Source organism: Peromyscus maniculatus, chromosome 8, assembly GCF_049852395.1.
Source record: "Peromyscus maniculatus bairdii isolate BWxNUB_F1_BW_parent chromosome 8, HU_Pman_BW_mat_3.1, whole genome shotgun sequence".
Taxonomy (NCBI): domain Eukaryota; kingdom Metazoa; phylum Chordata; class Mammalia; order Rodentia; family Cricetidae; genus Peromyscus; species Peromyscus maniculatus.
Window position 1 is genome coordinate 11,399,195 of NC_134859.1, and position 284,880 is coordinate 11,684,074.

A 284,880-nucleotide genomic window follows, 5' to 3' on the forward strand; every position below is an offset into this window, starting at 1 on the left:
CCGCCTGGACACCCACCCTGCCATGGTGACCGTGCTGGAGATGGGGGCTGCCCGGCACTTCCTGCGCATGCAGCAGCTCGCCAAGACCCAGGAGGAACGTGCCCAGCTGCTCCAGCCCACTCTGGAGATCAACCCCAGGTATGCCCAGGCTCCAGCCCACGCTGGAGATCAACCTCAGGTGTGCCCAGGCTCCAGCCCACTCTGGAGATCAACCCCAGGTGTGCCCAGGCTCCAGCCCACACCTGTCAGGGGCTCCTACAGATTGTGTGAGCAGAGGATGTCCTGTCTGGAGAGCATTTAAAAAAGCGTGTGTGCGATGTAAGGATGGTTGTAAGAGAAGGCCCTTGGAGTTAGGCAGAAGTTAAAAGGTGCTCCCTGGAAGTTTAAACAGAACATTGCTGATCTAATCTGTTTCCCATTTCCCTTCTAGAGCTCTGTTTACTTGATAAACCACTTCGCTTCTGGTCGTTTTGTTTTTTGTCTTTTGCCTTCTCTGTGCCCTTAAAGCCATTTGTGGCAGGTGCCATTTTTAACTTTATGGGATGGATCTTGGTGCTCGCGGCAGAGTACTGTTCTCAACATTCACTGTGTGGATCCACCTTAGGACAGACATTTGTGCGACTTCCAGTTTGGAGCTGTGGGAACTGGTCACTATGAACACATGCTCCTCTAGGTTGTAGAGTCCTCAGTGGTCCAGGCAGTGTGAGCTGCTTCAGCCTGTCCCCACAGAGGGGACCCCAGGTCCGTGATGGGGTGAACACCTTACATTTAGTGACTGCCTTAGAACCTGTCTTCCCAGACTTCTCTCTTACTGAGTTCTCTTCCCTGGTGTTCATCTGTAGTTAGTTTGAGATGGTCTCACCATGTAGCCTTGGCTGTCCTGGAGCTTGCTATGTAGACCAGGCTGGCCTCTCCCTGCCTCTGCCTCCTGTGTTGGCATTAAAGGAGTGTGCCACCATGCCTGGCTTTAGTTTCAAGTGTCTGCTGTCTTAAGGTACTTTGTAGTTTTGGTGCCTGTCCTGGATCTCGCTCTCTAGACCAGGCTGGCCTCAGACTCACAGAGATCCTCCTGGCTCTGCCTCCTGAGTGCTGGGATAAAGGCGTGTGCCACCACCACCCGGCCATCTTAAGGTGTCTTTTAATAACAGGAAGATCTTAATTTTGTTATAATCAAATGTATAAGCCTTAGCTGTTTTAGGGTTTCTGTAGAATCAATTCTTTAAAGAGCTCCATAGTTTTGTTGTTGTTTGTTTGTCTGTTTTTGTTTTATGAGAGAGGGTTTCTCTGTGTAGTCTTGGCTGTCCTGGCCTTGAACTCAGAGATCCCCCTGGCTCTGCCTCCTGAGTGCTGAGATTAAAGGCGTGCGACACCACCGCCCGGCTCCATTGTAGTTTTTAATGTTCTAATAATCATAACGTAGCAGCAGAGGCTCTGGGTTAGTGATGCTCAGCTAGAGCTGGCTTCCCTCCTGGTTTCCACGACACAGGCACACACTAATAAAGAAGCTCAGTCAGCTGAGAGAGCGCGAGCCGGAGCTGGCCCAGCTGCTGGTGGACCAGGTGAGTGGGACTGCATTTCTCTTTGGCTGCCTCGGGCGTAGGAAGCTGCTCTCTTCCTAGGGGTCACTTATAGGTCAGGCTGGACTTGACCCCCTGATCCTGATTTTACTGTCCAATCCCTCCATTTCAGATCTATGAGAACGCCATGATAGCAGCGGGACTGGTTGATGACCCCCGGCCCATGGTAGGCCGCCTGAATGACCTTCTGGTCAAGGCCCTGGAGAAACACTGACAGCCCAGAGACTGGACCTAGTGTGCAACCCAGACCTCAGGCGACAGACGCCTGGGGAGGAAGGACTTGATGCACAGATAATGCCACCGACTGCTCGAGCTCAGCTTTATTTACCTCAATTAAACAGTATTCTTAGTCCGAATGGTGGACGTTCTGTCTGTCCTGGGCAGTAGAACGCTGCACTACCATACATGTCTGGTTGGACAGTTGGAGTCTTCCTCACCACAAGCATATGGCTGTGATGCTTGATGACATCAGGTTCACTTGAGGGTCATCTCCACTGGGTAGTGGTCACTGATGGCTTCCGCCTAGAGAGGTGGGATGCCGGGGAGGGCATGGGGTGAGCGGGTAGAAAGTCTTGCTGCTCCCGACCTAAACCACCTCCACCCACATGTCGTGTGGGAACCAGGAGCACTGTCGGGAATCACTCAAGTCCGCTCTCGCTGACTTGGGTTAGCTTAAACCACATGAAGGAAGGACACGTACCAGCTGCTTGCTGAGTCCGAATGCTGCTTGGAAGTCAAAGGGACCAACTGAGTTGGGAACAACGGCACTCTGGAGCAGAGCGCCAGCAACCACAATCCTGTAGGACATCAGAGGACAAGGCTCCTTCACCCTCTAGTCCCACACAGGTCATGGTTTCCTGGCCCGGGGGTCCAAACTTGATCCATCCATGAGCATTAAGAGGGCCCTGCACTGGCAGGAGCTAGCATGTGAGGGACATCCAGATGGCCCCATCCACCTGCAGCCATTCTGACAAGAAAGCCAGGACCCTGTGAACCAAAGTTTCTGCCTCATTTGAGTAGGAGACAGGGAGTGACGGCCATGATTCTGCGGCTGGACGAGCACATCCTGGCTGCTTACCTGTCATAGGCACAGTGTGTGGACGTGACCGTGGTGTCAGCACTGTCGGGGATCAGCCACTGGAAGGCGGGGCTCGTCCGGAGGCGGATGGAAGACCACTGGGTGGAGCTGACGTAGCTGCAGCCAGCATTGAAATCCCCCATCAGTATGACGTCCTGCCGGGAAACACACCTGTTGGTCCAGGGGCAGGGAGGGCCGGTAGAACCCACGGCCCTAGGATGTGCTCACCTCCAGGTCCCACTTTTTTTGGACATCCAGGTAAACATCATAGAGGGCGTCAATCTCAGTCACAGCATCTGTTGGGGCTGCGTGCAAGGGCACTATCGCAAACTCTCTGACCTCTGAGGAGATAGCAGACATCATGGTATCCAGAGACCAGCCTGGACTGGAGTTGGCCTGCGGCTACGCAGGGGCCTCGTGCAGGGGTGATCAGTGTGTGACGGTCTCCCAGAGGATAAGCATTGTCCTTGGGAGTTGGAGGTGCAGGGGCAGCCCTGCCACGGGCTTCTAGAGGTCTGACTCTGGGCAGGCCGAAAGTGGAGCCCAGCAGCACTCACCAGTGAAAGGGGAAAAGAACTTAACAATGGCCGGCTCTCGGCTGAAGGTGTCATTTCCGCAGGGCTCACAGCCATCATCATAGTAATAGCTGTCCAGAACAGACACCTGGTCGGGCCTAAGGAAAGACCAGGCAGGAAGTGACTTGAGAGCTGGGGGCCACTCTCCAGCCTGTGCCCCAGCCTTCTAGAAACGTACAGTCCTGGCAACGGGAGGCTAGGTGAGTACTTACCATGGACACGACAAGGCTAACCCAAGGCCTTCTGGTCTTGTCACAAGCAGTGAGAGGCATCAGAGTGGATGCCCACCTGGCCTTAACCTTGTCCTGTGGCCCTGTGCTCTCGCCCTGTAATATACATTGCTACCCCTACTCTATAAGGGCCTCCGAGGTACCCTGGGTACCCTGGGCTTTCTAGACCACCCTCGTCCTCTGCAGTACAGATTTGGGGTTGTATCTACACCCCGTGCTTGTATTCTCGGGCTTTGACAGCGTAGGACTTTACCTGTACAAGAAAAGGTACTGCTCCTTGTAGCTGCTGCGGCCCAGAGGCTCACTGACCACATAGCGATAGGTGTCAGGTTTGTCCCTGGATAAAGGAAACCAAAAAAAGAGGGAACCTCCTGGCAGCTGGCAGCAAGGTTCTATCCATGGAGCGCCGAGGGAGGGAGGGAGGGAGGCTGGCTGCTCCTCTGGAGGTGGACCCCAGCACTGTCACCCACCGATTGAGTTCATCCAGTAGCTTCCCAGTGGCCACCAGGTGGCTGTCTCTGACCTCTTGGACAACGGCGATATCATAGCGACTCAGGATCTGGGGGAAGGGCCACAAGAGCTTAGCAAGACAGGCTGGGTGGACAGCCCTGCCGCCAGCAGCCCCGGGCATCAGACAGCCAAATATCCGACAACCCTGACATCCACCCAGGTGCTGGTAAGGCCTGAGGCTCACTGACTTCCGGGGCCTTAGGGAAGTTACCATCTCCCCTGGGGTCTGTCTGCTCTCAGGCATGGGCCACCCTGAACTTACTTTCACAATGTAGCTAGAGATGGTGGCATTGGACATCTTAGTCTCCCCGAAAGTCCGGATGTTGAAGGCTGCGATTCTCAGAGTCACAGCCAGCTCCAGCAGGCTGACCAGGGTGAACAATACCCCCATCGGCACTGTGCATCGCATCCTGTGGGATTGTGGGAGGTCAGGACGAAGAAGCCATGACCCTGCCGGCAGCCCTCATCCTCGCCCCAAAGCCGTCCCGTTCCCATGCTGTGCTAGAACACCAGCTGGACGACGGAAGTCCTGCACCTCATACCACAGAGAAGCCCCTGGGTCTCCTCTTGAACTTACCTGAAAGCTGATCCTGGGAGCAACGCTAGTCTGAGAGGCTGTGGTCGCCAGAGATGGGACTAACCAGAACAGACCTGCTCTGTCAGTCGGGTGAATCCCCAAGTCTGCTCTAGGACTGGCTGATGGACTAGGGAGCTCACTCCACGGATGACCAAGCCGGATACGGAGATGAGAATTCTGCCCAAAACCTGGAATATTCTGATAGTAATTTCTCCTTTACCTTTTAAAGGAAAATTCTTTTTACAAAATGTGTGAAGGGAAAAAGCAAAAAGCAGAGTGCAGTTGCAGAGCTGCTGGCACTGTGGGTCGCCGCCCCGGCAATGCCAGCCTGCCCTGCCCTGCCAGTTTTAAAGGTTCAGGCAGCTGTGACCTCCCCAGGGCACGTGTGTAACCTCCACCTGAGAGCACCGAACAATGGGGCCTCCTGTGTGGCCCCCCCACTGGGGCCTCCTATGTGCCCCCCCACACTGGGGCCTCCTTTGTGGCCCTCCCACTGGGGCCCTGGGCAGCCGGCAGCATGTGCTGACTTCACCAGACATGGAACCTCCTCGCTGCTGTTAAAGCAGCGTCTGATAGTTTGTGCATGGTTATAAAATGTCTTTGCCCACCCTGTCTTCACCACCAGGGATGGGCAGTAGGTGTGCTGGCTTATCTACATGGGTCTGGTCTGGGGACCCTAAAGTCACCTTGTAGCCAGAGGATCACTTCCAGACATGTACATGGATTCTCAAGACAGCTGTTTGCTCTGTGGCTTAGGACCGACCCCTTGCCTCCCAAGCTGGTAAGCTGCTAGAGGCTCTGGATGGGAAATGCAAGGCCAGGCAGTGGAAATTCTTCCTGGGGGAACAAGCTCAGGGGAGCCCCACAGGCCTACATCACAAGCAGTGTAACTTGGGGCTAGGTCTGCCATCATTTGTTCAATCCTTGTGATTTGTGTTCCTCCCCTGGGGCTGCTGGAACAAGATACCACAATCCATGAAAACTGCAGCCAGAGACCCAAAACCTAGGTCTCGTGTGCACCCCATTCCAGGGCAAGATTCCTGTCACTCTAGCCTCCACCTTCATGACCGTGTTGGCTTCTTTGGGGTCAGCTATCCCTCTGTTCCATTAGTGGAGCTGCATCTGAGCTCCTCCAGATAAGATCAGGATGCAGTCCCATCTCACCACCCTTGATCGAATCTGTGGTCCTTTTCCCCCTTAACTGTGAGTCTGTGCACAGAGGCCAGAGGTTAGGACGTCCTCCTCTGTTGCTCTCCACCTTAGTTTTTGAGACACCAAACTGGCCAGAGCAGGCCTCCAGAGCCCCCATCCTGCCTCCTAGTGCTGGGACACTAATTATACGAGTGCGGTGTATCTGACCCCGGTCCTCATGCTGTGGGTGAGTAAGTAGTTCACCCCTGGAGCCATCCTCCCAGCTCCCAGAGCTCTCTTTGCCAAGTGTCAAGATGTGGACATCTTTTGGGGTGCCATCATTCATCCCTCCATCAGAAAAGCTCTATGGGAATGGTTGTTGGCTCTCCAAGGACAACATGTTACAGGGACAGAACGTTCTTAGGAAGGAAGAGCTTGTATACCTAGGGAGAAGTGGAGGCAGGGTGTCAGAGCAGGCAGCTATAGGAAGTTGGAGATATCCCAGAGCAAGGTAGCCTAGAGGACAGGATTGACACAGGCTAAGGTCAGCAAACTAGAGCAGATCTGCCAGCTGGCCAGGGCGCCTGGCATGTAGGACTAGAAGGAATCAATGAGGGTACAAAGGTAAACACACCTCCAGGAGGCCAGTGTCCAGGGCACTGGTGCACATCTGCTCCTGTGTCTTCCACGTGGACAAGCCTCAGATGGAATCACCCACCTGCCTCTCTTGTTGGAACAGGGTCTTGTATAGATAGATGATCTTCATCTTCTAATCCTCCTGCCTCCACCTTGCACATTCTGGGATCTGTGCTGAGATTGCAGGCAGGCATGTGCTGGTTATGAAGAGCTGGGGAACAAACTATGATCCAGCCCCATTCGACTCTTTTCAAAAGTATGCATGCCCATGCTTCAGTTTTCCATCTGAGGCTGGAACAGACTTAGCCAACACCAAGTTCCCACACACCCAGCAAGGCTGCTGTGGCACCTGGTGGCTCAACACAGCTCACATTGTTCTACCTTGTTCATGCATCTGAGAGACCAGTGGCGGGATGGGAGCAGGCCTAGGGGCCGCCAGCGTGTACAGAAAGGTGGCTTGTGCCAGCAAGAATGCCATGTGTGGCTTTCAGTATAGGCCCCACCCCCTCTGGTTCTCAGCACATGGTAGGTAGCTAAGGTTCCTGGTTAAGCTGTCACCCGCTCCCTGCTCCTGGAAGCTCCCAGGTACCCCTACCATCCTTCCAGCCAGCAGAAAGGTTAGCTTAGGCTTTAGGCAGCAGCTGGGGCCTGGGCACCAGTTGCATGTGGTGGCCCCCACAACAGGGCTCCCTGAGCAGCTGGGCTTGGGTCCACCTAGGTTTGATTTGGGGCCATTCACTTAGGATAAGGGCTTCCCAGCTGCTCTGTGGTTTGAGGGTCACTGGACACACACTAGTTAAATACGAGTTTACCCCTCTTAGAAGGAAACCTCTGGAATGTTACACAGCCTCACCTTCTCTCCTGTGTTCCTCCGTGTCAACTACAGCTGTGCAGTCAGTAGCCGCAAAACTCAACATGCACAATAATAGTTATTTTCTCTCTCGTCTGGAGGCCAGGTGGGATGTCTTTGTCCTGGGGCTGGACTAGGGACAAAAGAGAGGAAAGTGGAAACCACTAGATGAGCAGGGCATGTGATGATGCTCTTACATCTGTGTGCTGTCTCTGCCATGCCTGATGTCAGCAGGAAGACATTCCTTCCATGCCAGAGCCCACTTTGGAGATGTAGGAGCAGGCACCATGGAAGGTAGAAGCAGCTCAGTGCTTCTGAATTCTCAGTCCCATCAACAAGGAAGTATGTGTTGACAGCCAGTGGCTATGAGGAAAGCTGGCTACTTTTCAGATCAGGTGAGCTCTTTTAAGGTCAGCTCTTAATCTACAATATTCTCTCTTTAAATTACTCTTGTCACTGGTACCAAATGGGGAAACAGCAAATAACAATGGTTTATTGAAGTATGGGCCAAGTCAAAGGATGTGGGACAAATCCTCTTAAGCACCGTGACCAGAAACAAATAACCCCGGTGGGGCAGGCCAGGTCGGGCTCAGTGCCACAGCCATGCTGCAGAACTCTCGCTAGAGAAGGAGCACAAAGTAACTCCAGTGAGTGCGCTCACGGCCAGATGTGTGAAGGGAGCGGTGATGTCAGCATTCTGCACATCGTGCTCAGTGCGGTTCAGACCCACCATGAGGACTACTTTATTCCTTCCTGTAGTGTCTGTGTGGAACTTACTGAGAAAGCATCACTGAAAATTGATGCAGGCCAAGACAAGGGTGGTAGCAGCAAAATTTCTGGCAAATGGACATATCCCAGGAATAATTATGATTAAAAATAGTTTATCACCAGGCGGTGGTGGTGCATGCCTTTAATCCCAGAATTCAGGAGGCAGAGGCAGGTGGGTCTTGAGTTCGAGACCAGCCTGGTCTACAGAGCGAGTTCCAGGACAGGCAGGACTATACTAGAAACCCTGTCTTAAAAAACAAGAACAAAAAATTTAATAATAATAATAATAATAATAATAATTCATGTTTGCTAACTTTCCAAATGTTTGCTATAAATTGTGAGGTCATAAATTCTGTTTGGGTTTGCCTAACTATTAAAAATACATCTGGAAGTGATTTCCTTTGACCTAAGGGCCTCTAAAAGCATTATTAATGAATCTTCACAAAGTGTCTGCACCAAGGAGGCCTGGAAAGCTTTGACCTAGTGAGCCAGGCATGGTCTGAACTGGGGGTCATATATCTTACCTTCCTTAATACGCCTTCATTTCTCAATTGTATCATTTATAAGAGCTTGTTCCATAACTTCCTAAGAACTGTTGCCATACATTAAACATTTTACTTGTATTTAAATACATGAGTTTGCACTGATATAAGACCAGCAGTGGGAGGTGAATGGACCAGTGGGTAAAAATGCTTGCCACACTAACCTGACAACCAGAGTTCAGTTTCTGGAACCCACATAAAGGTTTAGAAAAGAAATGACTCCCAAAAGTTGTGTGCACACACACATTTTAAGGTGAAAAATATCAGCAACCTCTGGGGAGTGGTGGGGAACAAACATTTCTCCAAAACAAGATCCAAGACTCAGCAACTGACCCTACCATCCTGAGTGCCGCTGATTACCACTATCTACAGGGCAAAGTCTCCCCATAGGTAAGAGACAAGAAGGGAGAAGACCTTGAACCCGAGTTCTACAGTCCCCAGTAAGGGCTGAGGGTCAGGGGCCACTGACATCACAGAAGGCAGCCAGTATTCTGTACTTCCTTATTAAAGAACACTGGCATTCGGGAATGATTTGTGCCCAGACAACCTTGAGTCTGAGCAGACCTCTATCAGGAGTTTCTAACCCTGTAACACTAACATGGTCTATAAATAGCTGCATTCATAGCTGTCCTGGGATGCATGCAGCCCATAGGATGCATGGCAAACACACTTGTGCCTACATCTAATGCCAGCCTACAGCAAATAGAGGAGATGGAGCAGAGTGGTCATCAGCACCACCATGTAGACACACAGCTGAACCAGATGGGAAATAGTACCCAGTAAGGACAGTATCACCAATAAATTTCCTCAAAGAGAAATGAGAGAACGTAGTAAAAAGAAACTGGAGATAAGCTGGTAACTGCAAGGCTGATGTTTATCCAGATCCTGTAAAACAGTGATCTGTTGATCTTACAAACATTTAACAAACCATTTGAGACAAGTGACAGACCTGGAGATACAGGCATACAATACCAGCTGTTCAGGTTGACACAGAGCTATCAAATTCCAGGCCAGCTTGGGCTGTACTATGAGTTCAATGCCAGCCTGAGTGACTTAGTGAGACCCTGTCTCAAAACGTTTAAAAAAATTTTTTTAGCTCAGTGGTAGAGTACTTACTTGCCCAGCATGTTCAAGGTTGTAGGTACCCTCAACACACACAAAAGAAGCAATCGAGTAGTTTTAAATTTAAGTTCCTCTTGTATTCAAAATTAATTATAAATTTTAAAAGAACGGAGACCTAGTGAATGATAGACATTGTATAGCTTCCAGGTTTGGTTAATGGCACTGGGGTTATATAGTCAGCCATGAGCCACAGTGTGCAGAATGAGGTTGGCACGGTGTGCCCTGAGCCTGGGTGACAGATGCATGAAAGATCCTTGATGTCTATGGTCTAGATATATTGAAATTTTCCATGATTAATTTTTAAATTTATAAATAAACAAACAAAAAATCCTAAGGACCTGAATCTGTATTGCTGGGACGTGGCCACTCATATTTCATTCAAAATAAACCTTTTTATTTCCTTAAAAAGAAACAAAAAACATTCAGTCATACAAGCAGATACAATGTGGCATCCAAAAATATACTTGAAATGAAAACTCAAGATTATTTAACCCTGAGATTTACATCTCAAGAGAGCTCCTTGAAGAGGGAGTAGTAGAATCTTGGAGGTGGAGAGGGAGAGTCTTGATAGGAAGAGGGAGAATCTTGGATGGAGAGAGGGAGAATCTTGGATGGAGAGAGGGAGAATCTTGGATGGAAAGAGGGAGGATCTGGCCAACTATGAGCAGGTGGGTTCTGGGCAGAGGGTGGGAGTGTAAGCATTTGATGACAGGGAACTAGTAAACTGATGTGGACCATGGGGAAGAGAATTTCTTGGTTGCTGTCAGGTCCGGACTCAGAGCTATTGGGTTAGAGGTAGTTTTTCCTGCTCCAGAACTACTCTTGGGGTTTCTGGAGTCGGGGACCTCATCTCAGACCCTACTAGGCTAGGGATACCACCCCTAACCTCTGATGGGCATCCTAACGTTCCAGTCATAATGGACCCTAAGTGGTACTCCTGCCTTCCCTGCCCATCAATCATGGTGGCCCCACCCACCCAGATTTTCAAACCTCTGAACCATCCTAGGTCCCTGCTCCCCCTCAGCTTCTCCAGATGCATGCAGCTTCTCTACTTCTCCCTAAATGTGCAGTCACTACACTATTACCAATACCTCTAGGGCTTCCCTGCTCATCAGGACTCACCACACAGTCCACAGGGCTCCCAGAACACCTCATAAATTTGTAATCAGATCCTTGATCACATTATTCTCCTTAAAATCTGTTGTCAGGTTCTCATTGTCCCTCCTATGAAATCCAATGCTAACCATGACCTATGGAACTAGCTAGGTTGAGCTTTCCATTCAACCTTGAGAGCTGGGTCCTTTCTCGTCTTTTCGGTTTGGGTTTAAAGGTGACCTCCGCTAGAGAAACTGCTCTCCCTGCAGTCCTTCCCCAACACAGCCCCACTTTCATCTTCTCATAGTCCATGCTGCCTGGTCATTTAAGGTGCTCAGCAGTGTCTGTCTTGTTTTACAGGCAGCTTCCTGTAATACCAGGAAATACCAGCTTCCTGAGGCCAAGACCATAGCTCTTCTGTCTGTGGAAGTCTCTGGACCTTCAGACAGTCACACAGACAAAGCTGCAGGATGGCTGAGCAACAAGCTTGCCCAGTCTGCTCCTTCCAGAGCTCCTTGAAAAGCATCCTTTGTCTAGGGATCCCCCAGAGAAGCCCGGCAGAGAGCAAGAGGGGCACCCAAATAACACCTGCCACTTGGGTGGCACCTGCCAGAAGCTACCAGGGGTTTGGTAGCCGCTACAGCCACAGGGCCACTTCCTCATGGCCACTGAGTACTCCTCGGGGTCACTGTGCATTGGTCCCATACACATCGCATCCTGGGGACAAAGGCAGCAGCCATGTCTTTGCCATGACATTGCTTTGTTCCCAGAGCAGGCCCCAGGTACTCCTCAGTTCAGCAAGCTGCCCTTGGCCCAGGACCCAATGCGGGCTCACCAGCCCTGCGCACTGGAAAGATGCCATTAACCCAGAGTGGAAAATTCCTCAGAAAACAGCACCCGGTTTGTGACTCCCAAGCTGCTGCACAGCTGCGCTTGGCTAGTCATGCTGAGCCCAGCACACCAGTGAGCAAAGTCAACTGTATGGCCTGTGAGACCAATGGCACTCCCAGGCAGACCCCCCTGAGTCCCTCCCCCACGTCCACAACCCTGCTGCCACCATGACTGCCGTCTTTCTGCCTCTGCTTTCAGGGAACATGGAAATGTAGAAAATTGCCGCAGAAGTCAGGGCCCTGTAGCTAAGCCCATGGCAGGAGGAGAGCCTGTGTTCCCGATGGGCACATGACACCAAGCTGTACCTCCCAGGCATAAATAGCAGTTTAGGTGCTGATGTTACATTTATACCATCCGATTCACATGGCATGTCTTGTCTTAACTTCTATTCTCTCTCCACTAATGGATCTGACACACATACCTGTGACTGACCAGTCTCGTCCTCCAGAGGGTGTGGTGGTTGGAATAAGAATGGCCTCCATAGACTCATATATTTGAATGCTTAGTCATCAGGGAGTAGAATTGCTTGAAAGGATTAGAAGGATTAGGACGCATGGCCTTGCTGGAGGAAGTGTGGCCTTGCTGGAGGAGGTGTGTCACTGGGGGTGGGCTCTGAGGTTTCAAAAGCCCATGCCAGGCCCAGGCTCTCTCTCAGTCTGTGGATCAGGATGTAGCTCTCAGCTTCCTCTTCAGCACCATGTCTGCCTGCATGCCACCATGCTCTTTACCATGATGGTGAGGGACTCAACCTCTGAAACTGTAAGCCAGCCTCTTTTATAATAGCTGTCTTGGCCATGGTGTCTCTTCACAGCAATAGGCCAATGACTAAGACAGAGGGTAATCTAAGCTCACAGAGCTAGGACATGGGTAGTGCACTCTGGAAGAACAGAGCACCGAGAACCCAGTGGGTAGAGGGAGGTCGAAGACCTTTCCTGTAGGGAACAACAGTGCTCTGGTACAGACTACAGCATGAGCACCTGGCACGAGGCAGCTCAGTCCTTTTCTTAGGCTTCTGAACCCCAATCCAGGTGGGTGACCAGTGACCTGGGGTGATGGCAGAACTACAAAGCATGGTTAGAACACAAGAGGTGAAGGAGGCCCCAGGGCACTGCTCAGATGCAGACACTTCGAGAAAGCAGAGGACCTGACATGGTGTGCTGGGTAAAAGGCAGAGAACTTAGGGCAACAGCTCCCGTCAAGGAGCTACGTGCCCAGCTCTCTGGAGAGGGAGGCTTCCTACACCTAAACCTGAGTCTTGTACTGGCCAGCAGCCCTGCGGTCAATGGCAGTGCTAACAGTGCCCCTTTGAATAACAACCACCAAAGTTCCTGACCCTCGGACTAGCACATGCCTCTTTTTGTCTAGCTCCACTCACTCCTGCCTGGGAGAGGCAGTTGGCCTCAGACTTCCCCAGCCTGGCCCTGGCCTTGGCTCTGCTGCTCTCCATGCTTGTCTCCATGCTTGTCTTTGGTTTTGTTGTTTTTTAAAGACAAGGTTTCCCTACGTAGCCCTGGATGGCCTGGAGTTTGCTATGTAGCCCAGGCTGGCTTTGAACTCATAAAGACTCACCTGCCTCTGCCTCTCAAATGTTGAGATCAAAAGCATGTGCCATCACACGCAGCCACTCTCTGCCCTTTGCGACAACAGAGAAGCAGGGTAGCCCAGCACAGGCAGTCCTGCCTCAGGTATGGGGAGAGCACGGCTCACCAGCGCCCCAGAGTGCTTCTCCCACACCCTTGCCTGTGAGCCGTCACGTTCTCCTCTCTTAACCACTCTTTTCTCTGAGTTGGGGACATACACACAAGACATATTTTCCAGGGGAGCTTGTGGAGATTCAGCATTTCACAAGACCACAATGATGCCTTCAGGACATTCATCTCCCAAGGCTTACAACAGGAAGCTGTCCCAACTCCCTACCATCACTGAGGTGGTGGCCTAAATAGAGACAGATATAGCCCCATGCTCCAGACACAGGTCTGGAGTTGAAGCACAGCATCCTGGCTGTGGAACAGGAAGGTTCCCCCCCCCCCCCCCCGCCCCGGGCGGAAAATGGGAAAGGCGGCTGCCCTGCGTCCCCCTCCAGACAGAGTCACACGTCTCTGAGGAACGGCATCAGTTCCCCTGCCTCTCACATGCATCCATATCCACTCACTTTACAATGGTGGCATTCCGGACTCTCAACTTTGTGACTTGTGTGGAAGTACAGCTTACCATCAGGGGTTAGCACTTCTCCAGCTTAGGCAGGAACAGCAAGAGTACCTGGGTGCTAGAGTAGGTCTAGCTTTTTGTCTTCTGGTCAACCCAAAGCCAGAGTTGGCCAAACACGTAGATTTGTTGGGTCTGGGGAGCTGCCGGGGCAAGGCAGTAACTCTGCCTTCAAGAACTCGTGGGAACAGCTCCTGTCCTTGCTTGGGCTCCTGGGAGGAGGCATTGATCTCCAGAGGCACCTCAGCTCACCAATGACACAGCAGCGGCCAACTGGAAAGCCCAGCTGGCTAGGAGACCACCAGCACTCTGTAGACATCTTGATACTCCCATGTGCATGATCGCTGGTTATGAAAGAAGAAAATGGAGTATTAGTAGGGTCAGTTATCTCAGCCAATAGGCACTACCGTTTTTAATTTTTATCACAATCCTGACACACTGGCTCATTTGTTCTGTTTGCATGGAGAGAGCCTGGATAACGGGACCACAAGGGCATAAACGATGCAGCAGTTTACAGACTAGGGCAGAGAGCTCCGTGGAGGGAGAATGAGCAGAGTGTGCCCGTGACGTCAGCAGCTCCGAAGGAGGTTCCAGACTTCAGTGTGGGGAGTGGGGGGCCCTTGAGTTGAAAAGACAGGGTTCAGAGAGCTGAAGGGGCTACACTTAACAGGGTAAAGTGTTGGAGAGGAGGCTGGTCACAGATTAGGACTCCCTCAGCTACAGTTGGGACTTAACCATGTCTGTGAAACCACACGAGAGCACGGAAAACACCAGAAAAAGGGAGGTTGTTTTTGTTTTTGTTTTTTTGTAAAGCAACAGATGAACGAATAGTCTCCAGAATCAAAACAGGATCAGTACACTTTGGGTACCCACAAGCCACCTTGCCAACTCTCGGGTATTGGTAAGGTAGAGTACCCAGAGGGGCATCACCTTAGAACCACGCTAAATTAACTGCAGCCTCGGGCAGCCCTGGACTACTTGACCTAAGCCTGAAGCAAACTGCAGAGGACCAAAGAACTCGACCTGCCAAGCCAAAATCCAACACGGTTAAAGGATACAACAGACTGCATCACCAACACTGTAAAGTTCTAACACCCAATAAAAGGTCCAGGTCACTAGTGAGGATCCTCTCAGGAACACAGAAACCATGCAGTGTGTCAAAGAACAGAGGCTTCATCTAGAGAACTATTAAACATGAACAGAACATTAAGTAGGCAGAAACAAAAGAAATGCCTCAGAACCCCTCAGGATGGAGATGGGTGTCAAGGGAAGGATTCAGATCTGGCAAAGGGGACGACATCACTCCCCCGGATGGTGAAGATCCTTGACTTGCAGACCAAGGCTGGTGGCTGAGAGAACTCCCTACAAAGTTGCTAACAAAATTAGCCAGAAGGCTGCTAATAGCAGAGGTGGAAAGACAAGACCCCCGGTATGGGGTGAGGTTTACTTATAGAGATCCAACGTGAGATGGCTCTAGCCATCTTGGCGGTAACTCCCATCATGCCTCTCATAAGATTCTGCCCCTCAATCTACCCTATAGGATGAACAAGATTGTTAAGATAGTCATCCACCATCATTCAAGTTGTTTCTTCTCTTTCTTCTTAACCTCGATTGATTTATTTAGTGCATATGCATGTGTTTGTATGAGGGCACGTACACCAGTGCAGGCAGGTGCCTTCAGAGGCCAAAGGAAGGCACCAGATCCCCTGGAATTGGAATTAGAGCAGTTGTGAATGCTGGACATCGGGCTGGGAACCACATCTAGACCCTCTGGAAGCAGTAAGGTCACTTACCTGCTGGACCACTTCTCTAACCCCCTTAAACATTTAAAGTAGTTACTATTGTTGTGTGTATAATGTATGTGTGGGTACAGGCATGGGTGTGCCTTGGTGTACATGTGGGTGTCAGAGTACAGTTCACTGGAGTGGTTCTCTCCTTTCATCGTGTGGATCCCAGGAGTTGGACCAGGTCATTAGACTTATAGCTAGTGTCTTTACCCACTGATCCGTCTAACTGGCCCTGGACTGTTTAACTGACCTTTGAATATGTCAGGAGTCTTTCAGAAAGCCAAGAGTATTTCAGCTGGCTGCAGCTCCTTTGTCTAGCTTGGCATATAAGCTCCTCTTCCTGCCTTAGGAGAGGGGGACTCTTGTCTTTCCAATACCCAGGGCACACTTCTACTTACTAAAGTTTCCAATAATTTGGACTTTGCAAGCTGGATATGGTGGTACAAACCTATAATCTCAGCACCTAAGAGGGTGAGACCTGCCACAGTTTGAGGCTAGCCCAGGGTGCATAGTGAGTACTGGGTTGACCCCAGCTCCAAATCTAGACCCTGTCTCAAAACAATAAAATAAATAAGACTTTGTGCAGTCCGGAATCCACCTCTTCAATCTTTGGTGGATTAGTTCTTACACACTACGATCAGGGTTTCCAAAACATGGAACTTACCAGAAGCCAGAAGCCAGCTGAGTCACATGGAACGTGCCTAAGGCAACCCCTGGACCCCTCATGCCAGTCTGAATCAGAGGAAGCATTAACAAATCATGCAGGACCAGAAGAAACCCTTTCTCCTCAAGCGCCCTCCACTGATGAAGATTAGCATTGGCAAGAGAGAAAGCTTCTGTCCCAGCAACGCAGGGAGCATTCAGAGTTGAGAGGCAACAAACTAGGAATTATTATAAATTTTCAGAGGAAACACAACCTAGAATCATAAAACACTTTTAACATTTACTAAAAGCAAACCCTGTCTCGAAAAACTCACTAAAAGCCGATCCAGAAATGAGAGTTAAAGGAACTAGCAGACAACGGTGTAGCAGCTAATGTACCTGTCTTCGTATATTCCAGAAGGGAGAGGAGAAAGTGAGAAATGGAAGACCTAACTGGACTCCTTCAGACGAAAAATGATATCTTTTCAATGGCCAAAAGCCTGCCTCAGAGTGAGGTGATCTGATCCCCACACATTGTGCTTCTTACACACTCCTGTGTTCACACACATGCACACATATGCCTGCATTCATACACAGGTGTATACACACATACCTGAGTTCACATACAGGTGCATACACAATACCTGCATTCGCACACAGGTGCATACACACACAACTGCATTCGCACACAGGTGAATATACACACACCTGAGTTCACACACAGGTGCATACACACACACCTGTGTTCACACACAGGTATATACACACACACCTGCATTCGCACACAGGTGTATACACACACACACACCTGAGTTCACACACAGGTGCATACACACACAACTGCATTCACACATAGGTGCATAAACACACCTGCATTAGCACACAGGTGTATACACACACTTTCATTCGCAAACAGGTTTATACACACATACCTGCATTCATACACAGGTTTATACACACACACCTGCATTCGCACACAGGTGTATACACACACACACCTCTACACAGTAAATGAAACAATTAGGAGACTGAAAAGAGCATACAGACTGGGAGAAAATCTGTGCCAGTGATACATCTAGCAGGGGGTTAATATCTAGACTATATAAAGTCTAGACTATATAATATCTAGGCTATATAAAAATTAAATAATAAAAAACCCCACCCACCTCAAATCAGTCACTAGATGGGTAAATTAATTAAGCAGAAAGACCTCAAAAGTATAAAGAGGACCCTACCCACTATGCTACCTCAGGACCATGTGGAGTCCTGTGACCACAACCCCAGTAGATCCCCATTCTGGTGTCTACCCGACCTACCTCCACCTTAGGACTGTGCCATGTCCTGTGCCCCACCTCCACAGAGCACCACCTGTGGTGATGTTTTATTTGTGCTTTAATAAATAAAGTTTGCCTGGAGATCAGAGGAAATAGCAAGCCAATTTATGTAAACAAAGAAGTCAGGCAGTGGTAGCACATGCCCTTAATCCTATCATTTAGCAGGTAGGATCTCTGTGTGTTCAAGGCCACACTAAGGAACACAGCCAAGCGTGGTGACACACGCCTTTAATCCCAGTACCAACCATAGAGACCTGGAGGTCTGTACAGACAAACAGAAAGTGGCAGAGCTGTGTAGGAAGAGGAAGTGAGGTAGCTGGGCTAAGAGAGCCAATGAGAGGGCAGAACAGCAAGGCAATAAAGTAACAGGAAGTAACATGCATTTGGAAGCTGCAGAGTTGGTGAGGTAAGGTTAGCTGTGGCTTTTCCTATTTCCTTGATCTTTCTCTAAGACTTTCACCCCTATATTTGGCTCCATGTTTTTTATTTAATAAGACCATTTAGAAATTCATCTCCAACCACCCGTTCCCAATGTGACCCCAGCCTCTGCCACCAAGGACCACCCAGTGAATCCTCCAGACTTCTGAAGATTGGCAGCAAGAATCATGTAAGCCCACAGAAGGCTTGCTCCTGAGCTCAGAAGCTGCATCTAGCCCTAGCTGAGCTGAAACCACATTAGCACATCAACAGAGTGGCCCCAAGACTGAACCCCAGGCACCATTCAGCTGGTCCATGCCTGCGAAGTTGGGGTAAAAGCAAACAAAGGCCAGACCAGATTATCACACCAAGAAGCACCAGCAATCCTGACTACAGATCACAAAAACACAACATGAATAACCAAAATAGTATGTTTCCTCCAGAAATTAGCACCTCCCACACCATAAAGTTCTGAGAAAAGCAATTTAGCTGATGCACAAGACAATGATTTCAAAATAGCAATTATACATATGTTCAAGGAACTTGTCTTAGGATCTCTATTGCTGTGATAATACACTACCACCCAATCAACTTAGGGAGGAAAGCGTTTATTTCATCTTATAGCTCATAGTCCATCATCCAGGAAAACATGAACAGGAACCAAAGCAGAGGCCATGGAGGGGTGCTGCTTACTTGCTTGCTCTCATAACTTTCTTATAGCACCCAGGACCACCAGCTGGGGTAGCACAACCCATGGTGGGCCGGGCCCTCCCACATCAATCATCAGTCAAGAAAATGCCCCACAAGCTTGCCCAAAGGCCAACCTGATGAGGACTTTTTCTCAATTGAGAGTCACTCTTCCCAGATGACCCTAGTTTGTGTTTAAAACTGGCCAGCACAGAACTGAAATAAGACATAAATAAATCTCTACAGAAACACAATGAAATAATGAAACTAATTCAGGAGATGATAATAGAATTTAATAAAGAGATAAGACTTTATGAAGGAAAGCCAAACTAAAATAAAACTCTAGATAAAAAACTTAGATGTCAAACAAATCTCAAAAGAAAGACTTACCAAGAGATTGAATTAAGTGACTGATTATTTCTTTTTGTCTATTCTTTTTCATCCCCCCCACTCCCCCCCACCCCTACTCCCCCCTCCCCCCCCCCCCCCCCCCCCCGGAGCTGAGGACTGAACCCAGGGCCTTGCGCTTGCTAGGCAAGTGCTCTACCACTGAGCTAAATCCCCAACCCTGTCTATTCTTTTGGGGTATTGTTTGTTCTTTTTTTCCAAGGCCTCCAGGTGCATCATTAAGTTACACTAAACACCTATGGGACACAAAGGCAGTCCTGTAGTTGGATGTTTTCTGTCCTGCCAGCTAGCTCCCAAATAACCACACAGAAACTTATTACTACTTATAAAAGCTCAGCCAGTAGCTCAGGCTTCTTACTAACTAGCTCTTACAACTTAAATTGACCCACTTTCATCAATCTACTTTTTGTCTTGTGGCTTTATTACCTTTACTCTGCATGGCCCAGGCTGCTTCCTCTCTGGCTGGCACTCCTCCCTTCTTCCCAGCATCCTGTGTGCCTGAAAATCCTGCCTAGCTATTGGCCATTCAGCTTTTTATTAAACCAATCCAAGGGACAAATCTTCAGTGTACAAAAAGATTGTTCCACAACACAGTCCTAAGAAGGCAAGTGTATAGCACTGACTACATCTAAAGACTGGAGGGATCTTGTTGTTGTTGTTTTTGCTCTCTGGGGGGCCGCTACCCACCTCCCAAATAAATCACACATAGAGGCTTACTTATGAATGCCTGGCCTTAGCTTGGCTTAGTTTCTAGCCAGCTTTTCTTAACTTTAAATAATCCCATCTATCTTTTGCCTCTGGGCTTTTCCTTTTCTATTCCTGTATACCTTTCTTTGTTTCTTACTCTGTGGTTTGCTGTGTAGCTAGCTGGGTCGCTGGCCCCTGGAGTTCTCCTCCTTCTCTGACTACTTCCTTTTTTTTTCTTTTTCTCAGATTTCTCCTTCTATATATTCTCTCTGCCTGCCAGCCCCACCTATCCTTTCTTCTGTCTTGCTATTGGCTATTCAGCTCTTTATTAGACCATCAAGTGTTTTAGGCAGGCACAGTAACACAGCTTCACAGAGTTAAACAAATGCACCATAAACAAAAGTAACACACCTTAAATAATATTTTACAACAGGATCCCATATTAGTAACTTAAGAAAGCATCTGGAGGCCTAATCAAAAACAGGGCTGAGAAAGAGGAGATAATTAAAAACCTATATTCCACTGAACTAGAAAATCTAAAACAGATGGATTAATTTCTAGATATATATGGCTGACCAAAATTAAATCAGAATGAAGCAAGTCATTAAAATGGAGCCATAATAACCAATGAAATAGAGGTAGTAATTTTAAATCTCCCAACTGAGAAAGGCCCAGAGCTAGATGGAAACAACACAGAATTCTACCAGATCTTTAAAGAACTAACATCAATAATTCTCAGATTAGTCTATACAACAGACAAGGAAAGAACACTTCCAAATTCTTTTTTTAAATATTTATTTATTTATTTTATGTATATGGTACTCTATCTAGATATACACCTGCATGCCAGAAGAGGGTATCAGATCCAATTACAGGTGGTTGTGAGCCACCATGTGGATACTGGGAAATGAATTCAGGGCCTCTGGAAGAGTTGCCAATGCTCTTAACCTCTGAGCCATCTCTCTAGACCCCAAATTCTTTTTATGAAACCAGAACCTTGGCACCAAACCTGATGACCTGAGTTTGATGCCCAGAACTGAGATGGTGGTAGACAAGAACACACTACCTGCTGTCCTCTGACCTCCACACTGGCTTGTGAATATAAGCATGCGTATGCATGCAGCAGTAATAACTAAAATAAAAAGTTTATTTATTCTTGTTTTTTTGAGACACAGTCTAAGTAAGTGCAGCATTGGCTGGTGTGGACGAAGCTGGTCTTGAACTCACAGAGACCTGAGAGTATCTGCCTCCCAAGTGCTGGGATTAAAGGTAAATGTCACCACATCCAGATTTTTTTTTTAAGATTTATTTATTTAATGTATATGGTGTTCTATCTGCATTTATCTGACTTTATGCCAGAAGAGCGCATCAGATCCCACTATAGATGGTTGTGAGCCACCATGTGGGTGCTGGGAATTGAACTCAGGTCCTCTGGAAGAGCAGTCAGTTCTCTTAACTGTTGCATCATCTCTCTGGCCCCCACATCCAGATCTCAAAATAAAAATTCAAACCTATGCTATGTAAACTTTGTTAAAACAGAGAGAGAGAGAGAGAGAGAGAGAGAGAGAGAGAGAGAGAGAGAGAGAGAGAGGAAAAGAAAGGAAAGAGAAGAAAAGAAAACTTACAATGCTTGTATACTGTTGGTGGGAACTTAAGAGGTAAAGTCTTTATGGAGAATAACATGGTGATTTCCCAGGATTTTTTTTTTCTTTTTTAGGACAGGTTTTCTCTGTAGCTTTGGAGCCTGTCTTGGAACTCACTCTGTAGACCAGGTGGCCTTGAACTCACAGAGATCCTCCTGCCTCTCCCTCCCTAGTGCTGGGATTAAAGGCGTGCGCCACCACTGCACAGCTTCCCCGGAGTCTTAAAGTAGAATGATAATCCAGCAATTCTGCTTTTGGGTCTCAAAGAGGTATTTCTATTCCCATGTTCATAAAAACATTATTCACAATAGCTAAGATGTTACATAACCCAAAGTCAATCCATAGATATTTAGATAATCAAAATATGAGCCTGATATATAGGTACATCATGAAATCAAGTTCAGGCTTACTAAGGATCTGATACATGCTATGATATGGATGCACATGTCTGTATGTTATGTGTGGGGGTCACAAATGGGCATTTGTGTGCCTTGTCAAGCATGTGGAGGTCAGGGGACAAGTTTCAGGAGTCAGTTTTCTCCTTCCACCATGGGTTCCAGGGGCTCGACGCAGGCCATCAGGCTTGGCAGCAGGCAGTTTTACCCACTGAGCCATCTTGCCCTTGCATGGATAAATCTTGAGGTCATTATGTTAAGTAAGACAGTCACAGAGAAATACTGATTCTGCTTCTAGGAGATGCTTAGACTGCAGTTGGTCGAGCACCCAGAACACAGCCCCTACGTACTGTCACTGCCGAGGCTAAGGGAAAGTCAGAGGCGGGAAGCAGCAGGCCGACAAAGCCAGTCTCTGCCTGCACTGTGTCCATCATGGATCTGGCCCGCCACCTGGAGAAAGCTGGCAAATGTGATGGCTGTCTTAGTGAGGCTTCTATTCCTGTGAGGAGACACCGTGACCACTGCATCTCCTATAAAGGAAAACATTAAATTGGGGCTGGCTTACAGGTTCAGAAGTTTAGTCCATTGTCATCATGGCAGCGTGCAGGCAGACACGGTGCTGAAGAAGGAGCCAGCAGAAGGGAGAGTGACACTGGGCCTGGCTTGAGTATTTGAAAACTCAGAGCCCACCCCCAGTGACACACTTCCTCCCACAACACCACACCCATTCCAACAAGGCCACACCTCCTAACAGGGGCTGTGCTCATTCAAACCACCACAGTGACATCGAGGAGGTAGTGATGCAGACATCAGAAGACTCAACAGTGACATCACTCTACCTACCACCTTAGATGCTGGAGCTGGCACTGCCCTCAACAATCAATCCATCAAGCTCATTTCCTGGTATGACAACAAATTCAAATTCAGCTATGGTAGCAGTATAGTGGAACCTCATGGTCCACACAGCCTCCAAGGAGTAAAAATCCCTGAAACTCCTACCCCAGGAAGAACAAGACAGTGAGGCCCTGCCCCTACTCAAAACCCAACACACCAAGCAGTTTCTATCCCAGACCCACAGAAGAAGGGAAGGACTTAAGAGAGCCCTGCTCTCTAGAGTATCATCAGTGTAGTTCAGGGTGTGTGTGTGTGTGCGCGCGCTCATTATTAACAGCAAACAAGTAAAGCAGACTACATTAACAAAATTACCAGTAACAGAGAGATATTACAGATGATAGCTGGGACATTTCCCCAATAAAAGAAACATAAAACAAAACCGAAAGACCCATTTTTACTATTCAAATAATCAAAAAGTGAAAAGTTTCACAATACATTCTGTGTCAAAGCAAAATGTGAGTAAAATGGCACACCAGTCACGGTCAACTGAATAGAAATTGATTCAGCCTCTTGAGAGGGTAAAATTTAGCAGCAATTGAAGGGAACTTTCACACAGTGGGGGCCCCCTCCCAGACCCTGGATCAGGCACCAAACTACACTCAAACACCTGTTTTCACATCAAGATTCTTCATTAAGCAGGGAAGAAAAGTTAAAATGGCTGCTTTCTGACTCAGGCAGAAAAACAATAACAAATGACCTTGCAGGTGGGATTTTTAAAGGAGAAAGGGGGAGGTCAGTGTTAGAATGGGCTACATAGGATACAGTGGTGGAGGAGGTAGAGAACAAGGAAAAGGGGGCAGGGGTATTTGTCCCAGAGAGACAAAGGATTGCGTTTGGATAGAGGAGACAGCCATGGCACATAGGAAAATGGCAGTTTATAAAGGTATAGTGGGAACCCCGTGATATGATGAGGTGTTTAATTTTAATTGGGCAGGTTAATTAGGTGAGCCAAAGGAGGCTTCTGATTGCTGGACCTCAATACTTCAATAGCTGGACCTTGGTATTCAGCCACAGGAGGAGGTGTGGGGAGGCCCAAACAGCTTGACCATACAACTGCCATGACAGGCTTAGAGGCCCACACACAGCTTCTGTAACAGGCTTACCAGTAGGTAACACCCAGATCCAGAAAAAACCATGAGCTGACCCCACCCAGGGAGGGCCTGCATCTAAGGGGAAATACCTGACATTCCAAACATTCAGTATACCCCTAGACAAATGTTAGCCAATCAGGGTCCTGAGCCCTGGAAATCCCTCACCCCGGCCTCTGCTATGATAAAAACCCCACCCTGCCTGGGCTTGGGGCTCTCTGCTCTCACCACTGCATCGGACAGATCGTCCAAGCTCAGAGCCTGAAAATAAAGACTCTTTGCTTTTACATATGGGATTTGGTCTCTGTAGCCCGAAGTTTCTCCGGTGCCGCTTATAAAAGCTCAGAGGCGTATATTAATGACCAACTGTGTGGTCTATGCAGGCCTCTTGCTAGCTAGCTCTCGCATCTTAAATTAACCCATTTCTGTTCATCTATGTATCGCCATGTGTTCTGTGGCTTTACCTGCGTCCCATTACAAGTTGCTCCCTGAATGGTTGCTCTTTACTCTTTTCTCCTTTTCCTATCTCTCTTGGATTTTCCTGCCTGTCTCCATCCTGCCCTGCCATAGGCCAATGAAGCTTTATTTATCAACCAATCAGAACAACATATATTCACAGCATACAGAAAGACATCTCACAGTACTTCCCCTTTTCTGTCTAATCAAAAAGAAAGATTTTAATTGTAACATAGTAAAAATACATATAATAGAACAGTTATCAAGCAAGAATTACAGTTACATTATCTACTTCTATTTATATTTGGCAAAATTAAAAAATATTCTATCTTCTATCCTATTTTTGTGTCTAAAATTTTATATCTAATTTATCTTTTATCATGACTAAGGAAAGCTATAATTATAACTATTTAGTCTTCAACTCCATTAAAGACCCCAGAAGGATATAATATTACCTGAGTAAACAGGAAGTGCATTGCAAGCAACTTCCATAATTCTAGAAATGACAGAGACAGTTGGCTGCCTGGACAGTCACCCAAGTTCCTCTGCAACACTGGGGCATCCATCTTCAGCCTACAGGTATAGAGTCTCTCAGTCGCTTTTCCCTGTGTCCTGTAGAATGTCTGGCAGTCTCCTCTGCAAAGCAGGAACCTGAAGGACCACTTCACATTTTTTTGGCAAAATCAGTGGTCATTTTCCTATGGATCCTGTATGTCCAGTTTATACAATATATTATCAAGCAGTCCAGGCACGAGCAATTTCTTGTTCAAATGGCCAGTTTTGCCAAAAAGAAGATAAACTTCATATGGAGTGTCTTCAATACCCATCTTCCTCTTTGAAGTAAATCAGTGCTGCCAGGAGCAGATGTGTCTCATTGTCTAGAAAAGTCTAAATTCTTAAAATATTTTAAATGCCATATTCGGTAGGTCTTTGAAGTGTTTGAAGATTACCTACCTAATTGAAATATATCTTTGTATACCTAAAAAACCTAACTAACATGACAAGTTTTATTATCATAAATGACTAATTATTCTGTATTTTTAATTATATATTACAGTTTTAAATGAGTTGCATAAACATAATACCTTAAACAAGAGTAGAAATATATATATTATAACAAAATTAACTTTAAATTTGTATCAATAAACCAAAATTCACAGCAATGTAAAACATTTCAATAAGTTGTTGCTCTTTAAATGTAGATTCAATAATCTACCCTTTTAGCATATCATATCTATATCCCCTTTTCTTCTTTAGAAAGAGATTGCATTTATAATCACACTCCTTTAAATAAAAATAAACATTTATAAACATTATTTTTAGAATTTGGGCATAGCTTTTCATACTGCTTCCTGCTGATTGGGGGCACTGGCAATCTTATAGGGGTCCTGAAAAAATTTGAGATAATGTTTAAGTCCTGGGAAGACTGGCTATAACCTTTGTTGATAGGTACCATCTGTTAAAGTTCAGGTCTGGCTTGATCAAATCTGATCCATCTTAACCTGGAATGAACCATAGCCTTTTGCTTCCTATGAAAATAAAAGCAAAGTCTCCTTTGCAAAGCAACATATCCTTATATCCAAGTTTTGAAGTCAAGATACCTTTAAAATATATATATTGGTTTAACCTAGCAGCCTTTACAATCAAATGTCTTTCTGTAGTTAAAAATTCCAAAGACAACACAATCCAGATTCTCTGTGTAATATCCATCATTATGTGGCTTATTTTTCATATTTTTAAGACCTTATTTTATTTTTATGATTATCTATATCCTTTCTCTTCTCTCTCTCAAGCCTACGTACCTTTTACATACATTGTAAACAATTTAGAGATTTATTCCACCTGAACTTGTCTTTTGTGTATCTATAATCCATTTCTAATCATTGCTTTAAACTGCAGCATGGCTAGGACTGAAGCGGTGGCTTTGACTGCTGACTCTGCCCATCTCAGCTTCCAACATGGCAGAGGTACCTTTACCTCCAGCTCTGGGCAGTGGGTCTATGCCTCCATCAAGCAGCATGTAGCCCAGAACCCATTTTTTTTAATTAGCAAAAGCTAAATCCACCATGCAATATGCTGCTCAGCTTGGAGATTCTTCTGTGTACTGCAGCAGGAATCCACCATGCTGTAGGTCAAGCCTGCATGCTGCGGTGTCTCTGTATCACGGCTTTCCTGAGAGATATAACTAGGAAGTTGCTCTTAACTCCGTTTTAGACCTGTTTTTTAAAGTTTTCTCAGGTTTTGGGTGGAAATTTTGATACCACATTGAGTGCCAAAATGTATTCAGAAGTTTTCCTGTGTCCCGCCTGGTCCCGCAGCCACTCAGATCTGAGTAAACACACAGAGGCTTATATTAATTATGAACTGGATGTCTTATGGCTCAAGCTTCTTGTAGCTAGCTCTTATAATGTAACCTATTTTTATTAATCTGTAATTTTCCATGTGGCTGTGGTGTTACTGGTCTGCTGGCATCTTGCTGCTCCTTGGGCAGCGGCTGGTGTCTCCCCCTTCCTCTCCTTTCACTGTCTCTCTTGGATTTTCCCACCTGTCTCCATCCTGCCCTGCCATAGGCCAATGCAGCTTTATTTATCAACCAATCAGAGCAACATCTATTCACAGCTTACAGAAAGACATCTCACAGAAGAGCTCTGTGGTGGTCTTTTGGGGGTCCCTGCGATCTGGGCATAACAGAGAAGGTGGCCAAATAAGGGAACAGACCTTGGTGGCTAGCTTTAGGAATGTAATCTAATAGTTCTTAGCAAGGCAGAGGGAATGGAAGGGGGCACGACACTTGCCACATTGGAGGTGGCTAGAGTTCCTTCAACAAGGAAAATGCCCTTGGGGCTGGAGAGGTGGTTCAATAATTAAGAATGTTTGTTGCTCTATCTTGAGGACGAGTGTTCAGATCCCAGCACCCATGCTGAGCAGCTCACAAAGGTCTGTGACCTCAGCTCCAAAAGATATGATGCTATGCTGGTTAGGGTTTTGTCAATTTAACACAAGCTAGAGTCATCTGGAAAGAGGTAACCTCAATTGAGAAAATGCTTCTATCAGGCTGGCCTTAAGGTAAGTCTGTGTGTCATTGTCTTGTTTAATGATTGATGTGGGAGGGACAAGCTCAATGCGGGTGGTACATACCTATGTAAGCGGTCCTTCACGGCCTCTGCTTCAGTTCCTGCCTCCAGGTTTCTGTCTTGACTTCTCTCAGTGATGGACTGTAAGCTGTATGGTGAAATAAACCCTTTCCTCCCAAGTATCTTCTGGTCATGGTGTATCACTGCAACAGAAAGCTAACTAAGACAACTTCTTCTGGCTGCCACATGTACCACATACACACATGTAGACTTTCTCTTTCAAATAATAAGTCTAAAACCCCTTATATTTACTTAACCATAATAGAATCTATTATTACTCTATTGTACCCTTACTTGAGGCATTAAGATTGCTTTCAGCTTTGAGGTTTTCTTTGAACAAGGAATAAGGCCACAATAAATATCCTTGGTATATACTGTCAGGTCCAAAGGAAACTCCATTTCCCCAAATTCTGGTGGTTAGGCAAAAGCCAGCATCCTTCAGGAACTGGTTCCCCTCTACCAAAAGAAGTCATTTCCCTTATCACTGGCAAAGGGACAAATGGCTAGCTGTGACTATTAGCATACCAAAGCACATGCTGGCCTCTAGGCTCCCTCAGTATCACAAGAACCTGTTACACATTTCAGAGTCCAGGCTAGCATCCAAGCTCTTCTCACCTTGTGCAGTCATGTCCCTCCCCCTCCAACGACTTCCCCACTCACAGGCTTTCCTCCTTCCTCCTTACAACCCTGCTCTGCTCTCTCCTTGGCCCTCTCTTTTATCTCTTGCCCCTCACCCCACTCTGCTCCTACTTCTCTCCTGGCCAGATCCAGTCTGCTGGCCATGTTGTCGGCTACTTTCTCTCTCTGCTCTGGACTCTTGCAGATACCTCTGGCTGCCCTCTCCTTCATAGCTACAATGAAAACTTTCCCCTTAACCACACCATGGAGTAGACATATCATCAGTTTATATATATACACTTTAATGCACGTAAACCCGTAGGATATTTCAGTAAGATAAGCCAATTTCCTGGGTCAAAGGGCATTTTTCACTGTTATTAAATCAAGTTTTTCTTTTTCACTTTTCCTCCTTTTTGATGTGTGTGGTATATGTGCAAATGGGGCATGGAGTGTGCATGCCTGTGCCTGCATGGACGGAGGCTGGAGGCCAGCAGGTGTCTTGTTCAACTTTACTCCTTTGAGATAGGATCTCTTACTGAATCTGGAGCTAGGCTGAAAGCCACAGACCCCTGCAATCCTCTTGCCTCTGCCCCACAGGGCTGGGGTTACAAGCACACACCTGGCTTTTCACAAGCATGCCGGTGTTCAAACTCAAGTTCCCATGCTCCTACAGCAAGCACTTACTCCCAGCCCAAAGACATGAGTGCTTCCAGCTTTAATCCTTCCTTTACTGGCTCTCCTACCGGACATGAAGTGGTATTTGTGGGTTTAATTGAAATCTTCCTATGATCAATGAAGCTGAATATGTACATTTTAGCCATCTGTATTTTGTATTTCTTTGACATACTCACTTAAGTCTTGGGTCTACTTTCTAATTGGGTTGCCTTTTGTTCCTCTGTTTTTGTTCTAACACATTAAATTCCCATTTCTTTTCTTCTACTTGTTTGGGTTAATTTGTTCTTTTCCCAGACTCTTTTTTGAAGATTTATTTATTTTGTATACTCTATTCTGCCTGCCAGGCCAAGCAAGGCTTTGGCGTATCCCTCACACAGATGGACAACTGGTAAAGAAAGGCTGGAGGAGTGAGGGATGCCTCACGAGTCCTAGTGACTCATGAGGACCAGATCCTCAATTGGCCTTAATAGCACAAAAACAAAAATGAAATTTGGCTATCTACATTGTCTTAACCACCAGCAGGAAAATGGGACCAATTTTTAAATTTTTTTTTAACAGTTCAGGGAGCTACAGTCCTCAGACATTATATTTAACCCATATGGAGTGTTAATGGACAATGATTTCTCACTATGATCCTTTTCCTGATATATATGTATTTCCCTGATGTAGAACCAGACCTTGGCTTACTTCAGCTCTGCAGTGTCTATCCACAGCCGAGAAATGGGCCTATCTTCTTAAATAACAAGGCCAAACCTCAAAGCTCTACTTACCAACTATGGAACACTGTTTCTTTCCAGACAAGCACTTCTCACAGCTGTAACGTGGCCTTCTGTACCCTAACCATCCATGTTCCCTGATTAAAAGAGGCTGCCAGATACTCTGTCATCAATATCCAAATGTCAAGATATCTAAAGGTTGTCATTGGAACTTTGCTAGACTATCCTATAAAAAGGACTCAAGGGTCTGGAGAGATGGCTCAGTGCACTAAGAGCACTGGCTGTTCTTCCAGAGGTCCTGAGTTCAATTCCCAGCAACCACATGGTGGCTCACAACCATCCGTAATGAGATCTGGTGCACTCTTCTGGCCTGCAGGTGTATATGCAGACAGAACACTGTATACATAATAATAAATAAATCTTAAAAAAAGGACTCAATAGGGTTCTATTAAATTGTCTCTATTAATATTCTTTAAATTGTCCATTAGATGCTGACTTTAAGTGACTTCTTGTGGTGATGTATTGTGTCCCCAAGATACTGTGTCTCCCAATAAAATAAAACTTGCCTAGAGATCAGAGGAAAAAGCCAGCCACTATATAGAAGTCAGGCAATGGTAGCACATGGCTTTAATTCTATCACTTGACAGGCAGGGATCTGTCTGGATCTCTGTGAGTTCAAGGCCACACTGGGAACAGAGCCAGGCGTGGTGGCACACGCATTAAATTCCAACACTAGTTAACCATGGAGGTCTGGAGGTCTGTACAGACAGACAGGAAGTGACAGAGCTGGGCAGGAAGAGGAAGTGATATAGCTTGTCAGAGACAGCAAATCAGATGGCAGAACAGCAAGGAATATAGGTGTGGGTAGACAGGAAGTAGCTCACTTTGGAAGCTGTGGAGTTGGTGAGGTGAGGTTAGCTGTGGCTTTCCCTATTTCCCTGATCTCTCAGGTTTTTACCCCTATATCTGGCTCCATGTTTTTATTTAATAAGACCGTTTAGAAATTCATCTACAACTCCTATTACACAGTTTCCAGGAGCTTACTCCTCATGCAGGAGACATCCTACAGGGCTCTGCTACATGGTCCATCCAGCTGTACAACGACACTTCATCTTACTAAACAAAACTTACATTAATCATGATGCTAAATTTTTTCCCTTATTAACTTCATCCTTAATGTTCCCCACAAGGTTGTAATAGAGGAGACCCAATATGCAATTCTGAACTTACATCTTGTAATAGACAATAGTGATAAAAATCACCAGTCTTGCTAACCCCGAGGACAAAGCCCACCAACAGTTCTTCAGACAGCTTTCTTGCCTGTTCTTTTCCTCCAATAAGGGCAAAACCACCCTATTTTCTTAACCACACTCTCAGTAGGAATTATAGTAGTACTAACAGTCTCATTTTTTTTCATGTCACAAATACTATCTCCCTCAAATAACACACTCCAAGAATACACATTACCACCAAGTGGCAGTCTTATGTTCAGAATCTTTGCCATCTGTCAGGTTTTATTGTGGCCCCTTAGATGGACGCTCCTCTAACTGCGGCCCTTTCTACACGGCCCTTTTTAATCATCTCTAAGCAGTTAAGAGAGATCTGAGCCCCAAACCCCTAAGAGCAGTTTGGGGGACCTCTGAAAAGGGGGTTAATGGGCCACCTAACTACCTTCTTGCCACTCTGGGCAATGTTTTCAGGACTCAGAGCTAAAACTGCTAAACTGAAAGCTTTGTTTGTTTGTTTGTTTTTTTTTAATCAATTAACCTCTCTTTCTCTTCTGCTCTCAGAAAACTTTAAATAAATTTCAGATCAGCTTAACATCCTTTAGGACCACTCAATTCTTTGGCTGCTGTAGTATTCCAAGATTAAAGAGGACCACATCCGCCACTGCTAAGGATGGGTTTGTGCCCTCCTTGCTTCTCCTTCCACACCAACAAATCCAGATTTGTTCCAGAGGGTGCCCAAAGGCACAGGAACCAGACAAAAACTTCAACAAGCCTCCTCCTGTGGACGGCCTTTTGGTTCCATCCCCCTCTGGGCCCTCCCCTTGACCACACCTTTCTTCCTTCTTACCCTGCTTTTTAAATGCCTTACTTACCGGAGGCGCCTTCCCTGTATCTGAAAAAGAACGTTCTCACATAATCTCGCTCCCTACAATGGCTCCACTCATTCCTGATCATCTGCAGGAGACCGTTTGGACACTGGAGTGCTGGCTGCAAGGAGCACTGGTTCCTTTCACCCCAGAGCAGATACAGTTCTTTACATGAGCCCTCGGTCAGCCTGCTCTCTTGCTCTCATGTCCTGCAGTCCCCCGTGGCTTCTACCAGCCTACTTTGATGGGGCACTCCGGCAGTGGAACCCCGTGACCGCTGCACCCACATTCTTTTACCTGGACTGTACGACGATCCTTGGCTTCAAACACTGTCATCCTTACTTAACCTGTTACAGTGCCCCTCCATCTCTAACTTTTCAAAGTGAAATAGCCTTTCACTAGCCACACCCCCTTTTCCTTAATCTCTGCATAAGAGAGCTGGGTACCCCTCTTAAACAGAACTCACCAGCCCTCAAAGGCAGCCAGTCCATTTACTCATCTAACTGCTGGGTCTGTCTGTCCACCAATGTCCAGTGAGCCTGGGCTGGCTGCTCCTTGCCCCTCTTCACCATGGATCCAGACCCCTCTCACACAACATCTTTACATAATGACCGACCTCTTCCCAAGTCCTGTACCCCTAACAGGCCTCCCCAGCAGCGCCACCTTCCCCAGCCCTTAACCCCCTCCTCTTTCCATAGTCCTAACTGCAAGCTATCACTCTCCTTCAGCTGATCGGCTCTGTGGGCATCCTTCCATTCTGGCCCGGCTCACCACTGCCAAATACCCCAGCCCTTCAAGACACAATGCAAATCCTTACCCTGCCTTCTATGGGGGGCCCTGATCTATGGACACCCACTTCCTCTTACAAGTCTCTCTGTCTCCTGCTTCTACCCCTTCCCCCCCTCCTCCTCCCTGGGCAATCTCTCATCTCCATTCTGTAAGCAGAAGACCCATTTTCAGCCTCTAACACCCATTATTTTTCAGAGGTTTCTCACGGAAGCGACCAAACAATCCACCACAGCTGATGGAAGTTAAAACTCTCAGCAGGGAGGTGGTGGCGCACACCTTTAACCCCAGCACTTGGAATGCAGAAGCAGGCAGATCTCTGTGGGTTTCAGGACAGCCAAGGCTACACAGAGAAACCTTGTCCCCCCAAAAAAACCAAAATAAAAACAAACCAAAACAACTTTCCTGCTAGCCCTCTCGGATCGTGGTAGAGCCTAGCCTCACTCCCCCATTGCCACTCTTCTGAAGGAAGCAGCCAGTGAGAGAATGCATTGCTTCCCTGTGGTGGGACACTTGAATCACACTGTAGACCCTGAGACTGGGTTAATCAAATATAATCAGCCTTTGGCCACAGGCGAAGCCAGCAACTAGTGGAAAGGAAGTAGTCAGAGTCAGAGGACAGTCAGAGTCTGGAAGACAGTGGAGAGATGCACAGAAGTCATAGGGAGGGACATGGAGGGTAGCTGTCTGGTTTGGTTTGGGGCAGTGGAAGGACACTCTTGCTGGGTCACTGGCTAAAGAGGAAGGTCAGCTGGTTGCTTCTCGGCCTCTCTGAGCTAGCAAGTTTTCACATTAGCATCTGACTCCTGAATCTTTATAGAATGATAGAGATTTAGTTAAAAAGCTGTATTTGGCTGCAGTGGCAAGAGGTGGTTCCAGCCAGACGGCCCCACCAGGCCTCTGCCTGAGTAGCGGGTGAGCTGTGGGCAGTGACTGTGGAGTTGCCGTCAGAAGCTCAAACAGCAGTGGGTGTGGGGTTCTTTTTATCTGTCCTCAGGCGGACTTAGAAACTTCAGCAGAAAAGTTGACTGACAGCGTCTGTGGAAGCTTCTGATGTCGGGACCCACATGCCAAAGCTCCTGGTGTCCACCACTGCCAGACTGGGGGGGACTGACCTCTGCTGTCCTATAACTCCCCAAGTCCCCTGGGCCACATACATCCAGTCTACTCCTTCAGAGACACTGTGGCCCTTTTGTTCTTCTGATTAAAAACAATTCTGCTTCTGGAGATGCCTTTCTTCTTTGTATTATTTCCAAGTTTCCTCCATCAATCCCAATCTAACAGTTGCAGATGGGTGTGGTGGTGCACGCCTTTAATCCCAGCACTCAGGAGGCAGAGGCAGGCAGATTTTTATGAATTCCATACATCCTAGGGCTGAGGATGTAGTTCATTGTAGAGACTGTGTCTGGAATGTATGAGGCCCTAGGTTTCCTCCCCAACACTATCAAACCTGGGGTACAAAAACATACATGAATGTTCACAAGCAACATTACTTATAATAGCTAAAAAGTAGAAACAGGGGTTGGAAAGATGGCTCAGTGGTCAAGAGCACTGGCTACCTTCCAGAGGACCTGGGGTTCAATTCCCAGCACCTATGTGGCAGCTCAAAACCACACCTAACTCTGGTTTCAAAGGATCCAACTCCCTCTTTCTGGCCTCTTTGAGCACCAGACATACACAGGGTGCAGACATACATGCAGGCAAAACATCCATATACATAAAAACTAATAAATTTTAAAACACCACATGTCCAGACACAGATAAGCAACATGTGGTATATGTAACAACAGATTACTCAGCCACGAAAACAAATGAAATCCACTCATGCAAGCCAGACAGAAAAGGCCACATACTTTATGATCCTATTTATATAAACACACAAAACAGTACACACAAACTTAGAAGAACAGAAAGCAGATTGGTGAGGGGGGTTGGTGGGATGGAGAACAACGACTAGGAACTAACTGCTAACAAGAATAGTTTATATTTGTGACTATAAAATGTTCTAGAATTCAATAGCAACGACAATACTATAGTCTTGTGGATAAAGAGCTGCTGAAGTACACACTTTAAAGGGATTTTATGCTGGGTGGTCGTGGCACACACCTTTAATCCCGGTACTTGGGAGGCAAAGGCAAGTGGATCTCTGTGAGTTCGAGGTCAGCCTGATCTACAAAGAGTTCCAGGACAGCCAGGGCTGTTACATAGAGAAACCCTGTCTCCAAAAACCAAAAAGAAAAAAAAAATCCCTAGTTCTAATCTTTCTGGTCAATGCTCAGCTCAGAAACCTACAAATTCGAAGCATCGGGTCACGACAATTTTATCACCGTAATGTTTCCATCCTTTTTACTCCGCACCTTCTTTCTGACTCCTGGGCTGGGGTGTGGCCTCTTTCACCCCTTTAACACGCTTCAGCGACTACCGAGGACCTTCTCCTCCGGGGGAAGTGGAAACCCTTCACATGACTTCCCGGGGGCCTCTCACGACTGGGCTGCACTAGCCAGGCATTCTGGCTGCACCTGGCGCTTAGCCGCCTGCGCGCCCCATGAGCGGATGCGACCACACTGTTTTTTAATAAAAGCCCTGTACATAAATAGATAAGTACATAAATAGTACGTAGTAGATACACACATAAACAGATGTGCATGGGTGTTTTGCCTGCATGTGCATTTGCACACCAGAAGAGGGCACAGGATCCCATGGGACAGATGGTCGCGAGCCACCATGCGGTGGCCGGGAATTGAACTCGGGACCTCCTGCAGAGCAGCTCTTAACCGCTGAGCCACCTCTCCAGCCACCGCACTTCTTCGAACACGACAGTCACTGCCCTTAACAGAATTCGTGCAGCGCGCGCTGTCAAAGCGCAGCCAGCAAGACGCCTCCCCGGGCTCGCCCCGCCTCACGCTGTCCGGAAACGCTCGCAGCTGCGGAAGAACACCGGAAACGACCCTCTCTCCCTCTTCAGCCCCCTCACACCACACTCATAGTCTCGCGCACGCGCAGGCTCTGCGCCTGCGCACTCGTCACTCTCCGCTTGCAAGCCTCGGTGCGCAGGCGCAGTCCCGCGGCTCTCCGTTGAGAAGGTGCGGCTGCTGCGCGGGAGGTAGGAGGAGCCCGGGCATGGGGCTAGTGACCTGGCGGGGGTGTGGGGCCTGTCAGTTCCCGCCGTACCCCGTGTCGTGCGAGGCCGGTCGGCGTCGGTCTCGTCAGCCTGCGCCACCAGCCACTCGATCTCAGCCGACCGTCGACGGAGTGGCAGGAGCCGTGCCCGGCAGACAGGGGCAGCGCCCGCCCGCAGGGAGCCGGGGACGGTGCTATGGCCACCGGACAGCCCGGCTGTCCCAACGGTGTGTCTGGCTTTAGGACCGTCAGGCCGTTTCCCCAGGCAGGCCCCCATTCCCCTTCCTTGGGCCTCCAGTAGGGGTAAGCGGGGAGGGTCCGCCCCGCCCCCGGATCCATTCATTCCCCGGACGCCTGCGGGGAGCTGGCAGTCAGGTAGGGCGCTGATGAGGCAGGGGTCCTTTGCCCTCTGGAAGCTCGCAGCCTGGTGGGATCCGTTATGTCGTTTAGCAGATATTGGTGGAGCATCTACCGGAGAGGGACATCATCACTCGATTGTCATCAGAGATGTGGGGACTCAACACTAATGAAGTGTCAAATTTACACATCTAGCATGATAAGATTCAGTTTGCTTTATCCTGATGTTCCAGACCCTTGTGCCTAACCTCTCTCCCTGCAGACCTCTCTCTTCTACCCTGTCTCTCCACTTCCACTGTATCAAACTCTTGGAAGTTCGTGAATTCAACAGATAGTTGCCTAGCACTTATTACAAGTTGGGTACCAGACAAACCAAAGAAAATACAAAGCAAATAAATTTGTATCTAACGGATGTGCTGAACTTCATTAACAGATAATTCAGTAAACAAAAATGTAGGCTCTTAAAACCTGAACCACACTGTGTAGGATCTCTGCCCTGCTACTTCAAAACTGTTTCCCACTCTGCTTGTGCCTGATTCCTCAATCTAAAGATGAGGACAGTAGATTGCATTACATAGGATTTCTGTAAGGATTAAGTGAGTTAAAGGTTTAAAAAGCAGTTGGCAGAGTGTCTGGTACACAAGCATCCAATAAGTGTTATGCACTGCAAATGATTGTAAACTGTGACAGATGTCACTATGACAACCATGTGTGATAATACGGAATGTGGAGCAGGGCCCATGTGAGGGAGCAGGGGAACTCCTTTAAGATTATTGCATTACTAAATTTTGAATGAATAGATTTCTGCCGTTGGGTTATTTAGGGAGGTGTGTGTGCGCGCAGCGCGCACATGTGTACAAAGGCCAGATGAGAATGTTGGGTATTCTGCTTTATCACTGTCTGCCTTAATCCCCTCAAGACAGGGTCTCTCACTGAAACCCAGAGCTTGCAGTTTTTCAAGTAGGCTGGCTAACCATCCTGCCTCTGTCTCCCTCCCCTCTGCCCTGCACTGGGGTACAAGTGAGCGCTACCACACCTGGATTTTTTACATGGGTGCTGGATATGTGAACTCAGGTCCCCATGCTTATGCAGCATTCCTAGCCAGTGAGCCTTCTCCCCAGACCCATATTCAGTTTTGACTTTTGAACCCCAGTACACTGTGTGCCCCAGTAAACACTCCTGCCCATAAGGCCCAACCTTTACCTGCAGGCAGTTTAGAGAGCTCTTGTGGACCAAGGACAGAAAGAGTGGTCTTTTCTCTCTCCTGGGTATACAAGGACATGCCCTTTATCTCTTTAGTTCAGTCATTTCGCAGCATTTGCTGACAGCCCCGTCAGCTGATAAAGCGACAGCTGGAGTCCGAGGCCACTGTAGAAAGACAAGCTCCCTGTACTTGGGGAACATTTATTAGTGGCAGTCAGCCTTCACATTTTTCTCCAAATTTCAGTAAAAAAACACACTCTCAAGATACACATTTTTTTTTCTGCCAGAGACAATGCATTGGTAGGCTTCTAGGTGTGTGTGCACATGTGCATGTGTTGTGTGTCATGTGCTCTGGGCTGGGACACACTGTGGGACAATTACACTTCTGTCCAGGCTATACCTTGGAGACTTCCCCATACCCTACATGCTCTTGTTCCTTCCTGGAAGAAATGAGATAAAATAGCAATAGCTGTCTGATTATACTTAGACGCTTTTGGTTTTCCACAGATACCCTGGATCACTATGGCGATCGTGGAGAATCGGTTCACATGTGTTCTGTCTCAGAAGCAGCAGTTGGACAGCAACATACTCTCCCCCTTGTGAGCATTAACAGAGGGAAGCGTAAACATGTTTAACTACAGGTCCAAATTGAAGAAAGATATTTAAGTCATTATGGGGAGGCAAACAGTCCCCTGTTCACAGTTGTGCAAAGTCTCCAAGTAAATCAGAGAGAAGAGAAGAAGCCCTAGTGTGGTTAAGTCCTAAGCAGGCTTACGAGTTTCTCATCTACGGACATGTTTCCAGATCAATCCTCACTCTCCTAAAGACAAACCTGAAAACCTTAAAACGGGTCAAACGATGGATGAGTCAGATGATGATTTCAAAGAACTCTGTGCCAGCTTTTTCCAAAGGGTGAAAAAAAATGCAACCAAAGAAGCGTCAGGAGAAAGGAAGAAGCGGAAGGCCTCCGTCAGCACTCAGAAACGAGGCAAACCGAAAGAAACCCGTCACACGGCCACCAGGAGCAAAGCCCTTCAAGGCCCTTCAGAGAAGAAACCTCGAACAGACAGCCAGGCCTCTAGGACTAAAAAGCAAGGGGCACCCAAATCCCAAGCAGGAGAGCCCGCTCTCCCTGTGAACGGGAAGGGAGGTGTCCTTGCTCCTAGCCCACAGCTCGTGTTGTGTGAAAGAGCACAGAGCATTCCGACAGGTAACCAGCAGGGCCCACTGCCAGATTTGGTGCTGGAAACGTGTGCTTTTGTAAACCGGGCCTCAGAAAACTTGCTAGTAAAGACCTGGTAGCATACACCTCTAATCCCAGCACTCAGCAGGCAGGGGCTGTGAGTGTGAGACCAGCCTGGTCTACGTATTGAGTTCTGGGACAGCCATGGCTATGTAGAGAGATCCTATCTCAAACAAAAGGCCAGAGAGTAAATACTCTGTTTTTATAGATCATATAGTTTGTGCTGCAACTACAATTGGTCCTTCTTGTTTGTGAGGTTCCAAATCTGCAGGTTTATCCTCTGTCACATGACCGACATTTGAGAAAAGAAATAGTCTATGCTTAAATGTCCTGATTTTTATCTTGTTTTTATTCCCTAACAACTATTTATACAGCTGTGTATTGGGTATTATATTAATCTATAGCTGAATTAAAGCACACTGGATGTACACAGGTTAAATGCAGATAGTATATTTTGTAAAAGGGACTAGAAATTTGTAGGGACTTCTAGACTTATCTCCCCTAGATACAGAGGTCACCTGTTCATAATGGTACTGTGGTGAAAAAGCAGATGTAGATGATAGGAAGTGAATGGGTGTAGCCTTGTTCCAGTAAAACTTAATTTACAAAAACATGGATAGCCCTCGGACCATAATTTGCTCAATCCAATGCCTGTGTCCCTTTGTGAATTTTCTATGAGTATGTTTAAGAGCTCTGTGCTCAGGGCTGGAGAGATGGCTCAGTGGTTAAGAACACTGGTTGTTGTTCTTCCAGAGAGGACTCAGGTTCAATTCCCAGCACCCACATGACAGCTCACAACTGTCTGCACATAAAAGTAAATAAATGGTTATTATTTTTTAAAAATGCTCCGTGCTCTGTTTTTCATAAATGTTTATGTGGTTGACAGTAGTCATGTCAGCATAAAAATAATGGTGCTGTTAGTATTTTTGTGAATTAATTCTAAGGTAGGTAAGTTGGAATGGGCCAGCCAATTTGGTTAGGCAGAGAGGCTTTCAGAGGGTGCATTACAGGTTCAAGTTCCCTGCCCTGTTGCCCTTGGCATCCTCTGCTGTATGAGGATGACATACCCTCTTCACACAGAACTAAAAACTAGCCTTGCACCTATGATGTATGATGCGTTTTCTGATTTCCTCACCTTCTCTTCTTTATCCTAAAGACAGTTTTCTCTAGTGCAGGTGCAGAGTCTTTCAGCAGTGGTGGCAAAGTCTGAGCCCCTGGAAACCACTGAAGGAATACGCAGTGCTGCCCAGGCATTCTGGGCACTCATGCTCCCTTTGCGCAGCTGGTGAAAGCTCCACGTGATTTGCACGTGCATATGTGTGAAATAGGCTTGTAGCTTCAGGGTTTCCTCAGTCTCTATGGAAGGCCATAGATGAATCTCAAAGAATCAGTCTAGAAAGAGAGAAGCACTTGCCATTGGTATTTCTTTAATAAGAGCTTTATTGAGATATTACTCATATTACATAATTTTACTCTTAAAGTGTACAGTTTAGTGTTTTTAGTACATTTAGAGTTGTGCAACCACCGCCACTACTACCTAACTTGAGAGCATTTTTATCACCCCCCCGCCCAAGTGAACCACAAGCCATTGATGAACCCAGGACCTTCCTGCCATTGATACATGTCTCCTCACCATAGCGAGTGAACAGACAGGTCCTGTTCATACAGGTCAGGTCAAACCGGAACTGACTGAAAAGGACATTTTGGAAATTTGAGTCAAACCTGTAGAATAAACACTGTGAATATTTTCCTCCTTGCCAGAGAGTGCTCCCAATGGCGGCTCCCAGCTCCTCCCATCCCATCTCACTACGACTGGTGTGCCAAGCCCCTCCCAACCCAGAGCCTCGGAGCTGGTTCTCCAGCGGATGAAGCAGTTCAAGAGAGCAAACCCTGAGCGCTTGACACATGCTTCAGAAGAGTCTTCCCTAAAGACCACACTGGAAGAAAATGCCCCAAGGAGCCCTCAAGAGGAGATGGTGGTAGAAAACGGTATGGTGAGCATGTTCTGCTTTCTAAGACAAAACAGTGTATAAGAAAGGGAAACAAGAAACCCTCTTTGCTTCATTTCTGTATACAGGTTCTTTGTCTGATGTTTATCTCACAACCTCATTGGAGCTAGCCAAAGGATGGAATGCCCCTATAAAATTTATTTTATTCTTTTTAATTATGCGTATGTATGTGTCTGTGTGGGGCTGTGTACATGGAAATGCATATGCCTGTGGAGGCCAGAAGTGTAGGTGGAGTTTTCCTGTGCCAGCAGCTGCTCCCAAATAACCACTCAGAAATTTAATATTAATTATAAATGCTTGGCCAGTAGCACAGGCTTGTTACTAGCTAACTCTTACATTTAAATTAACTCGTACGTCTTATTTATGCTTTGCCACGTGGCTTGGCGCCTTTTCTTGGTATGGCATGCCCATCTTGCTTCTCTCTGTGTCTGCTGGCGACTCCCCAGCTCTGGCTTTCTTTGTCCCAGCATTCTCAGTTTGGCTCTCCTACCTGACTTTATCCTGTTCAGCTATTGGCCAGTCAGCTTCTTTATTAAACCAGTCTGAGTGATAAATCTTCACAGTGTACAAAAGGATTGTTCTACAGCACAGAAGAGTATGTTGGATCCCCCAGCACTAGAGTTGAAGGCAGTTGTGAGCTATCTGACCTGGGACCTGGTCACCAAACTCCAGTCCTCTGCAAGACCACTATACTCGTTCCTGCTGAACTGTCTCTCTAGATCCCAGTTTCTTACTGGGCTTCTCACATGGTCTTGTTTCCTCTTTCCTTCCTCCCTTCTCATTCCCCTCCCTACTTTTTACTGTGAAATAATTTTTTTATAGAAAGTTTTTTTTTTTGTTTGTTTTTTAAAACCACAGTAGGGGCTGAGAAAATGGCTCAGTGTGTAAAGTATTTTCTGTGTAAGCACAAGGACTTGAATTCAAATCCCCAGCATCTACAGCTGGGCGTGGTGGTGCACACAGTAATCCTAACACTGGAGAGACAGACAGAATGATGCCTGGAAAGGTCGAAAGCAATGGAAGAAGACACCTGACGTTGGCTCTGGCCTCCACACATGTGTGCAACACACACACACACACACACACACACACACCAAAAATCAAAACAAAATAACAAAAAACCTACAAGAAATCTTCTTGTATGCCAGGATTCAACCTTCCTAAGGCTGCAACCCTTTAACGCAGTTCCTCATGTTGCGGTGACCATCAATCATAAAATTATTTTGTTGCTATTTCATAACTAATTTTGCTACTGGTACAAATCATAATGTAAATATCTGATCTGCAACTCCAAAGGGGTCGTGAAGCACAGGTTGAGAACTGCAGCTTTATGCACTCTACCTAGATCTAACAGTTGTAACATTTAGCCATACGCATACTTTTTGGCGTGTACATTTTCACTTTTTTTTTTTTTTTTTTTTTTGGTTTCTCAAGTAGATCTGGCTGTCCTGGAGCTCACTCTGTAGACCAGGCTGGCCTTGAACTCAGAGAGCTCTGCCTGCCTCTGCCTCCTGAGTGCTGGGATTAAATGAGTATGCCACCACCACCCAGCTTGTTTTTCACATCTTAATTAACTTTGTTCATGATTCTGGAATTGGGCAGCAATTAAACTAATTTGAACTAAAAATAGTTCAAAATGCTCCTGCCTTATGTATTTTGTGTCTCTACATGTATTAATGATGTCAGTGATGGTGTGACCCTTAGATTTTCTCACATAGGCGCAACTCCATCATTTTATCTAACTTCATAGCAGTTCCCCAGTTGTCCAAGCTATCTTTTGTAGCTTGCTTTTTCCTGAACAAAGTTGACGTGTTGTGTATTGCTTTAGCTCCAACAGTCTTTTTGGGGTAGGATTCAAACAAGATTTTTCTGTGTATCTCTAGAATTCACTGTGTAAACCAATTTAACTCAGGGTTAATCTGTAGTTGGAGTTTTCCTGTGTCTACCCAGCTCCTGCAGCCACTCAGACCCAAGAAAACACACAGAGACTTATATTACTTATGAACTATATGGCTGTGGCAGACTTCTTGCTATCTAGTCCTTATATTTTAAATTAACCCATTTCTATTAATCTATACCTTGCCATGTGGCTTGTGGCTTACTGGTATCCTTACATCTTGCTTCTCATGGCAGCGGTGGCTGGCAGCATCTCCTGACTCAACCTTCCTCCTCCCAGAAGTCTCCTCTCTGCTTATCCCGCCTACACTATACTTTCTGCCTGGCTACTGGCTAATCAGCATTTTATCTATCAGTCAATCAGAGCAACACATTCACAGCATACAGAAAGACATCCCTAGCACTTCCCCTTTTCTTTTTTTCAAAAAGGAAAGTTTTAACTTTAACATAGTAAAATTACCTATAACAAAACAATTATCAAGCAAGAATTATAGTTATAATATCTAGTCTATTTGTATTTGGCAAAATTAAAGAAAATATCCTATCTATCTTACATTTGTGAGTCTAAGTTTTTATATCTAGCTTATCTTTTATTATAACTAAGGAAATTATAACTATCTAGTCTTCAACTGCATCAAAGACCTCAGAAGGATATAATATTACCTGAGAAATGGGAGAAGGACGCAAGCAACTTTTGGAAGTCTTGCGAGAGTAGACAGAGACAGCTGGCAGCCTGGACAGGCACATAATGTTCCTTTGTAAAGTTGGGGCATCTGTCTTCAGCCCACAGGCCTAGAGTCTCTCAGTCACTTCTCTCTGTGTCCTGTAGAATGTCTGGCAGTTTCCTCTGCGAAGCAGGAACCTGAAGGACCATTTGCCAAGCAAAGTTCAGTGGTCACTTTTATAGATGTAACCAATCGTCTTATTAAAATAAGAAACACAGAGCCAATGTAAAAGAGAAAGCCGAGAGGTCAGAGCTCAGAGATAAAATCTTACCTCCTGCAGTGCTCCTAGCTTCCCCGAGAGAGAGCTACTTCCTGTTTGTCTGTGTTTAAATACTCTTTCTGTTCTGCCTTCTCATTGGTTGTAAACCCAACCACATGACTGCCTCATCACTGCCTGTAAGTACCGCCCTCCAGGTCTTAAAGGCGTATGTCTCCAATACTGGCTGTATCCCTGAACACACAGAAATCTACCTAGCTCTTCTAACCATCACGCTCTTGCTATGGCTCTAATAGCTCTGACCCCAGGGCAGCTTTATTTATTAACATAAAATTAAAATCACATTTCAGTACAAATAAAATATCACCATACACCTTCCTATGGGTCTTGCATGTTCAGTTGATCAAGCAGTCCAGGCAAGAACAGTTTCTTGTTCAAATGGCTATTTTTGCCAAGAAGAAGATAAACTCCATATAGAGTGTCTTCAATGCCCATCTTTTTCTCTGAAGTAAATCAGTGCTGCCAGGAGCAGACATGTTTCACTGTCCAGAAAGTCTAAATTTTTTTTTTTTTAAATTTTATTTTTCCATCACAGGCAATTTATTTTGTTCTGTTTATTCACAGTTAATACAGAAAATACTTGGAAACATTTCCATATAATGTTTGACACAGAAATCATCAAATAGAAGTATACAATGTTGACAGGAGGTAGTACATTTATAATTTATAACCCCAAATATATTTATAAATTAGAAATGGAAAGATCTACAAATGAAATTATGAAGGTTCACCAAAGTCATTTAATCTGTCAGTTTCTCATTCATTTTTATGTCTTAATAATATTCTATTGTATGAATAAGCCACATTTTATTTCTCTCCAGTATTTGATAGCTATTTGAGTTGTTTTAACTTTTTTACTATTAGCAACACACTGCTGTAAACCTTCATGTACATGTTTCATAGGTGCACATTTTCAGTAGTTTGAGGATATATTCCTAAGGGTAGAATTGTTGAATAACAGAGTAACAATGTTTTGCATTTTGACCAACCACCAAACTGTTGTGCCAAAGTGGCACACCATTTTACAATCTCACCAAATCCTTGTTTTTAAGGCTCTGATTTTTGTACAAAAGCATTCAATCATTCTGTCAGACCAAACCAGGAAAAGTAAGCTATAGTTCAGAGCTGTTCTATTCCATTTACTATGCAAAGCCATTCTTGGCGTTTGCAACTCTCAGCCCTTTTGAGTATTCTTGCAGTGTTCATCTTTTCCTCCACCACTTTTTTTTTTCTTCTTTTTTTTTTCTGGTTTATTTCTATCTATTACAAATGTATAAAAAATCCTCCATCAACGCTGCTGATAGCAGCAGAACCTTGAGAAATATACCTTTGGTTTGCCTCAGAAAAGGAACACATACTGCACTGTAAAGTTTATAAAATTGGTGCAAAACATTGTGGTAATGTTACAATACCAGTTTTAAGAGTTCAGTGACTAATGGGGAGCCGATGGGATACATGCAGAACTGTGAAAGCGATCTCACTTAGCCAGATGTACACGTAGACTGTAAATCTACATTCAGATCAATTCTGAACTAAGACTATCATCTCAGTTTATCTGTTGAGGTCAACCAGGAAACCCTAGAATATACCTTGATTTTTGCAAAAAACAAAATAGGGGGAGGGATTTCTTCAGCTTTTCAGTCCACGAGTAACAGTATCCTAACAGGCAAAGTGTTTTCTCACTGTCAACATAGAATGAACTGCTGCTGGAGGTCAACTTGGGCTTTAATTTGCATTAGCACTTACATGCATAGTAGTCCAAGTTGTTGACCTCATGACTTTAAAAAGTAACTCTAAAAAAGTAAAATGGCCCTTCTTGGAAGACTAATGAAAGACATCCAGCCACAGTTGTAAAAATTCTCATCAAAACAAGAAAGTCTAAAATTTTAAAACATTTTAAATGCCATATTCTGTAGGTCTTTGAAGTGTTTGAAGACTACCTATCTGAAATATATCTGTGTATACCCAGAAAACTTAACATGACTATAAATTTGACTATCATAGAAGACTAATTGTTAATCTGTATTTAATTATCCATTAAAATTTAAATGAGTTACATAAACATAATACCTTAAACAAAAGTAGAAATATATATTATAACAAAATTAACTTTATATTTGTATCAATAAACTAAAATCCATAGCAATGTAAAACATTTCTAAACAAGTTGTTGCTCTTTAAAAGTAGGTTCATTAATCTACCCTTTCATCCTATCCTACCTATACTATCCCCTTTTCTTCTTTAGAAAGAGATCATATTTATAATCAACCTGTTTTAAATAAGAATATTGGTTTTCCTCTGTCCCACACCAGAGGGCTCTTTTGATATTGAACAGAAGAATCTCTCAACCTTTTCTTTTAGCAATATGTTTGGTTTTAGAGAAGGAGTGAGCCAATTCCTTCTCCAAAGCCAGCTTGCTATATTTGGGAATTTGGGCATAGCTTCTCATACTACTTCCTGCTGGATGAGAGCGCTGTATTCTTATGGGGACATAAAGAAAAATTTAGGATTATGGAGTAGTCCGTGAGGCTGTATCGTCTGAGCCAGTTGCCTTGAAACCATTCTGGATGTTGGATCATCTAGGCCATGGTGTCATCGGAGACCTTTCAGGGGGTCTTGGCTGGACAAACCTGATGTATCTTTTTTTTTTTTTTTCTTTTTTGGTCTTTCGAGACAGGGTTTCTCTGTGTAGCTTTGTGCCTTTCCTGAATCTCGCTCTGTAGACCAGGCTGGCCTCGAACTCACAAAGATCTGCCTGCCTCTACCTCCCAAGTGCTGGGATTAAAGGTGTGTGCCATCACTGCCCGGCATACCTGATGTATCTTAATCTGGAACAAATCCATAGCCTCTTGCTTTCTGTGGAAACAAAAGCAGAGCCTCCTTTCCAAAGCAACATATCAAAACTATTTCTTTATATAACTGCATATATTACTTTCTTTTCTCTTTCAAGCCTATGTACATTTTTACACACATTGTAAATCATTTAGAGGTTTATCCCATCTGAATCTGTCTTATTGTGAATCTATTGCTTTAAACTGTAGTATTCTCCACCCACCTCAGCTTCCCAACATGGTGGTGGTATGTTTACCGCCAGCTCTGGATCTGGAAGCCATGTGTACCATAAACTCTCAGAAGCAGTGGGTCTATGCTTCTATCAAGCAGTGTGTAGCCCAGAAACTTTTTTTTTTTTTTTAATGTCTGTACTAGCAAAGGCTAAAGCGACCACACAGTGTAATGTGTGGCTTGCAGATGCCTCATTCCCGCCATGCTGTAGGTCAAGCCTGCACACCACAAACCTGCCATAGAGTAGCTCAAGCCTGCAGGCTATGGCTAACTTGAGAGAGACAAATAGGAAACTGTTTTTAGCTCCATTTTAGAATCTTCTTTCTCAGGTTTTAGGTGGAAACTCTTGCCCCACGTTGGGTACCATTTGTAGTTGGAGTTTTCCTGTGTCCACCCAGCTCCTGCAGCCACTCAGACCCAAGTAAAATACTTACATGACTTATAAACTGTATGGCCATGGCAGGCTTTTTGCTAACTAGTTCTTATATCTTAAATTAACCCATTTCTATAAATCTATACCTTGCCATGTGGCTTGTGACTTACCAGTATCCTTACACCTTGTTTTTCATGGCAGCGGTGGCTGGCAGCATCTCCTGACTCAGCCTTCCTCCTCCCAGAAGTCTCCTCTCTGCTTATCCCGCTTATACTATACTTCCTGCCTGGCAACTGGCCAATCAGCGTTTTATTTATTAACCAATCAGAGCAACACAGTCACAGCACACAGAACGACACCCCAGCATTAGTCCTTCTGCTGCTAACCCCATCCCTGATACTAGTATTATAGGCTTGAATGTCATACCCAGCTCTGAATAAAATCTCTTTAGTTCAGATTGTAGAATAGTTCTCAAGGTTTTTTTTACATTAACTTTTGAAAAGTCCAGACCAGTTAATGGGCTCATAATTTGCCACATTTTGGATTTGCTTGGTTATTTGTTTATGGCATCCTTTCATCTCTTCTCTGTAGCCAGAAGCTCTTCTGTGTCCCTCCCACCAGTTCACAGTCCTGTGGCCACTTGTAAATAATTACTCAGAAGCTTAATATTATAAACTGTTTGGTCTATGGCTTGGGCTTCTTACTAGCTAGCTATTACATCTTAAATTAACCCATATCTATTAATCTATGTGTTGCCACGTGGCCATGGTGTTGTCAGTCTGCTGGCATCTTGTTGCTCTTTGGGCAGTGGGCTGGCATCTCTCTCACTCCACTTCTTCATCTCTGTCTTCAGTTGGAATGTCCCACCTAACCTTATTCTGCATCACCATTGGCCACACAGCTCTATTTATCAACCAGTGAGAGCAACACATATTCACAGCATGCAGAAAGACATCCCACAGCACTTCCCCTGTCCCTTGTATTATAGGGCACTGTAAGGGAATCGGAGGTCTGGCCAGCTCGGGGTTAAACAGCTTGGCATCCACTCTTGAAAGGGGCTGTGATTTTGTGTTCCTGTTGGCTCGTAATGTCAGGTGATCCTGTAAGCAGCATTGATCTTCATCTCTGATGAATGTGTACAGAAGGAAAAGAAGGGGTTCTATCAAGGGATAGAGTGCTTGACACAAGCACAGGGACCGGAGTTGGATCTTCAGCACCCACATGAAAGCTGAGCATGTATGAGGCCCACCTGTAATCCAGGGCTCGGGAGACAGACACAGGAGATCCCTGGGGCTAACTCGCTAGCTAGATTAGCTGAACTGATGAGCTCCAGGTTCAGAAGAAACCCTGCCCCCAGTAAACTAAGTGAACAGCGATCAAGGAAGACACCCAGTATCAACCTGTGCCCCTCCCCCCACATACATGCATACACCTGCACATGCATGTGTGCTCAAAAGTAAAGGATTAGGAAGAAACACTAATGGGGGATCCACAGCTAATTAACAATGGGATCTCTGGGTCCCGTATTTGCTGCCTTCACTTTGAGAGCCCTAAGGATTCTCAGGCACAATGATTGGATGTCTCGTTGAGTCATCTGTCCTTATGATATGTGGTGGCAGGAAGTAATACACACCATCTCTGTTTAGGAAAAGGAGGAGCTGGGGCTGGGCTGTAGCTCAGTGGTTTCTCATATGTGGAGCCCTGGGCTTTGATCTCTAACCTCACAAAAGAAATAAGGCACCGAAATGAAGATGTGCTGGTTTTCGAGCTTGTGACAAGAGTGGCATAATGAAGTAATATTCAAGGGCTTGAGAGTTGTGAAGTTCCCAGGGCACCTTCTTTGTGAGTCCAGGGGTCTGTTCAGAAATATCACAGGCCACCTTTTGAACTGTCTCAAGGCCAGAATCACTCCATCCTTTGGTCAGCTGCTACTAGGAGACTTAACCCTGACTCTTTTACACTTAGTAAGGGGTCGTCGACATTAGACATGCAGAGTCCCAAGCTGGATTCGGCACAGCAAAGCCTGCATTTTGACAAGCTTCAGGTAACCTGTATGACAGTAACATATGGAAAGAGCTGTTCCAAGAGTGCCCTGCCCAGTGCCCACACTCTCCTGGGCGGTGCCCCTGTAAATGGGCTTGCAGAGTGGTGCTGGGTTTTAGTTTCTTTGTGCTTTGCCTAGTGCCCATGATCCTCTGCTGTAGACAAGATAGCAGGGTAAGAGGTCATGGAGCCTGGCTGTTGTCATGGCCCTGGGTGCTTCTCCACAGAGTATAAGCCCAGGCTCCCTGCCGCAGACAGCGATGCTGCTGTGGCCCTGGCCTTGGAGCAGGAGTTCAGAAGGGAAGAAGCGTCTTCACATCATGACAGCTTGGAGGAGAAGGGGCTGTTCTTCTGCCAAATGTGTCAGAAAAACCTCTCAGCAATGAATGTGACCCGGAGGGAGCAGCATGTGAACAGGTAGGAGCAGCAAGGGCGTCCCTTGCTGTGTGTCAGTGACCAATCCAGGTCACCTCCAGTGGGAATGTTGATGCCTTGCATGAGGACAGCACCTCAGTGTCACTAGCGTACCCTTCTTTCTAGAAGCCTCAGGATGTTCCGTCCACTTGAAGGGCACAAGGCTTGGCTTTCGTGCGCCTGCCCCCACCCTCGGTTCTGGATTACTTCCACCTCCTCCATAGGGAACATCCTTCCCCTTGCAGGTCACTGTGTGCTGTCCCCTTCCTCAGTCTCCTGACAACTGCTTCCGGGGCACTCACGTGGGATCACACAGTACTTGTCCTTTTGTGTCCACCCTCCACTTACCCGTGTTTTCAGAGCTCATCTCTGTGCTGTGTGTCAGTGTGTCATGTCCCAACAGCATCTTTTTAATGGGGTAGAACACATATTCACTCTTTCATCCACCGCCAGACACGTGGGTTTCCACTTTGTGGGTTTCACAGTCGAGCTGCTGTCTGTGGACATGTGTTTCATGGCTGTGTTTGAATTCGTGTTTTCATTTCCTCGGGGCTTATACTCGGGAGTGAAATTGCTGGATTGTAGGTAGTCTGTGTTGACCGCCCTCCATTCTTTAGACACCTTTGCTAACACATACCTAAAGTTAGTGTCTGAGGCTGACTGCCAGGAGACATGCAGGTGTGAGGGGATCGGCTTTTGGGGAATGTTTACATGTCGATGTAGAGCAAGCATTTGCTATAGTCCATGTTACTTGAGAGGGTTGTTCTGTATTTACTGACTTCCTGCAGGTGTCTTGATGAGGCAGAAAAGGCACTGAGGCCTGCTGCACCTCAGATCCCTGACTGCCCAATATGTGGTAAACCGTTCCTCACCTCCAAGAGCCGAATCAGTCATCTGAAGCAGTGCGCAGTGAAGATGGAAGTGTGTCCCCAGCTCCTGCTCCAGGCTGTGAGGCTACAGACAGCTCAGCCCGAGGTGGGCAGCAGCCCTCCGGTACCCAGGTAAGACAGATGAAGAAACCGAATAATGGGATTTTCACTCCAGTTAGGCTTTCGCTGAAAAGCTTTTTATAGTGTTGAAGAGAACTAGCTCTCTCGTGGATTCTGGCATGAGACATTTAAGGACACTGGACACAGTCGAGAAAGGATTAAAGAGCACAAGGATTTTGCATGCATATGGGGCCACCCATGCTGAGAATTGCCACTGCTTCCTTGAGGGCCTTCCTTCCATGTTGCGAGTCCCATATCCTGCAGTGACCGCTCTAGAGCATCTCAGAATTTTGGTATTTGCTTCACTTCCCTGTCTTGCTTGTGCAGCAGGTTTCTTTCTTTTTTTTTTCTTTTGTACCTTGAGTTTATTTTGTTTTGTTTTCTCAGTTGCAATAGGTAACCTCTGATTCCAGTGCTATGATTCCATATGCTTTGCTTTTATTTAAATGTCAGAAAGACAGGAACACTGGCGTCTTTACAAACAAACAGAATGAGTTATTGGACAATATTTCGGCATATAACCACTCAGATATTTAACAGTAAAGTATGGCATCCTCAGGGGACTGATGTGCAGAAGAAGAAATTAAGACACTTGGCTTAATATGCTCAGCCACAACCAGCAACAGATAGATGTTGGTTAATGGAGAGGCCAGAGGTGGGGCTGGAGCAGGGTTAGCAAAGGGCGTAAGTGAATGCTCTGGGAAGAGAGCTTCACACTGAAGCACCGAAGAGTTCCATTTCTCTGATCGAGTATGGAGGGATAGCATGGCCATACCTGCCAACCAGTGCAGCAGGTTTCTATCTTAGTGCAGCTTCATTTTCATACGATTAAATGTCCAATTATTCAGCCCGGTTCAAAAAGTTGACTAGGCAGAACTGTAAGACTATATACTACTCCGTGAGAATCCCATACCATGTTTTTTGTTCATATTCACCCCCCACTCTTTCCCCTAACTAAGAATGTGTTTTTTAATTGCACGAAGGAATGCTTATATATTAAAATGGGAGGCTCCCCTAACAGCCGGGGAGCAGTCCTCAGCATGCAGATGCCAAGCATGCAAGCAAGAGTGTCAGCCCTGTTCCCTGTCCCTGAGCTGAGTACATCCAGATTGACCCCAACTTCACAGGGAATGGAGGTAGCGTGGGCACCAGGCTTCTGTGGGAAGCTGTTTATCCTAGTCACTGCCTTGCACATGAGTTATCAGTTGCTGGGCTGGGCCACAGCTGAGATCACAGCGGGCAGAGGAGGTTCTCCAAGCCAGGGAGTCTACCTACATTCAGTTTATCCATACTAGAATTGTAGGGCAGGAAACCTTGAGACCTTAAACATCTAATCTATTGCTTGTCTCACAGACTAAACATGTATACTACATGTACATGGGTCCTTCTAGAAGGCTGGTGAGTAGAAGGTTAAGGGAATTGAACATCCTCAAGGAACTTTGGACCTTCCCTAAGGGCGCTTTGAATGTTCCTCTGCTGAGACCAAGCTGAGGTATTTGGACTTTGGAATATTCAGCATTTCATGCTAGAGCACCATGCTGGTCTGAGTGTCTTCTTGCCCTCCACACTCCTTACTTGCTTCCTCCGAGCCCAAGCCTGCCTGTGGCATTGGGTGCAGCATCAGCACTGTTCTTCGTGCCTACTTCCGGCTGCTGGCTGGCACGCCTCTCTCTTGCCTATGGTTGGCTGAGTTAGGGATTGTTTACATCTTTCAAGGCCACACCTAAGAGTCTGCGACTTTCCCGGGGTAGGGAGAGCATGAGCTTTGGCAGGAGCCTGAGCTGTGACAGCGGCTGCAGGGCAGGCTCGGAGTTGCTCCCTGCTCCTCCTAGCCCAGCTGCTTAGGGTTTCCTTTCCAGCCAGAGAGGCCTGTGCACAAGCCTTGTGGAAGGCAGAGCCGCCAGCTCTCAGGACAGCTGCTTGGCGGCAGCAGAGTCTGGGGGCCTTGTCTTTGGGGCCTTGGATAGAGGTGCTGCTGTAGTTCTGAAGGAGGTGAAGGATCTGTTGGGGCCAGGACTGCCTTGGGGGCATCTGAAGTTTCAATGGGCGGAACTTGTTGGCTACAGAGAGCCTACTTGGAGCTATAGACTACGAGGGTTTAGCCACATCTGATGGCCAAGAAAGAACCCAGGCCCCCCGTGCATGGACTGTGCTGACTCTCTGGGTTTGGATGAATGAGCTCACAAGGGATAGAATGGACAGTGAAAGCCCAGGTGACTGTTGGCTCACTGCAGTGGGGCAGACACGTCCATCTCTCCTGTTTCCTGTAAGACAGAAGAGGCCCGGAATCAGAGGCACTTGCTGACCTTTCTCTGTGGCTATCTTTTAACTTCAGCAACCACGTTGGAGGTTTGAAACGGAAAGGAGCCACCAAGAAGGAGCCACAGAAGAGGTGGAAGGTCAATAAGCCCGAGGCTCCATCTGAAGATCTGCTGGTGGCCATGGCTCTGTCTCGCTCTGAGATGGAGCAGTGTCCACCGGTGCCCCCGCTCAGACTGGAAAATGCTTTTTCTGAGAAGATAAGGCTAGGAGCAGGTACATGTGGCTGGAGCAGAGGCCTGGGGAGAGCGTGGTGCCCGGCTGCTGCTTGAGAGTTGGGCAGCTGCTGGGATGAGCGGTCGGAGCACTTCTGACTGAGTCGCTTCTGTTTATCTCTAGAGAAGAAAAGTCGCAGGAAGAGACCCCCGGTGTGTCCCCCACAGTTGTTAACCCAGGACTCCGAGACCACAAGTAGACAGATTGAGGATCGTGTCGCCCAGCTCCTATCAGAGGAAGTGGAACTGTCCTGCACCCCACCACTTCCTGCCAGCAAGATTTTAAAGGAAGAATTGGAGCATGCCGGCTGGCGTCTGCAGCTGCCTGCCGGAAAGCGGAATTTCCTGTGGGAGTGCAGTGCCCTCACAGGAGCCCGGGCTGAGGAGTCCTTCTACACAGCAGGCCTGGTTCCTCCACCTGTGTCCCGACGGCCTCCCGAGGTGAGCCCTGCTCCTCCTGACACATGGGCTAGGTAAAAAGAGGTAGGTGATCTGGAAATGCAACCAGTTAGCGGGGCTGCGTGAGGAGAAGTCCAGTGAGTAGAACAGGGAGGACGCAGCAGAGGCATTGGCTGTTCCTCATGTCTCTCTGTAGCAACTCAGTGGCACTTCTGCTAAGGAAAAGGACTTTGGCCCCCCCAAATTTAGCACATTCCTGGAAAGCTTATTTCAAATGTGAAGTTCAGGCCCACTCCTGCCCAGCTAGTAAACCGTCTGAGATAGCCTTGGAACCTAGGTCCTGAATGCATACTTCAGACAGTTGGCTAAAGGTGGTCCTGCATTGGTGCTCTCCAGCCATGGTCATTTAAATGACATGAAGTGGGCCACCAGCTCCAGGGGACCCTTCTTCTGCACACTGGGAGGCATCAGGTAGACCTGAGCCCTGACAGAAGCTGCCAACCCTGCGGGTTTCTGGGGCTGCTCCTGGCCCCCTGAGGCCCTGTCCGGTCTGCAGTTTTAGATGTAGCTGTGAATGTGGAGGGTGGCTGCGGCAGAGTGTCGTTGACAATAACAGTCACTAGCTTTTTAACTTCTTTCAGGAACATGAGCTATCACTGCCCAAACAGCGAGAGCCAAGTACACAAAGGCCACCTGCCTCCCACAGCAGCCCTCCTGTGAGCCCCAGCCCCGAGAGCCAGTTGCTGTCCTCCAGTCAGAGGGAGCACCAAGCTCTTCAAAATCTCGTGGACTTGGCCGTGGAGGGGATGAGTGCCAGCCCAGGGCCCCGCAGTCTGGGAGTACCCGCAGGTGAGACACTGGGTGGGGTGGTGGGTCTGCCTATGCAGTCTGAGGGGCTGGGACTAGTACGTGGGCTGCTGGGAGGCTCCGTGCTCATCCCAGTCCAGTGGAGAATGTAGTTGAAGGTGTTTTTCGTGTTTTCCTCAAGAACATTTGTGTCTCACAGTCTTCCTTAAACTAGCCCAGACAGAGCTTCCTGGGCTAATCTTGTCTGTTTTACAATCCTTCTACTTCCCTGTTAGGGAGATGGTAGACATAACTGGGGGAGGGTTACTTTAAGTGACGATACCCTCAAATAACATGTCCAGCCAAGGGTAGGGTTGACACTGCCTGCTTGGGAGGTGACACCCCTTTAATCTGTAAATCCTCCTCTCAGGGTTGGACTTGGGACCCAGCAGCCTTCCATTGACTGGATTTGTCCTGCCATCTAAGAAGACCCTTCAGAGGAGTGACCACGCCTCAGTAAGTGTGAAGACTTGTGTTCTGCAAGTTCACTTGCCAGGCTGCCCTGGCTCTGTGGTTTGTTTCCCAAGTGATATACCTTGACAACCCTTGCTGGAGCTGCGAGTCCCAGGCCTCCTGTCTCCCCTCCTGGGTCATTGCTCCTCTTGGACATGGTGGGTTTCCTCAGCCGCCAGTTCTCAGAGCCAGCTTTGATGATAAGTCCAGAGATCACTGCCACCCTGCGTGACTGCCACATCCAGGCATCTGTTCTGTGTGCTTGTTTCCGGTGATTTCTGTCATTCATGAGGAACCCACTGTGCCCCTTCTGTGTATGGATTATGGAGTGGGCTCCAGCTAACAACCCAGTATACTCTGTTGGTAATGAATGGCCTTGGAAGATGGTATTCCATAAAGTGGGTGTTATTCCATAACACCTTTATGCAGAGGACCGTCTTGATGATGTCCCTGCATGTAGCTAGGAAGTATTGGGTTCCTGAAGAGCTTGGGCTCAGGGTCCTGGTCTTTTTCACCAGGCTACTCTGAGAACCAGGCATCCTGGTGTGTACATGCAGTGCTTAGGGGCTGTGAGGACATCTTTATCAACCACTGTCCCTCCTACCATAGGTCAGGGAACACACACTGTTATAGGGAACCTGAGAAAGAAACTAGCATTTGCCATTCTGGTTTGATGAGGTCTTTTTTTTTGTTTTTTTGTTTTTTTGTTTTTTTGTTTTGTTTTTTTGAGACAGGGTTTCTCTGTGTGGCTTTGCGCCTTTCCTGGATCTTGCTCTGTAGACCAGGCTGGCCTCAAATTCACAGAGATCCGCCTGCCTCTGCCTCCCAAGTGCTGGGATTAAAGGCGTGCGCCACCACCGTCCTCAATGTAACCCAGAGATGGAACCTCGTCCCTTGTATGTGCACATCCTGGAGAGGAAAGCATGGTTCTGGCCCTGTAGCACCCCATCATGGGCAGTTCGGAAAGCCACGAGGGGACTGACAGTTCTTTTTCTCCTCCTGTTACAGCTCACCTCTCTAGGGTTGCTGGTATCTGACTTTGGGGCAATGGTCAACAATCCACACCTAAGTGATGTCCAGTTCCAGATTGACAGCGGAGAGGTTTTTTATGCCCACAAGTTTGTTCTCTATGCCCGATGTCCACTTCTTATTCAGCATGTAAGTACACAGGGTGCTGGCGGCCTTCACCTCCTCTCCCTCCCTTTTTTTCCAGAAAGAAAGTTTTCCTTCTTCCTCTGCTAGTACTTGCATCATTGTGGACTCTCCCAATCTCTCTCTCCCTCTCTCTCTCTCTCTCTCTCTCTCTCTCTCTCTCTCTCTCTCTGTTAGACCTTGGGACCCTTTTGCCTCTGTCTCCTAAGTGCTGAGATTACAAGCTTAAGCCACCACGTAGGAATCCCGCAGATCACTCATTCTTTGTCAGACAATTCTAGACACAGGAGTGTCCAGCCTTTAATCCTGCAGTGTGGTATTTTCATCTGCAAATGTAGTGGGCCATATTCATCTCTATCCTGGGACTCATGCAACCCACGGGCCCAAGTGAGACATGCCTAGAGCACATGAAACACCTGTCAAGTGGAACTAACCTATTCCTTAAACATCCATCCCCACAGGATTTTGGAAACAAAGGTCCAGACTACAGAATCTGGCTAAGAAAATACACAAGACTGCCCCCCACCCCCAGAATCTCAGGCTGTCTGAGAGGCTAAAGATGGACCATTGTTCACTCCAGGTTATAATAAGTCTTCTGTGTTTGCCTGCCTTCAGGTAAACTCTGAAGGCTTCTCTGCTGTGGAGGATGGGGATCTGACCCAGCGCATCCTGCTGAATGATGTGAGCTCTGAGGCCACCCAGGCCTTTCTGAACTATCTCTACATGGCAGACACTGACATGCCTCCCAGCCTAGCTCCTGACCTGCGTTCCCTAGCCCTAAGGTTGGCATTGTACTTTCCTCATACTCCACAGCCTTTGGAGTTGGTGACATGGATTGGGAGACTGACAGGTCAAGGCAGGGTTGTCCAAAGGTCAGGGCTGAGCCCGTCAAAATTTCACTGTATCTTTTAATCCCAAGTTTATAGCAGCCCAAACTCTGAGCAGCACACGACAATTGGCTAGAATGGACACTTGCAGGGGTGTGAAGAGCTGGGGGGGGGGAGAATTATACTTGGCATGGTGAGAGGGCAGCACCTCAGACACAGACATAGCATGTAGCTCCTCGATTGTCCCCATAGGAGTCACCTGCACCAGGCAGGCACGCTTCCTCAAATCTCCAGGGTAAAGCCTCACCCATCCCAGGCTGTGTAACTCTTCCAGTGCCTTTGGGAAAGGAACAGCTCAGCTGACCGGGTTCCAGAGCCTTCCGATAGGTGGTCTGCTGCGGTCTCTCTCAGACCCAGGGGCCGAGTGACTCTCAGTGCTACCTGGTTGCGCTGCTGAGGTCGCCGGTCAGCCCTACACACCTTCACTCCGTCAGCACCCCAGGTGCCAGCTAGAGGTATGACCGAGTGTATTCCTGAGCGAGGGGAAACTGAGGCCACAAGTGACAGTCCGTGTTCCTCTTCTGAAATCTGCTCTGGCCCCCAGTCCCAGGTGCAGCAGGTGTCCTGTACCGAGCAGTGATAATATAGTGTCTCCTCTTGCAGGTTTGGTATGAGTGACCTTGCTCACCTGTGTGAACAAGTGCCCATCATGACAGACTTGGAGGGAGAGGAAGAGGAGGAGAAGGAAAATGAGAACTGTGAAAGCAGAGCAGAGAATTTCCAAGAACTCCTGAGGTCAGTGTGGGTAGACGAGGAGGAGGAAGCAGAGACTTTGTGGAAACCTGAAGTCTGTGAAGAAGACAGAGAAACCGTGAATGAAGCAGAAATGGAGGAAATTTATGAGTTCGCAGCCACTCAGAGGAAGCTTCTCCAGGGGGGGAGCATGGCAGACACAGATGAGGACACTAACCAGCTCAGGGAGGACAGTCCTGTTTCTGAGCCTTCCCTGGCAGGTGCCCAGAGTGACAGGCGGACAGAACAAATGGAGTCACCTGGGCCCATCTTCTGGGAAAATGAGAGAGATTCCATTCCGCCCCAGGGCCGGCACTCAGACTGGGCAGGGAAGGCAGGGACCCAGGAGGCACTAAGGGAGGCAGCTGGCCAGCCCGGCTCCTGTAGCCCTTCTGAGAGCCAGCGGGTGAGGAGGAAAGAGTGCTCACCTTTGCACCCAGCCAAGGCCCATGACTACAAACAGCTCTTTGCATCAACTCAGAGAGAACCATCTGAACTCTCAAAAGTAACAGCTGATCATGAAGAGCAGAGTGACACTGTTGGTGACAGGGAGGCAGAGGTGGCCCCTCCCCCCGCTGAGGAGCAGGCACCCTGCTTCCTCCTGTCACAGCCTCCTGGAGGTGGAGGTCCCAGCCAGTCACGGCGTCCCCTGTATCACACAAGCGATTTGTCCCCGTCAGTGTCCCAGTCCCGCAGTGGCATTTCCAAGGTGGCATCCCCAAGCTCACTGTCTCCAGTTACACCAGCTAAGCAGAGAAGGGACAGTAGCATTCTTACATTCCTGAAGGAACCAAGCCACCAGAGAGGTAAACGAGGTAGTTCCATGTCTGGACGCAGAAATCGGAGCATCCTGATTTCCCCGGCAAAGTCTCCACCCATTGACCTGACCCAGTCGGTACCTGATCCCTTGAGTCCCAGGACCCAGGATCCTCTGCATCATGTAAAGAAAGAGGACGAGATTATCCTTTTACTAGATTCAGACGAGGAGCTGGAACTAGAGCACACCAAGACAAAGTTAGTTCCTCAAGAGTCCCCAGAAGGAAGGAAAGCTCTAGAAGTTAGCCCCAAGTCCTCTGAGCTGTTTTCAGTCATTGATGTTGATGAAGAGCAAGAACATTTCCAGAGCCCCCCAAAGAGAGAAGCCAGGCTGCAGAAGGAAGAGGAGGGGCAGCCGGGAAACCAGTCCTCTCTGGGAAGCAGAGAGGCCCCCTGGTTGTTCTGCAGCCGGAAGAACAGTCTAGATGAGGAGAGCACTACAGACACCTCCTGGCTGGTGCCTGCTACTCCGGGGGCCTGCAAGAGCCGTGATTGCTCCTCACAGACCCAAATCCTAAGCCTTCAGACCAGGAGCCCATCAGATGAGACTATGGAGCACACGCCCGGGCCTTCCCCCATAGAACGCAGGGCTGTGCAGGAAGCAGTCCAGTTCCCAGTGATCATGCCGCATAAACTGCCTGCTCCTCAAAGAACTTCTGAGAGCGGAAGACAGGCCTACGGAAGCCCTTCCCGTGTGCACCCCACGTGCCACAAGCGCTCGTCTTTACAGCCATCATGTCCTGCCCCCGATTTTACCAGGTGGCCCCAGAAACACTCATCACCCAGGCCATGCCTGCCCAACCAGGCTGCAGCTGATGAAGTGGTCGAAGTTGGGGACAGTGATGACGAGCAGGAGGTGGCTTCTCATCAGGGAAGCAGCAGCCCTGTGCTAGATGGTGACCCCCCGCTTCCCATGGGTGACCACTGTTGGCAGGAGGAGCCCCTCTCCCCAATTCCAATTGACCACTTGAATCTGGAGCGGACTGGCCCCCTGACCACAAGCAGTCCCAGCCATCAGTCCCAGAAGGCTCTGCGTAGTGGTGACTGCCACTCCCCAGAGCTCCTGGGCACCACCCCCATCCGAGGAAGCTGTGGTGCCCTGAGAGAGTCCCAAGAGGCTTCCCAGGATGCCTCTCCTGGGAGCAGCAAACTGAGTTTCATGAGCCCAGCTCTGTGGGATGACTGGGATGAAGAAGAGCCACACTCTCCAGAGGCCCTGCCTGTGGCCCAAATGCTGAGGGCCAGAGCTCAGAAGCCAGACAGCCCAGAGACGCCAAGTGAGTGGCCGTGAGGCCTGAGAGATCTTGTCCTTACAGTTTACACTGATAGGGTGTGGAGGTCTGGGGTGGAAAGCTGGCTAGCAATGCTGAAGGACTGGCTCATCTGGGCAAGACCTCTCCTTTTATCCCCCAGACTCTCCTATAAAGTAGAAAGAGAAGTGGCTGGCTCCCTAGGATATACTTCAAAACTAGCAAGTCATCATTTCCTAAGCCTGCCCGTATCTCAACTAATGCACTTACTAAAAGTTCCTTTCTGTGAACCCACCTCCAGAACTAGCAGCCAGAGGTTACAGTGTCAGCAAACACCCAGTTGTACCTTAAGATTAGGCAAAGTGTGGTTCCTTAAAAAGTTCAATAATGGGTTAAGGATACAGCTCAGTGGTAGCATGCATGGGCCCTTAAAGTCAGTCCAGCACCCGTGTACACATGATTTAAAAATACAAGCCTGGGTGCGGTGACACATAGTTCTAGCATGTGGGAGATAGAGACCAGAGGGTCAAAAGTTCAAAGTCATCATCAGCAGTATAGCAAGTTTCATGTCTAGGCTGCATGAAACCCTGTTTAAAAAAACAAAAGCTGAGTATAGTAGCACGCACTTTTAATCCCAGCACTCAGGAGGCAGAGGCAGGCAGATCTCTGTGAGTTCAAGACCAACCAGGGCTACAGAGAGATCCAGGACAGCCAGAGCTGTTACACAGAGAAAGAGAGAGAGAGAGAGAGAACACAAAATACAGTTAGGGAGAAAGTGCAAACTGGAGGCCTGAGTTGACTCTCCAGACCCCATATAAAAAGCCAGCATTGGGGGGGGGGGTGGAGACAGGAACACCCGTGGGGCTCCTCGGTCAGCCAGCCTAGGAGAATTGTCAGACAGGCCCAGACGAGGTTCCAGGGAGAGAAGGTGGACAACTCGTGAGGAACATCATCCAGTGTTGGCCTGTGGCCTCCACGTGCACCCTCACACTCACACACTCACTCACACAAACCTCCACATGCACCCTCACACTCACACACACACTCACACAAACCTCCACGTGCACCCTCACACTCACACACTCACACAAACCTCCACATGCACCCTCACACTCACACACACTCACACACACAAACCTCCATGTGCACCCTCACACTCACACACTCTCATGCAAACAAGAGTAATTTCATAGAACCCAGAAATTCTGTTCTCATCTGTCTATCCCAAATAACTGAAAACTGGGATTCAGCCAGTCCTTCATAGTGACACTAGTCACAGAAGCCCACAGGTGAGAGAAACCCAAATGTATTTCAGTAGATGAATGGCTAATAGAGTGTGCGACCTGTCCACACAGTGGAAAGTTGCTCCTCATGAAAAGGAGAAAGGTAATGATGGCCATGTGCTGTATGCATGAGATTTAAAATGTGGTGGTAAGGTGACAGGAGCGAGTCACAGATTGTCACTGCCTTTTCTTTCTGTGCAGTGTGCAGAATCCACAGACAGGAGGTTCCGGGGCTGGGGGAGGCAGGCTGCTGCTGCGCACAAGGTCTCCTTGGGTCTAGACCAGGCGGAGCTGGTGGACACCTGGGGTAGTCCATACCAAGTGGCACTGCACTGTTCACCTTAGACTGCTTATATCAATTTCGTGTTTTAAAAATAAAACAATGGGCTAGTTAGTGTGCAGACTAGCAGTACAGTGCGTACTTTGCATACATGGTGGGCTCCCAGCACCACAGACAAAAAGTGTGACCCCGCCCCGCCCCGGGTCTTACTTCCCTCGCCTCTCAGTCATTCAGAAAGGCAGGGGGAGAGGACCGCGGCTCTGGACCACAGTGAAGTCACGTGGCCACGCACCTGCTGCTTCCTTCCTACATTCCCAAGGGCACTGGGCTGCTGACACACTTGGCCTTCAGGGGTTGCGGATCACCGGAGACCCCATCACCCCACTGCTCTGCTACAGGGGCCACTGGTGACGCAGAATTTGCATTTCTCACCAGTTCCCAGGCACTGCTCAGAGAACCACTACAGGAGACTCGAGACTGAAGTACTTTGGTCTCAGTCTGAGGCAGGCAGACTCTGAAGTGGCAGGGCCAGAGTCTCCAAGTTCTGCCACAGCCATGGGCGGGATAAGGACTGGCTGGCCAGTCTTATTTTCCCACTGGTCTTTTGGTTTGGTTTGGTTTCTGGGTTTCATTGTTGTTGTTTTGAGGCACGGTCTCCCTCTGTGTCCCAGGCTGCCCTTGAACTTGAAGTAATTCTCCTGTCTCAGCTTCCAAAGTGCGAGCTTCTGTTGCAGCATGTGACTGTAAGAGGTGGAGGGATTTTTTTTTTTTTTTTTTGCTTTTGGTTTTTTTGAGACAGGGTTTCTCTGTGTAGCCCTGGCTGTCCTGGAACTCACTCTGTAGACCAGGCTGGCTTCAAACTCACAGAGATCCACCTGCCTCTGCCTCCTGAGTGCACCACCACTGCCCTCAAGCAGGTGGAGTTTTGTTGTTTGTTTGGCCCAGGCTGTCTTGCAATACTTTTGCCTGAACATCTCAGTTCTGCACCACCTGGCATTTCCATTAATTTTTTAATTTTTTTTTATTTTATTGTCTTTCAAGACAGGGTCTCTCTGTGTAGCCCTAGCTGTCATGGAACTTGCTCTGTAGACCAGGCTGGCCTTGAACTCAGAGATCCACCTGCCTCTGCCTTCTGAGGGCTGGAATTAAAGGCATGCACCACCACCACCCAGTCCCCCAAAGATTTTTATCCTTTTTTTTTTTTTTTTTTTAAGATTTATTTATTTATTTATTATGTATACAGTGTTCTTTCTGCATGTGTCCCTGCAGGCCAGAAGAGGGAGCCAGATCTCATTACAGATGGTTGTGAGCCACCATATTGGTGCTGGGAATTGAACTCAGGACCTCTGGAAGAACAGCCAGTGTTCTTAACCTCTGAGCCATCTCTCCAGCCCGGTTTTTATCCTTTTTTAAAAAAAATATTTTATTTTATTTTATTTTATTTTATTTTATTTTATTGGTGTGAAGGTGTCAGATCTCTTGGAACTGGAGTTACTGACAGTTGTGAGCTGCCATGTGGATACTGGGAATAGAACCCATGTCCTCTGGAAGAGCAGCCAGTGCTCTTAACCACTGAGCCTTCTCCCCAGCACCCCACAAAGCATTTTTAAGGGGAATCATACAATGTATGATTCTTCATAACTGGCTTCTTAGAACAAGTTTTTCAAGGTTCTTCTGTGTTTCCTTATTTATTATATCTGAATACTATATCCATTCACCATTAGTGGACCTTTGAGTTGTTATGAATAATTCTGCTTTGTGTGGATAAAATTTTCATTTCTGGTAGTTTAAGTCCAGGGGCGCTGGGTCATAGGGTAACTGGTTAGCATTTTGAGGGACTGCCACACATTTTCCCCCAAGATGTGCTTCATTTTACACCCCCGCCAAGTATGTGTGAGGTGAGGGTTCCAATTCTCTCTATTCCTGCCAACACATTTCATGTTTCCAGTCCAGTGGCTATGAAGTGGTACCGTACTGTAGTTTTGATATCTGATGACTCATGATGCTGAGCATCTTTTATGTATTTAGTGGTTAATTATGAGTCTTGGAGAGATGCTTGCCCCTGTGTTTATTTAGAATTATATTCTCTTTTTTCTTCTGTTTATTTCTTGTGTGTGCGCATACAGAGGTCAGGAGACAACTCTGGGTGTTAGTCCTCTCCTTCACTCTGGCTCAGGGACTGAGCTCAGGTGATCAGGCTTGGGGTAGGCACCATTACCCACTCACTGAACCATCTCAGCAGCCTACAGGTCTTTTTCTTGCTGAACTAGAGGTTCTGATGTCTTTAACATTGGGTTAGACCACACGCTGGGCTGTTGTTCACCAGACATTAGTGTCATGTGCATGGCATGGTTCTTTATCATTGCTGGATGCTCCTCCCATTGGGAAGCTAAACTCCAAGTGGTGAGGGTGGCCATTAATGCTCTCCTAGGGCATGGCGTTGACTGGGGTCTGTCATTTCCCCTGTGACACTTCAGGGTTAGAAGTGGTGGCAAATCCATGCCTCTCTTACTAAGAACTGTGCTTCTCATGTTTTATCCAGAAGGTGCTAACAAGAAAAAGAACTTGCCCCCCAAAGTGCCTATAACTCCAATGCCAAGGTATTCGATCATGGAGACCCCAGTGCTGAAGAAAGAGCTGGACAGGTTGGTAGTGTTCGTTTCGGCCTCCTCTTAGGTGGTCTCCTGTGAGTAACCAGGCCCAGGAAGTAGCATGACCCAGCACCTCTCTTCAGGTCTGGGGGAGGAGCTGGCCCTGAGCCTGGGAGGGAAGTTCTGCAGGCCGCTCTGCAGAGAGGGCGTGCTTGTTTGAGTAGGGTGGATGCTGGGCTTTTCTTCTCTCCTACCAGATCTGAGCTCAAGAAGCTAACACATGAGGCTCCTGTGGGTTCCCTGGGAAATAGGTCTCCATGTTCCATACTGGTAGACATGGGACCCTAGCTGTGCCGTCCAAGTACGGAGACTTCATTTTTTATGATAATGTGAGAACTTCACATTCCAGCAAACGCTGCTGTCCAGCCTGGAGCTTGGTGAAGCAGCTGTCTCCACTGCTGCTCAGAACACGGGATCCTCTGGACGGATCTCCTCTAGAGCAAGCTTAGTTGGCGTGTGGCCAGATGGTCAGCTCTGATGCTCCCGAGCGTCAGACTCTAAGATTTCAGTCTAGTAAAGCCATGCATTACTCGGCAGAAACAGCCGCACCGTGGGGCCCTGACGTCCGCTTGTTTCCACACGCAGGTTTGGAGTCCGTGCTCTGCCCAAACGCCAGATGGTTCTCAAACTGAAGGAGATTTTCCAGTACACTCACCAGACTCTGGAGTCAGACTCAGAGCCTGAAATCCAGTCCTCCCAGGTGCTTCCAGAGGAACCTTGCAGCCAGGACCCCACCACTGAGACCTACAAGCCTTCAAGGTCAGGGGGCTACACCCAGCTCAAGGCCACTGCAGGTCTTAGGACCCCAAGAGCCAAGGGTCCCACTAAGATCAAGAGCCTTCAACATCGGAAGAAACAGCCCAGTGAAAGTATTTCCCACCCGAGCAGGTTGCCAGCTGGGGAGCCGCCGTCAGGCCCTGATGGGGACGCCCCACTTCCAGCCTCCCAGGAATCCATGGCTGCCTCTGTGGATGGTAGTGACGACTCCTTTAGCTCTCAAAGGTAACAGAAGCATCAGGGTCCGTCACACATGTGTCCTCTGTGTGGTGCAGGGTCTGTCACACATGTGTCCTCTGCGTGCTGGGTCTGAGAGGACATTAAGAAAGCCTAAATGGGCCGGGCGGTAGTGGCACACACCTTTAATCCCAGCAGTCAGAAGGCAGAGGCAGGCGGATCTCTGTGAGTTCGAGGCCAGCCTGGTCTACAAAGTGAGTTCCAGGACGGGCACCAAAGCTACACAGAGAAACCTTGTCTCAACTCCTCCCGCACTCCCCCCCACCCCCCACCCCCCCACCCCCGCAAAAAAAGAAAGCCTAAATGGTCAGTGTCCAAAAGCCCATTGATTTCTGGGTAAAGATTTAAAGGTTCACTCCCTGAGTTCCTACAGGCCTTTAAAACTGTAGCTTCCTTATATGTCAGCACTTTCCTGTTGAGAGGAGGCCCACCTAGATGGGCCCAGCCAGGGAACCAGGAAGCACAGACCTGTGGGACACTGTCAGGAGTCTTGCCACATGTGAGCCCCACGGAGCCCTGAGAGCAGTCATCCCTCCCAGGGACGCCTGGTCCTAAGGGCTGTAGGAAAAGCATGTCACAGACCATGACCTGTTCTTTTCAGTTCCTGCTGTGCGTTTGGAGCTGCCTTAGAGTCTGCAGGTGAAGACAAGGATGACGAGGAGGAGGAGGTGAGAGCATCACAAGCAGCACTCCGGGCCGCAGACACAGCAGAGGCAGTGAGACGCTACATCTGCTCCAAGCCTGCCCTGTACAGGAAGGTCCTGACCTACCAGCCTCTCGAGCTGGCTGAGCTGCAGGCTGAGCTGAAGCAGGATGGCATTCCTGTGGCCATGGGCAAGCTGCTGGACATCCTAGATGCCCAGTGCATCACCTTCACAACTGCTGCAGCCCGAAAGGAGAAGCTGCAGCAGAAGAGACGACAGCCCTTGGGCAGAAAGAAAAAGGACCAGAAGTGACAGGTTTCCTCCTGGAGGCTGCCTGCCCGAGGGCCTGGACACTGGTACAAGTCGGGCCTCCGTGGGTGTCTCTGTAAGGATGACATCGCCAGCGTACGCTCCGGGCTGTGCCGGCTCTCAGTGTCGTCCTGGATTTAGAGCCAGGCGCTCCTTCCTCCCGCCCCCCTCGGTCAGTGCCAGTTTTCCCCCTTTGGCCCAAGCAGGGTCCCCATCCTGTGTGTTCCTGAGAGGCAGTGGGCGATCCCAGCTGACCAGGGCAAGACCTGAGTCTTCTTCGCTTACATTCTGCGTCCACTGCCCCCAAGCCCAGCTGTCCAGGCAGCACGTTCTGAGATGGGTATCGGGCCCAGCCCGCCTTCTCAGCATTGACCCAGACCCCCAGGGCGGCCTGCACCCTGCGGCACAGGTGCCTCCCAGACACTGTCACCGTCACCAGCATTCTTTAAGCAGGACTGTGAATAGGGCCCAGCACAACTCTGAAGACCCCCAAACAAGCATGCTGTTTGTGGGCTCCTCCCATGCCTGTTAAGCCTCCTTGACCCAGGAGCACTGTGGACCTTGGGGAGAGCCAGAAAAAACAGAAGTTGGGGTTTCCATAGCCTGTGAATGTCCTTGTCTGTTTTAAATACAGTGAAGTTGTTTTATATGAGTGCAATAAAAACAAGGCTTTATTTAAAATAAATGAATAAGTAAACCTAGATATTCCTCTCTGGGAAGTTTATGGGAAGCACAGTGACTCGAGACCCACTGCCCGCCGTCCGCCAAGGCCTTTGCACGCGTTCTAATCTTGGGGTGCCAGGACTGCTGAGTGCCCTCGTATCTACGGTTCTTAGAGAACAGGCAGAGATACTCATTTTCCCTTGCTTGCACCCTCACTGTCCCCGTGTTCACACTAATAGTGCCCTCACAGGCACCAACTGCTGCTGCTCAGGGAAGCAGACCAGAGACACAGTCTGAGTCTCATCTGGGGTGTCACAAGTGCCAGGCTGGTCCTGAGTCAGCCCTGCCTTGTGAACACAGTGATGTGCGGCACCGATGTAGAACTACGTCAGACCACAGGGAAGATGGGCCGGCTGTTCTCTCAGAGCTGGAACAGGGATCGAGCAGCTGCCTGGCATACCTAAGGCTGGGCTCCTTTCCCAGCACGGCAACAAGGAAGAAAGTGGAGTACCCTTGGGCCCCCGGGGGCATCGAGGACAGATTCCTGGAAAGAGGCCGGAAGTGCGTAGGGGGGTGAAGACAGAGCTCTGTGTCTGGACTGTGTGTTCTGGTCATGATTGGCAGAGAGAAGCCAGGCCTGGCCTCCGACGTCTGGGGCAGGCAGCTTCAGGCAAGCTGAAGAGGGTGGCACATTTGAGACGTGATGGAGTCATCCCCAGGATGGACTGTTGGAGGGAAGAGAGGCTGAATTGTCAAGACAAGACAGACACAGGATCTTAGGACCACAACAGGCTTGTGGTTGGGATGTGCTCTGTGTCCTTCCTAGGAAGAAGCAGGGTCCCACTGCCTCAGAAGATGTCCATCCCTCCCAGGGAGAAGCAGGGACCCTACTGCCTCAGAAGATATCCATCCCTCCCAGGGAGAAGCAGGGTCCCACTGCCTCAGAAGATGTCCATCCCTCCCAGGGAGAAGCAGGGACCCTACTGCCTCAGAAGATGTCCATCCCTCCCAGGGAGAAGCAGGGGACCCTACTGCCTCAGAAGATGTCCATCCCTCCCAGGGAGAAGCAGGGACCCTACTATCCTCAGAAAATATCCATGACCCACAAGAAGTAGGGCCAGGTTGTCCCTATTGAGGGAAGAGTTTAGGAAAATTAAAAAGCCAAAAAGCCTTTGGATGGCTAAAAGCAGGGAGACAAGCCAGTGATTGAGTCTGCCTCGCCCTGTTACCAGGCTGGGTCCACTTAACTCCTGGCAGCCAGCAGTGCTGAGTAGTAGGCTAAGGCTGCACATGTGTGTGCCATGGGTAGCCAAACAGTCTCGAACCCCTACACCTATGAATTCAGGATCATTTACTTGTTCTAAAACAACCAGTGAAGAGTTGCTGCTTCTGGAGGAAGGAGGTTAAAATGAACCACTGCTGTGACGTTGTGGCCACCATCCAGAACTAGTAGCAGGTGAACAGAAACTTGGGGGAAAAACCCTCAGCCTTCCCACAAAAACACTGGCTCTAGCATCACAGGGCTGAGCCAGCCACTGGGAGAGGAAACCAAGACACAGGCTGCCTCCCACCTCCCGGGAAGCTGAAGCCACGTGGGTACAGGGAGCCCCTGTTGAATAAACTGGGGATGGGGTGTTCCCTTCCAGAAACCGCCTGTCCTAGGATTAGCCGAGAAGAAAGCACTTAGCCTTGACATGTTCACTGAACACAAGTGAGACAGAGTCACAGCAATGTGACCGGACCTCGTGCCTGTTCATTTCCTGTGGTCCAGCCCTTGCCATGGCCTAGCCTTGTCTACTTAAAGCAGCCTGTGTTGAGCCACAGCCCAGCTTGGATAGATAAGGGAGCTCACAGGGAAAGGCCCTTGATCTGCAGGCAAGAAGTCTCACACTCCCCAAGTTAGGAAGAACTGAGACCATTTCCTGTCCTGCTGTCTTGCTCTCAGGGGACAGAAAGTCTTAGAGTGAAGATGACCTTGAGGAATGTATTCACATGTATGTGCGCGCGCGCACACACACACACACACACACACACACACACACACACACACACAGAGCGAGAGCGAGAGAGCGAGAGAGAGAGAGAGAGAGAGAGAGAGAGAGAGAGAGAGAGAGAGAGAGAGAGAGAGAGAGAGCAGAATTGCTCATGTATGGGCTGGTGGCCATTGCTGGGAGGTTAGGAGGGAGCTGGCACTGGGCTGCTCCCCAGGGTCCTCAGAGAGGAAGCTATTTCCTCTCCTGCCAAATCCCTAGAGGAAGCAGCTGAGCCTCTTGGGCCTCTTAAGTGTGGGAGGCCCACAGGCCTCTGTGTTTTCCAACATCCTGTAGGTACCTGGTTTTAGGCACCTTTGCTGCCTCCTTGGCCAGGACAGCAGCCACCGATTTTACGCTCTGTCTGCCTGGAGCCTCACCATTGTGTCCTCCAGTGCCTGACATGTTCCTGTGTGCTCAGAGAGGAAGAAGACGGGCAGAAGGTGTCTGGAAACAGCACTTCTAACCTGCTGCCAAGGTCCCTCCCCTTTCAATGGGAGATGAACAGTAACAATCGCAGGGGCCTTACCTGTCCCTGGCCCGTCCCTGGCGTCCCTGCTGTATGAACCCAACAGACTCCAGTGACTCCAGGCACCTGCTGAAGAGCCCAAGGCCTCTGCCACTTGGCTACCACCTTGTCACCAAACTCAGCTCAGTGGCTTCACATTAAATGGTTGCTCCCTGTCACTAGATGTTCTGAACAGTTCAGTTGTTGCGACTTTTCTCCTTTGTTCCCTCTGAGCCATGTCCTTCCCCTGCCTTCCCTGCCAGAGCAGAACACCCACCGAGGCCTGGGCCCCCACTTCAGCACCCTGGAGCAGCCTTGGGAGACAAAGTGACTTTCCTGCTGTGAACGGCTGCATTCTGCTGTTTCAGGATCTAGGCGACTGTCTTTGGGGCCTCACAGGAAGACAGACTAGAGCTAGGCCAGAGGGGCCTTGGGTGAAAGGGAAGAGGTCTGGTAAGAGAGTCCCAGGGCACCAAATCCTGCAAGTGCACAGGCGTCGAGGCCCTGTAGCACTTGCTCTCGGTAGCGTGACCCAAGGCCAGGTGCGGACTTCCTCCCTGCTCGCTTGGCTTCCCCACCACCCGCCTAAAAGCCACCACCTCCTGACGGAGTCTGTCTGCTTTTGGTGGGTAGAGGAAGACATGTCAAGAGTCTTGGCATGCGCTACCTCCTGAGCACATGCTGTAGGGATGCTCAGACCCAGAGCATTGCACTGCCTCCTGAGCACACGCTGTAGGGATGCTCAGACCCAGAGCATTGCACTGCCTCCTGAGCACACGCTGTAGGGATGCTCAGACCCAGAGCATTGCACTGCCTCCTGAGCACACGCTGTAGGGATGCTCAGACCCCGAGCATTGCACTACCTCCTGAGCACATGCTGTAGGGATGCTCAGACCCAGAATGGAGACCCAACATTATTTCCCCACGCTTTAGACAAAACCAGCGAGGGGAGCCTGGGGCCAGCCGGCTCGCTGATTTGTCAGCAAGGCTGTTGGCTTTTAAAACTAGACAGGAAGGAAGGTTGAGGTGGAGCCCCGCACCGGAAGAGGGGGGGCTGCTCTGTAGTGACAGTGGGTGCAGGATGTGGTGGGTCTGTCACTCCTTACCCCGGTGTGAAGTGTGGTCAACTCCCCTCAGCCCTTCAGAGAAGGTTTCCTCAGCTCTGGACAGGCCAAGCCCCCAGACTCAGCTGGTCTGCCACTGATTCCCCGAGGCATCCCACCACAACCATGGCCTCCTGCCTCCTGGAGCAGAGCTGAGCCCAGGAGCATGCAGATGGCGCTCCCTGGGCCCCGACTCCAGCACCCTGGAGCAGCACCAAAGGCGGGGAGGTAAGGAGAGCCCAGAGCGTCAGTGCGGGAGGAGGGGAGGAGACGGGTGGACAGCTGGTCGGAGGGACAGAAGCTCTTAGGGCCTGAGCGATCCTGGGCACGGGGAGACTCCAGAACACTGACCCCCGGGGTGCCGGGAGCTGCTGGGGCTCCATGACTCAGTGTAGAGCAAACTCACGTGCTCTAGGATAACGGTCCAGGACAGGTTCTAGGTGAGAAAGCCCAGCTCCTCTGTCTTGGTGATGGCATGGGAGGACGAGGGCGCATTGCAGGTTGTCACGAGTGAGCAGCAATGTTATTGGAACCCTGCCCCTCCCAGGCTGCAGATCCCAAGCAGGTGACCCTCTTCTTGGCGTTCAGTTCCCATCTGTAAGAGGAGAAACGACTCCAGCACCTGCCCCAAAGGTCAAGAGAGATGGCACATACAGCTCCCAGGTCCAGTTCCCATAAGTACCCCCTCTCCTAGGGCCACTCCTGGCCACACCCTGTGGTAGTTGAAACTTGTCATTCTGAGACTGAGAACCATGAGAGACCTGTAAGAGGCGCTGCTGCAGAGCCAGCTGAATGCTGGACATAGGGAGTGTTAGCTATGGTATCCACCCCATGGGCAGGCTCCTAGGCCCTGGGCTCCCCTTGGTCCTGACTCTAGAGGCTCACCTCAGCTATCCCACAAAGGCTGTGTCTACCCTCACACTGGGACTCCAGGTCAGGGAAGGCAAGTGTCTCCTTAGGCCAGGGGCTACTCTTCCTTCAGGATGCTGATCTCAGAAGCCAGATAGTTGCCATGGTACAGGTCAGGCCTTGGGAGGGGGATAAGGGTGAGGTGTTGGTAATGGAGAGCCCAAGGTACTGTGGCCAGAGAGATGAGCCTCGCAGGTGGCAGCCATCACAGTAAGCCCCACCCAGTTTCTAAGCCAAGGTAGGCAGAGCAAGGCAGCCTTCTGGAAGGGAATCAGCAGGCCCAGACCAGGACTGCAGCCCGGGGAGAGAAGCATGAAACAGAAGAGTCTCCAGCAGACATAATGCTCTGCCAGAGCCAGGAAGCGATAACCTAGGCCTTCCTGAAACACGGTCTCCTCATCCTGTTGGTCAATAGCAGCAGTAAGGTGTCTGTGGGCATCCGGGTACAGTAAGCAGTGTCTAGCCCTGGTCCATGCCCTGACAACACCCACCAGGAAGCAGGACAGGGCCCCTAGTGTCCTGGCCTTTGATGTGGACAGGATGACACTGTATCACTTCATTTGGTCCAACTACATTTCTGTTTTTCACACAGTTGCCAGCAAGTCATGATGTACCTTACACAGAGGAACACAAGATCAGTGGCTCTGTGTACATGTTCACATCACCACTTAGATCACTGGGTACTGTGTACATGTTAATATCACCACTCAGATCACTGGGTACTGTGTACATGTTCATATCACCACTCAGATCACTGGGTACTGTGTACATGTTCATATCACCACTCAGATCACTGGGTACTGTGTACATGTTCATATCACCACTCAGATCAATGGGTACTGTGTACATGTTCATATCACCACTCAGGTCAATGAGCAGAAACTGGTTCCTGAGACATCTCTCATCCCCCTTTCAGGCAGAAGCAGTCACCCCAGAGCGATTATTTTAACATCTGTCCTTACAGATACTGGCTCACCTGACTTAAAGCTTTCTAGAAATGGAATCCCAGAGCATATACTCTTGTGGCAAGCTGTGAGGCCACCTGTGTGGTAGATTGGATCGGCAGTTTGTGTCTTTTCATGGCCCCCAAATTGCCCAGGCTATTATTGATGGATACTTTAGATAATTGTGAATAAAGCTGTCAAGAACATTCTGGTAGCTGCGCCTTGGTGGAAGTACATGCCTATGAGCCTAGATCTCTCTATCAAGTGTTTTCTCATCTCCTCCTGTGATGTTCTTAGTGTCAGTGTAGAGGGTGCGGACTTCTTGCTAAGATCATTCCCAGTATTTGACTGTTATGATATCTTAACATTTCAGTTTTGACTTGATGGTTGGTAGTAAGCAGAAGTGGAATGGACTGTGAGCACTGACCCTGTGTCTGGAACCTCAGAAGCTCATGTCAGTTCTGAGTGTTTTGAATTTTCTGTGTACAAAACCATCACTGTGAATGTGAGACATATTTTCCATCATCGTGATGCTTTCTTCTGCGTGCATGTCCAATCTTCCATCTCACATTTTAATTTAATGATATTAATATCTTGTATAATATTATATATACTAAATAACATGGTAATAGTTAATATTCTGTATTATTATCATGTGTATATGTGTGTGTGGTGTGTATGTGTGTATGCACACACATATGTATATCATTGCATGCATGTGGAGATCAGAGAACCATTTTAGGGACTGCTTCTCCCCTTTGATTGCGGGGTTAGAACTCTGCTTGTCATTTTGTGCATCGAGCACTTTTTAAACCTCTTAAGTCCTCCTGCCAGCCCCATCCTCATTTTTAAAAACACTAAACCGTCAAACAAAACATGCTATGCTTGGTGAATAGAAGTAAGATCATACTCCATCTTTGTACTATTTAAATATTTTAATGAGTATGTATTACTTTCTGTAAGCAATCTGCTGAAGTATGAGGAAGAATCAGTGTTTGTTATTGAACTGTGAGTAATTGAAATTCATAATATAAGAAGTAATTCCTTAGTTCCACTACCACATATTTCCAGCTTTTTCTATAGCTTTTTCCTATAATGAGACAAAATGGTATCCTGTTATTATTATGTTATAATTTTTAGTTTTTTAAGTACCTTAACTTCTAAATGTGTGTGCCATATGTGTCTGTGCTTATGTAAGCACATGTACTTGCAGGTGCCCGCAGAGGCCCGAACAGGGGGAGGGATTCCTTGAGGCTGCAGTTACAGTGGCTGTGAGCCACTTGATGTGGGTGCTGGGACCTGAACGTGGCTCTTCTGGAAGAGCAGCCAGCACTCTTAGCCACTGAGCCACCTCTCTGGCCCTGTATTCTGTACTTTAACTTTTCAATATAAAAATGTATTGTAGAGCCTTTAATCCCAGCACTCGGGAGGCAGAGCCAGGCGGATCTCTGTGAGTTTGAGGCCAGCCTGGTCTACAGAGCAAGATCCAGGACAGGCACCAAAACTACACAGAGAAATCCTGTCTGGAAAAACAAACAAACAAACAAACAAACAAACAAACAAAATGTATTGTAGATCTGAAGCTCATTGGTAGAAGAACCCTTGCCTACCAGGATCAAGATTCTAGCTTAACTCTCAGCATCACACGAAAAGGATCCTCATTTAACTACACTCAAAATTATGCATTTTGTATAAATTATACATTAAAATAAGATGTTTTAAACTTTTATGACATTGAAAGATTAAAAAGTATACTGTGAAGCCTGACAGGATGGCACACACTTTTAATCCCAGTACTTGGGAGGCAGAGGCAGGCAGATCTCTGAGTTGCAGGTCAGCCTGGTCTACAGAGCGAGTTCTAGGATATCCAGGGTTATGCAATGAGACCTTGCCTCAAAATAAAGAGTGCACTGTGTGCATTATCATAGTTTGACACATTGTTGGCCTTACTTTACTCTATGACCTTCTAGTATTTTGATGTAGAACCAAACCAAATTGTTTTTTATCAATCTCTTGTTGGATAGAAATTTAGTGTTTTGCCCCTTCAGCTCCTTCCTGTTGTGAATGTTTTATGGACATTCTTGTAGTTGCATCTTTGAACATCTGTATAATTATTTATTTAAGATAAATTCCCACAAGTGGGGGCTCGGGAAATGGCTCAGTGGAAGCAAGAGCACTTGATGAGAACGCAAGTTCAAATTCTCAACGCCCATGTGAAAAGCTGGATGTGGCTGTTCATCCATAACCCAGTGCTGTGGTGGGCAGAGAATGGAGGATGTCTGGGGCTGGCTGGCCACCACCCTGGTTCCAGATTCAGTGAGAAACCCTGTCTCAGAGGAGCAGGACATCTGACGTCCTCCTTTGGTCTCCGCACATGTACAGGCATTTTCACTCACACATGTTTGTGCATATACCACACACATATCACACACACACACACACACATACACAAAAAGTTTAATTCCCATAAGTAGAATTTCTACTGGCAAATTAAAATCTATAATTTGGGCTGGGGATGTGGTCACTGTGGTAGAGCTTGCCTATCATGCACAAGGGGACCCATCCCCAGCCTTACAAAAAATATTCCATTGTTTTTATACTAATTTGTATTTCCATCACCAATGTGTTAATATTTCTTGGGCTGGAGAGATGGCTCAGCAGTTAAGAGTACTTGCTGCTCACCTAAATCAGAAGCTCATTCTTTAGTAAAAAGGGGACTTATAGGGCCCTGGCCCCCGTTTTGGGTAACTGTTGCCTTGCTTGCTGACCTTGACCTTGATATCCTCCCTATGCTAATTCCCTGCTGGGTTCCACCCTCCTGAATGCTTAAGGGAAGTTCCTTGTATGTATATCCTGCATAATGGGCGTTAAACAGCTTAGATGCAAGATTGTAAAACATCAGTAGGGAACTTCTGCCCTCCGGGGTCCTCCCATTGTGCTGTAAGCCTGTCTTTAAGACCTCCTCCCTCCTTCAATAAATGGCATTCGGCATTAAAAAAAAAAAAAAAAAAAAGAGTACTTGCTGCTCTTGCTGAGGACTCAAGATTTGTTCCCAGCACCCACATGGGGACAGCTCACATCCATTTATAACTCCAGTTCCAGGGCACCTGACACCCTCTTCTGGCCTCTGCAGGTACTGCACATACATAGTGAAAATACGTTCATGAAAAATACTCATAACACATCAAATAAAAATAAATAAATCTTAAAAAATACTCCTAATACATCTTTAAAAATACTCCTAATACTGCCACATTCTTGTCAAGGTCAATATATATTTATATATATATATATATAGTATATATTATATATATATATATATATATATATATATATATATATATATATATATATATATATATATATATATATATATATATATATATATATATATATATATATATATATATATATATATATATATATATATATATATATATATATATATATATATATATATATATATATATATATATATATATATATATATATATATATATATATATATATATATATATATATATATTTGAGACAGGGTTTCTCTGTGTAGCTCTGGCTGTCCTGGAACTTGCTCTGTAGACCAGGCTGGACTTGAACTCAGAGAGCCACCTGCATCTGCCTCCTGAGCACTGGGATTAAAGGCATATGCACCACCACCCAGCTATTTATTTATTTTTTAAATATTTAATTGGGGGCTGGGACATGGCTCAGTGGTTAAGAGTACTGGCTGCTTTTCCAGAGAACCCTAGCATCCACACAGAAGCTCAAAGCCACCTGTAACTCTAGTTCCAGGGCATCTTGAAGCCCTCTTCTGGTCACCATGCACACTAGGCACACATGATGCATAGACATGTATGCAGGCAAAACACCCTAAACATGAAATCTAAAAATATTTATTTTATTTGTATTCATGTGTATATGTCTGTGTGAGTATAGGCCATTTGTGTGCAGGGTGTGTGCAGGTGGCCTCAGGGGCCAGCTGCAGTTACAGGCAGTTGTGAGCAGGTGCCCTCAGGGGCCAGCTGGAGTTACAGGCAGCTGTGTGCAGGTGGCCTCAGGGGCCAGCTGGAGTTACAGGCAGCTGTGTGCAGGTGGCCTCAGGGGCCAGCTGGAGTTACAGGCAGCTGTGAGCTGTCTGATGTGAATACCGAGAACTGAACATCTCTGGAAGGGCAGCAAACATTCTTAAGTCCTGATCCAACCGTCCAGTCCCATTTTTCTTTTTTCTAGTTATTTCCTCTGTCTATAATGCTCTTTTCATTACCGTCTAATCCTTCCGATTTGTGTCTCTGTGTGTATTTGTGTGTTTGTGTGATGTGTGTGCAGGTGCACATGCCTGTATATGTATTCTGGGGAACAGAAGTGGACATCACGTGTCCTCCCGATCGCTTTTCTTTTGAGACACTGAGCCTGTTTGGCTGCATTGGCTGGCCAGCGAGCTCGCGGTCTGCGGTCTGCAGTCTGCTCCAGCACGGGTTTGCCGGCACATGTCACTATAGCGGCTTTTACTCGGGGCTGGGGATCCGAACTCAGGTCCTCATGCTTGGGCATCAAGCCCTTTCCCCACTGAGCCGTCCCCCCAGCCCATGCCCTTCCACTTTATGCAGCTGTCTCACAGAGTTCAGGGACGCCGCTGTGGCTAACGCACCCCACCCCCATCCCACCGCACAGACAGCCAGCTCTTGTCACCTGCTGGTGATTACATGCATGTCAGCAGTCACCTTAGAAATGCTGTCTTCTTCCTTCTCTCCACCGTCATTGTCCACCACACCTCCCTGCTCACAGGACAAGGACTTTCCCAATTCGCTCACTTTCCTGTTCCCCTTGTCTTCAACACACAAGATGCCCTCAATAAATATTTCCTGCTCACACATGCCTATAATTTCAGTACTTGAAAGGATGAGGCAGGAGGACTACATGAGTTCCAGGCCAGCCTGGGCTAAAAAGCAAGCAGTAGGCCAGCCAGGGCCGCACTCTGCACGTCTCATAAGCAAACAAACAAACATGCAAACAGATTTTCAGATTAGAGGCTGGGGGATGGCTCAGTGGGCAAGAACACTTGCTGAGCAGGCACAAGGACCTAGGTTCAAATCCTTCGCACACATGTAACAGCTGGGCATGGCTGTGTGTGTCTATAATCCCAGCACTGGTGGGCAGAGACAGGAGGGTCTCTGGAGCTTTCTGTCTGCCAGCAGAGGTCAGGTTGTGTCAATGGGGTAAGGTGGAATATACAGCAAGACAACTCACACCCTCAGTCGGCCTCTCCGTGTGTGTGTGTAATATCACACACTCCTGGGCACATATACCACACGCATACACCATCACACACACTCACCTACAAACTTTAAAATTTTACTGGTTGAGTGAATGGATGAATTCAAAAAAACCCCTTCTAGTTAACAGACATTCTTTTTTTTTAAGGCAAGGTCTTGCTATATAGCCCAGGTTCTCCTCAAATTTGTATTCCCCCTGCCCTGCCTCCAAAGTGCCAAGATCAATGTCATTCACCACCACGCCCAAGGACCAAGTGTTTGAACCGTGTGTATACCAGAGATGGTAACACAACCCAGGTGCTGGGACCAGCAAGGCCTTGGTTTCCATCCCGGCTCAGCTTCCATGCTCAGCCACGTGTCCAGAGGAAAGTCACTAACCTCAGTGTTCTGGTCTATGAAATAAAAGAGGCAAAGGTAGAGTCATCCTTATAAGAAAGTTAAATGCTATAAATACAGAGCTCAACAGAGTGTGTGGGATGCAGCATGCCTTTGGGAAATGTCATGCAACATTAGCTGAATGGGATAGGAATGGGGAGGTGTCCCCAAGAGGAAAAAAATTAACTAGAAATCTGCCCAAATATTGTATCCAATAGTTCCATACAGAACTACTCCTGGTGCACACACGGTACAAGGCTGCTAACCAGCACTGCTCCAGGGAAAAGGTGACTGGTTGCCAAATTGTTCAAAGTGAGTGACAATTCAGAAAGATGAAATTATGAGGCTGGAGAGCTGGTTTAGCAGTTAAGGACACTGGCTGCTCTTCCAGAGGTTTTGAGTTAATTCCCAGCAACCACATGGTGGCTCACAACTATCTGGGATCTGATGCCCTCTTCCAACATGCAGATATAGCACTCATATACATAAAATAAATAAATCTTTAAAAAAAAGTACGCCAGGTGGCGGCGGCGCACGCCTTTAATCCCAGCACTCAGGAGGCAGAGTCAGGCTGATCTCTGTGAGTTCGAGGCCAGCCTGGTCTACAGAGTGAGATCCAGGACAGGTACCAAAACTACACAGAGAAACCCTGTCTCAAAAAACCAAAACAAACAAACAAACAAAAAAAAAGAGTAATACTATTCTTGCAGAGGACCATAGTTTGGTCTCAAGCACCCACCACAACTACCTATAATGACACCCTCTTCTGGCCTCTGTGGGTTTGTACACATGCCTGTGTACAAACCCACAGAGACATGAACATATGTACACATAAACACAATATAAATCTTATTTTAAAAGATGAAATTATTCCTACTGAAAATTTGTGATTTTTTATTTATTTTTTAATTCTTCTCTCATACATTACATCCCGTCTGCAGTTTCCCCTCCCTCCCCTCTCCCCAGTTTCTCCCCACTACCTCCCGTCTTCCCCAGATCCATCCCCCTCTTCCTCCCCTCAGAAAAGAGCAGGCCTCCCAGGGACGTCCACCAGACACAGATATCAAGCTACAATATGAGCAGGTACATAGCAGCTCGCATCACATCAAGGCTGGGTGAGGCAACCCAGGAGGAGGAGAAGGTCACACAGCAGGCAGCAGAGTCAGCCGCGCTCCCACTAACAGTGGGAGGAACACCAAGCTACTCAGCCGGGACATATATGCAGAGGACCCTACTGAAAATCTGAAAGGTTGAAGAAAACTATTGAGTCAACAAAAAATGCTTAATTCATTGAAATATGATGAGATACAAAAATTAGTCATCTTTTATACCAGCAATATTCAGAATGACAACAAAACCTGTTTTATTTTGTATGTTTGGGTGCTTCGTCTGAATGTGCATCTGTGTACCACTTTCATGCCTGATGTTTGCAGAGGTCAGAAGAGGGTGTTCCCCCTTGGAATGGGGGTTATAGACGGCTGTGAGCCACCATGTGGGTGTTGGGGTCTTCCGGAAGAGCAGCTAGTGCTCTTAACCACTGAGCCATCTCTCCAGGCCAACAAAAACTATTTTACAAATGCTTAGATTCAAGTAAAAAGCTGGCCGGGCGGTGGTGGCGCACGCCTTTAATCCCAGCACTCAGGAGGCAGAGCCAAGCGGATCTCTGAGTTCGAGGCCAGCCTGGACTACCAAGTGAGTTCCAGGAAAGACGCAAAGCTACACAGAGAAACCCTGTCTCGAAAAACCAAAAAAGAAAAAGAAAAAAGAAAAACAACAAAAAAATCAAGTAAAAAGCTGTTATTTTTCTAAGCTGTAAATGAGAAATAAGGTTTACTAGATAATCTATAAACAAGTATCTAAATATGAGCACGAATCCAAGCATATCACAGCATCGATTGTAATCGCACTTGCTTTCCCCCTTGGTTTGAACATTTTGGGAACCAAAAGAGCAAAAGGCAGCAGGATTGTGCAGGAGTGGAGAGAGTGGCCTCGTGCCAGCTGGCCTCGGCATTCCCAGGTTAGTCCAGCTCGTTCGACTTAACCTTAAATGCGTTGCATTTATGGACTCTCCAACATGGTTATGATCAGAATGGTTGTTTTTCTTACTGCTAAACTTCAGCATTTTCTGTCTGAAAATGTTCATGCCAAGTTAAACTGACGCCAATCCCCAGTGCAATTTCAAAACCAGGGGTCCATTGACAGCAACCTCCTCTTCAGTTAACCAACCACCGAACCAGAGAACCAGGGCTGCCACGCCCAGGGCAGCCAGGACTCGCCAGATTCTTGGCAGTGATGACACCTGGATCGATCTTAACAGGTCCGCTGCCAGCAGTAGTGGACCACGACCTCTGCTGACCCCTCCTCCATTATTGTCTCTCTTCTAGAACTGTCAACAATGGGTGACTGGTCTCTACCTGAGAGTCCATATGGGACTGCTGTGGCCCCTGTGCCTGAGAGGAGGACATAAATGGGACGGACTGTAGGAGAGCTTTAAAGAAGCAGTGGCTTTGGCAAAAGGGTGGGATGTGGAGCGGCTTTACATCTGGCCGTCTCTGTACCTCTGTCCTCAGCAGCAAATGGTGCTTCCTACAGGCCCAGGGCCCCTGAGCTCCAGGAAGGCGGGAAAGCTGAGACGTCATTGTGTTACTGCTCTGGGAGTCATGGGCCTTCCCTTCCCTCTCTTTCTTCCCTTTCCTTTTTCTTTCTGAGACAGGGTTTCTCTGTGTAGTTTTGCGCCTTTCCTGAATCTCGCTCTATAGACCAGGCTGGCCTTGAACTCACAAAGACCTGCCTCTGCCTCCCGAGTGCTGGGATTAAAGGCATGTGCCACCACCGCCCGGCTCCCTTTCCTTTTTGAAAATGTAAAATCCTACTTTTAAGAGTAGTTTTAGGATTTGTCACTCAAATTGGTTTAATAAAACGCTGATTGGCCAGTAGCCAGTAGGAAGTGTAGCCATGGAGACCAAACTAAGAATGCTGGGAAGAGGAAGAGTAGAGTCAGGAGTCACCAGCCAGAGGCAAAGGAATCAAGATGAGAATGCTGTACTGAGAAAAGCTACCAAGCCATGTGGCTAAACATAGACAAGAATTATGGATTAATTTAAGTGTAAGAGCTAGTTAGTAGTAAGCCTGAACTACTGGCTGAGCATTTATAATTAAAAAAAAAAAAAGAGTAGTTTCAGGCTTGTGGAAGAAGGCTGATTAAGTATGGAGTTCCTGCATACGTCTGCCTGCCCCAACAGACTCCACCCTCCACATCCCCTCACAGTGTTTGTTAACAAATGGCTACGTTTGTTAGAGTGAGGGGCCTCGCGTTCTTAGCTGGCACACGATCACCAGCAGTCCGGTCACACAAGGGTCCCCACTTACACACACACACAGTGACACCCAGATGCCATGACGGTATCACACGGAGTGCCGGCCCTGCCTCCGTGTCCTCAGCCCTGGCACCCGCCAACCTCACCACCGTCTTTCCATGTCCATTCATTTGTCTTTCCCAGGGTAACCAGATGGAAACCTGACTGCTGCCCTCCCAGACTGGCTGCTTCCCGCCTGCCTCCTGCTGGGTTCCTTGCTTATAACAGCATCACCGTTGCCAGGTCACGAATGAGGAAACCACGGTGTAGAGAGAGGGCACAGCCTGCCCGGGGTCACCCAGTGGCAGAGCCAGCGTCCGAGTCCAGACCTCCCAGTCTTGCTCTCTTGGCCCCGCATCTCTGTGATTAGTTTTCCTGGCTAGGAAACAACAGAGGTCCACAGGCAGCAGTCTGGAGTCAGTCCTCACAGCTCCTGGCTGCAGTCTCAGACTCCATGAGGAAGCAAGAGCTGAGGACTGATGGAGAGACATGCCTGGCCTCCAGTGCTGGCTCCCCAGCTGAGCAGGTGAAGGCCCTTGTGGATCTGCTGGCTGGGAAGGGCTGTCGGGTACCACAGGCCCCTAACAAAATGCCAGACTCCCCCCTGGGATCCCAAAGCAATGGTAAGTCTTCCATGGGGTGGGAGGAGGGGGTACCTGAACCCTCCCACCTTGCCCTGGGACCTTACCTGTTTTGTCCTGTGTCCGGCAGACTCAAGGATACGGAGGCACTGTGAGGCCCTGCTGAGCAGGGTGGGAAATGACCCAGAACTGGGCAGCCCCTCACACCGCCTGGCCAGCCTCCTGCTGGTAGAGGGCCTGACAGACCTGCAGCTCAGGGAACATGACTTCACACAGGTGGAGGCCACACGGGGGGTCTGGCACTCTGCCAGGGCCATCACCCTGGATAGGCTCTTCCTGCCTCTGTCCCGGGTGTCCATCCCACCTCGAGTCTCTGTCACCATTGGAGTGGCCGGCATCGGCAAGACTACTCTCGTGAGGCATTTCATTCGTTGCTGGGCCAGAGGACAAGTGGGCAAGAATTTCTCACTGGTTCTGCCCTTGACCTTTCGGGATCTTAATGCCTATGAGAAGCTGTCTGCGGACAAACTCATCCACTCCATCTTCCCAAACACTGGAGACAGTAATCTGGTGGTAACAGCCCCAGACAGAGTCCTCCTGGTCCTGGATGGCTTGGATGAGTGTAAGACACCCCTGGAATTCTCCAATACCGTGGCCTGCACAGACCCAAAGAAGGAGATCCAGGTAGACCACCTGATCACTAACATCATCCGAGGCAACCTCTTTCCAGAAATTTCTGTCTGGATCACCTCCCGTCCCAGTGCTGCTGGTCAGGTCCCTGGGGGCCTTGTGGACCGGATGACTGAGATTCGGGGCCTTACTGAGGAAGAGATCAAAATGTGTCTGGAGCAGATATTTCCTGAGGACCCGACCCTCTTAGGCCAGGTGTTGAGTCAGGTAAAGGCCAACAGGGCTCTGTACCTGATGTGCACTGTGCCAGCCTTTTGTAGGCTCACGGGGCTGGCCCTGGGTCACTTGTACCACAGCACGCTGCCTGTCCCGGACCCAGAGCCGCCGCTGCCTCAGACCCTGTGTGAGCTCTACTCTTGGTACTTTAGGATGGCCCTTGGTGGGGAGGGGCAGGACAAGGGAAAGTTAAGTCCTAGGATTGAGCAGGTGGCCCAGGGAGCTCGCAAAATGGTGGCGACATTGGGCCGCCTGGCCTTCCATGGGCTGGTCAAGAAGAAGTACGTGTTTTATGAGCAAGACATGAAGGCATTTGGTGTGGACCTCGCTTTGTTGCAGAGCGCGCTGTGCAGCTGTCTCCTGCAACGGGAAGAGACTCTGGCCTCCTCGGCAGCTTATTGCTTCACTCACCTGTCTCTGCAAGAATTTGTGGCAGCCACATATTACTACAGTGCATCCAAGAGAGCCATCTTTGACCTCTTCACCGAGAGCGGCATGTCTTGGCCCAGGCTGGGTTTCCTGGCACATTTCAGGTGTGCAGCCCAGCGGGCCACACAAGCTAAGGATGGGAGGCTGGATGTGTTCCTGCGTTTCCTCTCTGGCCTCCTGTCTCCAAGGGTTAATGCTCTGCTGGCCGGCTCCCTGCTGGCCCAAGGCGAGCACCAGAGCTACCGGGCCCAGGCGGCCGAGGCCCTGCAGGGCTTGCTGCATCCTGACATTGCAGTCTGTGCGCGAGCCGTCAATGTCCTGTACTGCCTGCACGAGCTGCAGCACACAGAACTGGCCTGCAGTGTGAAGGAGGCCATGCAGAGTGGGACCTTGGCTGGGCTCAGCGGCCCCTCGCATCGCACTGCTCTGGCCTACCTCCTGCAACTGTCTGAGATCTGCTCCCGGGAGGCCAGCTTGTCCCTGTGTCTCAGCCAGAGTGTCCTCCAGAGCCTGCTGCCCCAACTGCTCTATTGCCGGAGCCTCAGGTGAGGATGGGGTCCATGCAGGGAGGAGGAAGGGCAAAGGAGGAAGACTCAACGTGGTTCCTTGTTTCATCACGCCCCTTCCCGGTAGTCTGCTGAGACTGCTCTAGCAAAGTGCCACAGCTGGGTGCAGAACCATCCCGGCAATGGATTTAGTTCTGGAGCCAGAGGTCTGAGGTCAAGGGCATGGGCAGTGCTCCCTCTGAAACCTTGGCAGGAGGGCCCTTCCTGGCTCGGGAGCGCTCGGGGGCCAGCAGTCTTTGATGTCCCGCACTGTCATCTGGCCACTGCTCCTGGGTCTCTGTGACAGACACTCACTTTCCCTATAAGCACATCATCGTGTCGGAGCCTAGGGCCGCCCTGTGTCAGTGTGATAGCCTCCTGGCTAGTCCGTCTGCAGTGAGCTCACCTCCAGATGAGGCTGCATTCTGGAGACAGCAAGGTTAGAATTTCAACATGGCTATACAAATCCAACTCAGGAGACCCCCGAGGACCAAGCAGTGTGACTCATCCCTGTAACCCCAGCAATAAGAGGCTAAGATAGGAAGATTACTGAGTCCAGGACAACCTGGGCTACATAGCAAGATTTTATATATATACATGTGTGTATGTACACACACATACACACACACACACACACACACAGCCAGTGTTGACAGAAGCCACACCCTCAGCCATACTCTGAACTTAGCAAGCAAAGAGGAAAAGATGTAGGACGTGGGCCAATCAGGACCCGAGAGTGGTTTTGGCATCCTCAGAAGTAAACCTAGCCAAGGGTGTTGCACAGGCCCATGGTGTCAGAACTGTGTGACAACACTGTAAGATGCCACCAAGAGGAAGAGCACAGCTCCCAGGAACCACCTCAGTTACTCCCACAGGGAAGTCTGAGCGCTGTGAGTGCACCGAGTCTGGAGTTCCGAGCTGAAGCACGGATCACAGTGGGAATGAGAGGCAGGAGGCCTCACCCTCTCATGGGCTGCAGGACTACTCATTGTCATGGCTTCCCCTGGCCAGGCTGGACAACAACCAGTTCCAGGACGCTGTGATGGAATTGCTGGGCAGTGTGCTGAGTGGGAAGGACTGTCGCATTCAGAACATCAGGTAACCCAGACCCCCGTGTACCACCTGCTGCGTGGGCTAGGGGATCTCTCCTCTCTACTCAGCTAGCCAGAGCACCCCAAGGACACGTATCTTCTCAGGGTGTGGCTCAGGATGCAGTCTGATCTTTTCTACTCCTTTCAGAAAGTGCCAAAGGCTCAGGCACCTGGTCTGTAGGAAAAGGGAAAGGACTGGAGAAGGCGCCGACTGTCCTGGCCTTGGGGATGATGTGTCTCCAGGCCTCATGTGCTGCCCTGGTTCGGGCATTACCGTCTCCATGCTCTTCCCAATATCCACTCTAATAATATTCTGAGCACAGGATTACATCTCAAATAAAAAATTGAAAAGTTTAATTAAAAATTTTAATTTTTAATTTAAATTAAAATTTAAGGTGAAATTTAAAAAATGTTTTTAGATTTATGTGTATGAATGTTTTGCCTGCATGTATATATGTGCCATGGCTTGCTTTTTGTGTCTACAGATGTCAGAAGATAGTGTCAGATCCCCTGAAATGGGAGCTATGGAGGGTTGTGAGCCGCCATGTGGGTGCTGGGAATTGAACCCGGGTCCTCTGCAAGGACAAGTGTTCTTGACAGCTGAGCCAAATCTCCAGACTCGTTTTTTTTTTTTTCTTTTTTGGACACAGGGTCTTGTGTAGTCCAGATTTGCCTCAAACTCACTATATAGGTAAGGCGATCCTGAACTTTGACCCTCCTGAGGGCTGGGATTAGAGCAGTGTGCCGTTATACCCAGTTTGTGCCGTGTGGGGATGGAGCCCAGGGTGTCATGCATGCTAGGAAAGCTTGTTGCCTACTGGAGCCACATCCTCAGTTCTAGTCTCAAAGACTTAAGTTTAAAATTTTGTCTTTATCTGGGTGTAATGTACATGCCTATGATCCCAGCACTCTAGAGGCTGAGACAGGAGGATTGCCTGGGCTACCCATAGTGAGATCCTATCTCCAGTAAAATCAAATCACATCGTTTATGTTGTAATTAGAGAAAAGTCTGTATGCTGACTTCAGTGCCTACAAAAGTTCTACACTTGATGTAGCAACCCTTGGGTTTGTAGAGTGGTGATGTCAGGAAGGATTTCCAGAACTGTGGTGTCACTTTGGAGAAAAGGATTAGGAATGAGGTTTAGGGATGGCTTTGCCTTGTTATGAAAGGGGTTCCTTTGAGAGAGAAGTTACCTTGCCAGCCCCTCATTGTCAGGACTCTGTCTGGCACAGGCAGCTCTAGCCTTTTTAGCATGTGACAAAATGATCAATTTAGTTTTGCTTAAAATGGGGCTAGAAATGATTCTGAAGAAAGCCAAACATCCCTTTTAAGGTCACAGCGCTTCCTCTCTGGTCCTCGGTGACACTGGTTTGCAATGTCCAAGTCATTCTGCCAAACCCACGCAAGGCTGTTTGTAAGACATGTATACGACACTATGTAAATTCTGGGGCAGCAAGTGGGCTGGGCTTCAAACACTGTGGTGGTGGAGAGCAAGGAAACAGGTTTTCTGTAGTCTAGACTGGCCTTGAACTCAAAATCCCCAATATTCCAAGTTCTGTAGTTACAGGTGTGTACCACTACATCTGGCTACTATTCAGATTTATCTGTTTATGTATTTACTTATTTACTTATTTATTTATTTATTTATTTATTTATTTATTTATTTATTTATTTATTTATTTATTTATTTATTTATTTTTGAGGCAGGGTATCACTATGCAGTCCCAGCTGGCCTAGAACTAATGTGTAACACAGGCTGGCCTCTGACCCACAGAGAGCCGTCCTGCCTGTTTCCCAAGTCTTGGGATTAAAGGCATGTACCACTACATCTGGCTCAAATTTATTTATTTATTTATTTATTTATTTATTTATTTATTTATTTATTTGTTTGTTTATTTGCCTAGGTTTTTCCAGACAGGGTTTCTCTGTGTAGCTTTGTGCCTTTCCTGGAACTCACTCCGTAGTCCAGGCTGTCCTCAAACTCACAGAGATCTGCCTGGCTCTGCCTCCCGAGTGCTGGGATTAAAGGTGTGCACCACCACCGCCTGGCTCAAATTTATTTGTAGGCAACAGAACTCATTTGAAAAGTGGTTGTGTCAAGTGGGGCGTTGGTGGCGCACACCTTTAATCCCAGCACTGGGGAGGCAGAGCCAGGTGGATCTCTGTGAGTTCGAGGCCAGCCTGGGCTACCGAGTAAGTTCCAGGAAAGGCTCCAAAGCTACACAGAGAAACCCTGTCTCAAAAAAAAAAAAAAAAAAAAAAAAAAAAAAAAAAAAAAAAAGGAAAGAAAAGTGGTGTGTGTCAAACTGTTAGTATTAAAAGAGCTGGCTCTACTTGGCTTCCTTCGTCTTCCTGTTGGCCCCTGGTACCAGGATCCCAAAGTGCTCTTGGAATGCACGTGATTCTAACATTGCAGGGATTCTAATGGACAGCTCTATCCTAGGGATGCTGCTTACAAAACTAAAAAAATCTCAAGCACTCCACTTCTGACAGTGGACAGAGGAAGCAACTCCGACCCACCAGCATGCTGCAGGAACCACCTTCTCAGGCACATAAAGATGAAACTTTCTAAACTTAGTTAATTTTGTGATAATTCTACTATTTGCTGTTTTGTACTAGAGAAAGCCGAGGATCAATGTGGGTTTTCAGGAATTTCACAAGCTGAGGGTACATGAAATTAGCCATGGTGTGGGGCATCTGCACCATAGAAACCAGCACCAGTGTTTGGTAGTTTGCGTCTTCTTGAAAGTCACAGGAACATTATGCCACTAGATGGGTCTGCATGGAAGATTTTTTTTAACATCAGAAAATCCAATATAAAAATTTGCTGTATTTATTGTATTTGTGCTACTGTATGTATGTGTACATGTGCACGTCTGTACATGCACACACCGCAGCATGTATGTGGAGGTCAGAGGACAGCTTGTAAGAGTCAGTTCCCCACTTCCATCACTTGGGTTGTCAGGCTTGGTGGCAAGCACCTTTACCCTCTGAGCCACCTTGCTGGCCCATATGAAAGACTTCTACCATCCAAACTCTTAGCTGCACATTGTAAAGTAGCTATTATGTGGCATGCTGGGCAAATTTCCTTGGGGCCCTTTGTCAGGGCAAAGGTCATCAGGCCCACTCTGACTCTACCTTCCCAGGCTCAGGGGTCTTCCCATTTCCTGGCTTTCTGTCAGGGCGAAGGTCATCAGGCCCATCTGACTCTACCTTCCCATTCCTGGCTTTCCTCTCCCTAGTCACTTGGCCCCCACTTACGTCCTCGTGGGTGATGCTGGGAAAACAGGACTAATCGTGAGTCTAGCAGAGGCGATGAGAGGCACAGACTTGAAATAACCGCTTTCCCTTTTCTTGGCAGCCTGACTGAGAACCAGATTGGTAACAAAGGAGCCAAAGCTCTGGCCAGATCCCTCCTGGTCAACAGAAGTCTCATCACACTAGAGTGAGTTGGACACCACAGGCCCCTGGAACGAAGAGAATTTTAAACCATCTCCCCACTCATGAAATGTCTTGGGTTTTCTCTGTCCTCTCACAAACGCCCCAGAGTCAGTCCTTCCAAGGCAGTGTGATGCTCTGGGCTCCTGCCAACCACATGTCCTTCTGGCTGGAAGGGCAGCTGAGCAAGCAGACTCTCTTTTGTCTCTTAAACTTCATTTCACAAAACACTTGATTTTTGACCCTGACCTAGAATCATTGTTGTCGTCTGCACTTAGGCCACTAGACTACCACATCCTGTTCCCTCCCCCTCATCATGTGGGCCTGCTTTGGGGAACTCACTTATTTACACACACACACACACACACACACACACACACACACACACACACACACACACACACACACACACGATCTCTGCCATGGTTCCATCAAACGTGAAATCCTCAATCCCAGTTCATTCCCTTTAAGGACTGTAGACTCATGTCTGTGCTGGTTTGGATCCATCTTCCCACCCCAGTTGTCTTTTTTCCCTTGCTTCTACCAGCCTCCGGGGTAACTCCATTGGACCACAGGGGGCTAAGGCCCTGGCAGATGCTCTGAAGATAAACCGAACGCTAACCTCTCTAAGGTATGTGGCTCCACTCCTGGCCTCAGGGGAGGGCCCACAAAACAAAGCCCTGGCTACAGGAGATACTGTGGAGGCTTTGGGGTGCCAGCAAGCTTCAGATTCCAGGTGGCCCCAACTCTGTGTGCCTCTGTAAGACCCCAGAGTTTCTGAGGACAATGGAAAGCCTGCCTTCCAGAAGATGACAGTGCTTGGGGATGGCTTGTGTCTCTCTGAGGAGCCTGGGCTGTGTTCATCTAGTTGAGGGTGTACTACTGCTCTAGTCTGTTTTGTTTTTCCAGTTCTATTATTCAAATGAAAATTTTGTCGTTATTGTTTTGAAACAGGGTCTGGCTGTGTAGCCTTAGCTGGCCTGGAGCTCACTCTGTAGGTCAGGCTGACCTTGAACTCTCAGAGATCCACCTGCCTCTACCTCCCAAGTGCTGGGATTAAAGGTGTGCACTACCATAACCAGAACCAGGTGAAATTTAATAACATAAAATTTATCATTTTGAAGTATATAGTTCTTTGGCATTTGTGTTATTTTTGTTTTTTTGAGAAACTCTTTCTCTGTGTATCCCTGTCTGTTCTGGAACTTGCTCTGTAGACCAGGCTGGCCTTGAACTCAGAGATCCGCCTGCCTCTGTCTCCCCAGTGCTGGAATTAAAGGTGTGCGCCACCTCATCTGGCAGTCCTTGGCATTTTGTACATTCAAAATGTGCAACCACCACCTCTGTCTAGTTTCAAAATATTTTTGACTGTTAGTATTTGCTTTTTCCTTTTGGGGGGACATTATGTATAAATGGAATTATACAGTAAGAACTTTGTGTCTGTCTTCCTCAGCTAGCATGTTTTCAAGGTTCAGCCACAGTGTAGCTTACTGTTTTCTTGCATTGACTGGCTGAATAGTTTTCCTCTGGATGGGTGGAGCACAGTCTGCTTATATATTCATGCATTCAGAGGGCTTCTGTCTTTTAGCTGTTATGAATAATGTGGCTAGCAACTCTGTGTAGAAGTATTCAAGTACCCATCTTTAATTCTTTGGGAAATATACCTAGAAATGGAATTGCTAGGTCCCATGCCACATCTAAGTTGAGAACTGCCAGACTGTCTTCCACAGAGGCAGGACCATTTACATTGTCATCAAAAGTGTAAGGCTTCCGGTTTCTCCACATCTCCACTCTTCCTTGTACTGTGGCTCTTGATTGTGATGGGGACTAACGATGACCTCATTTTAATTGATGTAGACAGCATGGACACTTTGTTCCTAGTTGGCAGGCAGCTACTTAGAGACTCAATACAGGAGGGCTAACAGAGGAGGGCCCTGAGGAGGGCACATAATCATTGGTAAATCTTTCTCGGAAGTCAGTTGCTTCCTGTCTTGGGCCTCTGAGGCAGGTGTCCCCATTGCAGTGTGAGTCCAGGCCACCGGTGACACACCTTTTCTTACCTTTGTAGCCTCCAGAACAATGTGATCAAGGATGGTGGTGTCGTGTGCATGGCTGAGGCCCTGGTCTCCAACCAGACCATCTCCATACTACAGTGAGTGGCAAATTCTGATCCCTTCTCTCTTCTGCTGAGCCTCTGCCTTGTCCCTGAGAGAGAGAACAGGAGCCTCTCTAAGTCCTAAGGCTTTCTGACCCACCTGTACGGTCCCTGGAAAACACTGTCTGTTTTTCAAGAGAAAATTCTTCCTAGAATTACTGAAAATAGAGCCCCTGCCAACCGAGGAAATCATGGCCACAGATACAGGAGAAGAACACAGCATTCTTCTATTAAATAAGCACTAATCTGACTAAAAGGCAGAATCACGGGCAACCTGCCAATGAGGTTGTAAGGACAGAGGTCCTACCCTTCCCTACAGCCCCGCAGAGGAACCATTCCATGCATGTTCCCAAGGCCAATGACAACTTGTCTTCAAGTCTGAGGAGCTGGCAGCCCCACTTTTCAGCAGCTTATCCTAAGCTCGAAGGTAGAGAGGTCTCATGTGCTCCTTAACTGCTCTTGCCCCAGACAAAACTGCTCCTACCTTTTTGACGATCTGGTACTTCACAACTTGGAGCCAGGTGCCCAGGCTAATTCCCACAGTGGCAGGGAGACAGGGGTACTACCTTGTTTGATGTTTATCTTGGAAAAGAAGGCCTCAAAGAAAGACCCCAGGAAGCCTGGTGTGCTGGAGCACATCTTTAATCCCAGCACTCGGGAGGCAGAGGTAGGAGGATCTCTGTGAGTTCGGGGCCAGCCTGGTCTACATAGTAAGTTCAAGGCCAGCCTGAGCTGAGCTGTCCAGCCTCTGCTCCCAGCTGCACTTTCTCCTTAACTCTCTCAACCAGATCCTTTGTGAGACCCCTTTGTACTGCCGTGAGACTGGAAATGGTGCCCTATCTGTCCCTGACCTCTCACCCAAAACCCAGCCTGGCTTTGGGCTAGGAATGCCTGTGGCTGGCTTTGCTGATGGACCCTTCTCATCTCTCACAGGCTGCAGAAGAACCTAATTGGGCCGGTGGGAGCCCAGCAGATGGCAGATGCCCTGAAGCAGAACAGGAGTCTGAAGGAACTCATGTGAGAAAGGGCAAAGGGCCAAACTGGTCAAGCACAAGGCTCGTGCGCCCTACATAGTTGTGAACACATGGATAATGGGATGGATGGAAGGATGAAGGGATGAGGAGATGGATGTGAGGATGGTTGGATGAGTAGGAGGGTGAGTGGATGGCTGAATGGATGGACAGATGGATGGATGGACAGATGGATGGATGGAGGAGTAGATGGAAGGAGGAGTAGATGGATGGAGTAGATGGATGGAGTAGATGGATGGAGGAGTAGATGGAGGAGTAGATGGATGGAGGAGTAGATGGATGGATGGACAGATGGATGGATGGAGGAGTAGATGGATGGAGGAGTAGATGGATGGAGGAGGAGATGGATGGAGGAGGAGATGGATGGAGGAGTAGATGGATGGAGGAGTAGATGGATGGAGGAGTAGATGGATGGAGTAGATGGATGGATGGACAGATGGATGGATGGAGGAGTAGATGGATGGAAAGAGGGACACACAGGAGGTTTAGATAAACTGATGGGTGGGTGAATGCAGGTTAGCTGGTTTGGAAGTGCAAAACACTGGACAAGGAGAATTGAAAACCAGACCCCCAGGACTGGGTGAGCCCCAAACATCACGGGCTTGTTTACATTATTGTTTCCCTGTTCTTAGAAGGAGACATTATCTCTTGGCCATCTTCATATAAAGTCCCACAAACACCTTGGAGAGTTGACTCGTGGTTCTTTCCAAAGAGTTAAGGAAGATGTGGTCACCTTTGGAGACTACAGATGAACACACTGAGGCTAAATGAACTGCACTGACCACCCCAAGACAGAGGCAGCCTCCCCTGAGCTCTGACCCCTGGGCCCAGCCCACCACCATCTGTCTCTTGCAGGTTTTCCAGTAATACCATTGGGGATGGAGGTGCCATGGCCCTGGCTGAGGCCCTGAAGGTGAACCAGGGCCTGGAGAACCTGGAGTGAGTCTGCCTGAGAATCCTCCATGGATGATAATTACCCTCCCAGAACCCATTCCCACGAGAGAGCCTTGCCAGCTCTGGCCCTGACACTGTGTCTGCCCCTCCGTCCACCTTTGCCTTAGTCCACCTACCAGCTCTGCTACTCCGCAGTTTTTAGAACAAGGTCTATGTGTCTTGTCATAAGCAGGCCCCCATGGCTGAAGAAAAGCCTTGGTAGGTAGGGCAGGGGCGGGCTGGGTACTGCTGCCGCATTAGGATGGCTTTGCGGCATCACTTTCTCTGGAGCAGAGTATCGCACACTTCCTTGAGGATATATGCAGCCCCCATGTCAGGGCAGTTTAAGCCTCGGGGATTATGCTAGACCACATTGTCTTTACCTGGCAGGCTAGAAAGTGGAGTGACGGGAGGAGAGGGATGAGGAGAGCAGTTCACAGGTCCCCGACTCCCTGTTGAACCCATCGGTGTGGCTCCAGGCTAGACCAGACAGCTCCCTCCAGGTCCCCGGACAGCCACATCAACAGCGCCTTGTCTTGCCCTGCAGCCTACAGAGCAATGCCGTCAGTAACGCTGGGGTGGCAGTGCTGATGCGAGCCCTCTGTGTTAACCGGACCCTGTCTAGTCTCAGGTAAGTCCTGGTCCCCAACCCCCACAACCAGGACATTGCCCCTTTGACCAGTGGGAATACAGGGCCTCTGGGACCTGGAAAGGAAGGCTGAGACTGAGAAACTGCTGTAGAACAATCTGTAGTTGGTTTGGGCTTGGCTCTAGAACCCAGCACCCTGAGCCTTTTCCTGCTTGGCCAGTTGTGGCCCCCAGTGGGATGCTCCCTTCCATGCACAAGCCCTTCAGGTGCCACTAGCTCGTCGTGACCCAGACCTTGTCCTTTTCCTCCTGTGCGTTCCTACCTGCTGCTAGTCCTGAGTGGGACACTGATTCGAGCCCTGACTGGCTAGAACAGACTCTTTCACGTTTCAGCCCAGTGGCCCGGGAGGCCCAGGGCCTGTCTGTGGTTTCTTGGGATTTGGAAAGCCTAAACATCTGGACTTGCTCTGTCTTGTCTGATTGGATGTTCAGAGTCTCATCTCTCCCCAGCCTACGAGAAAACTCCATCAGCCCCGAGGGAGCCCAGGCCCTCGCTCAAGCTCTCTGTATGAACAACACTCTGAAGCACCTGGAGTACGTAATAATTGGGTCTGGAGGGATGGAGGTCAAAGGGAGAGTGTGCTTCCTCACCTGCTCAGACACCAGGGTTGGTGGGCACCATTATGATAGGTTAGAGCCTTGGGATCTTCACAATTCACAAGGCTGGACCAGGGCTTGGGAAGGGGCAGCCAGGAGACCTGGTATCTACTGGCAACCCAGATACCAGAACTCTCCAGCCTTACCCCTGGAGATGGGTAAGCACATGGGAGAGGACTCTAAAGAGCTGGCATGGGGCCATGCCCACAGGCAGTAAATCCTGTTCATAGTGCTGTGTCCTGGTCGCATGACCTGTAACCACTGAGTTTAACACAGGATATTCTCTAGTGTGCTTGGTACACCAGTTCTCCTTCAGCTTGAGCCACATCAGTGCTGACAGTGTGTCCCTTGGGAGGTTGGGGAATGACTGATATCTGTAGCTAGAGTTTTCCTGCCTTGCCCACAGTCAGGACAAATCTTTGTCACCCACCAGTCCCACAGCCGCTCAGACCCAACCAAGTAAACACAGAGACTTATATTGCTTACAAACTGTATGGCCGTGGCAGGCTTCTTGCTAACTGTTCTTATAGCTTAAATTAATCCATTTCCATAAATCTATACCTTGCCACATGGCTCGTGGCTTACCGGCATCTTCACATGCTGCTTGTCCTGGCAGCGGCTGGCAGTGACTCCTTCTGCCTTCCTGTTCTTTCTTTTCTCCTCTGTTAGTCCCGCCTATACTTCCTGCCTAGCCACTGGCCAATCAGTGTTTTATTTACTAACCAATCAGAGCAACACATTTGCCATACTGAACATCCCACAGCACATCTCCTAGTGACCAGGATGGGGGGGAGGTTCACAGTGGCTCCTACTTGCTTCTGTTCTTTTTTTCCCAGTCTGACAGCCAACCTCCTCCATGACCAAGGTGCCCAGGCCATTGCGGTAGCAGTAGGAGAAAATCACTCCCTCACACACCTTCAGTAAGTCTACTTACCCCTCCCCAACCTCCATTCTCCCCAGCTTCAGGGTTACCCACAAACCAACTGTGGTAGATGGAACCTGGCTTTGGGCCATGCCTGAGGCCTTCCCGGGCTACCTGCCTCCAGCAGGTATGCCCCATCCTGGGTTTGGATTCCTGAGGTTATCCTCAGATAAGACCTAGATTATGAGGCAAGTGTCATGGCTGTGACTTGGGGTGACCTATGCTTTATGGAGAATATTTGAGCTTGTCCCCATGGCTACCACTGGTAAAACACTGGCCCTCTGGAGACTGAGCCTGAAGGGAACTTCAGGAATCCCTATGCCATATCCTGCATAGACTCACCCAGCCACCAAACCCTCCTCAATGTCATAGAGTCTCTCCAGTTCTGTTCTTGGGCCATATAGTCTATGGAAAAACATGTGTCTATGTTTTTCCAGCCTGCAGTGGAACTTCATCCAGGCTGGTGCAGCCAGGGCCCTGGGACAAGCACTTCAGCTGAACAGGACCCTGAGAACCTTAGAGTAAGTGTGACCTATGGGGACGAGGGGCGGTCTCCAGGCTCAGGGCTGGTGTGATCCATGGGGACGAGGGGCAGTCTCCAGGCTCAGGGCTGGTGTGATCCATGGGGATGAGGGGCGGTCTCCAGGCTCAGGGCTGGTGTGATCCATGGGGATGAGGGGCGGTCTCCAGGCTCAGGGCTGGTGTGACCTATGGGGACGAGGGGCGGTCTCCAGGCTCAGGGCTGGTGTGACCTATGGGGACGAGGGGCGGTCTCCAGGCTCAGGGCTGGTCTAATGACCAACAACAGCTTCTACCATGAGACCACAGACTTGTTTTAGTCCTCACCTGTAGTGTGTGTGTGTGTGTGTGTGTGTGTGTGTGTGTGTGTGTGTGTGTGTGTATGTGTGTGTGTGTGTGTGTGTGTGTGTGTGTGAGAGAGAGAGAGAGAGAGAGAGAGAGAGAGAGAGAGAGAGATAGCTTTACTGATATAATCCACCACCATAAAATCCAGCTGTGCAACCATCACAACCAATCTGAGAACAGTTCCCTAACCCCAGAGATGCTGTACGTATTGCTGCTTCCCATTCCCTCTTCCATCCTTGCAAGACACCAATCATTCTGGGCATTTTACATAATAAATTCATGTGGTCTTTTAGGATCTGTATCTTGTGTGTGTACATATATGCCCGGGGTTGGAACTGGGGCCTCGAGAATCTTAAGCACACGCTCTACCACAGAGCTACACCCCCAGCAGAACAGTTCTTTTCTAGGCTGAACTATTTTGTTCATGTTGTTCTTTGGTTTTCTAACTTTGTTTTTGAAGAAGTGTGTGTGAGCTGGGTGGTGGTGGCACATACTTTTAATCCCAGCACTCGGGAGTCAGAGCCAGGTGGATCTCTGTGAGTTTGAGGCCAGCCTGGTCTACAGAGCGAGATCCAGGACAGGCACCAAAACTCACAGAGAAACCCTGTCTTGAAACCCCATCCCCCTCCAAAAAAAGTGTGTGTGCGTGTGCGTGTGTGTGTGTGCGCGTGCGTGCGCGCACACACACTTGTCATGGCATATGTGTGGAGGTCAGAGGACAACTTTTGAGAGCTGGTTCTCTCCTCCTTCCTTCCACTCTGTGAGTTTCAAGGATCAAACTCAGATCACTGGGGTTGATGGCAAGCACCTTTACCTGCTGAGCTCTTACAAGTCCCCACCTTGTTCCTTTTTCAATCTTTGGGGGTGTGCACATGTGAGTGTGGGTGTGCACATCCCAGAGTGTACATATGGAGGTCAGCAGACTCTCAGGTGTTGGGCCCCACCCTGCTGCGTATGCCAGGCAGTCGGGCTGTAAGCTTCCGGGGTTCCTGGTGTTTGCTCCCGATCTCCCTGTAGGAGAGCTGCGGTCATAGACGTGTGCTATTGCAGCCAGCTTTACGTGGGCAGCTTCCTCAGCTCCTTCTGCTTTGAGATAAGCGCTTAAGCCACTGAGCCGCCTCCCCAGCCGGAGCTTAGACTTTTGAACCCTTTGCATGGCCTTCCGGTTTCTTTTCCATCTGTCAGTTCATCACTTCACTAGCTCCCATTTCTCACTCTTTCCTGTTGATTTACTCCTAGACACTGGTGCTCCTCAGGGTTCTGCCCTCGGGCCTCTTCCCTTGAACTTCTCTGGGAGCTCTCTTCTCCCAGGATTATAATAACCCAACTCCTGGTAACTCCTACATCACTACCTAGGGTGGTTTGAATGAGGACAGCCCCAGTATTCATAAATTTGAATACCTCTTGGTGAAATTCTTTGGGAAGGATTAGGAGGTGTGGCCATGTTGGAGGAGGTATGTCATGGGGTGGGCTTTGAGGTTTCAAAAGCCCAGGCCATTCCCTGTGTGCTCTCCCTGCATTATGCCTGTGGATCCAGATGTAAGCTCTCAGCTACTGTTCCAGTTCCATGTCTGTCTGCTGCCTGCTGCCACGCTCCCCACCATGACAGTCATGGACTCTAACCCTCTGAAACTGTAAGCCCCAAATAAACCCTTTCTTCTAAAAGTTGCCTTGGTCAAGGTGTCTTAACGCAGCACAGAAAGTGAGCCTCTCACCCAGCTGTGTCTGGACCCCAGCCCATGGATCCACACCCATGTTGCCTTGTGCCCCTGGTGTCTCACAGGTATTGCAGGTTGCTGCATTCTCTTGCCCACAAACCTGCTTCTTAGTTCTCCATCTGACCAACCAGTTGTGCAAGCTAGAGGCCCCTGTGCTTCCACCTCCACTTCCAGCTCATCTCCATGTCCTGCTGACCTTCTTTTCCACTGTCCATCCCACCCTGTTTCTGTCTGCCGCCACCATCCAGACCACAGCACCACTCACCTGCCATACTGGGTGACCTCCATCCACATCTAGGATATCCCCTCAAACTGCAGGCCAGAGATCTTCCCAAAACATCCATCTATCTTCATTAAATGACTGTACCGGCAGAGTCATGTGTAACCCCAAAGCCTGGATTCCAAGGTCCCCAAAGGTCTGCTTCCCTCACACTTCCAAGTCTCAGTCCTCATCACCCCATGACCTAAGCAGTCTCCCATTGCCTGATTCTGGCTTAGTTTATTTCTTCTGGGTACCACACTGGGGTAGACACTGGACTTCCCTGCAACTTAGACCTGGTGCATCAATTTGCTCATTTAATAGTGCCTTCTAACTGAGTTCTGAGAGAGCATTAATAAGTTACTCATCTACTGTTGTGATAAAACACTATGACTGAAAGCAAATTGGGGAGGAAAGAGTTGGTTTCACCTTACAGCTTCTAAGTCCATGACTGAGGGAAGCCAGGGCAGGAACTTAGAGGCAGGATCTGGAGCAGAGACCACTGAGGAATGCTGATTCCTGGCTTGCTCAGTTTATTTTCTTATATACCCCAGGACTACCTACCCAGGGTTTGCACCACCCACAATTCAATGGGCCCTCCTACTTCAATCATCAAAACATAAAATGGCTTACAGGCTTGCCTATAGGCTATTCTTATGTATTTACTTATATTTTGGTTTTTTGAGTCAGGGTTTCTCTATATAGCCCTGGCTGTCTTGGAACTCACTCATAGACCAGGCTGGCCTCAAACTCACAGAGATGCCTATAGGCTATTCTTTTTTTTTTTTTTTTTTTTTTTTTTTTTTTTTTTTTTTTTTGGTTTTTCCGAGACAGGGTTTCTCTGTGTAGCTTTGCGCCTTTCCTGGAACTCACTTGGTAGCCCAGGTTGGCCTCGAACTCACAGAGATCCGCCTGCCTCTGCCTCCCGAGTGCTGGGATTAAAGGCGTGCGCCACCACCGCCCGGCTGCCTATAGGCTATTCTTATGGAGGCATTTTCTCAATGGATGTTCACTGGTCTCAGAGGAGTCTGGCTTGGGTCAACTTGATAAAAACTAGCCAGCATGGGGCAGAGCTGTGCCTGCTGCTTGGCACCCTCAACATGGGATACACACAGACGTTTGCTAGAGTAATGTACGCAAATGCTTCCTTACACAAGGCAATGTCCATTTGTCCTAAACTCACTTATTGTCCCATAACTTGCTCTTTTCCTCCAACTGGAAGTGGGAGAAAATATACAGAAATCCTAGCCAGCAAGAATCTTGCAGAGACAAGGACTTCAGGCTAATCTTCCCACTGGTTTTGAAAAGCATACCTTTTGGTTTCAGGCCTTGTTGATGGTAAATGCCATGTCCCTTTTCTTGTCTGCCTTTGGCACTTTGTTTAGATTCATAGACTCCCAGATTCCCCTATGCATTAATGTGAGGCCAAGGACACAATGGCTTCCCAGAAGGGACAATTATCTAAGGTGACTGGGTGTAGGTCTGGTGTGTGTAAAGGGCCTAAACTCCACAGGCCTTGACCAGGGTGTTGGCTTGTGCCTCTTGTGGACCAATGGGTCAGTCACACTGTGTTCAGCTTACAGGAGAATGCCATAGGGGATGAAGGAGCCTCGGCAGTGGCTGCGGCCCTGAAGGTGAACACAGCCCTCACCGCTCTCTAGTAAGTGCCCTGGGTGTGGGAGGCCAGCAGACCGCCCTGCCCCCTTCACCACCCTCTCATGCCACAGCCGACCTCATTAGTCCAGGGGAGCTGTTTGGCTTTTCCAATACTAGTGACTGGGCAACCAAACATCTAGGAAGGACTGAAGTTACAGATGTCAGTCACCCCAGCCCTTCTGGAGGACCACCTCTGCTCCCCTTCCTGTGTCTAGATCTTGCTCGTAGGTGTCAGAGTGTAGGTGGGAGATGCAGTGTTCTTGGAAGAATCACAGGAAAACAATCCTTAGTGCTACTTCTCAACTTTCAGGCCCAGCTGAGAGGTATAGAGTACGGAGGGAAGCCTGGCCCAGAGCAGGGAGAGGCCAGCAGCACAGGGTCCGATTACCCACTTTGATTATATTCCCTCTCAAAGCCTACAGGTGGCCTCCATCGGCACCCAAGGAGCCCAGGCACTTGGGGAGGCCCTGGCTGTGAACAGAACCTTGGAGATTCTTGAGTGAGTATTCCAGTTTCTGCTGACAGACTTTTGCTTAAAGAAATCAAGCTACAGATTCAAAAGGAATAAACATGAAGACAAATACTTATTTACATAGACACTCATAGATCATTTTCATGACTGTTTTTGGTCAGATGCTCCATCTTCCTCGTTCCCACTTCACGTGTCTCCCTGAAGTCACTATGGCACTATGCTCTGGGTTGGGCCTGCCCCAGACAAACACGACCAAAGGCTCTATTTAACAGTGGGCACCTCCTGGGGTGGGGGTCAAGCTCTATGCCCATGTCATTCCTGCTCCCCAGCTCCCTGTAACCACCGTGTACTGTAGACCTCTGGATGGAGGGAGAGTTACCTCTCCATCGCAGCCTAGGCTTTCCTCCTCTGGAGTAGAACAACAGGCTTCGTAAGTGCTTAGGCTGAAGCCGCCCCCTATTCCTGTGATTGGAATGTCCAGACAACCCCCACCCATCTGGAGGGACATCAGCGCCACCACTCAGCCTATCCCTGCACCTTAGGCTTCTTGCTTGCCCTACAGCTTACGAGGAAATGACATCGGGGTAGCTGGAGCCAAGGCCTTGGCAAATGCTCTGAAGTTAAACTCCACTCTCCAAAGACTCAAGTAAGTGATCGTGTGACCCACGTGCAACCCAGAGCAGCCAACTTCTGCCAGCGCTTTTGGGATGAAACACACAATTTCCTTTAGTTGCTTCCTTCTGGGCGTTAAACGACCACACCGTCCTGACCATTACAGTCCATATCCATCATTCTCCTGAAGTCCTTTCCTTAAAATCCGCATTAACGGTCCTGGGTGGAGTACCTGGCTGCAGTACCTGGCTGCAGTTGCTATGGTGCCTGCGGACCATCAGCCCAGAACCGCTTATCTCATCCCCATCTCAACAAGGCAGTGTTGCCTCCTTACGTCTCTTCTGTCCTGAAGCTCACCGCGGTGTCCGTCTCTCCTCTGCCCAGTCTCCAGGAGAACTCACTGGGGATGGACGCGGCCATATATGTTGCCGCTGCACTGTCTGAGAACCATGGTCTGCATCATATTAAGTGAGTACATCAGTGGCATCCGCCTTTCCAGCTCCTTCTGCTAAGCCTCAGAACTGCTCCCAGATCAGGTTCTGCCTTTAGCCCAGTTCTGGAGTCAGGCGATAGGAAGCCACTCTAGCAGCTCCACGGGGAGACCAGGTCTAATAAGGAACGAGCCAGAGCGGTGTGCGTGGGAGGGCTCCGGAGGGCAAAGGCACACTGGCGTCCTGAATTTACTGTAGCAACAATCACTGTACTATGGACAACTTGCAGGTGCTGAGTTCTGCCCTAACTCTTCTGTTCCAGTCTCCAGGGGAATCCCATTGGGGAATCTGGTGCCAGGATGATCTCAGAGGCTATCAAGACAAATGCTCCCACATGCACTGTGGAAATGTAAGGGAAGTAAGATCCTGGTGAACCATGCAGACTCAACTGGAAGCTTTTGATCAGCGTGACCTCTATTTCTGCATAATTTCCTGGAACCTGAATGCCGCTGAACCAGCTCAAGCTGGTCTCCTGAACAGAGGAAGGAAGGGCACTTCCAGCAGAGGTCACAGCTATCTTTCCTCCCCAGGGTCAGTCAGGGGGAAGATGGATACTCTTGACAGCATAGAGGAGGGAAGGAGCCACCACCAAGGGGCACTCAAGAGACAAAATCTCAAAGCTCCACATAGTAGGAAGCTGGTCCTGGGTTATTCATACCCTAGGGTCTTCAGAGTCCCAACTTAAAACCAAAACAACAACAAAACCAACTGTGTTTCTGCCCTGTGCACTCACATGGTTAACAGCATTAGTCTTAAATCCAGCTGCAGTCTTCAAGCCCATTAAGGACATTAGCTTGGCAAAGGTGATAATGGGCCCATTTTTTCTCTTCTCAAGAGAAGAAAAAAGTTTTGGGGTGTGACCCTTAGATACATATGGAGAAAATATGAGAAATTTGTGAAGACAAATGAAAAGTTAATTCTGAGATTCTGCATTCTTCTGTAAGATCTCTCAGACACCTAGAATGGTCTGCCGTATTTGGAGACCAGCACACTGGCTATCCATTGCAAATTAAGTGTTGATACCCTGATGCCATTATCCTGTATGTAGGCATCCAAAACCTCTGTGGTGGCCATGGCTTCCCCTGGGAGACAGACAAGCTGTGCTTCCATGTGGCAAATGCCCTCCATTGTCTGATTCAAACAGGAAAACCTAAATGAACTTCACAGATCTCAAGAAAGCCACTAAGATAAGTGCTTATAAAGACCATAAAGTGAGTTGAGAATGGCGGCGCACGCCTTTAATTCCAGCCCTTGGGAGGCAGAGGCAGATGGATCTCTGTGAGTTCAAGACCAGCCTGGTCTACAGAGCAAGTTCCAGGATATCCAGACCTATATAACAAGGCCCTGTCTTGGAAAAAACAAAACAAAATAAAAATGAGTGTCCAGAAGCTAGACATGGTAGCACACACTTGTAATTCTAGTACTTGAGAGGCTGAGAAAAGAGGATCATGATTCGAGGCCAGTTTAAACTACATAGTGACAAAACCAAAAATACAAACCTGAGTACTCAGACGAATTATCATGGAGGCTGACAGTGAGGGGTGTTGCTCTGGTTACATAAGAAAAGGGCATCTTAGCAAGTCACATGGCAAATGTTGCCAAAACAAAGGTGATTAAACTTAGCCAGGAAGCGTTGTGCACTGGTAATCCCAGCACTTGGTGGAGGCAGGAGGATCAGGAGTTCAAGGCAGTCTTTGGTACATGGTTGAGTTCCAGACCAGTTTCTGTTGCATGAGATCCTGTCTCAGGAAAAACAAAGGAAAATCCAGTGACTGAATCTAACCTCGCAGCCACAGGACAAGTGCGCATGTGCATGCCTGAAGACAGAGCACTGACCTCTGTTCTGTTTACCGAGATCTACCTGTAGAGGCCCACCTACACCAACTCCAAGTGGAAGGACTTTCCACAAAGCTGGCCTGACTGCCGAAAACTGTTACAACAGTCTGGAGATGGCTTTAAATTAAACAAACGAAAAGGACCTTACAGTGACATACAGGATCCTTGATTGGCTCCTAGGTTGGAGAAAAAATATAATTTTCAAACAATGTTACTTGGAGATTGAAGCTGTGTTCATTTTGGTTTTGAAGGGTATTGTTTCTGGGTATAGAATGTTATTTTCTTCCTTTGAAACTTTCATGATGCTGCTCTCAGACCAGAGATATATCCAGCTCAGTGCAGTAGGTCCCAGGTTCCATCCCCTGCACTGCCAATAACCACACCGATGTCGCTCTAGTCCTCTGGCTTACAGGAAGCTCAGCAGCCAGGAAGACATCAGCCAGTCAGGAGACAGGGAAAGCTGTACCCCGTGGAAACCTACTTATGGTGGTCTGAGGGTCAAACACTGAGCACAAAGGACGCTCTCTAAGGATGATGAGAACAAGCCCGACTAGAACCAGAAGGTCCCCTTCCAGAAGTCTGTCCAGACCCCACTAGCAAGGCTTCACAGCTCTCACAAGGTCTAGCTGCATCACCACAAAGCAAGCCAAAATGAGTCTGGAACTGAGACAGACACTCACCCAAACAGCGGCTTGGTTCTCCTCCTCCTCCTCCGCATTTGTTGTTTTAACTGGACAGTCTGCTGTCCTCTGCATCTCCCCCACAGCACCCCCCGCTTTCAGCTGGGAGGTGGTGGTGCACACCTTTAATCCCAGCACTTGGGAGGCAGAGCCAGGTGGATCTCTGTGAGTTCAAGGCCAGCCTGGGGCTACCAAGTGAGTTCCAGGAAAGGCGCAAAGCTACACAGAGAACCCCTGTCTCGAAAAACCAAAAAAAAAAAAAAAAATGCTTTCAAGTAAAGCTTAATTATATAAAAATACAGAGTCGGACACATTTAAAAAACTGGCATTTGTTTGTGTGTGGAGTTATGTGTGGGGGTGTTACCATGTCTACGTTGATGTCAGAGGACAACCTGCAGGAGTCAGTTTTCTCTTTCCACCATGTGAGTTCTATGGATCGAACTCAGGGTTGGTGGTAAGTTCTTTTCCCTACTAAGACATCTCACTTTTCATATCTTCTACATTTGATGGAGAGGTAAGTAGCCATTGAAATCTTCTGACTTCATAATCATACACTAAATGAAAACAATCACACACTTTCTTTTGTCTATGTGTGGTGTGTGCATGTGTGCAAGTGTTTGTGTGTGCACATGCACATGGAAGCCGGAGGACACCAGGTGTGTGCATGTGTGCAAGTGTTTGTGTGTGCACATGCATGTGGAAGCCAGAGGACACCGGGCTTCCTGTGTTACTCTTTGTCTTATCCCTAGACAGTCACTCCCTGAACGGAAGCTCGCTATTTTTCAGCTAGGCTGGCTGGCTGGCTCCAGTCACACCACACTGGGGCTACAGGTATGTGTAGTCACACCCAGATTTTTGTTGTTATTGTTTTGTTTTTGAGTCAGGGTTTCTCGGTGTAAGCCCTGGCTGATCTGGAACTTGCTATGCAGACCAGGCTGGCCTTGAACTCCCAGAGATATGCCTGCCTCTGCCTCCCCAGTGCTTTGATTAAAGGTGTGCAGTAGCATGTCTTGCCACACCCAGCTTTTTTATGTAGGTTCTGGGGATCCAAACTTAGGACCTCATGCTTGTATAGAAAGTGACCATACCCACTGAGCCATCTCCCTAGCCCCATGCTTTGAATAGCACGTCAATTCTACTTGTCCTTTGCTTTCATTTCACATGGAAATTCTTTTGAGTACTACTTTACCAAATTTAGTTATGGTTTATTTTTCAAATGAGAAACATGAATCAGTACTGGTGCTCTCCGTTCTGACGGCTCCTTCAGGAAGACACTCAGGTGCAGGACACCTACAGGGCATCTCTGTGTCATAGGCCAGCATCGTGTTTAGGAACTACCAGCTAGCGGATGAGGGACTGGCTCATGGGTAAAGCATTTGCTGTGCAAGTCTAAGGACCTGAGTCTGAATCCTCATAACTCACACAGAGCTGGGTGTAGTACAGTGTGTCTGTAATTTCAGGACTCCACCGGTAACTGGACCTTTGAAGGTCTGGACCAGCTGGCCTTCACTGTGCAACAGTGAACAAGTGATTCTGCCTCAAATACGTTAAAAATGGACTAGAGGTTGTCCCCCGACTTCCACACATGCACATAGCATACGCACACCAGCACACTTGTGTGTGGCGTACATACACAAAGAGTTCAAAAAGGAGTACCAGGAGTGGTGGTGCATGCTTTTATTCCCAGAATGCCAAGGCAGAGGCAGGCGGACCTCTGTAAGTTCAAGGCCAGACTGATCTACATAGGAGTTCCAGGCCAGCCAGGGCTTCATAGTAAGTCCCTGTCTCAAAAGTGAAACAAAATGAGAAATGCCAATCAGGCTGGGATGTAGTTCAGTTGGTATAATGCTCGCTATGCAAGTGTGAGGGTCTGAGTACAATCTCCAAACCCTCACAAAATTCCAGGTGCTGGCCGGGCAGTGGTGGCGCACACCTTTAATCCCAGCACTCGGGAGGCAGAGCCGGGCGGATCTCTGTGAGTTTGAGGCCAGCCTGGTCTACAGAGCAAGTTCCAGGACAGGCACCAAAACTACACGGAGAAACCCTGTCTCAAAAAACTGAAAAAAAAAAAAAAATTCCAGGTGTCATGCTCAGAATCCTGGGCCTGGGAAGGTAGAGATGAGCTGACTGTCTAGTCAGGCTAGGCTAATCGGTGAGTTCCCAGGTCCCCAAAAGACCCATTCCTGCTCCCCAAAAGGTGGACAGTTCCTGAGTAACAACCACAGATGTTGTCTTCTGGCTTTCATACATACATGCATGCATACCAGCATAAACATGTATACCGGTTCTCACACACACACACATACACTCACATGGATGCCTGTGAGCAGGAGCAGATAGCAGTAGGAGTTGGAGTGGAATTTGCTCAGACAGACAGACAGACAGACACACACACACACACACACACACACACACACACACACACACTCACATGGATGCCTGTAAGCAGGAGCAGACGGCAGTAGGAGTTGGAGTGGAATTTGCTCAGACAGACAGACAGACAGACAGACACACACACACACACACACACACACACTCACATGGATGCCTGTAAGCAGGAGCAGATGGCAGTAGGAGTTGGAGTGGAATTTGCTCAGACAGACACACACACACACACACACACACACACACACACACACACACACACACACACTCACACTCACATGGATGCCTGTGAGCAGGAGCAGATGGCAGTTTGAATCGGGACAGCCCAGCCAGCAGTTCCCAAACAGCCCAGGCTGGGGACTGTGAAGGTGGCATGTGGTTTGAAGTGACTCTGCCTCCCACAGGAACACCAGCCCTCCAAGAGAAAACAAAACATTCACAGTCTGAAGCCTCTCCATGGCTTGAACTTCAAGGAAAATTTAATCATAACAGCAGCCAAGACTTACATGGTGTCAGTTCTCTTCTCAAGGCTTTTCTTGTGGATTTGAATTACTTAGAACACATGTATTTCCCAAGTGTTGGGAAATAAGACAAAAGAATATCTTTGTTGGGGTTTGTTTCAGTAACGGTTAAGCCCAGATGGTGTAGTGAATAAAACACATGTTACCTTTCCAGCCTGCTGATTCCCTGTTTACCTATAAATCTGAGGCTCTTAATCTGCCTGGGTCCCTTGGCAAGGAGGTCAGAAGTCATTGTCACTCTCATCCAGGGGCTCGGGTTTCCGGACCCTTCGACTGGGCTTGGCTGGCGAGAGAGCAATGCTCTCATCCTCCAAATCGTCGTCGTCTTCTTCGTCGTCCTCCATGTCGATTTCACTGTCCTCTGAGTCTTCCTGAAGCAGAAAGATGGCAGATGCACTGAGGTGCTAGCTCACTGTGCCCTCTTTCCCTAGAGACTCCACTTCACTCTCAAGGACAGTGCAAGAACCAGCAACACCCCTAGAGTGAAAGGCTGTGGGAACACAGCACAGGCCAGCTGGACACCCCCCACTAGACCGAGGCTATAGCCAGTAACTCAACACCAGCCTTTACCCGGGGTGTCCAGCCAGGGTCGGCTTTCCATGGATGTCTTGGGAATACCCTTCCCACATGCTGAGGAACCTAGATGCTGAATGGCTCCTGCAGTCTAGAGACCCAGCAGACAGGCAGACAGCAAGAAGGGCAGGGAAGGGAGGCCGATTCCAGCTGGAGATGGAACGCAGCGCAAATGTGGACAAGAAGAAAAGGTGAGGGGTACCCAGCTCCTGCATGGTCTGGATCCAGGGAGCACCAACTCGACTTGTCATTTTTACAGCAAGTCCTATGTCCGTGTAAACCAAGACGGCTGGCCACCCAGTCCAGATTTTCCCAAGAAGTACATACATGTTAGAATTCTCTCTCTTTTTTTTTCCTCCCGGAGCTGAGGACCGAAACCAGGGCCTTGCGCTTCCCTAGCAAGCGCTCTACCACTGAGCTAAATCCCCAACCCCTAGAATTCTCTTCTTTAAACAACTACCCCCTTCTCCGGCTACCCTGCTCTGTTGGCTTCGCTCCCAGCAGAAATCCTTGGGAAAGCCAGGCCTACGGTAGTACAAGCCTACAATGCCAGCACTCCAGAGACTAAGGCAGGATGACGGTGAATTGGGGCCCAGCCTGAGCTACACAGAAAGACTCTGTCTCACAATGAAAAAAAAAATGAAGACTGAACTCCTTGGGCAAATTGCTGTACTCAAGTGTCCCCAAGTGTCCCCCCTCCCATTATATGAACACCACAGGCTCTATCCCATAACCCCACACCACTCTTATCAAGCTAAAGGATTCCAATCCAGTGGGATCCACAGTCCTTCCCACCTTCCCCACCCACCCCTTCTTCCCTGAAGTCCACCTCCCCACCTTGCATGCAAACCCTGCAGTGTGCCCTCTATGTCCTCTATGCCTAGCTCTCTGCACAGTGTGCTCCAGCTCCTTTGCTGGTCCTCTGTAATTCTCTGGCTTCTGCACTACGCAGGCAGCTCAGGCCTCAGGCCTCCCCTTTTCTCTTCCTGCTCTCCAAACAGTGCAGTCACATTTTATCATGGCTCCCATCTAAACATGGATGGCTCCCAAGTTCCACTTCTGGCCCAGCCCTGTTTCTTAGATTCCAGACTTTTCCTGATCTACCCTCTCAGCCCCTTCCTCAAGTCATCTCTGTCTGGGGAAGTTAAAACCCAGGCTTTCCGTTAGTTCCACGGAAGCATTCTGCATTTCTCTCCTTCATCATGCTGGTATAATCAACTAACAAAACAAGATGGTCAGACCTCAGAAACACCCAGAATCGGACTGCTTCTCAGTACCAACACCACCATGGCCTCTGGCTAAAACACCCTCACTTCAAAACTACACAGCTGCACTTGCTGCCTCAGTTTCTCTCTCCTGGGCTGACGATCCTCCGGGATCTCCCAGCTCAGTTTCTCTCTCCTGGGCTGACGATCCTCCGGGATCTCCCAGCTCAGTTTCTCTCTCCTGGGCTGACGATCCTCCGGGATCTCCCAGCTCAGCTTCTTCCTCCTGGGCTGACGATCCTCCGGGATCTCCCAGCTCAGCTTCTCCCTCCTGGGCTCACGATCCTCCGGGATCTCCCAGCTCAGTTTCTCTCTCCTGGGCTGACGATCCTCCGGGATCTCCCAGCTCAGTTTCTCCCTCCTGGGCTGATGATCCTCCGGGATCTCCCAGCTCAGTTTCTCCCTCCTGGGCTGACGATCCTCTGGGATCTCCCAGCTCACCAGGTCCTCTTCCCATCCCGCACAGTCTGCATTGCTCCCGCTGTCTCTCACCGCTCTCGGCCAGTCCTTCCATCCTACCACAGCCTCACTGTAGGGGTCCACACTCCCTAGGCCCAGAGGCTCTGCCCACCCCAACATGGCTCCTACTTTCACTCATTCAGGTCTCTGCTTCAATTTCTCATTAGAGAGGCCTTGCCTGAACATGTGAAAAGATCCCTGTCACTGTCATTTGTCTCTAGAAAGTACTTTATTTATTCCCTAATACCTATGACTGTGGTATGTCTGCTTGACTGTTACTAGAATGGATGTGTCCCAAAGGCAAGGCCTGGTTTCTCCCTGCTGCATTCAGGACCTGACACTGATAGGATCTATCAAATTCATGTTGAACACACACACAAAAGCCAAGCCCCATGACAGAGGAACTGTGTCAACACAGTCCCCATGAAATAAACCAGTGGGAAGACCCAAGCCATTCAGACGCATTCATTCTGAAAAGCATGCAAGCAGATAAAGCGGAACAGACACCACTTTCCAGGAAGCACTGGTTCCCTTAGGCCAGATGCTCCCTGCCTCAGACTCAGGTGGACAGGGGTGGATGAGCGCTACCTTATCATGAGCATCCTCTCTTAAAAAGAAAGTTATTGTCGAAGCTTCTCTGTGTCTTGCCCAGCAAGACAGTGCCAGCTTGCCCCTGTGACTTTAAGTGACACTGCACTGTCATACAGAGCATAAGGTCCTCTTCTGACCCTGTGCGGGCACCGGTGCCACACCCCAGACATAGGTCTGTACCTTACAAACTGTCCTGGGATTGTGCCTCTCCAGGAACCTTTGCTACATGGGCCAAGCAGTATTGCCAGGGTCTGCAGCGGAGCCAGGGTCTGCAGCATTGTCAGGGTCTGCAGCGGAGCCAGGGTCTGCAGCAGAGCCAGGGTCTGCAGCGGAGCCAGGGTCTGCAGCGGAGCCAGGGTCTGCAGCGGAGCCAGGGTCTGCAGCGGAGCCAGGGTCTGCAGCGGAGCCAGGGTCTGCAGCGGAGCCAGGGTCTGCAGCGGAGCCAGGGTCTGAAGCATTCCCAGGGTCTGCAGCGGAGCCAGGGTCTGCAGCGGAGCCAGGGTCTGCAGCGGAGCCAGGGTACAGAGCCCAGCAGTGTCCGCCCAGCCGCATTCTGAGAACCACTGCCCTTTCTGTTCTCCAGTCAGTTGTCTACCTGGTGGAGTTCAAGGCACCAGCAGCCTGACCTCGGCCTCCTGCCGGGCCCTGGTCTAGGAGGACACCTTTCATGTTCTTGCTCTAGAATCATAGGATGGTGCTGAGGAAAGGTTGGTGCTGGGCCATGGCCTTGGCATCAACATTTCATATTGATCCAGGTTATAGTTCAGGACCTGAGGACTGCCCCACCTTTCTCATCTTTGGTCTTGGTGTCTGACCCTCCTTGGTATGGTAATGCAAGAGACCTGCCTCTCTCGCCATGGCATCTATTCTGAGGGCTTCCTGCCCGAGAGAGGAAGCATCACCCCGGAGGAGAGAGGCTCTGCTGGCCCTGAGCAGGCTGACACACACCAACAAACAGATGAGGCAAGAAAAGAAAACCAACCTGCTTCCTGGAGCTGGGAGTCTTGCATTTACCTAAGAGGGCTGGTGCTGCTTCCGTCTTTGGAAAGCGAGAATGGAAAGAACAGTGAGAAGGCGGAAAAAAAAAAGGGCGAGCATATTTGTGTGAAATGAGAAACAAGCTGCTGCAAACTGTCACATCAAGCAGTGTGCTGGGAACAGGTCGTCGCTGACTGCTGCAGCACCTGAGCTAGTCTACAAGGACAGCCCCAAGACCAGGAGGCACAGGAATGGCAAGAAGGAATGGCACTCACATCTTCGTCGGAGTCTCCACCTTGCATTGTGCCCACGATGCGTTTGCTGGGCCTTCCTGAGAACAACAAAAACACGACATTATGAGATCCTTGGAAAAGATGGCAGGAGATGACATTTAAGACTTGCTTTCCCTTGGAAAGCTGGGGAAATACTAAAGTACATACTAAAAAAGGTACTTAAGTAAGTGCCAACTAATTAGGATGACCACAAATAATAATACATTTCCTGCACCCCTTTCCTCCTCATTTTGAGAAAGAAACTCACAATATAGCTGAGGCTGGCCTTGAACTCTTGATCCTGCCGCAGCCTCTACAGTGCTGGTGTTAAAGGTTTGTGCCACCATGCCCAGCCCTGCAAGTCTACTTTGAAAGACGAAAAGGGCAATAAAATTCAGTGTGTGACATTGTACATCTGTAATCTCAGCACTCAGGGCCTGAAGCAGGAGAATTGCTGGGAGCTGAAAGCTAGCTTGAGGTACAGAATGTGCTGTACCATGTCTCAACAACAACAAAAACTAATGAAAAGATAAAATCCGCATGGGCTGGCCAGATGATTCAGCAAGCCTAATCACCTGAGTTCAATCTCCAGAACGTATGTGGTAGAAGGAAAAAACCGAGTCCCAAAAGTTTTCTCTGGATATGTATGTGCCCATGTGTGCACGTACATGTGTTATACTGAATGAATGTAATAAAATTTACATACAAAAATTATACATGAAGGTTGGGGGTATAGATGAGTGGGAGAACATTTATCCATTTGCTTAAGGCCATGGCTTTAATCTCCAGCACCACAAAACCACCATGAATCAAGAGTGTCTGTTTGTCAGAAAATTAATTTTTTAAAAAAGCTGCTTAGCCAAGAACCTGTCGCAGACTGGTGAAGATCAGGAGATGTGACAGCTTACTGCAGGACAGAATACGGTGTGGATCCTGGAACACAGGATGGTGTTAGTGAGAAACCAGCAATGTCCTGACTATGGCCTCCTGAATAAAGTAGAATAGGAAGGGCGTGGTGGAAACCCTAGTCCTGCTCTTATCTCACTGGGAAAGCACCCAGGTTCTCCTAAGTATGTCGGTTATGGAATTTTCCTACACAAGCTTTCTCAGGTTGAAAAAGTTCCATTCTGGGTTGGGGATTTAGCTCAGTGGTAGAGTGCTTGCCTAGCAAGCACAAGGTCCTGGGTTCTGTCCTCAGCTCTGGGGGCAAAAAGAAAAGAAAAAAAGAAAAAGTTCCATTATGTTCCTAGGTTTAAAAAAAAAAAAAGTGTCTTTGTTTTTCAAGACAAGGTTTCTCTGTGTAGCCCTGGCTGTCCTGGAACTTACTCTGTAGACCAGGCTGGCCTTGATCTCACAGAGATCTACCTACCTCTTGGGATTGGGATTAAAGGTGTGTACTACCACCACCCAAAAATAAAGAATATTTTTAAAACACATCCTCTGAGTATTGAGGGGGGAAAGATCACTGAACTCCATTATTAGTTTACATGCAGTAGAACTTTCATGGTAAAAAGCTGTTGAAAAAGAAAATCTTAGTCGGGCGGTGGTGGCGCACGCCTTTAATCCCAGCACTCGGGAGGCAGAGCCAGGAGGATCTCTGTGAGTTTGAGGCCAGCCTGGGCTACCAAGTGAGTCCCAGGAAAGGCGCAAAGCTACACAGAGAAACCCTGTCTCGAAAAACCAAAAAAAAAAAAAAAAGAAAATCTTTTATGAACTAGTGTCTCCTGTGCTTGGATCTAGGTCTAAGTTTCCAAGTGAAAATGTTATCAGGGTCACTGCTGGCTGGGTCCAGGCAGTGAAGAGGGAGGCTGCTCATGGCAGGCCCAGAGACACAACTGAGCACTGTCTCCAGAAGCTTTTCCCCTGGGCCAGACAAGGTGCACAGAATTGCGGCATCTGGAGGCCCTTGCCATAGCTTTTAGAACTGGACTACATGATTTCACTCTGCAAGTACATAAGCAGGATTTGAATGAATCATTGCTTTTCTTAGATTAACACCTTTTTCCAGTGTTGGTTCCCATCCATCAAATGGGAGATGCACCATAAGCCTCTGTTTATGTCACGAAGCTGTGAAAAAGTAAAAGGTTAAAAAGAAACCAAAGCAGGCGATTGTCCAGGAGGAAGCACTCGTAACAAATGAAGAGAGCTGGGCCCAACATTAACAAGCAGCTCCCAACAAACGCTAACATCAAATGATGGAAAGATGACGACATCGCCTCTGAAATTCACTACTATAAAGCAACTCTCTCCAGTCCCAACATCTTAGAGGAGGAGGCAGCAGGGCTGTGAGTCTGAGTCCAGTCTCAGTTACATGATGAGATCCTGTCTCAAAAGACCAAAGTACCTGCTCCCTGAACATTAGCTGGGTGATGGGTAAGAAATGTATTTAAAGGCAAATCCAGGGCAATTGAGTAGCTATCAGTTGGGTATGCTGGCACCTGCAATCTGAGGACTCAGGAGGCTTGTGGTGCAAGGACTCTGAATTTGAGGCCATCCTGTGCTATATAGCATGATCTTGTACCAAAAAACAAAAACTAAAGTTAATAGAATTTTTGACATAAGAATCCCATTTGAGCTGGGTGGTGGTGGTGGTGGCGGCGGCGGCGGCGGCGGCGGCGGCGGCGGCGGCGGCGGCGGCGCACGCCTTTAATCCCAGCACGTGGAAGGCAGAGGCAGGTGGATCTCTGTGAGTTTGAGGCCAGCCTGGACTACAGAGTGAGATCCAGGACAGGTTCCAAAGCTACACAGAGAAACCCCGTCTTGAAACCGCCCCCCCCCAAAAAATCCCATTTGAAATGATGTACACTAAAGAAATACTCATATGCAGAAAGAAGTTTATACAAGAAAAATAGTGAAATTAAATATCTAAATATATACACAAATAAATTAAGGGTACACTAATGTAGTGGCATATGATCTAGCCATTAAAAAGAATAAAAAACCACATCTCTATTTACTGATACAGGGACGGTTACTGTAACAGGGCCCCAGACCTTAGCACAACTGACTCCATGGTGGAAGTATCATTCAGGCTGTAAAACCCAGCACAATAGACAGTAACACCAGCCAAAACTAAAACAAAGGTCTCATCCATCAAAGTCCATAGTTCTGGGAAAGTCTCTAAATGTACTAACCTTGCTTTCTGGCTTCTGTAGTTCTGCTTCTGGCTAACTGTTCTAATTAACTGAAGTATGCCAACACAGAACATGGTTTTTGTGCTTAAAGGTTCACCCTGAGAAAGGCTCAGTCCTACACTGAGATTCCAAATACCCAGTGCAGTTGCCAGCTGGCAAAAGATTTTCTATTGGCTTAAATCCATGTCCAAGCAGTCTTCTCTGGTATTCATCCCACAACAGTTACAATATATTTAATTTGGGTGTGAATGTAGTGCATGTGTGAATACAAATTCATGTGTGTTAATGCATGCATGTCTGTATGTGTACATGTGGACGCCAGAGGTTGACATCAGTGTCTTCCTAGATCACCCTCCATTTTTTTTTTTTGAGACAGGGTTTATCTGAGTAGTCCTGGCTGTCCTGGAACTCTTTCTGTAGACCAGGCTGGCCTCTGCCTCCCAAGTGCTGAAATTAAAGGTGTGTGTCACCACCATCTGGCTCCATATTATATTTTTGAGACCTGATTCAGTAAGACTGGCTGGTCAGCAAGCCTGAGTGATCCTCCTGTCTCCACCTCCCCAGTGCGAGGATTTCAGATAGGCATGGCAACGTATGGCTTCTTACCTGGGTGCTGGGAATCGAACCAGGTTCTCATGCTTGCACAGCAAGCGTCTTACTGACCGAGCCTTCGCCCCAGCCCCAGTGCACTTACTTTTCAGAATAAAAGTTAGTTATAGAATCATGATGCAAATCTGGTCCCAGTTAGGTTAAAGAATTTGCAGATGATCTTTTTGCCTACGTTTGACAGTATGTGTGTGTGTATCTTACATGTGCGTGGAAAGTCAATTTGTAAGGACAAAGCCCCTGAAAGCTAGCTATGACCCTCTAGATTGAAGTGGAACATGAGGAAGACCCCATTTTTAAAATGGTTTTTATGAGAGGAACTCATGTGATCCCTTCACTCTGTGTTAATTGCTTGGCCACAAGATATAACTGCACTGACCCCAAATGAGAACAATATAGAGCTCAGTTCCATAGGCCATTTATGAGGTATATGTGGGATACTCCAAGCCACAAATGTGAATCAGCTATTCCCAGGGTCACAGAGACGAACATTATAGGTGCTGAGCATGGTGGTGTGTGTGTAATCCCAACACCTAAGCGGTGGAACAGGAGGATCAGGTTCAAGGTCATCTTGAGGTACTTTGTGAATTCGAACAAAAGGACTGTTAGAGGCAATGATTACCAACAAGCAGTTTGAGAGACAGATCCTGAAGAATAAAATAAATGGACACAGGAATGGCTCCAGGGACCCTTCACAGGACCCTGCCAGGGACCCTTCACAGGACCCTGTGGACCTCATGCCAAGCAGCACCCCCCCACACACACACACTTTGCCCTTGGTGTTCTGAGTTACACTACCTTGCATGAGCACCTCCATGGCCGTGCGAGGCTTAGACAGCCGTCTCTCCTCCAGCTCACTATCCGATTCATCGTCCTCTTGGATGTCTATGTCTGAGTCATCATTACCTGACAGGGACAGCAGAGGGCAGAGGAAAGGAACAATTCTTTCATTACAGCCAAATGTCTCCAGTCTACGAAGACTCAGTGGAAACGCATCTACCTTCCTCAGCCCTTTTCATTTGTTAGATCTCATGAGACCCCTGGATTTTCTCAGGTTCTTAGTGAAGTGTTAATACAGATCATAATATGCTGTATTTGCTTAGAGCAATTTTACAAAGCAAAGAGAATATGGTCCAGATGCCTTAAAAGCTTTATGACAAAGGGAGTAGCTGGCTGTCAAGGTAGCTGGAAGCCCTTGGTGAACAGGGGAAGCCACCCTGTCCATTGCCAGGCTACGTTACTAACTCAAGAGCCTTGATCCTAACAGAGATAAAGAATGGAAGCTGGATGAAACAGAACAGAGCAGGGTGGAGAGGAGGGAGCCTAGGCCTGGGCCAGAGCGGGCTGTCCTGAGAAGGAAAGTGTTGAAGTGACTAGCTCACAGGACATTCTCCACTGCAGAAAATTCTAGTAGAAAGGCATGCACTGGGTGGGCTTGGGGCTCAGTGCGAGAGCATGTGCTTATCTTCTACAAAGCTCTGGGTCCAATCCCTAACACCACACACACACAACTAATTAGAAAGGCGGTTTTAAAATAAAGTTTATTTATGGGGGGGGGTTTCATGCATGTACTCTATAAAAGGCTATTTTCAGTGCAATCTTTTTTGTCAAGAGCAATCACTTTTTTGAATTAAAAATTCTCTCTCTCTCTCTTTCTCTCTCTGTGTGTGCTGTGTGTGCGCACGCGCGCGCGCGCGCGTGCATATGTTTGTATGCCACATGTGTGGGGAGGCCTGTAGAGACTAGAAGAGGATGGTGGGCTCCCCTGGAGTTGGAGGGGCAGGCAGCTGTGAGCTACCTGGTGTAGGTGCTGGAGAATGAGCCTGGGTGCTCTGGAGCAGCAAGAGTTCTTAGTCACTGAGTTATCTCTCCAGCCCCGAAATCACTCTCTACACATTTAGAAATACTTGTTCATAGTCTTTGTGTCTGTAAGCGGAACATTTTCTAGACAGAACCAACAGAGACAGACTATACTGGGAAGAAGCAGCTCTCACTGCCTAGAGCCTTACTAAACCCAGGGCGTGATGGGGGTTTGGGAGGGGGACTTGCAGGGTTCGCAGTCGCTGGCCTGACCGACTTAGAAGGCAGCCTGGAAACCCAGCAGCTGTTGGTCTTCCAAAGGCTCTGCTTTGTGCCTGCATGGGATAACTGTGTCCACCTGGGCACTAGGGGAAGGTGACTTGCTGTCTTTAGTCACAAGAAGAGCTGTGTCCTTCAGCTTGGGAGGGAAAGCCTGGAAGCTTGACAGTGCCTCAAAGAGTGTCCTTCAAGATCACCAGCACAATTTGAAAACTACATCTTCTAAAAGTCTTTATTCAGAGAACTGATCCATAGTAACATAATTAACAACTATAACACAAAGCCACCATTCAGTTTCCTTCTTATTTCATCCACAAAAAAATTATATTAAATGCAATATAGATTTTTTTTTTCAAGCACACAGAGGTTTTTATTAACACAACAAGCAAGCTTGGTTGGCCATCCAACATCCGACACAGCGGGTGGAGAACGGCCCCAAGCACTCACTTAAGGGGTTTATTTTTTTATTTATTTTTCTATCATCAGCTTGATGCAGTATAAATTCTTATCCTTCTAGTGAAATGTTTCACTGATACTTGTCCAGGAATTGAGTAAAACCAAAGCTCATTATAAGCCACAGTCATCCTAGGGTCCCTCCTGCTATGTAGCCTCCCTGGTTCTGTGGGTTGCAGTCTGATTGTTCTTTGCTTTATACCTAGTATCCACACCTTAAATCCCAGCACTCAGGAGGCAGAGGCAGGTGGATCTCTGAGTTTGAGGACAGCCTGGTCTACAGAGTGAGTTCCAGTACACAGAGAAAGCCTATCTCGAAAGACAAAAACAAACAAACCTAGAAGAAAATAGATTCTTCTCTCATACAATACATCCCAACCATAGTTTCCCTTCCCTCCACTCCTCCGAGCTACCCCCACCTCCCCAACCCATCCATTCCACCTTCATTTCCTCTTCAGAGAAGAGCAGGTCTCCAAGAGATGACAGCCAAACAGGACAAAACATGACCCAGTAAGACAAGGGGGCCCTCACATCGAGGCTGCACAGGCAGTAACCCAGTAGAGGAAAAGAGTCTCAAGAGCAGGCCAGAGTCAGAGACACGCCTGCTCCTGCTGTCCGGAGTGCACAGAAACACAAACCTAACAGCCCTAACACCTAGCGTGTACACAGAGGACTGTGCAGACCCGCGCCTGTCACTCCTGTCTCTGTGAGAAGGAAGCTTTCTGAGTAAATTCCAATGGCACCTGATACACCAGCTGTGAGAAATCGGCTTTCAGAGAATGTCTTTGCACCTCTAGTCAACAATGACGGATTTGTTCATGTGGAAGAGGTCAAACATCATCATTGTTCTTATCACAATAAAAAATCTGAGAGGAAAAACTAAAGAAAACAAAATGTTTTGTAAAACGTAAGTAACTGCCATAGGAATGTAACTTCCTGCATACCTGTCCCACGAACCTGCTGACTGACCTGGGTCTGATTCTCAGGAATTCACGTAGAGGTGGAGGGACAGAAAACCAATCACAGAGTTGTCCTCTGCCCTCAACATGCGCTCCACGGCACACTCACAGCTGCACACACACACACACGCACGCACGCACGCACGCACGCACGCACGCGCACACAGGGCAGAACCCTTACATCCACAGCACCTTCCTGAAGTGGACACGAGAACTTACTTCCACTCTTGAGCAGCCGCTTCTCCTCCTCCTTCAGCTTATTCTGCATTAGACGGAGAGTGTTTTCCGCTTCCTGTGGGGGAGAAAGACCAGATTCAGAACGACGGCCTTTGGTGGATGGTCTGACTCTGCACCACTGTGAATACTGCAGGGTTTGTCACACGGAGACAAAAAAAAAAAAAAAAAAAAAAAAAGACCTTCGGAGGTTGCTTAAGGGGACTGGAGAGATGGCTCAGCGGTTTAGGGCACTGGCTGCTCCTCCCCAGGACCCTGGCTCATTCCTTACACCCACACAGTGGCTCATAAACATCTGTAAGCACCAGTGCAGGGAATCTGATGTCCTCCTCATCTGGCCTCTGAGGGCACTGTACACGTGCACAGACATACATGCAGGCAAAATACCAATACACAAAACAGACACTCATCAGTTTTTAAAAACTTTTACAAGGTTTACCTAAGCAACCTGTGAGGTCCCTAAACCTGTGCTCTTGCTCTGCCATCTACCCAGCAGCCTGTGAGATGATGCTCTGGCCCCATCCCCTCCTCCCACTACCACTAGAACTGTGAAAGAAATGAGTGACACAACCCAAGGCCACCATGAGTGCCTGCAAGGGCAGTGGACACAGGAATGTGTCCAACACAGATAGGCACAGCTCTCTGCTCAGAAGAAAAGAAAGAACTGTTTCCATGTTTCTGCCTGTACTGTATACTACTCCAATCTAAAGATGCTAATGGACAGGTCAGGAGGGCAAGGTCACAAAGAAATACTGGTCTTAGTTCCTGGTGAATGGCCAGAAGGAGACAGTATGTCAGGTGTGTTGTCAAATGGAGCCCCGATTAGGATGGGCATGGTGACATGTATGGTACAGTCCCTGCACTCAGGACCCTGAAGCAAGAGGCTGGTCTGGGCAACACAGCAAGGCACTGGCCTCCCCACCCTCCAAATGGGCAAGCTTTGGATTCAAATACAGACTCGGAATCAATATATAAGGCAGAAAAGGAAGATACCAGATGTGAACTTGTGGCCTCTATAGGGACATGCACCCCTACACATGCACATACACATGTACACATAACACACAAACATGCACAAATGCAAACCACCAACGAAACTAAACAACTGGCTTTGAAGCTTTGTTTGGGATTGTAAGCATTACAAAATGCCCTTGTAGTAGGCATGGGACAGAGCAACGCAAACGTGGGCCCTTCCAGGTCACTACACAGGTCAGGTGACCATTTCACTTCCCACTGCCCAAACTCTGACAACACATCAAATATCTGACAACTAAGAATCCATGCTGTGTAGTCAGCAAAACAGAAGAACTGCTTCTTCTGCAGTCTGTAGAGCTGTATTTTCATACAATGACACATATAAACCGATACGGCTCAGAGGACAGTGGCACCCCAGAAGGGCCTGTCTGTATGGACGAGCCAGGGACTCACTTCAAACCTCTCCTGCTCCATCCTGTGATGGTCCTCAAGTTGCTGCTCCAGGTAAGCCAAGTTCCGAAATTTCTCTAGATAAATGTCATATTGCTTTTGCAATTCTTCCTCAATCTTCTCATACTCATCCATAAAGGCTGGCCTAAAATGAGCAAATAAAATAAAAAGTGAGTTAATCAATCTTAGGAGTTTGAAATTTGTATTTCAGAGTTTCAGCTTCCATCACTATGACTGTCTTTCAAATACGCATGAAACCTCTAATACACAAGGTCCTCCACTCTGATAACTGCTTAAAAATAATTCACTTTTCTCCTTCCTACCCACCAAATGAAGTTATGTTCTTAACCATGTATTCTTTATAAAAACCCGAAAAAAAAAACCCCTGAAAATAGAAGAATTATATAAAAAAATTACTTATAAACCACCAACTACATGCATTGGATGTAACATAATTTTCTCAGATTTTTTTTTTTTTGGTTTTTCAAGACAGGGTTTCTCTGTGTAGCTTTGCGCCTTTCCTGGAACTCACTTGGTAGCCCAGGCTGGCCTCGAACTCACAGAGATCCACCTGGCTCTGCCTCCCGAGTGCTGGGATTAAAGGCGAGCGCCACCACCGCCTGGCCCTTTTTTTTTTTTTTTTTAAGATAGGGTCTCATGTAGCCTAGGCTGTCCTGAACTCATGAATCCTGATCAGCTTCCTGAGTCCTGGGATTTAACATGTGTGCCACCATGTTAAGCCCCTTCCAGACTTTCCTAAATATATAGATAGAAATGAGTGTGTGTGTGCATGTATTTTTTTGAGACAGGGTTTTACTATGTAGCTCTGACTGGTCTGGAACTCTCTATGTAGGCCAAGCTGGCCTTGAACTCACAAAGATCTATCTACCTCTGTCTTCCAAGTACTGATATTATAGGTGTATATCATCATACCCAGCCAAGAATGTATATTTTTAATAAAAATTAAAAAGTAAATCTATTAGCAAGTAATTTTGTGGATTTTACTTCAATGGATTACAGGGTCCAATAAGGTTAACATAGTCATGTGCCACACACATTTCTCAAAATCAGTAGGTTATTTTTTATTTATTGATCTATTTGTCTGTCTGTCTGTCTGTCTATCTATCTGTCTGTCTATCTATCTATCTATCTATCTATCTATCCATCTATCTATCTATTCATCCATCTATCTATTTGGTTTTTCAAGGTAGGGTTTCTCTGTATAGCTTTGGTGCCTGTCCTGGATTTCACTCTGTAGACCAGGCTGGCCTCGAACTCACAGAGATCCGCCTGCCTCTGCCTCCCAAGTGCTGGGATTAAAGGTGTGTGCCACCACCACTTGGTAAATTAAACATATACATTATCTTAGTTGGTATAATACTCTCCTATGGACATGACAAAACAGTCTTCCACAAAGGTAAACAGGCTACTGAAAATGAGAGCTGTTTTAAAACAAAATAAAATTTAAAACCTGTAACATAAAGCCTATTTCAACTGGTTGGCTAAATTTTCTTTTTTCCTCTTAGGGTTAATTTTCTCTTCCCTTTCTTTTCCTTTCCTCCCTGCTCCTCCTGAGTGCCGGGATTACAGGCATGGGACATCATGTCTGGCTTTGTTACTGATCTTAGTGGGAAAACTCTGCTCTTAAAAAATATAATGAGGGGAAAAAAATATAATGAGGGGCTGGAGAGATGTCTTAGCAGTTAAGGGCACTGGCTGCTCTTCCAGAGGATAAGGGTTCACTTCCCACCACCCACCTGGCAGCTCATAATCTGTAACTCCAGGTGAATGGGATCCGATACCTTCTGCTGGATTCTGCGTCCACCACATGCACATGCACACAGGTATACATGCAGGGGTTGTATGTATACAACCTAAGACACAAGGGTCCCTTTAGCCCAGGAGTTGGGTGACTGAAACAGGCCCCCTGCCCAAAAAAATTTTTTTTTATTGAAAATTTCAAGGCATTTTCTGGATCTCTTTTCAGAAAAGCTGCTTCTCATATGGACGGAGGCTGCGGTCACCACCTTCCACCTGAGCTGAGTATGTTCTCTTCTCAATTTTATGTTCCCCGAGTACATCGCAGCCTGGACTTAGGTTAAGCCCTTGGCACCAATGTCCTGATAGGAATGTTGGGTGCCAGCAATCAACACAAACTTGTGGACAGACCTTTTCTCCTGCACAGCCCCCGAAACTCCTTGGGCCACTTTGATTGTGTCAGCTTCACTGAAATATTAGTTCTGGCTGCTGAGATGCTTGTCCATGGCATCAAGAGAACCCATGCCAAATGGAACACTTCACCAATCTGCAAATCATCCCTGTACAGGGGTCATTCTAATTCTATTGTTCCATTTAGTATATGTGCTGCCCGAGCACACACCTGAAACAGTTTTTAAAATAACACAAGGAGTAGGGAATGTGGTGGTTTGGATGAGAATGACCCCCATAGCCTCATGTATTTGAATACTTGGTCCCTAGTTGGTGGCACTGTTTGGGAAGGATGAGGAGGTGTGGCCTAGTTGGAGAGGGTGTGTCACTGGGGCAAGCTTTGAGGTTTTAAAGACTGTTCTATTCCCAGTGTTCTCTTTCTCCTGCTCATAGATCAAGGTGTGAATTCTCAGCTGTCCCTGCCACCACGCCTTTGCTCCATCATGGACTCTATGCTCTGACACCGTGAGCCCAGCTGAATGCTTTCTTTCTTTAGTTACCTTGGTCATGGTGACTTTTGCCACAGCAATAGAAAAGTAACTAAGACAGAGGATGAAACAGACAGGGAATGAGAACATTTATCTTTTAAACTAGAATAAAGCAACTTATCTATTAAAAAGGGCTTATAGGACACAGTGACACACGCCTTTAGTCCCAGCACTCGGGAGGCAGAAGCAGGCAGATCTCTGTGAGTTCGAGGCCAGCCTGGTCTACAGAGTGAGTTCCAGGCCAGCAGAGATACACAGTGAGATCCTGTCTTGAAAAACAAACAGACATGATTTAGGTCCTTAACTAGAATGAATTATGCTTTAGAGACGACTTTGTAAGTGAGCAGTGACTTCAGCAGAGGAAAGAGCAAGGTCCGGTGTGACTGGGAGGACCCTGGGTGCCTTGCCCTTGGTGCCTGCTGTTTGCCAGTGCTCACTCCCCTCCCAAGACTGTGAAAAGAAAACCAGAACACATTGCCGCCAAGGATGGACAATATAAACCAAGGAAAGAGAGGCGCACAAAGAAAATATGAGGCACACACAAGGTCCCGGTGACACAGGCGGTGTTCTGGGCCACTGTTACTCTACTCCCCGGGACGACGGCTGTTCCACTGAGGCAAAGGCATGCAAGATAACGTGCTGACAGGTGAGGATTCTCAAATCTATTCAAACCGAAAGATGGACATATGTGCTGTTTCAATTTCATCTATGGTAAGATTTTAGAAGGCCACGCCCAGTATTATTACCACCATCTGGATTTACTGTCTCATATTCCAAGAAACCACAAAAACTTTACAGAGGCTGCAGAGTTCAGCTATGCTGCAGACATCCTGGAAGCAGCACAGAGAGTGAGCGAGTACAGCGGTCTGCTTTTAGGACAAGCAGAAGAGAAATGCGACATGGGTCTCTGGGTGTGACGCTGCTTTTTGATGCCTGAACAGCTACTGGCGCTTACATTCTTTCAACCTTATTTCCGCCTTTCACAGACAAGCTCACTCTACCTGACACTCTGCAGGGTCTGCAGTCGCTTCCGATTTCTTTCCAGTTCTAATTTCCTCTTTTCAATTTTGGCTTCTAAGTTAGCTTCGTCAGAGGCCACATTATTGAGCAGGTCTTTAGTCTTCTGCACCTGTGCCTACATTGAACAGGAAACAGTGAGGTAAGTGCAGGGAGGGCTGTCACCTGACTCTAGGCGCAGAACTCCTTAATGCTTTGGGCAAGGCGACCCCACACAAACTATGCACAAAAGAAAACTAACCCCCCCCCCCCACACACACACACACTGCAACTTAGCTAACAAACTATTCCAGAGACAGGAGTGAAAGGAGGCCACACAGACAGAAAAACTGCCGTTCTCTTCACGAAAAGTGGGTGTTTCTGTGCACGGAAGGAAACAAAAGTCGAAAGAAGAATGTCCTAATAAAGACAGAGAGGCCTAGGATCTGTGTCCAGCCTGCTTGGTTAGGACTGATCAATTAGCACTGCCAGCCTGCCTTCACTTGGGCTGCTCCCTGGTTACAAAGTATCGACCTAGGGAATGGAGACACACACACACACACACACACACACACACACACACACACACACACACACACACACAGTTGGCTCAGAAGGGAACCAAACACAAAACCCTAAAAGTAAGTGGAGAGACTGCTTCACTGGTGGAGTCAGTGCAGAAGCGCCTCCCACAGCAGCAACTAGCTCTTCTGGTGAGACGTGCTTTGGAAGAGGGTCTAGGCACAATGGCCCGAAGCTCTGGGCTGCTGCCACCGCAGGGGTCACAGATGACTGTCTACAGTCACAGGCACTCCTGTCCTTCTAAGAGCAGGTTGGAGGGAAGGGGGCGTGGTGAGAACAAGTGGGCTGGCTTCAGTTCGCTCTGAGAAGCGGCTGCTGGGGGCCTGGCGTTCAGAGCACCAACTGAGCTACACAGGAATCGGGAGCACGACCTGGGTGTGTATGAACCTCCTCCCATGTTCTGACTGCCCAACCCTGCATGAAGGTCTTGATGGCTAGGCGGGATGCACTCTGGTACTCTGCACGTGCGTTAATACACCATAAAGGTTTCTTGGTTTGTTTACTGGCAGGTTTCTGCAAACCATGGGAGCCGCAAAGAAACCAGAATACTAGACACTCTCCAAGATTCTCAGAGATAGGGCATCTTTTGAAACTATAATTACTGACAGTGAATTTATGGCTTCATTACTTGGTGCAAGTTAACTAATCATCTCTGTGGAAATTTTTTGTGTGCCTAAGGATCAGTCTCAAACCCTGACACACTCTAAATAAATTTTTTAAAAAATCCAATACAAATGTAAACTCATTTTAATAGGAAGGTGGGTCCTTACTCAACAGTTTCTTATTTGTTTTTGTTTGTTTGTTTGTTTGTTTGTTTTTTGAGATAGGGTTTCTCTGTATAGCTTTAGAGCCTTTCCTGGATCTCACTCTGTAGCCCCGGCTGGCCTTGAACTCACAGAGATCCTCCTGCCCCTGCCTCCTGAGTGCTGGGGTTAAAGACATGTATCACCATCCCCTGGCTCTCTTTAAGATTGAAAGAAACATTATGCACATTGTATATGTTTGTGTGTGTCTATGAACATGTGAGTTCAGTACCCACAGAAGCCAGAATAGAGAGCATCAGATTCCCTGGAGCTGGAGTTTCAGGTGGCTGTGAGCTGCCATGTAGGTGCTGGAAATGTGCTCTTATCCTATCAGCCATCTCTCCAGTACCCTTAATCAACAACCTTTGCTGATAATGACTCTTCTCTGATTCAAAGTCACAGTGTAGCCTAGGGAATTGATCTAACCTTAAAGTCTGTTATCTGTTCCTCAAGTAAGAAAGATCAGTGTGTAAACAAACACTTCAGCTTTCTGAAACGACGGGCTGGTACTCACAATCCTGTCTAAATACCCATGCTGTCACTTTGCTTTTGCTTTTAGAATTACCAAGCATCAGAGGTAAATACTTTCTGCCAGTGAAGAGCTCACAGAGCTGGCCACTAAGGAGCAGACACTGCCCCGTCTAGAGGACCAGCTCTACATTCAGTGACGACAGCATGTTTGGCCATGTTCACTTGACTCAGTTAGAATACTGGCATGCATAAAATAAGGCTATTTACAGATTTTTAAGTTTAGAAATAATCATACATTTCAAGAAAAGACAGACTATAAGATAAAACACTTTCTCCTGATCTAAGGGAGGGGAAACTGCCAGTAACTGATGTCTAATCACCTTCAATCCTTTGCGTTCCTACTAAAGACATGAAAACCGGACATGAGCACAGCACATGGCCACTGTCACCTGTCAGGCTCAACCCTGAATCCCTGCTTGAAAGAGGGAACTGGCCACAGTCCACAGGAACCGCCATGGCAGGCTGCTGTCACATCCCTGTGGTGGTCCACAGTCCTGAGTGCTCTTCAGCCTTCCTTGGATTTCATGACCTTACTTTTTGGAAAGCATCAGCCAGTTAATTGATAGAATGCTTCCAGTCTGGCTTTGTCTGATGGATTCAGATTATGCATCTTTGGCAGGAATATCACAGAAAAGACTTCATCCTATGAGGTGTCATAATTTCAAATTATTTAATTATGATGCTTCATTTCCTCACTTGCTTTTTCTCTTTGTAATAATAAATATTGTAAAGCCAAGTGTGGTGGTGCGTACTTTAATTCCAGCACTCAGGAGGCAGAGGCAGGTGGACCTCTGAGTTTGAGGCCAGCCTGGTCTACAGGACAGCCAGGGCAACACAGAGAAACTGTTTTAAAAAACTAAAAAAGAAAAGAAAGTATTGTATTGGCAGCTTCCTTGAAGCATTTTTTAATTTGAGAATTGATTGTTTCCTATTTCACTGATCTATGCTATAAAATAAACTACTGTAATTCATTTATGTTGATGTGTAAACAGTCCCTGGTTTGAAGCCCCTCAGGTTGGCACCATGTCTCTCCTACAGACTCCAGGTAACTTTCGAACACCTCTGTTCCTCCTGGCACAGTAAGAAGTTCTAACTTCTCCTACCAGCCCTGGAACAAGCCACTTTTCCTGGGTCCCCTGGCTCTCATTAGTGGAGAATGGCATTTTAAAGACAGGGTCCAGGTGCTAGTGTACTCAGAGCTAAGGAAGTGTGATGGTAGATATGTACACAGAATGAATGATGTTCACATCTCTAACAGCACCTAACTGTCAGTGGGTGAGCGGGAAAGGACGGTGAACGTTCTACCCGTACAGTGCAGCTTAGAATGAAGGGCTCCGGTGTGGCTCAGTGGTAAAGTACTTATCTAGTCTATACAAGGCTCCGAGTTCTAAAGCCTTCTCTACACAGAGACAAAAAGTAAGCCTGGAAATCGTTTAAGTGCCCAGCAGCAAGGAATTGGCTAAATAAAATAGGATAATATTCATCAAAATCTTGAAGTAAGAACTGTTTAATTACTTTAAAACTGGTGAATTTTAACAACTTGATAAAGTGCTTTTACCTCGGAAGGGAAAAGCAGTGGCTATAATACAGGAACCCTGAAATACCCTCTGACTTTCCCCTAAGTCTCTCGCTTCTAGGCCCTGTCCTCCTGTCTGACGCACGAGGAAATCCTATTTTGTGGCGTCCCAGGTGTAAAAACAAACACAGCAGTGCAGTCTTACCAGGATATCTTTTATTGCAATTCTCATCACTTTTTCAGTCTCATTTATTTCTAGAGGTCTAGCAATGGCTTCTGTTCTCAGTTCCTAGGAGAGAGAAAGTAACTTACACATTTTGCAACAAATTCAGTTTTTAATTCCTATTAGCTGACAACTTTTTTTCTTGAGAGCCTTGCTGTTTCCTAAGATGTGCTTGAACAAGAAACTCCCACCCCCAGACTCCAAACTTCTGGGATTACAGATGTTCACCTTCATGTCCACTGATGTCCCCCCAAAGTATGTGAGATATATACATATATATCTCACTAATTCTCCAAAGTTTAACACAGTGCTAGGGACTATGGCTCACCATGTACGAGGCCTGGAATTCAATCTCTGACATAATAAAAAAATAAACAGCAAACTTTCACACTAGTTCACATCTCTGTATAAAACACCTCTCATCATCACCTTCTATAATGCCCTCCAATGCCTATGTGGGCTCTCCTCAGACTCTAAGTCTTCATTTTCAGCTCAAGATCCAAAGCCCAACGGCAAACATGGAATTAACATCCATTACCTTCACTCCTAAATTTGCTTCTGTTCAGATGGCGCACTCCATGAAGACTAACCACTGGACAGCTTGCTGTCTGTGTACCCACCAGCCCCTGAATCTAAGCTTCCGCTTCGGCTCGTCCCTAGCGTAGAATGGAAGTCGGCTATCACAACAGAATGGAAAAGTAACAGAGCAATGGAGGCTGACACACTCGAAAGAGGGCAAGGAAATCAAGTCTGCTTACAGTAAAACACGTCAGACGAGAATGCATGCTTTAATCACCCCCTGTGTGTACACACAAGGACGCCACTGCACTGTTCTTAACCCAGTGGTTCCCAAACTGCTGTTTTGTCAAAACCTGACGCAGACTTGTAGTATTAAAAGAGCCTGGACATGGGAGTTGTGTCCAGTGTTCAGCCAAGTCTGGGAACCATGCTTAACCAGCTGCTTTCAACGGAATAGATGGTGTACACTGCATGATTGACACTGGACAGCAAGTTAGCAAGTTTCATAACAACATCTTCCTCCAGCTACCCAGAAGTGCTGCTTAGATCACTGGCCACAGATCTTTGTTATAATCACCTGGGAAACATTTGACACTCCTAATGCCCAGGTCACATTCCATAACAGTGACACCAGCAGGAGAGCCAGTTTTATAAAGCTCGCTGGGAAGTCTGGGGCAGGGAGTCCTAGGAGCCAGGGGGTGAGAGGTGAACTACTGAGAACGATGCAGAGAAGAGGCACAGGAAGAGAGCCACAGCTCATGCCATGTGTCTGCCAGCCCCGAGCTAGAAGCTAAAGACACTAACAACCAAAGCACGGGAAGTGCCCTCCTAACCCAGGAGAAGGAGAATCGGCTTTCTCCAATGGAGTGACACTGTGTATGTTAACCACGCTAGGGCAGCCCTCATGCTCATGAGTAGTTGGCCAACACAAAATGGACTCCATGCTTTTTGTTTGGGTTGCCTTTTGCTTTTTAGACAAAAAAAAAAAAAAAAAAAAAAAAAAACCATGAAGTTGGGTATGTAAGGGAGGGGAGATCTGGAAGAAGTTGGAGGAGGGGAAAGAATATGATTAGAATATATTGTATGAAAAAATTTTTAATTAAAAAAAATTAAAACCAGTGGTGGCGCCAGTGTCCATTAGAATCAGGAAAGGATTCATATCCTATACCATTTCCTACACATTAACCCACTTAATCAGGTATAGTTGATTAAAAATTGGAAGATCTATAGGACAAGATGCAAAAGAAAACTTTCATTTCTTAACTGAACACTACTTACCCTCAGCTCAACCTCTTTGCCCAGCAAGTCATACAGAGACGCTCCTTTGGCAGTGATTTCGGAAGCAAGCTGTCTGGCTGCTTTCAAATCTGCAATCTGGAAGGAAAATTGCAAGTACAGAATCCTCATTATCCAACAGGCATTGAGCTGCCACTCTGTGAACCTCAATCATTTTCTTCCGACAGGTATATGACTACAGAGCATGCGTTTCAGCAGCCCTGTCTATTGCTGTAGAACTCAGGTCCTAGGACACGAACCTAAGAAACACTAAGTTCAAATGGGACCAATTTCAGGACATCTGGTCTCTCAGAAAGCCAAATGTGAAGTCAAACTGAATTCACAACTACGAGGGATAAGCAAAAGAATGCTTCTGTTTGGACCAGGTCTCTAACGTAAGGACCAAAGGGGCAGCCTGAGAGACACTCTACTGTAGCGTCCAAGGCCAAGGCCGTAGTCTTTCCAAAGAGCTGCTATGGCACCAGAGGAGGTCAGCTCTGCTAGTACTTAGAATCTCATGAGCCACTCCAGGGACCACTGGCAGGAAGATGATGCCAACCATGCTGACGATGACTCCGCATTCAGACTTTCTTAGGGTCTGCATGTCCCCTTCTTCCTCAGTGTGTTAAATCCCAGGGACTCCAAACCTCGGCAGGAGTCCTTGCTCTCTCCTTTTCATGAACAAGTAACCCTTGCCGTCTCTCTCACGTTAACCTGCCAGCAACAACTCGCCTTGGTAACTCTCAGCAGATTACTTCCTTCCCTTTTCTCTGGTCCCACCCGGTGTCCCCTCCACCTCCCATTCTAGCTTGTCCTCTTAAGGCCCAGGGTACCTCCCTCCAGCTGCTCCTACTTTTCCTGCCTGACTGGCAGCAAGTACCCACATTTCTCTCTACGATTTACCTCACTGTTTTCATTTCTCAACAGTGGTATGGTCACAGTTCAGTGTCTGACTTCTCCTTTCTGACAGACGCTTCTAACCCCACGGTTTGAATCCTGGCGTGTTGATGCCTTCGAACTCGCAGCTCCAGCACCACACACAAAGCTCCAGCACCACACACAAACCACTGGCTAGGCACACCCAAAGGGACCGACAGGCTTAACGCATCCGCAGCCAAACTCAGAACAAAAATCTCACTAGCCACACTGGCTAGCTTCATCTTTAAGTTACTAAAACAGTTAAATAATACTAGAGCTCGTTTTCTTGATTAAGCTAGCTACTTCGGCCAGTGGCTTCTGAAGAATACAGCCCAGATGCGGCCCTAGCACATCAGCACGTCAAATCTGGCAACACAGTATCTCATCTACCTCAATTCATACCCAGGCCCATAAAAATCTACCATTAAAACATGCCTGGATCTGGGCTGGTGAGACGGCTCGGCTGGCACAGAGGTGCTTGCCACCACACCTGCTGACAAGGACCCACATGCTGGAAGAAGAGAACCGAGTCCCAGTTAGCTCTGGCCTTCTTGCCCCCTGTGACTCTGTGTGCCTACACATAAATTAACTTTCAACCATGTCTGAACCTCGACTGTGAGCTCTGGTTTGTACCTGCGTGTGCAAGCACGATAATCACAATGCTTTCTGTGGCAGGCCTCTGCGAAGAGCCGTCATGGCACCAGACTGATGTGTGTGTGTTCTCAGCTGGGGTTTTCATTCCTCAGTTTCCTAGCTGAGCCTTGCACTTTTTTTTTTCTTTTTGAGACAAGGTCTCTCTGTGCAGCTTTTGAGCCTGTCCTGAAACTCACTCTGTTGTAGCCCAGGGCTGGCCTCGAACTCACAGAGATCCACCTGCCTCTGCCTCCCAAGTGCTGGGATTATAGGCATGTGCCACCATCACCCAGCCCCCTGAGAACCTCTTTAGTTGCTTCTGCTGAGGCCTTTTTATGGCAAGATGTGAGAAAGCCCTGAAGATAAACTTTCCCGTCCTAACACCATAGCCTAGTGGTTTTCCACTTTTTTGTTTTGTTTTGTTTTGTTTTGTTTCTCTGTGTAGCCCTGGCTGTTCTGGAATTCACTCTGTAGACCAGGCTGGCCTTGAACTCAGAATTCCACCTCCCTCTGCTTTCCGAGTTCTGGGATTGAAGGCATGCAACACCATTGCCTGGCTTAGTTTTCTCTTCTTGACCCTTCTCCCCATCTCAGATCTGTGGGATTTCCAGAGCCTTTTGTTGGGGACTCTGGTCCTAAACAGATAGGTGCCCATTCTATGGGCAGAGATGAAATGAACAGCTATTATTTCCTCTAGTCTGGTCTTGTGTACCACCAGTGAAGTGAAGGACAACTTAGCCTTCTCTGGCTTGCTGTTTCCGTAAGCTGCTCAGAGGCCTGGCAGCTCAGCGCTAAGTCAGCTCCACCTCCTATGTCCCTGGCTCTTACCTTTTCTGAGATGTGGACGTTCTAATCCCCAAGACTGGCCGAAAACTTTGGGGCTCAAGGGGCCTTTCAGCCTCAGCCTTCCAAACAGCTGAGAATACAGGGGCATGGCACCTTGTCTGGCTGAGAGGAAATCGAAAGCCTATATACATGTCTGCTGAAAACCCCACTGTCCACCTCAGAATGAAAGTCACGGCTTTACCTAGGCCAGAGCGCTTGCTTCCGCTCTTTCCTCAACTCTCCAAAGCACACTCTCGTCTTGGGACACCAGTTCCCACCCCTCCCTCTCACTTCTGCAGAGCAGGCATCTCCCCGGAGGCCCCACTGATGGCCCCATTTATGACAGTCCGGCCCTCACACACTCCATTCCCACACTGCTCTGCTGTTCTCCAGGGTACTGAACTGCATCAGACCTTCCACATCTTTATCTTTGCTCACGGTCTGATTCCTCCAGCCCTCTTGGTTTATACCCGTAGCCTCATTGCTTAAATACAATCTGATAAAATCAGGCTTTAAAACAATTAGATTTATTGACTTTGCTTCCATCCCCACACTAATGAGCACAAACTGTTACCACAGACTGGAGAATGGCCTGAGTCAGCCAGTAAGGAAAGGGGTGCTGCAAGTCACACCCCCCACCGCCAGCCAGTCTGAGAAAGGAGCACTCCCTAGGCACAGACTCCACCATCCTTACCTTAGGGCCAAGATCATCACACACACCCCACCGCCAGCCAGTCTGAGAAAGGAGCACTCCCTAGGCACAGACTCCACCATCCTTACCTTAGAGCCAAGGTCAAACTTGAATTTGCTGATATCCTCCTCTCCTATGTTAGAGCCCTCCATCCCTTTGGTCTTCATAGCATTATAAAGAACAGATGTGATCTTCAACAGTTCTTTCACGGCATACCCATCTGCTTGATAAAGCTTCTTAGTATTGAGTTTTATATGTGCCTTTGTGGCCTGTTTTGAGATAGACAAAGTTCTGTTTTGATGTTTTTCTTCAGACAGGGTCTTACTATGTGATCCAGGCTGGCCTGAAACTCACTATGTAGCTGTTGAAGCTAGATTCAAACTCTCAAGTCTCCTGTCTTATCCTTCTAAGCAATGGAATTACAATGTGCTCTACCATACTCTACCTCAAAGTTTAAGGCCCTTTTCAGGTATCGTCCAAATCTCATGTAGGTAATTTGAAAATGTCTCTGCCAGCAACTGATACAACTCAGTGGTTAAGGATAAAACATACTGTAAGTATCTCATATTGTGATAAAGTGCAACCTTGGAAAAAGACACCCAAACTACAAATGTGTATATATATTTGGTTTTTCGAGGCAGGGTTTCTCTGTGTAGCTTTGCGCCTTTCCTGGAACTCATTTGGTAGACCAGGCTGGCCTCGAACTTACGGAGATTCGCCTGCCTCTGCATCCCCAGTGCTGGGATTAAAGGCGTGAGCCACCACTGCCCGGCTCCAAATGCATATACCTTTGACCTAGTTATTCTAATTCTAAGAACTAACTCTAAGCATAAACTTACAGACAAAATGAAAAGCACAGGCTATTTGTAACAGAATTCTTTCAAATAGCAAAGGTGATAAACTATCTAAATACCTATACAAATATCATAATTGTGGGATATTCATGTAAGCAATATTAACTCAAGCATAAGAGAGGAAATTCTATATGCATTTGGAAAGTTCTGCAAAATATACTACTAAGTGAAAAAAGCAAGACACTACACAGCATGTGTAACAGGGAATATATATGCATATTATTATTATTAATATTTAATTAAGATATAAATATTATTGATATGGATGTATGCATTATGATTTGTTTAAATATGCATAAACAAACTGTGGGCTCAGTTTTAACTAGTGGTTATTGTGATTGGAACTCAGCCCAGGACAGACATGGCAGAATGGCAGAGAGTCATTTTACTCTGTATAAGTTCATAATCTAAACATTTTTGAACCATAAAACAGATTACTCATCCAAAAATAAACAAACAAAGCCAAACAAGCAATGAGTCAACACACACACACACACACACACACACACACACACACACACACACACACATATTTTGGTGAAATGGCTCCATAGAAAACTGGCAGTGAATGGTTTTAGAAAGCAAACAATACTCAATTCAAAAACCGTCCCAGGCAGGATTCATCTTTTTCTAACTTATTTGACAAGTCTATAAAACAACTGTGAACTAACCATGAACTGGGCAATTGCCTTAATGAAGAAAACTCGGTCTTGTTCGGTCTCAATGTCAGAAGGGATGTCAGTCTGCGGCTCATATCTGTCAGAAAAAACAAGCATGAGCCAATACAACAGAAAGTTCCTTAAAGTCAGGTGTGGGGGTGCAGGTCTATAATCTCAGCACTTAGGAGGCAGAAGCAGGCAGATCTCAGTGAGTTCCAGGCTAGCCAGGCCTATATAGTAAAACCTACCTAAAATATAACAAAGCCAAACAAAGCGACCAAACAAACAAGGCAAAAAAGGTCCATTAAAGAGAAAGTGGATGATTGAGTATTGCTACTCAAGGCAATATGATTAAGAAAAACTTCAAAAGCAAACAAAATACTCAGGGAGCAAATTCCAACCCAAGAATGAGATTAAGTGACAGAGCACACGATGGCTGAGTGGATAAACAGGCTTATTACCAAGCCTAGCAATCAGAGTTCAACCTCCAGGACTTACATAGTGCAAAGGGAAAACTAACTATTCTCTAACCCCACATGTATGTGGGGTTAGCATGAACCCACACATTTATGTGTATTCACACATGCTTAGCAGGTAAAGAGGCTTGCTGTATAAGCCTAGACACCTGAGTTCAATCCCTAGAAGGAGAGAATCAACTCCACAACCTTGTCCTCTGATCTCCACTCATACATGTGGGCCATGTGTGTGGAGACAGATGAAGATGTAACCAAACCAAATATGGGACTCAGACTACAAACTAAATCTATCTCAAACTTCCAACTCTTAAGAAAATAGCCAAGATTTTGACTCAGGCTGATAGCCCTTGGCCCAAGATAGACACGAGAGCTAAATAATTCACTTTAGGAAATAGCAGTTGCTGAAATTACTTATTTACTGATAATTCACCAAGGCTCAGAAGACTGACTCGCAGCCTGTATCTGTATAGTCTGAAAGGTAAGAATGGATTTTACATTTTAAAAGCAAAGAGAAGGGGCTGGCGTAGTGGCTGAAGAGCACACGCTGCTCTTGCCGAGGACCTGCATTCAGTTCCTAGCACCAATGTCCGATGGCTCACAACTGACTGTAACTGCAGAACAGTCAACAGATACATCATGTAGACTGAATTTTGTGTGTAACAACACATACAATATTTACTCTCTGGTTCTTAACACAAAAGGTTGCCAATCCTTATCATATAAGACTTTTAACACAATGAAAAATCTACATTATTTCTTGTTTTCGATTTTTAGTTTTTTATTTTTAATTATGTGTATGTGGAGGTCTGTGTGTAAGCATGTGCACATCACTACCGGTGCCCACTGATGTCAGAGGTGTGAGGACCTCCCACAGCTGGAGTTATACACAGTTGTGAGCCTTACAACATGAGTGCTGAGAATCAAACTCAGGTCCTCCGCAAGAGCAGTACATGCTCCTAACGCTGAGCATCTCTCCAGCCACATCTGCAAAACTTCTCCTGCAGTCTATTCTGAGTGTGCAAGGTCCCCGCCAAGTTGTGGTGAGGACAGTCACTTCCTCCCACGTTCTTTAAACTCTGGCGATGTCTTTCTTTCAATTTTTAAAATCTGAGAGAGGGTCTCTCACTACGTAGCCCTAGCTGTCCTGGGACTTGATATGTAGGCCACCAGCTTGACCCGGAACTCACAGATCTACTAGCACCATCATGTCTGGCAACTCTGGTGATTTTTCACAAGTTACAACTACGTTCACCCTATGTAGAGTGCACTATATTCTTCCTTTTGTATCACAACAGTTTCCAGTTTCCAGTTAGTGACTGAATGAAACCAACTATTCATGCTGAGATGTGAATAAAGTGCAGTCTAACCTTTTCACAAGCCACAGAAGCACTTCAGAGACGAGCCCAAAGTTGGGTGAGCGGAAATTCTCCATAGAAATATGTCGTGGGTATCCCAAGGCTCTCATCATCTCTGTGAAATCTGTCCAATATAAAACACAATCCAGTCAGTCCTGTCAAATGGCAACTCTTTGGAGAGTAGTTAATCTTATTGTCTCTGCTTTCTCTTCTTATTGGTTCTTCCCAACATAATGTCCACTCAAGGTGCCAAATCCATCAACTCTATAAGAGGAAAAGCAGGGGAGATTAGAATTGTCAGTATCTAATCCATCACCTGAAAAACACCTATGTTCAACAGAGTAGATTTTCTTCAAAGAAATGGGGCTTAGGGAATATCTGAGGCTTTAATTTCTATACAAAATAAAAACTACCTAGCTTCATAAAACATCATAAGAAAAAAATGTTGATAGTGGTTATTTATGGGAGAGCCTAGGTAGGATGAAGTTAAAGATTATATGTTGTTATATTCAGTGAGTATTTATGATTTTGTGACAAATTTTAAAGACCAGTTACCTCATATTCAGAGAAATTTTAAGAGAATGGTTGAACTATATGTAGTATTTAGATTTACTATAGAAACAGATTAGTAAATAGTAATATTCTAAGTTGTGAGCACCTGAAAAAAAAAAGCTACACTGCTTGAAAGAAAGCAGGATTTAGAAATGAAAACAACTACTGGGCGGTGGTGATGCACACCTTTAATCCCAGCACTAGGGATGCAAGGGCAGGTGGGTCTCTGTGAGTTCGAGGCCAGCCTGGTCTACAGAGTAAGTTCCAAGACATCTAGAACTACACAGAAAAACCCTGTCTCAAAAAACAAAAAACAAAACCCTATTTCAAAAAACAAGTAGCTAGGCACAGCGACCAGAAGAAGGATCCCTGTGATTTTGAGGCCAGCCTGACCTACATAGCAAGTTCCAGGCCATCCAGGACTGCTCAACGGAGACTTAGTCTTAAAACAAAACACAACAAAAAGAAAAAGAAACAAGGAAGGGTGCTGTAGCCCAGATGGCAGAGTGCTCGCTTGGTGGCCAGGAAGCTTTGGAGTCCATCCCCAGCACTGACTAAAATCCAAAATCAACTCAGGAGGATCCCAAGTTCAAGGTCATCCTCAGCTATATAGTGAGTGAGAGGCCAGCCTGGACTACATGAGACCCTGCCTCAAGAACAACACAAACACAAACAACAAAAGCCAGTGGAGTCCGAATCCTTCCTGCAGGGCGAGAGTGGAACCCGGAACCTGCTCGGGGCCAGTTTGCAGTTGACGTGAGGCAGCGCTGAAGAGTCTAGTCACCATGGAGATGAAAGACGGCTGCAAACTCCTTGTCACCTAAGAGGTGGCATCTAATCTTCTCCCCATCCTGTGCTGATCTGGCCAGCCAGCCCAGATACCAGGTGTGGGTGTGGAGAAACTTTCCACTGAACTCACCCGCCCCCACCTCCAGTGCAGTCTGCCTGCAGGTTCAAGTACCACCAGGCAGGGCTCTGCCAACCTCACACCTGTGTGAGAGAGATTTAGGAACTGTTGATGGAGGGATGTGACTCTATGGAGTGCTTGCCTAGCATGGGAAAGGCCTTGAGGTTGTAAGGTAATTATTACATGGCAAGAGATCCTGGAGCCCTCCACCCATTAACTCCACCCTTATGTATAAGACAGAGTGGGACTCCCTCCCATGTGTCCATGGAGATGCTCAGGCAGACCACACTGGGCTCAAATTCACTACATACTAAGGATGACTCTCCCCATCCATCTGCCTCTTCCTCTCAGGTGCTGGCAGTACAGGCCTGTGCTACCATGTCTGACTTCATGTAGTGCTGGAGACAGAATCCAGGGCCTAGTGCATTCCAGTTAAGATGCTACATTCCTAGACCTAGATGTGTTTACATTATTGAAAATATGAAGAACCCAGCATTCAGGAGGCAGAGGGAGCAGAACCCTATTGAGTTTGAAGCAAGTCTGATCTGCATAGTGAGTTCCAGGCTAGTGAAACCCTGTCTCAAAAAAGAAAGAAAAGAAAAGAAACTGTAAAGAAAGCTAACTACAGTCAGGTGGTGGTGGAGCACACCTTTGATCTCAGCACTGGAGAGGCAGAGGCAGGAAGATCTCTGTGAGTTCGAAGCCAGGCTAGTCTACAGACTAAGTTCCAGGACAGCCAGAGCTACACAGAGAAACCCGGTAGGTAGGTAGGTAGGTAGGTAGGTGGGTGGTAGGTGGGTGGGTGGGTAGGAGGGAGGGAGGGAGGGAGGGAGGGAGGGAGGAAGGAAGAAAGAAAGGAAGGAAGGAAGAGGAGGAAGGAAGGAAGGAGGAGAAGGAGGAAGGAAGGAAGGAAGGAAGGAGGGAGGGAGGGAGGAAGGGAGGAAGGAAGGGAGGAAGAGAGAGAGAGAGGAAGGAAGGAAGAGAGAGAGAGAAAAGAAAAGAGCACATCCAGAGGCAGGTGGACCTTTGTGGGTTTGAGGCTCACCTCGTTTACAAAGCAGGTTCTAATCCAGCTAGGGCTGTTGTTACACAGAGAAACCCTGTCTCGAAAAATCAAAATGAACACAACCAGCATTTCTGCGTTCCCACAATATGCTGAGATTTTGAACATGTTTCCCGGCTGTACAATGTCTACTCATGTTTCTTGAAGACAGCTATTCAAAACGTCCTGTTGACAATTCCAAATAACCTACTAGGACGATAAAGCAGAGCAAACTGCACCAGACTGTGGACTAGAAAGATGGCAGAAAACAAGTAGCAGTCTCCAGTCAGGCTTCGCCCGAACACTCCCTTCTGCTGAAGCGATCCCATCCCCACTTTAGCCAGGAACAGTCTCTCACACATCACCCAGTTATACAGTACTTATTTAAGGTAGACATTCTGAAATACTCTTCTTGAATACTCTTCCCAGCACATCATTACACTGTTTTAAAACACGATTCTCTCCCAGTTGATCCTAGTAGTTGCTACTCTTCTGCACCGAGGCAAGCTTTTGGGTCACACAGCTCCGTCACTCTTCCTAGCTGTCTGACCCACGAGAAGCTATACTCCTTGCAGTTAAAGCCAGAAACAGAACGTGTGAAATATAACACACATGACAGATGTTCTCCAAAGCGTAGTGACTAATATAAACGTGCCACTTCCCCACACTCTGCGGCAAAGTTCTCCTCAGTATTTGGCGACCAGACAAGCAGGATTCAAACCCCAAAACCGCTCGGCCTAGCTATTTCTTGCCCAAATGACTTTGACCTTCTGCTGCCTGTTTCTTCATCTCTGGACACAGGGCGTAAGAACTGCCTCGGAGTAAACGAAATAACGCCCACAAAGAGAAGAGTATGTGCCAGGTTATTAAAACAACAGCAACAAACCTCAAAAACGAACAACCAATGACAAAAAACTAGCAGCAACAGCCATTCACCCAGTCACCTCCTTGGTTTCAGTGTTTTTTTCTACAAACTCTAACACAGGACAAAGTCTCCATTTCCTATGACCTTTCTAATGTGGCTGCGAAAAACTGAGATAAAATGGGGTAAAACTAAACACGTTCAGTTCCTCAGCCGCTGGAGACACATTCCAAATGTTCTAGCCACACGCGGCCAGAGAGGGACAGAACTTTCCAAAGGTGCTGTAAAGTTCTGTCAGCCCCTGGCTAGTCTGGGGCTGGGGACCACCGCCCTGACCGGGTCTATGGCTCAGGCAGGGGAGCCCCGAGTTTCTGGGAAGCCCACGGGAAAGCGGGGTGCAGCCTTACTGCGGAGGTCGCGAAAAGACATGGTGCTTAGGTCCCCAAGAGCCCACCGGGGCGCCGCTGCTCGCCTCTCCGGAGTTTGCAGGCCCAGCGCTCGCCGGTCTCTATAGCAACCTGCAGAGCACTTGGACAGCGAGCCGTCAGGGCCAAACAAGACCGGGAGCGAATCGGTGCGGTGCGCGCATGCGCAGGACACAGACCAGCAGGTGGCGCTTCTCACCGTTGAGCGCTTTTGTCTCCTGTCTCGTTGTGGCTCTCATCGCCTCACTTCTATAGAGCGCACTATCTATCACCTTATGTGACCGAGGCTCCTTCGTATTTGTAAAAACATAGCTAAAGTAGCCGCAGACTGACGGGAACGAAGATATGGTACCCTCTGCAGAATTCGAGAACTGAACCCGGAGGGATTTCGTGTACGTACAGCTTGTCAGTCTTCCCGACAGGCCGGAAATCAGTATCAAGATCCGTGCGCCAGAGGTTGTCCTGGAAACTGGTTAATTCTGAGAAGGGAGCCACAGTGCTGGTGTGTCGCACCCCAGCGCGGTGGGGTCAGTCCAGACTCAGCAGGAATCCTCCCTGGTAGCTGCTATGAGTCGGGGACAACCGCGATAAAGGAAGACTGGGGAGAGAAGAGATGAGATGAGCCAAGAAGGGTGGGCGAAGAGGAAAGCAAAGCCCCAAGATGGGTAGGCGCAGGATGTAGAGGTGCCCTTGACCTGGACATTGTGGTACAGACCAGGAGTAGATGCTGAAGGACTTAGTATGTGGAACAGGGCCACACATTTGTGGCTAGTCCAACTTAGGTGACAATGCATTTGGACAGAGGGAATGGTCTTTGCAACAAATGGTTTGGAACAATGAGAAATCCACAGCAAATAAATGAAACTCCACTATTATCTGTATACAAAAACAATGGTTCATAAACCTAAATGTAGAACATAGAACTAAACTTTCTACAACGAAATGTAAAGGTTTTGTGACTGAGATGATTCCAAATTAGCTGTAATTTTTTATTTCCACCTTCAAGGCAAGAGTTCCAGTTTGTCCACGTGCGTAGGGAAAAAAATGGCATTATCTACACACTGCCTAACAACTTGTGAGGAAATGGACAATTAGACAAGTGTCACCCAGAACCGTCTTCTCAGCATGATTCAGATCTCTGCAGGTTTGTACCCCAAACCCTCGTTCTCCCGATCACAGATGAGGAAGCTGAGGACCCCAAAAGGTCACCCCATAGAATGACTTTTTAGCATGCCAAAGCTCAACTTTTTTGTGTCTTGCTCTAAATCTGAGGACCAGTGAATTTACCCTAGGTTTCTAGCCCCTCCCCTTGCCCTCCTCCCACCCTGTCCCAACCTGATACCATCCTCTCCCAAATTAAGGGACCCAAGAAGACTGGAGTCTTTACTGTGACATCATAGAACCAGTTGCCATGGGAGACCTGCAGACCCACCCCGTAGGCAGGGGAGAGCAGGCCCTGCTGCACACAAGGCCTGGCCACTCCTCCCCCACCATACTGGCCCTCCATGGAAGCCTTGGTCTGTGCATTCTCTGAGCTTCGAATAAGAGAAGGTGCCTGGCTGCAGGGAGGAGCAGTAGCAGAGATGCCATTCTGTCCTAACCTGGGCCGATCCTAGGGACATGCATGCTTGGGAGGGGAGGAACCCCCGATCTAGGCTGTACGACTGGGCCAGTCCTGTCCCCTTGTACCTACTTTGCTTATACTGGCACCAGCATACTCTTTCTAGGATAGAGGGAACAAAAGAGGGCTTGAGGTGCTGAAAGAGATCTCAGTGCCAAAGTCCTGGGCTTCTTAGGCCCCTCTGTTAGGGGAGCAAACAGGAGAAATGGGAATAGACAAGAACTGAGGCTGGGTAGCCTGGGCATGGGGCCTATCATATAAGCTGGTACCTGCAGTTTTTGCCCAGATGCTGGGCCCACTGGCCACCACCCTCCTGCTCTCTCTCTCTCTCTCTCTTGCAGATGCAGTGAGCTGGGCCCCAGGACGCCCCAGCCACCCTGACACACCACCCAACATCTATGAGGGAGGGCTGGGGGCCCAGCAGCAGCAGGGCCCCGGTGCCCAGGGAAGCAAGCCCAAGAACTTCCGATTGCGTCACCTCCGGAGCCTGGCTCTCTACCTGCCAGGCCACATGCAGCCTGCTGGTCAATGTGGAAGCCACTGGCTAGGCCGGCTCATGGCTGGGGGCAGCCTGCCGAGGCCTGAAGGCTCGGCCTGGCCCCTGGCCCTGCCACAGGGGACCTTGGGTCCAGGTAACAGCCATTGCTCAACCCTTCTGGAAGCCCAACTGCCCAGGGACAGCCTGGGAAATACAGGTGAGCTCTGTTAAGGCAGGACTGGAGACATGAGGGGAAGACTCAAGGGAACTCAGACGGGCCTCTTCCATTCCCCAGCCTTCTGCCAAGAACTAGGAAAGAGCAAAGTGGCCAGGACACACTAAAGTAATGGCATGCTCCGGGGGCCAAGATCTTGTTGAATTTTTCTATCCGTGTGCCCTGCTATTGATCCCGCACTGTGGATGTACACTCCAAGTCCTGTGAAATCTCAGGGGTGGTAGTATGCAGCTGGCACAGCTGGAGCCTGGTGGGATGTAGAAGTGGGGTGTAGATCTGGGACTCAGTTCTGGGTTCTAATCCTCGTTCTGTATCTTGATGGACCTTGGGCAGCTCTCCCTCAGTTCATTTTTCAAATGAAGGGTTCATGACATTTTCAGCTTGACCCACTGATGTCCCTTTCCCGACTAGTTCTTTCAAGAATGTAGCACAAGCCCTTCAATTGTCTTGAGGGTTGTAAGGTCCGGGGACACCAAGGTAGGGTTTCAAGTTGGGTCCCTGAGTGACTTCTCTTTCCTTTTTCCTCAGCTTCCAGTTCCAGCATGGACCCAGCCAAGGGTGTCCCCTCCCAGTCTGGTCCCCCTGAGGGCTTGGGACTCAGGCCCAAGAGGTCCTGGAGAGCCTTGGAGGAGACCATGTGTCCCTTGTGCAAGAGAACCCGCTCTGGGGCCTTGGAGAGGACATAAGGATCCAAAGTGCCAGGGCTGGGGACAGTAGGGGGAGAGTGGCCGAGGAGGAGGCGGCCAGGTTTACTGAGGAAGGGTTCAGTCCCAGCGGTAGCCTCCCCACTGAGATGGCCCCCATAGTTGCCCAGCACCAGACCTGGGCTAGTCTGGGGACAGTATGAGGGAGGGAGGAGGAAGTCCCATGGGAGGGACAGAAGAAATGGAAGCATACCCGTGCCCTTGCAGCCTGCCCAAACTCCGGTCAGCCACTTGTACCTGGGAGGCCAGGCCGAGCAGAGTCGGGTTCCTGAGAGGCCAGGGAGTCCTCAGGTCTAACCTCAGTAAAAGCCAAGGCCTACACACCTTCTTGTCTGTCTGTCATCAAGTCAACCCAGTCAAAACCGCCCTGCAGCCATTCAGGGGAGCTATCCTGGGGGTACAGAGAGTCATGAGCCAGGTCCAGGGAGGCTTTGTGGGGGAGCCCCTGAACATGGTAGCTCTGGAAGGCAGGCAGCGTCTCATTAGGCCTGAACACAGGGCATGGCATTCCAGGGACAAAGGGATGAAATGTAGGTTTGGTTTAAAGAGGGAACCAGGAGAGGACCAACCAAGGCAGGCATGTTGGCCTGGACCCCAAACTGCTCCTTTCGAGGGATTAGATGAATTTATGGCCCCACAGGAACCCATCAGGATGGCCACAGGCCTTCTTCCAGCTGGACTAGACTTCAGGTACCTGGATTTTGACGACCTTGGGTATTAACATTTGGTACTGGATCAAGTTTTTGTTGTAGGCCCATTCTGTGCCCTGGAAGATGTTTTGTAGCCTCCCAAGAATGCCAGCAGTACCCTCCTCCAGGCTGTGACCACACAGATTGTCTCCAGAGACTTACCCACTCTGGTTGGGAGCAGAGCCATGGCCTCCGTTGACCATGTGCCTGCATGACCCTTGGAGTCTTAGAAGCTATGATGGAGATGGGGGCAGAAGAGTTGGGGAAGAGAATCACACAGTTTCACACTTGGATCAGGTTCTAGCTCAGAGCTGAGAGCCAGGGTGTGGGTATGAACTGACAGGCAGCTGCTTTCAGCAGCAGACGCCTTCACCAGGCTCACACTCCTCTGCAAGACAGTGGCCTGCATGGCTGGGGCACCAGGAAGACTGCAGCAAGCAAGCTCCCAGCCCTCAGCCCTAGCCCAAAGCACCAAGTGTGAGAGCCAGCTACCAGTGACAGGACGAGACTAGTGAAATTGTTTATTTGTTTGTAATGAGACTACACACTACGATTCGTTCAGCCCTGGGCTGGACACTGCAGTAATTGGGAACAGGAGGGAAGAAAGACAGGTCGAGGACTTTGAATTGGATTTAAGACTATCCAAGTCAGAACCTTCTGGAAGACTCTTCCTTGACCACACAGGGCAGAAATTAAAATCACATGATCACCACTGACTGAAAAGGAAGGGAACATGGGGCTGGGCCTCAGCACACAACCAAAACCAGTCAGGACACCAGCCACCTGGGGCCGGCTCTGCTGAGGAAGGGGAATGCTTTTCCTGCCTTGGCCTTCCTGCTTTGTGAGGACCCTTCCCTCCCTGAGGCCAAGCAGCCTTGGGCTGGCTCTAGGGCCTGAGAGCCCTAATCCAGGAGATGCTGAGGGAGGGAAGCCTGTCAACAGAGCTGTTCCTAATCAGTCTGGCACAGTGAGAGGCTGTGAGGACGCCCTGCATGGGCACCTGTGATACTGCAGCAATGCTGGGCAGGCTCTGGGGGCACAGGAAGGGACGCTGCAGGTACAATCCACGGCACTGACAAGAGCCTCTGCCTCGGGGCTGAAGGGCCACAGGCACCAAATGCCCTCTACTCCCAAGGCCAAGTCTCATGAGTCCACAGTAGCAGAGATGCCCAATGCAGAGCTCAGCCTTCTCCTGTCTGCATTTGGCCAGTCCTTGAAGCTTCAGCTTCTAGAAGGATGAGCAAGGGAGGAACCCAGAAGCCAACAGCCCCCAGTTCTTGGCTCAGCTCCAAGTGCAGGTCGGCTATATGGAACTTGCCCGGATTCGACAGGCAGGATGATCCTCTGGACAACAGGACGCAGGGAGTAGGCGGCCTGAGGAACAAGGAACCGTCCATCTAACTGACTATGGTGAGGGCTGATTCCGAAGCTTTACGTTCTTGTGAAGGGCAAGACCCACTCTTTCACCCCAGTCTCCAGCCTTTCATGAAAAACTGCTTCCGCTGTCTAAGCCTCTTTAGGGCATTCCTATAAAAAAAACCCTGGCATTCTCTTTGCCGTGCCTCTTTATTCTAAGGTTCCTGTGTCTTCAGCGTCAAAGATGTCCATATTCTTTTCACAGCAAAGTTCAGTCCGTTCTGTAGGAAAGATGAAGGAGCAGGAGGCAGGAGAGGCCTGGCAAGACCTTTTCCAGTGAATGTAGCCAACACCTGCCAGGCCATTGGGATGGTGCCAGTGCATGGAGGCAGGACAAGGGCTCCAGGTGGAGGGAGAAGTTTCCAGAAGCAGGAAGACAGCCTGCAGGGAAGAGAGCAGGGCATGTGAAGGCACTGCAGGATGCTCACCCACTTCACCCTCTGGCCTGTGGGCTTCTGCGGAGCCAGGGTACACCAGAGCAGGAGCCCTTTCTCCAGCCCCAGTCTCACAGTGGCCAGCAGCCTCCCTGGAACTTAACACAAATGCAAGCACCTGGGTGTGTGCCAGTCCTCAATGTGGATGGCCAATGTAGCGGGCTCTGCAATACCCAAACCTCTTCCAGTTCTGCAATTCTCTGTTCTCTTGGCTTGGGAGACCAGCTCTCAGCAACCAAAATGGTTGCATCCAGGCAGAATCTTAACCTCATTTACAAGTTGTTGGCATGGGCTTTGGACAATGCCACATGGAGATGCCCTGGTGACGGCACTGGTGGTGAGAGCAGTCGTCTGGGTCACAGGTCACTGGTGCCTCTTGTCGGGTAAAGCCAAGTAACTGTGGGCCTCCAGTAGGAGCTGCTTGGCCTTTCTGTACCTTCCTAATGTTTGAATCACATGACACCATCATTTTAACAGGAAAAAAAAAATTTGTTCAGATCCTGGGGAGATGGCTCAGTGGTTAAGAGCATATGCTGCTCTTTCCAAGGACCAGGATTCAATTCCCAGGATCTACATGGCACAACTGCCTATACCTCCATTTCCAGAGACTCCAATGCCCTCAAATTCTCAAGAGATAAATTAAAAACATTAAAAAAAAAAAAAAAAAGTTATCCAGGGGCTGAAGAGATGGCTCCATTGGAAAAGTGATTGTTATATAAATATAAGGATCTGCTGGGCGGTGGTGGCGTATGCCTTTAATCCTAGCACTCGAGAGGCAGAGGCAGGCGGATCTCTGTGAGTTCGAGGCCAGCCTGGGCTACCAAGTGAGTTCCAGGAAAGGCGCAAAGCTACACAGAGAAACCCTGTCTCGAAAAACCAAATAAATAATAAATAAATAAATAAAAGGATCTAAGTTTGAGCTCTAGCACCCACATAAAATGCCTAGGTAGGCAGCTGAGAGACAGAAACAAGAGGATCTCCGAGGCTCGCTAGCTAGCCAGTGCAGTTAAATCAGTGAGCTACAAGTTCCGTGAGAAACCCTGTTTCGAAAGTAAGGTGGAGAATAATCGCCCCCACGTTGAGCTCCATGCTCCACCAACGTGCACACGTGGATGCAAATGTACACACACAGTCTAGGGAGGGAAAAGAGATCCGGCAAGTGGTGTGAGGCCTTTGGTCCCTTGCTCCTCCAAACGCTTCTGGACCCACTGTGAACTGCTCCCAAGTACCTGCCTAGAGACTCCCTGTCTCTATAAGCACCAGACTCCCCAGGTCCACCATCTGTCCCTACCTGTCGAAGACCAGCACACACTCTTCTCCTGAGCCAGCATAGCACCGGGCCTGCAGCTGGGGCAGGCCGACGGGCCGGCAGGTGGCCACCAGCTCCTTGCAAAGGACAGCAGAAGTCAGACAGACAGGAAAACAGGCTCCACAAAGTGCTGAGGACAGAGGCCTGGGGGAGGTCGCCCCAATGGCATCACATGGTCCGGCTGTATTGGATTCCACCTTTGGTGGAGATGCCGGACCATGGCAGAAAGCTGCAGAGCAGGCTGTGGGCCTGGCGGTAGAGCCTGTGTGGGATGGAACAGGGACTCAGGTTGGCTAGTGCCGAGCCCAGGTGCTGGATGTAGTCTGTAGGCTCTGTCAAGGAAGATACCAATATGGCCCCGTCTGCCTTGCCTGCCCACATGCAGCGTCCTTGGAGTCTGATCAATGACCCACAGCATTGTTCCCACGTGGCACACTGCACTCAACTGGAGGCCAAGGGCCTATTAAACCTTAGAAAATACTAGAAAGGCTCATTAAGTGGACTATCAATTTGGGAAATAATGCACAGTAGAGTCATATAGGACAATCACCATAAGGTAATTAACAAAGACCAGGGCAGGATCTATAAACCAAGTGTTCCTAGTTCTCCAGACGGAACAGAGCCCACCCCAACAAGGACACGTTTCAGCAGTGCTAACCCCTGGATGCCCATACATGCCTGACTTCATGTGAGCTGGGGCTATGGAGCTTGGGCAAACCTGTTTCCTGTTTTACTTCTCTCAAAACACCCACAGGTACATGTGGTGTATTCTGGGCTATTACCCATGGCTGCTGGGACATCTGGTTTTCTTCCTTCCAGCAAGGACACCATTAGAGGAGAGAATTGGGGGTGGGTGAATACACCTTCGATCATGCAACTCCATGAGGAAGGTCTGAACCCAAGTGTGTTCTGCCACTGTTTACTTTCTTCTCTGCATCACAGGCTGCATTGGGGGGGGGGGGGCACTTGTATCTGCTATGCTTACTGCTGACCCCTGGAACAGGATATGTTCCCTATTTCTTGAGTAGATGGATCCATCCTAGGCCCAAAGAATTAAAACCCAACCTTCCTGCTGGGCTGAAGCTGCCAGAAAGTGCCAATTTTCCTAATGTATGCAACCAATCAGGTGCATTAGACCTGCCCATACTCTGAGCTACTCAAGGAGCAACACTACAAGCTAAGCCAGTGACTGTCACCCGAAGGTGGCCACAGTTCCAGCTGACTTTCTGGTTCTTCTAGCCCTCTAGCCAGGAAACCACAAAGCCTTCTCCCTCCCTTCCAGAAGTAAAGGATATAAGATGGTCCAGGGAGGGTGGCCGCCATTGATGTAGAGGACGTAGGTGAAGCCATCTTTGAGGACCCCTCGGATGGAGTAATAATACGGCAGATAGTGATGCTGCTTAAAGTCTCTGTTTTCATAGAAGTTTATTGCTGTATTGTTGGTGGTGAGGACATGTAGGTAGATGGCTTTGCAGTGGTCCTGGGCAGTGGTTGAAATATGATCCTTTAAACTTTCTAGTAAAAGGGAACCTGGGGAGAGGAGAGGAAGGTTTCCCACAGCAGGGCAGTTAAGAGGACGTAGATAAAGGCACAGTTCTGCAGGAGTCTAGAGGGCTATGCTCCCAGACCTGAAACTAGTCTCTGGTCACCTCCCACTGTCCAAGTCCCTAAAAGATCCTAGCTAGAGACCCACATCCTGGGCCTTGGCTTGGCCCACCCTAACATCCACCCATCTATGACGTGCTGGAGTGTGTGAAGGGACTGGGCCCGAGATAACCACAGGATCTCCAATGACTTGGGGCAACAGCAGGATGTCTGAGAGGCATTTCGGTGAGGATCCAGTGATGATGGTGTGCCAGGACCCTTGAACCGGACCAATGACTCATTGCAATGAACGTTCTGTGAGTGGAGCTGATTGGACAAAAGGTGTCTGTGTGACACCCCAGAGCACCCAGTGCCACTAGGAGGAAGGAAGAGGTGAGAAAGACGGAGAAGCCAGGTGGTTTTTGTTTTGTTTTTTAGTTGACTTTTGAGGGAGGGTTCTTTTGGCGGAATGCTGCAGGGGTGAGGAGAGTATGTGAGGGATTGGGAGGTGAGCAGGATTGGGTACATGATGTGAAATTCCCAAAGACTCAATAAAGAATTATGTTTTCTTAAAAAAAAAAAAAAAAAAAAAAAAAAAAAAAAATCCTAGCCAGACAGAACCCATAAACTACGTATCACTGTGGACCACAGATGTATCCTGGAAGTGCTCTGGGTCCACAGAAGACACCAACCTTTCAGGCAACAAAAAGTGTAAACCAGAACCCAGAGGGTGTGAGAAAGGCCTGCGCTGAAGAAAGGACTTCTGCTCACTGCTGTGTGGTGGGGTAGGGTGAGAATCTGATGACCTAGAGTCTGACGAGTGCTGCAAAGTGCTGTCTCTCCAGCTGTTCATGGTCCTTGTTCTGAACTGAGGACATCTTGCCAGTACACACGACTGTGCCTGGCAGCACAGGAGAGTTAGGGAGGGCTACTCCTTCCCGAGGCTGTACTGGAGTTGTGGCTGATCTGTTCGTGACAGATCTGGGAGGGTGTAAACAAAGAAGGCCTGTGGGTGGGGCGCTGCACTGGGAGGACATTACCTGCCCCCACATTTGGACAAGGAAGAAGAGACGTAGGGTGAAGCTGTGAGCTGAAGACCTCAGAAGAAGTAACTGGTGTGGTGGGGGTTGATAACTGGTCAGGGGGCAGCAGTGGTTCAAGCCGTGAGCTTTCTGCCTCTTACCTATGCCGTGTTTTCTGAATTCTTTCACCACTCCCAGGCTTAGAATGTATGCAACTTGTGTATCCACAGAAAAGCTGGAGGCTAGAATATCTCCATCCTAAAGGGAAAGTCAGAGATAAAGTCAGGGCAAAGCAGAACCTATCAGGGTTCTGTGTGTCCACTCTCCATATCCTGACATGTGCAGCCACAGGTAGGAAGAGGCAGAGCACAGAGGACAAAGGACACCTATGATGGCCCATAAAACAAGAGGGTGCAGGCCCTGTTGGCAGAATGCTGCTATGGTGAGAATACACCCACGAGGAGCTTTGCTTTTTCTTTTTTTAAGGTTTTGAGACAGGGTTTCTCTGTGTAGCTTTTGGAGCCTGTCCCAGAACTCGCTCTGTAGACCAGGCTGGCCTCAAACTCACAGAGATCCGCCTGCCTCTACCTTCCGAGTGCTGGGATTAAAGGTGTGTGCCACCATTGCCTGGCTCCACAAGGTACTTTATGCCAGAACCAGTGACATTACAGTAAGAGACAAATGGCTGGGAATGGGGATGTAGCTAAACAGTAGAATGCATGTCTGGCAGACATAAGGCCACTGGTCTGATCCCACCACAAAAGGAAAACAAAAAAGAAAACGATTGTCCAGAGTGGTCACACATAGGTTGTCAACAAGCAGTGATACAGTTGCCATGACGCGAGACAGTGGACAAGTGAAAAGTTGCCTGACATTCATTTGTGTGTCGGAGTGAGCATGCATGTGCAACATCGCTGTGTAGAGGTCAGAGGACAACTTTGGGAGTTGGTTCTCTCCCTCCTCCATGTGGGTGCTGGGAACTCAGCCTCTCAGATTTTTACTGCTGAACCATATTCAAGTGCAAAGTTTTAAAGTTTATAAAGAAAAACATACTGTCCCTGGTGACTATGAAAAGCAGGTTAAGACAGCTATCCACTCTGCTCTGCTGCCCATGCTGGGCAGAGTGGCACACTGTGATGTACTATAGCATGGTACTCCATGAATATCTCTTGTAATGGACACATAATGCCTCCTGAGTCATGACTCTGACCATGAGGTTCTCATGTTATTCCAACCTCCTAATAACAAGAAAGATCTGCCATTTGTAAAGTTTTCTCTTCCAAGAAAGGATACCAGGCAACTTGGCTTTTCTGCTTCCCATTTACCAAGTAGATCCTATGTGTTAGGCATGTGCTGGACCAGGCCCTGCCCCTTGACCCTGCTTAGCTCTATCTACAGTGAACTTGGACATAGCAAACTTGGGGAGGGGATAAACTCACTGCTATAGTTAACAGAAGCCCTAGGCTACTGATGCTAGCCAAAAACCTAGACAAAAGAGAGGCCCCGAATCTGTGGAAAGGGTGAGCATAGTTAAGAGACCCTTAGGCTATATTCACGGTGGAAGTGGACAGTCACTAGGGAAAAGCCCCAAGGAGGGATCACGAGGAAACAAGGTATGGGCAAGTGAAACAGTATCCAATACAAGATAGCAGATCCAAGGGATACTGGCCCCTGCTTTCTCTCTATCTTAGCAATGAACAACGTGAGGCAGTGGCTCAAGAGGAAGCTGGGCTGGACAAAACCAACCAACAACGTGCCAAGATGTAATTATGTGTGAGATGGGGTAACCTTTAGTGGTCTGGGATCGTAGAGGAGATGTTTCTTCCTCTTCCACTAGGAATGGGACCCAGGGCCTCCTGCATATTAGGCAAGCACTCTGCCCCTGAGCTACAGCTCCATCTCACCTCCTGCACTTTTAAAGAAACAACCTCAAGCAAGCTGGGTGTGGGGTGCACACCTTGGACCCCAGCACTTGAGAGGCAGAGACAGGCAGATCGGAGTTTCAGGACAGCTGGCACACAATGAAACCCTGCCCCCAAACAAACAAACAAACAAATGGAAGGCAGGCAGGGAAGAAGGAAGGAAAAAGAGAAAGCAAAGGAAACAAAGAATAACTTCAAGCAAAACACAATCATTTGCTGGCTGATGGGATTCTCTTAAGTACATAACACTGCTCCATTGCCATGACCAAAATCACCAGAGACTTCTAAGGGAAATCAACCACAAAGAACACCGTTTACAGCTATGGCCTTCCAGTCTACACCGGAAGCAGTCACCCGAGTCCTTGAGGGTTCGGAGGGAGGTAAGTCTTTGAGTGGTCCATGAAATTGGATAAAAAGAAATACGTTTTCACTGATCCCTAACGGACTGGCACTTCTGTGACGACACCAACAGCACAAATCAGGCACTGTCACTTCGCACACCAGCGGGGCAGATTTCCAGTGTGTCACTTTGTTTGTTCCTATTTCAAAACGGCCACCTTTACCAAGTCCACTAGTAGGTCCTATTCGTTATTCATATTATTCCATGTACAAAAGCACATGCCACTGGGGCTGGAGAAAGAGTTCAGCAGTTAAGAACATGTATTGCTCTTGCAGAGGACCTGAGTTTAATAGTGGGCAGCTCACCATGCAACCCCATACAGACAGATATGTATGCACATAATTAAATAATAATTATAATAACTAAATCTTTAGAAGAAAAGTCCATGTAGCCACACCCACATATAAATGAACCCACTGGCTATCAGTGTTGTTCGCTGCTCTAATTCCTCAGGTCACAAGCTGCTGAGACACAAGCCAGAGCTGGCAATGTGACCGACCCTACTGCAATGTCCCTGTCCAGCTGCCACAGAGGCAGTCACTGTCGCACAGACACACCTCTTTATGTATTTTGGTCCTATTCTTTATCTCAGCTACTATCATCCCCACGATGGCACCTCTGTAGGTTGCAGCAAGAGAGAAGAACTTCTTGTTGGACGTGATGTCACGATACCATGAGTCTGGGTACCTGAGGGAGAGAGCACAGTGCAGTGAGTCACAGGGATCCGAGGCTGCCCGGCCTGCCAGTCTCTGGGAGCCTCACAGCTGTCTTCTCGGAGGAGCCACCGGTCCAAGTGGGACTTCTTTATGTAAAAGGGGAAAGCCCCCAATGAAACTGTCTCCACAGATAGTTCCTGGAGGGACAGCACAGGCAGCCTGCGTCTCAGTGTGAGCTGAGACTTCAGGGCCCTCAGTGACCCACGGACACCTGGGTAGTCTATGGAGGAGTCTGTGAGGACTGGTGAGATGGCTCAGCAGGTGCTGGTGTGTCAGCCAAGTTCAATACCCAGGACCCACACGTGGAGAGAGGACTGGCTGCTGCAAACGGTCCTCCGGGAAGGGTTTCAGCACTGAAGACCAGCAAGGTGATTCCAGGAAGAGCCAAAGTTCATGGGTACGCAGACTAGAGTTGACATATCTTTCTAGATAGGGGTGGGGACATGGCACACGGCCAAGGGGCAGGAGAGGCTGACAGCCAGGTACTTGAGGGGTGTCAGGTTACACTCAGTGTGGCTCTAGACAGCCCCACGGTCCTCAGCAGGCCTCACTGCTGTCCTTGCTGACACTCCCACTTCCTGGGACTCCTTTCAGAGTGGGATTACTAACTTCAAGGATAGTATGTTTATCTTACAAAGTACTGTTAGCCCACACTCCTAAGAAGTTGGCAACTTATGTATTTCAACAGAGATGCATTTAGGGGGATGTGTCCCTACTTTTCTGCTGCCACGGAGTAACAAGTGTAAGGCAAGGAGTCACAAAACACCAGTGACTTAAAGGACCTACTTAGCTTTAATGTTTCAAAGTTTATGTCTGTCTGTCTCACTAAGAAAATGCTTTTTCATATCATACAATAATCTAGACACAAGGCAAGTAAAAACACAGGAACCCATAGGTACTAATAATCCACTCTGCCTCAAAATGCTGAGTATTGAACTTTGGGGGCTCAGTAGATGATCCCCAGCAGTGAAGGTCCAGATGTAAACCTTTCAGGCCTCCTGACAATAGATCTAATTCCACTATTAATCTTGATCGTCAGCTTGATTAGATTGACAAGTGCCCAGGAGATTAATTAATACACCACACTTCTGAGTGTGTCTGCGGAGGCACTGAAACTACAGACTACTGGGAAATGTAGGACCATGGCAGGTGGGGCTGGCTGGAGGAAGCAGGTCACTGAGGCCACGCCCTTCGGGGCAATAAGCTTGCCTGTGGTCTTCTACTCCCTTTACTCCCTGTCCACTGTAATGTGAGCTGCCCACCCCCACAACCCTCTGCCACTAGAGCCTGAAACCTCTGAAATAGTGTGGAAAATAAACTGTCATCCTGAAGTTGTTTCTGTCCGCTATTTTGGTGATAGCAATGATGAAATTAACACACCCTCGTTCCAGAAGGGTCCTACTCTATACCTAGAAAGAGGGACTGCTATAGAGAGAAGCAGAATCTGAGCAGATTCTGGGCTTCACTGTGTTTTCCACCTTCAATCCATTAGTAGATAATATTCTTTGTCCAATAATCTCTATATGACAGTCCATGCTTCATTGAACCTAAGCACAGAAAAGGAGAATTCACCACAGGTCTTCGGATCCTTAATATGAAGGCTTCCATGTCAGAAGATTGAGGTCAAATAAATGTGTTATTCTCTTCTCCTGCTAACATGTCTTTTATTAAAGTGTTGGCCACGATTCTCATGAGGGGCAGGATCCTTTTCCTTCCTCTACAGTATACAGAGGTTTTTATCCTGGGCATATTTTTAAATCAAAGTGGAATATGGTATTTGTACTCTAGTCTGCTTTCACTTAATATTTGGTAAAAGAAAGAGGAAGGAAGGGAAGGAGTTTTGTCAATAAATACACCACTTTGACAGATTTTATTCCTGGATAACTAATGAACCTCTTTAAAGACAGGGTCTTTCCCACAGTCCATGCTGGCTTAAAGCTCAATATGTATCTCAGGCTGGCCTTGAACTCGATCTTTTCATGCTTCCATTTCCCGAATTCTAGCATTCCAACAACACTGCATTTTCACATATACATATCAATGTATCTTAACCAATTTCTTACACTGAAGTCGATCCTAAATTTCCTGGTTACATGCAGGCTTGGACATCTTTGTAAGTAAAATTTCTCAGCAGGACCTTTTAAGGAAGGTGAGCAGCGGGTCAGAATGGAGGCCTGAGGTTCACTGCCTAGTTTGCCATCTTGAGATAGCACCTATGGACCACTCTGGCCTGCCAGTCCCCCGATGCCTCCTCCAGTCTCAGGAACCACGGATCTGTGCCTCCCATCCACTGGGAGTCCACTGCCCAGCACTCACTCAATGGGGAACCAGTCGGCACACAGGTGCTTCACGGTGTCTATGTCATCGTGGCAAAGGAGGCGCAGGCTGACCTCGCTGAGGGCACTGGAAGGCACCACCTCTGTCATTCACACCTGTGGAGAGAGGAGACAGCATCACCTGCAGGCTTGCTCATCTGTTCCTTCTCTAAGTTAACCCGGGAGGTGGTGAGGTGGAGACCGCTAAGAGCTTCCCATGATGGAGAGGAAGTTCTTCTGTGGTTGCCTCCACTCTGCAGATGGAGAAGAGCTGATGGCCTCTAGTCTATGTCTCTCTCCTCTCCTCGTGAGCTGCACCCCACCCTTCAGCTCTCCCCTAGAGTGATCACAGCTCCTGCCTGGCTGGTCTTCCATCTCTTAACTGCTGCCCCTTCACTTGGAAGAGACAAATGATTCTAACAAGTCCGACTCCGGCCCAGTGTCAAAGAAGACATGGGCTCAGCAAACCCCTTCAAGCAGTCTGGTGGGTGGAACCTAGTGAATGATCAGATATTCAGGGCAAATGGCATTGGCTTCACTACCAGAGAGAAGGTCACATACTGCCTCTCCTCCATGTCTAGCAAGAGAAACTCTGAGACATTGAGAGTAACCAGATGCTGATGACTATGGGGAAGGGGGAGCTGAGGATCACACTCATGGCTATGCTGCCAGCCCTGTCTTAGTTAGAGACAAGGGCTCCCTAAGTTGTCCAGGCTGGTCTGGAACACACTCTGTAGCCTAGGCCTGGGGAAGTCAAGTGCTGAACTCTACCAAAAGGGAAAACAGCTGCTCTTTTTCTTTCAGTAGGAAGCAGGTAATTCAAAAGAAAAGGACTACACATTTATTCTATCTTTCTGGGAGGAACTGGTAGTTAATTTCCAGGGCTGAGGAGGACTTACAGAACAACCAGGTCAAAGCAGAAAGGCTGACACTCAGGGTCACCACTGTGGAATTTCCTCTCAGGAGGAAATCTCCAAGTCCAGTAAAGCTCCTCAAAGAGTGTGAGATCAACAGATGAGGGCTGCTGAGGGCCAGGTGCAAGGCGCAGACACAAACAAGTACTTAGCACCCAGGACTCAGTGTGCAAACAAGGACAGACCCCAAGCTAACAGGCCAATCTCTCTCTCTAGTGTCCTGTGCCTCCGGCTATGACCAGCGGGATACCACCCAAGCCTTTGGGGGTTCTGAAAAATCACTGGGCCTGAACCCAACCACAGCCTTCAGACCCAACTTCCTGATTGCAGTGGGCGCTGGGCATACAGCAATAAAGGAAATGACATCCCACAGACAGGTAACCTTTCACATCTGGTCTCTTCAAAAGGTCAGACACATTAAAGATACAAAAGTAAAAGAAAGAAAAAAGAAAAAGCAAATGGAAAGAGACAATCTAGAATCCAATGTGATGCCTAAACCTGTACCATGAAAAAGAAAATCAAACACTTCAATGGACCTTGAACACAGGCTGGCTGGTAGATGGGCGGTATATTATGAAACAGCTGTTCTTTTTCTTGATGAGGCAGAGGTCTCACAGGGCAAGGTCTTCTTCAGGAGATACATGCTGAAACATTTTGGAACGAGGTGTCCTGGTTTCTACTTTAAATGGTTTATGTGTGTGTGTGTGTGCGCGCGTGCGTTTTGTTTTGAAGTGTGGTGGGCTCACAACAACCCCAAGTCAATCCTGGGATCTCTGGGCCTCAAGGCAGCAGGGTCCTTCCACTGCTCAGCCAGGGCTTCAAGAAGATTCTAAAACCGATTCTGATACAAGCTGGAAACTTCTACAAGATCAGCCCCACAGCTTCCTCGCTGGCTTGTGCATGCTCCTCTGACATCCTCAACAGCATCTTTCACGCAAATGCCTCTCTGACAGGCTATAAACACAATGTGTGGACCACCTCCTTCACCTTCAACATTACCTTCATTTACAAACATCTGCTGCCTCCTGCTTTCCTCAAACAAAGCATGAGGCAAGATTACCCAAAGCTCCCCCACGAGCAAGCAGGAACCACAGGCCCCAAGTCCCCTGTGAGAGTCCACCCACTCAAGGTTTACTGATTCGAAAAAGCCAACACAAATAAAATGTCAGCTCCTTCCTTAGGAAACACACACTAGTGATAGAGAGAGGTCACTGTCTAGTACTACCTCAGTAGTATGGGCTCAGGGCCTAGAGCGGAGGGTGAAGGAAGAGTGAAGGAAGCAACAATCACTATTCACAGCTCGTTTGTTCAAATGAGCAGCTGCCTGTGGCTGAGAAGCCATCTCCATAGCTGCCTGTGCTGCTTCCAAAACCGCAGAGTAGGAAAGTGAGTAATTTTCAGAGTGACAAGAAACAAACACCCACCTCTCTATTTCCAAACCACCTCCCTCTTAAAACCCAAGCGTTCACGCTCCTAAGGGAGCCCATATCATATATATTGAGCACATATGATTTGAGACACATCTCTTCAAATGCAAAATGATACAGGAGGATTCCACCTGGAGATTCTAGAACTAGCTAAAATAAATTGATGGTACTAGCAATCAAAAACTATACAGAATGTGGCTGAGGGTCTGGCTCAATAGAGTGCTCGCCTATCAAGCACAAAGCCTTGGGTTCAATCTTTAGCACTACATGAACTAGGCTGGGTGATGCACAGTAACTCTAATCACAGAACTTAGGAGTGAAGACAGGAGAATCGGGTGTTCAAATCATTCTTGGTTACAGGGCAAGTTTGAGGCCAGTGTGGAATATATGAGGCTGTTTAAAAAACAACATACGACATTCAATCGCAGCGGCGGCCCACAGAGGTAGACAGGCCCGGCGGCAGAGACAAGCAGAAGCAGGTAGGCCTGCGGCGGGGGCCGGTGGAGGTAGACGGGCCCAGCGGCGGCAGCCGGCAGGGATATTCAGACCCGGCAGCAGCCGGCAGAGACATTCAGTCCCAGCGGCGGTCCACAGAGGTAGACAGGCCCGGCGGCGAAGACAAGCAGACGCAGGTAGGCCTGTGGCGGCGGCCTGTGGAGGAAGACGGGCCCAGCGGCAGCCTGCTGAGGTAGACGTGCAGCGGCCGACAGGGACATTCAGGCCCGGTGGCGGCCCCCAGAGGCAGACAGACCCAGCGGCAGCTGACAGGGACATACAGGCCCGGCGGCGGACCTCAGAGGTAAACAGGTCCAGGGACGGAGACAAGCAGACACAGCTTGGAACAGAGACGCCCCTAACCCCAACATCTGGGGAAGAAGCTATCTCCGTGGGTCAGAACCAGAACGAATCTGAACACTCCGTCTGAGGACAACCCAGGGCCCAGCTGCTGATCCTGTGAAACCCAACAACTTGAAGGTGTTGGTGAGACTACCCTGCTCAGCTGAAACCCATCTGGGAGAGGATTCAGATGCCTACAGTTTAAAGTCTGAAGAAACAATATCAGCTGAGGAGTTGACAAATGAACAAAAAGTGACCTGAGAACACAGAAGAAGGCGCTACCCAGACACCAAACCAGATCACCAGAATCATAAGTATATAATTCACCAATCGAAATCAGCTGCCCCTGAAGAAATAGCCCAAAAGCACCAATTTAACCAAGAACCCCTACTAAACCAAGACTAAAAATTAGAACAAGAGAGGCACTCTCAGACACAGACACCACCTGCACCTCACAGAGGAAGAGATGAGTAGGCGCCAGTGCAAAAATACAGGCAACAACATAAAGACCTATATGGCAACATCAGAACCTAGTGATTCTACACCTGCAAGACCTAAACATACCATGACAGAAGAAACAGAAGAAATCAACCCTAAAAATGACATTAAGAAGATGATAGAGGCCCTTAAAGAAGAAATAAAACATTCCCTCAATGAGGAAATAAAAACTTTCCTTAAAGAGGAATTGAAAAACTACCTTAAAGAGGAAATAAAAACTTTCCTTAAAGAGGAAATAAAAAACTCCCTTAAAGAGGAAATAAAAACTTCCCTTAAAGAGGAAATGAAAAACTCCATTAAAGAGGAAATAAAAAACTCCCTTAAAGAAATGGAAGAAAAAACGAACAAAAAATGGGAAGAAATCAAAGAAAGCCAAGAAAAAGCAATTAAACAGATGAAAGAAACATTCCAAGATCTGAAAAATGAATTTGAGACAATAAAGAAAACACATGCTGAGGGAATGCTGGAAATAGAAATCCTGACAAAACGAACAGGAACTACAGAAACAAGCATAACCAACCGATTGCAAGAGATGGAACAGAGAATCTCTGACACTGAAGACACGATAGAGAAAATAGATTCATCAGTCAAAGAAAACAATAAAGACAAAAAAGTCCTAACACAAAACGTCCAGGAAATTTGGGACACCATGAAAAGACCAAACCTAAGAATAATAGGGATAGAAGAAGGAGAAGAATACCAACTCAAAGGCACAGAAAATATATTCAACAAAATCATAGAAGAAAACTTTCCTAACCTAAAGAAAGAAATACCTATGAAGATACAAGAAGCTTACAGAACACCGAATAGGCTGGATCCAAAAAAAAAGTCCCCTCGCCACATAATAATCAAAACACTAAACACACAGAATAAAGAAAAAATATTAAGAGCTGCAAAGGAAAAGGACCAAGTAACATATAAAGGCAAACCCATCAGAATAACACCAGACTACTCAATAGAGACTATGAAAGATAGAAGATCATGGACAAACCTCATGCAGACACTAAGAGACCATGGATGCCAACCCAGACTATTATACCCAGCAAAACTCTTAATCACCATAGGAGGAGTAAACAAAATATTCCAGGATAAAACCAGATTTAATCAATACCTGTCCACAAACCCAGCCCTACAGAAAGCACTAGAAGGGAAAATTCAACCCAAAGAAGCTAAACACATCCATGAAAAATCAAGCAATAGATAATCCTACACCAACATACACCACAGAAGGACAACACAACACAACCAAAAAAATAACAGGAATTAACAATCACTGGTCATTAATATCCATCAATATCAATGGTCTCAACTCACCTATAAAAAGACACAGGCTAACAGAATGGATTAGAAAACAGGACCCATCCATATGCTGCATACAAGAAACACACCTTAACTCCAAAGACAGACACTACCTCCGAGTAAAGGGCTGGGAAAAGGTTTTCCAAGCAAATGGACCTAAGAAACAAGCTGGTGTAGCTATCCTAATATCTAATAAAATAGACTTCAAACTAAAATCAATCAAAAGAGACCAGGATGGACATTACATATTCATCACAGGAAAAATCCACCAAGATGAAGTCTCGATTCTAAACATTTATGCTCCAAATACAAAAGCACCCACATTCATAAAAGAAACACTACTAAAGTTTAAAACGCACATCAAACCCCACACATTAGTAGTGGGAGATTTTAACACACCACTCTCACCAAAAGATAGATCTACCAGACTGAAACTTAACAAAGAAATAAAGGACCTAACAGATGTTATGACTCAAATGGACCTAATAGATATCTACAGAATATTCCATCCTAACACAAAAGAATATACCTTCTTCTCAGCACCCCATGGAACCTTCTCAAAAATTGACCACATGCTTGGACACAAAACAAATCTCAACAGATACAAAAAAATTGGAATAACCTCCTGTATTTTATCAGACCACCAAGCCTTAAAGTTAGAACTCAATAACAACAAAAATTATAGAAAACCCACAAACTCATGGAAACTGAATAATACCCACCTGAAACATCAATGGGTCAAGGAAGAAATAAAGACAGAAATTAAAGAGTTCCTAGAATTCAATGAAAATGAAAGTACAACATACCCAAACTTATGGGACACTATGAAAGCAGTGCTAAGAGGAAAATTCATAGCTCTAAATGCACACATAAAGAAGATGGAGCAATCCCATACCAATGAATTAACAGCACAACTGAAAGCTCTAGAACAAAAAGAAACAAACTCACCCAGGAGAAATAGACGCCAGGAAATAATCAAATTGAGGGCTGAAATCAACGAAATAGAAAACAAGAGAACAATACAAAAAATCAATGAAACAAAGAGTTGGTTCTTTGAAAAAATCAACAAGATAGACAAACCACTAGCCAAATTAACCAAAAGGCAAAGAGAGAACACCCAAATTCACAAAATCAGAAATGAAAAGGGAGACATAACAACAGACAATGAGGAAATCCAGAGAATCATCAGATCATACTTCAAAAACCTGTACTCCACAAAAATGGAAAACCAGGAAGAAATGGACAATTTTCTGGATAAATACCAAATACCAAAATTAAATCAAGACCAGATAAACCATTTAAATAGACCAATAACCCCTAAAGAAATAGAAACAGTCATCAAAAGTCTCCCAACTAAAAAAAGCCCAGGACCAGATGGTTTCAGTGCAGAATTCTACCTGACTTTCAAAGACGAACTAATACCAATCCTCTTCAAAGTGTTCCACACAATAGAAACAGAAGGAACACTACCAAACTCTTTTTATGAGGCTACAATTACCCTGATACCCAAACCACACAAAGATGCAACAAAGAAAGAGAACTACAGACCAATCTCCCTCATGAACATTGATGCAAAAATACTCAACAAAATATTGGCAAACCGAATCCAAGAATACATCAAAACAATCATCCATCACGACCAAGTAGGATTCATCCCAGGGATGCAAGGATGGTTCAACATACGGAAATCAGTCAATGTAATACACCATATAAACAAACTGAAAGAAAAAAACCACATGATCATCTCCCTAGATGCTGAAAAAGCCTTTGACAAAATCCAACACCCCTTCATGATAAAGGTCTTAGAAAGAATAGGAATACAAGGAACATTTCTAAACATAATAAAAGCAATTTATAGCAAGCCAACAGCAAACATCAAATTAAATGGAGAGAAACTCAAAGCGATACCACTAAATTCAGGAACAAGACAAGGCTGTCCACTCTCCCCATATTTATTCAATATAGTACTAGAAGTTCTAGCTAGAGCAATAAGACAACAAAAGGAGATCAAAGGGATACAAATTGGCAAGGAAGAAGTCAAACTTTCACTATTTGCAGATGATATGATAGTATACATAAGTGACCCCAAAAACTCTACCAGGGAACTCCTACAGCTGATAAACTCCTTCAGTAAAGTGGCAGGATACAAGATCAACTCAAAAAAATCAGTAGCCCTCCTATACACAAATGATAAAAGGGCTGAGAAAGAAGTCAGAGAAACATCACCCTTTACAATAGCCACAAATAATATAAAATACCTTGGGATAACACTAACTAAACAAGTGAAAGACCTTTTTGATAAGAACTTTAAATCTCTAAAGAAAGAAATTGAAGAAGATATCAGAAAATGGAAGGATCTCCCATGCTCATGGATAGGTAGGATTAACATAGTAAAAATGGCAATCTTACCAAAAGCAATCTACAGATTCAATGCAATCCCCATCAAAATCCCAACACAATTCTTCACAGACTTGGAAAGAAAAATACTCAACTTTATATGGAAAAACAAAAGACCCAGGATAGCTAAAAGAATCCTATACGATAAAGCAACCCTTGGAGGCATCACCATCCCGGACCTCAAACTCTACTATAGAGCTATAGTAATAAAAACAGCTTGGTACTGGTATAAAAACCGACATACGGACCAATGGAATCTAATTGAAGACCCTGACATTAATCCATGCACATATGAACACCTGGTTTTTGACAAAGGAGCCAAAACTATACAATGGAACAAAGAAAGTATCTTCAACAAATGGTGCTGGCATAACTGGATGTCAATATGTAAAAGATTACAAATAGATCCATATCTGTCACCATGCACAAAACTCAAGTCCAAGTGGATCAAAGACCTAAACATAAATCCAGTTACACTAAACTTAATAGAAAAGAAGATAGGAAGCACTCTTGAACGCATTGGCACTGGAGACCATTTCCTAAATAAAACACCGACAGCACAGACCCTGAGCACAACCATTAATAAATGGGACCTCTCGAAACTGAGAAGCTTTTGCAGGGCAAAAGACACAGTCAATAAGACAAAAAGACAGCCAACAGATTGGGAAAAGATCTTCACCAACCCCACATCTGACAGAGGATTGATCTCCACAATATATAAAGAACTCAAGAAACTAGACATCAAAGCACTGAACAGTCCAATTAAAAAATGGGCTAAAGAGCTAAACAGAGAATTCACAAAACAAGAACTACAAATGGCTGAAAGACATTTAAAGAAATGCTCAACATCCTTAATCATCAGAGAAATGCAAATCAAAACGACTCTGAGATACCACCTTACACCTGTTAGAATGGCTAAGATCAAAAACACCAATGACAACCAATGTTGGAGAGGATGTGGAGCAAAGGGAACACTCCTCCACTGTTGGTGGGAATGTAAACTTGTACAACCACTATGGAAATCAGTATGGCGGTTTCTCAGAAAATTAGGAATCAAACTACCTCAAGACCCAGCCATCCCACTCTTGGGCATATACCCAAAGAATGCTGATACATACCATAAAGATACATGCTCAGCTATGTTCATAGCAGCACTATTTGTAATAGCCAGAACCTGGAAACAACCTAGATGCCCATCAACGGAAGAATGGATGAAAAAAATGTGGTACATATACACAATGGAGTACTACTCAGCAGAGAAAAACAATGAAAGCATGAAATTTGCAGGCAAATGGATGGAACTAGAAAAAATCATCCTGAGTGAGGTAACCCAAACCCAGAAAGACAGTTATGGTATGTACTCACTCATTGGTGGATTCTAGATATAAAATGAACAATCAGACCACAACCCATAGAACCATAGAGGCTATATATATATAGCATGGAGGTCCCTAGGACGACTGTGGCATATAATAAATTTCAGTTTTACTCAATTATTGAAAAAAAATAGCCAAATGAATGGAAACACATGAACTATGAACCAAAGACTGAGGGGCTCCCAGCTGGATCAGGCCCTCTGAATAGGTGAGACAGTTGATTGGCTTGATCAGTTTGGGAGGCATCTAGGCAGTGGGACCAAGTCCTGTGCTCATTCCATGAGTTGGCTGTTTGAAACCAGGAACTTATGCAGGGACACTTGGCTCAGTCTGAGAGGAAGGGACTGGACCTCCCTGGACTGAGTTTACCAAGTCGATCACAGTCCTCGGGGGAGGACTTGTCCTGGAGGAGGTGGGAATGGAGGGTGGGCTGGGGGTAAGGGGAGGGCGTGGGAGGGGGGAGAATAGGGGAACCCATGGCTGATATGTAGAACTGAATGGTATTGTAAAATAAAAAATATATATCACAAAAAAAAAAAAAAAAAAAAATCTCCTACTTCACTGAAAAAATCTGCCACACACTCCAGGCCTGTAGGCTGAAGACAGGTGGCCCAACATTGCACAGGTACTTTGGGTGACTGTCCAGGCAGCAAGATGTCTCTGTTGTTAGGTAATGTTACACCTTTTGACAGAGATAAAGACTGGGTAGTTATAGTTGCAGTTTTCCTTAGTTATGATAGAAGGTAAATTAGGTATACAACTTTAGAATAGATAATGGAGTATTTTCTCAGAATTTGATAAATACAAATGGACTGAATATTATAAATGTAATTTGTACTTGATAATTGTTTTGTGTGTATAGTTTTACTATGTTAAAATTAAAACCTTTTTATTCAGACAAAATGGAAAAAAAAAAAAAAAAAAAAAAAAAAAACAACATACACATATGGAAGCCAGGTGGGATCATGCACATCTGTGACCCCAGGACTTGAGAGGCTCAGGCAGGATAATACTGAGTTTGAGAGAGAATGTGATACATAGCCAGATCCTATCTCAAAACATCAAACAGTACCAACCAGTCCCCATCCCCCAATCCACATAGACCTTGTTTATTAAGGTGCACATTTGACCACATGTTCGTTACATCTCTTATAAAAATAGCATCAGCCGGGCAGTGGTGGCGCACGCCTTTAATCCCAGCACTCGGGAGGCAGAGCCAGGCGGATCTCTGTGAGTTCGAGGCCAGCCTGGGCTACCAAGTGAGTCCCAGGAATGGCGCAAAGCTACACAGAGAAACCCTGTCTCGAAAAACCAAAAAAAAAAAAAAAAAAAATAGCATCAGATGGTGAGGTCCAGAGTCCAGACCCAATCTTTTACCTTTGAGTCAAAAATTCTCTGCATTTCAAACTAAAAATCTATCTAATTGTTAATTTATCAAATTTGTATGACAAAGTCAGGCTTTGCTCAGGAGACTAGAGCCTCAGCAATGAGTAGAGTTCAGAAATTGTTGTCCACACAGACGAGGGTGGCACACTGGGGTCCCCTTTACTATACACTCAACTACAGTTTGCTAGAGGAATCCCATGACAAAAAGTATATTAGTCAACGTGAGAGGTGCTCCCAACTATCTGGGAAGGGACACCACTTCCTTCTCCAACCATAGGGACCACAAGGAAAATAGCAGAAACCCTTCTCCTGCATCCTCCCCGGGAGTGTACCAAGACACTGGAGTTCCAGGAGAAGAGGTCTAAACAGTGTCTATCTGTTTGGCTGGTTGGCAGCTCTTTTCATGTTCAACATCAGGCTGCATGAGCAGAAAGAACAGGGGCCAGCTGAGGCCAGATGTGACAGAGACCAAACCCAGTGGCTGATCACTGAAGAGCTTTGGGCAAATCTGTCTTAGTTTGCTTTCTATTGCTATGATCAAACATTCTGACCGAAAGCAATCTGGAAAGGAAAAAGGCTTAGCTGGTTGACATTTCGGATGACAGACAGTCCGTGACTGAGGGAAGTCAAGGCAGGAGTACAAGCCAGGGGGAATCTGCAAGTGGGACCTGAAACAGAGACCATGGAGGGATGCTGCTCACTGGCTAGCCCTTCACAGCATGCTCAGACTGTTTTCTTGTACAACTTAGACCATCTACCCACGTGTGCCACCACCCCAGTGAGCTGGGCCCTCCAACACCAATCATTAACCACGAACAATCCCTACATACTTGCCTACAGACATCTGATGGTGTATCTACAGACTTGCCTACACAGTCTGATGGAGGCATTTTCTCAACTGAGGTCCTTCCCAGATGACCCTTGCTTGTGTTAGGTGACAAAAAAAATAAATAAATAAATAAAAATCTAAATAAGGCATCTCCTGTTCTTGGTACTGAAAAATAAGAGCTGGATGATGTGTTCTGTGCTGTGAGGTGCACGTTACTGGAACAGTCAGCACACACAGGAGGCGGCTTGTTTGGATGGAGCCCACAGACAAGGAGCAGACTGCTGGGGTCAAGGTAGGAACTGCCGGATGGAGTAAGTGCTCTCAGAATGAATTCCCAATTCAATTCAGTGGAAGGGTTTTGCAAACAAAACCACCTTCAGATAACACTCGGTTTCAGAAGGTGGGAATAAAAAGCTAGTGAGGTACTGTCGAGAGTGGTGGTGCAAACCCATCATCCCCAGCACTCAGAGGGCCAAGGCACACAGATGATGAGTTCAAGACCAACCGGGGTGCTATAGAGTTCTAGGCCAGCCTGGGCTACATTTCAACACTCTGTTTCAAAAACAAACAAACAAAAGAACCCAGCACTTGGGTTAGAGACTCAGAAGTCCAAGATCATCCTCAGCTGTAGAGAAAGTTTGAGACCAGCCTGGGCTACACAAGACACTGCCTAACAGACAGGAAAACATCTGCTTAGCATACTTGACCGACAGGGTCAGGAGTCAGGCTGGAATTCTTTAGGATTCATCCCACCTAAGAACTCTTCTGCTGCTGTCTAGAGAACAGCTACAAGAACCCTTCCAGCTGGTAGGGGCAGTGGGGGATGGAAATCTGGCTGCTCTGCTTAAGAAAGCATAGGACAGGGGTTTGGTTTCAGTGCCTCTGACCTGCATCAGGCCAACCCCCGCCTCATCAATCTTTCCATCTCTAATGGGGTTGTTTTTAAAAAGTGTTTTCTCTCTCCTCTGCTGTTTCCATTTATGTTGAACTCTGTATAAATTACCACCCGATCATGAAGTCAGCTAGTTGTTGTTTTGGCACCCGGAATCAATCCCAGGCCCCAGGCACCCTTTTTAATTGTACTGAAATGTGATTTTATTTGTATGTTAATAAATAAAGTTGCCTGGGGGTCAGAGCTAATGGCAAGCTAATAGAAACTGGGTGGTGGTGGTGACCGCCTTTAATCCCAGCTCTTGGGAGGCAGAGCTAGGTGATGTTCAAGGATACAGCCAACATGGAGACACACCCCTTTAATCTCAATACCAACCATAGAAGACCTGGAGGTCTGTACAGACGGGCAGTGACGAGGTCATGTGGTTGGGTTTACAACCAATGAGAAGGCAGAATAGAAAGTCAATAAAAAGCACAATCACACAGGAAGTAGGTCTCTTGCAGAGAGGTAGGACAGCAGCGGCAGTGAAGGGTAAGGTTTCTAATCTCAGCTCTTAGCTATTGCTCTGACCTCTTGGCTTTCATCTCTGAATCGGCTCTGTGTTTCTTATTTAAAGAGATGGATACATCTACACATTCTACCACTAAGCAGAAGCAGCAGCAGATCTTAAAGGACATCTTAAAAGATCATCATGCTCCTGTCTCAATTTTCCTCAATTACGGCAGATGTTACGTTCTCTGATACTCGCATTCGTATTATTTGAGCCTTCTGCAATGAGCTTGGGTTCTTTTGTTATCAAAAATACTTTTAGATACAGTGTGAAAATGCTGAACACATTTTATGTTAAAATAATCTCATGGGTTGTTTTAATTAATGACAAAGAAACCTTACAGTGTCTTCAGATTCTGAGTAGAATTAAGACCTACTAAGTGCTACAGTCGAAGAGCTGCCTTGTAAAGCCTGTCAACCTGTGCAAGGCACCTGGGCACTGATGCTGGAAATAACTGTTATAAATACAGATTAAAGCAACAGGAGGCACTTGGAGGTGGACTGCTGAGCAGACTTGCAAAAGCATCTTAAAGGGCTCCTTCGTAAACAGCAAAGAGCGAACACTAGTGGTTATACAAAATCCAAAATTAAAAGCTTTTACAAGTTTTAAGGTAATCACTTCATAAAAGGCTTTAAAAAAAAACACTCTCCTACTCTTAGAAGGAGAGGGATACTCTTGAACTACATGTGAAAATGCGTGGGTTGCAATTTGCCTCATTCACACAAGGCCCTCGCTCGGTTCAGTCCTTACCACTGCAAAAGAAAACAAGTGCAGGGGCTGGAGAGTGGCTCAGTGGTTAGGAGCACTGACGGGTCTTCCAGAGGACCCAGGTTCAGTTCCCAGCACCCTCACATTGACTTACAACCATGCTTATGTAAGTCTGTTTCCAGGGGATCTGACGTCCTCTTTAGACCTCTGCCAGCACCGCACACATGATGCACACACATAAGATAAAATAAATATTTTTGTAAGAAAAGAAAAAAAAAGTACAACAGAAGGCAGAATTAAAAATTCTGTGCTCATCCCACCCCCATACAACTGTTACTAGTTTCTTGTAGGTCCTATGAGGGGAATGATTTTCATAAGGAGAGGGTTTGTCTGGTTAGCAGCTGGTGGGCTGCACGTGTGCCCAGACTCTGTTCATTTGCTAGGTAGCGCACTTTGACACACTTCAGTGAAAGGTTCAAAGTAGAGGCCAGAGGATAAGGCAAGTAACCCGAAACTCAGGCAGGAAAGCGGCAGCACGTGTCTGACCCAGAGAGGAGTATCTATCAGAGCGCACGGGCGAGCCACTTCTGAACAGGTTACAAGCGCAGTTCCAGCAGGCCTCTTTCCGAGACAGAAATGTGAGCAGCACCCCACAGCACTTTTTGAATGCCATGGCAATGACAGAAACCCTATGGTATCAACATTTTCCAGAAAAGCACCCTTTAAGTACCCCCCAAATAAATAAAATAAAAATCACCCACCTATTTCCATGCCATTGTGCCCAAATCAACCCCGTTTCAGGAACAAAAGGGAAAAATGTCTTTTTGAGCCACAGTTTTGCTAGCAGTGTGTGCTAGTTAGCACAGGCTGGCGTCAAACTCTTGAAAAGAAGGGGAAAGGATTCATTTTTGTTTTATGTATGTGGGTGTTTCGTCGGCAGGTATGTTCATGAACTCTGAGGGGGCCTGGTGTCTTGAAGCCAGAAAAGGGCATTGGATCCCCTGGAACTGGAGTTCCAGATGATTATGTGAGTTACCACTCGAGTGTCTGAAATTGGATTCCAAAGGGGTCCTCTGCAAGAGCAGCAAGCACTCGTAATTACTGAGCCGTATCTCCAACCCCTGCCCCCCAATATCAAACTCTTGATTCTCCAGCCTCAGCCTGAGCCTTACCAACGCTGGGATTACAGGCATGAGCCATCACACCAGCTTCACTTTATTTAAAGATTTCTTTATTATTGTGTGTATACCTGAGGGTGTTTAAGCGCACTATATGGGTGCTCCGTGACCATGGAGGCCAGAAGAGGGCAGTAGATCCCCTGGAGCTGGAGTTTTAGGTGGTGTGAGTGGCCATGTAGGCTAGGAACCAAACCCAAGTCCTCTGAAAGAAAAGCATTCTTAACTGTGAGCCATCTCTCCAGTCCTTTTATTTCATTTTATTCTTTTGGTAACAATAACCACTCCACAAAAACAAACAAACAAGCAAACAAACAATAAAGCTGGGAGCTTTCAAAACCAGTCTATTTGCTTATGACATGGTCTTGCTATGTAGCCCATGCTTACTTGAAAACTCATTATATATCTCAGGCTGGCTTCAAACTTGTGACAATCCTCCTGCCTCCACCTCCTGAACACTAGGATTAGAAGTCTATGTCGTTATGCCCTATACAGCCTTTTAAAGCAGCAAAATACCCTCATCTTCTACGGAAACCAAGGCAACAGAACTCCCTCCAGTTCGTTCTTTGTCTCTACTTACAACACCTCCTCTTCCTCCGAACTCTGAATCTGTGTTTGGACACTTATTTCTAGCACCAGTGCTTAAAATACCATGCTATTCCTAGGATGCTGGCTTTACAATGCAGTAGTAAGGCTGGATGGTGGTGGCACACACCTTTAATCCCAGCACTTGGGAGGCAGGAGCAGGCGGTTCTCTGTGAGTTTGAGGCCAGCCTGGGCTACAGAGTGAGTTCCAGGGCAGCCAGGGATACACAGCGAAACCCTGTCTCCAAAAACCAAAATAATAAATAATAAAAATAAAAGTCAGTATTATGTTGCACGAAGCCTAAATGGTCTTATTATAAAAACCCGGGGCCAGATATTGGGGGAAATGCTGAAAGATCAGAGAGACAAAGGAATAGGACACACCACTTCTCACCTCGCCAACTTCACAAATCCTCTGACTGATTGAATGCCCGAGTCCTCATCAAAAGCTCTCTAGTTCCTGTCTCCTCACACCTTATAATAGCCCATCACTGCCTGGCTCTGTTTCTCTCCTAGACTGGATCAATCTCATGTAGTCCAGTGGCCTTGAACTCACAGAGATACAGACAGATCTCTGCCTCCCAAGTGCTAAGATTAAAGGTGTGTGCCACCACTGCCTGGCCTTTATGTTTAACTCGGTGGCTGGCTCTGTCCTCTGAACTTCAGGCAAGCTTTATTTCTTAGATTACAAATATCACCACAGTATTAAGAGTCTATTTTAGGATAAAATAGGTAGTTATCTACCTATAATTTGAAGAAACATTTGAAAATCTCTGTTGTAACACTCACAATTGAGTCTCATCACCCCCCACACACACATACACACAACCTCCTAGACAAGATCTCTCTATGTAGTCCTCACTGTCCTGGAACTCACTATGTAAACCAGGCTGGTCTTGAACTCACAGAGATCCACCAGTCTCTGCCTCTCAAACACTAGAACACAGGTGTGTGTCACCACATCTGGCCGAATCTCACCATCATTTTGAGGGTGCTTTCTCTCCTGGCCAGGTGGACTCTGACTGAGGTAAAGACATGGAAAGGGGGTCTGAGCTGAAACACAGGACAAAGTTACCTTATTTGCTGTCACTTTCCTGACCATCTTTGCTTGGACTCCACCTCAGTGTCACTGTTATGGTCCTGCCAACCTCTGGACTGGGGTGCCCTAGCTCCGTAAAGCACTGCTCAGCATTACCCTAGATCCCAAACCACTTTTGCAGGAAGTCCTAGCTCCTAGGCTAGATACCTTTCTTGTCACCCCATAAACACTGAGCAAGCCGCTTAGTGCTCAGAGAAGAGAGTAAACTCTTGTATGTTTGTGTTTGCCATTTAAACACATGGGCCAGTGAGCAGTGTGAGTATCGGGGCTTCAGACGGACCCTCAACTATCCTGCCAGCCAGCCTCCATCAGAGGCCATGCTAAGAATGTTGTACAGGTAAGGAAATCTGCCCTGAAGTTACCAACGTTACTTAAAACCATTTGCTGAATCCAATCCAGTGTTTGCTCTGGCCTGTAAGGACTCAAGTTCTAAAGACTCCTGTCTCCGTCTGTCTGTTCTCTGTGATCAGTGAGGGACTCTACCCACCTGAGCCGAGGCTGCCACAGCCATGCTGCACTAAGAGGTACATGGAGGCATTCACAGTCTCTAGGCACCAGCACAGGCCTGGTCATCCATAACCTGTGCTCTTGGTTCAGGGCCAAGATTAAAGATATCTTTAATCCCTCAGATCTGACATCCAGAAATCATCTTCCATTCCTGACAGAAGCATGTTGCTATGCAACTTGGACAAGTCAAATCTAGATACTCTCCATACCGTGTGTGGGTGTGGGTTAAACAATGACAAAGTTTCTTCAAGTTACAACTAAAGAGGTTAGAGATAGGACACACAGACTTAAAACATACACATACACACACAACCGAAATTGTATGTTTTGTGCTGGCTCTGGTGTGCTCATACCAGACCAGGCCTGATTCTGTGACAAGTTTTAACAATTTTCATAGAAACTCAGTCAGGGAAGCCTGACATGGAACTGTCTAGGTCTGTGAGTTGAAATTCTAGCAAACCACAACCTGTTGGAAGAGCACACCCAACTCTCAGGGGGTTTATGTCCTGCATATTGTTCTTGTTGCACACAAAACCCCTAAAAGAGGGAGATGGGAAGATTTACGCTTTCTGCCATGACCTGTCTACACTTGGAACGATGGTCCTTCAGGTTCCTCCAGTGTTTAATCCTATCCACACTCACTGAGTAGTGCACCAATGGGTGGGTTTGCTTCTCTCTGTGTGGACTTATTTGCTGGGTTTTTTTGCTTGTCTCAGACCCCCTTTTCCTGACGTTTTAACTGGGAACAGTCACAAGACTTGTAAACTTTCCTCCATGTCACATGGCTATGTGGACTCAAGTATTTGCATAAATGATTTCTGCTGGATTTTAGGCTTTCAGTACTTTGACAAAGGAAAACCTCTGTAACTGGCAACTTTCTCTCTTGATTAGCACTCTAGACGACACCACTGTGAGGCACACTGTTAGGCTGTTAGTCTTTTCTTTCAAGACCAAAGGGTGACAAGAATGACCCAAAAGCACAGGGCTCAAGCAAGGCCTTGGCAGAGTTAACAGATCAATAAACAGCCAAAGTTTATGTTTATTGCAGCCTGCGCTCCCCAAGCCTCGGGTTTTGACACCCAGCGGGGCAGGTGGGCATTTGCTGGAGATTCAGGAAAGGCCCGGTGTACCGCCCCCCTTCACGGCCCCGCCCCAATTTTCCCAGGAGAAGGCAAACAGCACTGGCCATAGATCCCCTCTTCTCCTTGGCAAGCGTTTCTTCCAATTCGGAGGAGACAAGCCAGAGTCGATTACGGAGGGTCAGCTTGGCTAGCAAAGAGAAATGGCAGGTTTCCATTTGCCGGAATGAAAAGTACTGCTGGAATGAAAAGACGCAGAGGAACCCCAAGCAGGGTCCTCGGCTTTCACGAGTGCAAGTAAGTCGGCAATTACCACCGGCGCAACAAGTCCCCAAAGAGAAGCGGGAGCGAGGCCAGACGACCAGACCCCTCACCTCCAGCAAACCCAGAGGATGCTGCCTTTCCGTTTCCAATTCCTGAGATCACTGGCTGAGCGTCCCCGAAAAGGCCAACTCCCGACGCCCCTCCGCGCCCCCGCCGCTGCCGCCGCCGCCGCCACGGAAACAGCCTGGGCGCTAAGAAGCAGGGCTGCGCAGGGGTCTGTGGAAGGAAGGACGCGCTCTCTGGGAAACCCGGCCTCCCAGTGCCCTCGGGGTCGCCGCTGCGACCTCCCCACCGCCCCGACTTGCACCCGCCGAGGCCTCGGCTGCCTCACCTCGGACGGGAGCCGGCGGCAGCGTACGGCGTCGCGGGGCTCAGCGCATCCTGGGGGAGCCGGGAAGCCAGACGTGGAACTGCGGGGCCCCCGCGACGGGTTATGTAACCGGCAGGGGCCGCAGCCGGGACGGAGAAGGCGGCCCCGCGGCACTTCCGCCTCTCGTGCTCCGCCGGCGGCGCAGCCCGGAAGATCATTGGTCGCTGCACCACGTGGCTCCGCCCTCACTGACGCCGACGCCACCATCTTTGGAGCGGGCCCCGCCTGCTGTCCCAGGCTCCCGGCTTGCCGGCTCCCAAAGCTGCTCGCACCGGCTGCGAAAGCACAGGACAGCCGCTAGCTGCTGAGCCGCCCTTGCTTGAGTGTGCGTACACGGGCAGCGGGCCGGGGTTTCTGCGCCCTTCCGCGATCAAGCGGGTCAGAGGAGCCAGGAGGCCTACCAGACGCTGAACGGCACGGGGGGCCCCGCCGCTGGCCTGTTCTTCCCTCCAAGAGGTTAGTAGACGCCAGCGCTGGTGATTGCAGGAAGCCCTGACTCAATGGCACCGCCCCGCGCTCGCGCTGACATCCTCAGAAGGGTGGTTCTGGGCTGTCACTGCAATGGGCAAGTGACGGTGGCTTTCAGGACGGGAGTAGGGGTTTGTATCCAGATGTAATCAAAGATAATTCAGTTCTTGTTACCAGGGAACTTGTGTTGACAGTTTGTCCTTTGCTTTCGGATAACTACAATGATCTACATAACCAAACCAAAACAAAAGAACAGAATCTGTACAGCTGAGGGCTAAAATAACCCTGAAAAGATGTAATTAATATCCAAGATAACACATCAAAATATTTTCGTGTCTCAAATTCTGTAAAACAGCACTATTTTTGAAACATCAAAGCCGTACTCTTTTAACATTTTGAAAAGTAAGGTGTTCCTCAGGATTTTAGAATGTGGGGTTTGCATTTGTAGCTAAATGGTAGAAGGCCCCTACCTTATGCACAGGGCTGGGTCCCATCCTCCACAACACACACAACTGTAGAGAAGGTGATAGAAATAACCACGAATAGTTAACTATCTTGCCTGTGTAGTATGGTGCATATGACTGGTGGGATTTTTGTAAAGCAACCAGTATTTATATTTTCTTTTTATGACAGTATAAGTTGTAGAATTTTTAAGGAAGGCTGGAAAGTCACTTGGACAAAATGAAGACTTAAAATGTACAACTTTGTAGACTGAAGTATGACAAACAAAAAAGCAGCTGTAATAAGCATGTTTGGACCCACTCAGGTCACTTTGAGCCTTCAATACAATTACACTTCATGTATCATTACTGAAACTATTTCTAATTAAACTTGCTGCAGAAAAATATTTAAGATTGATCTTGATGTGATCTTGGCACACGCCTGTAATCCCAGCATAGGAAAGCTGAGGCAAGAGGGAATGTGATGTATTCACCTTGTGTCACATTCTTGAAATAACACTGCTAAGACAGCAATGATAAAACTGTGTTAAATGTACACTCCATTACTCAATATTCAGATTTGAAATTTCAAAGTAAAAAGGTGAGGCTATGAAAAGGAAATTGCCTACTCCCCACTTCCTCCCTCTCTCTCCCATTTCCTACTTGCTAGAACGTAGTGGTAAACTCATTCAGTGACCGAGGAGAGGCAAACCCCTAACCTGCATCCTCATTACATTATCTGGGCTGGGGTTCAGCATCAGCATCACCTTGGAGCTTGTTAGAAATGAGAACGCTCTCAGACTGTCTCGGTCAGACTTGGTGTTTAACTCAGTGGCATCCAACAGCATTCACAGGTGAATGGGAGGACACTAAAGATAGAGAAACACACCTTGGGTTTGTAAACCTCCGGCTTCCAGGGTTTGAGAATAAACTGACAAAGCCTTGGCTGAGCAAATTCAAAGGTGTCTGTTGAGATCCTGTCTCATGTACGTGCATGTCTGAATGTGTACCTGCACATGTGTGCGCATGTGCATGTGTGCTTGTGAAGGCTCAGAGTTGATGTTAGAGGTCTTCCTGGACGGCTTTCCACTTGATTTACTGAAGCAGGGTCCTTCAGTGAAACTCGAGTTCACCAATCCCAGCTACACTAGCTGGCCAGCTTGCCATAGGATTCCTTCTCTACTTCCTGCGTGCTGGGATTACAGGAGACTGCAATACCTGCCCAGCTTTTATGTGTGCTCCAGGGACCTAAATTCCACTTCTCATGTTTGTGCAGCAAGTGTTTTATTCATTAGGCCATCCCCCAGCCCTAAAACCACTATTTTTGAACACCGATGAGGAATTAATTACTATCTTCCCGGAGCTTCCTATTACTAGATGTTGTAGTAAGCAAGTCTCACTTATCCTCTGGACAAGGTCAGCACTGCGGTACTGCAATGATAGTAAACACATCTAACTCCTAAAAACAAAACCAGAGCTACTCTCCCATGTGGGTGGCCTTAACCTGAGCCTTGCTTCCAGAGTCATCTACAAGGTTTAATCAGTTAATGTCACTCTGCTCTCCCCTGACTCACTGACTAGTTCAGCTAACCCTAAGCAGGACAAGGGGAGGGGGCATCTTCTCGCCACTGGGATTAATCCGAATCAGCACAGGACTAAGCATCCAAGACTGTGCCTTCTAGTTCATTTTCTCCTGATGTGTTTTTACCTAGCTCCTCCACTTCACTCAGCAGGCTACTAGCTTTGTAATAACCAGCCCCGCCCCCTTCAGTCTACTGAAGTGAGTCTGTTCCAGCTTGAACAAAGCTGCATCTCTCTCCTTCAGTTTCTCATCAGGAGCCCTGTGCTGAGTTCTGTTTCTTTTCCCTTTAGCTCCTAAGGACTTTATCAGGCATTTAATTGTTTTCCTCTGGCTTACTCATGGTTCCTCTCATGTCTGGCTTCCAGTCAAACAGACTGCTAAAGGTACTGCAGTAGGGGTAAGCTAGAGAAAGCAAGCTGCCACTGGCCCTCAAAGAGAAAGCCTTAATTCTGCTCAGCTCCCCAGCACTTCCCTAGCCTTGGAGACAGGGATAGAATCAGGCTTCTCTGGCCCAGGATCAGCAGCAAGCTTTCAACTACATGCTTAGGCTCTTTGCTTCTTCTCTGACGTCCCAAGAATCTCCAAAGTCAGAATCTCTCCAGAAGTTGAGGCATTTTAATATTCACCCTAGTTGTCCTCATGGTCCTTGTACTCTATCCAGCCCCTTGCTGAACAGAATCCAGTATTGCTCTCTAACTCCATCCCTAAATGATACTAAACTTCCTCTGGAAGGCCCCAGGCATGGCCTTACTTCAGATCTGTCTGTGGAAGGGAGTCAGTAGATGGACTGGGGGAGAGCAGAGCAGAACCGAGTAATAATGTTATTCTAACACTATTTAGGCATTGATGGGGAATATTGAAAGAAGACACATCTACATACTTTGATTACTGAGGCTGCACCACACACAATGAGGATTCACCGATAAACCCACCATAAGATAAAAATATCCTGAGCTAAAATGCATTAGGGGCTGGGGAGAAGGCTCAGTCATAAATGCTGGCTGTGCAGGGATGAAGAGCTTTCAGATCCCTGGCACCCACAGAAGCTGCTGCAGTGTCGAGTCTACAGCCAGAGCATGAGACACACAGGTTCCAGCGTCCTGCTGGCCAGCCAGTCAGCCAGAATGACAAGCTCTAGGTTCAGTGAGTCCCTGTCTCAAAAAACAAAAAATGAAAAACAAAAAAGGGTAGAGAGCCATAAGGTCACTGACATCTAACTCTAGTCTCGTATACCCACCTGTGCACTTGTACAAGTGCAGACACTCGAGTGCACTCAAGTGCGCGCACACACACACATATACACACTTGCGCGCATACACACACACATTAAAAGTTGGATGTGAGGCCGGGCGGTGGTGGTGCACGCCTTTAATCCCAGCACTCGGGAGGCAGAGCCAGGAGGATCTCTGTGAGTTCGAGGCCAGCCTGGTCTCCAAAGCGAGTTCCAGGAAAGGCGCAAGGCTACACAGAGAAACCCTGTCTCGAAAAACCAAAAAAAAAAAAAAAAAAAAAAAAAAAAAAAAAAAAAAAAGTTGGATGTGGTGGTGCATGCCTATAATTCCAGAACTTTGGGAATTGGAAGCAAGGAATCAGGAATTTAAGGTAATCCTTAGCTACAAAAGTGAATTTGAGGCCAGTTTGGGTTATATAAGATCCTCTCTCAAAAAACCAAAATAATAAAAAATGAATGTACTACATCTAACGTGCCAAACATCACTGCTTTGCCTACTTTAAATATGCTTAGAACACTTACATAAGCCTCTAGTTAGGCAAAAACCATCTCATGTAATGTGTTGGCCACCTATATCCAAACAGTCCTGGCAGCATAGTACACCGTAGAGTGCTGGATGATTGCTCTGCTCAAAGGGTTCACTGGGGGTGGTAGCACCTGCTGCCCAACACCTCAGGAAAGTATTGTACCACATATTACTAGCTTAGAAAACAACCAAAAGTTGAAGTATGGTTTCCACTAAATGTGAATGATCTACTATTGGAAAGCTAAAAAACTTATGTGGAGGCATGCTAAGTTGGGGACCGTGTGTATTTCTTTAGGAAAAATTCCTAGAATGTTAGTTAAAATTGTTTTTAATTAGCCACATTCTAACTTTGGAAACAAACCCAACTGCCTGCCAGGTAGGTTTACCAGTGACTCTACCTGCTGCAGCAAGGCACATGGCCAGTGCCTTTCCTAGACAACTTAGTAGGTTTGATTCTTTTTCTCAATTTCTTCTGGAGATAGGTTCTCATACAACCCAGACTGGCCTTGAACTTGTCATCTAGCCAAGGCTGGCTTTGAATTCCTGATCCTTCTGCCTCTACCTCCCAAGTACTAGTTTTATATAGATAGTGGCTAACATGCTCAGCTCCATTTTTTTTTTTCAATTTGAAAGAACCATCATATTTAAACTTCACTCTTTTTACAAACTTGTTCAAGATGTTTTGAGTCTGACTTCACACAAAGTGATTTTCTGACATTAAACCATTAAAAAAAAAGGAGAAGAAACAATGCATGTCTGTGGCAAACATTTTAGATAGAATTAAAGGATTCCCAGGGAAAATGTTTCCTCCTCTGACTCTACTACTAGAAGTCTCGGGTAATCGTGTTTATCATTTTCTTAGTATCTTTTCAGGGATCTTATTCTCATGGTAGAACACTGTCTTTTCAGAAATAAAATCCAAGTGTGCACTTGACTGGGATGACACACACCTGTAATCTCAGAACTTCTGAGACACGGAAACCAGGAACTTGAGACCAGCCTCTGCTTACTAACAAGTTCTAGACTAGCCTGGAGAACCACGAGACCATGTTTCAAAAACAAAGTGGGGCTGAGGAAATGGCCCAGCACATAAAGTATTTGCTGTTGAAGCCCAGGAACCTGAATTTGATCCTTTGAACCCGCATGAAAACAAACATAACAGGTGTGGTATGCCTATAATACCAGCACTGGAGAACCAGAGAAAGGTAGATCCCCGGGATTTGATGGCCAGTGAGCCTAGGTAACTTCACAAGGTCCGGGCCAGTAAAGGATCCTGTCTCCAAAAACCTAAACCAAACAAAAACGTGACAGCAGTTGAGGAATGTCATCCAAGGTTATCTGCCCTTCTCATGCTTACTTAGGCCAACACACAAGTGTAGACACACACACACACACACACACACACACACACACACACTAAAACAAAACAAAGTGCAAGGGTCAAGCTTTGAAGTTCAGTTCTTTTCCTCATTAACAGAGGAATCAGGCACTGTGGATTCAGAACACACTCTGCTTTGAAGAAGATTCATGTGATAAGGATTTCAACAAGTGTTTACTGTGAAAACAGTAGGATTTTTAGAACTGAGTATGAGTGAATATATAGTTGCCATGTTAAATACTCTGCTAGTCCTTCAAATGTATTCTTTTATTTTCTCAACAACACTGAAAGGTGCTGTCCTCATTTTGCAATGAAACATCCACCCAGGGCCTTTATAGTATGCTGTCTCAAACTTCTGAGTGCAGGGGTTTATAGGTATATACCACCACACCAGTCTCTCTCTTTTTGATGGGTTTCAGTATGTAGCACTGGCTGGCCCGGAACTCAACATGAAAAACCTGGTTGGCCTTGAATTCAGAGATCTGCCTGTCTCTGCCTCCTGAGTGCTAGGACTAAAGGCCTGTGTCACCATGGCAGACCACACTAGTCTTAAGTTATTTTTAATTTAATAAGATGTGATCTTTAGATGTTTAGATCTTCAGAAGGAAGACACTTGGCTAGAGAGAAAACTCCCATTCATACAGATTTTTCTATTGCCATTGATATTGCCATTGAAAGTGAGAATGGAAAACCTTGCAAATGATGGACTTTGTTAGCTTTTGTGTATGTGTCTGTGTGAGTGTATATGCACGTATATGTACATGGGAAGATGTTTAAGTGTTTTTTGTTTTGTTTCAGGAATTATAAGCTTGGGTTAATGTTTTATGTCACAGTTACTTAACACATTAATAAACAATACAATCATATTAATAGAGAAAAATTCAACATCCATTTATAATAAAAACTCAGCAGAATGGGAGTCTTTTGATATTACAATGTATTGGGCATCTCAAGAGCAATATAGTGTTATGGGAGTGGATTTGGATTAATTTTTAGTTGCATATATTAGGTAGCCAGGAAAAAGTTTATGAAGGAAACATAATTCATAATGGGGAAAGGAGATTATTCATATATTTAATACAAATGAGGCAAGATGGTGGTAGAAAATAGCAAGACAAGCAGTCGATAGTAAACAGTGCTACAAATGTCAGGAAATGGTAAAAGTGTGAAGGAGTAATATTTATTCTGTTTTAGAGACAGGTCTCCTGTAACCAGGCTGTCATCAAACTGTGGAACTGAGGATGACCTTGAACTGCTGGGTTTTCTGCCTCCACCTCAGTTTGTAATGCTTCGGTTAGAAGAGGGCACGCACATCACTACACCCAGTATATGTGGTGCTAGGGACCAGACCATGTCAGGCAAGTACTCTACTTACTTCCCATCTTTGTTCATCTTAGACTTTTTCTCTCATCTCTTACTTTATGCAAGTTCCAAGTTTTCATGTTTCATGATTTTTGGTCTGTTTGTTTGGCTTGGTACTTAACGTCTACAAGGGCTGAGGAAAAATTTTGTGTATGTGTGGTTTTTCAAGACAGGGTTTCTCTGTGTAGCCCTGGCTGTCCTGTAACTCAGTCTGTAGACCAGGCTGGCCTTGAACTCACAGGGATCCACCTGCCTCTGCCTCCCTAGAGCTGGGATTAAAAGGGTGTGCTACCACTGCTTAGAGGGCTGAGGACAATTTTGACTCACCCATTTTAGGGCTGACCTTTTCTCTGTTTAGATACTAAGTTATTACTTAGTTTCTGGACATTGGAATTTGCTTATATCTTTGTAATAATCAAAATATGGCTCAATATAAAGAGCCATAGCTCTGTATTGGGAGATTCTTAGCCCAAATGAGACATCCATGAAAAAAATGGCAAGCACAAAACAAGAGGAGAAAGATGATCACGTGAGTTGCATCAAGACATACCTTTGCTTTAAGGACTACGTACTGCTCTTCTTCAATGTATGTGTTTTGAAATGGTCTGTAGGGAAGTTTGTTCTTATTCTTTTGTCTGTCATTGAAGCATTTTTCTCTTTTATTCTGGGCCCTTAGATAGCCTCCTTAGCGATCCATTTCCAGACACCTTAGCTATCAGTAGATGTCCCTTGTAATATATGTTAGTGATTTGTAAGGTTTTCTACTTCTACTTTTTCTTTTCCCAGAGCATGTTAGATCCTTCTCCTGTGCCAGAGTACTGTACTGAAGCATGGTAGGCCAAACCCTAGTGAATCCTCAATCTTGATAAACTTGAGATGGATACACAACACAAGAAGAGTTAGCATGAATTATATGTATTCCATTGCCATTTTCAGTATGCTAAATGAAATTATGTTGGCTGCCATGCCTTTAATCCCAGCACTCGGGAGGCAGAGGCAGGTGAATCTCTGTGAGTTCGAAGCCAGGGTGGGCTATTACACAGAGAAACACTATATTAAAAAAAAAAAAAAAAAGGAAAGAAATTATGTTGGTGTTGGGCATGGTGGCACACTCCTTTAATCCCAGCAATACGGGAGGCAGAGACAGATCTCTCTATGTTGGAGGCCAGCCTGGTCTACATAGCAAGCTTCAGTGCAGCCAAGGCCACAGAGTAAGACCCTATCTCGAAAGAAAGAAAGTGAGAAAAACTGGGATTTATTCAGAATTTTCAAGGTACTAATCTTGTTTGTTATCCTCCTCCCCAAAACTCCTTCATAAACTGGCGATTCTTTTAACATTTCATATTTCAAATTATCCTCTAAATGATCAAAGAGAAGCATTATGGGCTCTTTGCAGTGGAGGACAGCCAAGTTAAAAACTGTCCAGTCTGGGTGGGTGACCGCGATGGGGGTAGTGAAGCAAGAGGATCCTAAGTGCAGGGCCCGCTGGGGCTACACAGTGAGTTCAAAGTTAGCCTCGGTCAACCTCTGTTTTAAGTAAAGTTTAAAAAGAAAGGATGAGGGAGGGCCTGGGTACAGCTCTGTGGTAGAGTGTTCGTCTACTGTGTGTGAAGCCATAGGTTCATCCTCAATACCACAGAGGAACAATTTAGGCAAAATCGTCCAATTAGTGGCAGTTCTGGCAAGATTTCTGATTTTGAACCTACAGTTCGCTACTCAGTGTTGGTTACAGGACATTTGCCGCTGGGGCGGGTCCTGCCAAGGAGATCGCTCGATGTCAGCCGCGCGCTCCACTCTCGCTGTTGGACTTCTCCTGGGGACAGCGCCTCGTGCCCCTCGAGTACTCTGGGCCGGACGAGCAACCTCGCTAACCTGGCCTGAACCGGGGACTCCCGTCCCGTGGCCCACAGTCCGGAATCGCAGGGCCGGGGCCCAGGCTAGGCCCGGGACTCGAGGCCTGCCCTTCTCCTCACCCCGTCCGCTAAACACCTCAGGCCCACCGCGCCGGCGCGTCCCCGCACTCTCCGTTTGGGAGTCACCGGGGCTCGGCGGCCATGGACTGCGCCCACAGAGCCCACCAGCAGGCCGGGCACTCACCCCCGAGACCCAGCCGGCGGAACCGGAAGCAGCTGCTCGTAGACGCTCGGGAATAACTACGTCTCTCAGTTGCCGGGTGCGAGTCTGGTCCTCAGGAAGCTGCTCGATTGGTCCATGGAAGAGGGCCCGCCGCCTTGGGAGCGCGCCGACCAATCAGAGGGAGCGGTGGCTGAGCCGGGGGGCGCGTCGCTTCCGGCGGTTTCCTCAGCTTCTGCGCGGGGAGCTCGGGAGCGTGGGAGTTTTGCGCTGGCCTCCGCCTCCTTTGTCGCGTCTCGGCTGGGCGTGGCTTCGTGCCGCCGGCCCGGCGGGGCGAGCCTGTCAGCGCTGGGGCTGCCGAGCGGGTCCCGGGCGAGGCTGTTTTGGAGGAAGATGCCGTCGCCTCGGATTCTCAAAGGAGCTTGAGGGTTTCGAGGAACCTGAGGGGGCGTGGAAAGGCCTGGCAGCCGCAGCGGAGGCTCTAGGGACTAGTCTCTCCCCTCGAAGTGTCCCCCACCGTGGGGACTTGAAGGAGGACCCCTTCGCTTCCCCACATGGCGTCCCCGCTCAGCACGTCAGATGAGCAGGTGAATTCTGTCGCTGTTTCCCCGCGGGTGCCCTGACCTCCTCGCCACAGGGTCGGACGCGCGGGTCCTGGCTCTGCCTCCTCAGGTAGCCCTTTCCCCGAGCTGCCTTGGTTCCTAGGCTTACCAGCTTCCTCATTTCGGAAGCACCAGATGGGGAGGAGAGCCCTGGTCAAGGGGTAACGGTTTCCCCAAGTGTCTTGCTGGAATGCTTCTCCCAATGGCAGCTTGCTGGGCTCCACACCTGTTGGACAGTGATGGCAAAGCCCAGGTGATTTTTAACCACACCAAAAGCGCCATGGGGTTGTAGGACCGAGAACGAGATCTTGAAGGGATGGGAGGAGCTGAGGAAGACAGACAAGACTGCCAAGGATGTAGGAAACTCCTGAAAACTATCTCAGGATTCTCACTGGACTGGCCAGTCTTTTTTTCTTTTTCCCTCTTTCTCCTCCTCCCTTACCTAAAGATTTCTCTCCCCAAGAATTGTTCACTCAAATTTTCAGGGAAGGCTACATTCTCACGGTGTACACTCGAGATTCTCACGCTTCTGTTTCAAAATTTATGTCCTCCCCCCCTACTTGTAGAATCCCTCGCTGAAGAATGTTTTACACCAAGCCTTTTCTTTTATTCTTTATTTTATATTGGTTTTTCGAAACAGGGTTTCTCCGTGTAGTTTTGGTGCCTGTCCTGGATCTCGAGCTGTAGACCAGGCTGGCCTCGAACTCAGAGATCCTCCTGACTCGGCCTCCCGACCGGCTCACCTTTTCTTTTTGATATGTGAAGGGGTTTAGCTCTTTTCAGCCTTCCTAGATTAGCACTCGAACTGACCTGCTAGCTTCTTTACTAACAGAGATCTCCTGTTCCAGGGACCACAGCTGTTTGAAGATCTGGATGTGTATTTTTCTCAAGAGGAATGTGTGAGTCTGCCTCCTGCCCAGAAGACCAACAGCAGAGAAGCCCCACTGGAGTGTTTTGAGGATTTGGACTTGATAGGTAAGACAGTTCTGCATTATGGAACTTTCATCAGTTCTAGGATGAGAATTTTATGACTTGTCCACATTGGTGGTGAAGTGGGACCTGTGTGTGAGATTCGTGTGTGTGTGTGTGTGTGTGTGTGTGTGTGTGTGTGGATTTATATGGCTATGGCAAGAATTTGGATGACGGAACAAGTTTCAAAGTCTGCAGTGATTTTTTTTTTCTTAGTGTGAGCGCTAGCGCACTTGCATGTGTGTGTGAGAGTGTGAAGGCCAGAGGTTGATGTCAGGTGTTCTCAGTCACTCTCCACTCTATTTACTGAAGTCTGACTAGCCAGCTTGCCTTGGGATCCCCTATCTCCACATCCTGAGTGCTGGGATAACAGGTGGGCTACAACATCTACCTGGCTTTTATTGGGTGCTGGGGATTCAAACTCCTGTCTTTAGTTTACACAGCAAACATTTTATCTGCTAAGCCATCTCCGGAGCTTTGAAGTGAGTTCTTAAAAGAAACCCAGTCTACAATGGTGACCTTGGTTTCACATACTATGGACCAATACTTTGTAATCTCTTGAAATAATTGTTGGAATCAAAGTAGTTTTACTTGAAAAACTTCATTAGTATAGATTATTGTCATTTGCTAAAGATTGGGAACTGATTTTCTCTTAAGGAGGTATTCTGACTTTCCCACTCAAGGAATATGGATGCAGTATCCTTATGCCTGAACAGACATTATGTCTTGTCTAGGGTTGGGTACCTAAACTATTTTTCATAATTCATGGGCTTATATTTTCTACTTCTGTTATGTTCATGTTCTTCTCCACCTTCTCTTGAACATGTTTATTTATATATTTGTTTATAGTTTAAAATGTATTATAGTATAAATAAATATATAGTATATTTTTAATAGCTCTTTTGCTACTTTCTTTGCTGATTTTATTATTCATTTGGTTTCTTGAAAAAGGGTCTCTATGTAGCCCTGGCTGTTCTGGAACTCCCTATGTAGTCCAGGCTGGCCTTGAACGCACAGAGAGCTACCATCTCTGCCTCCAAGTATTAGGATTAAAGGCATGTGGACATGCTAATTATAATCATCTGTATCATTTCTGGATCTATTTCTATTGATTGATTTTTCTCCTTGTTATGAGTTGTGTGTTCCTTTTCCTTACATGCCTGGCAAAGTTTGACTGGATTTTTAGACATTGATTATTTTATATATTTGTCTTGTATATTTTAAAGATTTATTTTATTTTTGTGTATATGAATATTTTGCTTTCATGTATGTCTGTGCACCATGTGTATGCCTGGTGCCTGGGGACATCAGAAGAGGGTGTTGGGTTCCATGGAACTGAAATTACAGACTGTTGTGAGCTGCCATGTGGCTGGGAATTGAACCCAGATCCTTTGGAAGAGCAGCCAGTGCTCTTAACAACTGAGCCATCTCTCCAGCCCCTAAAGATGTGATTTAAAAAAGAAAGAAAATCTTCAACTTGCAATTCGTTGAATCTGCAACTAGAGCCTATGGGTATTTTGTGATGGCTGTATTAGGGAAACTGTTTAACAGGAATTCTTTACCTGGGTTTAGGTTTTGTTCGCCCTCCTTGAGATAAGACAGTCACTGTCAGCAGTCTGTGCACAGCAGCTTTATCATGATCCTTCTTCCTTGAAGGACGAAATCTTAGAGACCCTCTAGGATATAGAACTTTTTAATAATTTTATGCTTATTAAAATAGGTGCTTATTAAAATCGTTTTCTTTTCCACTATGTCTAATCTCCATTCCAGTTTTGACTACTCAACTCCCATTTGAGATAATGAAAAATTCCTAAAACCTAAATAGACTAAACAGAAAAAGTACATTTCTAGGCACTGCCTACCAAGATTGTCCTCAGTACCCATCTCACCGAACCCTGTCTTAGAGTCATCCTCTGCTCCTTCTCTTTGCAGATTGACCTAGAACTTGCAGTCCACCCACACAGATAGACTTTTGATTTGGGGAAGCCAGGAGAGCCTGCTGGCTCCTGATTTTGTGTATTATTAGTGTCTGGGTAATACGCTAACCCATTTTCAGTTTCTGGTGTGCTGTGTAACTACTTTAACTTGTTCTTTCTCTAGTATCACTTAAAGGGTGGTGTCTGTGTTTTCCTTTTATCACCAGGAGGGGAAGACAAGACTGAACCCAGTCAGCAGTTAAGCCTAGAGTCTATGGAGCCTGGAGAGCTGTCCCTAGACACGCACTCCACTGCAGCACCCCTCGTGCATTCCTCCGAAAAGTCTGAGGATGACGTTGGAACACATGAAAGGAAAATGTCAGGCGGAACTTTGACTTGCAAGACCAAAGTTATAAGCCTCTTGGTCACCATTGAAAACCAAACCCCATTAGTAGAATTATCTCAATGTTTAGGAGTCAGAGCACTTTCTGATATTATTGAAGTTCCCTGGGAAGAACCCAAAAATGTGTACAAGTGTCCCGACTGTGACCAAAGCTTCAGTGATAACACATACCTTGTTCTGCATCAGAAAATTCATTCACGAGAGAAAAGGTACAAATGTAGTACCTGTGAGAAGACCTTCAGTCACAGAACTAACCTGAGGACACATAAGAGAATCCACACTGGGGAGAAGCCTTACAAGTGTACCAAGTGTGCTGCCAGCTTCCGGCAGCAGTCACACCTGTCCCGACACATGAATAGCCATATAAAGGAGAAACCATATACATGTAATGTATGTGGGAAAGGCTTTATGTGGCTTCCAGGATTGGCAGAACATCAGAAGAGTCATGCTGATAAAAAGTCTTATGAATGTGCTGACCGTGATCAACATTATTGTCAGGAAACAAATCTGGCTTTGCCTGAAAAAACAGGCTCATCAGACACCCCATTCCAGCACGCTCAGTGTGTGAAGAGCTTAGAGCAGCCCTCATACCCTGCTCTTCCTGAGAAGGACCATAAGGAGGACTCTAAGAACTGCAGTATTGACGATGAAGACTTTTTTTCATTCTCCAGATTCAAACCTTTACAATGTCTTGATTGTGACATGACCTTTCCTTGTTTCTCAGAGCTTGTTTCTCATCAAACCATTCATGACATGGAAAAACCTCATAAGTGTAAAACATGTGCAAAAACTTTTGCTTTAGAATCAGAACTTGCATCCCATGAGAAGAACCACATAAAGGAAGAACCTTTCAAATGTACGGTGTGTGGGAAGAGCTTTAGAGTGAATATGCATCTCATCACTCATAAACGAACCCATAGGAGAAACACCAAGTAAATACAAGCTTTTGCTACTGTGTGGGCTTTTCAGTATCTTTATGATGGGAAACACTTTATGTGTGGGGCACTATGCTAAGCAAGCACTTTACACACATTCCATGGAATGAAGGCAGTATTATTTATTACATCTGATTTAGAACTGAGGAGACATAGTTACACAAATGGCATGTGAAGCCAGGATTTAAACTCAGTTACTGATCAAATTCCATTTATATGAGCCAGAGAAACATAACTTGTAAAATTCAGTTTTTGACTGCTGGGTGGTGGCTTATGCCTTTAATCCCAGCACTTAGGCAGCAGAAACAGGATCTCTGTTAGGTAGAGGCCAGCCTGGTCTACATAGTGATTTCCAGGACAGCCAAAGCTACATAGTGGGACTCATTCTCAAAAAAACAAAACACAAAATAATTCAGTTTTTGTTAAAATGAAGTTATTGCTACAATTTTTTTAAAAAAATTTGGTTTCTAAGAATTTTAGGAAGAGGAAATTTTATTTATTTATTTATTTTTTTGCCAGTTCTGTATATGTAGTATCTAGGAAAGTGAAATGTTTTTATATTTGCTTTTATACTTTTCTTGTTAAAACTATTTCAGTGTAATGTTTATGTGGAATATTTTGTTTTAAATGTGAATTTCTAGTTTAGGACTCCATATAAAGTTACCAAATGGGCCAACTTTGTTTTGTTTTTTTTTTAAGTGTGTATGTGGGTTCTTGCTGTGTAGCCTAGGCTGGCCTCAACATCATTATTTTCCTGTTTCCATCTCCCAAGTGCTAGGATTACTGGTATGTGCCACTATATCCAGCTAGTTAACAACTGGATGACAGTATTTATGGATTTCCCATTTTCAGACCTGATGGCAGGGGCAGGTCCTGACATTCTCTAGCAGTTAGACTTTGGTGGGGTATACTTGTTCCTCCCTAAGGGGATTTGCTTTTAGATTTCCACTGAAGCACACTCCTGGCTGGTTATATAGTTAGAACTACTTTTTAGAGAGCATGCTAAATAGTGTGGGTATATTATTTTGTATAACCTTCAAACAAATCTGAGAGAAGGGATTATCCATGTTTTATAAATAAACTGAAGCTTTCAGAGGGTAAAGTCAGTACTTCATTAAGCACACAAAACATCACACTGTGATGAGGTTGATATCTAAATTCAAGGGTTCTGTAATTCCTGATGTCATGCATTTTGTGACACCACTATCTGTTGGTATTTGTGCCAGAAGTTTTGGAGACAGTGACACTGGACAGGGAGGGGAATGACAGTCATCATGGAGGCTGCCCTAGGACTTACTACCTGAAGCCTAGTATGTCCTTATTTTTATCCAAAGCTTGATTTCATTACTCTTAAAAAAGCAACAGAAGACTCTCTATTGAATTTCTTGTCACTATATCAAATCAGAGATTTTTTTTTTTTCTATTTTGAGACAGGGTTTTTACTGTATTGCTCTGGCTGTCCAGGAACTCACACTGTAGACCAGGCTGGCCTCAAACTCAGAGATCTGCCTCTGCCTCCTGAGTGCTGGAATTAAAGGTGTATGCAACCACAAACTGGCTAGAGATTTTTTTTTTATTATAACATTTCCTGTCCATCTCCAAAGAAAAAATATATATAGGATTATTGAATTTTGAACCAAAATAATTGATAACAAATATGCCTTTAGGTACTGGTATTACAGATAAATATTAGAACAAAATATTGTCATTGTTCTACACTATATGACAACCAAAGAATGTTTTAAGTATACATTCTTACAGAACTACACTTTACAACAAAAGTGATTATATACCTATCAGTAAAACTATCTATATGGTCTTTTGGCTAGTATGCAAGTATGATTTCATTTTATCTAAATGGACTGTAAAAAATATAATATTTACTAAAACGGAATTACTGCTAGGAAATTTCATGCACAAAATATAAAACCCTCTTGAGGGTCAGTGGCTAAAATGTAGTACCTTCTAACAGAAGAGCAGGTTGAGAATTTTATGTACAAAAAAATGCCAGCCATGCGACTAAGCTCTTAATATTTACTAGAGGCGGGATGATCACTGTTGTTGAGTGAGAAAAACTTAAGTCAACAGCCTTGCCTCATCTGTCGTCCCTTTCCTGGAGAGCACTATTTCAACTTATCCACAGTTGAGACTGTGTGGCCTGTATGTCAAGGTTAGACTTGGCTGTTTCTCCACATTTAGGCTATAAAGCATCATTGTGTCAGGATTTGGGGCCTCACATTTAAATTGGCCTTCTGGTCTCCAGCCTTTGGTCAAAGATGCTTTGAATTGTACTGAAAGGTAGTCTCAAGTCTTTAGCTAACTCTAGGATATAACGGTGGTTGATAACAGCAACAAGAGCATTAGTTTCCTACTCTTCTGCTTCTCAGAGGGGGAACTGGTATGCCCTTATCAGCTCTCATATTTGAGTGAAGACTGAAGAATGGGGAATGGAATTGGGCGGGGGGGGAAGGCCCTTACTAATAGGGTTGGTACAGAAAGGTATTGGAAGGTACCTGGACAAAATGTGGCTAATATAACAAATGGAAGTTGTCAGACACACACCCTTTTTTTTTTCCTTCTAAGAAAATACAAAAGGTGAGTTTTATGCTGCACATCTTAACATGGAAACCCACACTTCTAGTTAGAGCTCTATTCACAATTTATCTCTCAGTGTTTGTAGTTTTCTGCATTCTCCAGATTTTGAAAGATTACCCACAAAAGATGAGAAAAAAGGCATTTTTACAAAAATCATTACTATATGTGAGAGTAATTAAATGGCCTGTGGTGAAATATTATTAGTGACTGGTTTGCAGAAAAAAGGAAAATAATGAATGTTAGTTACTGTGAAATAGGTATATTTTTAGTTATTTTTTTTTATTGTGTACTTGTTCCTAAAAACATTAGTAGTATGTCATTCTCAAGCTGCTCTGCCCCTAAGGAGTTGAAGGAAGAACTCTGTGTGCCAGTGGTATTTGGGCTATTTTTATGATAATGGCTTTTTCATCCTCCTAATTATATTGCCAACTAGAGTAGATTCCAAAAGATTGGTTGCTCTTAACCCAGGATATTAGCAAGTCATGTTAGGTGCTAATAACAATTATTGGATACAGTTCATAAAGGGATAAGAAAATGGAATGTAAGAGTCTATTGCTATGAATGGTTAGCTAACTACATATTGTAGGAGGGATGTTGACTCTATGAAGTGGAAACTTGGTACTGAAAACATGAACTCAAACTTCATGGGTTTTGTTGATGCTGTGATGAAAATGTGACTAAAACAGTTCTTTAACATAACTTGGAACTTGGGGATACCAAGTTCTGTTAAACTGTCATCATTGATGACAACAACATTTCCCAGTGGAATTTAGATGCTAGTGTTTGCACTTTGTATTTAGGTGATGTTAGATTTTGTTGTTGAAGGAGTTGAACTCAAAATATTTTGTCTAGAATTGTGCTGCTACAAATACCAATCTGTTCATATGTCCCTGTAACCCTGAAGACAGCTGGCCCAGTAACCCAGGCAGTTAAATGGCCTTTTTGTCTTTGATGCCTGAAGTTCCATAAAATTAAGTAGTAGTGTTCTGGTGACTGTAATGTAAGATGCCAAACAATCTGAAAAGATACATTTTGCTTTAAATAATCTCTAATTTATTGTATATGTATTCAAAGGGAGGTGTAGGTTATATAGCTTCTTTAAAAAAAGAACCTATTTTGAATGTTGCAGGGATCTCATTAGGAAACTGCTTTTGCTTTATTTGTTTAAAAGGTAAATTATGTTTAAGTGTGTATATTTAACTGTTTTAGTCTTGTATATTATGAGAACTATTTATGTGATATAAAAATAACTATTACCTATCTTTCCAAGGCTAACTACAGGTGTTTTGTCCCTTTGAATTGAGATCCTTGTCTGCAAGAACTGTCTAGGGAGAAAGGGAATACAACATATTCATTTATATAAACTTATGAATATTCTACTATGTCTAGTTATTTTGATGCCTAGTTAATAGGTTTTCTGTGTGTACTTCTGTTTAACGTTTCAGCTTACTGTTTTACTGTTTTTGATGAATTCTCGTTGGTCTTAGCTCTAGATTGAAGTTTCTAAATTGTGATTGTGCGTATCTGATGTGCAATTTATCATCCAATAAATGTTATTTTTATGATGATGGCAAGGCTGTGAACTTTTAAAATGTATTCTTCAGTGATTTTAGGTTGCAGTAAAGTTAAGGCTAATTCGAAAAGGCTAATTGGATAGTAGTTTAGAGAATGTGAATGAATTACCTTACCCACTTGATAAAGGAAACAACATGTCTTGTTCACTGGAATTCAGTGTAAGGTTCCAGCATTATTTTAAGACAGCACTAGATGTCTACCTACCTTCCAGTCTTCAGTAGCAGTATAGGACCAAGTATCTCTAGCTCCACCGGGTAGCGGTTGTCTAAACAGACCCAGCTGGGAAGGAATATGGTAAGTGGTTTTTCCTTTTGGTTTCCGGTGGCCTCGAAGTGATCCTAGGCTGGCTAAGCAGCTACCAGCAGTACAGGTTGGAACTGATGCTTACCAGATGCTATTTGCCTCACCAGGCGGGCAGGAAGCCGGAAGCTGAGGTCACTTCCAGTGTCCACTTCCATCTGTATTTTGCACACTGCCCTGGCTTTTGGGGCTAGGTATCTAGCGGTGGAGTTTGCTAAGGCATTGTCTGCCCTGTGGCCACCCAGCAACTCTAGGGTCTCAGCAGAAACTAGGCTATGGACAGAGATGTGAGGTTAATAACTGAGGTTATTCCGGGCTAAGTCTGAGTGCGTCTGTGCAAGGGTAGTGCGTTGAGGCTATAAAGACCTCATCTCCATGCTGCAATGGAGGCAAGGACCATGTTGGACCAGAGGAAGCAGCTTTGTCCCCTCAGCTTCTTGCTTGCTCTGGGTAGAGCATTTTCTCTGGAACCTACGTCAGCAGCTTACTTTTGCTACATCTGCTGCTTGATTGACTTTGAGATTGTTTTTGTTACGTTGCCCAGACTAACCTTTACCTCATGTCCTCAAGCTGTCCTGATCCTCCCGCATACCCCTCTAGAATAGCTGAACTGGAAGCACAGCTAGTTCCTTGGAGCATTGTACTATCTAATGTGCTTCTGGTTAGTCACAGTGTGTACTTGGCTCACCTTGAGTAAATGGTTTCCCCTGAATGATTTTAGTCACGTGTATGATGGCACTGACTTATCTGATGTCAGTCCAGTTTTCTCCTCTCTGTTGCACTCAAGTCCAGTAGTCAAGTACCTGAGATATCCTCCTTTGAACATTTTTGATAAATCCAAATACCTGTCCAAAACTGCGCATGCATTTAGCCTCTGCCTCCAGCACATGGTACGCCATCCACACAATTGCACCTCCTCTTCCTCCCCTCCCACTGTGGTTCCAATGTTTGTCTCCCAAAATTCATATGCTAGAATCCTAGCTCCAAGAGGATAGTATTAGAAGGTGGGGAACTTTGGAAGGTAATTAGGTCATGAATGTGGAACCCGTATTTAGTTCTGAAGTTTAGAAACTTCAGAGCAATAGCCAGCACTTTCCACCTTAGAGGAACCTTCAAGAGGTAGCACACACCTTTAATCCCAGCACTTGGGAGGCAGAGGTAGGCGGATCTGAGTTCAAGGCCAGCCTGATTTATAAAGTGAGTTCCAGGACAGCCAGAGATACACAGAGAAACCCTGTCTTGGTGTGTGTGTGGGGGGGGGCACGATCTATAAAATGGCCCTTTCCAGATATGGGGTCTGCCAGCACACTAGTCTTGTACTTCCCAGCATCTAGCAATGTGAAAAACATCTCTGTTGTTTATAAGCTGCTCCAACTCCTCATCCATTCTGCCATGAATTTCTATGAATGATACCTCAAAAACATTTCTTAATCCTGTTGGGGAAGTAACTCAGTGATAGAGTGCTTATTTAGTATATGGGAGGCTCTGTGGTGGGTTCTAGCATTACAAAGCAAAAACTAAACCAAAGAGGCCTCCCCCCCCCCCAAATATTTCCCAAGCCTGTTTCTCTACATCTCCTTACCTTTATCCAACAGCAACTAAATCTACTCAGTGAACTTTATCCATTAGTTAACTAAAATAGTCTGGTAACATCTGATTATGTCACCATTCAACTTGACACTTTCCACTGACATTCTGTCGTCTTTAGGATAACATCTAAGGTTTTCAATACAACCATTCCTGTCATTCCTTGACGCCCCTGCTGTCTAGCTACATGTGGATTTCCAGTTCAATATACCAATTTCTTCCTTGAATATTGTACATATATCTCTTTCAGGGGAGGAGAGGTTGGGCAGTGCTGGAGATTGACCTTAGGGCCTCATACATTGCTAGGCAAGCATTCTCAGTTCAGGCACTATTTATAGAAAAATATGTCACGAAAGGGAAGTTAGTCTCACAGAATTGAGTATAAGAGAGTTTCATAGGATACGGAAAACAAAAACAAGGGGCCATCAAGATAGCTTTGGTATGTCAGGGTGCTTGCTGTGAAAGCCTGGAGATCTAAGACCTAAGTTTGATTCCCATAATTCATATAACGGGGGAGGGAGAACCAGTCCCACAAAGTTGTCATCTGACTCCCACATGCACAAAACACGGAGACACGGAGGCAGGAAGATCAGAAGCTCAAGACAGGACAAGCCTGCGTCTTCACAAACATGCTTGTGTCCTCATACATCCCAGCTATCCCTGGTAAAGGCTTACGGGTAACTTTCATGTTTGGATATTCTTCTTGGTTGCCCTGAGTTGTAGGTGCTACAACTGGCCCTGGATCAGCTGGCTGTGGGGCCTGTGGTAGAGACTTAACTGTGAAGTTGTTTCATCTTTTCTGAGTTATAGTTCATATAATAAAATTCATCCTTTAAAGTACACAATTAAAGTTTTTTTTTTTTTTTATATTCACAAGGTTGTGTAACAACAGTCCCCAAAAGAAACATCAGCAATCACCCCATACTCTACCCTCACCATAGCCTTTGGCAATCACTAATCTATTTTTGTCTTTTGTATGTGCCTAACCAGACATTCCACATACATGAAATCATACATGTATGAGCTTTGACACTTGGTCTCTGTCACTGAGCCTGTTTGTAGGTGCACACATGGTGTAGCATATCGGTATTTCCTTTCTAAGGTTGAATAATACTCCCCTCCAGACGGGCCACATGTTGTCTCTTCATTCTACGTATGTTCTCTCTTGGGGTACGTACCCTGTAAATCTTTTATGTGATGATACAGCTTGGAAGAGTCAAGCCGCAAGTGGCATTGTTCAGTATAGACCTAAATCAGAAAAGCCACCCAGAATCTGTTCTCTAGACATTGCTCAAACCCAGAATACCTCAGTCAACTCCACTGATGTGCTTCTCAGAGGCCATCTTCTGTACTTCAGGATTTCAGCAGCCTCACTGAGAACACTACCCAATACTTTTGATCCCCAAATTGACAGTACAGTTGATTTAAAAACTGCCAGGCACAGTGGCACACACCTTCAATGGGCTTATGGGCTAGAGAAGAATCAGGAGTTCAGAATCATCCTAGGCTACATAATTCAAAGCTAGCCTGGTTTATGTGAGAGTGTATAAAAATCTGTGACAGTTTGAATGAGAATGGCCCCCAGACCCTCATCTATTTGAATGTTTGCTTTCCAGTTGCTTGGCTGTCTAGAAGGATTAGAAGAGGTGGCCTTGTGGAGAAGGGTGTCACTGGGAGTGAGTGGGCTTTGAGGTTTCTCTCCCTCTGTCCCTGTCCTCTGCCTGCTGCCTTTGGATTAGATGTAAACTCAGCTTCTGCTCCAGGCCATGCTTGCCTGCCACCATGCTTCCACCATGCTGGAAATGGACTCACCCTCTGAAACTCTACACAAGCCCCCCATTAAATGCTTTCTTTTATAAACTGCATTAGTCATGGTGTCTCCCCATGGCAATAGAACAGTCACTAAGATAGAAACCCCAGAAAAAAAAATAATAATGTTTTGTTGTCAGATACTCAAGAGGCTGAGGCAGGAGGTCTGCTTGAGCCCAAGAGTTTGGGGTCAGCCTAGGCAACACAGAGAAACCCCACCTCAAAACATCAAGCCATACTAACCAAAGACCCAATAAACTAAAGAAACAAACTATAGGGCTGGAGAGATGGCTCAGAGGTTTAGAGCACTGGCTGCTCTTCCAGAGGTCCTGAGTTCAATTCCCAGCAACCACATGGTGGCTCACTACCATCTGTAATGAGATCTGGCGCCCTCCTCTGTATACATAATAAATAAATAAATCTTAAAAAAAAAAAAAAGAAACAAACTATAACTCAGACCTATCCTAATTGGCTGGCTGGCTATGAGATGTGAGCTAGAGTATTTGAATTCTGAACATTGTGGTTTTCTTCTCCCTAAAATAGCAACAATAGAAAAATAATCTCCAAGTTTCCTAAATTAAATGAGTTCAATCCCCATGACTGAGGAAAAAAATGTCTTGTATGCCAAGTACTTACCAACATCTGTTGCTTATGAAGTAAGCAATACCATCTTTATTTCAGTGGGAACATGTTTATTCCAAAGCCGAAACAGCAAAACTATTTCAATAGATACTTAAATTTCCCTTAGGAACTGTGAACCACACATGGTTGGCACAGGGAAGTCTGAGGAACTGGTATAAATTGTGTTCCAAGGATCCTAAACTTAATTCACAGGAATGTCAGGCTGTTTTACTGGCAATTAGGAAATTGAGAATTTGGTCCCTTGGATTTTGGCAAGTGACAGCTGTTTCCATTACAGATGTGTCCCAGCACTCCACTGGTTAAGACAGAAGAATTACAGATTTGAGGCTATCCTGGGTTACACAGGACTTTGTATCAACCCCCACTGCAAAAGCAACAATTTTACGAGAGTGTATTACAAGCTGAGCACTGGTAGGGCACACCTTTGATCCCAGCACTCTGGAGGCAGAGGTAGATGGATCACTGAGTTCAAGGCCAGCCTGGTCTACAGAGTAAGACATGTCCTTCTAGGATATCCAGGGATATATAGAGAAACCCTGTCTCGAAAAAACAAAACAAACAAGAGTGCATTACAAAAGAATGGGAGAAACTGTTTGCAAGTCATACATCTGACAAGGATATCATTCCAGAATATTTAAAGAATTCTTACAACTCAGCAACAAAAATGGCAAAGAATCCATTTTAAAAGGGCCAGAGAGAGTTATGGTGGCTCACACCTGTAACCCCAGGACTCAAGCCTGAGGCAAGAGGATTGCTGCAAATTCAAGGCAAGTCCAGCTGCCCTAGCAAACAGAGAAGACTGTCTCAAAAACAACAAAAATAAAAGGGGTTCGGAAACAGAGGCAGCATTTTCTCAAATGCATGGCTGGCCTGAGCTACATAGTGAGTTATAGGCCAGCCATGGCTATATAGCAAGACCCTGTCTCAAAACACCATGGGGGAGGGAAGTTTTGAAGAGCTATTTCTTCAAAACAAATATACATACAATAAACAAACACACCATTAGTCATTAGGGAAGAGAAAATCAGGATCATGACACACCACTTCACATTGACTGGGGTAACAATAATCAAAAGACAAATTCCAGGAACACTGGACATGGTGACACATGCCTGTAATCTTGACCTTGGGAGGTGGAGAGAGGAGGATCAAAGAGTTCAAGATCATCCTCATGTAGGATTGTGAGTTCTTTGCCAGCCATGAGACCTGTCTCAAAAAAACAAGATCAGTAACAAAAAGACAATAATAAACTAGGTTGAAGGTATGGAGAAACGAACTCTGGTACATTGCTGGTTGAAATGTAAACTGTGGTGTATCCACTTTGGAAAGCAATTTGGTGTTTCCTAGAAAAGTTGAACAGAAAATTATCACATGGCCTAGCAATTCAACCTTTAGGCATGTACCCAAGAGGAATGAAACATAAAAACTTAAATATTAATGTTCATAGCAGCATTATTCTATTTACAATAGCCAAAGTGCAATTACACAATGTTCACCAATCAGTGGATGAACTGAATGCCCTTCATACAATGCAACACTACTAGGAAATAAGAGGAATAAAGTCCTGACACGTGATACAATGTGTATGGACTCTACAATACTATGTTCTAGAGGCACAGGGTGTGACAGGAACAAGGAATGATTGCTGATGTTTAGAGTACTTTCTCTGTGATGCTGACAATGTCCTAAAATGACACTGTGACGACAGTGCACAGCTTTGACCACTGAACTGTATACTATAAATGCGCAAGTTTTCTGGTATGTACAATACTTCAATGAAGCATTAAAAAGGAAGCATTTTAGTTTTAGGAACAGAGGGAAATTTTTACAGTCTATTGAACTGTGAGGAGTCACTGCCAATTGTACCGAGAGGGACAGTTGTATTCTGGGATTGGTTTACACCTTATCTGCTGTAGATGGGAAAATGATCTTTAGATGTATAGACCTCCACTATTGTCAATGCTTCCTTTCTCCTTGGGTCTTCCTGGGGGTAACTCAGGGATCAAACACTGAAAGCAGGAGTCACCCCTAACTTGACACCAGTATGTTCTAGGCTGGACCCAGAAATGTGGCAGAACCAATGGGATGCCTAGGAGCAAGAGTGGCGTGTGATTCAGGAGGGCCAGAGTTAGACAAGGTTAGGCAAGATGGAGAGTCCAAGAATGTACTTTGAGGATGAAGGGGCCATGAGTCCAAGAAGGCAGGAGGCTGCTATCGAAAAAGTCAAGGAAACTGATCCACCTCTCAGAGTCTCCGAAAGGAAAGCCCCACCAAGGTGATTTTGGCTGAGTGAAGCTGACTTCAGACTTCAACTTGCAGCAGTGTAAGAGAGGTTTGTGTTAGGCCACCAAGTTTGCATCATTGTTACAGCACCAACAGAAGACAGATGCAGACATGACCGAGGCAGAACAGGGAAGGGTATGTGTGTTTGGCGGTGATGCTGTTGCGGTGAGAACTATAACGGCTCCAGCCAGGAATTGTATGTGGGCTGGGGCAGAGGTAAGGGCAGGCTGAATATTGAAGATAAAGGCCGTGACTTGGTACTGATGTTTTTAGAAGAATAGCCACATTCTACTATTTGTACACAAGTAATACATCTTATCTGCTTGAACTGGGAAAGAGGACGGCTTGCCTAGGGTGATGCTGATTGGGTTCTACTTCCTACTTTGAGAAAACAAGAGTTTGGCATAGGATGGTGTCTCAGACCCAGTTCTGAAACTCTTAACATTTTATATAAATATAGTGTTCTGTCATTTTAAAAAATGCTCTGGAGGTACTTATCATAAATTAGCCTATTTCAGTAATTTTTCTGGAGTCACTGAGTTTTGTAACCATCACCATAATCCAATTGTGAACACTGAAAATGCCAGTCACAGTCTTAAAGCTAATGGCTTATTTGAGAAAGAACAGGCAGAAGTTCCCTGTCCACCAGAACAGAAGAGCAGTAGCTGCTTCTCCCGGTGGCTTTTCCTTATATTTTGGGCTGGAGTTGCAACATCTTTTGTAAATCAAAAGAACTTTGATATAAAAGGATCCCTCGAATACAACTTTTTAAATAAAAGTGCCATCTACCACCCAGTGGTGGTGGTGCAAGCCTTTAATCCCAGCACTTGGGAAGCAGAGGCAGAGAGATCTCTGAGTTCGAGGCCATCCTGGTCTACAGAGTGTGTTCCAGGACAGCCAGGGCTATGTAGAGAAACCCTGTCTCAAAAATAAATAAAAATTAATTAAAAACCACCAACACTAACAATAAAAAGTTAGTTTCAGAAAGGCTATTAGTGGACTTCCCAGTGGATGTTTTCTTGGAAAACTGCTCAAGTGTGCACATGAAAACAATTGTATTTTATAAGACAAAGCAACAAGGAGAATTTAATTAAGGATTAATTAATTAATTAAAACCACTTGTGGCTCATCCTCATTCTGTTCGTGTGACTCATCCTATTCCTCAGTAACTAGTCCCCACTGCAGTGACTGCAGTTCTCTTTGTAGACAGGCCCCATCAGTATTCATCCATCACTCCCCACGGGTCAAGAAGACACTCCGGGACTTACATGCAAGTAAGGGAGAGAAAAGAGGCCCTTCCCTGGGACTCTAAAGCACCTAGTATCTGTTTAGTCCCCGTGGTGGAGCCTGTGGTGCTGGTGCAGATTGGAGCTTTGGCGAAAGCTTTTCCCACACAGGCTGCACTGGTAGGGTTTCTCCCCAGTGTGGATTCTCTGGTGCAGTTTCAGAGTTGACTGCCTCCCAAAGCGGTTTCCGCACTCCCCACAGATGTAGGGCCTCTCTCCCGTGTGTACTCTCTTATGCCGTTTCAGTTCTGAATTCCAGCTGAAGCTCTTCCCACAGTCATCACATTTGTAGGGTTTCTTGGCTGAGCGGGCTGCCTGGTGACTAAGACATTGCAGAAGGCTGCCCAGGCTTCTTCTGCCTCCTTTGCTTTTCTTTAATTCTCTCAGTGGATGACCTCTGAGGGGGTTGCTGATATATTCCAGTTCTCTGCAATGTCTCTGGTAGTGAGCAAATGCCTTCTGAGCATTTGGGGGTCTGGCCTGCCTCTGTGACAATCGGGGTTCACTCATGTTCAGCCCTCTTGGCTCAGGGCTGTGCAGACTACCCCCTTTAGGTCTCCCGGGTGACACTGCATGTGTCTCTGCTCCTTTTGCCCCCTCCTGTTGTGGGTTTTCCTTCTCACTTCTCATCCTGGAGGCCTCTATAATTAGAAATAATGTGCTTCATTTTCTGAACTTAGAAGAAAGAGCTTCAGCAAAAGAAGTATGAAGTATGTTGTGAGCTTTGTCAGGGTAGACAGCCTCTGTGTGAAGTATGTTGTGAGCTTTGTCAGGGTAGACAGCCTCTGTGTGAAGTATGTTGTGAGCTTTGTCAGGGTAGACAGCCTCTGTGTGAAGTATGTTGTGAGCTTTGTCAGGGTAGACAGCCTCTGTGTGAAGTATGTTGTGAGCTTTGTCAGGGTAGACAGCCTCTATGTGAAGTATGTTGTGAGCTTTGTCAGGGCAGACAGTCTTCTGCTGGTAACATACAAGCATCAGACTCCTCTGGACCCAGAAACAAGAGGCTCCTCACCCTTGACATTGGTGAGTTAGGATCTCTGAGGGTTAGGCCTGGAAATCTGCACAGTTAACTAGTTCCTGAGAGTGTCTCTAATTTATAGTAATGTTAGGAACCAAATTATCCTTCTGTCCTTCCCATTTCTAGGAAAAGATATAGGAAAACAGGAATAGCAAGGAAAAAACAAGCAAACAAAGAACAAAAGACATCAGAATGAAGTCTTGACAATGAGAAGGAAGACAGCTGACATGTTTATTTACTTATTGACAGCATCTACTGTATTGCCTAGATTGACTTCAAATTCTAGGGCCTATGTGACCCTCCGAGAAGTTGGGACCATAGACATGTACCACTGCGCCTGGCTGAAGGTTAAAATTCCAATACTTAAAATAATTATTTGAATAAATATCCTTCCCTCATGTGGACAAAGATTAACAGCTTCCTTCACTTCAAAAGAATGATAAATCCAGTGACTGTGGTGTTTTTCTCAGCATGATGTTGACAGCCTAGGTGTTTAGAAACTGGACTATAGAATAGATATGGATCCTAATGAAAGAAACTGTCCACCTTCTGGCAGGACTGAGGATCAAGATGGATATGAGATAAAATGGACCAGGGAAACTGGAGAATCAGCCATAGCACTATCAAGCAAGACCTTGAAATGGAAATGTTGTTTTCATGAACTGCATACACCATTCAACATGGCACCCACCAGGCAGATGTGACTGTCAAGTGTTTGAAACAGAGCTAATGTGACTGAGGAACTGAATTTTGAATTTTAATTCATTTAAAATTTAATATGGAGTTCAAATAGTTATTGCCAAATGATTTTCATCAAGGTTTTGTTTTGCTCATTTTTTGAGAGAGGATCTCATATATCCCAGGCTGGTCTCAAACTTATTATGTAACTGATGATACATATATGATCTTAAGCTCCTGACCTTCTGCCTCCTCCTCCCAAGTGCTGAGATTACAGGCCTGTATCACCATGCCTGGCTTCATCAAGGTTCTTAAGAAAAGTTCAATGAGAAAGGAGTCATTTTTCAGTAAATGACCCTGGCTTCAAAGAATGAAGTTAGATTCCAGTCTGATTGAATGCCTACCCCTACATTTATGTGTTGACAATCTCTAGCGTAGTAGTAGTGGGGGGTGACTGGGCCATAAAGATGGAGTCCTCATCAATGGAATTAGTGCCCTTGTCAAGCAGACGGAAGAAACTTGTTTCATGTTTCTCTTTTCAGTCACATGGGGACACATGGCAGACGCTATCAGTCCTCCTTAGTCACTGTAGCTGCTGGTACCAACTGTGGACGTGTGTGTGTGTGTGTGTGTGTGTGTGTGTGTGTGTGTGTGTGTGTGTTGGAATGTGTGAGAACGGGGCAGATGTGTGTGTGTGTGTGTGCTCGTGCGTGCGTGCGTGCCTGCCTGCCTTTGTAAGGCAGAAGTGAAGAGACAGAAGATATCAAGTGTCTTGTTCTATCACTCTCTGCCTCAGTCTCTTGAGAGAGGGCCCCTCACTCACCCTGGGGCTAGATCCTTCTGTCTCCTCCCACCATCCCCCAAGGCACTGGCAGTACAGGAGCATACAACCAGGCCTGCTTTTCTTTTAGGGGGCACTGGGGATGTGAACTCAGCAAAGACTCTTACCCACTAAGTCAACTCCCCAGCTGACCTTGGACTTAACTTTTGAAACTGTTAACAATAAATATGTTATTTATTGTCCAGCCTAAGGGACTTTGTTATAGTAACTTTGGTAACATATACCAAATGTCACATACAAAAAACTAACTCAAAATGAACCAAGGTTCTAAACACAAGAGCTAAACGTAACTCTTTAAAGAGAACGTATCTGTGACTCTGAACCATTTGATTGGGCAATGGTATTTTAGCTATGCCACCAAAAGCCCAAGCAAAGAAAAGTATTAGAGACTATCGACGGGAAAACATCTGGGCTGGTGAGATGGGTAAAGGCAGCTGTGGCCAAGTCTGATGACCGGAGTGTGACCCCCGGGACCCACGGTGGAAGGAGAGACCCGAGTCTCCAAAGTTTCTTCTGACTCCCACATGCATACAATATACATAAAATAAGTAAAAATGGAGTAACAACTTTACAAAACATTTGTGCTTTATGGAACACCATCAAAAACTGTAAGGATAATTCACAGAATGAGAAAGAAAACATTCATGAATTATCATCTGTGAGGTCTAGGATCCAGAACACGTATTTTAACTCTTAAACCTCAACAAAAAAAATACAAATACCCCAAGTTAAAAATGGGCAAAGTATAAGACTAGAATTTTTCTATAAGCTGGGAGTGATGGCAAAGACCTACCATCACAGGATTTAGGAGGTGAAGAATGGAGAATCAGGAGTTCAAGTTCAGCTTCAGCTAAGTAGTGGTTTTGAAACCAGCCTAGGCTACATGATACCCCAGAATTAACAAAAGACAAGATATACAATTTTCTTTTTAAAACGTCATATTTATTTTGAGTGTGTGTTGGGGGTGGCTACTTGTATGACCGAGTATGTGTGGTGGTCTGAGGACAGCTTGCAGGAGTGACTTTCTCCTTCTATCATGTGGGTCCCAGGGACTGGACTCAGGCCGTCAAGCCTGGTGGCAAGTGCCTTTCCCCACTGGGCCAAGATATATAATTTAATAAACATATGAAATAATGCTAGACATCATAACTCATTAAGGAAATAACAATCAAAACCTCAGGGGATAGTCCATCATCATAATAAAACAACTGGGCACAGCGCTAGCAAGGACGTGGGCAAGCACCCTCACACTTGGTTGATAGGAGCCTCAAACGGTGCAGCCACTTGGCAAACTAATCCAGTAGTTCTTCCAAAACAAACAAGCAAAAACCCAAACAGGCTGAGCATGGTCATGCACGTCTTTAATCCCAGCATTTGGAAAGTAGTGGCAGGTGGATCTCTGTGAGTTCAAGGCTAGCCTGGTCTACATGAGTTCCAGACCAGTCTGGGCTGCATAGTGAGACTCTGTCTCAAAAAAAAAAAAAATCAGTTGTCATAATTTTAAAAGGTGGGATCTGTCCAGGAAAATGACTTGGTAAGTAAAGGCACTTGCTACTCAAGGCCAGAGACCTGAGTTTGACCTCCACAACCCAAATAAGGGTAGAAAGAAAGAAATAACTCCACAAAGTTGTCCTTTGACCTCCACATGTGCACTGTGGTACACAGGCCCCTACACACACACACACACACACACACACACACACACACACACACACACACAAATAATAAATTTTTAAAAGGTGGTCATATGCAACATGCTTGCAGAACCATGAGATGCTATGATGGAAATAAAGAGTTGAGGAGAGGGCCCAAGGATACAGTGTTTACCTGTCTCGGTCAATTTGGGGACTGGTTCCTGGTAGAAGGGATATTTCCCCCCATGATGGGGACTCAGCTGGTCATGAGATCCTTCCCAGGAAGGCCCTTCCAGAGAGTTCTCTTGAATATCTCTGCTCGAAGTTTGAGGTTCAGAGTCTGGAAGTTCTTGTTCTACAAGCTGAGCTCCTGTTTTCTCCAGGAGCACCTTTTGCCCTCGCATGCACACGGTCACCTAGGAAAAGGGGTATCCATTAAGTCTCCATTCCTTGACAGACTGGAAGCAACATGCCACTCACTGCTAAAGAGTGATCGCTTTACCCTGGGAAGTCTTGGCAACGACCTGGAGTTCAAGTTCAGCGTTTATAGACACCACCAAGACCTTCAAAGGAGGTGAAGGGAGGACATGCAGAATGAGAGGGGTGGGAGTGCTTCACACAGCCTGGGGCCAGGGTCCTCAGAGGAGAGCTGGCGAAACTATCAGGACCAGCGATGACAATGGCCCCTCCCTCTGCCATTCCCACCCTACACCCCAACCCTCTCTACTTCTGCTGGAGATAGGCCCGCTGGGCACAGAAAGGAGTCTGAGAAGGGGCCGTTGAAAAACAATGCAACTTGGTAGGTTTTTCTGCTAAAGAGGCCCAAGGTACTCAGATCTACGAAGACAAACCCACTGTTCCCTCACCCACTGTTCCCTCACAGTGCCGCTTTCCAAAGCACATCTGACTTGCTTCCTTCCGAGGCTCCAGCTGGGGTCTAACTTAGGGAATAGGAGGGTGTGGGGCAGCAACCCCGGGGGACTGAGCAGAGACGTCCCCATCAAAGACAATGTGGCAGACCCTTCACTGGAACAAAGTCCACGGAACTTCACCCAAAATTAGTTTCCTGTCGAACAGACTAGACCTGTTAGCTAAGAATTCTGATTGTAGCAAAACTTCAAGACGAATGGGTCAGGGAAGATCTGACAGTAGATTCCAGAACCTTAAAACTCCTCTTCTAAGGCCATGAGATCTATGAAGGAATATCTTAGTCTTCTACCTCCTCCATGGGTGCCAGTGGCTGGGTTTTCTGAAACCCTGTTACAACTTTTTTTTAGGGGGCAGGGGAGTTCCTGGAGGCTGGAAACAACTTTTGAAGCCATCCATTCCTCTGGAATCTTTAACTAGCTAGGGAGCACGAGACTCTACCTCAAACACTACCTCAAAAGACAACAAAGAAATCCTGGGACCCACAAAAAAAGGACCCTCCTTACCCACTGCTTTGGTTTTTTGGTTGCTTTGTGCAAATCTTCCACCAGCGTCACAATCTCCTTGCTGCTCATTGGGTATCGATGCCTGACCTGCGCCTGGATCTCTGGAGGTAGGATGACCAGAAACTGCTCCATCACTAGGAGCTCCAGAATCTGCTCCTTCGTGTGTAGTTCAGGCTGCAGCCACTGTCTACAGAGCTGTCGAAGGCAGGAGAGCGCTTCCTGGGGTCCAGACACTTCTTGATAACAGAAGTGTCTGAAGCTCTGGCGGGAAAGCTCAGGATCAGCGCAGGCTTTTTGCTCAGGGGGCCCACGTTTCTCTTCCAGCTTCATTATTATGTGTCTTTCTTGCTTGTCAGAATCCTCAGTGTGGGTACTCAAAGTTATCTCCATCTTAGCTGCCATTTTGGGGGCTCGGGAAACAATGTCACTCTAATCATAAATTGATCAAGTCTTCTGGGTCATTGCTCCGGAGAAATCTCTGAAGCTAGAAAAATGGTAGGAACGAAGCCCCTCTGGGAGGTTAGGGATGGAAGGACCGCAATGACATAGCTTTCTCATTTGCTAGCCTTTATGCCAGGCTCTGAAGACAAGATAGTTCCTGGCAGTGGGAAGAGTTGGTCAGTTTATAAGGAGAGAAGTCATAATATTCCAAATGGGCACTGGAGGGAATATTTTATTTTGGTATCTGGCGAAACGCACGACACGATCTAACAGGCTGATAGAGGAATCCCCAGGAAAGTTCAAGCTGTCTTGTGGATAGCTCGTACCAACTCCCCAGCATCCTGCAGACTCCGAGTCCAAGTACCTCTGAGAGCAAAAGCGCAGTCAAGCGAGGCCACAGCGCGCCAGGGGTAGCGAGTGCGGCTCCGCGGCCCAGCCAGCTCGGCCTGGAGAAGCTGCAGCAAGGGGGCGCGCAGCTCTACCGCAATGCTGGGAGTCAGCTCCAGTAGCCACCTGCGACGATCTGGAGCGGCTCAGAACCCAGCCCCGCCAGCGGGCTACCACCTCTCCGGAGACTGGAGACGGGAACCCCAAGAGCACGGGCTGGGGGCGGGGCCGGAGCCGGGCCGCGGAGACGCCCACTGGCTGAGAGAGCTACCCACGGGAAGGCCCACCTCTCCCCTACGAGATTGGGCCTCTGGAACATTGTCAATTGTTTATTGGATACTTGATTCATCAATCAGTCGCAGTGCCTCCCGGGAGTCGTAGTCCAGTGGCTAGTCCAGGCGCATGCGCAATGTTCTGCCTAGTGCCCAGACAGTTGACTATATCGGTTAGTTGGTTGGGAGAACTTGGGGGAGCAGAAGGTCGAGGGGCTCGAGTGAGTCCTCCGCCCACTTGTTCGCGATGTGGAGGGCTTCAGGTCAGGCCTCACAATGGCCGGGAGACGCTCCTCTTAGGACCCGTCTGTGGGAAGATGGGAAGGTGGATCCAGGCACTGAAGGAACACACCTTGAAACCATCACTGCAGAGTAGGGCCTTGATTGACTTCTCGGACCTCACCTCTAGGGTTTTTCCTACTCTCTTGGTCTAACTCTCGCACTGACTCAGTGAATGCTTAAACAAAGTAGTGTGCCCATTGCAGAGACTGTCTTCAGGGTGTGGGGTAAAGGCTGACAACCTGACACCATCTACAATATGCAAGGGCATTGATCATCTCCACAATCAATGAATCAATAATTTAGTGATGAACGGATCAAGGGGAGTCATTAAACCAGGAGAGCACCTATTACACTTTCTTCAGTTCCACAGGTACAGGATATGACAGAAGGTGTACGGCAACTACAATTTAATTCTATTATTGAAGATCAGCATTACCTTTTTCACAAACTTCTTTATATGCTTGAAGACATTAGACTTTCTCCCCATATATTAACAGCTTAACCTTTTCAAAATGCATTTCTTCTATGATTTTTTGCCTTTCTCCCACAGCTTTTACTTTAAATTTATTTTTATGTGTATGGGTGTTTTGCCTGCATGTATGTCTGTTAACATCTGGTGCGCATGAAACCTAGAAGAGAAGGTTGGAGTCCCCTGAAACTGGAGTTATAGATGGTTGTGAGCTGCCACATGGGTACTGGGGATCAAATCCAGGTGTCCTTGGATTTTCTTTTACTCTAGCCCCATGTTGGAACCCCAAAATGTTGTTGGTTGTTCTTTCACTCTTAGCTCTTTAGGCTCTTTGCGGGGCCCGCCAACCAGCTCCCAAATAAATCACACACAGAGGCAAATTCTTAATTATAAATGCCTGGCCTTAGCTTGGCTTGTATCTAGCCAGCTTTTTTTTTTTAAGCTTATCCTGTCTACCTTTTTCTTCTGGGCCTTTTCCTTTTCTTACTTTTATGTATCTTACTTTCATTCTTACTCTGTGGCTGTCTGTGAGGCTGGGTGACTGGCCCCTAGCATCCTCCTCTCCTTTTTCTCTTGTTTCTTCTCCCAGATTTCCCCTTCTATTTATTCTCTCTGCCTGCCAGCCCCACTTATCTTTTCTCCTGCTTTGCCATCCAGCTCTTTATTAGACCATCAGGTGTTTTGACAGGCACAGTAACACAACTTCACAGAGTTAAACAATTGCAACATAAAGGAATACAACACATCTTTGCATCATTAAATAAATGTTCTACAGCATAAACAAATGGAACATTTCTTAAAATAACATTCTGTAATACCCAGGTCCTCTGGAAGAGCAGCCAATGCTCTTAATAGCTGAGCCATCTCTCCAGCCCCTTTTATTTTTTACTCACTTTTTTTTATAGAAAACTTTTTGTTGTTTTAAGATCTCACAAGGTAGCCCAACTTATAATCCTCCTTTCTCAGCTTCCCCAGTGCTGGGATTATAGGTATATGCTAGGATGCTCTAGAAAACTATTTAATTAATTTTATTTTATTTCTTAAATTAATTTATTTCTTGAGGATGGGAGGTAGCCCAGTCAGTATAGTGCTTGCCACACAAGCATGAGGATCCATGTGAAAAAACTGGATGTGGTAGTGAGCTGTTATAATCCCAGTGCTGGGGAGGTGGAGGGAGGGCAGGTGGATCATTGGAACTCCTTGGCCACCTAGCCTAGCCTAGGTGCTAATTTCCAGGCCAATGAAAGACCTTGCCTCAAAATAACAAAGTATACAAACAAAACAAAACAAAAAACAAGAAAACAAAAAAACCCAACCAAACAACAACAACAACAAAAAACCCACGAGGGCTGGAGAGTGGTTAAGAGCATTTGCTGTTCTTCTAGAGGATTGCATTGTATTCCCAGCACTGTCTCGGGCAGCTCAAAACCATGTGCATCCAGGGGATCCAACACCTCTAGCCTCCAGTGGTATCTGAACTCCTGCACTCCCACACTCCTGCACACATATGTACATACTTACATACAGACACATACACCTACATATAATTAAAAATAATAAATCTTTAAAAAGTTTAAAAAGCAGCCAGGCATAGTGGCGTATGCCTTTAATCCCAGCACTCAGGAGGAAGAAACAGGCTGATCTCTGTGAGTTCAAGGCCAGCCAGGTCTACACAGTGAGTTCCAGGACAGCCAGAGCTACATAGTGAGACTCTGTCTCTGAAAAACAAAAAACAAGAACATCCAAAAAAAGTTTAAAAAGCAAGTAACAAATGAAAACCTAATCAATATGTCTACTGAGAAAGTGTTTAAAAATAATTCCTGACCTTCTGCCCCAGCAACAGGGGTTGGAGAAGGGGATTAGGGGGGTGTGACATCAGGGTCACAGGGTGTGGGGGGAACGACATCAGGTGAACAGCTCCTGAGAAATGACCTCCACAGCTGATCTTTGGCCTACAAAAGCATGTACAAATGCATAGGTACACAGAAAGTTTTAGGTAAAAATTCAATAACAAAAATTAACCAGTATAGAGTGAGCAATTACAGTGTTATTTACATAACCACTGTATCTAGTTATAAGTCATTCTCATTACCCTGAAAGAAAACTTTGTACCTGTATCTGGTTCCTATTCTGTCTGAATTGACCTGTCCTCACATAATATTCCATTGTACAGGTAGAACAAAGTTCTGTGTTTCTATACTTTTATATCTTTTTCCAGGAAGCAATTTGACTCGATATATATTTCTAGACCACTTTAAAGTCCATTCCTGACCTATCTACTTAGTTGAAAATGGCCCCAGTCAGTTGCTAAGTAAATCCTGAGTTCAGATGTAGAAGAATAAGAATAAGTCCTTACTTCTCACCTTGAAGAAAAATCAACTCCCAATGGACCTTAACATAAGATCTGAAACTGAAAATGCTGGAAGAGAAAGAAGAGAAGACATGCCTAGAGGTAGGCATAGGTGCGATGCTTTCGGAGAACACTCCAGTTGCTCAGGAAATACCTGAAATGAAAAAGTGAGGCAGCTGCCAATCAAACAACACGACCAAAGTCACAACTGTCTTGACAGCAACACCTCCCAGATGCTCGGAAACCTCCAGTCCAGTCTCGGATAGTCCATGGAAACTTCCATTGAGGTTCAGGTGCCCAGAGAAGACTTCATTACAGCTAGAATGCCCCCGCTGTCACGACCACAGACAGCTGCAGCTTTAGTCAGGGCTGCTCCAGGGACCCTGTGGTCTGAAAGGAGCTCCTCCCAAGCAGGGACGGCTATGATGTCCCTGGGGAGGGGGTCATCTAAACATGGACTTAAGTACGCTGCCTCACTCTCTTTGGAAATGGTGGTGCTGGAGTTGTAGTTGCTGCGGAATCTTCGCAACCAACTCACCCCCACCTGGCCGTTGTTGGATTCTATTCCTGGCAACAGCCACAGAGGCTGCATTGGAGGGATCTGGCGGCTGCCAATCAAATACTCTAGCCCTCAAGACAGCTACCAATTTTAATTAATTAATTAATTAATTAATTTATTTATTTATTTATTTATTTATTTTTATTTATTGCAGAACTAGGGATTGAACCTAGAGCCTCATGCATTCCAGGCAAGTGTTCTATTATACCACTGAGCTATACACCCAGTTTCAATCATTTTCTTTTTTAATAACAATTTTTTTCTTGGGACTTTCTGTCTCTCTGTCTCTTTGTCTCTCTCTTCTTTCTGTTTTTTTGAGACAGGGTTTCTCTGTGTAGCCCTAGCTGTCCTGGAACTCACTCTGTAGATCAGGCTGGCCTTGAACCCAGAGATTCACCTTCCTCTGCCTCCTGAGTGCTGGGATTAAAGGTGTGATCCACCACCACCCTGCTGAGAATTTCTTTTTTAATTTAATTAATTACGTTTCATGTATTTGGGTGTATTGTCTGCACTTATGTCTGTGCACCCCATCTATGCCTGGTGCCTATGGAGGCCAGAAGAAGGCATTGAATCCCCTGGGTGGGACTGGGGTTACAGATAGCTGTGAGCCGCCATGTGGGTTCTGGAAACCAAACCCGGGTCCTCTGGAAGAGCAGCTCCTTGCCTGCTGAGCTATCTCTTCAGCCCCACTGTTGATAACTTCATACTGTGGACAGTAAAACATGGTCATATTCAGCCCTCAACCATCTTTAAGGGGAAAAGAACAACTGGGTGTCATGGAACACGCCTCTAATCCATGCACTTTGAAGGCTGAGGCAGTAGGATTACTGTGATCTTAAGGGCAGCGTGATCTACAGTGTGAGACCCTATCTCAAAACAACAAAAAGGACAAAATCATTAGGAATTCTTTACAACAGATACCCATGATGCCCTTATTTCCCAATTATAACCAGTTAAGTTTTTCTCCCCCAACTCCTGGTCTTCCTACTCCAAGTCAGTTTTAAGGTATCCCATACTTTCCAGAAGGAAGTTCTGCAGAACTTTGAAACCTTTAAAGAATGACTGTTTCCCCCCTATATTTCTTGTAGTTATTTCAAAACTCAAATGAATTGACCAGAGGACAGAGCTCCCCATCTCCTTGGCATTACTACTCCCATGAGTCAGCCGAGTTCTGCTTTCTAGATCAGCTTTAGGAGCTTGGGCACTGTAAGCTTGTCTCTGAGAACTTGATCTGATGAAGTGTGCTGATCAATATTTTGTGCATTCAAGATGATACAGTTTGATGAAATCACCAAAATAATATTAGTTGGCTCATTCTGGAGACATACTGACTATTGCTATGGGCAGAACTGAAAAATCAGGTTGTTGCTTTGATCTTAGCTAGAGAAAAAATTCAGGACAGGTTAATATTGTTAGTTTTTTTAAGGGCAATTCTGAAAATGTAGAAGGGGAAATGTATCACTGTTCCATTCTATCTGAGGAACAAGACCCCCCAAGCCAGAAAATGTGAAAATGGTCTGCATGGAAAGTTTAGTTCTCACCATAAAAAGGAGACTGCCAGCAAATAATATACTTTCATTCACTAAGCACTTATGGAGCATATACTTTGTAATAGGCTTGTGTTTCAGATATGGAAAATGAAGATACTTTGAAACTACTTCTAAAACCTATGGACTTCCCTTTTTCCTGGTAATGTAGCTACTACACGATTGCCCCATATTAGCCTGGCTTCTGTCTGGGCACGGGATGTGTGAACAGTGGTGGCAGATGACGCTTTTGGCCGTTCTAGTAATGGGAAGAGCCATATAGGTGTTACAATTCCAATATATAAGTTTCTTGAGGTAAGTTTTGTCCTAAACCAATCGCTGGGTCCCTGGAGCAGAGGTGCTAGAAGACTGAAACTCGAAGCAGAGGACATGCTTTATGGATGGGTTACCCTTGGGCTCCTACACTTGGATAATTTGGCGTATTCGACAATCCAGCGACCAGACTCGTAGCAAACCCGACGGCTCTGGCTGTTAGCTGGAATTATTTAAGTAAAGCCAAATCAGGGCCTTTTGGGTGAGCACTGAAAGGCAAATGGCCTTGCCTAAGTTTTCTCTTTAATTATTACATTAGATAGAAGACAAACTTGGATGTGGACATACAGAAGAGGGTAATCAGGTGATGGAGGTAGGAAGCATGATTAGTTAGCCTGTAGTATTGAGACTAGACAGAGAATTGAATCAAGATGATGAATGGCAAAGATATAAAGATGAATTCTATTTTCATCTGAAGTTGATAATGCAGGGTCTGAATTCATGGGATTATAGTAAAATTTTCCAAGAAACTTCATGTTTCTTTCCTTAGGAAGTAAAAAAATTCAGTAGAAATATGTTATAATAAACATGGACATCAGAGACAGAGACAGTGAAATAGGTCTGGGCTAGGTCAATAACCCCTGGACCAGCAACAGTACATATCTACCCTGTTATCTGTAGCTCACAGTAAATTTCTGGTAAATAAATACAGAACGTCTCAATAACACTAACCATCTTCCAAAAGTGTAGTATTGTCAGGACCATGCCTTGACTTTGCCGAGGACAGAGCTTCTCAGAAGAAAAAGAATGCAGGGCAAAGAGGCAGCAGAGATAAAGAAGACAGCTCTCTCCTCAGCTGGCTTCTCTTCCCTTCCCCAGCAGCCTTCCCAGGGCCCCCTTCACCTCTTTGTTCCTTAGAGTGTAGATGAGCGGATTCACCATGGGTGTGACCACAGAGTAGAAGAGAGAAATGAATTTGCCCTGGTCCTGATTACTGCTCTTAGCTGGAAGCAGATACCCATAGATAGCCGAGCCATAGAAGAGGAAGACCACTACCAAATGGGACAGGCAGGTATTGAAGGCCTTCCGACGTCCCTCCACAGAGCGGATCTTCATCACTGCCTGAGCGATGAAGCAGTAGGAGATCAGGATGATGCTTAGCGGGACAGCAGTGAAGAAAGTGCAGACACCATTGAGCACAGCCTCATTGAGGCTCGTGTCTCCACAGGCCAATTTAATCATGGCGGGTACCTCACACAGGAAGTTGTCCACCTTCCGGTGTCCACAAAATGGGAGCTGCAGAGTGAATGTTGACTGAATCACAGAGTTGCCCAAGCCCCCCAGCCAGCTGATAGCAGCCAGCAGCCAGCAGAGCCGTGGATTCATGACGGTCATGTAGTGCAGGGGTCGGCAAACTGCCACATAACGATCAAATGCCATCACCACGAGCAGTATGCACTCAGTGGCCCCCAGCCAAAGGAAAACATAGAGTTGAGTTACACACCCACCATAGCTGATGGTCTTGTCTGGCCCCCAGAGATTTTTCAGCATTTGGGGCACTGAGCTGGTAGTAAAGGCAAGGTCCAAGGAAGAGAGGTTGCTGAGGAAGAAGTACATGGGTGTGTGGAGCCGGGCATCCAGACGGGAAAGCAGGATGATAGTCGAGTTCCCAAGCAGCGTCAACAGGTAAGAGGAGAGGATGACTGCGAAGAAGAGCATCTCCAGCTGCGGGTGGTCAGATATCCCCATCAGAATGAAGCTCCCAGAGGAGCTGTTGCTGTCAGCTTCCATCGCCCGAGTCACTGGTAGCCTGCTCTGGAAAACTGCTGGGGGCAAAGCAAGGGAAGAGGCAGCTACTGCTCAATCTGCATCCAGAATGTTCTTCAGGCTCCACAGTTAAGTAGCAGTCGAGCCTTTCCGGGCACAAGCTTTCATGTGATCCCTGGCTGTCAGATGAGTTGGGATGTCAAAAGACCTAGCACAGAGATGAAGGAGTCTCTTGTGAAGACAGACAACAGAATTCAGAGCAACAGTATGGCAGGGCAGAGGGGAACTGGCAGGTTTGAATTAGATGCAGACATTCCCAAAACACAAATTCCCTCAGCAGTTTTTCTATGCTCTGGTCAGGGGGAAACGCACTGAATTTGGAAAATCTCTCTAGACGTTTCTGATAAATTTCTTTCTCAGGCTGGAGAGATGGCTCAGCAGTTAAGAGCACATACTGCTCTTGTAGATGACTCAAGTTAGGTTCTTAGTACCCTCATCTCACAATAGCCCATAAATCCAGCTCCAGGGGATCTGACATCCTCTTCTGGCAACTGCACTTACGTGAACATTCCACCCCAAACACCTATATACATAATTTAAAATAAAGTCTTTTTTTTTTTTTTTTTGAGACAGGTCCTCATTATGCAGCCCTAGCTAGACTGGGAGTTGCTATGTAGACCAGGCTAGCCTTGACTCACAGAGATCCCATGTGCCTGTTTTCTGAGTGTTGAGATTAAAGGCATGTGCCACCATGCCTATCAAAAAATAAAATCTTTAAAGAAATTTATTTTCTCTCTCTTTGATAGTCCTCCCTTCTCAAGTTAAAAGTCCTGGTCTGGAAAGATCCTCATGTGTCTATCAAATGACAAAAACAATGAGATGACCGGGAGCTAAAGCATTGGTTGCTCTTCCAAAGGACCAGAGTTCAATTCCTGGCCCCCAGCTGGTGGTTCACAAGCGTCTGTAACTCAAGCTCCCGTGGATCTGATGCCATCTTCTGCCCTCCGTGGGCACTGCGTGCATGTGGTGCTCATATACATGCAGGCAAAGCACCCACACAAACAAAGTCGTTTTGGATTTTTGTTTTGTTTTGTTTGAGACAGGGTTTCTGAGTGTGTGTGTGTGTGTGTGTGTGTGTGTGTGTGTGTGTGTGTGTGTGCAAGCACATATCTGGAGGTCAGAGGCCAACCTCAGGTGTCATTCCTTCTCAGATACCTTCTATCTTATTTTTGAGACCCGGGGCTTATTGATGAGGCTAGGTTTGCCAATCAGCATGTCCCAGGGACCCGCCTGTCTCTACTCTCCCAGTGCCGAAATTCCAAGTGTACATCCCCACACCTGCCTCGCTTTCACGTGGTACTGGAGCTCAGTCTCAGGCCTCGTGTTCATATAGAGAACACTTGACTCACTCAGCTATTTCTCCAGCCGCAGGGAAGGAATTATTAAAAACTGCTTTTGAGGTGAGTGTTATGCCCAGATTGTGACCCCCCAAAGAGACCACCGAAGACCTTGGATGTCCAGAATGCAACAGCAAGGTTTATTCTGCAGATACAAGTCTCCTTCCCACCTCCCTGCTGTGAGTGAGAGATTTCGAAGAGCCTCCCTGGAGACTTGTAAACTTAGAAAACACCTTACTTTTGCATTCTGTACCTAAAGTCTTCAGTGGCGGCTTTGGGGACTGTGATCTAGGCCAGGCCAGTTTCAAGTCCCCAGAAATGATGGCGCCAGCCCCAGGAACAAAAGAACAGAGTCAGGATGTCTGATGGTAACCAATTAACCACGAGATGCCCCTCTCCAGAGATAACAAGACCAGACCCCGGAGATGAGTTGAAAAACTCCTGACAGGGCAAACAGATAAGATAAAATAAAATAAAGTCCAGGCCCGGAAAAACTTGACCAATCAAGGATGGACCCGTACTAACCCCCTCCCCTCTAAGAAATTTTATGGGTTTTGCCTATAAAAACTAACTTCCCCAAGAAAGAGGTACTCCTCCCTGCCTCACTGTATTGGGTGTAGGAATGAGTCCCTGTCTAGACTTGTATCTGCAGAATAAACCTTGCTGTTGCATTCTGGACATCCAAGGTCTTCGGTGGTCTCTTTGGGGGGTCACAATCTGGGCATAACAGTGAGCAGAGCCTTTCTAGCGAGTCAGGGATGACAGAGTGTCAGAGCGTCTTCCATGTCTAACACTAGGAAAAGGATTGCTTCTCCTTTTCTTCTAAGAGAACTGAGGCGTTAAGTTATCCTGACTCTCTGGAAGTTCTTCCAGAGGCTTCCCTTCCTACACTCCTGTTGAAGTATCTACTGCTGCACGGGGGAGGAGCTGATGGGCCCTGCTCCCTGATGTCACCGCTGTGGGGACTGTGACTGTGGCTGCTCCCGAGTTGTCCTACCTCCTTCCAGTCTCCACTCTGCACCTACTGAGCAGTTGCAGCCTTGAGATACAGATGAAAAGGAAAGGACAGGCTGTTGCTAGCGTGGGGAAGCTAGTGGAGTTCCAAAGAAAATACCAGACTGCCTAGATTCCTGGCCTGAGTTTAACAAAGCCTCGGGCTAGGGAAGTGTACCCCCAGGGTTACCTCCAGTAGCCCTGTTCATCAGGCCCTTTCCCCTCTCCCTTATGGGGTGTTTTCTTTTGGTTCCTGGTTTCCTTCCAATTTGGGAGTGTTTTATTTTGTTTATTTTTGAGATGGTCTTATGTAGCACAGGCTGTCCACACCTCATCATGTAGCCAAGGCTGGCCTTGAATTCTAGGTCCTTCTGCTTCTACCTCCCAGTACTGGGATTATAGGCATGGACTCCTATGCCTGGCTCTAATCTGGAAGTGTTAAATTAATCCAGACTTATTTGCATTTAGGAAGAGCCCAGTGAGGGTAATATTGAACTCTCCATTTTGGAAAGGATGCCACTATGGGTGTTTTTGTTTTGTTTTTGAGACAAAGTCTTTTTTGTGGTTATTTGTTTTTTGTTTTTTGAAACAGGGTTTCTCTGTGTAGTTCTGGCTGTGCTGGAACTCACTGTTTAGACCAGGATGCCTCCCAAGTGCTGGGATTAAAGTCGTATACCACCATGCCCATCTGAGACAAGGTCTTATATAGCCCAGTTGTCCTAAAATTATATAATCACAGATGGCCTTGAACTCTTACTCTGCCTTCTGAGTGCTGAGATCACAGGCATGTACCACCATGTGTGGTTTTTATGCAATGCTGGAGCTTGAACCCAGAGCCGAATGCAAGCTAAACAACAGATCTACATCCTAGGCCTGGATGTGCCATTTATGGTATTTAGTCACAGAAGCACAGGGTACAGGACCCGTCGGGATAGATGTAATTTTTAGGAATAGCTTACATGAACTACAGATGGTCCTTGCCTTTGTCTGTTGATGAATTTAGTTTGAAATGCCACATAGGAGCAGCTCACAGCTGTTTCCAACTCCAGCTCCAGAGGGTCCGATGTCCTCTCTGACCTCCGAGGGCACCTGCACAGATATGAACACATCTGCTGTGAAATGGCATGGGAGAGGCCTTGGCAGGTTTGAACTAAGGTGCCATGCCAGCGGCGGCCAAGGGGGCACAGTGGAAACTTACTCACACCAGGCAGGCACCGCACCCACGTGGAAAGTTTTATTATTAAAGGAGAAAGGGAGAAGGGAAGGGAGGGGGAGAAGAAGAGAAAGAGAAAGAGGGAGGGAGGGAGGGAGGGAGGGAGGGAGGGAGGGAGGGAGAGAGAGAGAGAGAGAGAGAGAGAGAGAGAGAGAGAGAGAGAGAGAGAGAGAGAAGTAGGGGGGAGGAGTTTTTTCCTCTTAAAGGGGACTTCATGTAGGATGACATCAGGATGCTGGGCAGGCCCTGGGGGGCGGTTCAGAATGCTAGCAATATCAACACACACACACACACACACACACACACACACACACACACACACACACGATTAAAAATAAAAATGAATCTAAAATAAGTGTTACATGCTGAGAGAAGCAGCCAAGATTTATTTCTTCAAAAGAATCTTGGGGTTGGGAGTGTAGCTCAGGGGTAAAGTACTTGCCTAACACACACAAATTCTGGTCTATTCCCAGAGGGGCAGGAAGTGAGGAGGGACAACATGGGACCTTGTATTTTTTTGTTCTTTCCCCCTTCCCCAGCTTCCTGCCCATTTCTTTTCCTAAACTTCACAACTCTCTTTTGCCCACCTGTGCATTAGCTTCTGCCAAGTCTGACATTTGGGCGTGGCTTTCCTGTGTGCAGAAGTTATCCTGAATGTGGGTGCACGTTGTCAAAGTCCAAATGTTGCACTGACGTTATCCCAAGTAAAACAGGAGTGGAATCATTCGAAATGAAAAACACAACAAAAAACCCTAGGCAGATGTCATGGCAAAAGCCTATAATCCTAGGATTTGATAGATGGAGGTGGGAGGGTCAGAAGTTCAAGGTCATCGGTATCTACCTAGCAAGGTCAAGGCTAGACTGCACTGGGGAGACCCAGTATCAGGAAGGAAACAAAACCAAAAACAAACAGCTAACCAACCAACCTAATTCTGTACTCCTAGGACTACTAGAGTTTTAAAGTGTGTCTTATTTTTATTTATTTTAGAAATTTTTTTTTTATTTAAGAAATGGATGATGGTGATAATCCCAAATAGCTAACTTGAACCTGACTAATTTGAATAACCTAGTCTAAGTTAATATTATCTTTAATTGGTCAGAATGAATATATGTCTTTCAAAATACATTACTATTATGAAGGAAAGGCAGGCAGGAATCACAAAACAAAACAAAATCGTTTTTTTCTAGAAGGAATGAAGTCTGCATTAGAAAGCAAACAATTGTCCAGTCCAAAAGAAACCGGGGAAATGTCTACCGTGGTGTCTATTAGCAAACCATGCTGGCTTCCATCTCCCTGGGTACTAGTGGCTCTTCTCACCCTGCCACACCCTAAACTTCTCCGGCTCACCGGCTTCCCTTCCCCCTCTTCTGGTTCCTGTATACCCTGGCGGTTTAGGTCATGCCCTCCCTCCACCCTCTTGCTCTCTCTCTCTTCCTCCCCACACCCCATCTCTCTCCTCTCATGGCTGGGTAGATTCATGGCCATGGTTAGTCTACTTTCTCTCCCTGCTCTGGACCCTCCCAGATACCTCTGGCTACGCTCACCCTCACTATACCTTGGGGCCATCATATCCTCACTTTATATACCCATCATTCTATAAATAGAAAGATTTAGGTATTAAACAGAGGAAACATTCATTTTCTTCCCTAAATCTTAGAGAAGGGAGAGTCTGGGTCCTAAAAGAGATCAGTTTAAGACCAATAAAAGAAAAAAAAAAGTTCATTATTAATAGTAAACTCAAAGAAATGACTCCTCCCAAGTAACATTTCCATTTTAATATTTAAATTTAACCAACAGTTACAATGGGTAGTTAAAGGAGTCAGTCTATTTGGAAGGGAAGATTAGTGAAGTTTCATTAAAATTTGTATTTTATTCTACGGTGGGTGATAAAATCCTTGGTGTCAGCAAGAAGGCTGAGTGGGTAGAGGCCTTGCTGCCAACCCTGAAGACCGAGTTTGATTCCTAGGACCTACATGGTAGAAAGGACCCACTCCCACAAGCTGTTCTCTGACTTATGCATGCACACAGTAGAATGTGTTCTCCAAAATAAATAAATAAATAAAAGTTGGGGCTAAAGAGATGGCTCAGTGGTTAAGAGGATTGTCTGCTCTTCCAAAGGACACGGTGGCTCACAACCATTTGTAACTTCTGTTCCAGAGGTTCTAACATCCTTTTCTGACCTCTGCAGGCACCGGGCATGCATGTGGTGTACATACTTACATGCAAGCAAAACATCCGTATACATAAAGTAAAGGTAAGTTTTAAAATCATATTTGAAGGGAGCTTGAGCTAGCCCATGTAGCAGTCCTAAGAACTCTGGGTTTTTTTTGTTTTTTTTTTTTAAGGTAGAGGGCTAAATGCACGGTGGTGCATCAGATACCTAGGTACATTCAGCACTGAAAACTCAGGATGCGGACGGCAAGATAAGACTGCTTTTTTAGGAAATCTCCAGGTTAAACTGTAAGCAGTTTGCAAAGGGTGTCCCCAAAGAGAAGCAGGCAAGAGGACTGTTCTGAGCGTGTCTGCTGTGTGTAGCTTTAGCACTCCTTACTCAGAAGGTCATTCCTGATTTGATATTTGGAAGTGAAAATGGAGAACATACTTTTTAGAGAAGAGAGTAGGAAGAAGTCCTGGAAGAGAGGCCAGATGTTATGGGTAATGGAGGGTTTTGTTTTCTCTTTGTCCTGGGAACGTCTTCACTACTATAATAGGATTGTAAAGACCCAAGCTGCTGAGCAGTGCTTCGTGCTTTATAACAACGGACTGAGACTTAGGAGAAGCTGTGATTGGACATTCTGAGAGTCCAGTTGCTAACACAGCAGACTTCCTTTTTGCCCAGCCACGGGCCTGCCAGGAGATTCAGCACCCTACCTTTGATTCTTGCTGCCAGAGGACTCTGTAACCAGGGCCAGCTTTACAATCCAAAGGGGACTATGATGAGGGGTGTGTGTGTGTGTGTGTGTGTGTGTGTGTGTGTGTGTGTGTGTTCTATTGCTATTATTTTTTATTCTTTCCCAATTGTCTATGGATGATTTTTGCTAAAGGGTTTTGAACAGAGCCATGTTAAAAATTTCCTTTTCAGTTCAAATACTTTTCTTTTATATCTCTTCCTAGTTGTGCACCTCTGTACTTCTAATCTTTCTCCTAAAGGAAACAACACAGCCTATTTAAAAACTTTTATCACTTGCTCTCTCCTACCAGTTTTCCCGCATCCCCTCCCCCCCTTTGTCTCTCTTATACTCTGGATTCTCCAATAATAAACTGAGGGATTGCCTGCAGAACTCTACCTGTGACTTCAGAATGCCCCATTCTTCAGCTGGTGCTCAGGGGATGGAGAGGACCAGCATGTGAGTTCAAAGCACAGTGCGGGTTGTCACGGAGCCCTGCACGGAGCCCTTGGCTTTTAACCTGACACTTATCTTGACCTTCTGAGCAGCCTGGATCTGCCACCCAGAGGCCTGACTCATGGGGCTGATACTAAACCCAAGAGGCGGGGTGCCTCAGTCCCCCCTTATCCATACAACTCCCGCCCCAGGCAATTAGCACATAGGGCCTGTGTGGCCAGAATACAGGAAAGAGGTGTCCCTGAAGAACCAACTCAGTCTTTCATCTGACCTCTCTCCCCAAACACAGAGAACTAATTGAGCTGGAAAGAAGAACTGTGTCCCATAAATAATTAGTGATTACATACAGTTTCTTTTTCTTTTTTTCAAGCTATTTCTTAAAAATACTTCATATGGCAAAGGGAGCCAGATGTCTTACCCCACTGACAGAGAAACAGACAAAGCATAACGGAATCCTGTGTCTGACCTGGTGTTAAGTAGGTCCTGCCCAGTGAAGGCTTTTCTCACTAGGGCACCAACAAGTCCTCCTGTGTGTGAGATGTACTTTTGAGATTTTGGTCAGGACCAGGAAACTTACACACATGTACTGTGCCATGGAAAAGCAATAATTTTCTGACACCACTACAGAAACTTTTGGGATGTAACTGGGAACATGGCTAGGTCATTAGCTGTTATAGAAATTAAATTACTCCACAAACAGATGAGAAACCTCATTCATTCAAGGAATGGACACTGGGCTGAGGATGCAGCTCAGTGACACAGACTTACCCTGCCTGTGGAAGGTCCCGGGGACAATCCTCAACACTACAGGAGGAAAAATGCTAAAAATGTACAGCGGAGGAATATAGCATAAACAAGATTAGCCTGACCCCTGCCCAATGGGATCACTGTCCCGTGCGCAGACTGCAGCATCTCAGAATGCTAAGCAATATCTGTCAGCTTCTGCTGTCAAACATGTGCTCAGTAGCTAGCAAGCATGATCACAATCACCAAATAAGCATCTTTCAGCCCTTTGTACAAAAGAGGAACTAAATCCGGACAGTTCTATGTAACTTATCTAAAGGCAAATGGCTAGCGACAGAGTCATTAAAAGAAGGTCTATAGGGCTGGGGATATGGTTCATTTGGAAAGTGCCAGCCATGGAAGAATGAGGACCTGAGTTCATATCCTCAGTACCCACATTAGAAGCCAAGTGTGGCTGGGTGGTGGTGATGAACACCTTTGACCCCAGCATTCAGGAAGCAGAGGCAGGCAGATCTCTGTGAGTTTGAGACCAGCCTGATCCACAGAGCCCAGGACAACCAGGGCTACATCGAGAAATCCTGTCTTGAAAAACAAACCAACCAATCAAACAACCAACCAACCAAACAAACAAACAAATAAACAAAAAGTCAAGTGTGGAGGATGGAGAGATAGTTCAGCAGTTAAGAGCACTTATTCTTCCAGAAGACCCAGGTTCAGTTCCCAGCACCTACATTGTGGCTCACAACCATCTGCCACCCGAGATCCAGGAGATCTGATGCCTTCTTCTGGACTTTGTGGGTACCAGGCACACATGTGGTGTACACACACACACACACACACACACACACACACACACACACACACAGGCAAAACACTCATACACATTTAAAAAAATGAAAGAAATCTAAAAATCCATAAAAAATTTTAAACTGGGCATAGTGGCACACACCTTTAATCCCAGCACTCAGAAGACAGAGGCAGGTGGATCTCTATTAGTTTGAGGCCAGCCTGGTCTACATAGCAAGTTTCAGGACAGCCAGGGCTACAAAGATAGAGCTTGTCTCAAAACTTAAATAATAATAATAATGAAGTTTTAAGTTAAAAAAATCCAGTGTGGTTATGTTCAGCTATGACCTTGAGGGAAAGCGTTGCAGAGATACGGAGATCCCTGAGCACAATGGCCAATCAGTCTGGCCAGTTGGTGAGTGCCGGATTCAATGAGGGACTCTCCCAAACTCTAAGGTGAAGATCAACCGAAGAAGACAACTTCTGGACCACTACACTTGCATACACATGTACCTGTATGTACATATAAGACATACACATACTCTACATGCACACATATACACGTTGATGGTTCACATTATAATCCCATCACCCAGGAAGCAGAGGCAGGAAGAATATGAACTTTGGGTCAGCCTGGGCTTCATAGACAGACTCTGATGAAAAACAAAAAATTAGGTTCATTTGACTCTAGAGTCCATATTGAGAAGAAACTGGAAAATGTCTATGTCCATCGTCAGGAAATTCAATAATATGACACTTGTACAGAGTCTGGTGTACACTGTCATTGTTCTCTGCGTGACAGAACTTCTATCAGTGAATTATTATTTTATTTACTTTTTCAACCTTATTTCCAATTTCTACTCTCATTCTTCTGTATCCACTCTTGGGTATCTACTCCATGGACTGTGTTTGGTGTATCAGCATTTAAATATATACATTATTGTAGGATATTTGTTTTACACTGTGTGAAGCTGTGTCGCTGTGATTGGTTTAATAAAAAGCTGAACGGCCAATAGCTAGGCAGGTGGGGTTGGACAGGACTTCAGGAGAGAGAGGAACTCAGAGGGATGAATCTAGGCACAAGAGAGATGCCAGGGAGACAGAGGGAATTGGACATACACAATGGAGGCGAGGTAAAAAAAAGCCACATGGCAAAACATAGATTAATAGAAGCAGGTTAATTAAGTTATAAGAGCTAGTTGGAAAGAAGCCTAAGCTAAAGTCCAAGCTTTCATAATTAATAATAAGTGTCATTATTTGGGAGTTGGCCATCCCCAAGAGTAATCACCACAAGAAAGTCCTACTACGATATGTACCTCGATAAAACACACAATGTCTTGCACTTGCGAATGTTTCTGTTTATCATAACAGTGTTGTGTCATTGCATCCCTTCTGCTCTTACTCTCAAATGCCCTGTCCACTGTATTTTCATTTTGCTTTGAAAGACACTTACATTGTAGTAGTTAATTTTTTCTTTTAAAAATATTTTTAAACATTTAGTTACATGTAAATGGGATGGGGGCTGAATGCACATGTGAATGCAGGTTCCCACAGAGCCCAGGAGAGGATATCAGATGCCCAGAGCTAGAGTTAAGCCTATTCAGCTGTGAAGTAATTGATGGATTAACCCACTATGAGTTTGGCATCCTCAAGTTCCAATCATTCCCCCCAAACCCATTAGCTTTTACATAGCTTTAACATAAAGGCCTTTCAGATTCGTATTGTGACAATCAGCAGTGATCAATGCATGTGTATGGCTCACTGTATAGGAGGCTTGTTAGCCTGATTTCCACAAGGACAGTCATTCTACATCCTGCCAGAGGTGTACAGCAGTTCCAGCTGTTCTGCATCTTCTCTAACATCTGGTATTGCAGTTTTTAATCATGGCCATTATAACACATAGTTCATTCTGTTTTAAGTTTACATTTGCCCAATAACTGATGAAATAGTACAAACCACTGTGTACGTATTTGCTATCACCACACCCATTTTGGTGAGTTGTCTGCTATCACCTTTTTTTTTTATTTTTGACTAGGTCTCATGTAGCTCAGGCTGGCCTCAAACTCACTATCAGAATTTTCCAAGGGGCCTTCCCTAAGAAGATTCCTCCCAGAGTCCTGGGGAAGACATTACGTCTGGTGTGGGGTTATCTGAGAGAAAGGAATCTATGTACACCATGCTCTTTCGTCCATTACGTTATTTCTCTAAGACAAAATTCTATCTATACAGCTTTATCTCCATACTCACATTCAGCTCCTCTCTGTCCCTTCTTTTTCTGTCCTCCCATAGTCTAATAATAACTAAGCTCTTATGCTCTCAATCTCATCTTTGTCCTCTGTTCCTACATCCTCCATCTTTCCTACTTCTCCTCTCCTGAGCCAGTCTGCCTTACCATCTACAGAAACTCTGCCTTGTTCTCACACAACTCTGCTCAGACCAGGAATCCTGCACCACCTTTCACTCCACCTGGAGATGTAAAAATCTCCTTTGTTTTGAGTCAATTGCTCTGGAAGGCTGTTTTACCCATCTAGGAAAGGAAGATCTGAGCTTTATTTGCATAAGAAACAAAGCTATGCATCTATAGTCCACCTGTCTCCTAGGCTCTGTAGGGGTGTTACCTAGGAGATCAGCAGTATGTTTGAGAAGTTTATGCTTTTATTATATGGCCTAGTAGTATATGAGTGCACAAGAATTTCATAGCAAGAAAAAGCTGAATATTAAAAGCTGAATAACATCAAATATTTCTTGATAAATGGCTTCCCTCTAGAAAAATTCTTTGACTTTTTTTAGGTATAGCTTTAATATATACAGCTGAATCTCTATAATATATTCTTGTGGCTTGCAGCAACTCACCATGTAGATGAAGCTGGCTTTGGATTCCTAATCACTTTACTTCTAATAATTTAGTAGTCACTTATAATTCTTTTTTGTTTCATAATTTAATATAAGTAGAGCCATGTAGTACCTATCTTTTTATCACTCAGTATAATTCACTGTGAGGTGATCTCTCCAACTTGTTTCATGTACCAATTGTTTATTGTTTTTATTACTAAGTGTATTCCATAGAATAGATGTACCAGTATATTTAAATATTCATCTATTGCATGACATTTAGGGTATGTTCCACCTTTATTATTAATACAATTATTATGGACATTCATGTTCTAGCCTTTGTGTGAATATGTTTTACTTCTCTAGAACAAATGCTCAAGTTAGGATGGATAATCTGCATGAAAACTGTAGTGGTTTGAGTGGGAATGGCCCCCATAGGCTCATATATTTGAATATTTGGTCCCAGTTGGTGGACTGTTTAGGAAGGATTAGGAGGTGTTGCCTTGTTGGAGGAGGTATGTCACTGGTGTGGGGTTGAAGTGTCAAAAGCCCACTCCTGGCCCAGTGTCATCCTCTCTGCCTATAATTTTTGGATCAGATGTGAACTCTGAGCTACTGCTCCAGGGCCATGCCTGCCTGCTGCCATGCTTCCCAATATGATGATCATGGGCTAATCCTTTGAAAATGTAAGCAAGCCTCAAATTTAGTATTTTTATAAGTTGCCTTGGTCATGATGTCTCTTCAGAGCAATAGAACAGTAACTAAGACAAAAAGTAGGCCAAGCCTTTAAGTAGAAGTGTAGAACATAGTTCTGTTGGCACAGACTTTTCATCCCAGCTACTTGAAGGATAAGGCAGGAAAATTACAAGTTCAAGACCAGCTAGAACCATAGAGAGAGTTCAAAATCAGCCTGAATAACTTAGTGAGACTCTTTCTACCTCTAAATAAATAAATAAATAAATAAATAAATAAATAAATAAATAAATAAATAAGAATGACTGGGGATTTATCTCTGTGGTAGAGTGCTTATCTAGCATATGCAAAGCCCTGGGTTCCTGAGTTCCTGAACTACAAAATATATTTAAAGTAGAGGAAGAAGAAAAATTGGAGGAGGAGAGAGAAGTAGTAGCTTGGAACATTCATCTGGACCCCAAACTCCTGGAAAAGAGGAGCTGAACATTGAGTTACAATTGGTCATGCCTACCAGAAGAAATCTATACAATACCTTAAGGATAGGGTCAGTGAACACATTTATGCTTTGGAATGATAGTACATCCCCAGCTCCATCGCAAAATGTCTCTGACACTCAGAAACTTTCCAGGTTTCCCCTGTGTGTGTCCTCATCTGGCTCTTCACCTGCATCCTTTAAGATCCTTATAAGCTGACAAATGGAAGAGTTCCATGAGATATCCTAGCACATTACTGGACCCAAGGGGTTTGTAGGAACCTCCAGCTTGCAGCCAATTGGCCAGAAGCCTAAACAACTTCTGTATAAATTCAGGGAAATAATACGGGTGTCCATTTCCCAATTGGCATTCAGCATTATGCTGCAAATTCTATCAGGAGTAATTAAGAATAAGGACCGGAAGATGGCTCTGTAGTTAAGAGCTGTGCAAAAGATGATTTCTATTCCTAGCACTCACATCAGGAGGCATGCACATACCTGTAATTCCCACTACAGGAGGTCCAGCAGCCAGGAGAAACTGCATGCATGTGTGTTTAACACACACACACACACACACACACACACACACACACACACACACACACACAAGAGGGGGTAGGAGAGAGAGAGAGGGAAAGAGAGAGAGACAGAGACAGAGACAGAGAGAATGTAAGTGTAGGGCTGGTGAGATGGTTCTGGGGTAAATGTGCTTGCCACCTAAGCTTTAAAAACCCGAGTTTGGCCGGGCGGTGGTGGCGCACGCCTTTAATCCCAGCACTTGGGAGGCAGAGCCAGGAGGATCTCTGTGAGTTCGAGGCCAGCCTGGGCTACCAAGTGAGTTCCAGGAGAGGCGCAAAGCTACACAGAGAAACCCTGTCTCGAAAAACCAAAAAAAAAAAAAAAACCCGAGTTTGATACCCCGCACCTGCATGGTGGAAGGAGAAAATGAACTCCGTCAAGCTGTCCTATGTCCTCCACATGTGCTCTATGGTACACGAATAAATAAATAAATAAATAAATAAATAAATAAATAAATAAATAAATAAATAAATAAATAAATACAGTCAAAAACAAATTTTAAAAAGACATGACTACGAAAATGACTGCTTACATATTCATGTATAAGTTAGGGTTTAATATCCAGAAAATAGTTCCCTTAACATGTAAAATGACAATTCAGCTTAAAAATTAACCAAGGGGCTGGGGACATAGCCCAGTTTTACCCTTGACTTGGGAGGTAGAAATGGGAGCATCAAACATGCAAGGCCATCCTCAGCTACATACTGATTTGAAGGCCAGCCTGGAATACTGAGGTTTCCTTCCTTCCTTCCTTCCTTCCTTCCTTCCTTCCTTCCTTCCTTCCTTCCTTCCTTCCTTCCTTCCTTCCTTCCTTCCTTCCTTTTCCTTCCTTCCTTCTCTTCCTCCCTCCCTCCCTCCCTGTCTTTCTTCCTTCCTTCCTTCCTTCCTTCCTCCCTCCCTCCCTCCCTCCCTCCCTCCCTCCCTCCCTCCCTCCATGCCTTCCTCCCTCCCTCCCTCCATGCCTGCCTGCCTGCCTTTCTTTCTTTCTTTCTTTCTTTCTTTCTTTCTTTCTTTCTTTCTTTCTTTCTTTCTTTCTTTCTTTCTCTCTTCCTCTCTCTCTCTCTCTCTCTCTCTCCCTCCCTCCCTCCCTCTATCCCTCCCTCCCTCCCTCCCTCCCTTCCTTCCTTTCTTTTCCTTTCTTTGTAAGCAAACTGGGAATTGGAGAGATGGCTCAGTGGTGATGTGTGCTTTCTGCTCTTGCAGAGGACCCAGGTTTGGTTTCCATCACCCACATAGTCGCTCATAACCATCTGTAACTGCAGGATCAGTGGATCTAATGCCTATTTTTGGCAAGGGCACTAGGTCCACAAGTGGTGCAAAGACATACATGTAGACAAAACATATAAAACTTATAAACATAAAATTAATAAAAATTAAAAACGGGCAAATGATTTAGATAGAAATTTCTTCAACATCAGAGAAACAGCCAATAAACACCGGAAAGATGTTTGACATATCAGGAATGGGGAAATAAAACATAAAATGCTATAAAAAAATAACACAAAATAAGAAAACAGTAATTGCCAGTCATATAGAGAATCAGAAACTTCACGCACTGTTGGTGGGACTATAAAACAGTTCAGCAGGTTTTTTTGTTTTGCTTTTTTTTTTTTTTTGGTGTTGTGTTTTTAGATTTATTTATTATGTATATAATGTTCTGTCTGCAGGCCAGAAGAGGGTACCAGATCTCATTAGAGATGGTTGTGAGCCACCATGTGGTTGCTGGGAATTGAATTCAGGACCTCAGAAAGAGCAGCCAGTGCTCTTAACCGCTGAGCCATCTCTCCAGCCCACCAGTTCAGCAGTTTTTAATATGGAATTGTTACATGTAGTAAAAAGAATTGTAAACAGACACTCAAGCAAACACTCCCAGAAGCATTATTATGGAAATACTATACATAACAGCTAAAAGATGGAAACAATCTCAAATGTATCAATAGACGAAGGATAAGCAAATTATGTTACATCAGTAGGATGGAATATTACTAACACATTCTACAGGTGGATGAACCTCAAAAACTCAGCACTGAGGGAAAGAAGCTGGAACAAGAAAATCATATCTGTCTGTGGGAATAGTAGGAGATCTCCAGTCACCAACTATGATTGCAAGTGTGAGATAACTCTCTAGTGAGTATGGAATTTTCTTTACAGATGATTAAAATGTTTGGTGAATAGATAGTCATATAACATTGTGAATATAAATAAGGTCATTAAATTGTTTACTTTGAAATAGTTAATTTTGTCTTATGTCAGTACCATTTCATAAAAAAGTTACATATAAAAATTAATTGAAAGAGGTTGACTGGCTGCTGGGCGGCATTGGTGGCACTCAGGAGGCAGAGCCAGGAGAATATCTGTAAGTTCGAGGCCAGCCTGGTCTACAGAGTGAGATCCAGGACAGGCACCAAAGCTACACAGAGAAACCCTACACAGAGAAACAAAAAAATAAACAAACAAACCAATCAATTGACCGTATATATGTGGGCCTGTTTCTAGACCCTTTGTTCAGATTGTTTCAATGATCTGTTTGTCAATTCCTGTGTGTCAAAACAATACTATATTGTTTTGATTAAGGTAGCATTAGAGAAGCTGGGTGGTAGTGGTGCACACCTTTGATTACCACTCTCAGGACGCAGAGGAGGCATATATCTGTGAGTTCGAGGCCAGCCTGGTCTACAGAGCAAGTTCCAGGACAGCCAGGGCTACACAGGGAAAACCCTGTCTTGAAAAAACAAAATATAAAAAGTAGTGTAATTAAGCAATATGTTTCCTTATAATCAATTCTTATTTGTCAAAACTATAATTAGGTTATTTGTGTTACTTCATCTTTTCACCTTGCCTTAGATACATTGATCAGTCTTGGTAGAATTGATGTATATGATGTTGAGTCCTTCCAATTTCTGGACATGGTATATATCTCTGTTTATTCAGTCTCTTTGACTTCCCGATCAGTATTTCATAGTTCTTGCTGGCCCCATTCTCATGTTATATTTATACCTCTCTCATTTTTGAAACAATTATAGATAGTACTATTTCTTTTTCTTCTTCTTCTTCTTCTTCTTCTTCTTCTTCTTCTTCTTCTTCTTCTTCTTCTTCTTCTTCTTCTTCTTCTTCTTCTTCTTTTTTCCAAGACAGGGTTTCTTTGTGTAGTTTTGGTGCCTGTCCAGGATCTCACTCTGTAGACCAAACTCACAGAGATCTGCCTGTCTCTGCCTCCTGAGTGCTGGGATTAAAGGTGTGGGCCACCACTACCCGGCTGATAGTACTATTTCTAGTCTACAGAAATATAACTATTTATTATCCATATATTCTATATTCTGGCTAAAATGACTAATTAGAGAAATCTTTGTAGACTCTGAAGATTTTCTACATTGACAACCATGTCATTTGTAAAAAGACACATTCTTAGCCTTTCCCTTCCAATTTGTTTTCATTTCCCCTTGAATGATCCCACTGAGACTTCTAGCACTATGTTAAGCAGGGCTAAGATTGAGTTGTTCTTTCAGAGGGATTACAGCAGTCTTTGATATTAGTCTATCAGCTACAGCTTTTTCATAGAAGACCTTTTACAGGTTGGAAATGTTCTATTCTTCTCCGAGTTTATGTAAAGTATTTTTAGATCTATTTATTATTGTGTGTGTGAGTGTTTGCCTGTATGTATGTACTTGAACAATATGCATTCAGTACCCACAGAAGAGGCTATTGGATCCCCTGGAACTAGAGTTACAAATGGTTGCAATTCACAATGTGGGTGCTGGGAATTGAACCTGAGTCCTCTGGAAGAGCAGACAGTGCTCTTAACCTCCAAGCCATCTCTCTAGTCCCTTGCTTAAAGTTTTAATCAATTTAATTTAAATAAATCCCCCCCAAAAAAGTAAAAGCCGGGCGGTGGTGGCGCATACCTTTAATCAGGAGGCAGAGGCAGGCAGATCTCTGGGAGTTCGAGGCCAGCCTGGGCTACCAAGTGAGTTCCAGGAAAGGCACAAAGCTACACAGAGAAACTCTGTCTATAAAAACCAATAAAAATAAAAATAAATAAATAAATAAATAAATAAGTCATACTTTTCTCTCTACCTTCACTACAACATGATTCTGAGTTGTGAGTTGTGTTAAAATGAGGTTAGTTCTGATGTTCTTTCCATAATCACGGAGTGGCTCTTCAGAGTTGTCCAACAGATGCTATATGCTGCATATTGTCCACATTTTATAGCTATTTTTAATGTAATGGCAAAGGTAATGAAAGCATGCACACTCTCTCTTACCCAGAACTAAAACTTCAATATTATTAGCTTTTTTCTGCCTTTCCATTCCTTACACATTGTATTTCCTTTTATGTTTTAGTATACTAGCTAGAACACCCAATAATGTTGATTAAAACCTACTATGAGCAGGTAATCACAATACCACCATCGGGGGAACCGAAGTGGGAGGACAAAAAAAAAAGATGAGACTTAGTAGAAGGAAGTTAGGGGTTAGCAAGAAGACTTGCCATGCCTGGAGACCACATTGTGGAAGAAGAGAAACGACTCCAAATGTCTCTCCTTCGACTTCCCCGTGCGCACCACGAATGTACCGCCCACTACCGTCTTAGTTACTTTCCATCACTACGCTAAAACACCATGGCCAAGGCAACTTGCAAAGAAAGCATTTAATTTGGGGCTTATGACTTCAGAGGGTTCAAGTCCAAGACCATTACGGTGGGGAGCATGGCAGCAGGCAGTCAAGCATGGCACTGAGCAGTAGCTGAGAGACATCTTGAGGCAAAACCACCAGGCAGAGAGAGACAGATACACACTGGGAATGGCATGGGCTTTTAAAACCTCAAAGCCCACCCCCAAGTGACACACCTCTTCTGGCAATGCCACACCTCTTAACTCTTCCCAAACAGTTCCACCAACTGGGAACCAAGTATTCAAATGTATGAGCCTGGGGGGGATTTTTACTCACACCATCACACCCCCAAAATAAAAGGTGATAAAAAGGAAGTGAGGAGATGGGGTATTCTTTTAAAGACATTATTCAGGACTGGGCCTGTGGCTCAGAAGTCGAGTGCGTGCCCAGGATGCCTGAAGCCTCTGCTCAGCTCCCTACCAAAAAATAAAAGTCATCTGAAGGGAATCCTGGGACTCCAGCCCCTTCCTTTACTTCTCTGCTTCCTGTTCATCACAAGCCCAGCAGCATTGCTTCACCAAGCGCTTCCCACTGTGATGTTCTGCTTCACCGAAGCTTCAAAGTGACACTTCACATCACGCTGGACAGAATTTGGTCACAGCAGCTGTTATAGTTTGAATTTGAGATGTCCTCCCAAAAGCTCATAGGTTGAGGGTTTTTGAAAATGAATGGATCCAAGGGCTCTGACCTAATCAGCGTACTAATCCCTTCATGGGTTTCTAATACGATGGTGTTGGAAGGGGGCAGCAAATCGGAGTTGGGCCTGTTTGGAGTAAGGAGGTCAGTTTTCGTTTTGTTGTGCTGTGTTTTACCGGCCCTGACGTTTCCTGTTGCTCTACTCCCTGGATGGCATGAAGTGAAGAGCTTGACTGCTCCATGCCCTGCCTCCCTCCGCCCCCCCCCCCCCCCCCCGACTTCCTGTCATGCCATGAGCTCAGAAACAAGAGTGACTGCTGGCCAAGGATGGAAACCTCTGGAATTCTAAGGCAGAATCTACTCTTCCTCTGAATTTCTTTTGGGTATTTGGTCACAGATGAAAAAAATCTAACACAGCAATGGAAACAATAGACCATGTGAAAGACCCTAACCCTTCAGGCTTACACCCCCCAAGCCCCAGGAGAATAAGGAACTAAAAAGAAAACTAGTTCCAAGGGCAACCTGACTAAGCCATTATTCAACCACCCCTGCCACAATGTAACAATGTAAAGAGATCTCTGTTAAGAGATGCACTCAACTGTGACTGGAATAATTGCAAGTGTTCCAGGAAGGACCACTATGACCTTTGTGTAAATTCTACTCCCGCCCTGATTAACCTCCCCCCTTGAGGTTTCAGGAAAAATGTGCATGTGGACGTGACTGTACCCACCCTGTGATCAGGCCATGATCTTATGAAATTAGCCTCTAGACATAAATCAATCGAAATGAAATTGTATGGGAATTGTAATCTTATGGCTTTTGTGGGTTTTTCCTTTAAAAGTACCCATGTGATTGCAATAGGCGCGACTCTTGCTCTCAGGACAAGAGTAGCCCATCTGTACAGTCGCTTCAATAAACCTCGTGCTGTTGCATCAACTGGACCGGAGTCTGGGTTCTTGGAGTGCCCACTCGAGAAGGTAGTACCCTGAGTCTGGGGTCTATTACATGGACCTGAGGTTGGGAGATATTAGCTCGTAAAGTACTTGTCCTGCAGGCAAAAGAGCCCTGGAGCTAGCTGGCCAGAGCCCCTCAGTCTCCAGCTCCAGGTTTAGCAGGAAACCCTGCCTCAAAATATAAGATGAACAGCAATAGAGAAGGACACTAGACACCAACTGCTGCCTTCCATATGCATGCTTGCACACTCACACGTGCACAGGTGCATGTGCACACACACACACACACACCACATATACATATCACACAAACACATATACATACACACAAAAAGATGGAAGTCATAGATCTCGTTTTTTGTCTTTTTTTTTTTTTTTGAGCTGAAGACTGAACCCAGGGCCTTGCACTTGCTAGGCAAGCACTCTACCACTGAGCTAAATCCCCAACCCCCATAGATCTTATTTTAAAATTAGTATTGGTCTAAGATTCCTGTTGTTTTGTCAACAGAAGCCTATCAGCCTTTATTGTCACTACTGTCTAATTAGATCTCATTTCTTTATTTTACTTTATTTTTTACTTCTATTTATGTGTCCGTATGTGTCCATGTGAACATTTGCTTTGGGTGTGTGGGAGCCCAAAGGGACAGAAGACAAGAGCAGACTGCTCTGCACTGGAATGACAAGTGTTTATGAGCCATGCAATGTGGGAGCTGGGGACTGAACTCGGGTCTTCTGGAAGAACTGAAAGTACTCCTAACCTTTGAATCATCTCTCTAGCCCCCTCCCTTTTAAAATTAAATTTTACTTTTTGAAAAAGTGTGTGTGTGTGTGTGTGTGTGTGTGTGTGTGTGTGTGTGATTGTGATTGTATGCCATGTGTGTAGGGAAAAGGGGCCGGGGAAAGAAGACCCTGACCCTGCCTTGACCCAGAGGGCTGGAGACTTGGGAGTTCCTGCCTCTGTGAGTCTGGCCATGCTGTACTTCCCCACTAGCCCACTGCTCATGCCCCAAAAGCCTAAAAAAATTGGCCCTCTCTGCAGAGTGCTCCGCTGTCTCTCTTTCTTTTCAGAGGCAGCCACCACCTTGTGTTTCTCCCCAGTAAACCTCTGTGTGAGGTTGTTACATGGTGTGAGTTTGTGAATTTCTTGGCTCCCAGTTGCTAAGATATCTTTGTGCCCAAAAAACCCTTACATCTGTATTGTGACTCAGATAGGCTAGCCTTTAAGGTGTACCGTGAGGGAGATGAGAAAGCATGAAAACAAAAATTCCTGAAGTTGGCTAAGGCCTTTCAGCCGGCCATTGCACCTGCCCAGGCTCCTTATCTCTCAAAGCCCGAGAACCTTCAGGTCCCTGCTTCAAATGTAGTTAAGAGGGGCACTGGTCCTGGGCCTGCCTGAACCCTTACACACCACCTCGACCATGCCCCAGGTGACATCAAAAGGAACAGTGACCTGTTGATTGACCAGTTAGGTATAATAAAAGACAAGACCTGACAACTCTAGACAGATCTACAAAATGTGAGGAACAGCTTGATGCCTCTGGCTGATGGATAATTGACAGTCCAATTGGATTTTGCCCTTCTTAACTCCCCTTGTCCTCCTTTTCCTAATGCTATTAATTGTACCTTGTCTTATAAACTTGTCTAGATTTATTCAACAACAAATTTATAAGAGTTTTTTTTTTTTTTTTAACCAGATCTTTAACCAGTCGCTATTGCAGGATTATCAGCTTCTAACTATGGGATCAGAGGCCTGTGACACTCAACTATTCCCTGACTGTGAAGATTAATTGATGCCTCCATTGAAAGAGTTTTGAAGTGAAAATGCCTCGGTTACCAAGATAACCAGGCACCAAGGAATGCCACAAAAACCACACCATGCAACAGACCTCATGTTGTGCCGAGGTCGCAAGACCATCAAGCAAGACCACCACAGAGCTGGTAGCTGATAGCTGATAGCTGATGCAAGCACACAGAGGTTTTTTAATAACAAAACAAACCAACAAGCCTGCTTGGTCCCTATTCCAAACACCCGACACAGCGGGTGGAGGAGGACAGCCTGGAGCACTCACTGTAAGGGGTTTATATAGGAAAGGTTTATATGCAGCTTGGGATTGGATGAGGGGGCTAGGGGTGAGGCAGTTGATAATGCAGGGTCTGAATTCATGGGATTATAGTAAAATTTTCCAAGAAACTTCATGTTTCTTTCCTTAGGAAGTAAAAAATTCAGTAGAAATATGTTATAATAAACATGGACATCAGAGACAGAGACAGTGAAATAGGTCTGGGCTAGGTCAATAACCCCTGGACCCGCAACAGTACATATCTACCCTGTTATCTGTAGCTCACAGTAAATTTCTGGTAAATAAATACAGAACGCCTCAATAACACTAACCATCTTCCAAAAGTGTAGTATTGTCAGGACCATGCCTTGACTTTGCCGAGGACAGAGCTTCTCAGAAGAAAAAGAATGCAGGGCAAAGAGGCAGCAGAGATAAAGAAGACGGCTCTCTCCTCAGCTGGCTTCTCTTCCCTTCCTCAGCAGCCTTCCTAGGGCCCCCTTCACCTCTTTGTTCCTTAGAGTGTAGATGAGCGGATTCACCATGGGTGTGACCACAGAGTAGAAGAGAGAAATGAATTTGCCCTGGTCCTGATTACTGCTCTTAGCTGGAAGCAGATACCCATAGATAGCCGAGCCATAGAAGAGGAAGACCACTACCAAATGGGACAGGCAGGTATTGAAGGCCTTCCGACGTCCCTCCACAGAGCGGATCTTTATCACTGCCTGAGCGATGAAGCAGTAGGAGATGAGGATGATGCTTAGCGGGACAGCAGTGAAGAAAGTGCAGACACCATTGAGCACAGCCTCATTGAGGCTCGTGTCTCCACAGGCCAATTTAATCATGGCGGGTACCTCACACAGAAAGTTGTCCACCTTCCGGTGTCCACAAAATGGGAGCTGCAGAGTGAATGTTGACTGAATCACAGAGTTGCCCAAGCCCCCCAGCCAGCTGATAGCAGCCAGCAGCCAGCAGAGCTGTGGATTCATGACGGTCATGTAGTGCAGGGGTCGGCAAACTGCCACATAACGATCAAATGCCATCACCACGAGCAGTATGCCCTCAGTGGCCCCCAGCCAAAGGAAAATATAGAGTTGAGTTACACACCCACCATAGCTGATGGTCTTGTCTGGCCCCCAGAGATTTTTCAGCATTTGGGGCACTGAGCTGGTAGTAAAGGCAAGGTCCAAGGAAGAGAGGTTGCTGAGGAAGAAGTACATGGGTGTGTGGAGCCGGGCATCCAGGCGGGAAAGCAGGATGATAGTTGAGTTCCCAAGCAGCGTCAACAGGTAAGAGGAGAGGATGACTGCGAAGAAGAGCATCTCCAGCTGCGGGTGGTCAGATATCCCCATCAGAATGAAGCTCCCAGAGGAGCTGTTGCTGTCGGCTTCCATCGCCCGAGTCACTGGTAGCCTGCTCTGGAAAACTGCTGGGGGCAAAGCAAGGGAAGAGGCAGCTACTGCTCAATCTGCATCCAGAATGTTCTTCAGGCTCCACAGTTAAGTAGCAGTCGAGCCTTTCCAGGCACAAGCTTTCATGTGATCCCTGGCTGTCAGATGAGTTGGGATGTCAAAAGGGACCTAGCACAGAGATGAAGGAGTCTCTTGTGAAGACAGACAACAGAATTCAGAGCAACAGTATGGCAGGGCAGAGGGGAACTGGCAGGTTTGAATTAGATGCAGACATTCCCAAAACACAAATTCCCTCAACAGTTTTTCTATGCTCTGGTCAGGGGGAAACACACTGAATTTGGAAAATCTCTCCAGACGTTTCTGATAAATTTCTTTCTCAGGCTGGAGAGATGGCTCAGCAGTTAAGAGCACATACTGCTCTTGTAGATGACTCAAGTTAGGTTCTTAGTACCCTCATCTCACAATAGCCCATAAATCCAGCTCCAGGGGATCTGACATCCTCTTCTGGCAACTGCACTTACGTGAACATTCCACCCCAAACACCTATATACATAATTTAAAATAAAGTCTTTTTTTTTTTTTTTTTTGAGACAGGTCCTCATTATGCAGCCCTAGCTAGACTGGGAGTTGCTATGTAGACCAGGCTAGCCTTGACTCACAGAGATCCCATGTGCCTGTTTTCTGAGTGTTGAGATTAAAGGCATGTGCCACCATGCCTATCAAAAAATAAAATCTTTAAAGAAATTTATTTTTTCTCTCTTTGATAGTCCTCCCTTCTCAAGTTAAAAGTCCTGGTCTGGAAAGATCCTCATGTGTCTATCAAATGACAAAAACAATGAGATGACCGGGAGCTAAAGCATTGGTTGCTCTTCCAAAGGACCAGAGTTCAATTCCTGGCCCCCAGCTGGTGGTTCACAAGCGTCTGTAACTCAAGCTCCCGTGGATCTGATGCCATCTTCTGCCCTCCGTGGGCACTGCGTGCATGTGGTGCTCATATACATGCAGGCAAAGCACCCACACAAACAAAGTCGTTTTGGATTTTTGTTTTGTTTTGTTTGAGACAGGGTTTCTGAGTGTGTGTGTGTGAGTGTGTGTGTGTGTGTGTGTGTGTGTGTGTGTGTGTGTGTGTGTGTGTGTGTATATGTGCACGAACATATCTGGAGGCCAGAGGCCAACCTCAGGTGTCATTCCTTCTCAGATACCTTCCATCTTATTTTTGAGACCCGGGGCTTATTGATGAGGCTAGGTTTGCCATTCAGCATGTCCCAGGGACCTGCCTGTCTCTACTCTCCCAGTGCCAGAATTCCAAGTGTGCGTCCCCACACCTGCCTCTCTTTCACGTGGTACTGGAGCTCAGTCTCAGGCCTCGTGTTCGTATAGAGAACACTTGACTCACTCAGCTATTTCTCCAGCCGCAGGGAAGGAATTTTTAAAAACTGCTTTTGAGGTGAGCAGAGGAGCCTTTCTAGCGAGTCAGGGATGACAGAGTGTCAGAGCGCCTTCCACGTCTAAGGCTAGGAAAAGGATTGCTTCTCCTTTTCTTCTAAGAGAACTGAGGCGTTAAGTTATCCTGACTCTCTGGAAGTTCTTCCAGAGGCTTCCCTTCCTACCCTCCTATTGAAGTATCTACTGCTGCAAGGGGGAGGAGCTGATGGGCCCTGCTCCCTGCTGTTGCCGCTGTGGGGACTGTGACTGTGGCTGCTCCGAGTTGTCCTACCTCCTTCCAGTCTCCACGCTGCACCTACTGAGCAGTTGCAGCCTTGAGATACAGATGAAAAGGAAAAGAATAGGCTGTTGCTAGCGTGGGGAAGCTACTGGAGTTCAAAAGAAAACACCAGACTGACTAGATTCCTGGCCTGAGTTTAACAAAGCCTCGGGCTAGGGAAGTGTACCCCCAGGGTTACCTCCAGTAGCCCTGTTCATCAGGCCCTTTCCCCTCTCCCTTATGGGGTGTTTTCTTTTGGTTCCTGGTTTCCTTCCAATTTGGGAGTGTTTTATTTTGTTTATTTTTGAGATGGTCTTATGTAGCACAGGCTGTCCACACCTCATCATGTAGCCAAGGCTGGCCTTGAATTCTAGGTCCTTCTGCTTCTACCTCCCAGTACTGGGATTATAGGCATGGACTCCTATGCCTGGCTCTAATCTGGAAGTGTTAAATTAATCCAGACTTATTTGCATTTAGGAAGAGCCCAGTGAGGGTAATATTGAACTCTCCATTTTGGAAAGGATGCACTATGAGTGTTTTTGTTTTGTTTTTGAGACAAAGTCTTTTTTGTGGTTATTTGTTTTTTGTTTTTTGAAACAGGGTTTCTCTGTGTAGTTCTGGCTGTGCTGGAACTCACTGTTTAGACCAGGATGCCTCCCAAGTGCTGGGATTAAAGTCGTATACCACCATGCCCATCTGAGACAAGGTCTTATATAGCCCAGTTGTCCTAAAATTATATAATCACAGATGGCCTTGAACTCTTGCTCTGCCTTCTGAGTGCTGAGATCACAGGCATGTACCACCATGTGTGGTTTTTATGCAATGCTGGAGCTTGAACCCAGAGCCGAATGCAAGCTAAACAACAGATCTACATCCTAGGTCTGGATGTGCCATTTATGGTATTTAGTCACAGAAGCACAGGGTACAGGACCCGTCGGGATAGACGTAATTTTTAGGAATAGCTTACATGAACTACAGATGGTCCTTGCCTTTGTCTGTTGATGAATTTAGTTTGAAATGCCACATAGGAGCAGCTCACAGCTGTTTCCAACTCCAGCTCCAGAGGGTCCGACGTCCTCTCTGACCTCCGAGGGCATCTGCACAGATATGAACACATCTGCTGTGAAATGGCATGGGAGAGGCCTTGGCAGGTTTGAACTAAGGTGACATGCCAGCGGTGGCCAAGGGGACACAGTGGAAACTTACTCACACCAGGCAGGCACCGCACCCACGTGGAAAGTTTTATTATTAAAGGAGAAAGGGAGAAGGGAAGGGAGGGGGAGAAGAAGAGAGAGAGAAAGAGGGAGGGAGGGAGAGAGAGAGAGAAGTGGGGGGGGGGAAGAGTTTTTTCCTCTTAAAGGGGACTTCATGTAGGATGACATCAGGATGCTGGGCAGGCCCTGGGGGGCAGTTCAGAATGCTAGCAATATCAACACACACACACACACACACACACACACACACACACACACACACACACACACATGATTAAAAATAAAAATGAATCTAAAATAAGTGTTACATGCTGAGAGAAGCAGCCAAGATTTATTTCTTCAAAAGAATCTTGGGGTTGGGAGTGTAGCTCAGTGGTAAAGTACTTGCCTAACAAGCACAAATTCCTGGGTTCTATTCCCAGAGGGGCAGGAAGTGAGGAGGGACAACATGGGACCTTGTATTTTTTTGTTCTTTCCCCCTTCCCCAGCTTCCTGCCCATTTCTTTTCCTAAACTTCACAACTCTCTTTTGCCCACCTGTGCATTAGCTTCTGCCAAGTCTGACATTTGGGCGTGGCTTTCCTGTGTGCAGAAGTTATCCTGAATGTGGGTGCACATTGTCAAAGTCCAAATGTTGCACTGACGTTATCCCAAGTAAAACGGGAGTGGAATCATTCGAAATGAAAAACACAACAAAAAACCCTAGGCAGATGTCATGGCAAATGCCTATAATCCTAGGACTTGGTAGATGGAGGTGGGAGGGTCAGAAGTTCAAGGTCATCGGTATCTACCTAGCAAGGTCAAGGCTAGACTGCACTGGGGAGACCCAGTATCAGGAAGGAAACAAAACCAAAAACAAACAGCTAACCAACCAACCTAATTCTGTACTCCTAGAACTGCTAGAGTTTTAAAGTGTGTCTTATTTTTATTTATTTTAGAAATGTTTTATTTATTTAAGAAATGGATGATGGTGATAATCCCAAATAGCTAACTTGAACCTGACTATTTTGAATAACCTAGTGTAAGTTAATATTATCTTTAATTGGTCAGAATGAATATATGTCTTTCAAAATACATTACTATTATGAAGGAAAGGCAGGCAGGAATCACAAAACAAAACAAAATCATTTTTTTCTAGAAGGAATGAAGTCTGCATTAGAAAGCAAACAATTGTCCGGTCCAAAAGAAACCGGGGAAATTTCTACCGTGGTGTCTATTAGCAAACCATGCTGGCCTCCACCTCCCTGGGTACCAGTGGCTCTTCTCACCCTGCCCCACCCTAAACTTCTCCGGCTCACCGGCTTCCCTTCCCCCTCTTCTGGTTCCTGTATACCCTGGTGGTTTAGGCCATGCCCTCCCTCCACCCTCTTGCTCTCTCTCTCTTCCTCCCCCTACCCCATCTCTCTCCTCTCATGGCTGGGTAGATTCATGGCCTTGGTTAGTCTACTTTCTCTCCCTGCTCTGGACCCTCCCAGATGCCTCTGGCTACGCTCACCCTCACTATACCTTGGGGCCATCATATCCTCACTTTATATACCCATCACTCTATAAATAGAAAGATTTAGGTATTAAACAGAGGAAACATTCATTTTCTTCCCTAAATCTTAGAGAAGGGAGAGTCTGGGTCCTAAAAGAGATCAGTTTAAGACCAATAAAAGAAAAAAAAAAGTTCATTATTAATAGTAAACTCAAAGAAATGACTCCTCCCAAGTAACATTTCCATTTTAATATTTAAATTTAACCAACAGTTACAATGGGTAGTTAAAGAAGTCAGTCTATTTGGAAGGAAAGATTAGTGAAGTTTCATTAAAATTTGTATTTTATTCTACGGTGGATGATAAAATCCTTGGTGTCAGCAAGAAGGCTGAGTGGGTAGAGGCCTTGCTGCCAACCCTGAAGACCGAGTTTGATTCCTAGGACCTACATGGTAGAAAGGACCCACTCCCACAAGCTGTTCTCTGACTTATGCATGCACACAGTAGAATGTGTTCTCCAAAATAAATAAATAAATAAAAGTTGGGGCTAAAGAGATGGCTCAGTGGTTAAGAGGATTGTCTGCTCTTCCAAAGGACGTGGGTTCAATTCCCAGCACCTACACGGTGGCTCACAACCATCTGTAACTTCTGTTCCAGAGGTTCTAACATCCTTTTCTGACCTCTGCAGGCACCAGGCATGCATGTGGTGTACATACTTACATGCAAGCAAAACATCCGTATACATAAAGTAAAGGTAAGTTATAAAATCATATTTGAAGGGAGTTTGAGCTAGCCCATGTAGCAGTCCTAAGAACTCTGTTTTTTTTTTTTTTTTTTTTTTTTAAGGTAGAGTGCTAAATGCACGGTGGTGCATCAGATACCTAGGTACTTTCAGCACTGAAAACTCAGGATGCGGACGGCAAGATAAGCCTGCTTTTTTAGGAAATCTCCAGGTTAAACTGTAAGCAGTTTGCAAAGGGTGTCCCCAAAGAGAAGCAGGCAAGAAGACTGTTCTGAGCGTGTCTGCTGTGTGTGGCTTTAGCACTCCTTACTCAGAAAGTCATTCCTGATTTGATATTTGGAAGGGGAAATGGAGAACATACTTTTTAGAGAAGAGTGTAGGAAGAAGTCCTGGAAGAGAGGCCAGATGTTATGGGTAATGGAGGGTTTTGTTTTCTCTTTGTCCTGGGAACATCTTCACTACTATAATAGGGTTTTAAAGACCCAAGCTGGCCGGGCAGTGGTGGCGCACGCCTTTAATCCCAGCACTCGGGAGGCAGAGCCAGGCGGATCTCTGTGAGTTCGAGGCCAGCCTGGGCTACCAAGTGAGTTCCAGGAAAGGCGCAAAGCTACACAAAGAAACCCTGTCTCGAAAAACCAAAAAAAAAAAAAAAAAAATAAAGACCCAAGCTGCTGAGCAGTGTGCTTCCTGCTTTATAACAATGGACTGAGACTTAGGAGAAGCTGTGATTGGACATTCTGAGAGTCCATTTGCTAACACAGCAGACTTTTTTTTTGCCCAGCCACGGGCCTGCCAGGAGATTCAGCACCCTGCCTTTGATTCTTGCTGCCAGAGGACTCTGTAACCAGGGCCAGCTTTACAATCCAAAGGGGACTAGGATGAGGTGTGTGTGTGTGTGTGTGTGTGTGTGTGTGTGTGTGTGTGTGTGTGTGTGTTCTATTGCTATTATTTTTTATTCTTTCCCAATTGTCTATGGATGATTTTTGCTAAAGGGTTTTGAACAGAGCCATGTTAAAAATTTCCTTTTCAGTTCAAATACTTTTCTTTTATATCTCTTCCTAGTTGTGCACCTCTATACCTCTAACTTTTCTCCTAAAGGAAACAACACAGCCTATTTAAAAACTTTTATCACTTGCTCTCTCCTACCAGTTTTCCCGCATCCCCTCCCCCCCTTTGTCTCTCTTATACTCTGGATTCTCCAATAATAAACTGAGGGATTGCCTGCAGAACTCTACCTGTGACTTCAGAATGCCCCATTCTTCAGCTGGTGCTCAGGGGATGGAGAGGACCAGCATGTGAGTTCAAAGCACAGTGCGGGTTGTCACGGAGCCCTGCACGGAGCCCTCGGCTTTTAACCTGACACTTATCTTGACCTTCTGAGCAGCCTGGATCTGCCACCCAGAGGCCTGACTCATGGGGCTGATACTAAAGGACCCAAGAGGCGGGGTGCCTCAGTCCCCCCTTATCCATACAACCCCCGCCCCAGGCAATTAGCACATAGGGCCTGTGTGGCCAGAATACAGGAAAGAGGTGTCCCTGAAGAACCAACTCAGTCTTTCATCTGACCTCTCTCCCCAAACACAGAGAACTAATTGAGCTGGAAAGAAGCACTGTGTCCCATAAATAATTAGTGATTACATACAGTTTCTTTTTCTTTTTTTCAAGCTATTTCTTAAAAATACTTCATATGGCAAAGGGAGCCAGATGTCTTACCCCACTGACAGAGAAACAGACAAAGCATAACAGAATCCTGTGTCTGACCTGGTGTTAAGTAGGTCCTGCCCAGTGAAGGCTTTTCTCACTAGGGCACCAACAAGTCCTCCTGTCTGTGAGATGTACTTTTGAGATTTTGGTCAGGACCAGGAAACTTACACACATGTACTGTGCCATGGAAAAGCAATAATTTTCTGACACCACTACAGAAACTTTTGGGATGTAACTGGGAACATGGCTAGGTCATTAGCTGTTATAGAAATTAAATTACTCCACAAACAGATGAGAAAACTCATTCTTTCAAGGAATGGACACTGGGCTGAGGATGCAGCTCAGTGACACAGACTTACCCTGCCTGTGGAAGGTCCCGGGGACAATCCTCAACACTACAGGAGGAAAAATGCTAAAAATGTACAGTGGAGGAATATAGCATAAACAAGATTAGCCTGACCCCTGCCCAGCAGGATCACTGTCCCGTGTGCAGACTGCAGCATCTCAGAATGCTAAGCAATATCTGTCAGCTTCTGCTGTCAAACATGTGCTCAGTAGCTAGCAAGCATGATCACAATCACCAAATAAGCATCTTTCAGCCCTTTGTACAAAAGAGGAACTAAATCCGGACAGTTCTATGTAACTTATCTAAAGGCAAATGGCTAGCGACAGAGTCATTAAAAGAAGGTCTATAGGGCTGGGGATATGGTTCATTTGGAAAGTGCCAGCCATGGAAGAATGAGGACCTGAGTTCATATCCTCAGTACCCACATTAGAAGCCAAGTGTGGCTGGGTGGTGGTGATGAACACCTTTAATCCCAGCATTCAGGAAGCAGAGGCAGGCAGATCTCTGTGAGTTTGAGACCAGCCTGATCCACAGAGCCCAGGACAACCAGGGCTACATAGAGAAATCCTGTCTTGAAAAACAAACCAACCAATCAAACAACCAACCAACCAAACAAACAAATAAATAAAAAGTCAAGTGTGGAGGATGGAGAGATAGTTCAGCAGTTAAGAGCACTTATTCTTCCAGAAGACCCAGGTTCAGTTCCCAGCACCTACATTGTGGCTCACAACCATCTGCCACCCGAGATCCAGGAGATCTGATGCCTTCTTCTGGACTTTGTGGGTACCAGGCACACATGTGGTGTACACACACACACACACACACACACACACACACAAACACACACACGCAGGCAAAACACTCATACACATTTAAAAAAATGAAAGAAATCTAAAAATCCATAAAAAATTTTAAACTGGGCATAGTGGCACACACCTTTAATCCCAGCACTCAGAAGACAGAGGCAGGTGGATCTCTATTAGTTTGAGGCCAGCCTGGTCTACATAGCAAGTTTCAGGACAGCCAGGGCTACAAAGATAGAGCTTGTCTCAAAACTTAAATAATAATAATAATGAAGTTTTAAGTTAAAAAAATCCAGTGTGGTTATGTTCAGCTATGACCTTGAGGGAAAGCATTGCAGAGATACGGAGATCCCTGAGCACAATGGCCAATCAGTCTGGCCAGTTGGTGAGTGCCGGATTCAATGAGGGACTCTCCCAAACTCTAAGGTGAAGATCAACCAAAGAAGACAACTTCTGGACCACTACACTTGCATACACATGTACCTGTATGTACATATGAAGACATACACATACTCTACATGCACACATATACACGTTGATGGTTCACATTATAATCCCAGCACCCAGGAAGCAGAGGCAGGAAGAATATGAACTTTGGGTCAGCCTGGGCTTCATAGACAGACTCTGATGAAAAACAAAAAATTAGGTTCATTTGACTCTAGAGTCCATATTGAGAAGAAACTGGAAAATGTCTATGTCCATCATCAGGAAATTCAATAATATGACACTTGTACAGAGTCTGGTGTACACTGTCATTGTTCTCTGCGTGACAGAACTTCTATCAGTGAATTATTATTTTATTTACTTTTTCAACCTTATTTCCAATTTCTGCTCTCATTCTTCTGTATCCACTCTTGGGTATCTACTCCATGGACTGTGTTTGGTGTATCAGCATTTAAATATATACATTATTGTAGGATATTTGTTTTACACTGTGTGAAGCTGTGTCGCTGTGATTGGTTTAATAAAAAGCTGAACGGCCAATAGCTAGGCAGGTGAGGTTGGACAGGACTTCAGGAGAGAGAGGAACTGAGAGGGATGAATCTAGGCACAAGAGAGATGCCAGGGAGACAGAGGGAATTGGACATACACAATGGAGGCGAGGTAAAAAAAGCCACATGGCAAAACATAGATTAATAGAAGCAGGTTAATTAAGTTATAAGAGCTAGTTGGAAAGAAGCCTAAGATAAAGTCCAAGCTTTCATAATTAATAATAAGTGTCATTATTTGGGAGTTGGCCATCCCCAAGAGGAATCACCACAAGAAAGTCCTACTACAATATGTACCTCGATAAAACACAATGTCTTGCACTTGCGAATGTTTCTGTTTATCATAACAGTGTTGTGTCATTGCGTCCCTTCTGCTCTTACTCTCAAATGCCCTGTCCACTGTATTTTCATTTTGTTTTAAAAGACACTTATATTGTAGTGGTTAATTTTTTCTTTTAAAAATATTTTTAAACATTTAGTTACATGTAAATGGGATGGGGGCTGAATGCACATGTGAATGCAGCTTCCCACAGAGCCCAGGAGAGGATATCAGATGCCCAGAGCTAGAGTTAAGCCTATTCAGCTGTGAAGTAATTGATGGATTAACCCACTATGAGTTTGGCATCCTCAAGTTCCAATCATTCCCCCCAAACCCATTAGCTTTTACATAGCTTTAACATAAAGGCCTTTCAGATTCGTATTGTGACAATCAGCAGTGATCAATGCATGTGTATGGCTCACTGTATAGGAGGCTTGTTAGCCTGATTTCCACAAGGACAGTCATTCTACATCCTGCCAGAGGTGTACAGCAGTTCCATCTTCTCTAACATCTGGTATTGCAGTTTTTAATCATGGCCATTATAACACATAGTTCATTCTGTTTTAAGTTTACATTTGCCCAATAACTGATGAAATAGTACAAACCACTGTGTACCTATTTGCTATCACCACACCCATTTTGGTGAGTTGTCTGCTATCACCTTTTTTTATTTTTGACTAGGTCTCATGTAGCTCAGGCTGGCCTCAAACTCACTATCAGAATTTTCCAAGGGGCCTTCCCTAAGAAGATTCCTTCCAGAGTCCTGGGGAAGACATTACATCTGGTGTGGGGTTATCTGAGAGAAAGGAATCTATGTACACCATGTTCTTTCGTCCATTACGTTATTTCTCTAAGACAAAATTCTATCTATACAGCTTTATCTCCATACTCACATTCAGCTCCTCTCTGTCCCTTCTTTTTCTGTCCTCCCATAGTCTAATAATAACTAAGCTCTTATGCTCTCAATCTCATCTTTGTCCTCTGTTCCTACATCCTCCATCTTTCCTACTTCTCCTCTCCTGAGCCAGTCTGCCTTACCATCTACAGAAACTCTGCCTTGTTCTCACACAACTCTGCTCAGACCAGGAATCCTGCACCACCTTTCACTCCACCTGGAGATGTAAAAATCTCCTTTGTTTTGAGTCAATTGCTCTGGAAGGCTGTTTTACCCATCTAGGAAAGGAAGATCTGAGCTTTATTTGCATAAGAAACAAAGCTATGCATCTATAGTCCACCTGTCTCCTAGGCTCTGTAGGGGTGTTACCTAGGAGATCAGCAGTATGTCTGAGAAGTTTATGCTTTTATTATATGGCCTAGTAGTATATGAGTGCACAAGAATTTCATAGCAAGAAAAGCTGAATATTAAAAGCTGAATAACATCAAATATTCCTTGATAAATGGCTTCCCTCTAGAAAAATTCTTTGACTTTTTTTAGGTATAGCTTTAATATATACAGCTGAATCTCTTGAATCTCTATAATATATTCTTGTGGCTTGCAGCAACTCACCATGTAGATGAAGCTGGCTTTGGATTCCTAATCACTTTACTTCTAATAATTTAGTAGTCACTTATAATTCTTTTTTGTTTCATAATTTAATATAAGTAGAGCCATGTAGTACCTATCTTTTTATCACTCAGTATAATTCACTGTGAGGTGATCTGTCCAACTTGTTTCATGTACCAATTGTTTATTGTTTTTATTACTAAGTGTATTCCATAGAATAGATGTACCAGTATATTTCAATATTCATCTATTGAATGACATTTAGGGTGTGTTCCACCTTTATTATTAATACAATTATTATGGACATTCATGTTCTAGCTTTTGTGTGAATATGTTTTACTTCTCTAGAACAAATGCTCAAGTTAGGATGGATAATCTGCATGAAAACTGTAGTGGTTTGAGCGGGAATGGCCCCCATAGGCTCATGTATTTGAATATTTGGTCCCAGTTGGTGAACTGTTTAGGAAGGATTAGGAGGTGTTGCCTTGTTGGAGGAGGTGTGTCACTGGTGTGGGGTTGAAGTGTCAAAAGCCCACTCCTGGCCCAGTGTCATCCTCTCTGCCTATAATTTTTGGATCAGATGTGAACTCTGAGCTACTGCTCCAGGGCCATGCCTGGCTGCTGCCATGCTTCCCAATATGATGATCATGGGCTAATCCTTTGAAAATGTAAGCAAGCCTCAAATTAAATATTTTTATAAGTTGCCTTGGTCATGATGTCTCTTCAGAGCAATAGAACAGTAACTAAGACAAAAAGTAGGCCAAGCCTTTAAGTAGAAGTGTAGAACATAGTTCTGTTGGCACAAACTTTTCATCCCAGCTACTTGAAGGATGAGGCAGGAAAATTACAAGTTCAAGACCAGCTAGAACCATAGAGAGAGTTCAAAATCAGCCTGAATAACTTAGTGAGACTCTTTCTACCTCTAAATAAATAAATAAATAAATAAATAAATAAATAAATAAATAAGAATGACTGGGGATTTATCTTTGTGGTAGAGTGCTTGTCTAACATATGCAAAGCCCTGGGTTCCTGAGTTCCTGAACTACAAAATATATTTAAAGTAGAGGAAGAAGAAAAATTGGAGGAAGAGAGAGAAGTAGTAGCTTGGAACATTCATCTGGACCCCAAACTCCTGGAAAAGAGGAGCTGAACATTGAGTTACAATTGGTCATGCCTACCAGAAGAAATCTATACACTACCTTAAGGATAGGGTCAGTGAACACATTTATGCTTTGGAATGATAGTACATCCCCAGCTCCATCGCAAAATGTCTCTGACACTCAGAAACTTTCCAGGTTTCCCCTGTGTGTGTCCTCATCTGGCTCTTCACCTGCATCCTTTAAGATCCTTATAAGCTGACAAATGGAAGAGTTCCATGAGATATCCTAGCACATTACTGGACCCAAGGGGTTTGTAGGAACCTCCAGCTTGCAGCCAATTGGCCAGAAGCCTAAACAACTTCTGTATAAATTCAGGGAAATAATATGGGTGTCCATTTCCCAATTGGCATTCAGCATTATGCTGCAAATTCTATCAGGAGTAATTAAGAATAAGGACCGGAAGATGGCTCTGTAGTTAAGAGCTGTGCAAAAGATGATTTCTATTCCTAGCACTCACATCAGGAGGCATGCACATACCTGTAACTCCTACTACAGGAGGTCCAGCAGCCAGGAGAAACTGCATGCATGTGTGTTTAACACACACACACACACACACACACACACACACACACACACACACACACGAGGAGGTAGGAGAGAAAGAGAGGGAAAGAGAGAGACAGAGACAGAGAGACAGAGAGAATATAAGTGTAGGGCTGGTGAGATGGTTCTGGGGTAAATGTGCTTGCCACCTAAGCTTTAAAAACCCGAGTTTGATACCCCGCACCTGCATGGTGGAAGGAGAAAATGAACTCCGTCAAGCTGTCCTATGACCTCCACATGTGCTCTATGGTACACGAATAAATAAATAAATAAATAAATAAATAAATAAATAAATAAATAAATAAATAAATACAGTCAAAAACAAATTTTAAAAAAACATAACTACGAAAATGACTGCTTACATATTCATGTATAAGTTAGGGTTTAATATCCAGAAAATAGTTCCCTTAACATGTAAAATGACAATTCAGCTTAAAAATTAGCCAAGGGGCTGGGGACATAGCCCAGTTTTATCCCTTGACTTGGGAGGTAGAAATGGGAGCATCAAACATGCAAGGCCATCCTCAGCTACATACTGATTTGAAGGCCAGCCTGGAATACTGAGGTTTCCTTCCTCCCTCCCTCCCTCCCTCCCTCCCTCTCTCCCTTCCTTCCTCCCTTCCTCCCTCCCTCCCTCCCTCCCTCTCTCCCTTCCTTCCTCCCTTCCTTCCTCCCTCCCTCCCTCCCTCTCTCCCTTCCTTCCTCCCTTCCTCCCTCCCTTCCTCCCTCCCTCCCTCCCTCCCTCCCTCCCTTCCTCCCTCCCTCCCTCCATGCCTTTCTTTCTTTCTTTCTTTCTTTCTTTCTTTCTTTCTTTCTTTCTTTCTTTCTTTCTTTCTTTCTTTCTTTCTTTCTTTCTTTCTTTCTTTCTTTCTTTCTCTCTTCCTCTCTCTCTCTCTCTCTCTCTCTCTCTCCCTCCCTCCCTCCCTCTATCCCTCCCTCCCTCCCTCCCTTCCTTCCTTTCTTTTCCTTTCTTTGTAAGCAAACTGGGAATTGGAGAGATGGCTCAGTGGTGATGTGTGCTTTCTGCTCTTGCAGAGGACCCAGGTTTGGTTTCCATCACCCACATAGTCGCTCATAACCATCTGTAACTGCAGGATCAGTGGATCTAATGCCCATTTTTGGCAAGGGCACTAGGTCCACAAGTGGTGCAAAGACATACATGTAGACAAAACATATAAAACTTATAAACATAAAATTAATAAAAATTAAAAACGGGCAAATGATTTAGATAGAAATTTCTTCAACATCAGAGAAACAGCCAATAAACACCGGAAAGATGTTTGACATATCAGGAATGGGGAAATAAAACATAAAATGCTATAAAAAATAACACAAAATAAGAAAACAGTAATTGCCAGTCATATAGAGAGTCAGAAACTTCACGCACTGTTGGTGGGACTATAAAACAGTTCAGCAGGTTTTTTTGTTTTGCTTTTTTTTTTTGGTATTGTTTTTTTAGATTTATTTATTATGTATATAATGTTCTGTCTGCAGGCCAGAAGAGGGTACCAGATCTCATTAGAGATGGTTGTGAGCCACCATGTGGTTGCTGGGAATTGAATTCAGGACCTCAGAAAGAGCAGCCAGTGCTCTTAACCACTGAGCCATCTCTCCAGCCCACCAGTTCAGCAGTTTTTAATATGGAATTGTTACATGTAGTAAAAAGAATTGTAAACAGGCACTCAAGCAAATACTCCCAGAAGCATTATTATGGAAATACTATACATAATAGCTAAAATGGAAACAATCTCAAATGTATCAATAGACGAAGGATAAGCAAATTATGTTACATCAGTAGGATGGAATATTACTAACACATTCTACAGGTGGATGAACCTCAAAAACTCAGCACTGAGGGAAAGAAGCTGGAACAAGAAAATCATATCTGTCCCAGGTTTATAATACGATGGTGTTGGAAGGGGGCAGCAAATCAGAGTTGGGCCTGTTTGGAGTAAGGAGGTCAGTTTTCGTTTTGTTGTGTTGTGTTTTACCGGCCCTGACGTTTCCTGTTGCTCTACTCCCTGGATGGCACGAAGTGAAGAGCTTGACTGCTCCATGCCCTGCCTCCCTCCCCCCCGACGTCCTGTCATGCCATGAGCTCAGAAACAAGAGTGACTGCTGGCCAAGGATGGAAACCTCTGGAATTCTAAGGCAGAATCTACTCTTCCTCTGAATTTCTTTTGGGTATTTGGTCACAGATGAAAAAATCTAACACAGCAATGGAAACAATAGACCATGTGAAAGACCCTAACCCTTCAGGCTTACACCCCCCAAGCCCCAAGAGAATAAGGAACTAAAAAGAAAACTAGTTCCAAGGGCAACCTGACTCAGCCATTATTCAACCACCCCTGCCGCAGTGTAACAATGTAAAGAGATCTCTGTTAAGAGATGTACTCAACTGTGACTGGGATAATTGCAAGTGTTCCAGGAAGGACCACTGTGACCTTTGTGTAAACTCTACTCCCGCCCTGATTAACCCCCACCCTTGAGGTTTCAGGAAAAATGTGCATGTGGACGTGACTGTACCCACCCTGTGATCAGGCCATGATCTTATGAAATTAGCCTCTAGACAATAATCAATCGAAATGAAATTGTATGGGAATTGTAATCTTATGGCTTTTGTGGGTTTTTCCTTTAAAAGCCCCCACGTGGCTGCAGTAAGGCATGACTCTTGCTCTCAGGACAAGAGTAGCCCGTCTGTACAGTCGCTTCAATAAACCTCGTGCTGTTGCATCAACTGGACCGGAGTCTGGGTTCTTGGGGTACCCACTCGAGAAGGTAGTACCCTGAGTCTGGGGTCTATTACATGGACCTGAGGTTGGGAGATATTAGCTCGTAAAGTGCTTGTCCTGCAGGCAAAAGAGCCCTGGAGCTAGCTGGCCAGAGCCCCTCAGTCTCCAGCTCCAGGTTTAGCAGGAAACCCTGCCTCAAAATATAAGATGAACAGCAATAGAGAAGGACACTAGACACCAACTGCTGCCTTCCATATGCATGCTTGCACACTCACACGTGCACAGGTGCATGTGCACACACACACACACACCACATATACATATCACACAAACACATATACATGCACACAAAAAGATGGAAGTCATAGATCTCGTTTTTTTGTCTTTTTTTTTTTTTTTTTTTTTGAGCTGAGGACTAAACCCAGGGCCTTGCACTTGCTAGGCAAGCACTCTACCACTGAGCTAAACCCCCAACCCCTATATATCTTATTTTAAAATTAGTATTGGTCTAAGATTCCTGTTGTTTTGTCAACAGAAGCCTATCAGCCTTTATTGTCACTACTGTCTAATTAGATCTCATTTCTTTATTTTACTTTATTTTTTACTTCTATTTATGTGTCTGTATGTGTCCATGTGAACATTTGCTTTGGGTGTGTGGGAGCCCAAAGGGCCAGAAGACAAGAGCAGACTGCTCTGCACTGGAATGACAAGTGTGTATGAGCCATGCAATGTGGGAGCTGGGGACTGAACTCGGGTCTTCTGGAAGAACTGAAAGTACTCCTAACCTTTGAATCATCTCTCTAGCCCCCTCCCTTTTAAAATTAAATTTTACTTTTTGAAAAAGTGTGTGTGTGTGTGTGTGTGTGTGTGTGTGTGTGTGTGTGTGTGTTTGTGATTGTATGCCATGTGTGTAGGGAAAAGGGGCCGGGGAAAGAAGACCCTGACCCTGCCTTGACCCAGAGGGCCAGAGACTTGGAAGTTCCTGCCTCTGTGAGTCTGGCCATGTTGTACTTTCCCACTAGCCCACTGCTCATGCCCCAAAAGCCTAAAAAAATTGGCCCTCTCTGCAGAGCGCTCCGCTGTCTCTCTTCCTGTTCAGAGGCAGCCACCACCTTGCGTTTCTCCCCAGTAAACCTCTGTGTGAGGTTGTTACATGGTGTGAGTTTGTGGATTTCTTGGCTCCCAGTTGCTAAGATATCTTTGTGCCCAAAAAACCCTTACATCTGTATTGTGACTCAGATAGGCTAGCCTTTAAGGTGTACCATGAGGGAGATGAGAAAGCATGAAAACAAAAATTCCTGAAGTTGGCTAAGGCCTTTCAGCGGCCATTGCACCTGCCCAGGCTCCTTATCTCTCAAAGCCCGAGAACCTTCAGGTCCCTGCTTCAAATGTAGTTAAGAGGGGCACTGGTCCTGGGCCTGCCTGAACCCTTACACACCACCTCGACCATGCCCCAGGTGACATCAAAAGGAACAGTGACCTGTTGATTGACCAGTTAGGTATAATAAAAGACAAGACCTGACAATTCTAGACAGATCTACAAAATGTGAGGAACAGCTTGATGCCTCTGGCTGATGGATAATTGACAGTCCAATTGGATTTTGCCCTTCTTAACTCCCCTTGTCCTCCTTTTCCTAATGCTATTAATTGCACCTTGTCTTATAAACTTGTCTAGATTTATTCAACAACAAATTTAAGAGTTTTTTTTTTTTTTTAACCAGATCTTTAACCAGTCGCTATTACAGGATTATCAGCTTCTAACTATGGGATCAGAGGGCTATGACACTCAATTATTCCCTGACTGTGAAGACTAATTGATGACTCCATTGAAAGGGTTTTGAAGTGAAAATACCTCGGTTACCAAGATAACCAGGCACCAAGGAATGTCACAAAACCCACACCATGCAACAGACCTCCTGTTGTGCCGAAGTCGCAAGACCACCACGCAAGACCACCACAGAGCTGATAGCTGATGCAAGCACACAGAGGTTTTTGTTTTTTTTTTATAACAAAACAAGCCAACAAGCCTGCTTGGTCCCTATTCCAAACACCCGACACAGTGGGTAGAGGAGGACGGCCTGGAGCACTCACTGTAAGGGACCCTTTTGTTGAACTCAGAATACATACATTCAGATTTATTGTTCTAGTCCTACTCTCCTCTGAGGTCAACTTCTGGTCAATTTAGAGGAGGCAGGGGAGTGTCTCTCAAGATGTCTACTGATTTTTCCCTTTCACTCTCAAAAGAGATTTATTGAGGAAGTGGGCATGCAAAATGGCTACCTCTAAGTGGGGATGGAAGCAGCAGCAGCCCAGGTCATGATGGCAGGTTTTATGGGAGGTATGAATCATGCACATAGGGAAAATATGGCAATGGTGGCAATGATAGAAATGTGTCGCATTGGCCATTAGTGAAAGCAGGGCCATTGTCACTATGTCATTGAAGGTGGAGGTGGAGGAGCTCCTGGTTCCAGAATGTGGGCAGTTCTCAGTTGACCAGTACCCATACAACAGCAAGTAGTTTAATGATAACATCACCCTTTCCAGACCCCTGATTAGCTATCAGTAGTAAACAAAAAAGGGAGGAATGTAGGGGAAAGGGGCCAGGAAAAGCACCCTGACCCTGACCTGACCCAGAGCTCCTGAGATTTGGAAATTCCTGCCCCTGTGACTCAACTTTAATGACCAAACAATGTGTCTGGCCATGATGTACTTTTCCATTAGCTCACTGTGGATGCTCCAAAAGGTCTTTAAAAGCCCACCCTCTCTGCAGAGCCCTCTGCTGTCTCTCTTCCTGTTCCGAGGCAGCCACCACCTTGTGTTACTCCTCAATAAATCCCTTGTATGAGGTTTGTTTCATGGCATGATTTTGTGGTATTCCTTGGCTCAAGATTGCTAAGATACCTTTGTGAGTACAGCTCTGAGGGGAAAAGCCTCCCCAGCAGAGGTTTGCAGCTCTGAGAGGAAAGGCCTCTCCAGTGGAGGTGTTGCGGCTCTGATGGAAAAGCTTTCCCAATGGGAGGCGTTACAGCTCGGAGCTGGGAATTGAACCTGAGTCCTCCGGAAGAGCCACCAGTGCTCTTAACCACTGAGCCATCTCTCCAGCCCCATCTCTTTGGTTTTTCAAAGTTTTCATTCAAAAAGTTGTTTACTTCCTTGAGTAGGATTATTTCAAAGGCTTTTTAAAGTCAGTACTGAATATGTTTTTCCAATTTCTAACTCACAGCTTTTGTTATTGGTATATAAGAAGGAATGCTATAAGATTTTGCACATTAATTTTATATATTGCCACTTTGTTCAAAGTGCTTATCAGTTCTAAGAGTTTTCTTATGGAGTCTTTATTTTTTATTTTGGTTTTTCGAGGCAGGGTTTCTCTGTGTGGCTTTTGGAGCCTATCCTGGAACTCACTCTGTAGACCAGGCTGGCTTTGAACTCACAAAGGTCCACCTGCCTCTGCCTTCCAAGTGCTAGGATTAAATGTGTGCACCGCCACCCTGCCCAACTTTTTTTTTTTTTTTTTTTTTGAGGCAGGGTCTCTCTACATAGTTCTGGCTGTCCTGGAATGCTGTGAGCTGCAGAAATATGAAGTATTTTCCTGCAGTGAATTTCTTGTGTGCTATTGTAGTTTTCCCATTTGATTTTTTCCCCAAGAACTTCTAACAGTGTGGTTGATCATTTACTGGGCACAACTTCTCCTATACAATTGGAGTATTTGTTTGATAACAGTCACACAGTCAATACCTGTTTCCCACAGCCATCTCCAGACAAAAATATTTCATCTGAGATACTTCTCAAACATTCAAGGATAGATTGCAGATAGATAAGCATTTAGACTGCAGATAGATAAACATTAGTGTGCCCTGAGCTCATCTCAAAGATAAGAGAAGATAACCTCACCAACCTTAAATCTTTAACTCCCTACCTCCATTAGCCACTCTCCTTTTGGGTTGTAAATGAAAGTCTGACAGTCACTGCCTGGTGTAAACTCTGACCTGCTTTTATGACCCTGAAAGAATTCAAGCCTTGTGACCTTGCTTTGGCCAGAGAATGGCTGATTGTATGTGTATATAAACTGGAAACTTCAGAGACTTGGGGGAGAATGAAGATGGAAAGAACTAAGAACAACGAGAGAACAGCAGAAGGGACAGAGAGGAGCTAAGTGTGAGAACAGAAAAGAAGCTGTGTAGATAGGTTTGACTGAGAAGAATAATGTGAATGGACTAAAGAGCTCCATATGCTTAGATTCATTTGACATCCCTCAGATTAGATTCCTAGCCACTTGTAGCGTCTTCCCCTGGACTCTGGGAGAATTCTCCTCAGGGTGGGTACCTGGGGAGTATTCAATACTGGAACTCACTCTGTAGATCAGGCTTACCGTGAATTCAAAGAGATCCTCCTGCCTTTTTTTCTCTGCTGGCTTTTGGGTTAAAGTCTATTGGGTCAGAATTTGGAACAGATCCCTGCTTATCTCATAGCTCCATTTTTTGGGAAATATATATTCACTTGTTTATGTTGAGGTGTTTCTTGAACACAAAAGTAGGTGCATCTTGCCTTTTAATCCAATCAATTGATTTGTATTTTTTGATTGGAACACTGAGATCATAATATTCAATATTATTATTGAAAGGTATGTATTGTTGGTTAAATGGCACACTCCTGGCTGGCATGCTGGCAGAGGTGAGTGCTGGTCGAAAGAATCACAGGCCATAGTTACCTTTTTAGAGCTTTATTGGGGGGAGAGCGGAAGAGAGGAGGAGAGATAAAGGGAGAGAGAGGACAGATGGAAGGAAGGAGCAGAAAGGAAAGAGAGGAGCCCTGGACTTCCCTTCTGGACCAGAGGTGTCTTTGCTGATCATCAGCTGACTGTAGATATGTCTTTATATCTGGGTTCTCTGGTCTCCTCATTTATGTGATTGTTTTTAATGACACCCTTGGGGTTTTTTGTTTATTATAAAATTGTATTATAACTCGATGTCATAAAAAAAAAAGAAAGGAAAGAGAGGGACGCACAGAGGGCCCACCCGCTTTTTAGGCTGCGACGCCGTCGCATGCTGATGATGTAATTAAGGACAGAATCCTTACATCCCAGACTTTCGCTTATTATAAAAAAAAAAAAAGCAGGTAGATGGGAATAGGGGCGTTGTTCCTCTCAAAAACTGCTTCCAGCTGACTTTTGGATGTCGGTTGGCTCTTGGGGGAATGGAGAAGGGGAGTTTTCCGAGGTAGACAGGCGTTGTGAAATGCTGTCTGTCATCCGTTTGCTCCGGAGGCATGTATCCCTGTAGGTTGGTGTCACCTAGAAGGAAGGCGGTGGCTAGAACCTTGATGTATGCATCAGCAATGCACACCTCTGTACCCACGATGGGTCCCTGAGTGATAGAAGAGCTGGGCACACAGATGTATACACTGATGATGCACACCTCCATACCCTCAATGGATCCCTGGGTGATAGAGGAGCTGGGCACACAGATGTATACACTGAGAATGCACACCTCCATACCCTCAATGGATCCCTGGGTGATAGAAGAACTGGGCACACAGATGTATACACTGAGAATGCACACCTCCATACCCTCAATGGATCCCTGGGTGATAGAAGAGCTGGCACACAGATGTATACACTGAGATTGCACACCTCCATACCCTCGATGGATACCTGGGTGATAGGAATCTTCACCAGGTGACAGGTGGAACTGAAATTTCAAAGACATGCTGATCTTCCTGGGACTTGTGACAGGACTGGAGTCTCCTGGGCCCACTGTTCTCACCAAGGTGAGCGACAGTAATGTCATGGAGGCCGTGAGATGGCTTGGTTAAGTAAGAGCTGCTGGGGACAATGCCTGGGACGCACATAGTGTAAGGAAAGAACTGATCCCTGCAAGTTGTCTACTGGCCTTCATGTGAGCATACTTGCATACACATGCCCCACACACATAAATAAATAAACACATACATACATGTAAATGGTATGGAAAGAGTAAGCAAACACATTTAATTCTGCCTGATAGTGTTGACCTAGGTAGAATGGTAAACGTGGGAATGTTGAATCCTAGCCCTACTTCCTCTTGCATTTAGTTCAGAGAGTGAATGCCAGTTATGTAACCTTGGTAAGTCAGTTTGTTCATCCCTGAAATCATGATTGACATAATGAGCTTGGAATGTGAATTCATTAAGATTCTTTCAGAAGCAAGTAACGTAAACCATAAAGAAATACATTAGCTCACATAATTGGAGACCCGGGTAGAGGACGGCTGAGTCAGTAGGGACTTCTGTGCTGCAGCCACTGTTTTCCAGCTCTGTGGCCCTTCTCCATCCTCACACAGCAATCGTGCTAGGGCTGCAGCTGTCCCAGGCTCACACAGGTGCACGCTCATGTCTGGATGAAGAGGGAGTGTGCTTTCTGTAGGCTTGTCTTTGAGGGAGAATTTTCCCCAGAAGCTTTTGCATACTCTTTCTCAGGTGATATTGGTCCAGGTGTCATAAAACACTCCTTTCTGCATAACTAATAATTATATAGTTAGTCTTTCCAAGGAGCTGAGTGAGATATACCTGAAAATAGTCAAGGTTCTGTTAAGAAGGAGGCAGGGGGAAAGTGGATATTAGATAGGTAGCTAACCAATGTACACTATGAGTGATGGTAACCATCCAATAAATAGCAGCCATAGATTTAATGTCATAATAATCCTTTAGAGGCATGACTTTCTATTCATGCTATTTTAAAAAAGTGATTAATTTACACTGAAAATAGTATTTACAAGGCAGAGAAGAGGAAAAGAGACTCTTGCCATTGCTACAGGGTTCACTTACAGCTTTCTGATAGCTGTACTACTCTGGGGTTGATGTTTGTGATGGTTAATTTTTTTTGTCAACTTGACACAAGCTAGGTCATTGGGAAGAGGGATCCTCAGTTGAGAAAATGCCTGTAAACGTCAGCGCTTACTTATCAAACCAGGGTCTCCTGATATATAGTCAGTGAGAATTGAAATCAGGCTGTGTTGGAGGGGTCTCAGCAACACTGAGGCTGAGACAAGTTTATTGCAAGCAATTAGACCTTTTTTTTTTTTTTTTGGTTTTTCGAGACAGGGTTTCTCTGTGTAGTTTTGCGCCTTTCCTGGGACTCACTTGGTAGCCCAGGCTGGCCTCGAACTCACAGAGATCCGCCTGGCTCTGCCTCCCGAGTGCTGGGATTAAAGGCGTGCGCCACCACCGCCCGGCGCAATTAGACCTTTTATCCCCTTATCAGAAACAAAGTACAATGGCGGTTGCCAGGGATAATACATTGTGCCAGAATACACTGATGTTTGCCAGCCATATAGGATACACAAGATGAATGTCTAAGACTACTTGTCCAGCCAAGCTTTCATACGCTTCACTGACTTCAAGGGAACGCAGAGACACACAGGTGGCCGGAATGCTCCACTCCCTGAGGGAATGCTTCGGTTTCTCAGGAACTGAAAGCACACAGTGCCCCAGGAGCCACAGACGCTAACCTGAAAAACCTTTGAAGCATGCCTCTTAAGGCATCCAGACCAGGCGAACTCCATGATTCCCTGAAAATGTCCCCATCAGATTGACCTGTAAGCATGCCTGTAGGGCATTTTCTTGACTGATAATTGATGTAGGAAGGCTCAGCCCACTGTGGGTGATGCCACCCCTGGGCAGGTGGTCCTGAAGTGTATACGAAAGCAGGCTGAACAAGTCAGTAAATGGCATTGCTTCATGGTCTTGAGAATTCATTTCAAGTACACAAGAGCATCAGAGTGCTTGGCTCATAAGCTGATTTAGGTTCTAGAGAAAACAACTTTGGTTGAAATAAGTAGAAAAGAAATGTTTTGTGAAGAATATATAGTTGCTCACTAATGGAAATCTGAATTGGAGAAGATACAAGACATAGGAGCTGAGGAAGCAGGGACCACAGCTAACGACAAACCACAGGCAACCCAGCATCAGTGGCATGGGTCTCTGCAACACCTCAGATGTCCATACCGCTGAAACAGATTCTGGATACTACTTTCCTGCTGGATGCAAGTCTCGAAGGCAACTGGGAGACTTGCATGGTTATAGCTCTCGGCAGTGGGATGCTCATAGGTGTTTCAGCAATTCTGGAAGCTCTATTGGAGGAACTGAAATGCAATATCCACGAAATAGCAAAGGCAGAAGGAAGGGCAATAACCAGCTGGAGAGAGAAGAAAGTGAGTTCAATACTAGATACACTGGACGGGTGGTGGCACACGCCTTTAATCCCAGCACTCAGGAGGCAGAGCCAGGTGGATCTCTGTGAGTTCAAGGCCAGCCTGGTTTACAGATCAAAATCCAGGACAGGCACCAAAACTACACAGAGAAACCCTGTCTGGGGTCGGGGGGGGAGGGGGGGAAGAATACTAGATACACTGAAAGTCAGAGGGATCCAGAGGCTCAGTTAGAAGTTTGCACACAAAACTCAGAAGATATATTAGGTGTATTCAAGTATACACTAAAATTGATGTTTAGCCATGTACTATCTAGCATAAATCTAATTTAAAGTTTAAAAGGAATATATGAAGTGCTTCATATATGCTACCTCTTTTGTGCCCAGGACCCAAGACCCCCAAGCAAGACCACCACAGATCCATTATCTGATGCAAGCACACAGAGCTTTTTAATAACCAAACAAGCAAGCTTGGTCGGCCATCTAACATCTGACACAGAGGGTGGAGGAGGACGGCCCCAAGCACTCACTGTAAGGGGTTTATATAGGAAAGGTTTACGTGCAGCTTGGGATTGGACGAGGGGGCTAGGGGTGAGGTAGTTCTTTGAAGTTACTGCCTAAAGTATAAGCATGAGGTTACAGATGGCTAACAGGATTCAGGGTATCTGCAGAGACGTACATTTTTACTCCCTATGTCCTGCTTTTGCTGAACCCAGGATATATACATTCAGATTTATTGCTCCAGTCTTATTCTCCCATAAATTCAATATCTGGTCAGGTGAGTCCATTACTCCCCATATCCTGTTTTATCAAGTCCAGGATATATAGATTTATTGTTTCAGCCTTATCTTCCCATGAGTTCAACTTCTGGTCAGTTCTAAAACTGCTGGTCAGCAAATACCTTTAGAGGAGGGGCAGGGGAGCATCTCTCAAGATCGCTACTGATTTTTCCCTTTTACCTTGAAAGACCCTAGCCCTTCAGGCTTACACCCCCAAGCCTCAGGAAAAGAGAAACTTCAAGCACCAGGAAATGAGAAACTAAAAATCTAGTTCCAAGGGCAACCTGACTCAGCCACTACTCAATCACCCCTGCCACAATGTAAAAATGTAAAAAGATTTCTGTTAAGAGATGTGCTCAACTGTGACTGGGATAGTTGTAAGTGTTCCAGGAAGGACCACTGTGACCTTTGTGTAAACTCCACTCCCGCCCTGATTCCCACCCCCCTGAGGTTTCAGGAAGAATGTACCTGTTGATGTAACTGTACCCCCTCTGTGATCACTCTGTAATCAGACCATGATCTTGTGAAACGAAACTGTACGGGAATTATAATCTTATGGCTTTTGTGGGTTTTTCCTTTAAAAACCCCCATGGAGCTGCAGTAAGATGCGGCTCTTGCTCTTAGGAGTAGAGTTTGCCCTTCTGTACAGAAGCTTAAATAATAAAACCTCGTGCTGTTGCATCAACTGGACTGGAGTCTGGGTTCTTGGGGCGCCCACTTGAGACCCTAAATTTTGGGACCCAACAACCTCATTTGACATTAAGAATGGAATGAAGTACATGGCATACCCTCATCGTACAGTTGGGGAAACCGGCATCTGGAGTTTAAGCAATGCTCAAACTCACTCAGTTCACTACTACCAAAGAAGTGCCTTCAGATCTGCCTGGGAAGGTTTGGGCAAACATCACTTCATCGTTATAAAGAAAAAAATTACAGTAGCAGGAGGCTGAGGCAGGAGGATCATGGTGGAAAAAAGACAAATATGAGCTACATAGTCTCAAAAATAAAACAAAAAGTAGAAATAGTCAAGTCAATGAGAAATAAGTAAGTTGTAGCTTGTAAAAATGTGTCATTGATAAAATTTGTAGGTATCAGTATGATTAATCTAAAAAAGTAATAAGCAAAACAATTTCAGAATGTGACATACAGTATATCATTTATGGGAAACTTACATGCTATGCAAAAAGCAATACTATTCATTAAGTAGAAAATATTGTATGCATATCAAATTCATGGCAGCAGTTGCTGAATAATATTCCACTGTGTGTGATATAGCACATTTTATTTATCCATTTAGAAATCAGTGAACATTTAAGCTGTACATAGTTTTGACCTACTGTGAATAATGCCGATTACATTTTAGGACAAGATATTTTTGTTTTTTCTTTGACACACACTATCACTCTATAATCTAGGCTGGCCTTGAAATCACAGAAGTCTCTACCTCAACCTCGTGAGTGCTGGGGTTATAGGCATAAGCCACCATGACCAACTGTGCAGGCCCATTTTTATGTAGACATCTTTTCCTTTTGGAGAGGAATGGAATGGTGGGGTAGCAAAGGAGGAAGCTCTCTCCTTACAGGGCTTTCTCCCCACCTCAGTGCTAGGGACAGAGCCCAGGGGCTCACACACAATTAGACAACGGGGTTCAATTTGAAGCCACACATCCCTCAACCCCTATATTTAGCCTTTTAAGCTTCTGGACCGTTTTCCACCATGTTTACATTTCTATTAGCAGTGTATGAGGGTTCTGATTTCTCCAATACTGTATTATCTTTTATTATACCATTCTAGTTTCTGTGACGTTTCAATGACTTTGGTTTGCACTTTCCTGGTGACGAAGGATTTTGAGTCTTTCTGTATGACGTTTGGCTGTTTTATGTATTATTTTGAATCATTTTAGTATTTTGTTGTTGAAAATTGGTTTGTCTATTATTATTTTTTTTCATATAGTTTCTGTTAATTTTGTGGCACTAGGGCCTTTGGCTCACTAGGCAGGTGCTCTCCCAATGAATTACCCCGTGTCCCTCCCACTCCCAGCCCCCTTTTGAGGCAAGGTATCGTCAGATTATCCAACAAGGAACTGAATATTATAGCAGGCAAGACTGGAGCTTGTGATTCTCCTGCCTCAGTTTCCCAAGCAGCCGAGAGTACAGTCGTGCACTACCAGGACTAGCTCACATGGTTTTTTGTTTGTTGAAGGTGCTAGAGATTGAACTCAGGGCCTTGCACACTCTGAGAAGCCTTTCTACCACTGAACCACATCCTCTGCCCATCACATGGTTCTCAATGTTGATACTGTGACAACCTTTCTGATCTTGGGGGGCTGATTGTAGTGGAAGTTTGGGACATAGAAAAATAAATAAATATTTTTTTCAGTGAGAAGTCTATTTTTATCAGTGAGAAGTCTATTTTTATCTTTTGTTTATAATTTATAAGCAATATAATTAGATGTTCTCACAGTTCTGCAGGCTGGAAAGCACAAGATCAAGGTGCCAGCAAGTTGAATCATCTAATGGGCGTCTTTCTGTTTCCAAGATGCTACCTTGATGATTCATGCTCCAGAGGAAGGGAACATTGTATGCTCTCACCTCGAAAGGCAGGAGGGCAAGCTGGTGATGACTTCATGGTCTCATTACCTCCCATTAGCCCTTGCCTCTTAGAACAGCCAGTGGCTACATCTGACTTTTGGAACTAACACTTGGATCATAGTGTAGAGTCACAGCCATGTGGCACATGGTATTTCAGCCAATCACAGAGCACTTGCATGATTGTGGCCCCATAAGATTATGTAATCTAGGCACACTAGAGCCACCTGATGTTTGCCCAATGAGAAATCACCTAACAATGCATTTCTTAGAATCTATCTCCACTGTTAGAGGACCAACAATTGTATCTACTAATGGGCTGAAATGCCTACAATTTTCTTAAGAGTTTGTTCTGTAAGGCTAGAGATGGCTAAGTGGCCACTCTTCCAGAGGACCCAAGTTCAATTCCCAGCACCCACATGGCCCCTCACAACTGTCTGTTTAACTCCAGCTCCAGAGGTTATGGCATCCTCACATAGATATATATGCAGGTAAAACACCAATGCACATAAAATAAAAATAAATAAATTATTTTTTAAGAAAGAGTTTGCTTTGTGTCTCAGTGTCTGAGAACTTAATAATCTAATTGTGTATGTGTCTGTGTCTGCAAGACTTTTTGAAAAATCTTTTTTGGTATATCTCTCAAACATGAATACTTAAGTCTACTCTAAAAAAGGTAGAATCTAAGCCAATTCAATCAATCCCTTTTTAAAAGTTGAATAACCCATATGTAAAATTGGAGAAAGATGTTTTCCTTATTCCATTTTGGGAAAACTGAAAGTGAAAATAAGGTGCCATTGGAAACTGACCAGGAAAAGCAGATTGTTATCAAATGAAATGATATAAGTATCATACCTATTATTTATTTAAACAGCATAATGAAGCTTAGAAAATGTCCTCCTCTTCTTCTTAAACCCAAAAATTTTTCTTTAGAATCCTAAATAAAAACAAACCGTTAAAACCAACCAATCAACCAAAGCCCAAGACTATAATATTTGCAAATATAAAAAATCAAGACCTAAAACAATGCCTACCCTATAGACAAGCTCAGTAAATTTTTTAAAAATGTTGAATAAGTGAATCAATATGCAGAGTACATATCTTTCAGGAAGTTTTAGGAAGTAAACATCCTTAGGCAGAGTAAAACAAGAAACCAGTCTTGAGCAAAGTTAGTATATATTAATTTGGGGATTACAGAAGGTAATAAACACAGCACCAGGAATTTAGGTTGCAGTGGACTCTTGGTTGGCTAAGTAGGTTTTTATAAATGGTAACTCATAAACTATGATAAGTACTGACTGGGCATAAAGAATCTTCTAGAGTGGTTTGTATGATGATTCTGGACTAGCAGGGCACTGGGTATTAAAGTACAGAGAATTAAGGGCTGGAATGCACACTAACCCTAAAGGATAGGCGAGTTCCTCATTAAGAATGAAGATATTGAATTTCCAGGTCGTCTTTCTTCTAAGAAGTCACACAAACACGACAGACAAATGTAAAAAGGGGAATAATGACGTAGGAGTAGAGGGAGGTGAATTCCAATGAGATTTTAGTTTAAATACTCATTTATACATCGTTTTTAAAAAGATACTTAACACCAGTATAAGCGGATAATGAGAAATTATTCTGAGTATATACTAAGCTCTTGGAGACTTGCTCTATGTACAATGTCATTATTTTGTTCTTTAGGCTTCCAGGAAACCAATAATAAACCAATGCTCCTGAACTCTTAATGAATGAGTCACTCTGGGGCTCATTAAAAGTACAACAGTAGAACATGTAGTTTCAAGTCATTAATAAGTTGCTCTGGTGATCATTACAGACAGCTAGTATCCCTTCTGGGAAACCCTCATTATGAGACATTTGGGATATCTGGTGTTCTCATAAATTAATACCCCAGGCAGGAGGCCAAGAGGGTCCTCTTACAAAGCCATCTTGAGAAGTTACAGGTCAAGTTTTGTTGTACTCTAGGGTAGCTAAAGGCTGCCTTTGTTCTCAGTCTTGTCCCTGTGGGAAAGACAGTTCTGTCTACTGAGAACTCCTTCTCAAAGACCGTTTAGGGTAGAGGTTGTCAATACCACTTTCCTGCTTATAAATGGAACTATTGACAGGTCAGTGTGTAATGTCTGGGGTTTGCTTTAAACACCCTAATGCAAACAACACTCTCACAACAAACTAAAACCATTAACACTGAAGAGGATAAATTAAACGAGATTGCAAAATATTGATAATTTTGAGACAGGGTGCCACGTCAATGTAATTTTTGAGGCATCCAGAACATTCATTATACTACCTTTATGTATGCTTGATAATTTTTATTTCCAAAAAATATTAGATAGCTATTTAAAAAGGATTTTTCATCTGTATATTAAGTCAGTTATTGCTCTATGTATTTATGGGTTCTTTCGGGTATAAATGAACAGAAGTTCCTATTCACATTAACTCTAACAATAAGTGGAGTGTACAGAATTCACATAGCTGTGAAGTCCAGGGCAGGCATAGGCCTTAAGGATGCTCTGTTCAATGACATAGCCAAGGACTGAGTTTCCATCCTTTGCTCTTCCTTCCTTGGCATTGGCTTCATAGTAAAGCTTAGGTCTCCTAACTTCAAGAAGACTGTCACTGGTTGCTGGGCTACTTACATGTATTATCTGGCATGAGCTGGATTTGTTCTAGCATTCCTAATATCAGTCTAGAAGGGAACAGCTTAAGCCACATGCCTAAACTAAAAACCCTGTTTCTTAAACTGTGTTTCACAACCCTACATGGGATTAATGAAAACCACTAGTTCTAAAGTTTATGTACAAAGGCAAAAGACCAGAATATTGAAGAAAGTTGGAAGGCTGATATCATTGAAAAAATGAGCTCAAAATGATTCACAAGCTTAAATACAAATTACAAAACTCCTAGAAGATATGAGAAAGGTCTAGATTAAATTAAAAACTCTTCTCTTGGGGCTGGGGAAGGGCAAAGTTGGAAAATATTTGCTGCACAAGGATGAATTGGGTTCCCAGTACCCAAGTTCAGGACTGACAGCACATTTTTGTTGCTGTTACTGGTTTTTTTTTTTTTCCATAAGGTCTCTCTTAGTAGCCCTAACTATCCTGGAACTCCCTATGTAGTCAGGCTAGCCTCAAACACACAGAGATCTGACTGCCCCTCTACACCCCTGTACTGAGATTCAAGGTGTGTGCCACCACCTGGCTATGGCAGCACATGTTTTAACCCCAGCACTGGGGAGGCGGTAGGTACCTGGGGCTTGCTGCTCAACCAGCCTAGCTCAATTGATGAGCTCCAGGTTCAGTAAGGGACCTTGTCTCAAAAAAACAAGGTAGAGAGTGATTGAGGAAGACACTTGATATTGACCTCTAACTTATACAAGCACACAAAATAAAATGAAAACGAAGCAACAAGAACAAAAAATTACTTCTGTCGACCTGCCCAGCCCAGTGAGAGTAAGTCTCCTTGAATCCAAAGAGATGCCAAAGACGAGTGTGTGTGTGTGTGTGTGTGTGTGTGTGTGTGTGTGTGTGTGTGTGTGTAGTAACCAGGGGACTCCAGGGGTCTGAGCTCCAGTAGTACAAATAAAGCACTTCTCATTTTTAATTACTAAATCAAGTGAAGTATGAGCACCATTTACAGTTAGCTTAAGCAAACAGTACAAGAACAGCAAGGCAATACACCTGGTGTTGTCTTAGAACCTTTGGTCATGTAAAAAACAAACCCAAGAATATTCCTCCCGGGGCTTTTCCTTTCCCACAGAGATAAAATGGACACGCCAGAGCATTCCCTTCAAGTCCTTATTTTCAAGCGTATTCACTTAGAGTTTGTGCAATGTTTTTCTAGAAGGATGCCTTGTGGGAAGAGCCATCTGCATTCTTCCCTATCCATAGATCACAGTAAATCCACTGCTTTCTTACACAGGCTCCCACAACCTCTGTAGATGTATCCAACCGTCTTATTAAATAAGAAACACAGAACCAATGTAAAAGAGAAAGCCAAGAGGTCAGAGCTCAGAGTTAAAATCTCACCCTTCCTCCTGCCGTGGTTCCAGCTTCCCGAAAGAGAGCTATTTCCCTGTGTGTAAGTCATTTCATAGTCATTCTGCCTTCTCATTGGTTGTAAACCCAAACACGTGACTGCCTCGTCACTGTCTGTATGTATAGCCCCCCCCCCAGGTCTTAAAGGCATATGTCTCCAATGCTGGCTGTATCCCTGAACGCACAGAGATCTATGGGATTAAAGGCGTGCGCCACCACTGCCACACTCTGTCTATGGCTCTAATAGCTCTGACCCCCGGGCAACTTTATCTATTAACATACAATCAAAATCACATTTCAGTACAATTAAAATACCACCATAAACCTCCTTTTGAGTTGTTGGTCAGGAGGGTCCAAGAGACTCCCCAAACCGTACAGGTTTCCGCCAATGCCCTTGGTTGCCTCCCAGAATTTGAAGGTGAGACTGTATTGCTGAAGATACCAGAAACTTCAGATACAGGACTTGGAGGAATCGAGCTGGATCTGACCTGGAAGCCTCCTACCCAAGGACCAGCTCTCACAGTATCTGAAGGTTCTATGCAAGCTGCCAGGAAAGAAAAGCAATCAATGGTCCTCCCCAGCTGTAAGGCAACACTAAGTCAACTCAGCAGGCTGCGCATGCGTCTAACAACAATAAAGATGGAAGTCATGACTTGGAGAGGGAGCGGGAACCGCAGGTAGAGGAGTCGCAGAGGAGAAAGGGAGGAGTGGAAATGATATAAATACAGTGCGCGTGCTCAAAAAAGTTTAAAGACGCCCTGAAAAGACCGTCCAGACAATGAGAAAACACGGCACAGATTAAGAAAATATGCCCATCAAAAATATATGTAATAAAGACTGTCATCCAAACATACTGAAGTAAGTCAGTCTCAAGAGTCATAATAAAAACAAATGCCCCATTAAAACTGTCAAAAGACCTGGATAATTCACCAAAGACACAGATGACAAATAAGTGTACAAAGAGATGTTAGCATCTTATATCACTGGGAAACGAGACACCATACACACCTGTTAGAAAAGCAAAGACACAGAATGCTGTCAACACAACTTTGGAGAGGAGGGGAAGCATCTTTTGCTGGTGGAATATAAAATGGAAGAGCTATTCTGAAAAAGTTTGGTGACGTCTGACAGAATTAAATATACTTATTATGTAATACATAATGTTTCATTGCTTTTACCCAAATTAGTAGAAAACTTACAAATACACAAAACCTGTACAAGAATATTTACAGTAGATATATTCATAATTTCTGAAACCTAGAAACAAACAATATATTCTAAATAAGTGAATAGATCTACTGTTACATCCAGACAAAATATTATTCCACACTTAAACAAATGAGCTCTTAAGAAATCAAAAGACGTAGGGAGGTCTCGGGACGTGGTTCAGTTGGCAGTGTCCCCGCTGAGCATGCACAAAGGCCTGGCTCCATCCCCGGCACCACATAAACGGGGATTGGTAGTGCACATCTGTAGTCCCAGAACTTGGAGAACTCGGGAAGGGCAGGCAAGAGTAGAGTTCCAGGTCATTCGAGTTTCAGGGAAGGGGAGGAAAGAAGCGAGAGAGGGAGGGGAAAAGACAGAAATAAAGGGAGCGATGGGGAGGGACAGGGACTTTCTGCCAAGCCTGAAAACTTGAGCTCAACCCCTGGACCCACATAGTAGGAGAGTACTGACCCCCCCCCAGGTTGTCCACTGTGGCACAGGTGGCAGGGGAGGGAGGGTACACACATATACACAATGATTATTATTTTTAATATACTAAGCAGAACTGCTTGTATTAACCTGGGAGAAGTGAATCCTTCTGAATCAGTCTGCAGGATATGTCTTCATGTCATTTTTTTTGTTGTTGTTGTTCGTTTGTCTTTTCTCCAAGACAGGGTTTCTCCATGTAGTTTTGGTGTCTGTCATGGATCTCATTCTGTAGACCAGGCTGGCCTCGAACTCACAGAGATCCTCCTGGTTCTGCCTCCCGAGTGCTGGGATTAAAGGCATGTCCTCCTCCTTCTTCTTCTTCTTCTTCTTCTTCTTCTTCTTCTTCTTCTTCTTCTTCTTCTTCTTCTTCTTCTTCTTCTTCTTCTTCTTCTTCTTCTTCTTCTGTAAGCTCTTTTTTAACTTTATATTTATTCCATGTGCATTGGTGTTTTGCCTGCATGTATGTTTGTATGAGGGTGTCTGATCCCCAGAGAGGCAGTTGTGAGGATAATTGTGAGCTGCCATGTGGGTTCTGGGAATTCAACCTGGGTCCCTTGGAAGAGAAGCTAGTGCTCTTAACTGCTGAGCCAGCTCTCCAGCCTCCTCAAATCATCTTCCAAAAGAGGGATATACAGCTTCTAGTTACCTGCCAACACCACCCAGTCAGCGGCTCTGAAGCCTCCACCTTCTAATCTGTGTAACAGTGATGCCTGCTGCACCACTGGACAGCTGTGAGGAGTGGGAGAACGTTTTACTGACCAGGTGACATGGGATCCAAATTTGCTCTAAGTTGGATTTCTTTTATTCTTTGCAGAAGTGTAAAGGATTTATTAGGTCAGCATTCCCCTAAGTGGTGCTCACAGAAAATTGATCTGTAATGTTAGGTGTAATATATCACATACTAACATGGATAAATAAGGCCAGCAAATACAGCATGTTTATACTCTTCCTCCATCCCTTAGGTTCACTCTATACATTTCAATATAAATGCTCCATGTTAACTGTGGTGCACATCTATATATAATTTCAGTACATGGCTGACTGAGGCAGCAGGCTGGTGAGTTCAAGGCCAGATTGGGCTACCAAGTGAAACTGTCATAAAAATTAATAAGTGATTTGAGAATTCCTTCTACAACAAAACATTGATATTATTAAATTCATTGGTACCAAACACAGCTGATTGTGGGACTTTTTTTATACAAAAAAGATTTTGTTTGATTTTTAAGATTATGTGTATGTGTGTGTGAATATGAATATATGCATGTGAGTCCAGGTGCCCCCAGATGTCAGAAGCTTCAGATCCCCATGTAGCTAGAGTTACAGGTGGGTATGAGCTACTCCATGTGTCCTGGGAACCAAATTCGGGTACTCTAGAAGAGCAGTGAGCACTCTGGACAGAGCCATCGTTCCAGCCCCAGACTATTTTATTCTTGATATGCCTCTGTACATGTCATAGTGTTCTCTGAGTACCAATTAGGGACCAACTGAAGTGGCCAGATTCCAAAGATCCTTGTCTATCCCTTGGTGTTGAGAGGTTCTGTGGAAGAGGGGGGCAATTGCTCGCAAGCCCTCAAGTCTGTGTGAGCATTTTGGCCCTTGTTACTGCTGAGTCCTGGATAGCCGGGATGGGGCTGGCAGGGTAACGAACCCAGGGTACACATGGAATCTGGTTTTCTCCTCCAGAGTAAAGCGAGGCAACGTTTGCACAGCTCGAATATTTGCATAGCTGGGACGATGATCCCTGATGAGTTCAGGGTCCCCTTCTCCTCAGGACCCACTTGTTCTGCTTTCTCATCTCTTCCGCTGGACAAGACCAGGACACATGGCCACCACATAGCAGTCACACACCTGATACCCGCGAAGGGACATCACAACTGACGCTCAAGTGGCCGTATCAGTCTCTCCTGTTTGACAGGTATGCTTAGCTCTTGAGTCAGGCTTGTGCTCGACCTTGCAGTCAAGGCTGGGAAAGAAAGCTGCGAACTTCCCTCTCAGTTTCTACATTCTAACGGGGATGACAGCCCAGACAAAGTACACAAAGTAATTAACCGTTAAGTTGTTGAAACATGCTAGAAAGAAATAAAAGTAGTGTTCAAAGTGATAAATACAGTGTCCTAGTAGGAAAAGGAAAAGGGAGCCACTCGATGAACTGTTAGGATGGACTTGGTGAAAGTCTTGGTTTTGGAATGTGGCGCTTTGAAGATACCCAAGGGAAGACTTGAATTGGAAGCTCTCTTAATTCAAAGAATAAAACTGGCAACATAAGCTCCTTGAGGAGGGAAAACAGTTTTTGAACTATAAAAATGTTTACTTACTCCAAAGAAATACTATCAGGGAAAATGCAGACTTAAGACTATCTTAGGAGGCTGGCAATGCAGCTCAGTGGGCAAGGTAGGTGCCAAGCAAAGCCTGGTGACCTGGGCTTGTTTCCTGGAATCCATTTGAGGTGGAAAGATGGAACTAACCCCATAAAGCCATCTCCTCACTTTTATACCAGCATGCATACACTTCTCTACACATTAATATTTTGTTTTTAAAGGGTATTGCAGGCCAGCTGCAGTGGCACAAGCCTGTAATCACTCTACTTGGGAAACTGAGGCAAGAGTTCAAGACCACCATGGGCAGCATATGGCCAGTTTTAGGGAAAAGAAAGCCAGACATGGTGATATATGCTTATAATCTTAGCAATCAGCTAGAATAAGAATCAATAATTCAATGACATCCCTTTATAGCAAGTTTGAGGTCAGCCTGGGCTACAGAAGACCCTGTCTCAAAGAACTAAAACCAAACGCACACATATATACAATAAATAAATAAACAAACAAATAAATAAATAAATAAAAACACGCCCTCTTTTGAGGAACCAATCTAGAAACAAATGGTTTCTGAACTAGAAAAGGACACAACACAATGTCCCCAAGGTTGGTTACCAGGGGTAAGACACTATCTACTTACACTATCATCCTGCCTTCACACCCAAGCTGCGCGATAACCAATAAACTCGCTAACGGAGGGGTACTGAGAAACCCCTGTACAACACTGAGACTCAACTTCCTCATCTGTAAGGCCAGGACGAGAACTGGCCACAAGGCTCAGAGTGACAGCGCTTGTTGAGCAAGCCCAAGGGCCTGAGTGCAAAAGTTAGCCTATCACTTCCACACTCTCTGTGCAAAAACGGGCATGCACCCCCCAACACATTGTCATCACCTCCATTTTTAAAAGAGTTAGAAGAGACCATCTCTTTAATCTCTTTCCTGATACACACAAAAGCTGACAGAACCATACAAAAGTCACTGTTATATTAAACAGCTGATTTATAAAACCCACAATCTGTGAGCTGTATATTCTATTACCATTATTATAAAATGTGAAGTTGTAGTTCAAATATTGTGCCAAAGAGGCTCAGATAGATACAACCTAAGAACTTTCAGTGTGAGATAAAACATGGATGTCGATTTCTCAACTTCAGAGCCGAGCTCTATTTGGTGACTTTCTTCAGACTGAGGACACTGGACAAGCGTCTCTTCCTTGGTGGAGTTTCTGGTGTCTGAAAAGGCTTGGCCATCTACTGAAGCTTCTCTTGCACATATCACATGTGTAAGGCTGCTCACCGGTGTGTGGGGGAGTTCTGACTGAATTTCCCCCCCACATTCCTGACATGAAAAGGCTTTTCTCCTGCATGAGTTCTTTGGTGTGTGTGGAGATTTGTGTTCTGACTGAAGCTTCTCCCACACCATGAACACTTGTACGGTTTTAGCCTTTGGTGTGGTGCTAGGTGCTTACTAAGGTCTGAGCTCCATCGGAACCTCTTCCCACACTGCTGACACCGAAGAGGCTTCTCTTCAGTGTGAATCCTCTGGTGTTCAACAAGGTCAGAGCTGACTCTGAAGCTTTTCCCACACTCCTGCATTGAAAAGGTCTCTCTCCTGCACATCTTTCTCGTGAAGATCCATGAGTCTCAGCAGCTCTTGTGCCCATGTTGAAAATTTCTTTCTTTTCTTCACTGGACAGTCTTGTTGGCATTTCCTTGCTCTGTGTGTCTCACTAGGATTTTGTCTGACTGTTGCTTTCTGGGAAACTGTCACTCTGGGCTTTTTTTTTTTTTTAATTTTTTTTCACACTGCACTGGTGTTTGTGTCTCAGAAAGAGGTGCAGGCTGGTGACTTTCAGTGTCAACTTTCTGCTTCAGCCCTGGTGGAATAAACACAGGAATCAGCCGAGAAAAAGGAAGCCACAGGAGCAGAAATCAAAACTCAATTATTTTCAATGCTTAAAGATCATGACATTGCCAGGTGTAGTGGCACACGCCTTTAATCCCAGCACTCAGGAGGCAGAGGCAGGTGGATCTCTGTGAGTCAGAGGTCAGCCTGGGCTACAAAGGGCGTTCCAGGACAGCCAGCACTGTTACACAGAGAAATCCTGTCTTGAAAAAAATTAAAACCAAACAAAAAAATCATGAAACCATCTCTCTCTCTCTCTCTCTCTCTCTCTCTCTCTCTCACACACACACACACACACACACACACACACACACACACACACACACACAACTAAACTAAAGTAGAGGACCAAAATATTGAAGGTTAAGACCTTGTAAAGGCTCACACCAAGGCCTGTCTCTTTTTTCTCCCCGAGTGTGATTACCTGCAGGAGATTCTATGGGACTGTCTTTGGAGTCTGAGGAACCTTGAACCCATGGCTCTTCTCCTTGTTCCAGAAAGGAAATCACCTTGGGTCTATCTGAGCACAGATAATGCTGTAAATGGAAAAAATAATTTAAGGGCTATAAATTAATTCTAGGCTACTCAAGAAGAAAGACCCTTTTATAGTGTGTTATCTCAGATGACAGACTTCTATATCCAGAGTTATGTTTACCAAAGTAAATCCCAATGTATATCAATGCAAAGGATATGGGAAATGAGAAGCCAGTGTACCTGTCCTCTTCTGTCACCAAGAAATCACTACATTTAACCAAATTCCAGGGGTTGTGAGGAATACAGGCAGGTCAGAATATTTTTCCTAAAGTATTTTATTATTTTTAATGGGGTGGGGTAGAGTAGAGTGCCCATGGAGGCTAGAAGAAGGTGTCAGGCCCCTTGGAGCCAGAGTTCCAGGCAGTCAAGGCTGCCTGGCATGGGTGCTGGAGATTGAAGCTGAAGTCTCTGGAAGAGCAGTGTGAGCTCCTAAACACCGTGCCATCTCCCCAGCCCAAAAACTGGTTTTCAAAAAGATTTATTGTACAAAAGAGAGAGAGCTGGGTGGCACATGCATAAATGATTACTGTCATAACTACAGTTCCTTATTTTGTTTTTATTTATTTAGCACTAGGCCCAAGGACAGATTTCTATTTTCTACAAATCACTCTTTTGTTTTGTTTTCTTTGGGTTTGTTTTGGTTTTGGTTTTGGTTTTTGGAAACAGGGTTTCTCTGTGTAACATCCCTGGCTCTCCTGAAACTCACTTTGTAGACTAGGCTGGCCTCAAACTCACAGAGATTCAATTGCCTCTGCCTTCTGAGTGCTGGGATTAAAGTCATGTGCCACCACCACCGCCCGGCTTAATTCACTCATTCTTAATGTTACAAAATCATTGTGTGCCTTGGCGGGAATGGGATGAGCACCCCAGCATACATGTGAAGGCCAGAGGACAACTTCGGAGATCCAGTTCTCTCCTCCATCCTTATGTGCGCGCTGGGGAACTGAGCTCCGGTTTTGAGGCTTGCTCAGAAAGTGCCTTCTACTGCTGCCTGCCCTCCGCCACTCACTCTTTCATGTCCAGCTAGAAGAGACACCAAAGCACTTGATGAACATTTTTATCCAGTATGAGAAGTTTTTGTCATTCAATATTTGAGACAGGGCATTATACTGTTAGCCCATGCTATTCTGGAACTCACACTGTAGCTCAGGCTGGCCTCAAACTTGGAGCATCCACCTGCTTCAGTTTCTAGGTAGTAGAATTATAGGAGTCAGTCACCATGCCTGGATTATTAACTATTTCAATAATTATTCTAAGTGGCTGGGAGAGGTTAAATCCAAAGTAAAACAGGTACACAGGGCCCTGATTTCAATACTCAGCACTCAAAAGAGATGAATACTTATTGGGTTGGTATGATATGATAGATCCTTTACTGAGGATATAATGGTGAAGTCCAAGTTTGTGATTTCATAAGACTTGTATTCTGGTAGGGTGATGAGGCGATATATTATTTAAAAAAAAAAATCTCAGAAATGTTAGAAAGTGATGTTGAAAAACCTAAACATGACAAGAAGGAATTCTAACATTTTGCTCTTTGAAGCCTATTTCAGATAAGGTTTTATAGAATTCTTTGAGAAAGTAGTATTTGAACAAAAAGCTCAACATGGTCTTTGCCATATGGAAAAAATGTATGCTACACAGACAAAAAGTGAATGTAAAATGAGTATGGCAAAATCAGGAAGCTGGAAAAACCACAATGTGACCAAAGAAGACTGGGGCACGGATAAAGGAGATAAATCACACCATAAAGGGCGCTGGTGCCCTGGGAAGGAACATAAATCATATTCTTCATTGAAGAACGCAATACAGCAGAGCTGGAGAGAGGGCTGGGACATAGAGAACTTGCTGCTCTCTTGGATAGGACCCGAGTTCAGTTCCCACCTCAGACAACTCCCCATCACCTGTAAATCCAGCTCCAGGAGATCCAACACCTTCTTCAGGACTAAAGGGCTCCCTCATTTGTACTTGGACACACACACACACACACACACACACACACACGTACAATCAGCAGAGCGCTTGCCCAGCATACCCTAGTTCCAATCTCTAGCACTGAGAAAGAGAATTTGGTTTCTATCTCCTTAGCCAAAGCCAATATTCTTCATTCATCATAGCTCCAAAAAGCAAAATTCAACTTTTTCCCTAAAGTGACCCAAGACGGTCATGATCTCTAAAATAGTAGACTGAGTTTTCCTATGTGTTTATACTTCAGGTCCTACCTTAAGTGCCCTAAAGAACAACAGAAGTGATTTAATCTATCATTTTTTAAACTAACTTTCCCCATCCCCACGATATCCATCATCATCATCCCAGTTCACTGTACATGACCAAGGTTTCCCCTCACCCCGTTCCTCACTTCCCCCGAGTCCCTCTGCGGGTATTCAACCAGGGTCTCCGCCTCTTCAGTGCTCTACGGATGCTGCTTCTCTAGCTGAGATTGCACCTCCCTTGGCAGAATGGTCAGAAACTGTTCTAGCACAAGCAGTTCCAGAATTTGCTTTTGAGTGGATCTCTGGTCTCAGCCACAGGCGGCATAATTCTTGAAGCTGGCTGACGGTCTCACGGGGTCCAGCCGCTTTGTGATAACTGAAGTTCCAGAAGTGCCAGCAAAAGTTCGTAGGTATAGCACTGTCGTTTTGTGAGATGGATTTTTTACTTTGGTCCTCTTTGTGTCGGGCTCCCTGGGATACCATAAAGCCTTGATCTGAGGGTCCAAATACTCAACCACTTTCAGATTCACCATCACCAATTGACACTTCACAGGGGCCACCCTTGACAACTGAAGCACATGTTGGTCTGGCTTAAAATCCAGTGAAAGAATCTTCTTCCTAAAGGCACCAAAGACAGAGGAGAAGGGAAGTGCACGTCAACAAAAAGTCACGATGATCTAAGATTTGCTACTTAACGAAAGAAAGCAGAACAGAAAAGGTCCTGACTTGTCCCCCTTTAACGTAAACTACTATAGGCTAAAGAGATGGTTCAGCAGTTCAGGGCACTTGTTGTGCTAGCAGAGGGCCCCAGAATGACTGGTCAGTCACGGGGCAGCTCACAGCTTCTGTAAATCCAGTTCCAGGCCATCTGATGCCTTCTTCTGACCTCCACTGGTACCAGGCACACAGGTGGTATACATACATATGTGTAGGCAAATCTTTAAAAGATAATTTAAAAATCACCAGGCTTTTGTTTCTCTTTTATGTCTACGGGTGTCTTGCTTGCATGTGTGTATGTATGTTTCTATATCACTTGCGTGCCTGGTGCCCACAGAGGGCGTCAGATCCCCCCGGAACCAGTTATAGATTATTGTGAGCCTCTTTGTGGATGCTCAGGCCAGCCAGAGTTACAGAGTGAGACCCTGTCAGATGGGGTGCGGGGTGCGGTGAGAGAAGAGAACAAGAGAGGGCAGGGATGGTGGTTAAGGTGTTATTTTACTGGTTTAATATTTCTTCGAGGGCTATTTAGAACTGTGCGTGAGGTTTTGTGGGCCTCCTTTCTTTGAGGTGAACTGAAATGTTGCCCAACATGTTACGAGCATTCAAATAAATGGTCAGTTTCTTGTGGTCCACCGGGGCTCTGGAGGCACGGAGCCTCTTCCTGCCTTACGCATCAACTTCTGAGACTACACTGGCCAGTCTTCGCACGCCAGCAGTGGTCAGGTAGCAGCGCCAGCGAAGGCAGGGAAGTTTCTCCAGGGCCGGGGCAGATGCTGCGCTGCGGTCCCCGCGCCGGCACAGTGCAGGTGCAGATCCGGGCGAGCCGCAGCCGCCGCCCTGAGTTGCCCCTGCGTGCGGAAGCCAGCGCCCGGCTTCGGGGCCTGACCGCTGCCTCGCTTCCGCCAGTTCCCGACCCGGTCGGCTGCCTCCCCGGACCAGGTCACACGTCCCGGGCACCTCCGAGAGCCGGGCTTTGGGAAGCCGCTTCCGGTTCGCTCTCGGGCGAGCCGAGCGGGGAGGCCAGCGCCGCCCAGCCCCGCGCAGCACCCGCGCTAGCCTTCCCGCACAGATGTCACCCTTGCCTTCCAGAGGGTTTGAGCGCGCGCTCTACCGGAAGCGGAAATGGTGTTCCCGAGGCTTCGGTGTGTCTCCCCTTACCCTTCGCCGAAGGTCTGTGCTTGTGCGAGCATCCAGGGGGTTAACGCCACCGAGTTTCCCGACCTGCGGGAGCCTAGGGTAGCCGTGCGCACTGACGGGCAGGAGGGCCTCGCCGCCTCGCCTCCAGGCCAGCCCAGCGGAGCTTTGGGCTGGTGTCCGGGCTCATCGCGTGGTATGGCGGCCGCCCCTCCGTAGGCTGTGCTCACTGTCTGGGCTCCTCTTCATGCTCCAGCTGTGCTCCCGGGGCCCTTCCCACCTTCCTTCGGGGACCATGAATGTTTTGAATGCCTACGGAGTCGCGTGATGCTTTCCTCCTTACTGATTTTGTTTTGTTTTTGTTAGATCTTAAAATTGCATTTAGGAAAGGAAACAAGGGTTTGTTTTGCTTTTGAGCTTTCTAGGGAAGTTTCTCTGGAGGTAAGCTTGAGGTAAAAATGAAAATTGTTGGAGTCCGTGAGAAGTCCCATAAAAGACCACCAGTCACATATGCAATCAGCAAGAGCATTTAATAAAAGTTCCAGTATGCTGGGGTCAAAACATCTGACAGAGTGGCAAATGGTGACCCAGAGAGAAGCTCGCAGGCTCCTTTTAAAGAAGGATTAGGGGAATTTCAGCTATGGTTCAGCTATAGGAAGTGATTGGGTATAGATCCCCACTGGTACAGGAATCATTTTGTGATTGGCTCGTGACATTTGGTCAACAACTGTGGTTGTGGTGTTAGGGGTCTGTTTGCTGTGTCAGGGGCCTGACTGAAAATAGCAAAACAGTTCCTGCTTGTGGCCAGGTAGGACCCTGATTGGCTACCAGACTGGACGTACTTTCTGAGGGTCCGATTAAAGGCAGATAAGAGTCAACATAGGATGGTGGGGTAATGTGGGGCAGAGGTTGTAGCAAACTGGCCCCTGGAAAAAACAAACAAACAAAAGACCAAAAAAACAACAACAACAACAAAAAACTATCGGTTAGGTTCAGTCCTGTTCTAAGAGGGGATGGCCGTTTCAAAAATGAGATGCTGTTTTCTTTTTGCTCTGCTATGGAGTGTTTAGATAGAACGAGGCATAGATCTTGATCCTTTCTAAGCATTACAGATTAAACAGACACTAATGAGCATGTTTGTCACTTGAGTATGTCAAAGAACATCCTCCGTAGAATCTCAATCTGATTGCAACTTACTTTCTTTTTTTTTTTCTTTTCTTTTTTTTTTTTTTTTTTTTTTGGTTTTTCGAGACAGGGTTTCTCTGTGTAGCTTTGCGCCTTTCCTGGGACTCACTTGGTAGCCCAGGCTGGCCTCGAACTCACAGAGATCCGCCTGCCTCTGCCTCCCGAGTGCTGGGATTAAAGGCGTGCGCCACCACTGCCCGGCGCAACTTACTTTCTTAAAACCTAGTTATTGCTCCCAGTCTCAGAACCAGTGGACCACAAAGCTTTTAGTATTGAGATGCTGATTGCTTTGCCCAGTGTTGAGCATATAATTAAAACTATTAAGCCAGGTGGTGGTGGTGCATGCCTTTAATCTCTGCGTTCCGAGGCCAGCTTGGTCTACAGAGTGAGTTCCAGGACAGCCAGAACTACACAGAGAAACCCTGTCTCAATAACCACTATTAACTGAATGAATGAAATGCTCCAACTATTGTCCTTAGATATCGCTAACAAGCCTTAGTCATAACATAAGGAGAACACTGATTAAAGGGAGAAGGTTAAAGAGACCCTGTGGGCAAGAATCGAAGCAGGGCACAAATGGCGTGTAGGACCAGTGATAGTTTTCACGGTATGAAGTTTGGTGCCACAGTTGCTTGTCCTTCCTGTGGAAGCTACAAAAGTTACACCTTTTGATTCCACCTTCCTTTGGGCTCTGTTTCAGAAGTAAAAGTTATACTGAAGAAAAATTAAACTCTGAAATACAAAACATGTGTCATTTAATATCCTGGTGTAAATTTAGGAAAACAAATAAAAGGGCAGATTTTTAAAATTCCAGTACAATATTTTGCAAACCTTATAGATTCCTATGTAAGAATTACATAATTCTGAAGATTAGATAAGATCCTAAATATGAAAGCATTTCATTAAATCTGTATCTAGAATACTCAAGAAGATCTGAGAATGGAAAAGCGCCACTAAATGCTGTTGCCTGTTTACAGATTGCTCTGGGGACTTAGTGACACCCGAAGCTCACTGCTGTTTTGGCTGAAATAAAAGTTAGATTACAGTCGTGTGGACAGCATACTAAGCTGTCTTCACTTAACAGTCTACTCTATTTCCAAGTTCCTGCTACCCAGATTCCAGTGTCAGGATCCTTGAGGCTTGTAGTCTCATTAAATAGATAAACTTGCTCAGACAATGCTATATTTAGAGCAACATGAACACCATTCTCTTTTCTTTCTTCCTTCCTTTCTTTCTTCCTTCCTTCCTTCCTTCCTTCCTTTCTTTCTCTCTTTCTTTCCTTTTTTTTTTTTTGGTTTTTCAAGACAGGGTTTCTCTGTGTAGATTTGTGCCTTTCCTGGAACTTACTCTGTAGCCCAGGCTGGCCTTGAACTCACAGAGGTCCACCTGCTTCTGCCTCCGAAGTGCTAGGATTAATGGCGTGCACCACCACCGCCCGATTCCCATTCTTTTTTCTAATAGTGAGGTAGAATCAGGTTGTTCATGAAGAGGAGAAGCCGCACTGCACCTCTGCTAAACACAGTCACTCTGTCATTGAGTCTGTCACACTTTTCTCAAGTATCCCATTCTCATCTGTTCTTGTGGGAATGTCTCTCAGTTGCTCCCTTCTTTATTTTGTCCTGTTCCCTGTGTTGAGTTAGGGAAAATCTGCAAGTGTCCCCGTTATTCCTGACTGGGGAAGGAGCAGAGAGCTCTGAAGATTTTGGAGCTTGATCAGATGTCCTGTCTTGCTCTCATTCTTTGTGTCTCTTGTCCCTCTCATTCACCGGCCCTCCCTTCAGGTCCCTGTAGAAGACCCTGCTGGCCAGGGCAAAGGTGTGATCTTGAGCTGCAATTGACTTTATGGATGGAAGCAACTTGAAGAGAGTCCTGTCATTTTTGAGAAAGCGAAGATGAACAGGATAAAGGGAATTTCCAAGATTAAGATCTACAATGTGAATAGTGCATTTTGTTTTTAATTTTCTTTTATTTTTATTTTATTGCATTGGTGTTTGTCTGCATGTATGTCTGTGTAAAGGTGTCAGATCTTGGAGTTACAGACATTGGTAAGCTGACATGTGGGTGCTGAGCATTCAACCCGTGTCCTCTGAAAGAGCAGTCAGTGCTTTAACCACTGAGCCATCTCCCCAGCTCCAAAGGTGCAGTTTTTAACTGGGCGAAGAACTGGGGTGAAGTAAAACAAATAGCATTAGGGAGTGCATGGGAAAATCTTTACAAAAAGGAACCTGTCTTGACTATAGAGAAATTTCTGAGAAAGGAGCAGAGCTAGAAAACAAGCTGGAGGATGACAGGGGGTGGTTAACTGGAGGCAAGGAGAAAAGGTTGTCCCCTCAAGACAAAAGGCAAGATCACAAAGGAAGCTGTCCAAAAGAGGGGAGCTGAAAAGCAGCCTGCGGAATTAGGTTACCTACTGTGAAAGACAGTTTGGACTACCTTCTTCACTGACGCCACACCTGAGTGTCAGAGATCCCATTTCATAGTCCAGCATTCCAGTGGGGCTCTCTGGAGAACTCTGACTCGGTCTGCCATCCAGCATCCAGGACCACGAGGAACCAAGAAGGCTGGCACATCTGGATCTCGGGTCTTAAGGGCTCCTGTCCTGGCCACACCCCAGGGGTAGCTCCTAGGTAGGCATGGCAGTTACTGGCTGCCTCACTGGGGTGGTGCTTCAAGGTCAAGGCTGGAACAGCTACCCACTACAGTTGTTTGGACAGGGTCTTACTACATAGACCTGGCAGACCTTCAGTTCACAATGTCTGCATGCCTCTGCTTCCTGAGTGCTGGGATTAAAGGTGTGTGCCTGGTGAGTTTTTTTTTTTTTTTTTAGATTTATTTATTATGTATACAGTGTTCTGCCTGCTTATATCCCTGCAGGCCAGAAGAGGGCACAGATGGTTGTGAGCCACCATGTGGTTGCTGGGAATTGAACTCAGGACCCTTGGAAGAGCAGTCAGTGCTCTTAACCTCTGAGCCATTTCTCCAGCCCCGCCTGGTGAGTTTTTAAAATGCTTTCAGAACAAAGATTTGATGCTGTGTCAAGATAATCCCCTGTAGTTCCTACTGAGTTTACCAGGTTCTTAGCTGCTTTTCAACACTCAGGATTTACTTTAAAATCTGTTTTTGTAAAATTTTTCTGTTATACGCCAGGCGGTGGTGGCGCACGTCTTTAATCCCAGCACTTGGGAGGCAGAGCCAGGCGGATCTCTGGGAGTTCGAGGCCAGCCTGGGCTACCAAGTGAGTTCCAGGAAAGGCGCAAAGCTACACAGAGAAACCCTGTCTCGAAACCCCCCCCCCAAAAAAAAAATTCTGTTATACAACTGGATTTTAAACTGTTCTTTGAGACCTGGTAACTAACCTGGGTGTTCAACAACCACACCCAAGAGACCAAAATCAGTAAGGACAAAGGTGCTAAGAAGACATGCAATATGCTGGTCCTTGCTGTGTTCTTACTATGCCGCCAAGGTCAGCTCTGTTCTAGGAGACTGGACAATGAGACATCTCTAAAAGTGTTAAGGCTCCAGGAAGACACCTACCCTCCTGATGAGCGAGGCCCTGGGGACCTAGATGGACTCTACGGGGTGCGTTCTACAAAGGAGGGGTCATTGCAGAGGGAAAGCAATATGGTCATTAGAGGAGAACTAAATGAGCAAAGGACTCCACAGGGCCTAAATGGGCCCCAATCGGATTAATTTCTAGCCACCTACATAGTCTTAACACCCAATAGGGAAGCACAACCAAAGATAATTAAAATATTACAAAATAGGGGCTGGAGAGGTGGCTCAGTGGTTAAGAACACTGGCTCCTTTCTCCTCTCTCCTCTCTCTTCAGGTGACCCGGGTTCAATTCCTAGTATTCATGTTAGTTCACAATCATCTGTAACTCCAGCCCCAGGGGATCTGATGCTGTTTTCTGGCCGCCTCAGGTACCACATGCACCTGTGCACAGGAAACACACACACACTCTCTCTGTCTGCCTGCCTGTCTGTCTGTCTCTGATTCAGCTTACCATTTTCATGTGATCCACACCCATACAGCTATCTGGAGAGACAGGTCTCTTCACTGTTCCTAATACTTCATTAAACATGCCACTGAGACTCTGACCTGACTACAGCCATCTGGCTTCTAATGGGTGGCAAGGTCCACCAAAAGGATGACTCTGATATTTTGGGTAACAACCAAGCTTGTCTGATCAACAAGCCAAACAGTGAACTTGGCCTCCACTCCAGGGTGTGCTAGTTCTCAACACTCTCCTTTGTTGTAGCTGGAGGGCTTCTCTCCAGGTTCCCCAAGCCCCGCAGTCCCACAATCCACTTATAAAATAATCACTCAGACGCTTATATCACTTATAAACTGTATGGCCGTGGCAGGCTTCTTGCTAACTGTTCTTTTATCTTAAATTAACCCATTTTTATAAATCTATACCTTGCCACGTGGCTGGTGGCTTCTCAGCGTCTTTACATGCTCTTCTCCTGGCGGTGGCTGCAGTGTCTCTCCCCTCAGCCTTCCGCTTCCCAGAATTCTCCTCTCTCCTTGTCCCACCTACTTCCTGCCTGGCCACTTGCCAACCAGTGTTTTATTTATATATAGAGCAATATCCACAGCACTTCCCCTTTTCTTCTTTTTTTAAAAAGGAAGGTTTTAACTTTAACATGGTAAAATTACATATAACAAGACAATTACCGAGCAAGAATTATAGTTACAATATTAAAGAAGATGTCCTATCTATCTTATATTTGTGAGTTTAAGGTTTTATATCTAACTTATCTTTTATCATAACTGAGGAAATTACAACTATCTAGTTTTCAACCACATCAAAGACCTGAGAAGGAACATAATGGTCCCTGAGAAATGGTAGATGGATGCAAGCAACTTTCGGGAATCTTGCAAGAGTAGACCAAGACAGCTGGCAGCCTGGACAGTCACCTAATGTTTCTCAGCATTGTTGGTGCATTCAAATTGGCTACAGGCCTAGAATATCTGACAGACCATTTTCAGAAGCAGGAATTTTGAGAGACCATCTTACCCTGTCTTGGCAGAGTACAGTGGTCACTTTCCTTGTGTCCCGCTTGTCCAGAAAGGACAGCATTGCATTTGTACTGTCAGCCATCAAGGCAAGGGCAGTTCTTTGCCCAGTAGGCCATTTTGTGCCAAAAAGACAAACTTCCAAATGGAAATGTCTTAGAAGCCCAACATTTTCTCGGGATCAATTGGTGCAGCCAGGAGCAATTGTGTCTCACATCAACAGAATTTTAAGTTATTTAAATGCCATATTCTCTAGGTCTATGAAGTGTTTGAAGATTACCTATCTATCTGAAATATATCTATGTATACCTAGAAAACTTAACTAACATGGCTACAGATATGATTATCATAGATGACTAATTATTAATCTATTTTTTAATTATCCATTACAATTTTAAATGAGTTACATAAACATAATACCTCAAACAAGAATAGAAATATATATATACACAGTATAACAATATTAACTTCAAGTTTGTATCAATAAACTAAAATCCATACCAATGTAAAACATTTTAAACAAGTTGTTCTTTAAAAGTAGGTTAATTAATCTATCCTTTTATCTTATCATCTCTATATCCTCCTATATATCTATATTATGTCCCCTTTTCTTTTTTAGAAAGAGATCACATTTATAATCAACCTGTCTTAAATAAAAATATTGGTTTTTCTCTGTCCCACACCAGAGGGCTCTTCTGATTTGGGACACAAGAATCTCTTAACTAATTTTTTTTTTTTTTAAGCAATATGTCTGGGTTTAGAGGGGGAGTGAGCCAATTCCACCTCTAAAGCCAGCTTGGTATATTTGGGAATTTGGGCGTAGCATCTCTTACTACTTCCTGCTGGAGGGGGCCGCTGTATCTTATGGGGATGCAAAGAAAATTTTAGACCTATGGGGTAGTCCGTGAGGCTGTATTGTTTGAACCAGTTGCCTTGAAACCGTTCTGGATGCTGGATCATCTGGGCCATGGTGTCATCGGAGACCTTTCAGGGGGTCTTGGCTGTTGAAACCTGATGTATCTTAATCTGGAACAAATCCACAGCCTCTGGCTTTCTGTGGAAACAAAAGCAGAATCTCTTTTCCAAAGCAACATATCCTTAAATCCAAATTTTGAAGTGAAGGTACCTTTAAAATATACATTTTGGCATAACTCAACAGCTTTTGTAATCAAATGTTTTTTTTTCAGTTACAAATATCAAAGAGAACATAATCCAGATTCTCTGTGTGGTAGCCATCTTTACGTGGCTTATGTTTTATATTACCTCGAGCCTATTGCTTTAAACTGCATCCTTCTGAGCCTGAAACAGCGCTGTGGCTGCTGGCTCCGCCCAGTTCAGCTTCCCAACATGGCAGTGGTACGTTTTCCGCCAGCTCTGGGAGTCATCAAGTCTCAGAAATAGTGGGTCTAAGCTTTTATCAAAGCAGCGTGTAGCCCAGAAACCTTTTTTTTTTTTTTTAAATACTAGTAAAGACTAAATCTACCGCATAGCATAATGTGCCCCTGGCAGATGCCTCATTCCCGCCATAGTGCCGGTCAAACGCACCCGCCAGGAACCCGCCAGTGTTCAAACCTGCGTCTTGCGCTGTCTAGCTGCCCGTATGAGACAAGAAGCAGGAACCTGTTTTTGGCTCTGTTCAGAATTGGTTATTAAATATTCTCAGGTTTAAGGTGGAAACTCGTGCCCCACGTTGGGCGCCATTTGTAGCTGGAGGGCTTCTCTCCAGGTTCCCCAAGCCCCGCAGTCCCACAATCCACTTATAAAATAATCACTCAGACGCTTATATCACTTATAAACTGTATGGCCGTGGCAGGCTTCTTGCTAACTGTTCTTTTATCTTAAATTAACCCATTTTTATAAATCTATACCTTGCCACGTGGCTGGTGGCTTCTCAGCGTCTTTACATGCTCTTCTCCTGGCGGTGGCTGCAGTGTCTCTCCCCTCAGCCTTCCGCTTCCCAGAATTCTCCTCTCTCCTTGTCCCACCTACTTCCTGCCTGGCCACTTGCCAACCAGTGTTTTATTTATATATAGAGCAATATCCACAGCACTTTGTCCTAAATCTATTTCCCCAAGGAAGTCAACAGGTCGGACTTCACAGCTGCCACCCACCATAGGGACCGTGAGAGCTCAGGAAACAAGCTGTTGCTCCCCGGATCCTTAACAGTTTTCATCCAGCCACTCCAAATTCTCAGAGCCTCTTTGATTGTCTTGGGAATTCTTCAGACTTTATGGTCCACTTCTAAAACTGGTTCTGCCTGTGGTCAGTCCGGTTCTGAAAGAGCCCTCTGCACATCTGTATCAATCCCTACTCCAAGGCTTGGGGACACTGTAGAAGAGGGGATGGAGAGAATGTAAAATGCTCTCCACTCTACAGCCTGTCAAGCACAGAGCAGCTATGCGGAGGGAAGACGGGCAAATAGACTTCACTCAGACCTCAACATAAGGGACGCAATCGTCTGCTCGGTAGTAGATTCTTGTATAATATTAGCGGGACCAGCCTTAATATTATACATCCCAGGGGCTCAGGAGAGAGAACTACTAACAGCGAGGACTATTTTCAGAAAATAGAATCTCAGCACACCGAGCTCTATAGTCCACTTGCTTTAATTCCTCTGGCATAACATCCTTTATACACAGCTTCAGTTCTGTTCTCATGTCTAGCTTCTTTCTTGCCTGGTTTCTCTCTATACTTATCTATTGCTACCTCTAAGTTCTATCTTAATTCTCTCGTCTTAACTCTGCCTCATCTAGGTCCTTTACATCTTGTTCTTACCCAGCTAGTACTTCCCCATCTGACTCTTCCTCATCTTCCATCTCGTTCCTCTAGTCCTCTCTTCTAGCCCTTTAATCTAGTTCTTCCCCATCTGTTTGTTCCTCTCAAGTTCTTACCCATCTAGTTCTTCCATTTTCTTTTCTCTTCTCCATCCCCTGTGCCCTGTAAGTCCTGGTATTTAAAGCCAGGCTTCCAGGGTCAAACGGAGGGGTGATAAGAATCACATAGGGAGGCAATAACCGTTAATTATCATTTGCAACCCCAAAGGGAAATGAATTAACTAAAAGCTAAATTTGGGTAATATCTAAGAAGAGGGAATCTTATGTACTCAACTATAGTCTTAAATGTGATTGGTAGAAAATGTTAAGAATCTATAAGTGGCTAGGTCAATGGGAGAAAATAAAACTGTCTTCTTTTTTTTTTGGGGGGGGCCCTCAGCCTTTGGTTCATAGTTCATAGTTTCCATTCATTTGGTTATTTGTCCCTGTGCTTTATCTAACCTTGGTTTCAACAATTCTCGCTCATATAAACCCTCCTCTTTCTCACCAATCAGACTCCCAGCGCTCCAAAACTGTCTTCTTTTTTCCTGTGGCTTCTATCTGTCCAATCTATCTGCCGTTTTTCTGCAGGGTGGGGGAAAGTGTGCTCAGTCGCTAGGCAACCTGTGTACAGCCTCTGTGTACATCTGTGTAGATGCCTCTGTATGGGCGTACATGGGCTGCAAAGAGGGTGCCTAGAGAAATTCAGATAAATAGAGCTTAAGCTTTAAGGTGTTTACGCAGAGAGTGGATACAAACGGTGAGAAAGAAAGTTAGCTCAAGTTATTTATGCTAAGATAAGATACTAAAAAACAAGAGATAGTGTCAGGACATAAACAACTTGTAAATAGGGTGCCTTTAAAATGATTGGTTGGTTCCTTCACCCTCTCCTAGGGTTCTGAGGTTTTCTGGTATAAAGGAAGCTGACTGCCTATCAATAAATGAGTTCTTGCTTGACTTGACTCCCCGCTGCCTCTGATTGTCTCCGGGTAAGAGGGAGCAAGGGCGTGCACTTGCCTTTCCTCGGTCACCTCTTCACAGATGACCTAAGTTCCCGGTGGTGCAGGTCCCCACACCTGTGGTGATAGTTAAAGGGAGATCTGGAACTAGAGGTAAGGTTTGGGAAAGGAGGAAGTAAAGCTTAATTGGCACATCCGCCAGGCCTTCTCAGGTAGCCTGGACGCTTAAGTCAGAGAGTACAGAGGTATCTCTGATAAGGCAGGGGGGCTGGAGAGATGGC

The 284,880-nt window shown here is 46.0% G+C and overlaps 13 protein-coding genes across 31 annotated transcripts in view; 6 read left to right on the forward strand and 7 right to left on the reverse strand.

Annotated features, from left to right (window-relative positions):
- Trap1 (TNF receptor associated protein 1) overlaps nt 1-1,933 on the forward strand; it is a 32,353-nt gene extending 30,420 nt beyond the window's left edge. The window contains exons 16-18 of the mRNA XM_006984703.4: nt 1-138; nt 1,487-1,559; nt 1,690-1,933. The exon at nt 1-138 is cut by the window's left edge and continues 8 nt beyond it. Of these exons, the coding sequence (XP_006984765.2) occupies nt 1-138; nt 1,487-1,559; nt 1,690-1,791 (313 nt within the window). The 3' untranslated portion in view covers nt 1,792-1,933. The remainder of the gene's footprint in view (nt 139-1,486; nt 1,560-1,689) is intronic.
- Nucleotides 1,870-4,877, reverse strand: Dnase1 (deoxyribonuclease 1). Its single transcript, XM_006984702.4, has 9 exons — nt 4,548-4,877; nt 4,233-4,380; nt 3,931-4,019; nt 3,714-3,797; nt 3,213-3,328; nt 2,884-2,996; nt 2,656-2,810; nt 2,278-2,374; nt 1,870-2,099 (listed from the first exon to the last, which is right to left on the reverse strand). The coding sequence occupies exons 2-9, from the start codon at nt 4,377-4,379 to the stop codon at nt 2,052-2,054; spliced, it is 849 nt and encodes a 282-aa protein (XP_006984764.2). The 5' UTR covers nt 4,380; nt 4,548-4,877; the 3' UTR covers nt 1,870-2,051.
- A 30,345-nt stretch (nt 4,878-35,222) lies between these two features.
- Slx4 (SLX4 structure-specific endonuclease subunit) lies at nt 35,223-65,912 on the forward strand. 8 transcript variants are annotated; one of them, XM_076577959.1, is made up of 16 exons: nt 35,223-35,352; nt 37,437-38,139; nt 39,934-40,161; nt 48,786-48,975; nt 49,761-49,973; nt 52,297-52,496; nt 52,620-52,936; nt 53,536-53,743; nt 54,111-54,196; nt 55,202-55,351; nt 55,961-56,127; nt 56,836-59,057; nt 63,136-63,238; nt 63,830-64,003; nt 64,133-64,246; nt 64,860-65,912. In XM_076577959.1, exons 2-16 carry the CDS (start codon nt 37,788-37,790, stop codon nt 65,212-65,214), a joined length of 5,079 nt encoding a protein of 1,692 aa, XP_076434074.1. In that variant the 5' UTR covers nt 35,223-35,352; nt 37,437-37,787; the 3' UTR covers nt 65,215-65,912. The 8 variants fall into 8 exon arrangements, with proteins under 8 accessions (XP_076434074.1, XP_076434077.1, XP_076434070.1 ...); XM_076577962.1 differs by having other exon boundaries at nt 63,139-63,238; XM_076577960.1 differs by having other exon boundaries at nt 35,344-35,744.
- Nucleotides 65,913-69,468: 3,556 nt separating this feature from the next.
- Nlrc3 (NLR family CARD domain containing 3) lies at nt 69,469-101,768 on the forward strand. Its single transcript, XM_076577483.1, has 18 exons — nt 69,469-69,743; nt 80,517-80,995; nt 81,084-82,833; nt 83,845-83,931; nt 87,287-87,370; nt 87,911-87,994; nt 89,429-89,512; nt 90,449-90,532; nt 91,402-91,485; nt 92,027-92,110; nt 92,578-92,661; nt 93,561-93,644; nt 94,084-94,167; nt 98,064-98,147; nt 98,559-98,642; nt 99,178-99,261; nt 99,612-99,695; nt 99,981-101,768. The coding sequence occupies exons 2-18, from the start codon at nt 80,827-80,829 to the stop codon at nt 100,069-100,071; spliced, it is 3,189 nt and encodes a 1,062-aa protein (XP_076433598.1). The 5' UTR covers nt 69,469-69,743; nt 80,517-80,826; the 3' UTR covers nt 100,072-101,768.
- A 3,312-nt stretch (nt 101,769-105,080) lies between these two features.
- On the reverse strand, nt 105,081-138,841 carry Cluap1 (clusterin associated protein 1). 8 transcript variants are annotated; one of them, XM_076577491.1, is made up of 13 exons: nt 137,708-137,836; nt 133,733-133,844; nt 131,902-131,986; nt 130,466-130,645; nt 127,313-127,408; nt 125,498-125,581; nt 121,866-121,999; nt 118,172-118,313; nt 116,729-116,801; nt 113,817-113,924; nt 109,282-109,337; nt 109,011-109,067; nt 105,081-105,511 (listed from the first exon to the last, which is right to left on the reverse strand). In XM_076577491.1, the coding sequence occupies exons 1-13, from the start codon at nt 137,745-137,747 to the stop codon at nt 105,362-105,364; spliced, it is 1,317 nt and encodes a 438-aa protein (XP_076433606.1). In that variant the 5' UTR covers nt 137,748-137,836; the 3' UTR covers nt 105,081-105,361. The 8 variants fall into 8 exon arrangements, with proteins under 8 accessions (XP_076433606.1, XP_076433607.1, XP_076433608.1 ...); XM_076577492.1 differs by having other exon boundaries at nt 137,491-137,718; XM_076577493.1 differs by lacking the exon at nt 137,708-137,836 and adding an exon at nt 136,225-136,274.
- Nucleotides 138,515-140,867, forward strand: C8H16orf90 (chromosome 8 C16orf90 homolog). Of its 2 annotated transcripts, none has more exons than XM_076577514.1 (3): nt 138,515-138,652; nt 139,471-139,824; nt 140,371-140,867. In XM_076577514.1, exons 1-3 carry the CDS (start codon nt 138,634-138,636, stop codon nt 140,526-140,528), a joined length of 531 nt encoding a protein of 176 aa, XP_076433629.1. In that variant the 5' UTR covers nt 138,515-138,633; the 3' UTR covers nt 140,529-140,867. The 2 variants fall into 2 exon arrangements, with proteins under 2 accessions (XP_076433629.1, XP_076433628.1); XM_076577513.1 differs by lacking the exon at nt 138,515-138,652 and adding an exon at nt 138,874-139,059.
- Nucleotides 140,868-141,742: 875 nt separating this feature from the next.
- Naa60 (N-alpha-acetyltransferase 60, NatF catalytic subunit) lies at nt 141,743-179,824 on the reverse strand. 3 transcript variants are annotated; one of them, XM_076577511.1, is made up of 7 exons: nt 179,690-179,824; nt 152,355-152,470; nt 149,880-150,009; nt 147,162-147,258; nt 145,689-145,924; nt 144,377-144,718; nt 141,743-143,032 (listed from the first exon to the last, which is right to left on the reverse strand). In XM_076577511.1, exons 2-6 carry the CDS (start codon nt 152,462-152,464, stop codon nt 144,563-144,565), a joined length of 729 nt encoding a protein of 242 aa, XP_076433626.1. In that variant the 5' UTR covers nt 152,465-152,470; nt 179,690-179,824; the 3' UTR covers nt 141,743-143,032; nt 144,377-144,562. The 3 variants fall into 3 exon arrangements, with proteins under 3 accessions (XP_076433626.1, XP_076433625.1, XP_076433627.1); XM_076577510.1 differs by lacking the exon at nt 179,690-179,824 and adding an exon at nt 170,567-170,704; XM_076577512.1 differs by lacking the exon at nt 179,690-179,824 and adding an exon at nt 170,286-170,420.
- LOC121831710 (uncharacterized) lies at nt 170,304-177,588 on the forward strand. Its single transcript, XM_042283615.1, has 2 exons — nt 170,304-171,061; nt 177,425-177,588. Exon 1 carries the CDS (start codon nt 170,304-170,306, stop codon nt 170,904-170,906), a length of 603 nt encoding a protein of 200 aa, XP_042139549.1. The 3' UTR covers nt 170,907-171,061; nt 177,425-177,588.
- On the forward strand, nt 177,597-184,512 carry Znf597 (zinc finger protein 597). 2 transcript variants are annotated; one of them, XM_006984709.4, is made up of 3 exons: nt 179,982-180,252; nt 181,116-181,242; nt 183,380-184,512. In XM_006984709.4, the coding sequence occupies exons 1-3, from the start codon at nt 180,220-180,222 to the stop codon at nt 184,489-184,491; spliced, it is 1,272 nt and encodes a 423-aa protein (XP_006984771.2). In that variant the 5' UTR covers nt 179,982-180,219; the 3' UTR covers nt 184,492-184,512. The 2 variants fall into 2 exon arrangements, with proteins under 2 accessions (XP_042139546.2, XP_006984771.2); XM_042283612.2 differs by lacking the exon at nt 183,380-184,512 and having other exon boundaries at nt 177,597-180,337; nt 181,116-181,235.
- A 659-nt stretch (nt 184,513-185,171) lies between these two features.
- On the reverse strand, nt 185,172-205,842 carry Znf174 (zinc finger protein 174). Its single transcript, XM_006984710.4, has 3 exons — nt 202,172-205,842; nt 200,932-201,154; nt 185,172-197,208 (listed from the first exon to the last, which is right to left on the reverse strand). Exons 1-3 carry the CDS (start codon nt 202,571-202,573, stop codon nt 196,610-196,612), a joined length of 1,224 nt encoding a protein of 407 aa, XP_006984772.2. The 5' UTR covers nt 202,574-205,842; the 3' UTR covers nt 185,172-196,609.
- A 1,364-nt stretch (nt 205,843-207,206) lies between these two features.
- Nucleotides 207,207-217,583, reverse strand: LOC102906938 (olfactory receptor 2C1). Its single transcript, XM_076577503.1, has 3 exons — nt 217,389-217,583; nt 213,847-213,976; nt 207,207-210,705 (listed from the first exon to the last, which is right to left on the reverse strand). The coding sequence occupies exon 3, from the start codon at nt 210,519-210,521 to the stop codon at nt 209,583-209,585; it is 939 nt and encodes a 312-aa protein (XP_076433618.1). The 5' UTR covers nt 210,522-210,705; nt 213,847-213,976; nt 217,389-217,583; the 3' UTR covers nt 207,207-209,582.
- Nucleotides 217,584-231,586: 14,003 nt separating this feature from the next.
- On the reverse strand, nt 231,587-233,498 carry LOC143274429 (olfactory receptor 2C1-like). The gene has a single exon (XM_076577505.1). It carries the CDS (start codon nt 233,260-233,262, stop codon nt 232,324-232,326), a length of 939 nt encoding a protein of 312 aa, XP_076433620.1. The 5' UTR covers nt 233,263-233,498; the 3' UTR covers nt 231,587-232,323.
- A 32,613-nt stretch (nt 233,499-266,111) lies between these two features.
- Nucleotides 266,112-273,416, reverse strand: Znf75a (zinc finger protein 75A; the record flags this gene model as incomplete). The annotated part of the gene is given in 8 exon segments (XM_016003170.3): nt 266,112-269,424; nt 269,426-269,733; nt 269,735-269,890; nt 269,893-269,993; nt 270,447-270,558; nt 272,901-273,054; nt 273,056-273,236; nt 273,239-273,416. Coding segments are annotated over 8 exon segments (1,317 nt in total), but the record flags the coding sequence as incomplete, so codon positions are not given.
- Between the last annotated feature and the right edge of the window lie 11,464 nt (nt 273,417-284,880).

Excerpts from the sequence above, each read along its gene's own strand:
- Naa60 (XM_076577511.1), bottom strand. The coding sequence starts at position 152,464 with ATGACAGAGGTGGTGCCTTCCAGTGCCCTCAGCGAGGTCAGCCTGCGC. Across the intron at positions 150,010-152,354 it reads GCCGACTGGTTCCCCATTGA|GTACCCAGACTCATGGTATC; the intron begins GTGAGTGCTGGG and ends TCTCTCCCTCAG. Across the intron at positions 147,259-149,879 it reads GGACCAAAATACATAAAGAG|GATGGAGATATTCTAGCCTC; the intron begins GTGTGTCTGTGC and ends CTTTCCCTTTAG.
- Nlrc3 (XM_076577483.1), top strand. The coding sequence starts at position 80,827 with ATGAGGAAGCAAGAGCTGAGGACTGATGGAGAGACATGCCTGGCCTCC. Across the intron at positions 87,371-87,910 it reads AGAAGTCTCATCACACTAGA|CCTCCGGGGTAACTCCATTG; the intron begins GTGAGTTGGACA and ends TGCTTCTACCAG. Across the intron at positions 92,662-93,560 it reads AACACTCTGAAGCACCTGGA|TCTGACAGCCAACCTCCTCC; the intron begins GTACGTAATAAT and ends TTTTTTTCCCAG.
- Cluap1 (XM_076577491.1), bottom strand. The coding sequence starts at position 137,747 with ATGAGAGCCACAACGAGACAGGAGACAAAAGCGCTCAACG. Across the intron at positions 109,068-109,281 it reads GTGGAGACTCCGACGAAGAT|ACGGAAGCAGCACCAGCCCT; the intron begins GTGAGTGCCATT and ends CGCTTTCCAAAG. Across the intron at positions 105,512-109,010 it reads CTCCCAGCTCCAGGAAGCAG|GAAGACTCAGAGGACAGTGA; the intron begins GTTGGTTTTCTT and ends TTTCTGCTTCAG.
- LOC121831710 (XM_042283615.1), top strand. The coding sequence starts at position 170,304 with ATGCTGCCTTTCCGTTTCCAATTCCTGAGATCACTGGCTGAGCGTCCC.
- C8H16orf90 (XM_076577513.1), top strand. The coding sequence starts at position 139,014 with ATGGAAGCCTTGGTCTGTGCATTCTCTGAGCTTCGAATAAGAGAAG. Across the intron at positions 139,060-139,470 it reads TGAGCTTCGAATAAGAGAAG|ATGCAGTGAGCTGGGCCCCA; the intron begins GTGCCTGGCTGC and ends TCTCTCTTGCAG. Across the intron at positions 139,825-140,370 it reads GGACAGCCTGGGAAATACAG|CTTCCAGTTCCAGCATGGAC; the intron begins GTGAGCTCTGTT and ends CTTTTTCCTCAG.
- LOC102906938 (XM_076577503.1), bottom strand. The coding sequence starts at position 210,521 with ATGGAAGCTGACAGCAACAGCTCCTCTGGGAGCTTCATTCTGATGGGG.
- Znf597 (XM_006984709.4), top strand. The coding sequence starts at position 180,220 with ATGGCGTCCCCGCTCAGCACGTCAGATGAGCAG. Across the intron at positions 180,253-181,115 it reads TCAGCACGTCAGATGAGCAG|GGACCACAGCTGTTTGAAGA; the intron begins GTGAATTCTGTC and ends CTCCTGTTCCAG. Across the intron at positions 181,243-183,379 it reads TGAGGATTTGGACTTGATAG|GAGGGGAAGACAAGACTGAA; the intron begins GTAAGACAGTTC and ends TTTTATCACCAG.
- Slx4 (XM_076577955.1), top strand. The coding sequence starts at position 37,788 with ATGGATGAGTCAGATGATGATTTCAAAGAACTCTGTGCCAGCTTTTTC. Across the intron at positions 54,197-55,201 it reads AGAGGAGTGACCACGCCTCA|CTCACCTCTCTAGGGTTGCT; the intron begins GTAAGTGTGAAG and ends CTCCTGTTACAG. Across the intron at positions 59,058-63,135 it reads AGACAGCCCAGAGACGCCAA|AAGGTGCTAACAAGAAAAAG; the intron begins GTGAGTGGCCGT and ends TGTTTTATCCAG.
- LOC143274429 (XM_076577505.1), bottom strand. The coding sequence starts at position 233,262 with ATGGAAGCCGACAGCAACAGCTCCTCTGGGAGCTTCATTCTGATGGGG.
- Znf174 (XM_006984710.4), bottom strand. The coding sequence starts at position 202,573 with ATGGCAGCTAAGATGGAGATAACTTTGAGTACCCACACTGAGGATTCT. Across the intron at positions 201,155-202,171 it reads CCAAAAAACCAAAGCAGTGG|GTGACCGTGTGCATGCGAGG; the intron begins GTAAGGAGGGTC and ends CCCTTTTCCTAG. Across the intron at positions 197,209-200,931 it reads CCCCAAATTGACCGAGACAG|AGGCCTCCAGGATGAGAAGT; the intron begins GTAAACACTGTA and ends TTCTAATTATAG.
- Dnase1 (XM_006984702.4), bottom strand. The coding sequence starts at position 4,379 with ATGCGATGCACAGTGCCGATGGGGGTATTGTTCACCCTGGTCAGCCTG. Across the intron at positions 2,997-3,212 it reads GTTCTTTTCCCCTTTCACTG|AGGTCAGAGAGTTTGCGATA; the intron begins GTGAGTGCTGCT and ends CTATCTCCTCAG. Across the intron at positions 2,811-2,883 it reads AAAAAAAGTGGGACCTGGAG|GACGTCATACTGATGGGGGA; the intron begins GTGAGCACATCC and ends GTTTCCCGGCAG.